This window comes from Rhinichthys klamathensis, unplaced genomic scaffold, assembly GCF_029890125.1.
Source record: "Rhinichthys klamathensis goyatoka isolate OS25496 unplaced genomic scaffold, OSU_Roscu_1.1 h1tg000005l_1, whole genome shotgun sequence".
Classification (NCBI taxonomy): Eukaryota; Metazoa; Chordata; class Actinopteri; order Cypriniformes; family Leuciscidae; genus Rhinichthys; species Rhinichthys klamathensis.
Window position 1 is genome coordinate 4,778,185 of NW_026606558.1, and position 288,358 is coordinate 5,066,542.

A 288,358-nucleotide genomic window follows, 5' to 3' on the forward strand; every position below is an offset into this window, starting at 1 on the left:
ATATTAGCATATTTCATCCAACCAATAAAAGAAGTGTTTTTAATACAAAAAAAAAAGTCAACCTTCAAATAATTATGTTCAATTATGCACTCAATAGTCAATACTTGGTCGGAAATCCTTTTGCAGAAATGACTGCTTCAATGCGGCGTGGCATGGAGGCAATCAGCCTGTGGCACTGCTGAGGTGTTATGGAGGCCCAGGATGCTTCGATAGCGGCCTTAAGCTCATCCAGAGTGTTGGGTCTTGCGTCTCTCAACTTTCTCTTCACAATATCCCACAGATTCTCTATGGGGTTCAGGTCAGGAGAGATGGCAGGCCAATTGAGCACAGTAATACCATGGTCAGTAAACCATTTACCAGTGGTTTTGGCACTGTGAGCCAGGTGCCAGGTCGTGCTGAAAAAAGGAAATCTTCATCTCCATAAAGCTTTTCAGCAGATGGAAGCATGAAGTGCTCCAAAATCTCCTGATAGCTAGCTGCATTGACCCTGCCCTTGATAAAACACAGTGCACCAACACCAGCAGTTGACATGGCACCCCAGACCATCACTGACTGTGGGTACTTGACACTGGACTTCAGGCATTTTGGCATTTCCTTCTCCCCTGTCTTCCTCCAGACTCTGGCACCTTGATTTCCGAATGACATGCAAAACTGAGCAACAGTCCAGTGCTGCTTCTCTGTAGCCCAGGTCAGGCGCTTCTGCCGCTGTTTCTGGTTCAAAAGTGGCTTGACCTGGGGAATGCGGCACCTGTAGCCCATTTCCTGCACACGCCTGTGCACGGTGGCTCTGGATGTTTCTACTCCAGACTCAGTCCACTGCTTCCGCAGGTCCCCCAAGGTCTGTAATCGGTCCTTCTCCACAATCTTCCTCAGGGTCCGGTCACCTCTTCTCGTTGTGCAGCGTTTCTTGCCACACTTTTTCCTTCCCACAGACTTCCCACTGAGGTGCCTTGATACAGCACTCTGGGAACAGCCTATTTGTTCAGAAATTTCTTTCTGTCTTACCCTCTTGCTTGAGGGTGTCAATGATGGCCTTTTGGACAGCAGTCAGGTCGGCAGTCTTACCCATGATTGCGGTTTTGAGTAATGAAACAGGCTGGGAGTTTTTAAAAGCCTCAGGAATCTTTTGCAGGTGTTTAGAGTTAATTAGTTGATTCAGATGATTAGGTTAATAGCTTGTTTAGAGACCCTTTTCATGATATGCTAATTTTTTGAGACAGGAATTTTGGGTTTTCATGAGCTGTATGCCAAAATCATCAGTATTAAAACAATAAAAGACCTGAAATATTTCAGTTGGTGTGCAATGAATCTAAAATATATGAAAGTTTAATTTTTATCATTACATTATGGAAAATAATTAACTTTATCACAATATGCTAATTTTTTGAGAAGGACCTGTATATATATACACTACCGTTCAAAAGTTTGGGGTCAGTGAGAATTTTATTTTTATTTTTTGGAGGAAAGAAATCAATACTTTTATTTATCAAGGAATAATTAATTTGATCGAAAGTGACAGTAAAGACATTTATAATGTTACAAAAGATTCTAACCCTAACCCTATTCATCAAAGAATCCTAAAAAAAAAAAAAAAAACTGTACAACTGACAGACCAACAACTGTTTCAACATTGATAATAATAAATGTTTCTTGAGCATCAAATCCTCATATTATACTGATTTGTGAAGGATCATTTGACACTGAAGACACTGACACTGGTGATGCTGAAAATTCAGCTTTGATCACAGGAATAAATTACACTTTACTATATATTCACACAGAAAACAGCTGATTTACACTGGAATAATATTTAATACTATAACTGATTTTTGTTGTATTTTTAATCAAATAAGCGCAGCCATGGTTAGCAGAAGAGAATTCTTTTAAAAGTATTTAAAATCGTACCGACCCCAAACTTTTGAACGGTAGTGTATAGTATACATATATACACAGTCAAACCAGAATTTATTCAGACACCTTGCTATACTAAATTAGATAAATGAACTATAGTGTCCTGCACCCACTAAAAAAATATCAAAAATTATATATGGTGTCTGAATAATTTTTGTTTGACTATATGTATATATATATATATATATATATATATATATATATATATATATTAATATTAATATTTAATTAAATATATATTATTTATTTTAAATGTCCAATCATAATAGTGCAGTATTTCTGTCTCTGTTGGAAGTTGAAACAGAAGTTGACATTTTTCATTTTAAAATCTTTAGAAAAATTGAATAGGCTTTAAACCTCAGATCTGAATGCTAACATTTATATAATAATACTCACAAAAACGGTAGGCTTTAATTTCTTGCTGTTTCTCTCCCTTCCTTGCTGGCAAAGGCGTTCTTTCTTATTCATAGCTTTCAAAATAAATCGGTTCAGACAAAATGAGATGTCAGCCAAGGGACATGACAGCCTTTCAAGCAAACATGTTCGGCATTGGATGCAATGGCGAGGACTCTGCATTGGCTGCATATAATGATCTGACTATAATTCACTCCGTTAGCTGAAAGAACTATAATGAAATAAGCAGAACTGAGTATTTTGTTCTCAGAGTGCTTTTGCTTATTGCTTAACTTGATAAATCGCAGCTAACTTCTGTCATGTGGCTTAATTCTCACACCAATGGATGCTCCATTTCTTCAACTATTGTGTTTAAAGTTTCAGATGTTTCACAATCAATTGTCCACCACAAAACCAAACATGGAGATTTAGTTTGAATGTTACAGAGTCTGTGTTAAAACACACCCAGTACTGTTTAGCCCTGTACACTGTGGCATGTGTGAAATTCAATTATAGTCATGCTGTCCAGCCTCTCTGAGCAACACTGCCTAACTGGAGGAAGCACCGGCCAGGTGGAGACCCTGCAGGAACCCAGCACTGAGCACACCGCCCTGGCCAAGGCCATACGATGGACCACTGCCATCTTCCTACACCACAGTCTCATGATCCAGACACACTGGGAGAAGGGAACGACCACCGCCGTTTCCACAGACGCCTGGGCTCTCAGGGTCGCTGCCACAGAGATGCACATTGCATAGCACTTTGCTCCATAATTCATACTAAGTTCTTAAAATAGTGCCCTTCCGACAGGACTCAGTGTTCCATAAACTCACTGAAATAGAATCAATGCATGCGCTTATCCTGAACACAGGCTGAATAGAAAGCACCATACGGAATTGGGCTTTGCTTGAGAGCAAAAGTACAAATATTAACCCCTGGTACAGTGAAGAGTCTGTGACTGTGTGAGTGTCACACAACATTTTTATTTTTATTTTTCTCACTCAAAATAATTGGCATGTGTACTTGTAAGATTCTCACTAGGGCTGTTGCAATCTTTCCAAATCTCTTAACGTAAATGTTATATTATGGCCGCCCGAAGGGTCCTCACTGCCCTGGCCGCCCGAGGGGTCTTCACCGCCACAGCCGCTCAAAGGGTCTTCACCGCCACGGCCGCTGGCACGTCCTGCTCCGCCCGGGTCGTCTGCAGTTCCTGCTCCGCCCTGGTCGCCTGCGCAGCCCACGTTCCATGGCCCAGGCCCGCCTCGCCTATGTCCTGGTCCCGGTTCCCAGTGTGGGCCTGGCCCTCCATCCCTCCCCCAAGTCCACCTCCGCTTCTTTGCCCTCCTGAACTTTTTGTTGTGGGGGGGGGGGGGGGTTTAGTGGTTCCCTGTCTGTCTATTAGTCTTCACAGGTGTTTCCCGTTAACCACGTCCTCCTTGTTATGCTATCTAGATTGTTTGCCCTGTATTTAAGCCCTGTGTTTCAGTCCAGTCTTTGTGAGTTCTTGTTTGATTGTTATGTTGATGTAGGTTGTTCTGTTCCCGTGTCTTTTTGCCTTGCCTGAGTCTTTGTGTAGTTTCAGTGTATTTAAATAAACGTGCTGCCATTGGATCCTGCTTCCTCCTTGCTTCAACCTCACCCTTACGTAACAGCTTGATGCCACCGAATCTGGTCATCTATTGGAAATGACTGGTGCACCAGTCAAACTGTCCTGCTGGTAATGGTGTTGACAGTGTGAGGGGAAATACAGAGGTTACTGCAGAGCCCCCTTTATTATCATCCATGCTCAATGATAACAGGCATGTGTCGGGGAAACATCAGGCCAGCCTCTCTGGGGTCCATGCAAACTCCCCCCTGCGAACCCCCTTGACTGGCAGGCCAACTAATGGGTCCTGACTGAGGAAAATCAGCCTCTGTTAAGAGGAAGCAGCTAGTCCATGCCATAGGCCAAGAAAGAGAGACCAAGCTGTATTCAAGGAAGAATCCAAGAGCATCCTCAACCTATTCAATATATTCCTTCTCTCTCAATACGAGGTCGAATTCTTCCTGCAGGCTGGTCACTCGCCACCCGTCACAAATAATCTATAAACGCCGACAGAAAAGGAAGAGCTTCATTAGTAATGGCATCGGTATGATAAAATGATTGTCTCGTTCAAGCTGCATTCCACTGGTCTTCAACACCTGATGAATAAGTAATGTGTATTTTCCTCCTCAGTATTACCATTTTTAACCGACTGAAGCTGATAGCAAAACCCACAAACCATTTTACCAAGCATTAATGACAGGACACTATTGAGATTAAATATCTCCTTTTCAGGTTAAACATTCATTAACCTGAAAAGCCTCCTCTTTCAGTCGACAAACCCACTCAAAGCTGGATTTCTGAAGCTAGCTGATGCAACAATGGCAAAAATGAGCATCTAATTTTACTGTCTGTGAGAGGAGTTGGAACATGAGTTGATCGTTTTGTCCAGGTCATTATTTATATTTTACTGAAAGTTCATTAAATACATTCACAGTGTAACACATTCACTCTTATACCTAATATGCTGAAAGCGACTATTCACATTCAGCTAGGAATTACATTAATCACGTAAATGATATAGCGAAATTTGACAAAGGCAAATAGTTTGCTTCACTTAATATTACTTTTGATTATTTAAAGGGCTCATGACATAAGAAATCAAATTTGCCTTTGTAATTGTAATTTGTAGGTCTTTGTGCCATTAAAACATCCTGCAAGTTGCATAGCTTAAAACGTCCTCATCATTATAAACGAAGCATTTATTTAAATGTGCTGTATGTATTTTTTTTTTTTTTTTACTGTATTATAGCATAAAAATACCATAATATGGTTGCAGATATTCAGGAAACCTGCTATGTTCTCACACTCGTTTCTCTGAAAAACAGTACGACAGCCAGTTATTCTACATGTCAGAATATCTGTTTTTGTTTTGGTCCAATTTACCCAATAGTATTTCGACACCCTGGGTTACCAGAACTGGGGCAGAGATCACAGATTCTACCCGACCTAAAAAGCCTCGGCATCCATCTAAAAATCTCTGAATATATTAATATGCGGATAAATCAACTCATCAACTTGTGCAAGTCTCCTCGTCTTCCATCGTCAGTTGCGCTCGCTTCTGTTGTGTGTGTTCAATCCGGCAACCTGCGCGAGCGTCCAGTCAGAGGAGGAGGGGGTGGGGAGAAACAAATATTTTGAATTTGGACTGCAGTACCCATTTCAACCACTAGCTGTGAAAAATACATACTGCACATTTAAAAGCGCAGCATTATTCAATGTGTTGACTGAGTTTCCACTAAAACGGGAAGACAGGGCGGGACATATCAAACAGCTCCTCCCTTTTTAAAAAATAGCCAATAGCGTTTAGTTTATATCACAGCTCGGCCAGAGCCTTTGAACTCTGTAAAGCCACAGTTTCCTCCTAATCTCTAACCGTTTCTCCTCCATATCGCTTTAAAATGTAGCATTCTGTGCAGATGTCAAAAGTCTGATACGATTTCGACTCTATGCTATCGTGTCTCTGGACCGGAGCAGACTGTGTGGCGCTGCGGCGGTGTGATACTAACGTGAAACCAGACTTAATTTGCCCCAATAGAAAGCACACTGTCTGAATCGTTCCCTATCCCCTATAATATAGTGCACTGTGCTATTCACCATGTAGAAAATAGTAATAAAAAAGTGACTGATTTTAGCCGCAGCTTAAGCGTCTATTTATAATGTAGGGGGCGAGACGCTTCAGATTCTAGAGAGCATTTGATTGGACAGAAAATCTGATGAAAAGCTGAAGTGCAAAGTGAATGACCATATTAGTGTGAGAGACTTACAGTTACAGCACCTAAAGTTGGCATGTTTTGAACGCTTATATCTTCTAAATGAGAATGTTGTTATTGTTTTGGAGCACATTAGCTTATAGATAAATTTAAGGCTAACATATTCAAACTAAAAGCCAAATAAACTTCCATTTTTATTTCATGGGGACTTTAATCAATCTCCAAAAATCAATCAATCTCCACTCGTTTGGATATTGTGGGATTTGTGACATCACACGGGCAAGAGTCTTTCAGCCAATGAAACCACTTTGAGAACTCAAAAACAACATAAAAGATGTTCTCCCCAATACAACATTAATTTAGGCTTGTTTTGTGATCTGAGTCACTGTCTGTTTCAATTAATCAAGTATAGTTCGGGACAGTTCGCCCCAAAAAATGAAAATTCTGTCTTCATTTACTCGTTGTTCCAAAGCTGTTTTATGTTTGTTTTGACTCAAAATATCTTCTTTTATGTTCTACAAAGAAAGAAAGTCACACAGGTTTGGAACTACATGAGGGTGAGTGTATGATGACAGAATTTTTATTTCACAATAAAAAATCTAATTAAACATAAACAAGAACCAAACTGTGACCCTTCGAATCAAGTCATGACACTGCAGGAGACCCCTCAACACGCAGCACACTGAGAACCGTTTTTATTTCTCTAGTACAAACTGATCAACAGCTAAGGTACAAGTGTGACGTATTTCTAGCGGCTTTGACGAAACAGCACATGCTCCTTCGCCTCTGATAGGTGGAGCCCATGGCAGCGTCTCCAGCTCCCGTGAGCATGCACAGCGAGCAGACAATGAGAAACAAGGGAAGGCTTGATAAGAGCGAGGGAGCTGCTGCTAAAAAAAGGAGGGAGTAATTAGTAAATGTCGTCTAAGAGGAACACGGTGAATTAGAGGCCTAGTGGATCATGCAATTAGGGGTAGACCAGTCTCCAGCACAGCGCAAAGGGTGGAGGGGACACAATATCTTCTGCCAGGTTCATTTTAACGATCATTAGGAATCTTTCAATAAACTAAGGTGAAAGTTTTATACATTTTAGACTTTAAAAACATAACCAGTTGCAAAAACTTGCAGTTTTTTCTTTGAATCCCAATGAAATTCAGTTTGAGAATTCAGAAAATTCCGGTATCATTGTAACCCTCATGTTGTTGCAAAGATCTGTGAATTTATTTCTTCTGCGAAGCACAAAAATGTTTTGTTGACCCCACTAACTTTCATTGTAAGGACAAAAACAGTTTAACATTCTTCAAAATACTTTTTTTTTTTTGTAGTCATACAGGTTTAGAATGACATGATGACGAGTAGATGATGACAGATTTTTCATTTTCATATTTATATATACATATACAGTCATTCCAAAATTTATTCAGACACCTTCAACATTTCTCACATTATCACAGTTTATTCGCTATATTTCACTGGTTTTGGCCATCCTTCTGTTAGACTGTCTCACAAATGAATCAGGTTGAATAGCTGTCAGCTGTTAAATGTAAGTACACAATTAGATAATACCAATTTAGGTCAACCAATAAAGCAATGCCTAATTTTGTTCAGTCTGTGGTGTATAAAAAGGTTGCGTTAGCAATTAAAGAAAAAACACTTTTACTTTTACTGGTAGTCACTGTATGAATAATTTTTGGGTACAATATGTCACAGTTTACTTTATTTTGCTATACTCACTTACATAAATGTATTATAGTGTCCTGCACCCACTAGTAAAAAATATATAAAAAATGATATCTGGTGTCTGATTAATTTTTGGTTTTGGTGTGTATATGTTAAATATTTTCTCTTACTCTAGCTGAGTCTGCAGAGACAATCATTGATTTTCCCTGATTTTTTTTTTAAAACAAAATTTTTTGACTGTTTGCTTTGAGATATCCGCCCGGATATCTGTTTGATTGGCCAATGGCAGTTGAAGGGAGTGTTCAGGATACCTGTCTGAAAACAGTCAATATGTCACTGTTATTTCTGTTGACACAGAAAAGACACACTTCTCCTTTAACATGAAGCATAAGATACTTGTCTCCCCCCTTTCAAAAGATCTAGTTAGTAATGTGAGATGTTTGAAAATGTTGCCATCTCTTTTATGAAGGATGTGCCATCTCTCATCCATGTAAACGGTGCTGTGGTGGGGATGTGTTGGGAAAAATAGGTGAGTGTAAGAGGACAAGGATACCTAGAGGAGTTTTAACATGATTTCTCTGTCTCTGAGCCACACGGTCAGCAGTTGCTGTTGCTTCCAGAGAATGCTGATTCAGATTGCCACAGACAAAACTGTTGCTTTTACTCGCTTCATCGATACCAAAAAAGAGAAGATCCTGATGAAACGCATAAATGCACGCATGAAAAGAGCAGAGCTTTCGAAACTCAAGCACTCTCCAATCCACACACAAGTACTGATGGACAGTACTCAGTGTTATCTCTTTCCTTGCATGATGTGCATCTATGCAAATGTATTCAAAAGATGACGTAAACAGGGGGCAATCATCAGCGACAGGACAACTATTTAAAACCATACACAGAGATATGAAAATGATACCAGCTTTTATTGTCAGCAGTTTTGTTAACGTAGCCAAGTGCTAATGTTAATTCCACGTGAAATATTTTATCGAAGGACGTGTCTTTTATAAAAAGGTGTCACAGTGGGCCGTGAGGATTTATGACTGTAGTACTGAGGGAGAGCAGATAACAAGGATGAAGTCATAAATGAATCTTGTCCGTGAAGTAACCATGCAGACTGACAATGCCAGATTAAAGCCTGTGCCTTTTAAACAAATTGGGTGCTTAAGGAGCATATTGCCTGTGTGCTAGAACATGTTTTATTGTTAAGCCACATTAACGCTGAGACAAAGAGGAGCATCACCCGACGGCACGTCACAGGTCCTGACGAGACTAGATAATTGGTTCCTCAATTGATTGCCATGAAAACGGTGAGGTCAGTGAGCCGGGGGACGGGGGTTGGTAAGGATGACCTGGAACACGGTCCGTCACTGTGTCTAGAGTTCTCTACTGAATTCGATCCAGTGTCCACTGACCTTTACCTTCTTTATCCAACACCAATTCTCAGCAGACAAACAGCAAAGACATTCCTATCTGTGACTGTCAATTACAATTTGAAACTGTATGATTGGAATTAAATAACCCCTATGGATGAATTTGGATGATAATCTAAAAGTCTATTATTTCAGAGCTTTATTTAGAATGGAGAATAATTCTACACAAGATAAACCATGCAGATGGCGAACCACAGTTTTGGACTTATTGTATTTCCAAATTTGTATGACTTTCTACTTGAACACAAAGGATGAATTTGAAGAATCTTTATGCATCTCTTTTCCATGCAGTAGTGACTGGTGAGAGTAGTGTACTGTAGTCTCTTTTTATGGCAAGAACTACATAAAGAAATCTTCCAGAATGTATTGTTTTGTGTGCAAGAGAGGAAAAAACTACAGAATTACAGAATTTTCACATTTGATTGAACTATTAAAGTCGCAATGTAACAGAAGAATATTTTCGTCCGTATAAAGTGCTGCGGGGATGACGTATATTTGTAGGCTGAAACATTAGCTAGCATTTTAGCACTTCTGGTGCATCGTCCTGAAGCCGATGATTTTTTGAATGGATTTTTGGTTTAATGTTGGAAATAATTTCAATGGCTTACACAAGCTTAATGCTGGAGACGTTGAAGTTCGTTTATTGCCTACATTTAGCTTTTTACTTTGTAACTATTGCATTTAGGCTTCAGAATTCATAAAAGTTGTATTTGTGAAGATTGTCTTGATGGACAAAACATTTAAGAATCATAAACTTTTGTGCAGTGCTTATTTTCAGAAATAATCCAAAAGCCAATTGAAATATCCTGTTGGGTTTTCAAAATTCCTAACTTCCGGGATGGCCTTCAAAAATACATCATCACTGCAGCTCTCTATTGTGACAAGTGAAACCGATGATCAGAAATCTGAATGCGAGGTTGCGTGCGATATTAAGAAAGGGACTGGGCTTGAAAATGAACTAAATGATTGGATAAGACCAATAAGATGCATTTAGAAAATAGTTCAGGTTCCATTTCATGCCAACTTTATGTGCTGTAAGTAAATGTTTTGTTAACTTGAGCCAGTTTACTAACTTCAACCACACACTGTGTCCAAAATACTAAACCAGAAAGTGAGATTGGCTAAAAGAAAACGTGATTCTCTCACCTATTATTCGTCGAAATCACTGACATCACCTGTAGGAAGTCAGGAGTCATATCTCTACAGAAAAGGGATGAATGGAGGCATTACGAACATGTCCATGGTAGAATTTTTTTTTCTGCTTTTAATGAATCACAGGAATGGTCTCAACAATTACAGGACATAAAGAAGAGGAAATGACCGAGATGTTCAAGGAGCTGCTGGGCTTGAGCACAAACAGCTGATTACAACTGTCATCAATGCAAGGTTTGAGGACATTACGCCCTTCCGTAAGCTGGTTAATACAGAAAGAAGTATTTTAAAAGAAGCTTCAAAGACAAATGTTTTGCTTGGAAGTCCTGGTAGGGACCTGGTAACAACCCTGAGAGATGCAAAACAACTTTCCTGCAGGGCGGCGGGGAGGAACGCTCATTGCTAATGCTCCTTTGATTAACTGAGCAAATGAAAAGCCCTGCTTGGTTTACTAGCAATCGACCACTAATTATCATTCACACAATTGATTATAGATAAATGCATTGGTCGGACAATCCATAAAATAATTGATAGCTACCTTAAGGAAGGTGTACCGAGCTTGATATTAGTGAGCTTAAATGATAATGCCATTGGAAATAATGCTCGGAAACTTTCAATTCATGTTCCTTGAGAAAAAGACTTTTGACTACACTCACCTAAAGGATTATTAGGAACACCTGTTCAATTTCTCATTAATGCAATTATCTAATCAACCAATCACATGGCAGTTGCTTCAATGCATTTAGGGGTGTGGTCCTGGTCAAGACAATCTCCGGAACTCCAAACTGAATGTCAGAATGGGAAAGAAAGGTGATTTAAGCAATTTTGAGCATGGCATGGTTGTTGGTGCCAGACGGGCCGGTCTGAGTATTTCACAATCTGCTCAGTTACTGGGATTTTCACGCACAACCATTTCTAGGGTTTACAAAGAATGGTGTGAAAAGGGAAAAACATCCAGTATGCGGCAGTCCTGTGGGCGAAAATGCCTTGTTGATGCTAGAGGTCAGAGGAGAATGGGCCGACTGATTCAAGCTGATAGAAGTGCAACTTTGACTGAAATAACCACTCGTTACAACCGAGGTATGCAGCAAAGCATTTGTGAAGCCACAACACGCACAACCTTGAGGTGGATGGGCTACAACAGCAGAAGACCCGACCGGGTACCACTCATCTCCACTACTAAAAAAAGGAAAAAGAGGCTACAATTTGCAAGAGCTCACAAAAATTGGACAGTTGAAGACTGGAAAAATGTTGCCTGGTCTGATGAGTCTCGATTTCTGTTGAGACATGCAGATGGTAGAGTCAGAATTTGGCGTAAACAGAATGAGAACATGGATCCATCATGCCTTGTTACCACTGTGCAGGCTGGTGGTGGTGGTGTAATGGTGTGAGGGATGTTTTCTTGGCACACTGTAAGCCCCTTAGTGCCAATTGGGCATCGTTTAAATGCCACGGCCTACCTGAGCATTGTTTCTGACAATGTCCATCCCTTTATGGCCACCATGTACCCATCCTCTGATGGCTACTTCCAGCAAGATAATGCACCATGTCACAAAGCTCGAATCATTTCAAATTGGTTTCTTGAACATGAGAATGACTTCACTGTACTAAAATGGCCCCCACAGTCACCAGATCTCAACCCAATAGAGCATCTTTGGGATGTGGTGGAACGGGAGCTTCGTGCCCTGGATGTGCAAGGCTTTGACGCTTGCTTACAGATTGACCACAGGTTCAGCTCCCTCCTACTTCCACTCACTACTACAAGTCTACATCCCTACCAGAAGCCTACGATCGGTCAATGAGCGACGGCTCGTGGTACCATCACAGCGGGGCACAAAATCACTCTCCAGAACATTCTCATTCACGGTTCCATGCTGGTGGAATGATCTCCCCACCCTCATCCGGAATGCAGAATCCCTGACAACATTCAAAAGACAACTGAAAACTCATCTCTTCCGGGAGCACTTAACTTAAAAAAAAAAAAAAAAAAAAAAAAAAAAAAAAAATCCTTTCCTCTAAATCCTCGCTTGCCTGCCTTATGCTACTCCGAGCTATGGCTGAACTTTGTATTTTGAGCACTTCTTGCGTTGCTTTTGCCTCTTCACGATGACTCGCTTGGTTTAGTCCTCAGTTGTAAGTCGCTTTGGATAAAAGCGTCTGCTAAATGACTAAATGTAAATGTAAATGTAAATGTAATCCCACAAATCTCCATCAACTGCAAGATGCTATCCTATCAATATGGGCCAACATTTCTAAAGAATGCTTTCAGCACCTTGTTGAATCAATGCCACGTAGAATTAAGGCAGTTCTGAAGGTGAAAGGGGGTCAAACACAGTATTAGTATGGTGTTCCTAATAATCCTTTAGGTGAGTGTATATAGGAGCAACAGGAATTTTTCCAAGTTAAATGGATATTTTAAGATATCCATCTCTGACACTCCTCAGCCCATAGCATTAAAGGCAGCTCTTTGCTTAAAGGGTTAATTCACCCAAATATGAAAATTCTGTCATTAATTACTCACCAAACCGGACTTTCCTTCATCTTCGGAACACAAATGAAGATATTTTTGATGAAATATAAGAGATTTCTGTCCCTCCATTGACAGCTACGCAACTACCCTTTTGACGCTTCAAAATGTTTATAAAGCGACCGTAAAACTAATGAATTGAGCAGTTTAGTCTAAATTTTCTGAAGAGACTCAATCGCTTTATATGATGAACAGATTTAATTTATAACAATATAAACATTGATCAACTCACACATCAGTTGTGGTAAACAGAAGCTCAAGTATGTTTGCTTGGCATGCGAGAACCAATGAGGTTCATTCTCGTGTTACGCAGCAAGTTTGAGCTTCAGCAAGAACCAATGAGATTTGTTCTTGAGTGTCAAGCAGGTTTGATCGATCTTCTGTTTAAAGACTAAATTAAATCTGTTCATATAAAGTGACCGTGTCTCTTTAGAAAATTTGGACTAAACCGCTCAATTCATATGGATTAGTTTTACGATCTCTTTATGAACTTTTTGAAGCGTCAAAGTGGTAGTTGCATAGCTGTCAATGGAAGGACAGAAAACTCTCAGATTTCATCAAAAAGATTTTCATTTGTGTTCCGAAGATGAACGAAAGTCTTACAGTTTTGGAACAACATGAGGGTGATAAATTAATTACAGAATTTAAATTTTTGTGTGAACTATCCCTTCAAACTAATTATTTATGATATGTAATTTCAATTTGTATTTATCATTTTATTTATTGAATTTGTTTGTATTTATAGTATCATATTTAAAACAATTATAAAATGGAGAGTTCCAGTGCATGCTTCTGTTATTTTTTACTTGCTAAATTTAGTAGCCTATTATAATTTGTACTTATAGGCAATACTGCACTCTAATGTGAATGTATTATGGTTAGGTTTCTCTGAGTCTGCAGTGCCCTTAGCAGTGACTATAATATTCACAATTTAGCACAGCCTAAATTAACTTGTTGCATTTTATAGCTTCATTTCTGTCATATACAATTTCTGACATAGTAATAACTATATGCCGCCTCTCTGTTACAATGAAATTCACCGTTTGTGGAAGCCTATAGATGTCACTTCAGTTCAGATGCAGATTATGTGTTACGTTTAGTGTAAACATGGCACGTAAGTCTAACTATATGCTAAAAACACTACTGGTTCGTCACATGAATCAAAATGCAGCCGTCATAATCAGTGCAGCAACAGATCTAAAATGAACTCAAGTGACTGTACAAGTGTGTGTCGCTCTGTCCGAGGTTCTGAAACCAGATCACGTGACGCCACTGCCTCATTCAGCAGTGAGCGCGCGCACTGGTTTATAGAGAATTTCACGTGAGAACGCGACAAACCATCACTGGCATACACTGAAGCCTACTTCTCTCTGCTCACCGAGTCACAGCAGAGCTCACGGAAGACATTGTGTATCTTTTCCCCATAGCTCGAACACAATCGACAACATTACGATGGTAGACTTTGGCATTCTTCGTTTTTCTCTGCGCTTCTTCCGTACTTCATGCCAAGGCGGTGATTGCAGTGGATGGGCAGAACGTGCCAGGCTTCGTTTCTAATCCAGAAAGTGCCCGTCTGCTCGGGGATCCCGTGCTAAGAAGATGTAAGGATCGAAACCAGCCGTCCCCCTCCCCAAAACCAGCATCTTCTTCACAAAAATGCAGAAGGGAATTCGACTTAATGATGGTCATGTCACCTACCTGGGTCTTTTGGCAAAGAAAGATGGCACGAGGCGAGGCTGTTTAAGCAAAAAGAGCTCAGACAACACAAAATGGCACACCAAGTGGTTTGCCCTGTTGCAAAATATGCTTTTTTATTTTGAAAGCGAGTCCAGCTCGCGACCTTCGGGATTATACCTGTTGGAGGGATGTGTGTGTGACAGGGCGCCCTCACCCAAACCTTCACTATCAGCCAAGGAGTGCTTAGAAAAACAGGTACGGAATGACAACTTTTGTGCATACTTCTGTAATGCTGATATAGACCGTTAGAATACAGTTACTTTTGGGGCAGGGCAACTAAAAATGGGCATTTTCTGTTTCCAGCTAGCAGCGACTTTGGGTTTGTTTTATGCGTAAAAATGATGAGCATGCGCTCGAGACAACCAACAATTTTACCACCAGGCAGCATCTACTGCTTTGCCCAGTGCTCGGAGATTATTATTATTTTTTTTTTCATCTGATATTTCGTTTACTTTTTCAAGTAGGGTTTCTCTGTCATGTCTACTTTTCTTTGGAAATGAGCATCCTTTGAGCGACATCACGTTACGTTACAGTTAAAGCCAATTACGTATACGTTACATAATATCCGTATGATTATTGATATACTCACTCTTGGGTCACATATGGACAAACCCAACCGTTGGTTTACATTTTTCAAACCCAACGGTTGGGTTTGTCCCCATGTGACCCAAACATGGGTTGAAACAACCCAGCATTTTTAGAGTGCTAGCTTAAATTATAGGCTAAATGAATTAGCCAACAAATATTTTATGATTTACTTCTTAGTCATTTAAAGGCCTGGTTCATCCTCAATGTTTCAAACATGACTTACTTTCGTTAGTGAAACTCAAAAACAAACGACAGCTTCAGTCACCACTTTCATTGTATGGAAAACGAGAAAATAAAACCGAATGGTGACTAATGCTCCGTAACATTATGCCTTGCATTTCTATTTGTCTTTCACTTAAGACATAGCCTAACATAAGGAGAGGACATGACAGAAGTATTTTAAGTACAGCGGTTTATGCAGTCGGCTAGCTAAACTTAATTGTCAGTAGCCTACGCTAACGGTAGTCAACAGTTTACCGACGTTCAGTGTCTTTCGTCGTTTAATATCCGTTTAGCTTTCCAGGAAAAAAATGGATCTTATTTTTCAGCGTTTCTCCTCAGAGACATTTAAGTTTTGCCTGTTCCGCTCTCTACTTCACACAACAGAGAAAATGACGCTAGAGAAGCACTTTAAAAACCTCAGAGTCGCCATCATGCGGAAAACTGGCGTAGAATCGCAGTCTGTTTGACGTATTGATTTAATTCCCGCGCTGATATTAATAGCACCCTACCTTGGCAACTGCGTCTTCACAACGTGTTTAATAACAGATCGCTTCCAAAACTGAACTTTATGTTCACAGGACACTGTTTGGGCGTCTGGAAAGGTGTTATGCAGCATTTTTATGTTCTTTGTTCGTGTTATTATGATCCAACCATTATAGAGACGCTGCTGATTAGGCTAAACCTAGTGATTCCTTCAAATATGTCAGATATGTTAAAGTAGGCCATTTAATGTAGCCTAGTTATCATTGAAACGGTAATGTGTTGTGCCATCCTTGTTTGATTTCAGAGTATCAACATTTATACATATCGATAACTTAAATGTGCATTCCAAATTTTTTTACTTGTTCAAATGTGATAGAGGTAAAGAAATTAATTACACTTTTGACAATTAGAATTAAAATGATATGTGTCATAACTAACATGAGAAAAGCGGCTTTATTCTAAGTGGAAACTATTCTACCTGGTTGGTTTTCAATGGAGCCCACCATGTTGAGATCACATGACCAGCAGTGTCATGAAATAAAGTTCAACAGTGCCCGATCACTTTTTTTAGATGCCTTGGTTCAGCAAGTATTTTCTCCTTTGGGGTTGAAAAATGTTTTTGTTAAAAGCCATGAGCCATACCAGTCAGCTACAAGGTGAATCACAATACAAACTTTCATTTGAAGCAAGATATGTTTGACAATTGGACAAAAAGACACCAGTAGGCCTACAAAACTGCGTAGTTAATGAAGGAAAGTACAGTGGCCGAGAGAGCTCAACATGCTGCAACTGAAGAAAACACATGCAAATAGAAAAAGCACCAGCTTGACAACACATGTACTACAAATACTCACAACGCAACCAAATACAGAAACGCGCTGCAAATAGCATTTAATTGGACTTGGTTTTAACCATTAATTAAGCAATAAAATGTATTTTCAATAACCTTAAATGTTATTTAGTTGTGAAACCACTTTACATAACGTTTCACAGTTAATTGTGTATTTCGTCAGATTACTTAGGCTAATAACTATATAAAAAGGCAAAGAAATCATATGATCAGGATGTTAAAATAAACAAAAACTCACCTTTCAGGTCATCAACAACACCACTGACAAGTAGACATTGAACAATAAGCTTGTCCTAGCCAGGTTTGTCACTTGTTGGGGTCCCCTTGAAACATTTTCATTGTGGTTCATACTGTTTGCAGCATGTTATATGAGTATTTGCTGCGTGTTTCCGTATTTGGTTGTGTTGTGAGTATTTGCAGCGTGTTTCTGTATTTGGTTGCGTCATGAGTATTTGCTGCATGTTTCTGTATTTGGTTGCGTTGTGAGTATTTGCAGTGTGTTTCTGTATTTGGTTGTGTTGTGAGTATTTGCAGAGTGTTTCTGTATTTGGTTGCGTCATGAGTATTTGCAGCGTGTTTCTGTATTTGGTTGTGTTGTGAGTATTTGCAGTGTGTTTCTGTATTTGGTTGCGTCATGAGTATTTGCAGTGTGTTTCTGTATTTGGTTGCGTTGTGAGTATTTGCAGCGTGTTTCTGTATTTGGTTGTGTTGTGAGTATTTGCAGCGTGTTTCTGTATTTCGTTGCGTTGTGAGTATTTGCAGCGTGTTTCTGTATTTGGTTGTGTTGTGAGTATTTGCAGCGTGTTTCTGTATTTGGTTGCGTCATGAGTATTTGCAGCGTGTTTCTGTATTTGGTTGTGTTGTGAGTATTTGCAGTGTGTTTCTGTATTTGGTTGTGGTATGAGTATTTGCAGTGTGTTTCTGTATTTGGTTGCGTTGTGAGTATTTGCAGTGTGTTTCTGGATTTGGTTGCGTCATGAGTATTTGCAGTGTGTTTCTGTATTTGGTTGCGTCATGAGTATTTGCAGTGTGTTTCTGTATTTGGTTGCGTTGTGAGTATTTGCAGCGTGTTTCTGTATTTGGTTGCGTTGTGAGTATTTGCAGCGTGTTTCTGTATTTGGTTGCGTTGTGAGTATTTGCAGTGTGTTTCTGTATTTGGTTGCGTCATGAGTATTTGCAGTGTGTTTCTGTATTTGGTTGCGTCATGAGTATTTGCAGTGTGTTTCTGTATTTGGTTGCGTCATGAGTATTTGCAGTGTGTTTCTGTATTTGGTTGCGTCATGAGTATTTGCAGTGTGTTTCTGTATTTGGTTGCGTTGTGAGTATTTGCAGCGTGTTTCTGTATTTGGTTGCGTTGTGAGTATTTGCAGTGTGTTTCTGTATCTGGTTGTGTTGTGAGTATTTGCAGTGTGTTTCTGTATTTGGTTGTGGTATGAGTATTTGCAATGTGTTTCTGTATTTGGTTGCGTTGTGAGTATTTGCAGTGTGTTTCTGTATTTGGTTGCGTTGTGAGTATTTGCAGCGTGTTTCTGTATTTGGTTGTGTTGTGAGTATTTGCAGTGTGTTTCTGTATTTGGTTGCGTTGTGAGTATTTGCAGTGTGTTTCTGTATTTGGTTGCGTTGTGAGTATTTGCAGTGTGTTTCTGTATTTGGTTGTGTTGTGAGTTTTTACAGCGCGTTTCTGGATTTGATTGCATTATGATGTTTTATTAACAAAGTTCGGAAGGAGCACTTTCAGATAATTAACCTAATTAACACAAGAGGAGCGCATTCAGTTAATTAACCCCATTAACAAGATAAGAGGTTTATATACAGCAGACTTACCTCTGTTCGTTGACAGTTTATCAGTATCCCTTCACCACCCTATCTCCTCACTTCTAGTTCTAACTATTCCTATCACAACCGGGGGGAGTACTCTGGGTCCGGGCCAAAATCTCGGACAGCACGCCAAATGCGCATAACCTTTACTCTCTTTAATTGTATGTAAGTGTGAACTCGTGAAGTGAGTATTTGCAGCACGTGTTGTCAAACTGATGAAGATGTTTTCTTATTTTGCTGGTGTTTTTTCTATTTGCACGTGTTTTCTACAGTTGCAGCGCATTGAGCTCTCGGCCACCGTAAGAAAGAACTACAGTACCATTAAGCATTTCGAATGACATAAATTAAAAAACAATGGATGAATATAAAACTTTTGATTTAAAGATTGAATTTTGTCTTTTGAGAGCATATAGGAGATTTACTCAATTACGTCATTCTTGTCACGATTCTCTGATTAGTTGAGATTTATTTGCAGAATAATGGGTAATGTAGTTTTTCCACCAAGAATTAACTGTTCAACGTGATTATTTACAAATGTTTAAATAATGGGCTAAATGCTTCAACAGAAGAAAATGCCTCAGAGCTCACATGTCTTTCTTTAAAGCTTTGTAAGTTATCATTAAAAATCAATTCTCCTGTGGGAAAATGAATGGGATTTTTACTTCCTGAACCCGACTGTCGAAATGTATCGGACCTGGTTACTAATAATAACAATTATAATATCAATAATAATTATTTCACTTTATCAACCCCTTTTTCAATGTTTACAAATGATAAACATAAAAGTACGGTATGGATCAGCATGTGTGTTTCACCAGACAGTCCAAAAAGAATCCGTATGAGTGGAAAAATAAAATGTCCTCTCAAGCGGTCCGTGCTGAAGTGATGACCTGCAGCTACACAAAGCGAGGACAAACGGCAGGACGTCAAGTGGTGGCCATGGCCGACACACCACCAAATGCCTCCGTCTAAAACACAGCCGCACTGCATTGAACAGAGAGAGAGATTACGACATACGGTGCACCAGCAAAAACACCCAAACAACAATGCATAAAATTTGGTGGGATGGAGTCCAAGAATGTGGACTTTATAGATGTGTGCAAAAAAATACTGACGTAAAAGATTGAAAGCAGTTTAAACCTATAGGTGTCGTGTCAGTATAAGAGCCAGTAAAAAAAAAAAAAACCTCAGTGCACCTTTAATATTCAGAAACCTGATGTTACAGCGACTTAATCAATGCAGCCATATGGCAATCTGAAGCATACACTATTTAGAATAGTTGTTCATGAAACAAAATCTAAAAAAAACTGCATCAGTTCCTCCTTGTTTTACAAGCACGTATTTTGACAACAAGCCAGTGGTGGAGACTCACATAGCTGAAGATGTTTTACCTTGGTTAAACCTGTCTAGCTGTGTCTTAAGACTGCAGTCACAGTGCTTATATGTGTGTGTGTGTGTGTGTGTGTGTGTGTGTGTGTGTGTGTGTGTGTGTGTGTGTGTGTGTGTGTGTGAGGACCGCAATTTAACGTGAGTCTTGGACCTTCCTGTGAACAGCTGTCCCTGTGCTGACAAAGCAGGATGCGGCATGGAGTTTGATGCTGTGCATGTCTGTCATCCTCTGAAGAACAGAGCGTAGTTAGAGCGACGTTACCTCACAATCAACGACTCGGTGTTAGACTTCACGCACGCTTCACCCTTTATATTAGGCATGCAAACTGTAACCTCATTCGGTGTAAGTCATTTGCATGAATGACCCTGGCAAGCTTTGTGTATTCACTCAAAATGCATAAATGTAAGTTACCTGCCATTTTTCTAATACTTGCCTTGAGCAGAGCAGTCAATATAGATACTTTCATTGGTCTTCCACTTGTATATACACTCACCTAAAGGATTATTAGGAACACCTGTTCAATTTCTCATTAATGCAATTATCTAATCAACCAATCACATGGCAGTTGCTTTAATGCATTTAGGGGTGTGGTCCTGGCCAAGACAATCTCCTGAACACCAAACTGAGTGTCAGAATGGGAAAGAAAGGTGATTTAAGCAATTTTGAGCGTGGCATGGTTGTTGGTGCCAGACGGGCCGGTCTGAGTATTTCTCAATCTGCTCAGTTACTGGGATTTTCACACACAACCATTTCTAGGGTTTACAAAGAATGGTGTGAAAAGGGAAAAACATCCAGTATGCGGCAGTCCTGTGGGCGAAAATGCCTTGTTGATGCTAGAGGTCAGAGGAGAATGGGCCGACTGATTCAAGCTGATAGAAGAGCAACTTTGACTGAAATAACCACTCGATACAACCGAGGTATGCAGCAAAGCATTTGTGAAGCCACAACACGCACAACCTTGAGGTGGATGGGCTACAACAGCAGAAGACCCCACCGGGTACCACTCATCTCCACTACAAATAGGAAAAAGAGGCTACAATTTGCAAGAGCTCACCAAAATTGGACAGTTGAAGACTGGAAAAATGTTGCCTGGTCTGATGAGTCTCGATTTCTGTTGAGACATTCAGATGTTAGAGTCAGAATTTGGCGTAAACAGAATGAGAACATGGATCCATCATGCCTTGTTACCACTGTGCAGGCTGGTGGTGGTGGTGTAATGGTGTGGGGGATGTTTTCTTGGCACACTTTAGGCCCCTTAGTGCCAATTGGGCATTGTTTAAATGCCACGGCCTACCTGAGCATTGTTTCTGACCATGTCCATCCCTTTATGGCCACCATGTACCCATCCTCTGATGGCTACTTCCATTAGGATAATGCACCATGTGACAAAGCTCGGTTTCTTGAACATGACAATGAGTTCGCTGTACTAAAATGGGCCCCACAGTTACCAGATCTCAACCCAATAGGGCATCTTTGGGATGTGGTGGAACGGGAGCTTCGTGCCCTGGATGTGCATCCCACAAATCTCCATCAACGGCAAGATGCTATCCTGTCAATATGGACCAACATTTCTAAAGAATGCTTTCAGCACCTTGTTGAATCAATGTCACGTAGAATTAAGGCAGTTCTGAAGGTGAAAGGGGGTCAAACACAGTATTAGAATGGTGTTCCTAATAATCCTTTAGGTGAGTGTATACACTTATTCACATATTTAAAGTGTAACTTCGCTGATTTTCAACCAGCTTTGTATTGTTAAAATGTCGGTAGTATATGTAAATGAACAATGTTTACTCGTTCTCTGTGTTACCTGGACTGAGAAATTGATGTTTATTTGTCAGCAAAAGTCACACTTTTGATGCAGCTTGTTCAGCCACAGAATAAAATAATATCTCACAATTCTGACTTTTTTTTCCACAATTGTCTAATATAAACTTGCCATTGCAGAACAGTTATTGTAAGGGTAGGTTTGACACAGGCACCGTGTTCGTAGTCATCCAGTTTGAAATGTTGACTACAAATAAGGACGTTTTTCAGATTTTCCGTTATTGCATTCTCTCCGTATTTTCGATTCTTTGCAACCTTTATCCACTGCCTAAACGCGCTGGATCCTTCACTGGAGACTGAAAGTAACTCACTACTGCTAAACTTTTACTCTTCGAATTCTTGCACCCGGGAACGATACAAGTCAACAGCATTGACTAAAAGTTTCCTAAGATGTATTTCCAACTAAAGCAAGGTGGTATTTGACTCTGTTAAGCGTATCTATAGTAGACTGGTGGGAGTGGTCTTGGACGGCAACATGCCCAGTGCATTGTATTTGCACGTATTTGGCAAAAGGAAAGACAACCGCCTTTTTTCTCTGTTTTCTCTATTCAGGTTGCAACGATTAAAAAAAAAATCCCCTTTCTACTGTATAGGCAGACAAGTTTTATTGAAAGCCCTTTTTGAAAGCAGTGAACCCCTTTAATGAACACATGGCAAATCATTTTAAATAATAAAAGCAATCATCAACAGTCATTATTTTGGTTTAAAATTCACCTTTTCTATTGTCTAAATGCATGTTATTGATCTTATTGTGAATTATTCAACCATATTTTTTATTTATTTATCTCTTTATTTTGGCTTCTCTTTGGTGACTTCTTCAATCATTCAGTCCCTTGTGTAGTAAAATCCCTACATCAGGATCGGATGTTATTTTAGTTCCTGATTATTACCTTCATTAGATCAGATCTAAAGCCTGTAGACCTGATGAGGTTATTGTAACCTCTTTTAATCTTAATGTAGTATTTAGATTTATACTTTCCCTCTATTTGTCCAGGTGTGCCAACTCACAGAAACAGGAGCAAAAAAGTGGGACGCTCTAAGAAATCTAGAGTTTGGCAATACACAGGTGTGCAGGGGTACATTGACTTACTTTTTTAGGTAAAGAATCGGCCCAATTCAGTCTGGGATGTACAGATTGTAATTTGTGTACAGACCGGTCTCCACATCTTTGCTTGGAAATTCATTTTAATTTCCAATTAAATTTGTTTTTGTTTTTTTTGCGTGTGTGTGTGTGTGTGTGTTTTTTTTGTTTTTTTTTTAGATTCCAGTGTTCATGGCTATTCTCTAATCTGAAAAAGCACTTACTCAGCACAAAGGGTTTCTGGGCAATCTACGTACTGGCGTATACTCATCACAAATTTGCGTTTTATTGAAAACCATCCTGCTACCTTTTCTTTCATTGTCATTGTATTTACATAGCAATCACTGCTCTACCATTCATTTATAGGCCTTTCTTTAATATATCTGCATTTGAGCCCATGGTTCCTATGGCAACTCCTATTTGCATGAGAAAAAGAGTGGTTGGAGGGATTGTGTGTGTGTGTGTTGCAGGAGCATGTAGCAGTGCGTTGCGCCTCCTTCATTAATGCTAACGCTGTTTGGGCTAAATTTGTTCTGTTCAGTACCTCTGAGGGGTCAGGGCCCATTTATAGCAAAACACTCATCTCTCTTTTGGGAACAGTTGCATTTCTGCAGCTCAACAGAATGAGCGAGTGCATGTAGACTTACTGATGCCTGCTATTTTGGTCTCCTTGCAGATTGCACTTGCATTAGTGCTCAAGACAGACATAATACAGTTTGTTCTTTACAGAGGAATGGGAACATGAAGAATGATGAAAAAATACACCTTGCTAAAGCTGCGTTATGAATTTGACTTGTAGAATCACAATGGTACACTTTTATTCTTTTAAAAGCCATTTTCTTTCCCACAACCATGGTTCACTTCATTTAGCGAAGGCTGACGTGACAGGTAAGTAACAGGTTGCAACAAAAAGAAAGATATGGTTGTCTGATGAAAGAATCTGAAACAACCTGTCTAAACTCATGCATTATACAGCAACTTTCATAATTATTTACAATTCCTTTGTTTCGTTTACGCAGACTTAAAGATACCAGTGATCATTTTTGAATGTCATATCCTTTATTTGAAGCACCCTATCCTCCATTGTCTGCGTAACGCCGCCTTCACACTGGCAGTTGAAATCAGCTCCGATACGGCTCCGAAACGACCGGAAGTCATTCATTTCCTATGGAGATTCGCAGACCGCATGCGAATGGGTCCGAAACGGGTCCGACCGAGTGCGGTGCGAAGAAAATCGTGTCCGTTGGTCATCCGGATGCGTTCAAAAAATTGAACTCTTGCGACGGTCACAGTTGCCACAACTCTCGCGAGACAAATAAGCAACTGTAGCTTCAAAAACAAGCCCAATATTATTAGATTATATAGTTTCAGCATTATAATTTATTTTTTATTACCAATAAATGAGCCTGCAACATATTAAACTGAAACCACTCCTTTATTAGAAAAGGAAACGGATTAGGAGAAAAAGGGTTTAAAAAAGGTTTGGAGAGATGGAAAAGGACAAAAAGACAATCAGGAAAAGACGGGGATATGTAACACACACACATTATATATAAACAAAATCTTAATAAAATAAATTTGACCCATATGTATCTTATGTTAGTATAGACTATTTTTTTTTTTTTTTATTAAAGCCTGTGATAATTAATATATTACAAAAACATTGTAAAAATTACAAATTTACCTTACAAAAGAAGGTCATCCCTCTTCTCCCCTGCACTGTCCATCATCTTCCCAACGTCTATCATTGGATTACAGCGTCGCGCGCGCGGCTGCCTGCACGTTGAACGGGATTTTTCCAAGGGGGTAATCCATCGACCGGAAGTTGAAGCCGGCCGGGTGCCGCCATGTTGTAGCAGAACTTCACTTGCGTTAGCATTTCCATTGACTCCCATTCATTTTGGCGTCACTTTGACAGCGAATAACTTTACATCTGAGGCGTTTAAAGACTCCATTTGTCCATTATTTATTTGTAAAGAAACACGACAATGTATAAAGGGCTCCATTACCTTCTATGTTACATTATGGCCCCGTAGAAACAGATTTAGTAAAAATAGGCTAACGATTGCGTCATAATCACTCGACTCTCTGTCGCGCTTTACCGAAAGTACCGTACAGACAGGAGGAGAAGCTCGCAGGCAATCGGGGGGACGTCCCGTCAAGGGAGAAGCCCATAGATAATGAGTCCATAAAAGCAACGGAAAACTTACTCCTGCTCACTCACGCCAAAGCACTCTTTGCTCAAGTTCCCCGTCACTGCAAGATTAACGTTGGCAATTTTCACGCACAGCTACTAGAAGATTAACGTTTGTCAGACAGGTTGCTCACGTCATCAAGCTTAGTTTGAGTCGGTTTGAGTCTGCGCGTCAGGAACGCAAGTGCTCAAAAATCGCTAAAAATGGGCTTCAACTGTCTCAACTGAGTTCCAATGAGATGGCTCTGTCCACTTCTTATACTGTCTATGGATTTTTCTCCAATAAGGGGGCGGATTCGGCGGAATGTTTTGACGAATTATGCCACAGCACTTATACAATTGCACTGATTGGCTATGGCTGTGAGCAGACAGTGTCAATCAATGTATTGGAGATTGAGAAAACGGCAACCGTGACCATAGATGTAAAGAGAACAAAGTTGCTTGTCAGATTTTTCTAACAAGCAACCATATTTTTTTAATAAGCCCAAAAAAACGCAACCTGCAACCCGTGCTTTTTTAACGCGACTTACAAAAAAAAAAAGCCCAAAGTCGCGTATTATAAGCGGACTTGGCAACTATGGCGACGGTTCCTATCCGACAATTCGAGCGGAAGTTAGCGTTGCTATTATACTGATAAATAAACCTGAATTCTTATCGTTATAAAATCATTATTTATTTTATTAAAAGTTAAGTTGTCATGTCATTTTTTTATTTTCATGATTTGCTAACGTTATTAGGGCAAGTTGCAGCACATTTGGTTCGATATAGACGGTTTATTCTGTCATTAATGGGTTTTGCAAGCATTTTTTTTAAACATTGTTCTTCATATGTCCCATATTGTGGTTTTAAAGCACTTGATTAATCTTCCAAAAAAAAGTGATCTTTATTGTGTGTGTGTGTGTGTGTGTGTGTGTGTGTGTGTGTGTGTGTGTGTGTGTGTGTGTGTGTGTGTGTGTGTGTGTGTGTGTGTGTGTGTGTGTGTGTGTGTGTGTGTGTGTGTGTGTGCACTCAAAAACAGTTAGGTAAGTTAATATACATGACTCAGCTATAAATTGAAAGGATTAAGGCAGCTTTGAGTCTTGACCTTGTCCATGGAAAGGAAATGGTAAAAGAAACAACGTACTTCAACCATGAGAATTATGCAACAGTACAGTATGTCATATATCTAACAATATGACATGTCTAAAAGAACAGACCCATTAATCACTGCTTTGTGCAGAAACCTTGTGTATCAATCTCTAATTCACCCAAGATCAACCACAACTGACTGTTTGCTAAACTCCACCCACCTTAGTTACTGTTGTTCGCTGAGTCAAGCTTTACACAACGTCACACAGGAATGAATTGATGAACAGTGAATTTTTTGTGATAGATTGCTCTCTCTCTCTCTCTCTCTCTCTCTCTCTCTCTCTCTCTCTCTCTCTCTCTCTCTCTCTCATTTTTAGAGTAAAACATCAGTGAACCGAGATGCCTCACACGTCTCTACAATACTTGTCACCTACATCAATTTACCTTGGAGTGCTTACTGATGTTATACATGTTCGTTTGCGAAATGAGAAGTGATACAAAGTCTAATCCAACGGATGCACTTCTCAACATTTATTTAAAAAAGGAATCTTTTTTTGCCCGTGCAAGTATATTTCTTGAATAATGCGTTTTTTTCAGCACTGTTTTCCAAATATATTATGGGATCTGTGCATTTGGAGCTTTCTGCTGAAATGTCTGCTTCCAGTGGGTCTCCCCTGCATGAGACAAAAGACTGTGATGTAATTTAGCAGCGCTGAGGCGTCTTGAAGGTCTGCCATGCAGCAGAAATGGAGGTTGTTGGGGATTCAGTGCTAAGGCCTGGCTTTCTGAAATGAAGAGAGACGGGTTGCACATACAAAGCCATAGCCACTAGCGCACAGAGTTGCTAGGTAACAGGTAGCATACAGTTATGTAATGCGCCATGCTCCCGGTTTACGTGTTTTATGGTATTCCTCTGGAGAGCTGGAGCTATCTCAGGCACAGGGAAGTTTCCCTCCGACCCAGCAGATCCTGTGTTCTCTGAACTCTTCATGCACTCGCACTCATCAGTCCGAAAGATCAGGGAGGTGTCTGGTGTTCTTGGTGAAATTATGCATGGTGTACTATGTCATATTTGCATATGCAAAGGAGTTTTTGTTTGTATTTTATGTTGTACCATCCTGAGATGCTGGGTACTGGAAGATTCACTGAAATGCCACATTCAAAGCTGTCAAAAAACGTGTTCGCAGCACAAAGACTTGTTGTTATGTGTATATGGTTTATATTAATTTGTGCCAATTGTCTTCAGCTCCTTGGCAAATGCACAATGCAGTTCAAACACTGGACTCTATTAAGAAATTATTGCAAAATAACCCGAAACAGGGTAAGGACCCTGACACAAAACGGGTGGTTTTGTATCACCCTGCATTATCCAGTTTTTTTTACATGGCTATTTATTAGATAAATAAACATAAATAGATATTATTTCCAATAAATGCTGTTATTTAGACATTTCTATTCATCAAAAAAAATTATAACCGCTTACACACAAAATATTAACTATTTTCAACATTGATAATAATAATAAATGTAGAGAAGTATAATAAGAAACGCAGCCTTGGTGAGCATACGAGTCTTCACAACTTAAACAGTGATTTTGCCAAGTAAGGCATGTTCCTCGATCGACATATTTTGTTGATCCTGGAACAACATTCCTATCCAAAAACATAGACCTATCCATATCCCTAACCTAACCCTACTCATAACTTATCCCTAAAATCAGGGGGAAATGATTAAGAGTGGTGTAGAAGCTCCTAACCCTCTTTGTAAGCCTAAACTTGGCATTAACTGTAAACCTATCCCTCAAACCTGATTGGTTGATTTCTGTTCTGTCTGTTTTACAGTATTATTTCACTGTCAGCTTCAACCATGAGAATCAGAAGGCTGTGGAGCTTCGTACAGAAGACGTTAAGGACTGCGATGAATGGGTGGCAGCAATATCACATGCCAGGTGAGCAAACTCTTCTCAGTTGTCTACTTCAGTGCAAAAAGGAAAAGAGATTAAGTCACTGTGTTTATTATGCACATGCTGTGAATATTTCAGAAATCCACTGAACGTGTATTTACAACTGATTTCTGTAAGATCACTTCTTATTGCTACAGTATGTTGGGATGTGCTTAGGGATAAGTTGAGTGAGACTAGAACTTGCCTACAGAGAGAAAAAGACAGTCTTCTCATAATGGCAGAGTTTTTTTGTTTATGCTTCCTATACTGTTCCATACACAGCTTAAATGTGATGGGGGAATGAATACAGAGGAGGGTTTTTTTGCAAAGTGGACAGATTCCATGTCTCATTATCTATAATTAGCCTGAAGCTTGTTTAAGCAGTCTTGGATGTTGCAGAGGTTCTGCTGGGAATATTGTTTATTTTTAGTAATGAACTTTGAGTTTGAATTCTCTGTTGGGAATTAGCAAACAAAGCACAACATGTTGTGTCATTAATAACAAAGAGCGTTATGCAGTCAAGGATTTATGTGCATTTTGATGTGGTTTCGGTTTGTTTAAGTTCATGTGAGAGTTAAGGCATAAGGGTTAACCTTGTTAAGAGAAATAATGCATATTTATATACAACACACAGTGTAACTGATTCATAAATCTATTTAATTGTTTTATATGGTGGAAGTTTTAATTAGAAAAATAATTAGATCAGAAAATGGTTTGGGCTTGTTGGTTTCTAGTTCATCTAGTTGCATGAACTGACTGTTCATGATGATGGTTGGAGGTATTTTGCTATATATTATGCAGTTCTTATAGAAATTTTCTGAAATTGAATAATGAATCACTATTTTTCACTAATCACATATAGCGACAACGATGATCCCCGTTCATACGGATCCGCAAAAACAACTAGAAACGCCATATTAGGCCAGTAGTTGGCGATGTTACTTTGTAAAGAACCACTACAGGCCTAAAGACTGCATGCACGTGAGATCATCATTTTCACAAATTTGCGTTTTTGTAGTTTACACGGAGATGTTAACGTTTTTCAAAAACTTGCACTTTGAATCTCATTTTCAGGTCGCCAAAACGCCGGTAACGTGTAAATGAGCAACCAAACCGCATAAAAAGCTTTCAGTTTTAGATGAAACCGGTGTCGTGTAAACGGCCCATTAAGACATTTCTGCCATTGTTGTAAAAGGCATGACTTGCATTGAATTTAAGGGGAAAATATAGCAACAGAATTAACATATGTACAAAATATAAGGGCACATGAATGCCAACAGCGGGAAACTACATTTCCCATCATTCCCTGTGTCAACTTCAATCACACACCTAATGCAGATTGTTTACTCTTAATTTTGATGAACCATCACTAAAAACACACCCTGCCTTTGTGAAAAACAGAAAAAGAAATATGAAATTGTCAAACACATCCATATTATTAGTGACTTTTGTCATTTATTTCACAAATGTATGTAAAGTTTATCAAAAGTTTGAGGTCAGTAAGACTTTTTTCAAAGAAAATACTTCAATACAGCATTACATTGATCAAAATTGACAGCAAAAACATTAACAATAATTTATGTTGAAATGCTGTTCTTTTGAACAAATTCATAAAATAATCCTGAAAAAAATGTATCATTGTTTACACAATTTTTTTTTTTTTTTAAACATTGATACTAATAAGAAATGTTTCTTGAGCACCAAATCAGCATACTAGATTGATTTCTGAAGGATCATGTGACACTGAAAATTCAGTTTGGACATCACAGGCATAAATTGCTATTTAAAATATATTAAAATACAACATTTTATTTCTCAAAATAGTTATTTCTCAATATTTCAATGTCTATATTTCTCAGTATTTTTGATCAAATAAATGCAGCCATTAGTGGACATATGATATGAGACTTCAAAAAAAATTACAAAGCCTAAACTTTTGAATGGCTTGTTTGGTTCATGCATTAGGTTATTTCGTCAATTAAGTATCAAAAAACTCATTTAAACCCCAACAGCTTCACACAAAAGTATATCAATACTTCTATAATATCAAACAAGATATCAAATGGATATCAACCAAGACACGCTCAGAAGACTCTCTTTCATAATCAGCAGGTCTAGTTGATTTTGAAGAGCGGGTCTTGTGTTTGCAGTGAGGGCGTTCTGGTCTCAGTCTGTACTGGAGGACTATTTCGGCTGTTTATCTCTGGATGCCCTGCAGCGGTTCTAAATCTGTGTGCATAAACATGAAGGCGTCTGGATTTGCTTGCTGTTTTGAGATAAGCGCTGCTCCAACAATTCTGTTTAATTGTTGAATTTGAGCATTCACAGTTTGCTCCGATAAAGTGTGTGCTTATGGGGTTACGTGTTAACACTGTGCCTCTGCTAATGAGCTTTATTTCTAGTATAACGTGATGTTCCTCATTGTGTGGAGTGTGTGCGCACTCATGTTTGTATTTGTGTCCTGAATGCCTTTATTGAATGGTTGTGTATGTGTGCGTTTGTATTTATATATGTGTGTGTGTGTGTTCTGTGTGCAGCTACAGAAACCTGGCCACCGAGCATGAAACGCTCATGCAGAAGTACCTCCATCTACTCCAAATCGTGGAGACCGAGAAAACAGTTGCTAAGCAACTTCGACAACAGATAGAAGATGGGGAGATTGAGATTGAACGTCTAAAATCAGAGGTAAAATTGTATATTCAAAGTGCTCTAGGGATTGTTTATCTATAGTGAACATGCCAAAATCCAGTCGAATATATGAGCAATTTTATTGCATACTGCATCAAGATGATTCTGCCTCTGAGGACTGAAAAAGTTGTGGGAAAAGTGTCAAATATGTGCAAAACTACATATTTTCTAAATCAGCTAGTCGATGCATTTCCTGAACAGCTAGTTAACTAGTTTGCCTAAGTAAGCCCTGTATAAATAGCCTGGTTTCAGTTTCACCTGACTCTGAACACGTTTCAAAGGGGGCGTTTACATAAGATGTGTTTGCACAACAGAATGCAGAGGTTATTGCCAGCGTAATCATCATTACTAAAAATTACAATGAAAAAAAAAATCAATATTTTCTTTAAGTGAAATTTAAAAAAATAATAATAGTATAACTGAAAAAAAAACCTGAAACTAAAATACATTTTTATCACTAAATTAAAGCAAACTAAAATAATAATAAAAAACAGCCAATAGTTTTTTATAGAGGATATATTGTAACATGCATTGTTACAAATATCCTGCAAAAACAGAGGCTGTGGTTGCCAGAAATGCACTATATGGCATATTGCCGCCTGTATATTTTACAACTTCTAACCGTAGATTTCATCTTTTAAAATTAATATAACAGTCTTGAACTACCAAAATCTGCCTTTTACCTTAAAATATATTGATAACCACCATAATAATACAGGTGGCACAATACAAATCACATGATGAATCAGAGTTCATTGTTAATGTACTGTACATAAGACACAAACATACAAAATACCATCAGGCTAACACACATGAGACTAAAATAATGTTATACAAAACATAACAACACACTAATATACTAATGTACAATAATGATAATAAGGGGGAAAAAACTATTTAAAAAATATAATCTGTTATGTCATGTCAGGCTTCTGGAAATTGTACTTCCAAAACCCATACATTTTTACATAATTTTTATGTAAAATTTCATATAATCCAGTGTTAACCCATTTCAATTTTCAGTTTGTATGTGTGCAACAGTGCAAATGTGTGCAAAGTTCAGACATCGGTCAGTTAGTATGCAGAACTAGAATTTACTGTAAATAATATTAAAATGAAAAAATATATAAATAATATAATATATGAAAAAACTAGTCTGTCACACTGATCAACTAGTAGTCAGTTGTGGCATGACTAGTCTATCCTCGTGACCTATATTACATGCTCAATGCTTTTCTGAAAAGGAAAATGGTAGAGAGAATGAAAAGTGGTGTGAGAAGCATTTGGTTTTCAAGAGCTTTCTCCAGACTACTTTGCACTTCACTTTGCATCTCAGCTCATAAAAAACGGCTCTCCAGGAGAACTATGATCCCTGCTGTATTCTTCATCAGCCAGATCAAATAGTCATTTTACTTTAAAGTGCAAATGGAGCTGGGTGTATGAAATGGTGTGCTGAATATGCATGACCCCAGATGTGTTGTGTGCGTCGCATCCTTGGTCCGCAGCATAATAAACTCTTTCAGCCCGCGTCCAATAAATGGAGCACTCCCCTTCAGACTGTGCTGGCCAGCTCCCACCTCTTTTGTGTCCCCAACGTATCCCTATTAAATTGCAGTGCCATGTAATAATTTGAAAGTTTGTGCACCCTAATCATCGGAAATCACCCGAGTGGCATCCGAGAGCTTTGATAGGGTGAGCATTTGTGCCACACTGTGCTGGCACTGATTTGGCCGGACTCAATCACGTTTGTCAGCATGCTGGGAAAGAAACAGCGAGGGAAGGAACTTTTTTGCAATGGAAGAGTTGACTGGCATTTGTATTGCTGTTTTGTTACAGATTGCAGGAATGCTCAAAGACAATGAGAAGATTCAGTCGAATCCCACCACTGCACCTAGTGATGATGATTCTGAGATCAAGAAAATCAAGAAAGTAAGACACAATCATTCTGTTTCCAAATCTTGTGAGAAACATCCTAACCATCACAGAACCTCAGAAGTGACTGGTTTAAAACTGAGTTTGTTCAAATGCATTAATTCAAGGATTTATACAATGGCAGCTCTTCTTGCCTACCTTATAAAACAAGCTTCACATTAAAAACATAAACTGTCTCTAGTTTGTGGAGCAAATGTCTTATGTTTCAAGGATGATTAGGTAACACTTTACAATAAGGTTTCACTAATACACTAATGTATTAACTAACAATGAGCAACACATTTGTATTGTATTAGTTATTTTTTGTTAATGTTAGTTCATAAAAATACAGCTGTTTATTGTTTGTTTGTGTTAGTTCGCAGTGCTGTAGAAGTATTGTTCATTCTTAGTTCAAGTTAACTAATGAACCTAATTGTAAAGTGTTATTGGTTAATGATTTCCCAAGATATTTTTGATGTGTTGTCCCCAGTTCAGATCTATTGATTCTATTGTCTGATTCTTATTTTGTCTCTTCATTGCTGCTGCTCCAGGTGCAAAGCTTCCTGAGGGGCTGGATGTGTCGGCGGAAGTGGAAGACCATCATTCAGGACTACATCCGTTCTCCACACGCGGAGAGCATGAGGAAGAGGAACCAGGTTGTCTTTAGCATGCTGGAGGCCGAGGCCGAGTACGTCCAACAGCTCCACATCCTTGTCAACAACTTCTTGAGACCGCTTCGCATGGCTGCCAGTTCCAAGAAACCACCCATAACCCATGATGATGTCAGCAGCATTTTCCTAAACAGGTAAACACCAGTTTCAGCTAAAAACAGTCCTCATGCTTAGCATGATTTGCATGCCCAGAGGAAATAAAAGCAGATCTCTTTAAAATCTGAACTGTTTCTCCTCAACAGAAATGAGATTAGCAAATGTGGATCTTTTCTTAAGTCTCCTACTTTTCAGATGTTTTTCCTGTAAAAAAAAGCCCCCAGTAATCTTATCTGTATATCCTATAGCGTTTTAGAAGAGATCTCAGCAATGTCTCACAGTGAGCTCATATTTAAAGAGATTTACTCAAGTTTGAAATCAAATTCTTCCTAGATCAAATGATCTGAGCTACGGAATCCACATTGATTTTTATAGATTTTATTGATTTTATAGACATCAGATAAACTACTATTCAAAAGTTTGGGGCCATTAAGAAAAAAAAATTTTTTTGAAAGAAATTAATAGTTTTATTCAGCAAGGATGCATTAAATTGATCACAAAGACATTTATGATGTTACAAAATATTTCTATTTCAAATAAATGCAGTTCTTTTGAACTTTATATTCTTTAAAGAATCCTGGGGGGAAAAAGAATCACAGTTTCCACAAAGATATTAAGCGGCTCACCTGTTTTTAACACTGATAATAATAAGAAATGTTCCTTAAGCCCCAATTAGCAATTTAGAATAATTTCTGAAGGATAATGTGACACTGAAGACTGGAGTAATGATGCTGAAAATTCAGCTTTGATCACAGGAATAAATTACCCTGATAAAATTTCCAGCTTAAACCTGCATGAAATTCATGTTGGTCAGGCTGGTTAATGCTGGTTAGAGCTGGTATAGTGCTGGTCAAACTGGTGTACCAGCATAGTCATGCTGTTCTCAAGCAAAATTGAGTCAAGCAATGCTGGATTTTCAGCAGGGCACATATTAAAATATATTCAAATAGAAAACTTGTAATATTATTTTACCGATATACTGATGTTACTGTGTTTTGATCAAATAAATGCAGTCTTGTTGGGCATAATGTATTTCTTTCAAAAACATAAAAAATCATACCAACCCCCAATTTTTGAATGGTAGTGTACAGCCGTGGCCAAAACATTGGCAGTGACATAAATTTTGTGTGCGAAAGCAACTTCTACCAATGAAACAGGAGCAATTTGGGGATGATCCGTGCATTTCCCAGCATGATAGAGCACCATGCCACAAGACAAGAGTGATAATAAAGTGGCTCTAAGATATTTACATTGAAATTTTGTATCCGTTGCCAGACAACTCCCCGGATCTTAATCCCATAGAGAACCTGTGGTCAGTCTTCATAAGGCAAGTGGACAAGCAGAAGCCCTCAGCTCTAAGCACTAATAAGAAAAGAATGGATTGCCATCAGTCAGGTTATGAAGAAGAAGGGTCAACACTGTAAATAATGACTATTAATGACTGTTCTGGCATTAAAAGCCTTTAAAACTTATGAAATGCTTATAGTTTTTTTTTTTTTTCAATTTACCATAGAAAATTATTTTCAGTTTATAAAAAATAAAACTTTGTGGAACAAAAGTTATGTCACTACCAATACTTTTGGGCACGGCTGTATCCTGTATGTCTGAAGTTGATATTTAAACCAAACATAAACAAAAGTCTTCTTAACTATGAAAAGGATTGAACAATGGAATGCTTACATGTCCTGTTTATTTCTGCAGTGAAACCATAATGTTTCTGCATCAGATATTCTACCAAGGGTTGAAAGCTCGAATAGCAAGCTGGCCAACATTAGTCTTGGGTGAGTGCACTGCCAGAGCGGTTGGCAACCAACAGCAAAGAACATTTTGTAGACTACACAAATTGCAAGCTAGCTTTTTGTAAAAGGTTCTGCAGACCTGAGGCCCCAGTCACACTGATTTTGATCTTCCTCCCTGTCCTTCAGCGGACCTATTTGACATCCTGTTGCCCATGCTCAACATCTACCAGGAGTTTGTGCGTAATCACCAGTACAGTTTGCAGATCTTGGCCCACTGCAAGCAGAACCGAGACTTCGATAAGCTGCTTAAACAGTATGAAGCCAAGCCTGACTGTGAAGAACGCACGCTAGAGACGTTCCTCACCTACCCAATGTTCCAGGTGACCATAATCTTCCATTCACGCTCTTATTTGTTCTGGTTATCATGCAATAAATCACAAGCTCTAATAGAGTTCTGCATAGAAGCACATGGCAGGTCCTCGTGTGCTTATTTTTATTCACTTAAAGTAGGGTTCTGTAGTGTATTTTGGTCCATAATGGCTGTTTTTCTTGTACTGTAAGCAGTTTTCATTTGGTCTAGTCTAGCAAGGTCAACTTTGGGCTTTGCAGCGTTGGTAATAAATGTGCTGATGAGTGATAGCGGTCCCCTCTAAGCCTCCTCTGCAAGAATACAGTGCACACAGTTATTAAAGTTTTGTTTGGATTTCCATGCTGGCACATGACTAAGTGTGGATATGAGTGTGTTTGCAGCAGAAGGCAGAAAAAAAAAAAAAGTAAAATTACCTTCCGGTCTGACATTATGACTTGTGCTTTTGTCTGGCAGATTCCTCGTTACATACTGACCCTCCACGAGCTGTTAGCGCATACGCCGCATGAGCATGTGGAGAGAAACAGCTTGGATTACGCCAAGTCAAAGCTGGAGGAGCTTTCCAGGTACAGTACATCAAATTGTGCCTCCAGCACACCCATGCATGACCATGTGTCAACATCTCTACATCATTCCTCACTACTCGCAGGTCGTAAAAATTAACTGCTATATCTTAAGGTGAAGAGTGTAATTTCTGCAACAGCATTAGCACCGACTGTAACTACAGTCGGATTGTTTGCGCGGCCCGGCTGGGCTGAACATAATACAAAGGCGCCAGTTTGAAACAGGACTACAGTATTTGTCTGTCGGAAAAGGTTTTCGCAATTATATTTGGTGCTGCAGAAATTGCATACTTCACTTTTAAGTACCACACACTTTTAAGTATCAAGTGATCTATTGACGACACGCAAATGAAAGAACTCAGACGCAGCCGGATAATTTCCATAATGACCAACACAATCCAACAAGAGCATCGCAAATTAGTGTCTGGTTTAAGACATGGTTTATTTGGCCGGTAAAAAATGGCGCAACCAGTAGATTGACGAGTGCAAACCTTAGTAAAACACCTTTAATGCATGCTTCATTTCGCCTTTTTTTAGCACTAGTTTTTCTCTGTGTGTCTTTAGTAAATCCTGACAGTAGTTTTTTAACGCCAAAAGAGGGTTTGCGCTGGTGCAAGCTGTTAGTAAATCTGGCCCTTAGTGTCTTAAATGGAAATAAATAAATGGAAATAGCAGCGTTTTATTAAATTTACCATTTAGTGTTTTTGCTAGTATTATCTAATAATAATTCATTACAATTATATAGTGCTTTTCTCAGCACTCAAAGCCCTTTACATAGAGGGGGGGAATCTCCTCCACCTAAAATTCTAACTGAAGTCTAAAATTTATTTGTGGCCATTTTTAATTTGATTTAGTCATTAAGTGTTAAAAATATATGAATATAATAAGTTTTCAAATTAATAATGTTATGAAAATAGTGAAAATGTATTAGTATAATATATGTAAAGGATAATCCATAGCTTGGTGTGAATTACACTATTTAATGCACGACGTGGAGACGAAGATCACGACACAAAACTGTTCTTTGCCTCCTCGTAACTCCAAAACTAACTACAATTCCCACAAATTAACTGTAGTTTCAGTTAAACTCAAATAAGTCACATTAGTTTGTTTTGTTTTCTTTCATTATCACACTTACTTTTTATTTACATTTTGTGATTTTTGTTTTCTGTTAAAAAAGTACAAATCTGCATGTGACAAAGATAAGTGGTCAAGTTTTATAGCCATGACTTCTAAAACGATGTACCTCCACAGAATCATGCACGATGAGGTGAGCGAGACGGAGAACATTAGGAAGAACCTCGCTATCGAGCGTATGATCGTGGAGGGCTGTGAGATTCTCTTAGACACCAGCCAGACCTTTGTCAGACAAGGTGAACACCCAACACACACACATAAATCGTGCTCTGCAGAAAGGGGCCACTGATCCCTGATAAGAAGACGGTTGGATTCTCCTTTGCTTCTGTTCTTTTCTGCAAACTGTCACTCTTGTCACCTCTTATTGTCAAGCCCCCCACCTCCCTCTTTTCCCCTTCCCACTCCAAGGCTTTTCTAGGCTGCCCTCTTTTGCCTGCCAGCACAAAGCGAAGCGTTAACTCAAAGGATCGGGTGCCCTAAACCTGCTAGTCTGCGTCGAGCACAGTGTGTTCAAAGACCAGACCAACTCTTTCATTTCCAAGTGTAATCACTCTTTTACCAGTGAAACCTGGCGTTGAGCCCAGGATCGGAAATGTCACTGATACGCTGCAGGATACGAAGACACGAGGAAACCGAGAAGAATCTGAGAAGAACACATGTCTTTCCCCTTGTCTGCTCTTCGTTTCCTTGCTTTACCTGCAGCGCTAACGCAAGCATGTTTTTCAGGATCTCTGATACAAGTGCCCATAAGTGAGAAGGGCAAGATCACCCGTGGCCGACTGGGCTCTCTGTCTCTAAAGAAGGAGGGAGAGAGGCAGTGTTTCCTCTTCTCCAAACATCTGATCATCTGCACTAGAGGCTCTGGAGGAAAACTACACCTCACCAAGGTGAAGCCTCATGCACTACGTACACATTCTCAAAAGGGCTTAATCAGACTTGAAATAGTGAACACAGGGTCATGGAATCCTGGGTTATCTTTCCTTACGTTTCACACGGTACATTCCTGTAATGTTCTCTGCGGTGTCAGTGTCATTGATTCGACGAACGCAGCACACAACCTGTTTACATAAAAGCTCTGGCATTGCGCATACTCATGTTATAATGCCAAACTGCACTGTCAAGTGTCCAGAATGGACTTTTCGAGCTATAATGGTAAGAATTAAATGGTCTCCTCTTCACTTGAATTGAGAGGTTTTCTTAAAGGAGCTGTATGTAAGAAATGTATTTCAATTAATCAAAAAATGTCCCTGATATGTCACTAGACATTAAGAAATCATGTACATTTCAAATACTTATATCACTGACAACAGTAGTCCGGCCAGGATATTGTCATTTAAAAAGTGAAGTTGCAGCCCTCAACTGATGTTGATGTTGTCATGTTGTGTTTTGGTCTGATGCTCCTCCCTCCACTTATCTACTAATCACGAAGTCAGTAGTGTTGCGGCATCCGGGTTGCCAGCTCTGCTCTAGTTACCACAGCTGCAGCTCGTCACGTTCCTGCTGGATCCTGCAGCCTATCTGGCAACCTCGAGTCAGGGAGGAGGGGGAGGGGATACACCGCTCTACAGTAATTTGAAAGTGATTGCAGTACCAGTTTTGGCCACAATCTTACATACAGCTCCTTTAAATCCCCATTTAACATTTTGCCCCTCAAATGCTAATATATTCTGTTTATACAACACACAGTGTTTCCGTGACTGTACAAAGCATGTGAATATGAGGCACGCGATAGTTTGTACAAGTTTGACAATGCAAAAGAAGTGCTAACCTTGTTTCATAAGCCCTATGGCCCTAACCCTGTCTGAAACATTTCTCTACTCTGGGTTAAAAGAATGATGATAACCTGGGGTTAAACGCAGTGTGAAAAGCCTTAAAGGGATATTTCACCCAAAAATGAAAATTCTTTCATCATTTACTCACCCCTCAAGTTGTCCCAAACCTGTATGAGTTTCTTTCTTCTGTTGAACACAAAAGAAGATGTTTTGAAGAATGTCGGTAACCAGACAGTTGACAGTAGCCATTGACCGTAGTATTTTTTTCCTACTATGGAAGTCAATGGGGTCCATCAACTGTCTGGTTACCGACATTCTTACAAATATCTTCTTTTGTGTTCAACAGAAGAAAGAAACTCATACAGGTTTGGAACAACATGAGGGTGAGTAACTGATGACAACATTTTCATTTTTGTGGTGAAAAGTACATATCAGGCTGAGATGGTATGAAGATATATATATGGTAGGACAGTTTTGACACAGATTTGTCATTATGTTTTTATTCTTTTTTTTAACTTTTGTTCAGTTCACTTGATTTTCAGTTCACTTGATTATGCAAAATATAGTATAATATAATAATAACAAATTATTGTTATTAAAATAATGTTTTTTTTTTATTAATAACTGTCACAATCCTTAGTCACCAGACCAGTCACCTCACACTACATTTCCCATAATCCTTCCTGGCTCACACCATCCTGCACACACTCATCTAATCATTAGTTTACTGGCATGTATTTAGTTCCTCTGTTTTCAGTCTTTGGTTGACAGTTGTTGTTTGTGTATGCTATGTTATGCACACTGTTAAGCCTGTCTGCGTTTTTGTTTTATTAAATCATCTTTATATTTCCTCTTTTTTACCAGCAAATTATCAACTTTTAAAATGTAACCTTTTTTTATATATATTTTCCTTCATTTGATCTATACACCATGTACTTCAGTACTTTATGGTATCACATTAAAACTGCTGTCACAACCTAGTAGATTTGCCCAGTGTAATATAAAATGTGAAGTCTACTTTCAACTATTTATAGTGAAAATTAATGCAGATAACGTTGTTTTTCAAAAAAAAAAAAAAAAAAAAAACTGAACAAATGTAGATATATTATTGACATAATTCCTTATTTTCTAAGAGGTTAATTTTTTAATGTATCGAGACGCTTGTTAAACCAGTAAAATGTTATGTTTTTCCCGGAAAATGGTGATTACCACCTTCAGCTGACTGTAATTTTACCACATTCAATAATCCAGGATTGTTCCTGGTCTTTGGGGAAATTCAAGAAGATCACATTACATTTTTACAGTAATCACTGTTTTAGTACAGCTGCTATTGATTATTGGATAGATTCTCAGAGCATGTCTGACTGTTGCTTGTCTCTGGATGGCAGAACGGAGTGATGTCGCTCATCGACTGTACACTGATAGAGGAACCAGAGGGCACCGATGAGGAGTGTACGTATCAAAACTCTCGATTTGATTATAACATCCCTTAAATATCTGCAATAATAAACTCAAATAACACAATAGATCTGTGTTTTTGCCACAGATAATATAGACATCTCTATTACCCACTTTTGAGAAGCATCAATCCCCACTGACACTGGCATGTTATTGAAGTAGATCCGACCGCAAATCTAATCACAGCAGACCTCCACTAGATTTAGTTCAGAGGATCGCTATGTTTTCTCTTTCTCTTCAGCCAAGTCAGACAAGAGCGGTCAGGACATGGAGCACCTGGATTTTAAGATTGTGGTGGAGCCCAAAGACAGCCAGTCCTTCACCATCATCCTGGTGGCCTCCTCGCGGCAAGAGAAGTCAGCCTGGACCAGTGACATCAGCCAGGCATGTCTGCTCACATCAGATAGCACTGAGTGATCCACACAGCCCTGGGCAAGACCTTCGCCTCTTACTCACCTCCTGTGCTTCAAATACTGTCCTTATGCTCTTTTTCTCTCTCTCTTTCTCACTCTGTACTACAGTGCATAGATAATATTCGTTGTAATGGGCTGATGATGAACGCCTTTGAGGAGAACTCTAAAGTCACTGTGCCACAGATGATCAAGTAAGCACTTACACTGGAAGTAACTATGCTATTCCAATGCAGAAATGTTTCTGCATAAAGTATATTGGCCTGGTTTTTATTCACAGTCATCAATCAACTTGTTATTTTATTTGCACTTGACACATTTTGTGAGGCTTAATATATGAGCATGTTCCAGGTTGCATACAACTTTACAAAATTACAAAAGATTTTTGCTAGTGGTTTATTTATATACTTTATAATACTTTAGAATTGCATTTTAAAAATCAGCATTATATCTGCCTTAGGCCAACCCTGCTCTGTACATATTTGTATGTGTATAAATACAGTGTGTATAATATACGTATGTGTGTAAAAATATGTAATTGCAATTATAGCAAATATTGCACATAAGACCTTTATTTATTTGCTTTAGATTTTACTTGCATTTATTTATTTGCATTACATTAAAATATATATTTAACTGTTTAACTTATTTCATTCTACTTTCTCAGTTAAATATATATATATCAGTATATCACTAAAGACCTGTCTTTTTAAAGCCATATATATATATATTTATTTAATGAGTTTTCAAGTGTTGCTGTGGGGTTTTTTTTTCTTTCAATAATGATTATAATAAACATAAAGTTATTATTTGTAAATGTGTAAATCTAATCTGATTTCCTGTGTCACATGTTTAGGTCTGATGCCAGTCTGTACTGTGATGATGTGGACATCCGCTTTAGTAAGATGATGAACTCGTGCAAAGTGTTGCAGATCCGCTACGCTAGTGTGGAACGCCTGCTCGAGAGGTTGACCGACCTGCGCTTCCTCTCCATCGACTTCCTCAACACCTTCCTGCACTCCTACCGCGTGTTCACCAGCGCAGAAGTAGTCCTCGACAAACTCATCACCATATACAAGAGGCCCATCAGCGCCATACCAGCCCGGTGAGCCACAGAACTTGTTTTTTTTTGGAATACAGAAGAAGAGATCTCAGAGGTTATTGTGGTAAATGGGGAGTGTGATTATTTTAGCCCACACAGAGATGTCAACTGGAACCTGCGCTCATGCACATAGCAGGACATGGCAATAGAAATACTCATTAAGTTGAGCTTAAAAACCTATTATTTATATGACCGGATTCATAGACAAGGCTTAAAGGGATACTCCACTTTTTTTGGAAATAGGCTCATTTTACAACTCCCCCAGAGTTAAACTGTTCAGTTTTACCGTTTTTGAATCCATTCAGCCGATCTCCGGTTCTGGCGGTACCACTTTTAGCATAGCTTAGCATACATCATTGGAGTGGACAAGACCATTGGCATTTCTAAAAAAAAAAAATGACCAAAGAGTTTCGATATTTTTCCTATTTAAAACTTGACTCTTCTGTAGTTACATCGTGCACTAAGACCGACGGAAAATGTAAAGTTGCGATTTTCTAGGCTGATATGGCTAGGAACTATACTCTCATTCCTGCGTAATAATCGCCGTACCATGAGAGCAGCAGGCGTAATGATATGACGCAGCGCCTGAAAATAGGCCACCTTCCGTCAACACAACGGAACTATTTTCAGGCGCTGCGTCATATCATTACGCCTGCTGCACTCATGGTACGGCAGTAAAGTTTCTTGATTATTACGCAGGAATGAGAGTATAGTTCCTAGCCATATCAGCCTAGAAAATCGCAACTTTACATTTTCCGTCGGTCTTAGTGCACGATGTAACTACAGAAGAGTCAAGTTTTAAATAGGAAAAATATCGAAACTCTTTGGTCATTTTTTTTTAGAAATGCTAATGGTCTTGTCCACTTCAATGATGTATGCTAAGCTATGCTAAAAGTGGTACCGCCAGAACCGGAGATCGGCTGAATGGATTCAAAAACGGTAAAACTCAACAGTTTAACTCTGGGGGAGTTGTAAAATGAGCCTATTTCCAAAAAAAGTGGAGTATCCCTTTAAGCCTAGTCCCAGACTAAAATGCATGTTTGAGCTGTTTTAACTGAAAGCAACTTGCATTGGCATATCTTAAAATATGTCTGTGCCGTTGTTTTGTTTCACGATGCACCAGTTATAATTTTTTTCGAAGGCACTTTTATAAGTTACTTAAATGTCCTAATTGAACTATCCTGGCTTAATCTAAAGCCGGGTGCACACACTGTGCGATTTATAATAGTCCTTTACGATTGCTGCTTGTCAGACTGTACGAACATGATCATCGCTGTAAGCCATGTCACACTGTAAGATCTCAGTTGTCAGTAATGTCAGACTGTACGGCAGTCAAGACGCGTTAAAAACGGACGCAGACAAGAAAACTTGTCCGGAGTTTTACATCATCAATCAATGACGCGTTCTGTGATGTGAGCTGCATTACACGCGGGATTGAAATGGTGGCTACAAAGAAATCTCTAACGTTAATTTTGGTCATGGCTTGTCTTGAAAGGACAAGGACTCGTAGGAGAAGTCACACTGCAGGACTGTGAGTCAAATCTTCTGACACTGCCAGAATTACGTCGGAGGTAAAATTTGATCGCAACGGTCATTAATCGGCTGTCAATGAACATGTCAAACTTATGATCAAAGACTTCAGATTTTAGCCTAGGATCAGAGGAATCTTTTAGGATTTGCAAAATTTATCTCAGACGGCCAAATCGCAGCCAAAATCGCACAGTGTGCGTGCACCCGGCTTGTCAATGAAACCCGGCCATAATGTTAAAGCCGACTGACTAAAGCAGCATGGCATTTGATAAAAGTTTAAGACAACTAGTCAACTAATCAGTCCCAAGGAAGCCCTTTATAATTAGGCTGGTTTTGGGTTATGTTCAAATCATGTTTACGGCATTCTTGCTTAATGAGTTTACTCATTAAAAAAGGCTGAAAAATGTTTAGATCATGTTCACTCAGTTTTTGTTGTAGTTGTTCTAGTTTACATGAATTATGTCGTCTAATGGGGACTACCATTTTTAGATCACATGATTGCATTATTTTTTTTATGACTGAAAACATTTGCAAAGTTTCCAAGATTGGCCAGCACAACATAAATACAAAATTGCTGACTGCACCATTAAAAACATTGTGATGCTCAAAAAGCAGTCCAATGCAATAGGCAAAGACATCTGTATGAATGTGTTTGGCTGTATTACTAGTGCTTTAAAAGGGTTGAATTTAAAGACACAGCTTTTGCAAAAGATGTTATACAGTATGCTAATTAAAGCATCGGCACTAAATATATCCAAACTAAAAAAAATACTTACATTTAAAAGTTTAAGTTTGGTATGATTTTTTACTGTTTCTTTAAAGAAGTCTCTTGTGCTTATAAAGGCTGTGTTTACAGTACTTGATAAAAAATACAGAAAAATCACAAATATTGTGAAATATTATTTCAATGTTTTCTATTCTAATATATTTTAACATGTAATTTATTCCTATGATGGCAAAGCTGAATTTTCAGCATCATTACTACGGCCTTCAGTGTCACATGATCCTTCAGAAATCATTCTAATATGCTGATTTCGTGCTCAAGAAACATTGCTTATTATCATCAATGCTGGAAACAGTAGTGCTACTTAATATTTTTGTGGAAGACAATAGACAGCAGAGCACATGGCACATAGAAGCAAATAAAATAAAGCCATGTCCACACAAAACATGACAACATGAAAGTATGCGGCTTATGAAAAACACGAGCCGTGTGCTACACCCAACAAGACAACACGAAAGCAGACGGAGATAAACATGTGTCGTGGCCCGTGTGCTACACAAAAACATTGGAGCATGAATGTCCGAACCCCGGCACTGGACTACAACAAAACTAGACACGAGTGGCGGGATCTGTACACCGCGATCCGCACATACAAAAGCATGCGGACGAGAGAGAACACGGCCCGAACGAACTCAAAGCCGCACGCTCACTCAAACACAAGACGATACATTAGTGACAGAAACCATGATGCTTTTTTCAAGATTATTTGATGAATAAAAATGTCTGCATTTATTTGAAATAGAAATCTGTGTTAACATTACAAATTGTGTTTACTGTCACTGATCAATTTAATGCATTCTTGCTGAATATTTTTTTTTTTTTTTTTTATAGTTTTACTGACCCCAAACTTTTCATCAGTAATGTGTATATAAGAAAAGTCTACAAAAAGTAATCACCCTGACTATTTTGGTTATTGGAGGATTCATCATGATCCAACTCTAATTCTCAGCTTTCTGTGTTTTCTAGATGCTTTTTGATTTTACTTATATGCACACATATATGTAACCCCTCCGGTTCTACTCGCACCGCTCCGAGCGGGATTTGAACTGGCGTTTCCAGCATTGAAGGCAAGCGCTAAGATCGTGCCCTTTTGAGGCCAGGGGAGTGAGGTTTACCTGTCCTGCACTGCTCTTTACTAGCTGGCCTTGTTACATATACAGTAAAAGAACATGCAAGAAGTCATAAGTTCAGCAGTGGGCCTTTACTTTGCTGGGTGTGTGTTCTCGTGTGAGAGAGAATGAACATAATTTTTTTTTTTTTTGGTGAGACCGGAGAGAGGTCACACCAGTGTTTGTCACCCTATAGTGAGAGTGAGCAAGCGTCTGCGTGCGTATAGGATAAAACTAGATAAAAGAGAGCGAGATGGAGAGAAAGGCAAAGGGGAAGGGAGTGAGATGTGCCGGAGTTGCTAAAGGCTTGCGAGAGGTCACACTAATGTGTGTCGCCCCGCTCAATGTATGTGTGTGTTCTGCTGGAAACGGCAGTAATTGGGCTCTGCTTCATCGCCCCGCAAGCCTGCCTGACTGAAGCGTCTCAGCGGGGCTCTTGTCGCCATCACCTTAGCAACCGGCCACTCTGCTGCAGGACCCCACCCTCCACCCGTGCCGCATCTGCGAGATCAAATATTTAGTGTGCACGTTTTGCAGCCTCTCTCTCTCTCTCTCTCGCGCGCGCACGCTTTATTTTGGTCTCTCTGTCTTGCTTTCTGCGTCTCCTCCTCCTGTTGGCTCCGGAGACGGAGATCCAGGCACATGGGTACTAGCCGGGGACCTCCCACACACCCACTCTCCCCTGGGCAGACTGCATGGCCTCCCCCGCTCAGCTGCCCTGCCTCAGCTTCAGTGCTCACCCAGACTGTCATAAGAGGGGTTATTTCTGTGCAGGCATGACGTGTAGGGGTGGCTCGATGTGTGGGAAAGCTTCTCTGCAACGCTCTCCATCCATATAGAGAGATGTGAAGAGTAGGCTGTTTATGCTCCGCAGAGACGCTTTTCTCTGTCAGCGCATACACCCTGAGCACACCACGCGGCATTGGGAAGCCATTATCCGCTAAATCATGAGCTGCAATGAGAGGCTAATACAAAATTGTTTTTTTTTTTTTGTATGCTTGTGATGGGCCGATGGTGGTTTTCTGAATCTGTGCTTGTTTAAAGGTGAAACGTGTAATTTCTGGGACTGTAGTGACATTAAAACTGAAAATAACCAATGTTTTCATACAGGTTCTCATTGGACAGTTATGCAGTTATCCCAGCCCCCAAACTAAAAGCATTGAATGAGCCTCAAACAAACAGCTCTGCGAGGTTCATTTATAATGAATAATAATTCGCTCAACCAATCATCTGAGCAAATTATTTATATTTATTTATTTTATTATAATTCTAAGTTTTTGTGATATTTTACTATTATTATTTAATGATTGTTTTATTTCAGGGAATTCCTTATAGTCGTCTCTCTGCACATTATACTGGGAAATGAGAAAGTATTTTAGCATTGAAAAAATTACTTGAGCTGTTCAAAAGTTTGGGGTCGGTAAGATCTCTTATGCTAACCAAGAGTGAATTTATTTGGCCAGAAAATACAGTCAAACATTCATATTGTGAAATATTATTAGAATTTAAAAAACTGTTTTCTATTTTAATATATTTTAAATGGCTGTGATGGCAAAGCTGAATTTTCAGCATCATTACACCAGTCTGCAGTGTCACATGATCCTTCAGAAATCATTCTAACATGTTGATTTGCTGCTCAATTATTAAAGTAAAAAAAATATTTTTATTAAAGTGTAACTTCACCGATTTTCAACCTGCTTTGTATTGTTACAATGCCGGTAGTATATGTAAATGAACAATGTTTACTTGTTCTCCGACCGAGAAATCCTGAATTCTGGCATCTGGGAACAATACAAGTCAACACCATTGTGACTAAAAGTTTGCTAAGTAGTATTTCCTACTAAAGCAAGGTGGTATTTGACGTAATCGTATCCATAACAGACTAGTGGGAGTGGCATTGGACGGCAACATGCCCAGTGCATTATGGGTATTGGTGTTTTCCTACCTACTGTATTTGGCAAAAAAAAGGACTTTCTACTGTATCGGCAGCCAAGTTATATTGAAAGCCCATTTTGCCGTACCCATTTAATGTTGAAAACAGTTGTGCTGCTTAATATTTTTGTGGAAACTGTGATACTGTTTTCAGGTTAAAAAAAAACAGCATTTATTTGAAATAGAATTATTTAGTAACATTACAAATGTCTTTACTGTAACTTTTGATCAGTTTAACTTGAATACAATTATTAATCTCTTTTTAATTATTTTTTAAAATTTGATTAGAATTCTTTATGAAATCACATGTCCGTGTGTAAAACCCTCAAGAGGTTTAAATCAAGACAACATGATCACTAAATCAACCCTCCCTCCTGCTTTTTTTGACACCTAGATCCCTGGAGCTGTTTTTCGCGAGCAGCCAGAACAACAAGCTCCTCTACGGAGAGCCTCCTAAGTCGCCCCGTGCCAGCCGCAAGTTCTCCTCCCCACCCCCGCTGGCCATCACCAAGACCTCGTCCCCCAACCGGCGCCGCAAACTGTCCCTCAACATCCCCATCATCACCGGTGGGAAGGCTCTGGACCTGGCGGCCCTTAGCTGTTCCCCCAATGGCTATGCAAGCATGTACTCATCCATGTCCCCTTTCAGCAAGACCACTCTGGACATCAACAAGCTCTACGTGTCCAGCCCCGTCTCCAGCAAGATACCCGACGAGAGCGAGGGCAAGACGGACAAGACTGATGAGGTTTCACCGTGCAAACAGGGTGAGGTTATACTGCAAAATACCGGTAAAAAATATAGGGTCCTTTAGTTTCGGGTCCAATTCTCTCTATTAACTAGTTTCTTATTAGCATGCATATTACTAGGATGTTGGCTGTTTATTAGTACTTATAAACCACATATTAATGCCTTATTCTGCATGAGCAGATTCTACATCCTTTAATCCAACCCCATACTTAAACTTAACAACCTTACTCACTATTAATACGCAGTAATTAGGAGTTTATTGAAGCAAAAGTCATAGTCAATAGTGAGAATTGTACCCTAATCTAAAGTGTGACCAAAATGTTAATTTCTCGACACTAATTTCAATAACACAACATAAACTAATAACACAGTGCTTTATTAAAAAAAATTATATCATATTATTATCATTATTATTATGATAATAATTATATTATTATATTATCTCTCACAAGCCAACTTTATAATAATATATAAAAAATAATAAAAAGATTTAAATATTTTTAAGTAAAAAAACAAACAAAAAAGGTACATGCCATTGTTGTAATTTGATATAAATATTAAACAAACTAAATTATAGCAATGGCATGTACCCTTGTGTAATTTTAGTATCATTGATATAAAAAATATATAATTGTTTTTGTTAATATTTTCAATAAGATATTTAGTATTTTCTGTTCCCTTTCGAGGGAACTCGCGATGCGTCACTTGACGCTTTGGGAACGCCCCCAGCGTGAATGCGTCTGAGCATCAATGTCAACTAGTCCAATGGAAAGAATGAGCGTCACGGGCGGGTGACGTCATGACCAGGAAGGCATAAGAGCACATCCGGTGAAACGCGGCATTAGCTTCTGTGTCTCAGCAAGCGATCTGTGTTACTCTGTCTCTGTCTATTTATTGTTGTCTGTTCGATATTATTGGGAAGAGTTATGGCGAAACAACTTTACAAACTCTGTGCTTCTCTCTGCCCGCGTTATTTAACGGGTGGGGACACACACGAGCTTTGTGTAGTTTGTTTGGGAGTGGAGCATGCGGTATCAGCCTCCGAGGGGGCTGATTGCAACATTGTGAGAAGCTTTCGCTTCGCATGCTCCACTCCCGCCTGTCACTTTTCGAGGAAAGTGGCCAGGCTCGCGATCCTCGGGGTGCAGGACACGCGTCTGCCGAGGCAGCGCGGAGAATGCATTCCTGTGGATCGCGAATAGGATCTCGTTACGGGGTTGGAGACGGGTCCGCGGATCTTATCTCCTCCCTTTCCACGAGGGATCCAGTGCTCTCTCTCCGGTCTCGGAAGCCCGCGCTGCGGTCTCTTCCGCCCGGGGAGAGAAATCAATGCTTCAGTGCTCTACCTCCGAGGAGGTAGATGTGCTGGGCATTGAAAGTGTACACAATCATGGGGGAAGTGGATTTGCCATCTCTTCCCCAGCGTATGAGAATTATATATAGCCTATATATATATATATATATATATATATATGATAGTTTATATATTATATATAAAATAAAGTGTATATATATAAAGAATGTATATAAAAAAATATATATGTAATAATAAGCTGGTGGAGGTGTTTACTAAGGCTGTAGATAAATTAAATATTTAATGGCCAGCAGAAATAAGGGGGCACTCGTCCTTAAAATAAATTGAACGAGTTTCCTTCCCTCTATTTTTCCACCTCCATCACGGGGCCTTCCATTTTTCCCGATCTGCACAGCGAGCTGTCTAGATCATGGAAAAAGCCTTACTCATTTTTTAGCCCCACATTCATGTATATTCAGATATTTGGGGGTTAAGAGAGTATGGCTATGGGGCAATACCCCGGGTAGAACAGACACTTGCGAGCTATGTCTCCCGGTTCAGTATCGTCCCTGAAGGCGTCGGCTTCTCTCACTAAACCATTAAAGAAAACTATTTTTTAATCTAGTGGGAAAAGCATATATGGCAGTGGGTCTAGCACGAGCCTGCTTGCACACTATAGCAGTGCTGCAAGCATATCAGGCTGACCTGCTGTGGTATTTGGACAGAAGTGAGGGAGTTTGGCCCGATGGGGTTTGAGAACTCCGTCGGGCCTCAGATTTATCTCTCAGGGATGGCAGCCAAAGAAATGTGGTCACTGAGAGACACCTCTGGCTCAATTTGATGGGAATCATGGAGAAAGATACAAGATAATCTCTCCCTCGCTATGTCCAACCCACTGGGGCTGCTGGGCGTGAGCAGCTCCAGCCGGCTAGTTTCTCATACACAACACAGCAGCCAAAGCCTTCAAAGCAGAAGCCGGATCCGAGGACCGTTCTTCATGCTGAGAAGGCTGCGGCTCAAAAGAAAAGGTCTGGCGCCACGGCGTCAGACCGGTGAGGGCAGCCCCAACCGGGGTGGAATGGTGTACACCTCATTATACGGTGCCCTTTCCATCTCTGTGCCCTCAGGGGACCGTTCTGCCAACCCCGCCACCCTTGGTGCTTCGGGGCGCAGCGTTCTCCAGCGAGCTTCTGGCGCAGCGTCAACTCGACATTGCGTCGGACTCGCGCCCTCTGAGGGGGGTTCGAAAACAGTCAGTTCGGGTGGTTCCTGCCAGTATGTTTCAGGTCCCCGAACTGGCTGTCTTTATTACACCAGAGGCCAGCCTCGAGGGGCTGGTTCCCTTGGTAGATTTTCTGGCAGCGCGGAAGCTACTGCCAAATATATCTCTATGGGTAATGGTAATCTCTCTGGTAATGGAGCAAGGGGTAAAGGCCCTGTTAGCAAAGAAAGCTATAGAGCAGGTGTACTCACCCGACATTGCGTCGGGTCTTTACAGTCGTTATCTCATTGTTCCAAAAAAGGATGGAGAGCAGCGTCACATACTAGATCTTCGTCTGTTGGAGTGTTTGGTGCTGGAACTCAAGTCCAAGATGCTGACACTCAAACAGATCGTGACTCAAATCAGATCCGAGGACTGGTTTGTCACGATAGATCTAAAAGACGTATACTTCCATATCTCCATCCTCCCTCAGCACAGGAGGTTCCTGAGGTTTTCTTTGGGGCAAAGAACACCAGTATCAGGCACTTCCTTTCGGTCTAGCTCTATCACCCCGCACATTCACGAAGTGTATAGACGCAGCTCTGGCCCCGCCAGGCTGCAGTGTATACGCATTCTGAATTGCATAGATGACTGGCTGATTCTAGCGGAATCAGAACAGTTAGCGGTTCGGCACCGAGGTGTCGTTCTCGCTCATATGCAGATGTTGGGGTTGAGGCTCAATGCCAAGAAGAGTGTGCTTTCTCCAGTACAGAGAACCACTTTCCTTGGTGTGGTATGGGATTCAGTGACGATGCGGGCCACTCTGTCGCCCGTTCGTGTTGCTGCTATCCTAACAGCCACAAAAGAGCTGAGGCTAGGCCAGTCACGCACTGTAAAACAGTTCGAGAGACTGTTGGGTCTTGTGGCAGTAGCGTCCAACGGGATACCTTTTGGCCTGCTGTACATGAGACCTTTGCAGTGGTGGCGCAGGACCAGAGGGTTCTCCCCGAGGGGAAACCCACTTCGTATGATCAAGATCACGCGGCCGTGCCTTCGTGCCTTGGTTATATGGAGGAAACACTGGTTCTTAACCCAGGGTTCGGTGTTGGGAGCTCTTTGCCATCGAGTTGCTATCTCGACAGATGCTTCCCTCACCGGCTGGGGAGCGGTATTGGAAGGCCGCTCAGCTCAGGGCTTGGAAGGAGTCATCATCTCGCTTGGCACATGAATTGCCTAGAGATGATGGTCGTCTTCAATGCGTTGAGACATCTCCTCCCAGACCTGAGGGGCCATCATGTGTTGTTCTGAAACAGTGACTGTTAGGCCTCAGGGCAGCAGCGTTCAATGTGATACCCTTTGACCTGCTGTACGTGAGACCTTTACAGTGGTGGCTCAGGACCAGAGGGTTCTCCCTGAGGGGAAACCCACTCCGTACGATCAAGATCACGCGGCAGTATCCCCGCGCCTTGGTTATATGGAGGAAACTCTGGTTCTTGACCCACAGACGGTTGGTGGCCTATTATTTTGGTCCCTCAGGAAATTACGCTGTCTGAGGGCAGTGTATATTCCAGGGGGGCCAGAATATTGGAGCAGACACCCTGTCGAGGCAGGGGCTGAGGCCAGGGGACTCCACCCCGAGGCGGTGGAGCAAATATGGGAGTTTTATGGCCAGGCAGAAGTGGATTTGTTCTCGTCTCAGCATACGACGCACTGTCCACTCTGGTTATCCCTCACTCAACCAGTCCCTCGGGGCTGGTTGCTATGGTGCAGACGTGGCTGAGGCTACGTCTGTATGCATTTCCCCCTGTTGCTCTGCTCCCAGGAGTTCTGGAGTGATTCCGCCAGGATGGAATAAGCCTATTTAGTAGCACCACCCTGGCCGAGCTGAATTTGGTTTGCGGACCTAATTTTTCTCCTCGACGGACCTCCCTTGGAGGTCCCGATCAGGAGAGACCTTCCGTCTCAGGCAGGGGATGCAATATTGCACCCCCGGCAGGGGATTTGGAAACTGTGGGTTTGGCCTCTGAGGGGGCCCAACTCATAGAGAGTGGTCTCTCAACCGAGGTTGTTGAGACCATTCTAAGCTCCAGAGCTCCCGCTACGAGGAAACTATATTCACTATTTCGAGAGTTTTTCACTTCTTGGTGTTACCAGCGTCAGTGGGATCCGGTTAACTGTTCAGTAAACACAGTATTCGAGTTTCTGCAAGAACGCTTTGTATCAGGTCTATGTCCTTCCACGCTTAAGGTATACGTGGCGGCCATTGCGGCTTTCCACGCCCTGGTGGGTAGTACATTTTTGGGTCGAGACCCCCTGATCACTCGTTTCCTTCGTGGCACTTTGAGGCTGAGGCCTGCAACTTGCACTAGGGTGCTGGCTTGGGACCTTGCAATAGTTCTAGAAGGCCTATCTGGGGCTCCCTTCGAGCCCTTAGATTTGGTCTCAGAGAAGTTCCTTTCTTTTAAGACTATTTTCTGCTAGCTATTTCGTCCCTATTAGAGTCAGACCTTCAGGCCCTTTCGGTCCCCACCTGCCTTGAGTGCACCGGGGATGGCCAAGGCATTCTTACCCGAAACATGGATATGTTCCAAAGGTGCCTACCATTATTCCGAGGCCTATTGTGCTGCAGGTTTCTGTCCTCCTTTTACATCTGCGGACCAGGAAAGGCTGAACCTCTTGTGTCCAGTGCGAGCACTGGATACTTATGTTTATCGGACATCTTCAATGAGGAAGTCCGACCAGTTATTTATTTGCTTTGGATCACCTAAGAAGGGTCTTCCTGCTTCTAAACAGACGGTTAGTAAGTGGATAGTCGAGGCTATTTCACTTGCATACGAGTACTCTGACCATCCGTGTCCCTTGGTGGTCAGAGCTCACTCAACGAGGGGTATGGCGGCCTCTAAAGCCTTGTTATTTGGGGTTTCTCTCCAAGACGTTTGTGATGCGGCAGGCTGGTCTTCACCGCTCACATTCGTCAGGTTTTACATTTTGGACCTGGATGCTGCTCCAGGTTCTCAGGTGCTTAGTGCTTAGTTCCAACAGACTGACACTCAGGTACTTGGAATTCTGGCGTTTTGGGTATTCTCGTTCCCAAAGCGTCAAGTGACGCATCGCGAGTTCCCTCGAAAGGGAACGTCTCAGGTTACTACTTTCTCCCTGAGAAAGGGAACGAGACGATGCGTCACCCTGCCATACTTCCTGCATCCCTGTGATCGGCTTGCATCGACTTTTTGAAGCTAATGCCGCGTTTCACCGGATGTGCTCTTATGCCTTCCTGGTCATGACGTCACCCGCCCGTGACGCTCATTCTTTCCATTGGACTAGTTGACATTGATGCTCAGACGCATTCACGCATTCACTCCCAAAGCGTCAAGTGACGCATCGTCTCGTTCCCTTTCTCAGGGAACTATGGTTACAGTAGTAACCTGAGACGTTTTCATGTTTCTCATTTTCATAGTAATTTTGTGTGTTTTTGTCATTTTTATTAGTTTTTCTTTTTTTAAATATGTCTATGTAGTATTTTTTTATTAGATTTTAGTTTTAGGTATTTTATTACTCAAACTTAAATTAAAGTTGCCTTGTCAACTAGCTGAATATTATTTGATATTTAATATAATTTATTTTATGTTAGTATCACCTTGGAACCAAAGAACCAGTACTTTTGACATCCAGACTGCAAACTGTCATAATTTGGTGGCGTTGTGTTCTTACATGTGTTATGCATATAGATAACTGTAATGCCTATGACTGATTTCTTTCTAGATGGTTCAGTGAGGGAGGAAAACGACAACGACCCGATCCAGAGTGACGAGGCAGAGGCTGAAGTATCGCCCACCAAATCACCCACCACTCCCAAAAACGTCAAATGCAAAAACTCCTCAGGTAGAAGACACTCTGTCCTAGACTTCCCTGCCATGTTGTTATCGCTCACCGACATGAACACCAGAGCACCTGCATCTCACGCTGACAAGCCACCTGCACCCTTCACACCAGCCAAATGTTGCATTTATCAATGGCTCAAAATGGCAGACTAGCTGAGTGTTTAATTCAATGCTTCACTAACATTTGATTTTTCTTTTAAAGGTTTGCGCTGCTTGATTTAGCAATGTGTAAAAACTTCAAGGTCCTTAGCATTTTTGTATTCTGTTCCTGTTTCTATTTTGTTCACACATGTCGTAGTCCATGTTTTAAAATATGTGTAACTGTAAAGATCTGAAGTGATTCTTAGGACAGAGATGGAAGACACGATTCATGCAAAATCTCATTAATTCTGTAGGTTTAAAAAAAAAAAGCTCAGGGAAACGCCAAAGGAGGCGTGAGTAGGTGTTTGGGAAACTTGTGCCATAGCAACCATTAGCGTGTTTTCTCTCTGCGAGCCCGGTGCGGGCGATGCACTGCAACAACGCCGACTCCTTCCTTTAAAACTAACTTAAATAGGGGTTCAAAGGTCAATAATGATCCCATTGTTTCATATGTGTGACGCAGTATTTCCGTCAAGCTTTGTGGCAGTAGAAGAAGAAAGCATGATTTGGTTCCCCTTAGGTATTCTTTTCTAAGCCTTTGCTGCAGCGTGCAACAACAACTAGTTTTCTTTAAAACGCTGCTTTTGTTATTCTCTGAGAGTGTATTTGAGACATTCATCTTAGTGAAATGATGAGGTATTTTTAGTCTCAACCATCTTGAGAACCAGAGCCCAGCCTATTGTCTTGATGAAGGCGCAGTCTGTGATTTAAGGTTTTGCGCCGCCACCTGCTGGATGCTTAGATGCACTACATCATTGCAGCATCATGCTCCAAAAAGACTTTTTTAAGATAACATGATGCATTAGCCTGTGGAAAGTGCTTGCAAGTACAAAACTAACAGTATGGAGATAAGTGCTTATTGTGGTCTTGCTGGCAGTCGCAGACAAACTGGATGGTGGGTTTTGTTTAACAGTCGTCGGGCACAGTAGATGTTTGTGACATTTTCATATGTCATCATCAAGGGCTTATCCATTGTGGAGATAATGTCACTGCCTCCATTATTTCTGCATGAGTCCATCTTGTCTTATTTTACACCTGCTGTATCCTTAAAGGGAAAGCACTCTGAAACACAGTAACTCCACGTCTACTTACGATTTGTTTGGACCTGTTAGTCTTTGGCTACGGACAGATGACGCTTTATGTCTAACAAGTCTTAAGTACACTGCATTGATATTCTTCAGAATCTTTTTGAGATAACAGATTCAGACTTTTAGTAGTGCTGTTTACTTTATTTTTTTATTTAAAATATTTTATAAAAAATACAAATATTTAATATTAAAATTTGAAAATGCTCCTTACAAAATGCATAATTCCGATTTAGAATTCTGATTGAATGAGCCACATTCAAATTTGTAAAATGACAGTTAATAAAATTCCCACATTACTTTGCAAAGATAAACAGCATAACACTAGTGTAATGATTTATATTACTAGTTGGAAGAATATCAATAATATTCAGTGGTGGACAAGTAAAATACTTTGTTACTATATCTAAGTATTTTTCAAGTAACTACTTTATTGGAGTATGTTTATTTTGGGAAACTTTTTCATAAAATTTCATTTCATAAAACATGCCATTCCTAGTTACTTTGAACTAAAGAAATCATTGCTTGAATGTTCAGAAAAATGGAACTGACCATTTTAATATTTGCATATTGAACTGTGATTAGTCCGCTTTCTAACGTCTTTTTGCTTATTAAATTGTGATTGGTGATTTACATTATTAACCCTTTAGCTATTCATAGCAAAGACGGTGTTGTATTATATTTTAATTCTCAAACACTGCTGACAGAAAACTAGATCCATGCTGAGCATCATGACAATAACATTAATTTACCCAGAACCTACAGTAAACTCACCTACAGATAAAACACTATTCTTGTGCTGCCTTACAAGCTGTATTTTACTGTATAATACTGTATTTTTTACATGCATATCTAGTTCCAGTCTTACCACTTGAAGAATGCAAACATTTATTTGTTTACAACTCTGAACTAGTATTGAGTTACTGACTAATTCTATTTTTATCTGAAATTAAAATTAAATAAACATGGAATTTAAGGAAGCTTGTTTCTACCATGGAATGGTTAATAGTATATATCTTGCAAGTCTGACTATAACTCACAACTGCGAATTTAAATCTAGAATTGCGAGATCTAAAATACAAAGTTCTGTCATGAAACTCTAGATAGCGCAGAATGACAGGTCCTTTACTCAACCTGCTTGCAATCACATCATTCTCTATATGGCACATCTGATTGGTTCCTGTTGTATCAGTAGCCTATGAGCTCACTGTTTAACCTTCAAATACTTGGTTAGCATTTGCTTTAGCAGTTGCACTTTCAGAAACCCTCCACCTTCCCCAGCTCCACCTGTATAGATCTGCTACGGGTAATTCATGTACGCTATATTGTACAGCAGCGTAGCAGATCTATTCCACCAAGACTCAACATATCAAGATTGTCATATCCATTACCATGCCGTAGCTCCAAGAGTAGTCACAATTACCTTTTTCATTTTTTATTCCCTAGCAGAAACAAGCTTCCATAGCAATTAACCTCCAATCCAAACATGCATTTAACAATCGTGTATGCTTCTTGTCTTTCTCTCTGGGCAGAATTCTCTCTGTTCTCGTACAATAATGGCATGGTGATGTCGTCCTGCCGGGAGCTGGATAACAACCGTAGCGCCTTGTCTGCCGCTTCTGCCTTCGCCATCGCCACTGCTGGTGCCAACGAGGGCACGCCAACCAAGGAGAAGTACCGTCGCATGTCTCTGGCAAGCACAGGTAGGACTCACCAATCTGTTTCAATCTCTCATAGGTTTTGGATATTTGTTGCCTGGCAGAAAAGAGATTAATGTGAATTTTGATTGGTTATCAGGGTTCCCCACGGATCAGAGGAACGGAGATAAGGAGTTTGTGATTCGTCGAGCAGCAACTAACAGAGTTCTCAATGTTCTCAGGCACTGGGTGTCCAAACACTCGCAGGTGAGATTGAGTACACATTATAATAACATACTAAAAGAAGCAGTGACCGAATAGTAACAAAATGTAGTCAAATTTGGCCCAAAAGGAATTTTTATGTAGTTTCCGCGGTTATTTTGATGTGCTGAATTATGTGGAATAGATTTAAACATGACAAAATTTTGTAATGTTTTGTAGTCTGATACATTTAGTGTGTAATGTATCTGTTTGTACTTGTATACGATCTGTAAAGTTACAGAGCTCATAGAAGGAGGATTTATTCTATCTAACAGAGAACACTGGTCCAAACCGAAGCCTAGATATTACTTAGGGTGTATTCACACCTGCCTTGTTTGGTTCGATTGAATCGAACTCTAGTTCGTTTCCCCCCTTGGTGCGGACCTTTTGGGCAGGTGTGAATACAGCAATCGAACTCGGGTGCGGACCAAACAACCGAACCGAGACCCAGCTGAAGAGGTTCCAAACGAACTCTGGTACGGTTCGTTTACGGTGTGAACATGAACCGACCCAATTGCAAGAAAGCACTGGGCCTTTGAGTTAACAGGCTTCCGTAGTCGGAGATTTTGGCATAATGGTTTGTGTTATTGTTGTTCAAGTGCGAAAGAGAATTCCATTGCGGCGCGCTGTCTGGCCACACGATACTGTTGCGCGTCTTTCTGCGCGTCGTGTGTGCATCATTGGAATGGAATGAATGAATGAGTGTGTGCATCAGGACATTCACATACAGCGCGTTCTCTTTAGTCTAATCGCGCATAGATGCAAAAAAAGCTTTTGCAATTCATATAATGTAACGATAGTTACAATACAAGGATGATGCTGCGTTAAACTGGACAAACTTAATCGCAAGCGTTAACATTGACAGCACTTGTTAGCAGTATATACAATAAGAATCTCATTATTTGAATGTGTGAACATAGCCCCTCTCTATGAATGAAAACTTTATACCTTATCCGTCTTCTGCGCAGTTTCTTCAGATTGCGTTTGTACAGAATAACACAAAATTAGTAAAATAACAAATATTGCAGTACGAAATATCTCCATGCTGAGCCTTTTTTGCACTTCCTGATTTCTCTACTTGAGAATCCTTGTCCAATGAATGGACGACCTTAGCACACGTGTGGTTTTGTTTACACATTTTGGTTCACTTGCAAAAAGAGCAGTGTGAAAGCGAACCGTACCAAAAAAAAACAAAAAAAAAATTTATTTGGTCCGGACCAGAGCAAGTGAACTATCGGACTTTCCTGGTGTGAATACACCCTTAGTTTGGCCTTCTGAAAACGGATGAAATTAGGAATCAGCGGTAAAGATTTATTTATAATGCTGTTCTTGAACAGTACAACCCAGAAGTTTGCTTGTTTACAGTGAACAGCTTTCTGAACCTGTAAGAGTACAACGCAGGCTATATCCAAAGTCTGCTTACCACTGTGAAACATTCTGCTCAAGTCATGCTTGCAAAGTTGGTTCTGATCGATCGGCTTGACCATCTGCATTTTCATGATTATGTTAAGGGCCGTTACATTTCCCACACACGGTTGAGGTGTTTGGCCAATCACAACGCACTGGGTCAGCTGGCCAATCAGAGCACTCTGAGTTTTTTAGAAGGAGGGGCTTTTTAGAAATCAGCGCGTTTCAGAGCCTGAGAATAGAGGACCGTGTTTTTGAACGTTAAATCACGTTAACCTATTCTATTCTATTGCCTATTGTAACGTATGGACAGAAGCGGTCGGATCCATGTGCAGAACTTTATTGAAAGGGAACACCAGAATCGAAGTCAAACAGGCAAAAGTCGTGGCAGGCAGCACAGGTTCATAAACAGAGTCCAGATAACAGGCTAAGGTCAAGAGTCCAGGGAAACACAAAGAACTAAGAGAATAATGCTCGGAATGGTACGCTTACGCTATACAATACTTCGCACTGAACACAGGGAAAACACGGGCTTGAGACAGGAAAACTAATCAAACACAGCTGAACATAATTAAACATAATGAGTCCATAATGAAACATAACATAAAGAGAGAGTGCCCTCCAGTGACTCTCGAGGGCACTACAGCTGCCGATCGTCACACCTATAAACAAAAGAATTAATTTTTAAAATAGCATCATATGACCCTTTAAAACATGGTCAAATATAAACCGCATTTAAAAAAATAACAATAGTATTGAAAGGACTTTCTACAAAGTTCTGTGTGCCTTGCATTTGTGTTTGCATACCTGTGTATTGTGTTTGCAGGACTTTGAATCCAACACTGAGCTGAAAATGAAGGTGATTAGTTTCCTGGAGGAGGTGATGCATGATCCTGAACTTCTGACCCAGGAAAGGAAAGCTGCAGCCAACATCATAAGGTGAGTCTGCCCAGTGCCTACACTCTGACAGATGCAATGCTCACATGTAGAGTTAGGGATAAATACAGATTTTCCTTTTTATGAGTGTGTGTTTTGTGTGCCACTTCTGTTATCTGATCAACTTTTGTGCATGCAAGTCAGTCAGTGGTTTTGCTTGTAAATCATAATTTTTCTTTTTCTGACAGGACATTGACACAGGAGGATCCTGGTGACAATCAGATCTGTCTGGAGGAGGTGCTGCAGATGGTGAGTTGGATGATTCTGAGTCATCCTTCAAATTATTTAACATTAACATATTTAACATTAATGCCTTTCACTGCTAAAACAATCAGAATCTTACTGTTTCAACATAACATATTTAAATTACTGTTCAAAGGTTTGGGGTTGGTAAGATCTTTTAACGTTTTTGAAAGTACTGTATCTTATGCTCACCAAGGCTGCATGAAATATTATAAAATTTGTTGCCTATTTTAATATATTTTAAAATATCATTTGTTTAAGTGATGGAAAAGCTGAATTTTCTGCATGATAAGTCCAGTCTTCAGTGTCACCTTCAGAAATCATTATAATATGCTGAGTTGCCGCTCATGTAACATTTTTCATTGTGCTGCTTAATAATTTTGTGGAAACTGTTATATTTTTTTCATGATTCTTTGACGAATATAAAGTTAAAAAAAACAGGATTTATTTGAAACAGAAATCTTTTGTAACATTATAAATATATTTACGGTCACTTTTGATCAATTTAATGCATCCTTGCTGAATTAAAGTATTATTATTTTTTAATCTTAATAAACTCCAGACTTTTGAATGGTAGTGTATATCCAGAACACCACTTGTTATTACTGTGGTTTTGGTTTTAGAATGTTTCACCATTTACAAAGTTGTAGAAACTGCTGAAATTCATTATTCAACTTTTACTTCATTGTTATTTATCTAATTGTTATGTCATGTAGGCGGAAGGAGGAAAGTCAGAGCCTTTCGAGAATCATTCAGCTCTGGAGATCGCAGAACAGCTCACCCTGCTGGACCACCTTGTTTTTAAAGTCATACCATATGAGTGAGTGTGATTATGTTTCAATTTATTTGTTATTTAGGTAACTACAGAGATAAAGTAGAGTTCACTCAAAAATGAATGTCATTAATGTTGCTCCAAACCGGTATGCTGTTATTTCATGGACATATACACTTCAAATAATCTTCACAGCTCTTACAATATGATTTGCACTCTATATATCTATCTTCTGAAGTCATACAATAGATTCTCAATTCAGCATTACAGCTTTGACATGAATGACACGAGGGCGAGTAAATAAATTTTAATTTTGAGTGAACTATGCATTTAACAAGAAAAGCTTAGTTACATTGTTTACATTTACATTTAGCAGACGCTTTTATCTAAAGCGACTTACAAATGAGAACAATAGAAGCAGTTAAACTAACAATAGGACAACAATATGCAAGTGCTATGACCCTTCCCAGTTTAATCTTACTGTTTACACCAGTTCTGCGATTTACCGGCATCATGTCGACAGATGAGGTCATTAAAGTTAAACTGTTATGATAGTTTGATTATAAAGTATATTTGAGACTATATGGTTCTGGCTATGTATGTGAGACTTGAATGAATCCCTTTTCTTTACATGACACTTTGACGTCACAGTACAGAATAGCTCTTTCGGCATTATCCTGAACATTGGATAAGCATTTATTTCATGTATCATTGAACAGAAGAGAGGGTCTCGGGAGCGCGCGTAACTGTCACATCCTTTGGATTTTCCTGGTGAAACCGGCCCGAGTCCTTCACAAAAAAATCAGTCTACAGGCTTTCATAGACAACCTAGGAAGTCGTTGAAGGTCTCGTTTTTTTAAGATTCGTTACAAGCTGTTCACTCATTGGCAATACCAAAAGCGATTAATACATGAAAATTCTTACATATAGCTCCTTTAAATATTTGTGAAGAAATGTGAATAATCCCGTAAGCTATCAAACATAGTGTTTTTCCTCACAAATGTGTTTATTATCATACAGGGAGTTTTTTGGTCAAGGATGGATGAAGAATGACAAAAATGAGAAAACACCTTACATCATGAAAACGACAAAACACTTCAATGATGTAAGTGTTCAATGTGAAAACATCTGGTTCTAGATAAGTGTAAATGTTCAGTTCTTGCAATGTATTTGTTGATGCACTGTCCCAAATGAAGCCTAATGTGCACAATGCTGATATATCTCTGTCTCCTTTAAAGATCAGTAACCTGATTGCCACAGAGATCCTGCGCTGTGAGGATGTGAATGTACGGGTAGCAGTGATGGAGAAGTGGGTGGCAGTAGCTGATATCTGCCGCTGTCTCCATAACTACAATGCTGTGCTGGAAATCACCTCATCCCTCAATCGCAGCTCCATCTTCCGTCTGAAGAAAACTTGGCTCAAAGTTTCTAAACAGGTGGGGAACTACTTGATAAATCCTCATAAAAATAAAAGTAATGATTATGGGGTTTGTTATTGAACAAAGAATGTGAGAACATGAATCATGTCAGCTGGCTTGAAGGGACAAGTAGGGCCTTTTTAAGACTGTTAAACTATTCAGACAATTAAAGGCGCAGTAAGCGATTTCTGAGAAACACAGTTGACACACCCTTCATTGCTCCGCCTCCAAAAATAAAGCAAAGATGACGAACGAGTAAATACAAGCAAGTCGAAGTCGAAGTCACCGATCAGTGAATGACATCAAAGTACCGCGTGAACGAATAGAGAGCAGACGGCTCCTTATGCTTTTGAATTGCTCTCGCGGTACTTTGATGTCATAAACCGATCTGTCTGTGCAGCGCTCAGGTTCAAGTCGAACAAGCCTGTAGTAGTGTAACGCGTTGTGTCAGGAAGAAAAATAGGGATAGCTCACAGCTAAAGTTATTGCAGAGGCCAGACAGACTCACGGAGGCGATTGGCATCTCACAACTCGCACCTTATTCCACAATCGAACTTGTGTAACTGTCTGTCACACGTTCTACCGTCCACAGCGTTCAATTTGTCCACATGTTCAATTTGCAATGCCAATTTGTCTCATGGTGGCAAGGACTCTAAACAATAGGCTACACAACATCGCCGCTGTTAAAATGCATAATGTTGCTTATTCTTTTTTTCTTTTTTACAGTTATATAAGTAAAAGTAGTGTTTATTATTTACAGTAATAAAATAAAATGAAAAATCCACTTTGTTTACTTCATTAATGTGTTTACTGTGTTAATGGACTGAGGATGAGAGTAGGATTCGGTATTCGGTTTTGGATTCGGCAGAATCTTAACCAGTGGATTCGGTATTCGGCCGAACCCCACAAATCTGGATTCGGTGCATCCCTAGTCTAAATATTACAAAATTTATATATATCGTCTAGACTCTAGAGTTTCAACCTGAATATCAAAAAGTGTTTATGAAAAAAATTGCCTACCCTACATTGGGTACTAAAGCTCTTGCCTGATCATAATCCTTCTTTTTCATGATATTCCTCTGAGCTTTTCTCTTTTGTAATGTCTCTCAGCCATATCTCTTTCTACAGTCTTTTTTCAAATCTCCCTCTTGCTCACTCTCTCTCCTCCCCCATCATGAGTGGACACGTCCCTCACTGCTGAATGGCTACAAGTGTGTTGTGATGCTCGGTCTGATCCACTTTCAACAGCGTTTCTCAGAAATCCCTTACTGCACCTTTAAGCAATATTCGCATGACATCCTGTTGTTGATTTGATATTACTGTAACTGACTAGACTGATAACATACAACACCCTGTTTTGTTTAAATCATTAGACCAAAACAGTCATTGACAAGCTGCAGAAGTTGGTCTCATCTGAAGGAAGGTTCAAGAACCTCAGAGAGGCCTTAAAAAAGTAAGTTTTTTGTTGCTGTACTTATCACTTGTTGCTGTAATTGAACTCAGATCTGTGTATTTGTGGAGTTCTATGAGAGATAGTGATTATTTTATTTATTTATTTATTCATTTTGCCACTGACTTTGGTTATGGTAATATCCTCCTGGGACCCAAGAATAGACTTTTGTCCACTGTAGTAGACATTATATTTTAGTGAATTTCTCTGACATCATACATGTCACATGACACAACCTGGGTGTCCTGTAAAGAGCGCATTCAGGACTTTTCAGTGATACAAATTGTTTGGAGGTTTCACCATGAAAACAACTTCTCCTTGGTCTTTAAAAATGTCTGACATTAGTGATCAAATGTAGCAATATGATAAATATGATAATATATTGTAATTATAATTTAAATTGGACTACTTTTTCAAATTGTATTTCATAAAACAACATCTCAGGAAAATGTTAAGGGGTTTCAAATAAAAAAATTACTTTCTGATTTCTGGCATTGATTTCAAACGTGTCCACTGTAGAGGACATCAGGACTTAAATCATGTTTATCAGGCATTCTGGGAGACACAACAAGTGAATATGGAAATAAATTGTACATCAATATTCCTATGAAATATTAGATATTTTTTATTAAAATGTTGCCAATTATTACTCCAATTATTACACTTCTTTTTTCATTAAATGTTGCTCCAAGAACACATTAATGTGCAAATTAGATACAGTGTATAGATACATTGCATTGAATGGGAATATTAATTTATGGCCATTTTACCCACATATTGCAAAAAGTAAAATGGTGTATCAATTTATTCCATTATTTCTTTCATAACATAGTTGAGAATGATAATCTTTATACAAATTTTGGTTGAAAAAATCCTGAAACCCCAAAATTTATTGGTGATTGAAAAAAAATCCCATTGTTTTTGCCTATACATATAATTTCATGTCATTTTATTTTTTAAACAACTTAGTCCTGGCATCCACTACAGAGGACATAGCATAACGTATGAATAAAATATTATTTTATATATATGTTTTTTTTACCATTCGTTTAATGTGCTCTAAACAGTGTGATGACATGGAAAAAAACTAAATTAAAAAAAACTTTATTTTTTCTGGGTCTCAGGAGGATATGATATGGCAATGAAACATGATGGCATGGCTAATATTTTTTTCTAATGTTTCTGCTAGTTGTGACCCTCCCTGTGTGCCATATTTGGGAATGTACCTCACTGACTTGGCCTTTATTGAGGAAGGGACCCCCAACTACACAGAGGACAACCTGGTCAATTTTTCCAAGATGAGAATGGTAGGTTTTTAGATGTGTTTCTTTAATGCATGTGGAAAAGAGTCATAGTCATTTTGTTATCATATTTTCTTCATTTTACAGATCTCCCATATCATCCGAGAAATCAGGCAGTTTCAGCAAACGGCATACAAGATTGATTACCAGCCAAAGGTATTGAACTAATTTTGGTTTGTACTGGTAAAATATTAGGTTTCATGATCAACATGCACTAGTACTAGTACAGTTAGTGGTTAGGTTTAAGTATGTATTGTTTGTTTTATACATCATTGTAGTGTCGCTGTTGGGAAGAAACCTCGTATCTCCAAAAATGTGAAAAACCCTGTTTTTTTTTTTATTATAATTAAACACTGCATTGTCAAAATTGTGGCTTTATATGTGGCTAGACACTTGCATGTTTCAATATATTATTAATATTTTACTAAAATTACTAAAAAAGAATTTTGGACATGTGTTTGTCTGTCATTAGAACAGCCACATCTGAGGCAGCAAGTGCATCGCATTATGTTAACTTACAAGTTGATTGTAGCTATGGGGGGTCTCAGTTTTTTCTGTCATTTGGCCATAATCTAATGTTATAAAAGATGAAGTGCTTCGCACAGGCTATTTAAGACAGTATTGACTATGACTTGACGACAAATGTTAGATCAAGACACTCTTCTCCACTCCCTAAACACATAAAACATTAGCCTTTATATATAGAGTTTCTTGAGTAATAAAAACGCTTTACTTATTCAAACCAACAGTTCTTTATTTACCCTTGCATTGCTAACAAGCAGAGATGATCCAAAATGCGTGCGGCACTTCATTCACGATAGAGGCGGGGTGGAGTTATGAGGTTTTACCGACAGCTTGAGGATCCAATGAAGTTACGAGGTTTAGTTACAAGCTCTTTTTAATACTTTTTAATGGTTAGATATTTGCAAAACAGACAGATACAATGCAGGAACACATCATGGTATCTCTACAAAGCCATTTAATCACAGAATCTATTTGTACTTCTAACCTTCACTAACATAACATACCCATTTACTAAAAAATAATGAAAAACCTGTATTTTAGCGTATTGCATTTATGAGAATATATTCTCTTTTCTCTAGGAAACTTGAATCGAGATTTAAGCTGTTTTTACAGTGTAGTTTGTATTGAAGCATCACATTCAATATGAAACTGATACTGCGTTTGTCTTCCAGGCAGTACTGTATTTACTGGACCAGAGCTTGGTAATGGATGAAGAAGGCCTGTATGAAGCCTCTCTCAGAATTGAGCCTAAAGTGCCCAACTGAGAAAGGCTTTGCTTAACGTCTACAAAATGTACAGACACCACGCTCTCTACAGTATACATCCATGTGTTCTGTTTTGTACTGTAACATGATTATTACTCCTGGATGTGTTCCTTGTTTTTAGTTGTAACCAAATGTTGCCTAATTGTTTCAGATCTTTCACCGAGGACTTACCTGTTGATTTCAGCCTTTGTTCTTTAGGGAATCATATTTTATCCCCATCCAAATTGTTTAACTGTACTTACAACAGGATTTAATTCAATTCTATTTCAAAGTGTGGTTTTCTCTTTAATTGATCAGGCTCATCCACATCACTGTAATGAAACATGAAAAGCCGGCAGGAGCATTTTGAGATTTTAATAGATGCATGTAACTATTTTACGGTATATGCATACCATGTAGCAATGTGGAAATCCGATATATTCCTGTATACAACCAAGCGTATAGAAACACTTATACTGTTATACCATTATAATCCAAGGCACACGTCACTGTACTTAGCTGAACCAACTCCAGCATTTTTACATTAATTGGTTGCGATAATTAACGTCCATCCCCCTGATTTCACAATGCCTAAACTGCCATGATATTTTTTGAACAGTTATGGCATGACTTAATAAATAAAGCAGACAGTGTATAGCTTGGTAATTATAATACAATAAAATACAGTATATGTCTCCTATCAGGCAAAAAGAATTTTGATCTGTTCTTGCATGAAGAATTTGTTCATTTTGCAGCAAATTATTTATTTATTATTATTTCCTCAGCCCAAAATTAGGCTATTTCTTCACAAAAAGAAGCAAGGACTATTAATTAAATCAGCATTATATTTTTGAAACTAGTCGTTTAGTGATTGTTTACCCATGTAATGTTTTCGTTGCTCACAGCCGCATTTTGGGAAAAAAGGTATTCTGGGTTCAACACTATCCTTCTACACCAGATTATCCAGCTATTGTACATTTACAGACAATCTATGTTCTTCTTGCTGTTCCAGTGATTGTGGAACGTGACTGAATATCACTTTGTAAAATGCATTGTCGTTTAAGAGTATGATCAAAAGTGAATGACCTTCCCGCTTGCAGCATACAAAGGGTATTTTTGTAGTCCTAGAATAAAGACGTAGGGTTCTGCATCCTTACCTAAAAAAGAAAGAAAAGAAAAAAACAGACCGTAGAAACATTTTTGTACAAACATTGTCAACTCGTCACACAGAAAAGTATTCTGTATATTTTGTACATGCAGCCCTATGTATTTCTTAACATGTACTAGTTTAAAGCACACCTCTTTAAAGCGTTGTATCCTATGCTTACACACTCAATGCTATATGATTTGTGATTTTGAAACCATGATCTAGAGGTAGAGGACTTTAAAGTGTTTTGCATATACTGTAATCCTGTCTATAATCATTCTCTTAGCAGGAATATAGTAATGTAGTGCTTATTCTGTGAATATTTGTATGTATTTTTACTATGTACAGTCTGGAAACACACTAATCGCTCACGTGGCATGCAACACTGTATCAGCCAGAAACTTTAAAAAGGATATATATATATATATATATATATATATATATATATGTATTTATATATATATATATATATATATATATATATATATATATATATATATATATATATATATATATATATATATACCGTATACACATCTATGTGCACATACTCTTATAAATGATATATAAACATACAAACAAACATTTTGCTGTTAGCAATACCCAGTGGTATGAGAATTATCTTTCAACCCTTAAGTTTATTTCCACGGCTCGGGAAATATTTCCAGTTTTGTACAAAAAAGAGAAATGAACAGAAAAGAAAAAGAAAGAAAAATAAACTGTATGTTTCCTGATTACCTCTTGCTAATAAATCTATTCTATCTCAGGGGGATATTGCTTCCTTGTATGTGGTTATTGTCATGCACACTTTATTTTGCTCTCTGAAAAATTGTGTTATAAGCAGTGTTGGCGAAAGTTACTTTTAAAAGTAATGCATTACAATATTCTGTTACTCCCTAAAAAAGTAACTAATTGTGTTACTTTTTAATGGAAGGTAATGCATTACTTTTTCTCATCTGGTCTGGGCTTACTTGCTTTGTTTTTTAATAACAAAAAAAAGTTATATTTTTGGCAAATGTAAAGGCTCTTTTACTCCAAAAGTGAAATGAATAAGTCTAAGACTGAAGGAAACCTAAACAAACCTTTCAGCTGTGTTGCCATTCTGGATTGCAGAAGAATAAGACAAAGTTCAACACTCTTACTTCAGTAATAAAACAAACAAAAAATAAAACTAATGTGAAGTATAAAGTCATTTTTGCCTCTTAGTGGGCCAATGGTTGAATTGGAGCATCGATGGGGATATTTCCTACAATATAATAGGGAAGTATATAATTTCGGATACAGCCCATGAGTGCACGTGAAGTGTGCCATTTGGGACAGAGCCAGTGAATATATGGGAAAACAAATAAATTTCATTATTTAAAAAAAATACTAACTTGGATATTGCATTATTTTACTAGTTACTTGAAAAAAAGTAATCTGATTACAGTACAGTAAATCGTGTTACCACCACCATGGTCATAGGTATATTCTTATGTATAATAATACTGGCCACATTTACTTAAAAATGGCAGTGTTTCCATATTATGCTCCAATACAAACACATCCATTAATGATGTATAATGTAGTGTAAGACATTCATAAATAGTTTAAATGTGGACCATTTATGTTTCAATTAGCCTATGTAGTAACAGGACAGATATATGTATGACAAAACCTGCCATAAATCATCTTTATGATCCTTTTCATGTAAACAAAGTCATTTGTAACACTTTAGTTAAGGGTCCAGTTCTCACTATTAAGTTGCTTATTAGCATGCATATTACTATTGGATGTTTATTAGTACTTATAAAGCACATATTAATGCCTTATTCTGCACGACCATATTCTACTTCCCTTAATCCTATAGCCTACCCAAATTAAACAACTACCTTATTAACTATTAATAAGCAGTAATTAGGTGTTTGTTGATGCAAAAGTCGTAGTAGTTAGTTAATAGTGAGAATTAGACCCTAATCTAAAGTGTGACCAAGTCGTTTTCAGGAAACTGGCTGAAAGTATTTATACTAGTAATATTACGTCTAGTAGTAAGTAACTCTCACTTGCGTGACACTGGTCATGTGATGTCAACGTTGCAGCTGAGGGGGCGAGCAGTAAAAGAAGGGGGCGATCCGCTCCATGTAGCCTAGCTAGAATAAAACAGCTTTGTGCACTTCATTAAACTGATATATTTAAAAAAAAAATGCGGTTCATTTCTTTGTGTAAAACGTTTAAAAACGTTTAACGTTTAAAAACGTTTAACTAAAGAATATTGAGTGCACCTTTAACCCGAAGCCCAGAGGACACTAAAGCCCTCCCTCGTGTAGGAGGAGTGCTGAAGCACTCATGTGATGAGAATGAGATAAGCTATTCTTATGCTGGTGTTATGAGTTGCTCGCTGAGGTGAAGATGAACAGGTTGATTTTGTTGGTGCTGTTTGTGGTTCTCTATCAGGTACACACAGTCCCTTTGCACACTGAGGAAGGTAAGATTGCAAACCAGTTTTTGACTTTGAGCTTTTTTTTCTTACGTGCGCCGCTGCGTCGTACTTTCGCTTTTGACTATTTGTCGTAAGTCTTCATTACAGATACACAACACGTTTATGACCACTAAGACTTTCAAAGTATAGAATAGACTACAGTTAAAGTGGTATAGGCATATAGCAATTGAGATAGGAGTGGATTAAAAAACAAATGGTGAAGCGAAAAAAGTATTGAACTGTTGTGTGCAGCACCAAAATAAAAATATAATTATTTGTTGCAGATGAGTTTCTTTTCAAATCATGGCTGTCTCAGGTAAGAATTGTTTTGTAATTGTTTGTTCATGTCCCCTCACAAGGAAATGTAAGGCGGCACTAAAGGAAGGAAGTGAAAATTAGAAAGAGGAAGAAAAGTAACCCCTTTTATTCTTTTTAATTTCGCAGTATAATAAAAAATATGAGATAAATGAATATTACCAGCGGCTACAGATATTCCTGGAAAACAAGAAGAAGATTGAGCTCCATAATGCTGGAAACCACAAGTTTTCAAGTATGACTGATATAATCTTACAGAATGTTATGAAAACTTTCATGTTTAGGTTACATTCAAATCACATATTATTTCTCTGCACTTTACAGTGGGACTGAACCAGTTTTCAGACATGACCTTTGCTGAATTTAAGAAGTCCTACCTCCTGACAGAGCCTCAGGTATTATTTTTGACCGCATCTCATGATCAATGAGGAAGTAGGAAAGTACCACAATTCATGAACATTTTTATAACCTGACAGAACTGCTCAGCCACTAGAGGGAATCATCTGAGCAGTAATGGTCCTTATCCTGATATGATTGACTGGAGAAACAAAGGACACTTTGTAACTGATGTCAAGAATCAGGTATATTGCTTATCCTGCCTTAATAATCCTCTAAAACTATAATATTGGTGGTTGTTAATCAGTGACACTGTTTCAGGGACCTTGCGGAAGCTGCTGGACTTTCTCCACCACAGGCTGTCTAGAGTCCGTCACTGCTATTGCCACAGGGAAACTCCTACAACTAGTATGTAAATGTTGATTTTAATTTATCATTAGATTAGAAGTAATGTCTTATTACTTTATTTAGTACCAACATGCAGTAATAACTGCTAAGTAAAATAATACCACTGTAATATACACTACCAGTCTAAAGTTTGAAATGTGTTTTTGAAAGAAGTCTCTTATGCTCACCAATGCTGCATTTATTTGATCAAAAATACAGTAAAAGCAGTAATATTGTGAAACATTATTGCAATTTAAAAGAATTGTTTTCCATTTTAACATATTTTAAAATGTATTTTATTCCTGTGGTGGCAATCATTACTCCAGTCTTCAGTGTCACATGATCCTTCAGAAATCATTCTAATATGCTGATTTGCTGCTCAATAAATATTTTTATTATTATTATCAATGTAAAAACAGTTTTTGCTGCTTAATATTTTCGTGGAAACTGTGAAACACTACCATTCAAAAGTTTGGGGAATGGTTTAAAAATTAAAACTTTTATTTAGCAAGGTTGCATTAAATTAATCAAAAAATGACAGCAAAGACATTTATAAAGTTACAAAAGATTTCTGTTTCAAATGCATGCTGTTCTTTTGAACTTTCTATTCATAAAAGAATCCTAAAAAATATTATTATTATGCAGCAAAAACTGTTTTCAAAATTGATAATCATAAGAACTATTATTAATTACTGATCATCAATAATAATTGATAATAACCGAGCAACAAATCAGCCTATTAGAAGGATTTCTGAAGGATCATGTGACACTGAAGACTAGAGTAATTCAGCTTAGCCATCACAGGAATAAATTCCATTTTAAATAGAAAACCGTTCTTTTAGATTAAAATCATATTTGACACTCAGTACTACTATTCTTACTGTATTTTTTAATCAAATAAATGCAGCTGTAAGCATAAAAGACTTCTGTCAAAAACATTTAAAAAATCTGAATTATTCCAAACATTGACTAATAGTGTAAAACTTCAGGTTATTAACTATTAACTGCGTTGTTTTAAAGGCAGAGCAGCAGCTGGTCGATTGTGCAGGTGCTTTCAACAATCATGGCTGCAACGGGTGAGTTAAATAAATGCATCTTATTTCAAATGCCATAGATTCAGATTGTGTTGTGTTTTATTTTATGGCTTTAGGAGTTAAATCTCGACTGTAAAATTGTGTAAACAACATTTTACTCCTGTCACATGCTTTTTAGTGGTCTCCCAAGTCAAGCCTTTGAGTACATCATGTACAACAAAGGTCTCATGACAGAAGAAGATTACCCCTATAAGGCTAAGGTGAGCACTTTACTCTTTTACCTATTGTTTTAACTTATAAAGACGTGATATTTCTTCTAACTTGCTTGTAGGGCGGTGAATGTAGATTCAAACCACAGCTGGCTGCTGCTTTTGTGAAGGATGTTGTAAACATCACAAAGGTGAGTGATGGTCCATATCCAAATATTAATGAAGTTGCAAAACTTCGCTCTAACTGTGAATTTCTGTTTTTAGTATGATGAAATGGGCATGGTGGATGCTGTGGCCAGGTTGAACCCTGTCAGCTTTGCATATGAGGTGACAAATGATTTCATGTACTACAAAGATGGAGTATATACCAGGTAGGGAGGAAATATATGCCTTTGCTCTCTTAAACATTTAGGCTAACATTATCAAAGAAAACACTACTTAAAAATACTTTTAATTATAATAAATTAGTGCTGTCAAATTGATTAATCGCGACTAATCGCATGCAACAGAAAAGTTTGCAATTATATATAATGTGTGTGTGTGTATACACACACATGTGTAAACACATTTTTATGTTAAATGCGATTAATCGGAATTTATCGATTTGACAGCACTATCTTAAATATAATTTTATCCTGTATTTATTTGTGACAGTTCATGGCAATTTCTGTAATATGCTATGACTATTTTATAGCAATGTGTGTCACAACACTACTGACACGGTGAACCATGCAGTGCTTGCTGTGGGTTATGCTGAGGAGAACGGAACTCCGTACTGGATAGTGAAGAACTCCTGGGGAACCCACTGGGGAATTAACGGGTCTGTTTGCAGGACTTTATCAAATAAAGGGGATTTCCTTAAATGTTATGCTACTGTAAGGTTGAAAAATAAAATTGAGATTATATATGAACACTTGAGTAAGTTGTCCTCCCATAAATTTGTTGTCATTTTTAAATATTTTAATTAACTAATATTTTCTTTTCCATACAGATATTTCTACATTGAGAGGGGAAAGAACATGTGTGGACTTGCTGCGTGCTCATCCTATCCTTTACCTTTGGTGTAAATAACTGAAAAAATTATACAAACTTTTACAAAGAAAAGGGAGATGAGTTATTACATTTTACTCTCACACAAAATCATGTTATCCACAATGGACAACATCTTCATTGATGAGACATAATAGTCTGTATCAGCTGTCTGTAAATCAGTTGAATACTTATTCAACTATAATTATGTTCACATTCATTTAAAACATTAACTGACACACCATTAGCTATTAATATGCTCATTGGTTTATTTACTTTGTTAAAATCAAGATTTTATAATGCTCATGTTTGCAATCAAAATTATTGTACTGAAATAAAGATTTTCTCAGGGATTTGTTTTGTGTGTGTGTGTGTATATTTTATAGATTACTTATCAGCATAATGGTGTTCATCCATTGACTAAAATGTAAAAACGGATTAAAACAAATGAAAGTTTAAAAATGCAAAATACACTGCCACTCCGAGTACTGCCACCCTCTTGTATTAAAATTTTAGTTTATTGAAATTACTTTTAAAAATGTTTTCTGATAACCCAAGGTTGTGAGACTACACAGCATTATATCACCGATGGAATATGCATATAATGTGCAATTACACAGCAAGCCAGTAAGTGGCGACCTAAATCTACATCTAATGTTTGAGCTACCACAACGTGCACCAGAGAGGAAGCAGTTGTTTATCTCTATGTTGTTTATACATTGAAACCTATTTTTTTTACAGTCTATAGTTGAGACAAGATTAAAACTCCACTGAACAAAAATAATAAAAGTGGTGTAAATCCAAAAAATACTGAAAAATTATATTTTTCTAGGTGAGAGCCGCTTAGAGGAAGTGATGTTACTGGCAGCTGTCCAATCAGAGCGCCAGAATCGAATACGCGGGAAGCGCGCGCTTTCCTTTCAGCGGTGTGTTATGGTGACGTTGTGTGGCACTCAAATGTTTTGTCTGTATCAAAATATCAAACTTTCATGTTTGGTGGTGGTAATTGTAAAGGAATTTTGTGTCGGTTTGTGATTTTAAGGTCCATACGATGACAGAAAGAGAGAAACAATTGCATTGTGAGTGGTTTTGTGCTAAAAAACCGAGGGTTTAATGTCGCATTAATTCTAACGGAGCACACCTGTGTTTGTTTACGGGTGTTTGTTTGTGGAGTTGGTTAAATGCCATATACATGAACTACTGAGGATTTAAAGTTCATATAAATACACACACGATGCCGAGTCTTCCTCAAAACAACCTAAAGGAGCAACTGGACCGACACAATAATGCTGCACAGAACAAGCTGTCACTGCTCAAAACAAAGCCTGGGTAAGAACATTACTATATATCCTTTGTTAAATAGATAGATAGATATTTGTGCACATAATGATGACTTTATGCACAGCAAACATTGACAGCCAGAAAGTCTTGACATGTAGATAGACAGATAGGTAACGTTAGACAATTTGATAGATGGATAAACAGACTTATAGATAGATGTGTAGATAGACAGAAATAAGTATGGCAAGGAGTTGATTAGTACATAAGCATCCTCAAAGTAATAGACTTTATGGTTAAAGTAAAGGTTTTCTCTTTATACTGTAGCTTTTGGACAATATGGTTTTAGAAATGATTTACACTTTATTTGAAGATGTCCGTGTTACAGTGCAATTATACATGCAAGTACTGAAGTTACTACATGTACATACTATAGGGTTAGTTGCATGTAATTAGGCATAAATTATAGTTTTCACTAAAGTACTTGCATTTAACATGTGTAACAACGACACTGTAAAATCAAGTTTTACCAAATGCTTTATAAAAATGAAAGTGAGCTGACCATAACAACATCCTAAATGTGTAGCTAATTACTAGTGTGTCTAACCTCTGAAAATTCCTCTGTTCAGGGGGTTTTGCTTCAAAAAGAAGTCTTCATCAGGCATCTCCAAAGTGGAAGTTCCTCAAAAGGTAACTGTCTTAGCAAACAGGAGTGTCAATGTTCTCCGCAGCTGTGAAGTAACCAAAACTCCTGTGACATTTTCACAAAAGCCTGAAAGAGTAGCGCCGAAAGTCAACTTCTTCACAGCACCCAGGCAGAAGACAATTACTCTTAATCCATTGGCCAACCCATTTGCTGTGAACAAAACACCTCTTGTACAATCTACCATTAAGGCTTTGCCAAAATCTGCAGCCTTGCCTAAGGATTCTACTGATGATCAAACTGTTGGTGAATTTAAGCGTGACCTCTCTCAACTTTCATTCAATGAATGGGATGATTTGGATGATTTTGAAACCCCAGTCAAGGGAAGAGTAGTGTCCCCAGTTGCAGGGACTTCTACACAAAAGCCAAGTGGATCAGACCAGAACACATCCCCAAATTCCTCTTGTGCCAAGAGTGACGAGACTACATTACACGGAGGTTCACAGGCTACAGAAACCATAACTGCCCCAAAGGACGTCCTGTCAGCGGCTAATGGAGTCAGCACAGAGCTTGCTGAGATCGAGACAGAGGAATCACCCATTAAAAAAGGCAAAAGACATAAATCAGTCCAGCAAAAGGCATTACTGAGTGACACTGAGGATGAAGAAATCATTGACTGTATTTCACCTGTCAAAAACCAGGAGGATTTCAAGTGTGTGACAAGTTAGTGCACCTCAATGTTATTAGTGATTTAGTGTTGTTTTTTAAGTCTTTATTTACCAAATTTTCCCCTGCTAAGGAATAGGTTGGTGTGTTTGGATATAAATATGAAGCTCACAAGGAAGTTTATTAGCAGTATTTGAATTGCAGCTTTTGAATTGCAGCTACTGAGGCAAACATCATAGATGTTGATGACAGTGACAACGTTTATGAAAATTATGAGGATTTCATCCCACCTTCTCCTGTTCCTGAGGAGATGAGTCCCTTGGTCTCAGATAAGGAGAAAAGGTAACATGCTTTCATTGATACATTTATTTAGCAATTTCTTTATTGTTAACTAGCCTGGCTAACGTCAGACCAACCACATGGTCTGGGAACCACATGTTCATTTTCTCATATTTGAGGCGTGGTTTACGAATGCCCAGAGCCGTTTATTGGGTGCTACGAATGTCTATCAAATGCGCCTGTAAGTAGCTCATAGCCAATCGTTTCAGTTATACCAGATGACGTATGTAGAGCGACAGAAATTAGACGAGGAAGACGACGATGGGTCAGAGATTTATTTGCGTTCTAAACTACTTGGAACAATATAATATCTAAGGCTTCATCGAAAGGTAACTTCGCGTCTGCTGCCATGTTTGATCCATAGGTATAAACAAACTGCTTGTGTGTGTCGCATAGACGCGTCATCGTCTTGCTGCTCCCTCCCCGTTCTGTGATTGGTCTCCTCGCTGAGGCGAAAATTTGGTCCATAGTATCCAGACTGCCTAGCAGCGTGAATAAAATTGCGCTGTGCAAAGGCAGCATGGGGAAACCCAGGCTAATTGTTAACTACATATCTGGCTGAAAAATAAGTACACTTTCCTTTTTTATTTGTACAATTTATTTTCCCAAAACTTTTTTGTTTTATAGGTCATCTGACTCTGTTACCCATGCTGACAAAAATGCACTACCTCGTGAATCTGCTTCAAGCCTGTCAGCACCCTTGGATAAACCTGCCAAAGACTTAAAAGGTATCACTCGTGCAGGATTGCTTTGTGATCTAAAAGTTTGATATAAATGGATGTACTGTGTCTAATGTACATGTGTTTGTGATTTAGGAACTGATGATGCTCTCTTTAGTGTTATGGAGTCTATTTGTTGTCTAGTGGACACTATTCCAGAGCATGAGCTCATAGGACTGACCAGCGGTACAGAGCTATTACTGCAGAGAGCACACAGGTAAAGCAGTAAAGGTGGCCTTTTGCGGAGTAATAATACTTAGTTGAATTTGTTGTACTACCTCAGAATAAAAATGAATTGAGTTTAATTAAAAAAATAAAATAAAAATTGCCAAAAATAATCATTGCAAAACTGTATTTTTTATGTTCAAATAAATGTTCCAATTATGCGAGTGTGCTGTTAATTGAATACTTTTCTATCACTATACAGTGATAAGTGATAGATGCCATTACTGCGTGTTACAGTATAACTTCTGGTAATAACTCCATTACACTGTCTCTACAACAGGAAAAGGATTCTTGCTAATGGTGCACCATACATTGCATCTCATTTAGCCCGATCAGCAACTCCATATTCTAGCCTGCTGAACAGACACAGTTTTGGAGTCACACCCTCTAGTCTGTCATCATCGATGACACCAATGACATCAGAAAAAGGAGGGGGTGTAAAAACAGACCTTCTGAGTCGTAAGTTCAATTCCTCCATCATGTTTCTGCGTAATGACTCCGTATTTGAGGACTCCGACTGCATCATCAGTGGTGTTGAAACCCCTGGTGGATCCTGGAATCCTAACTGGTCCTCAAAAACAGCAACTAGTGGGGACATCTTAAACCGGTCAAGTCCAGCTGTAAACAAATCTGAGTCAAAGACCGATAAGTGCTACTCTAGGTTGTCCTATAATGAAGCAAATAATCAGACTGTGGATGTAGACCAAAATGGCCTGTTTTATTCCCCCAAGAGAGTGGATTCAGGCAAGAGACATGCAGAGAGCAGTGTTGAAACCAACACGGCAGTACCCAACAGTTCTCGAGCAGACACAGAGCCAGTTGATGACTTTGACATTGATGACTTTGACATTGATGATTTTGATGAGACTGACATTCCAGATTATTATGAAGAACCTTCAAGCATCTTGGCATCAAGAGACAGCTTTGGTGCAAAAACACCATCAGTGCGGGAGGGAGGGCCTTCAAAAGCGTTGGAGAGAAAGACAGTCACACCTACAGCACCAAAACCTACCAAAACACCCAACCCTGGTAAGTTTAAGTAATGGAATATCCCTCACCATTTAGGTCATATTATTAGACACCCATGAAATGGCTTGATGAGCAGGTGTATGTCTTGATCTGCAGAGCCTGTGTATAGAAACCCAGCTCATGACTGCTTTAGAGGCTTCAGCTTTCCTCATAGCCCAGAGATGATGAAGACTTTCCATAAGAAGTTTGGGCTGCATCAGTTCCGCTTCAATCAGCTTGAGGCCATTAATGCTGCAATGTTAGGAGAAGACACGTTTGTACTGATGCCTACAGGTTCGTTAAAAAGAATTATAGCAACAAAGTCATTATGACTTAGATAGCTTGTTTATTTTGAGGTTAGACTAGAAATCCCAGCTCACTATGTCTTGACTACAACTATATTATATTTATTAGCTGTATAAATTGTATTAAATTTTATTAATGATTTTACACACACACATAAATGTATATATATATATATATATTTTTTTTTTTAATTCCATAAATATTGAAAGTGTTTTCTAATGATGAAGAGTTTCACAACTCCTTTTTAGGTGGTGGTAAAAGTCTCTGCTATCAGCTTCCTGCTTGTATCTCTGCTGGGGTGACTGTAGTCATATCTCCTCTACGGTCTCTCATTGTTGACCAGGTCCAAAAACTCACCACATTAGATGTAAGTTCTTCTTTTCCTTATGCACAATCATTTTCTCTACTTGAAACCGTTGCTTACTGTGCAGTTTTGTTATAGATTTGTGCAACTAGTTTATCAGGGGACAAAAAAGACAGTGAGGCTGCGCAGATCTATATGCAGTTGTCTAGGAAGGATCCCACCATCAAACTGCTTTATGCCACTCCTGAGAAGGTGAGTTTCAAGCCAGACAAGTGTGTTGCAATTTTGCATGCATCTCAACCAGCATTGAAATGTGGTGCTATTGTTCTCAGGTGTGTGCAAGTGGACGAATGATTAGTGCACTTCAGAATCTGTTTGAAAGAGGTTTGCTGGCTCGCTTAGTCATTGATGAGGCCCATTGCGTCAGTCAGGTAAACTTGTTTATAAATTGTACTGTGCAACAAGAACAGTGAAAAATGTGTGATTTTAATCATTTAGTTAAGAATGTCTTTGTTTACAAAATTTACTTTTTTGTACAAATGTTAATCAATAGGTGTGGCACCATCCATACAAACGTCGTAAAATAGATCTATTTCTCCCTTAGTGGGGTCATGATTTCAGGCCAGACTACAAGCGCTTGCATGAGCTCAGGCGGATGTTTCCCAAGGTTCCTATAATGGCACTGACAGCCACAGCTACTCCTAGAGTTCAGAAAGACATTCTTAACCAGCTAGCAATGACCCGTCCTCAGGTGTAAGTCTTCTTGCATGCAATTCCTCTATTGCTCATCATTTTCTGCCATTTCATGTATTTGTAAAAGCGTTTATTTAATGTATGACATCGTATTCTGATTAATGTTACTGACATTGATTGCAATATGGATACACTATTATTTTGAAATTCACATTCCTTCAAAAATACTGTACAAAGTAACATTTTCACATATCAATCAAAAGGTCAAGTGATCGTCCTCACAGAGGAGGGGGCCACTACAAAGTTTGGGCTCAGTACAAATTAACTTTTAGTAAGCAAGGACACATTAATTTGATCAAAAGAGACAGTAAAGACATTTAAAATGTACATTTCTATCTCAAATAAATGCTGTTCAGAGAATCCTGAAAAAATGTATCACAGTTTTCATAAAAATAAGCAGTTTTTCACAATTTCCTATATTAATAGAAATGATAAGAATCTCATAAACGTTTTAAAAAATCTGCAGACTTTTGAACTTTACAAACAATAGTGTATATGAGATATATGTATGCTTTGATACACATATATACATTGATAATGTTTTCACAGATTCACAATGAGCTTTAACAGGCACAATCTCAAATACTCCGTTTTGCCAAAAAAGCCCAAGAAGGTTGGTGAGGAATGCATTCAGTGGATTAAGAAATATTACCCACGTGAGTGCTGTCTTTAAATCAGTCTTTAGCTCATAATTTTTCACCCTAGCATGGAGACCCTGTAAACCATGTTGACTGTGTGTAGGTGACTCGGGGATTGTGTACTGTTTGTCTCGTAATGACTGCGACACTCTGGCTGACAGTCTTCAGAGGGCTGGGATTGCAGCACAGGCTTATCACGCTGGCCTGAGTGACAGTGACAGGGAATATGTCCAGAACAAATGGATCAACCAGGATGGCTGCCAGGTGAGGCACCCAGTTCTTACAATTTTGAACCAAAAGGACTTTTACTTTAAAACATGGACCAGCTCTTTTGATCAGAAATGTTGTGTTTTTGTATTTATTTTCCCACTAATACCACTATTTATTTCATCTTTCGGTTTTAGGTTATGTGTGCCACCATTGCATTTGGTATGGGTATCGATAAGCCTGATGTGCGTTATGTGATCCATGCCAGTCTGCCCAAGTCAATGGAGGGTTACTACCAGGAGTCAGGCAGAGCTGGTCGAGATGGAGAGATTTCCCATTGCGTCCTCTTCTATTCCTACACTGATGTTATCCGGATCAAGAGACTCATTGCTAGTATGTACTAGCTTTTGTGTACTCTTGCATTGAAGCTAGGATAAAAATATCGATGGCTTAACCGTAAACAATCATTTATAACACTAGTATCGATTATATCACTTATTAAGTATTAAAACTAAGCAAGACATAGAAACACAACAGAACTAAATTTATTGTGCAGTGAAATGACATGTTTTAGGATGCTTCACATAATGAAGATGTTCAAAACATGGATGTGGAATACTAAAATCCAGACACTATTATACAGTCATAGTTAACCTGTCTGTGTGAGCGTGGCCTACATAACTGTTAATATAATTGCAGTGGATAAAGATGGCAACCAGCAATCCAAAGCCACCCACATCAACAACCTTCACAGCATGGTGCATTTCTGTGAGAATCTGGCCGAGTGCAGGAGGATCCAGTTGCTGGCTTACTTTGGAGAGCACACGTTTAATACAAGCTTCTGTAAAGAGCATCCTAAGGTCATCTGTGACAATTGTGCCAGACCACATGTAAGACCATCAAATCAGTTAATTCTTTACAGCGTTCATTATACATACAAATGTAATGCTTAATAATAAACTGTATAATTGTACACATCCATTGTTAAATTGAATTTCGTTTGCTTACCAAGCAAGTTAATCGACTAATTATTTACTTCAGAGCATGAACATTTTAATTATACCATTATGAATTAATTACAGATACAAATGCAAATTCATGCATCTTAATGCTTACCTCCAGAAATATAAATCAAGAAATGTCACCGATGATGTGAAGAAGATTGCGAGGTTTGTGCAGGAGAACTGTGAGAAGGTTGGAAACCGATATGGCAAATCCGCCCAGCAGAACAGGCTTACCCTCAACATGCTGGTCGAGATATTTCTGGGTAAGAAGTCACAAATGCGAATATTACTATGAATATCTTTTGCCTCATACAGTGCTTGAGATTTAATGCCTGTCAGGACGGCTGATCCAGGTCTCAATAAGAATATCTCTGTGCGGCAGGCTCCAAAAGTGCTCGGATCCAGTCCGGAATGTTTGGGGTAGGAGCGGCATATTCCAAACACAATGCGGAGAGGCTCTTTAAGAAACTGGTGCTGGATAGTGTTCTGATGGAGGACCTGTACATCACTGTCAACGGGCAGGCAGTGGCCTATATCTCTGCAGGGCCTAAAGCTATGACTGTACTGAATGGCTGCATGCAGGTAAGACTATTAATATAACATATTATTTTCTCATGTGACTGCTTTTTATGCTCAATACTAATGTTGTATGCTCTATGCAAAATCTGTAATAATGACTATACCCCATTGCAGGTTGAATTTCTTGAGACTGAGAGTGCATCCAGCATCAGAAAGCACAAAGCCTCTGTGACTGAGAATGTGTCTAAGAGAGAAGAGATGGTTAAAAAGTGTCTGCAGGAACTCAATGATCTGTGCAAGAAGTTGGGCAAAGTCTTCGGCATTCATTACTACAACATTTTCTCCACAGCCACACTCAAAAAGATAGCTGGTAAGCAATTTTCATAATATATAATGAAATGTGTAAATAGTGTGTGTGTGTGTGTGTATATTAGGGGTGGAACGGTACATGTATTCGTATCGAACCGAAACGGTACGGGCGTCACGGTTCGGTGCACGAATTTACACGGAGAATACACGGTATAAAAATAAATAAAACTCGCGTGCAAATTAATTAATGTAATGCGGAACTACTGTTAGATACGCGGGTTCTTTAGGGACACATAATCTGTACCATCGGCTTAGCTCTGAACGCGCGTTCACTTCAAACGTTGGCTTTATACGCGCGTCCTATTCGCTTTGGACTTGCGTCGAACTAGACGCGAATTTGACGCTCTATTCGTGTTTGGTGTAACCGTGACTGCTTAATGAAGGCTGCGATGTCAAGATTGCAATGTTGGACTGTGTCTCTGTGTGTGTGTGCACGAGAGAGAGAGAGGCGAGATCGAACTGTGTGTGTGTGTGTGTGTGTGTGTGTGTGTGAGAGAGAGAGAGAGACTGTAAACTCTTGTCAAACTGTAACCTACAACTGTCACTCAACCAAAATCACACACAGTTTTAAAAGAAAAACATATTTATCCGACTCCATTTCAAAACAGTCTGTGGGTCCCGTCTTTTGGACATTCGTCATATTGCATTGGTTTTCATTTCTCGTCCTCGGAGCACTAATCTTAAACATTCTACATTGATTAAAAAAGAAAATCGAATGTGTTTTTAATGGTAGTATTATTTTAACAGAAATCAATTATTTATAATTCAGATGAGAATAATGTTACATTGTTAATTAATAATGTTAATTAAAATTAAGGAAAACAAATATATTGATCTGAAATATAGCAAATTCATTTTAAATTAATTCAGGTACAATTACCAAACATATCGCAAGGTCTTTTTGTCTTTTCATTAATTTAATTAATAAACTAATTATATAAAACTATTGTCAGTGCACTACAAATAAACTGGTTCTATGCCTTTATATAATAAAACTTATTTAAAAAATACAATGCCTTCTGCATTTTTGTTTTGCTTTTCCCTCCATTGTACCGAAATCGTACCGAACCGTGATGTCTGAACCGAGGTATGAACCGAACCGTGACTTCTGTGTACCGTTCCACCCCTAGTGTATATATATATATATATATATATATATATATATATATATATATATATATATATATATATACAACTTTCAGCACATTTACGACTGTCTTTTTTATTATTATTTACAAGCAGATTTACATAGTGTTACTGGGATGAAACACTTCATTAACCCAAAGCAATTAATCCCCTTCCATTTTCACAGCCCCATGTGCTCTGTGTTAAATGAATTGTGATGTGTTTCTGTGCAGAGACCCTCTCGGCTGATCCGGAGGTGCTGTTGCAGATTGACGGTGTGACCGAAGACAAACTGGAGAAGTATGGCGCTGAGGTTATTGAACTGCTGGAGAAGTACGCCGAGTGGCAGCTGCCTGGTGAGGGTCTGACAACACACACTCATCTACATATAGATTATATCCTCAAGATGAACGCTTTCCCTGACACACTACGTTACAATAATCCTTTCTAGCCTGAACATTGTTTAAGAGACTGGTAACCTAAATGGATGATCACAGACAAAAACGGAGGTAAATGCAAATATGCATCTTTCTTAAAGTGCGGTCACATTGCCCGTGAAAATTCACCAAACAAAGGTAGAAGTCCAATCATTTCAATTGGAATCCACACAATCAAGAATTTTGTCTCAGGGCCAAGTTGGTCACCTGATTTCAACAGAAAGCTGCTTGGTTTGAAAGTGACGACTTTGTGAGCTGTGCTTCATACAGTATAATGCTACACTATTTATTGACAATGGATTTTTTTGCTAATGTAGCTGCACCTTAAATCCCTCCATGGAGAGTTACGCAACTACTACTTTGTCACTTCAAAGAGATTGTAAAACGAATCCATATTAATCGATCGGTTGAGTAAACTTTTTCTGAAGAGACTCGATCGCTTTATTTGATGAACAGATTGAATGTAGGCTTTTATTCACATAAAATATTGATCAGCAACATAAACAGAAGCTCAACCGAACTTGATGTGCGAAAACAAAACTCATTGGTTTTTGCGGAGGCTCAAACGTGCTACGTAACACGAGAATGAACCTCATTGGTTCTTGCACGTAAAGCGAATATGCTTGAACTTCCATTTAAGGTCCCCTGACATGGGGTTATTTTTATTATTTTATAATGTTTCCTGGGTTGCCCTTATAATGTTAGTATGTTTTTTAGATCAAAAATAGTCATAATCTTGAATAAAAGGCAATTTTCCTAGCCTGCTTTTAGCCTCTGATTTTAACGCTCTGTTTGAAGGGACGTGTCTGCTGTGGGATTCAGTGTAGCCAGCCACTGCTGTGATTGGCTGACATGCTTGCATATGAAATAGCTATGTATTACATGCGAAACTTTCTCGAATACTCTTAAAGCTATTATACGTTTTTACTATTACAGCTATAGAGATTAACGAATCGTGAGAAGTTTTTAAAGTATTTAGATCAATTCCCATCACATAAAATGTTGCCGTGATGAGCATTGAGCAAGCAGATGACAGTCTGTTGATCGCGAGCATGGAGATCTTATCTTTGCAACGCAGTTTCTGCACTCTCTCTAATGCTTTCCCCAATGCAAACACGATGATGTACATACAGTAAGAGCTTCGTTGTGCAGTGTAACGTGCGTCATTGATTTCATAATGAGTTGTCCAGATAAACTCGCACTGTGTGGAAAGTTTGTTCTTTTATCGCTTTCTGTATAATTTGTTCAGAATTTAAATAAGATTATTTTCATCCTACTATAAGAAACGATGTGAAGTTGATATTTTAGTCACTGGCTTGACTTACTGATGCATAAACAGTATTGAACGATTTTGAGAGAAAGATTACCTTACCTCTCTGAACTTGAACAATTAGGCTACACATCAGAAATTGTTGCCTGGTAGCTCGATCGATTTATTTTCAGACGTTCATCGAGTTGAGGAAACAGTCGTCGATGAAATGTTTGGACCATACAAAACTTCGAGAAGTTGTGTCGGCGCATTTCCAGAGAAAATAAAATTAACCCATTGTTTCTTCAGAGGCTCGGATGAAGGAACTAAAAAATACTTTTGTGTTCATTTGTACATCCGAACACTGATCAACTGCCATGCTTCGCTTGTTTGCAAGCCATGATATCTCTCGAGGAAAAACTCAAATCGCGCCGGCGCGTTCGTACTTCCTGTTCCTAGCTCGTTTTCTCATGGGCGAGCCAAATTCTCTGGGTGGGCACAGCAGAGAAAGGGGAGGTAACCTTTCCTCGTTATGACGTCATAACGAGGAGATTCAAGATCAGCGTTTCTGAGCTGCAGAGAAGAGATAAATAGCCAAAATTCGGTTTACACCGATTGAAAATTCTAGACACGAGGGGACCAAATACAGGCTAGGGGAACTAATATTGTTAAAAAAACCTCAGAAAGTGAAAATTTCATGTCAGGGGACCTTTAAAGGTGCATTGTGTAATATTTAGGAGGATCTGTAGACAGAAATGCAATATAATATACATAACTATGTTTTCAGTGGTGTATAAATACCTTACATAATGAACCATTATGTTTTTATTACCTTTATGTAATTACTGAACATCTTCTACCGTTATGTTTTAATGAGCCATTTCTATCTACATACACCGCGGAACATGTTGGTGCATGTTGGAAACATGTTGGTGCGCATTTTGCACCAACATGTTTCTACAGTGGCCCTAAACGGACAAACGTGTTTCGTCACTATGTTGTTCTTCATGCAAAGAAGCTAGCTAAAGTCAGCGGATAAAACACTGTAATGAACAAGTAACAATAATATTCGCAATAACATATGTTTACTTTATTATTCAGTAAAACGATAAAAAAAAATAGTTTATCTTTGTAAAGAAACCTCATTGCTTAACTGGCTAACTCTCTGCTGTCTCAGACGACGACATCTGTCGGCCACCGTAAATTTTGATGGTTGCAATTCGTAACCTCACCACTAGAAGCCGCTAAAAATCACACACTGCACCTTTAACGTATCTAGAGCTGCCCCCTAATAGTTGACTAAACGTCAGTCGACAAGAAGAGGGTTAGTCGACCAAATATTTAGTCTGTTAGTCTCAGAAAAAAAAATTGACGGTCACGCAGTCCGTGACAGACAGATCGTTAACCGTCATTGACCTCAGATATGGCTTATCATTTGAAACATGCAAGTAGTAGCCTCTCTACATGGCCGCTTGCTCAAACGTTAACCTAAATAAATGTGTGCTATTATTAGGCGAATATCCAAGGGAGTGAGTCTGGAAGATAAATTAGTACCGTGCTTACGGCATGCTTAGCTTAACATGCATTTCTCACTAAAGGCGGATCCACTGTACTGTAGAGGTGATGAGTCGCCGTCTTCAACTTCATCTTTGCAGCCGACACTGATTCAGAAATCACTTGTTCATTAATAAATTGTTAAAATGTTCAGACAGTCTCCATCCTATTTTTCCGACACATTCATATTCATTACTTTTGCCGGTCCGCTGCAGCAAGATATATGTGTGCACGCTTAATTCATATTTTAATTGCTCACTATTATGGTTTAGTTTTTCTCTGTAATGTAGTACAATGTTACATTATAATATTCTTTCTCATCCCTGAAACGATTTTCCGATGCCACTCCCCAACCCCAAGTATATATGAAGTGATTAATACTATCATAAACTTCCAACTAGTCGGTTAATGGCTTAAATGAGTGGCTACTAGTCGACTAGAAAAATCTTTAGTCAGGAACAGCCCTAAACAGTTGATGAATGTTTATGTGTGAATAAAAGCCTAAATTCAATCTGTTCATCATATAAAGCGATCAAGTCTCTTCAGAAAATTTGGACTAAACCGGTCAATTCATATAGATTAGTTTTAAACTCTCTTTATGAACTTTTTGTAACATCAAAGTGTCAGTTGCGTTGCTGTCAATGGAAGGACAGAAGTTTCTCAGATTTCATCAAAAAGATCTTTGATGTGTTCCAAAGATGAACAAAAGTCTTACAGGTTTGGAACGACATGAGGTCGAGCAATTAATGACAGAATTTTCATTTTTGGGTGAACTATCCCTTTAAGGGGGTATAGAGTTTAAAATCCAAGACGTCCACTGATTTTACTGGCCGATATTATTAGCCTCCTAAATATTTATATTTCATCATAATGTAATTTACCTTAGTACAAGACCAGTACAAATTATTTGAATATTATATAATATTACAGATGACCAGAGATGAGGCACAGAGTTTTGATTTGGATAGTTCTGCCTATAAACTTCAACAGATCATATATCAGCTAGCTCAAAACAGCAACCTATAAAGTTGCTGGAGAGACATGATGTTCTCACACTCCCTCTGCAGCTGAGCCGCAGGCCGAGAGTTCAGGATGGATTGACACAGCAAGAGGCCAGCAGAATGAAGATGACGATGAAGGTGAAGGTGACATCACATCAACCTATTTCAGAAGCACCTCTGGACGTGGAGCAAAGAGAAAGCAAGGGTCTTACTCCAGAAAACCCAAAAGAAGGAAAGGTTCCAGCGGCCAGAACTCCTCCACTAAAGGGTCAGTATGTTTGTTACAGCAGAAGCATTGTTGGATTGTGTAGACTTCCATGTCAGCTATATGAAACCAAATGAACTACCCCTTTACACCCTTATTGTAGTGGATACAGCAATAACTGGTCTTCATCAAGAGGAGGAGGGGGAGGATGCAGGGGTGGGAGCCGGAGTGCAGGCAGGGGTTCCAGGCCCTCTCCGTCAGTCCCAGCAGCGAAGAGGCCCGGCTTCATGGCTTTGCCCACCCCCCAGACTGCTGCTCGTCCATTCCTCAAACCAGCTTTCTCTCACCTCTAGAAACAGAGTATTTCCACTGGGAATATCAAGTAAATTTACTGTTGATATTTGTATACATTTTATACACAGATTTTTAATAAATATTTTGTTTTGTGGTCTATATGCATTTTTGTTGCGAACATTTAACCAAACACATTTTTAAATATGAACTCCAGTGCTTCATAAAAAATAACAATAATAATAATAAATCATACTATTTTCCGCTTCTCTTATAGGTTGATATATGTGAGGTCAGTTTAATCTGCAATTTGTTTTCAAAAATATATTTGAGGGGGAAATGCCAGTGAAACAGTGATGCCGTTTTATTAATGGAAATGGTCCTATTTTAACATTGGTGTGGTAAAAAGTGGAAATACTTGAATATCTATAAGCTATCTGATTAATTATACATCCAGAACTATAAACCACAAGATATCTCAAACACTTTTGAATGTTTATTTCAAGTTTGAATATTTCCATGGCACCAGTTACAAGGGACTACCAGCGAAACAATTTCTTATACCATTTTCATGGAAGGTTTCCTACAGTACAAAGATGATTTTGGAATGAATCTGACTTAACAGGAACTGCATTTGGCACATAAATTTTGTATGTATTTCAATATTCATATATTAAGGAACTAAACAGCGAACTCTAGTCCCAAACAGAAAAGATGGAGATTACAGAAAAACACCCACAGACATATCTCTGCATAAACAAATGTGCATGTATATGCATAACTGTTGAAGTGACAGAAGCACAGTACAGTAAACGAAGCATGTTGCCACCTGTGATCTTTACTGGATCTCAGCGCCATAGTAGATCTTAAAGCTACGGTTCAGGTGAAGTCAGATTTTACCAAATAATTTGGGAATTTTTATGCAAGCATGTAAGGAGCATTCATTCTGATGATGGTGAAATTTAAAGTTCCTGGTAGAATGATTTCAGAACTAAACCTAGTCGAACTGAGAGATCACACAACTGCTGTCTAATGCCAGCGGTTCATTAAATTACCTCTAGCATCTCCTTAATGAAAATGGAGGACATTCTGACCTTACTTGGAATGAGCTCCTGATCTCTAAAACTCAGACTCTTAAAGAGCAGCTGCCAGGCAGTACGATTTCACAACTGTAAACCAGAATCTAACAGCTGTAGCCAACAATAACAGATCTTGAACATTAAAATCACCATCTTTAATAGGCTGATCGGGATCGCTTGAAGCCGTAACATTTTGTACATGCTGTCAAGGTATATTTTAAGCCAGTGAAGTGCTTTATTTGCGGTGTACAGTATTACTCCTGAAAGTCTGCTTTTCACTTTATAAGTGTCATGGCAAGTGTTCAACTCTATGCATACACTTGCATACTAAGAAGCATACAAATACGTTGATACAAAGTCCACAGAGGGACCTTGTGAAATAACCCAGTTAGTTTACAGAAATGATGAACCAATTTAGCTGACAATTGTCCTTTACCGGACCCTTGCATTCATCACAGTCAAACCTGGCCATTCCATTCAGTACAGGAAAACTGTCTAGAGACAAAAGTATAAAGTTCACAAGGACTCCTTGTGTAGCAATTGCCCTTGATCTACGAGACCAGGAAGGAGTTCGCGCTAGTTTGTGCGATAGGATTCTAAGGACAAAGAGAAGCGTAAAACTTCAGAACAACGGCACACTGTCGGTTCAGGATCCAAACAAGATGACGAGTGCTCACGATGAGTATAAAATGTAGCAAATTTGGGCAATAAACGTCATATAAAATGAGCTTTTTAGTTAAAATCGCAATTTTGCGTCTAACTCAAACGAAATGGATTCATTCCCAGCTCCTTAGAAAACATCAGGTAGTCTGACTTGCTACACAACAGCACAAAAACCACCAAAAAAAGATTCATTTAAATTATTCTATAATTCAGGTTATTGCTTATTGAATGGCTCTGCCATGCAGGACTGACCACTGAGGCTACATAATGCTGTCAATGAGTAAAATCCAATCAAAACTTCAATTATCTTCTTTTTCAAAACCATTACTGGCCTTCCAAGTATGTTTTTCTTCTTTCTCTAAACAAAATCAATTTATCGATATGGATTAATAAAACCGATCATCAATGGCATGCAGATACCAACCAGAGCAAGACCGTTGTATTATTGTACTGCGAAAAACAGCTGTTCAATCAGGTTCTACAAAAATATAAATGGACTTAAGCTGCCACCACAACGCTTGGCACATCAGAGATGTTCTAAATGCATGCATGAATGCTTCTCAAGGTTAGAGACATGCATAACTCCAGTGGCTCTCTCTCTCTTCCACGTGTTAGCAGTTTCAGCAAATTCTGCTACAGTTTTCCATGCACCTCATGTTTGCATGTTGTAGCTTAAACAGGTTTCAGCTCCTGTAGTCAGTGGAAGACAGCAGTTCTATGAAATGGTTATAAAGACATATTACAGTCAGCCACTTCCTAAAACACATCTCAGCCATCCTTTTTGTTCACTAGTAGCACCATAGTGATTCTGACCTCACAACAGCATTGTGATTACCAATGTAAGATCTAAAACATCCCCCTTACTATGGTAATTACCACTGGCTGTTACTTGTCTCTTTTTCGCTGTACACAAAAATAAGTCCGCTCTGTCTGTGTTTTCTATTCACTTCCTCTATCTTTTTCTTTCTTAAATTCAGTAGCAGTTTCAAAGGGGAAGAGATAGATAGTGTACGGTAAAATAAAACCCCTGCCATACTGGCATGCCACTGGAAGAATCGTTTGTCTTTAAATAAATACTATAGGCTAATCAGGACATAGTGTACTAATGACTAAACCTGGCCTTCTAGTACATATTGCCAAAAACATCAATTGTTCAAATATGAGCGCGCACACACACACACACACACACACACAAGAGTCTTTTTGGGTGAACTGTGTATAAAGCGATCAGTATTGTTCAAATGCTGGGCCTTTACCAATTTACAAAGCGCTGGGATGGTTTACTCATTACTGGTTAAGTTGGAAATGGATTGTGGATGTGGATAAAAATCGTTCTCGTGCCTCCCTTGACGGAAACGCCATAGATTCTAGACCTCATCTGAAACACAGAGCTAAAAAAGGTATAATTTAATTTTCAATAACAAAATAACATTTCAGTTTCTGTTAAAATATACATGGAAAAACTGTTGATATATTAGGAAACTAACTACTTTTTGTACAAAAAGTACAGCATTGTTATTGTAATTAAGAATAATCATAGCATGATATCCACAAAATACAAACTTAAGAGCAAGGCTGATATGGAATAAAAAAAACTTTATACAATGGGATTTCTTTCTATTCAGAAAGACTCAGGATGAAAAATTATAATAATAATTAAAGCTGCAAGCAGCATTTAGCGGTGTTCAAGCAGTTAAGGCCTTTAAGGCCGTTAAGCACAAAAGCATCAAAAGACATTAAGTTTTATGTAGCAAGCATTTAACCATTGACATCATAGATGGAATAGACCATGTTTTAGCATGATTTACCATGATATACCAAATTTAGTGTGATTTTTCATGATCTACCATGTTCCAGTATGATTTACCATGAATCTAGCATGATTTAACATAGTTTACCATGATTTACCATGTTATAGGATGATTTACCATGATATACCACATTCTAGAATGATTTACCAGGATTGTAGCATGATTTACCATGATTCATCACATTGCTAGCATGATTTGCCATGATACACCATGTAATAGTATTTTTTACTATGATTTACCATGTTTCTATCGTGATTTACCATGATTTACCACATTGCTGCATTGATGTGAAGTGCCAATAAAAATGAAGTGATAAACTCTGACAAAAAATGATTGTGTTATAATAGTTAACATGGAAAAACTGGTTTGCTTTAGTGCTTTGATTTACTGTTGAAAATCAAGTGTGTCAAAATGAGAGTGAGCCAATAAGTGGTCTTCTACTGCCCTCTGCTGGCCATTCTACTTATTAATAAAGTGTTTTCACAGGTGCTTTTGCACTCATATGTAGACATTTGCTCACACACACACACACACACAAAGTCATTATGAAAATATATTTTAATGGTCTATAAGCATTTAATGTCTTTGCAAGCTATTAATCAGATTATTCAGAATTTATTCAGAAACATGGGACTACACACACACACACATTCTATTGTAGATTAAACTGTCTCATTCAGGGTTCACATTTGTCAATGTGACAATAAATTTTGACTAAATGTGATTGTAAATGTTAAAATAGTGATTATGTTAATTCTAAAAATGAATTATAGAACAATGATAGTCAGCATTATGACAAAATTACTATTTTAAACAGCAGGGGGCAGTAAAACACCACTTATTGGCTTAATATGCCACTATATTCATATCATTTTCACCTTTTTAACTGTTATAGAGGCAAATTTTGTCCGATCTGTCTAAAATTTGTCAAGCTTGTTTAGAGTGATATGTCCTGACCTTTTTTTAAGAAGATCTGAGCATTCATTGAAGAGATATAGGTTTTTGGGGACATTTGGTCAAGGCTACATATTGAAGTGACCCTATTATAGCCATCCAAATTAAGAAGTTATACCTTTTCTGATCATTATTGATCTAGAGAGTCCAGAGAATTGTACTGCACTGGTTTTAAACATTATGATATGAAAAGTATACGATCATAGATGGAAAAGACAATTTACAGCCAATACAGGCAATTTACCATAGGAAATGTATGGTTTTAAAGCTTTTTAACAGTTATAGCGCCACCTATGGTCTGATCTCCATGAAACTCTGCATGCTTCTTCACCATGTTATGACACATGTGCTCATCAATTTTTGTGAAGTTCTGAGTTTTTATTTATGATTTATAGGCTTTTGAGTGTATTTTGACACGCCCCCTTTTCTAAATGACCCCGTTACAGTGAACCAAAGGGCAAAGTTCAACTTTTTTTTGATAATTATTGATCTAGAGAGTCCAGAGAATTGTCCTAGACTGGTCTGGTTCCGATCGGGCAAAAAACCAGGGACTAGTTCGCAAAAGTAGGTTTTTAACATATTCGTGAATATTTAATGAACGATTTGATTGACAGCAATGGTTCTAGAGGCAAAGTTGTTCACCATGAGGATATCTATAAAATGATATGCATTTTGGGGGGATGTGTGCAACACCACGTGATTACAGAGCCGTAAAACTCGTTAGCGCCAACTAGTGGCCGATTTCTTTCAAAACTCTTACAGACCTCTTAGGCCATGAGTCGAACATGCCCATCGAGTTTCGTTCCGATTGGCCTCCGTTAACCTCGTCTCATAGGGGCTCAAACTTCATTGGTCAATGGCGGCCATGTTTTTTGAGATACGCCAATGTCCTCATAGACATACATGGGGCCTTGGACCAAGACACTGCATACCAATTTTCAAGTCAATCGGACTAACGGTCAGTCCTTTATATGTTTTTTTCATGTTATAGCGCCACCTAGTGTTCGATCGTCGCGATTTTTTTACTGTGACCTCAGATTGAACTCATGCACAACTGTACCAAGTTTGGTGAACCTACCTAATTTACTTCTGGAGTTATAGTCGTTTTAGTAAAATAGGCTCCTCCCACAACGTTCTTTTTGCGCCCCCTAGCGACCGGAAATCGAAATTTCAACTTTTTTACGATTATAATTTATATTCAGACTCCACAGAACATTTGTGCACTGGTTTGGTTCCAATCGGGCAAAAAATCAGGGACTAGTTCGCAAAAGTCGTTTTTTGACAAAATTCAAAATGGCGGAAAATCTATCATGACGGAAATGAAATCGGAGATATACGTTTTTTAAGTCAGGAGTCCAGCTTTCCAATGATATAAGACACTTGAGTCTACGATTTACGGTCTAGGAGTTATGAGCAGTTTTGCGCAATTGGTTGCTATAGCGCCACCTATGGGCCAATCGGGCTCATAATTTGATAAGCTCTCCTCGATTTTTGTACTACCATCTGACAAAGTTTCAAGTCTCTAGCACTTACGGTTTGGTCTGCACGATGCGTTTTACGGCAGAAGAATAATAATAATAATAATAATAATAATAATAAAAATCCTTACAATTACAATAGGTTTTCAGCACTTCGTGCTTGAACACCTAATAATAATAAAGCAAATGCACATACTCATGAAAACAAAAATGATGTACTTATTTCTTAAAAATCAAACCCTTACAGTATTGCACATCTACTGTAGCTAGACTGGATCTATGGGTGCTAGTTGCTTTTAAATCAGTCGTGAGAACTTCTTCAACATATATCGACACTATCGGGTCACATAACAGAACACAATTTATACCAATTAATTTTTCTGTATCCATAAGAAAGAACCCTTTTAAAATGATTTCTACTTCACAGCTTGCTACCGCCTAAACACAGTTATATTCCTAAAACGTATTTGACACCCTAAATCTCAAGCCACCAAATACAGAACTCAAATGTACCCATCAATTTTATTCAAATAACATCATTTCCAGTCTTTCTTCAGGTCTCGCTTTCAAAATAACTTGCACATTCTTACCTTACATATAACCCTCTGCTGATCTGATCGTCGGTGTGGTCAATTATAGCAGCCTTCAGAAAATTACTAAGCGTTAAATAACGTATGGACATGAATTATGTATAAACTCAGAAAAGCATTGGTTTTCCACGTTCTCACGCTCTCCAAACCCACTATACTGAACCAACTTGCCGTCTCTCTAGACTTAACGCACCACATTCTTTAATAAGACTTTAATCATTTTTATTGTAAAATAAATATAAATAAAGGCAACATTTTCTTGTTGCAACAAAATATTTCATATTCCATATTTAAGGAATAATATAATAATCTAAAGTCTTTAAATTAAGGTTGTTGTTGTTGTTGTTTTTTTTGTTTTTTTTTATTTTTTGTAAAAATAAAATACCTGAAATGACCTGAAATCCAAAAAAAGAAACCAAAAACCCAAAAAATGTCTTTGTAAAAAAAGAAGAAAAAAATAAAGGTGTAAAAATGGGTGGGGGAGAAAACTAAAAGTGGAAGAGAAGAGGAGCTGTGGGCCTGGTGGTCCACCGTGTATCAGCAGGAGTGTCATGAAAGAAGCTGGGTTCATGGGACAGGTCGGTGCCCTCCACCTCTCTCTCTCTCTCTCTCTCTCCACGTGTTTAGCGTCTTCTCGACCCCAACAAGGGAGGCTTTACGAGCTTTAGTGCCTCATTTTCACTTGTTAATGAGCAGCCCGCCCACCCAGCGGAGCTTGCAGGCAAACCACCGTCTGAGGGGACAAAAGTATTCGTAATGGAACTGCTCAAACTCGGGGGTCTGGCGGATATCACGTAAAAATGCAATGTCAAGGTCGGACTCAGTAAGGATGATGAGGAGGAGGAGCAAGACAAAGAGGAGTCCAATGGTCACAAGGAGCAGACGGAGTACACTTAAAACAAACTTATTCACCTGTTCCGTCTCGCTGAGCGTGGCCTCCCCGCCTGCGCTCTTCAAGGGGCCTGTCGCCCTACTGTCCGCCCCTAACTCGGCCAAGTCTCCCACGCTGGGCGTCCCCGCCTCCGACTCTTTCTCCTCCTCGATGCTGCAGGGGGCGCCGTTGATCTGGCGTGAGACTGCCAGCTCCAGGCTGTGCTCGGCCACCGGTGTGGGCAGCACGCTGTCGGAGGGACTGTAGGTCTCGTCGGAGATGACCGCCGTCCCGTCGCCGGAGTCCATCACATGGCTGCGCGAACGTGACATAAAGGAGTCGCCGTGGGACACGGAGCGCACTGGAGTGGAGTGAGCGCTGTCCCGCAAGGATTCCAGACCTGGACAGTAGGAAGGGGAAAGATAAAAGAGAGACAAAAAGGCAACTTGATGATTTATAAATAACCCATTATAATCAGTGATTCTGTCTACACTGGATGCGACACGACAAATTCCCGACAGTAAACTGATGCCCCGTTCTATTTCTGACACACTTCAAGACTCACACTACTTCTGACATGAAGAACAAAAGGATTTGTCGCGTCAAGTGTAGACACAGTGTTACGTTGAGTCCGAAATCAAGTACTGAGTAGGTACTGCATTTGAATTTGAATTGCGACCGTTAAAAAAGTAAGTTATATATAGTATGAATATGGGTAGCATGAAAGGAATTCGGACATACTACATCCGCCATGTTGTTACTGTCACGTGACCTACCAGCGTCAGTTGCAACGTGCCAGAGTCCCAAACAAACAAGTCAGGTGGGAAAATGCCCTAAAATACATTTACAAAATAGATAGGGTGAAATTCTTCTCATGCCAACTTTAACATTGAATGTCCAGACTTACAATGCATAGGCTGCCAATGCTACATCATATATGTGTTTTACATTTATCTGACGCTTAAGCGACTTACAATTGCTATATATGTCAGAGGTCGCACGCCTCTGGAGCAACTAGGGGTTAAGTGTCTTGCTCAGGGACACATTGGTGTCTCACAGTGGATTCGAACCTGGGTCTCTCACACCAAAGGCATGTGTTTTATCCACTGCGCCATCACCACCTTTAATACTTTATGTGTTAAAGTTTGAAGTATGTCGAATATACAATAATCACGAAACATTACATAACAATATGAAAAATATGCACAAATTTCCTATTTTAGGGTTTTGTCACAATCTGACAAGCAACAATCGGAAAGGGAAGGGGGGGATGACACGGTGTGCATACGGCTTGATGGGGCTTGATGGGGAATATTAGAAGGGTATCATGCAGGTGACAGACCTAGATACTAAATCACAGACCAGAGCGCTAATGTGAAAAGACATTTCCCAGCTTGTTTGCACTGATAGACACTGTACTAAAAGGCACTGGGAATCACATGTACAGTATTGACAGGCAAACAGCCAACTTACCGAGGTGCTGTAATAATTAGCAACACATGGTAAATCAAAAGGACTACACCTCGCAATACAACATGCAGACGCATAGCGCACAGTCTTCAATTGCTACTAAGTTAGAAAGGCTTTAAACAGCAGATAGCAGCCCATTATAATTCAGTACAGAAGTTGCATGATATACAGAAGCTAACTGGGAGTGGAAGTATATTTCTGTTCTTAAACGTAACTTTAACACTTATGTTAAGAGGATTCGTCACAGTAAGCGACCTCAGAGACCACAAAGTGAGGATGCTACAAATCTCCCATAAATCCTCGTATGCCCTTTTCCTCAAGGAAGCCAAAGTAGAAAAACATGCTAGCTTTTGCTGAGCATTAGATTCTTGAGCATGTCACTGCAGATATGTTACATCTCTATTCTGATGTGAAAGGATTAGGATTTCGACATTTTACTGCTCAACCAGATTCCTCTCATTCACAATATTAAATGCCCTGTCAACGACATGACGCATGAAAGCACATCTACTGTAGTGCATTTTTTCGAGTTTTAAGATGCCTGAAATTGAACAACTTAGATTTTACTTGAATTATAAGCTGCAAGAAAAACGCTTGTGAAGCCTTTGTATTTACCTGTACTTCTGCATTAATAATTCATAAAAATGTGCAAGCCTCTTCAACCAAAGAAAAACACAATCTACTTTGTTTTTGCATGCCAATATGTTGTTTAAACAAAAATGTGAACCTTGCAATAACTAACTGACTGTTAAATCTTCTTTTGCAGTAAAATCTTCCATTAGCACTAGTTTAAAGAAATCCTATTTTTCTTTAAACCGGTTTGAACTTTTTGTACTCTTCAGTTGATATATCTAATGTATTATTTAAGTTAATCACTCTCTTCAGTATCAACAGAATTGATGTCTGGACTGAGAGCACAATTTCTTCTGTCAAAGCAGTTCAGTTGCTGAATTACTTCTTTATTGAGTCAATGTCTTCTTGTATCACCCAGCTTCAGGTGATAGAAGGCTACTCTGATACTATCATCCAATTCACAGCTGGAATGAGATTTCGGTTTTAGTGTGCAGTCCTCCAAACATTATGCTGTACACTTCTGCAACTCCTGCAGTTCTTTAGTTGCAGTAACAGACTAGACTGTGGATTAATGAACACCCAGGAACGCTTCTACAGCTTTCAAACTTCTAACATGCTCTGTAGAGTATTACGATCAGGACATATGAAGAGCCTTTTCTTGAGAAGAGAGCAGCTTCTGTTAAAGGGTTAGTTCACCCAAAAATGAAAATTCTGTCAGTAATTACTCACCCTCATGTTGTTCCAACCCCGTAAGACCTTCGTTCATCTTCGGAACATGAATTAAGACATTTTTGATGAAATCTGAGAGCTGGATCACTCCTCCATACTAGTCCATTGGCTTCTTCAGGGATTGAACTTGCCGGCCTCGAAAAGTTATGAAAGACATCGTTAAAATAGTCCAAGTGACTACAGTGGCTCAATCTTAAGTTTATCAAGCGACGAGAATACTTTTTGTGCGAAAAAATAAATAAATAACGACTTTATTTCAACTATTAATTTCCTTCTCTTTGGGCCTCGAGTCAGTTAACGTAGTGTGATTCCGTAGAGCTACGTCACACGTAGGCTCACTATTGGCCGACGCTGGTTATGTGCGTGATGCGTGTGACGTACAACAACAGAAGCTTACGCTATTACACTAGTGAACTGACTCGAGGCCCAAGGAGATGGACATGAATAGTTGAAATAAAGTCGTTTTTTTTTTTTTTTGCGCACAAAAAGTATTCTCGTCGCTTGATAAACTTAAGATTGAGGCACCATAGTCACTTGGACTATTTTAACGATGTCTTTAATAACTTTTCGAGGCCGGCAAGTTCAATCCCTGAAGAAGCCTATGGACTAGTATGGAGGAGTGATCCAGCTCTCAGATTTCATCAAAAATATCTTAATTCGTGTTCCGAAGATGAACGAAGGTCTTACGGGGTTGGAACAACATGAGGGTGAGTAATTACTGACAGAATTTTCATTTTTTGGGTGAACTAACCCTTTAATGAGTAAGGTAGAGTACCTTCAATCCACACATCTCATTGAATAGTTCAACAATTTATAGACAAGTAACTGTTTATTTCAAATGTACTCTTTTGTTCAAAAGTTTGGGGGCGGTATGATTTTTTAAAAGGTTTTAAAGTCACCAAGGTTGCATTTATTTGATCAAAAATGAAAACAGTAATATTGCAAAATTTATTAGTTTAAAATAACTTTAAATGCAATTTATTCCTGTGATGGCAAAGCTAAATTTTCAATGTCAGTCAGTGTCATTTCAGGTCTTCAGAGTCACTTGACCGTTCAGAAATAATTCTAATATGCTGATTTGGTGCTAAACAAAAAACATTTCTTATTCAAATTCTTCGATTTATTGCATCCTTGCTCAATAAAAGCAGTACCAACCCCAAACTTTTGAATGGTACTGTGTGTTCTACATAATTAAAGTGCTTTTTATGCTGAAAACTAAAAAAAACACTGCAGCAACACCAAAAGAAACTCCATTACCTGCCTTTTCTATTCTAACCCAATTTCATCATAACAAAGTAGAAATACAATATATCTTACTGAAAAGACCTTCAGAAAAATCTATTTAAACAACCAATCAAGCATCTGAAGCCCAAACTAAAACGCATTAGACTTTACCTATAGCTGTGACGGGCACTGCATAAGACGGTGAAGTCATGGGTAAAGGTGATGCCCGCAGCTGGTCCTGCTGCCCCGTGAGTGCCGGGTAAAGGGGCAGCACACCAAGGGCCTTTCCCAGCATTCGAGGCCCCAAACTCAGCACCCGAACCTTTACATCCCGATAGCAGTGGTTGATCATGCGCAGGTGGACGTTCACCCGCGTGGTGATGCGGATTAGGCACTTCACCATGTTTATCTCCCAAAAGCGAACGTAGAAACCCTGGTACCGGTGCCCTCTTTCCACCGTGGGCTGCTGGGTAAAGGCTTGGCTGTGCTGGTAAACGGTGGCGAATCGTACCCCACCCAGACCTCTCACCTCCTCCCTCCCTCAGCCAGTGACTTAAATGGCGAGGAAAGGCCCTGTCTATTTTCAGACGAGGGTATTAATACTCCTTGAAGACTCACAGTCAGCACATGTAGGACAGTTGACTTTATCCTCCAAGCTCTCTGAATCGTTCGCACTGCAGACAAGAGCTCTTCACAACATCTTCAGATGGTCTTTGCGCTGTTCCAGAGAGATACAGTGATCAGGGACTGAACCGCACTTCGTCTATGTGCTCATGTTAAGAGTGGGCAGTGCTGTGTTGTGATGCTGGTCTAACAGTCAGGCTCAATAGATGAGACCCAGAATAAAGGGGTGGGCAGAGGACACCGGTAAGCCTTTGATGGGTGGGACAAGATGGCACAGCTGGTGCCACAGGGAAGTGTTAGTACTGACTGTACACAGCTGGCACAGAAATAGAGTTCTGTGACTGACAGAAGCACCTGCACCTCCAGTCCTCTAAGTGAGACTGCTCCAGCCTCATATTACTGCATGCGGTCAACTTTTCAACTCTTGTGAATACGCATGTGCATATATATATATATATATATATATATATATATATATATATATATATATATATATATATATATATATATATGTAAAAAATACACACACACATATAAAAATGTATAATTAAACATTTTTATAAAAACAATTGTCAAATTATATAAATTATTTATAAAAAATAAAGATAAAAATGTACAAATATTTTGTATATTTGTAAATATTTATAAACTTGTAATAGTATATTTGTGAATTTTGCATAAAATTGTACACATTTTTAAAATGTATAAACACACACACAGATACATAAACATATCAGGTAAAAATGTATAATAAAAAAATATATAAAATAAAAATGTATAATTAAAAAAATATATAAAATGTAAATAAAACGATATTATATTAAATAATTTATTTAAATACAAATAAAAAAAATATTCTTTTAAAGGGTACCCCGACTAGTGTGGCATGTTGGCCTTATAAGATTAACGTGGGCGTCAGCTATAAAAAGGTGATACAAAAACACTCCAAATTTTTTTGATTTTATTAAAAAAAGACGAAAATCCGTTCACTCGTAGGCCGCCATAGTTATTTACATCTCAATGCATTCTGGGTAGTGACGTGTAAAGGTTGTAGCTAGCCCAGTTTTGACAGCAGCGAGATGAACACGTCTGCCGTTCAGCTTTTTTCAGTTTGAACCCAAGCGCACCTTAGGCTTAAATCAAGAGAATAACGCGGAAAACGATAGGCCTACTCAAGAGTTACATGAAAATGAAGATTATCAGAGAGTTGAAGAAGCGAGAGTGGGGCAAAATAGATGGTGTCTGGGGCAGTTTGCCAATGCCAAGCGAGAACGAGAGCGTTTGCTGTAAAGAGCTCCACTTTTTGTCAGCAGCTGATCAGACGATCGTACTATCGGTATAAATAATTTAATAAGTCATCTACCGCCGTCGTTTGCTTTATTTTCCCTAAGCAGTCACTATGTTGAACGCATAGAAATAACCTCTCGGACCTTGTTCAAAATCCTGCCGCGCCACAGAGCACCATTTACATAGTTTTATATTAAATGTACATTTATTTGTCTCAAATCGTTGTTAATGTATATACTGAGTTCACCCTGCGCAGCAATATACATTTAGTTTTACATTTATTTACAGAAATCAGCTGGTTGAATGAAAATTGCTGATGTTACCGGATTTTTAGGTGATATTCTCAATTCATTCAGTTAACGGACGCTCTGAGGTAAAGTGAATTCAGACTGCAGACTAATAAGCAACGATTGTATTTAATTGTACAGTACAATCATAACATAGTACAGACATGATCTTAGTTCCATAATGTCCTTCCTTAAACATAACAATATTGCTGGCCATAAACTGACAAAGTGCGCGTCCGGTGTGCGATACCTCGAGTTGTCATAGACGGGGCGCTGCGCTTCTCGTCCGGACCCGGTGTGCAACCCCGGGTTGAAGCGCTCGGGTTCAAACTGAAAAGGCTCAGTGAACGGCAGACGTGTTTATCTCACTACTGTCAAAACTTAGCTAGCTAGCCGGTACGTTGGAAAAACAATATATGAAGCGGCTACAGCGGCTAGGCTCAACCGACTACAACCTTTACACGTCACTACCCAGAATGCATTGAGACGTAAATAACTATGGCGGCCTACGAGTGAACGGATTTTCGTCTTTTTTTAATAAAATCAAAAACATTTGAAGTGTTTTTGTATCACCTTTTTATAGCTGACGCCCACGTTAAACTTATAAGGCCAACATGCCACACTAGTCGGGGTTCACTTTAATGAATATATTTTCATTACACACATACAGTACATTTATACATTGCACATTCACCTTCATAAGAAATCTTTTAGGGTGTATTCACACCAGGAAAGTCCGATACTTCACTTGCTTTGGTCCGGACCAAATAAAACGTTTTTTTTCTTTCTTTTTTTTTTTGGTACGGTTCGCTTTCACACTGCTCTTTTTGCAAGTGAACCAAAATTTGTAAACAAAACCACACGTGTGCTAAGGTCGTCCATTCATTGGACAAGGATTCTCAAGTAGAGAAATCAGGAAGTGCAAAAAAGGCTTAACGTAAATTAACGCAGCATCATCCTTGTATTGTAACCATCATTACATTATATGAACTGCAAATGTTTTTTTTTGCATCTATGCGCGATTAGACTAAAGAGAATGCTCTGTATGTGAAAGTCCTGATGCACACACTCATTCATTCATTCCATTCCAATGATGCACACACGACGCGCAGAAAGACGCACAACAGATGTAATGTAGTAGGCTACAACAGATCACTTTCCCATAACGCAACTCCGACTACGGAAGCCTGTTAACTCAAAGGCCCAGTGTTTTCTTGCAATTGGGTCGGTTCATGTTCACACCGTAAACGAACCGTACCAGAGTTCGTTTGGAACCGTACCGAGACCACCTCTTCAGCTGGGTCTCGGTTCGGTTGTTTGGTCCGCGCCCGAGTTCGATTGCTGTGTTCACACCTGCCCAAAAGGTCCGCACCAAGGGGGGAAACGAACTAGAGTTCGATTCAATCGAACCAAACAAGGCAGGTGTGAATACACCCTAAGTTTCCTTGACTGAGTACCTATACATTGTCTTCATGTCTTGAATTGCCCTTTATATATATATATTTCCTACAGCATTTGAATGTTATTACAAACCATTAAGTGATTTGACATTTAGCGCTCTGCATGTGTTTTCAGCGTAGCGTAGAGCTGAACTCAGGTTAATGGGCTGAACTGGACTCTCACCTTCCATGATGGATATGTGTACCGCTCTCCGGCGGGTGCGCGGGACACTGCTCAGCCGTGGCCCATGTGTGATGGATGGACAGCTTCTGCTGGGCACCAGGCCAGCCCTGTGACCACATACACATACAGTACTGCATCAACACCCTCATTTATCATATTACAGTATGTCCTACAACTACAGATATCAGTCAGTCTTACTGGGCATGCATGCACACATGTGACGCCATCAAAAGAACATGACCCAGTGTTAGCAATTATACGGTTAACACTGCCACACAGATGGGCACTCATGCATACCTATGTATTTCTGGAGGTTCCCGTTTAATTTTTGCACTCTGCTCCATTACCTCTTTGGCTACTCTTCCACTGAAATCAAACAAAAACGAATTACAAAAAAGTGTCCAGTTTTATCCCTGCTAGTGTCAAATATATTTGTTTAAAAAAAATGTAATCATCTTAAATACCCATATATATATTCACACTGTAACAAAAATGATATCACCGTCAATATCTAAAATATAGTTCTCTTTGTATTCACATTGTATTATATTATATTGCCGTAATCTTAAATAGCAAATATCTTCAATATAAGATGCACAAATATCCCCTGACTGGAAATATGTTACAGGACACTCACCACAGTAGCTGGCAGATGAGCAAAACTACCTGCCACTGTGCAAAAAGCACCTGCATATACAGTTGTTGCTGGGTGTTCATTTCACACACCCTGTTTTGAGACTGTTTCAGCTTCATCTATTCAAATCAACCAAAAGAAAACAGCTCAACCATTGCAACGGTTTCAAACAGCTGGCATTTTGGTGGGAATTGTGATCCCCGTGACTGAGGGATGATGGTGACCACTGCTACTAGAGTCCATGAAGCTCCGGAATTAGATTAACCTTATTGAGTCGCCTCTCTTAACTCGATCTCTGCCTCTCAGTCTGTGACTGAACTACTTCCCTTTAACAAAAAACTCCCAACGGAGTCATTGCCTTAAAATCCAGCCTGTCTCCTTACATAGGAGTGAGAAAATAACTGTTATCAATTTCCTAATTAGGCGTTTGAGCCTGAGAGCCCACTATAATAATGGACCGTGCTGTTTGTTCAATTGCCCCGATGGCTCCATTCATCTGTTACAATTGCTGGTAATAAGTAAACACTTGTGTCTAAGAGGTGGCCTGAGTGAACAGCACCATCCGCAGCAGGTTGTGGCGCATTGGCTCCGAAGCTGTCGCCTCTATGTGACCGTGACGAGGACGGCAGGCTGTTTTTGGAGCAGGGACCCCTGAGGCTGTGGTGGTCCACCGGCAGTGACCTATCCATCCACACTTACCTGAAGCGGAAACGACTCCCCTTGAAGAACAGGTTACTGCTGGACATCGTACGAACCTGGCTCGACTTCTCCAACCTGAGGACGGGCAGAGAGAAATCATTCAACTCGAAACGGTCTCTGAACACATTTACACATTTTTTAAGCTGCATATTCTGAATTAAGGAGATTTTCTCTTTTACACAAAAAATATGACACTGCTGTAATCAGATATGTACGGAAGCGTATTGCATTCACTTGAAGAAAAAAAAAACTACTCTGTTTTTCTGAATTAATGAGTTAATTATCTCAGAATTCCGAGATAATTTTTCATGGAAAAAAAGGTTTTGCTCTGTTTTTCTGAATTAACGAGTTAATTATCTCAGAATTACAAGATAATTTTTCATAGAAATTTCTTTTTTTTTTTGCTCTGTTTTTCCAAGATATTTTTTCATTCGAGTTTTTGAGATAATCAAGTCATTAATTCAGAAAAACAGAGCAAAAAAAAATTCCATGAAAAATGATCTTGCAATTCTGAGATAATTAACTCGTTAATTCAGAAAAACAGAGCAAAAACTTTTTTCCATGAAAAATTATCTTGTAATTCTGAGATAATTAACTCGTTCATTCAGAAAAACAGAGCAAAAACTTTTTTCCATGAAAAATGATCTCGTAATTCTGAGATAATTAACTCATTAATTCAGAAAAACAGAGTAGATTTTTTTTTCTTCAAGTGAATGCAATACGCTTCCGTAGATATGTTTCTAAGTTTCTTTTTACCTATTTACTGTGGTGGAGGAAGTACAAACAAGTGCTTGAGAACCCTAATAAAAGATTACTCCAGTAAAAGTAAGTACTTCTTTTCAATTTTACTTGAGTAAAAGGTTTTTTAATGTTCCCAAGTGTTAAAAGTTAAAAGTATAGGACCGATTTAACATATTAATTGAAAAGAAACGGCCTGATCACGAATCAGACATCACTTTGGAATGTTGTGAAGATAAAATTAAAATACTTTAAAACAAGTATAGATATTTGAAAATTTACTTAAAGGGATAGTACATCAAAAAAAAAAAAAAATCCTGTCATAATTTACTCGCCCTCATGTTGCTCCAAACCTGTATGAATTTTTTTCTTCTGCTGAACACAAAAGAAGATATTTTGAAGAATGTCAGTAACCAGACAGTTGATGGTAGCCATTGACTTCCAATGGATGTCAATGGGGCATCCATCAACTGTTTGGTTACCCATATTCTTCAAAACAGAAAGAAATTCATACAGGTTTGGAACAACTTGAGGGTGAGTAAATGACGACAGAATTTCATGTTTGGGTGAAATATCCATTTAAGTACAGTTACTAAGTAAAAACACTTTGTCTCTGTCCACCACTGGTTATATGATGACATAAACTGTAACCTGAAGCCGTAGACATCTGTGAAAACGTATTTTTCTAGACCTGCTATACTGTGTTAGATTATTATTTGCTATATTAGTTATAACTTGCCACATTCAATTAACATAAAATTGCATTGATCTGAGGACACAAGTATGTGTGCATTAACAATGACTTCAAATATGACATCCAATAAAAATCAGAATTTTCTTTCCAATATTCATTTTACAGTCTTTTGTTTTCATCTCAAAAGTTGCATAAAAACAGCTTTACATTTATAATGTGTTATGAACAATCTTACATCTTAGATTGCATTCATCAACTTCCAAAAAAAAATGGGATTCATTTTCAATTGTATTTCATTAGTTTAATTCAGCTGTATTTAAGAAAGTAACAGTGTTTTTTATTAAGTAAATACTAACGATTTGAATTATTTAATAAAAAAAGATCGATTTTTTCATACTACCTACCCCAATGACGTGCACATGCACATACAGTATCTTCTATGTAACCCTCAATGACTGAAACTGAAAGTATTCTGACTCAGTCAGTCTCTGGTGATCATTCGATTCAGGCTTTTCATCACCAGGTGTGGAATCTCCTTCCCCAAAGACAGCCTTTATGTGAATCATAAAACCCACTCTTCAATCATCATCTGCCACAAATTCCACTTCTCTAGGGGACTTGAGCTACAGCACATTTCTCTTTCCCCCCAGCGGAATGAATTCAGTCAGACTTGGAATACAATGCAGATTCAGTTTTGATAAGGCGCAATGCCAATGCAGTGATTACACCATTCCCCTCACCTAAATTGAGCTTTCCCACACTTCATGATGAGTGCTCAACAGACTCTTGTTCCAAAGATGTCACCTCACTTAGCCAAAATCGTTCATCATAAAACCAGCGGTGGCTCAGCAGTTCTGTGAGTCTGGGCTCATCCGTAACACTGCGGTCTTCCTTGAGCTGCAGGACGCTTTAAACACTTCCCATGGCCTGGGCAAGGACACGTACAGCCAACCGTGACTGAAATGTGCACGGACATCGCTCTGGAGGAGCTAGCAGGACCCATCTCTCATCGCTCAGGCAGTAAAGGTCATTCTCAGCACGCGGCTGTTCCATTAGTTGACCCGTGAGGTAAAAAAACAGTGATGGAATCTAAAAGCAGCCGTCGAGACCACCACACTTGTCTTGCATTATTAGTTTTTAGTCAGCTTATTTACCAGGCTTAAGTAAGCTCTGGAAAGAGGAAATGATACTTGTTTATTGTGCAGTCGCCCTTTCAGAAGCATGTCACCTGTCTAACCCAACTGATGCATGTGTCTCAATGAAAGGAGGAGTGCAAAAACTCACTTGTAGAAAGCTTGATTTTCAACACCGCATTTCCAAAGGTGTTTGCAGGCCTCTGGAGTCGGTGCGAAGTACGTCAAGATGATCTTTTTGTCCTGTGCATAACGATAAGTCATTAAAGGTGCACTGATCCAGCACTGGCGTTGAAAGGTATTATTAAAGTTTCACAGATTGTGTCATTATCATAAGAAAATTTGTCATATTGTAATTATCTTCGACTTTACCAATGTTGGCATAATTAATGTTCTCACCTCCTTCTGATTTGCATATATATGGAATGTCTTTCCCTCAAACTTCAGTTTGGTCACCTCGTGCCTGTACAGGTGGAAGAATACAAGAATAAAGGTATTACAATATATAATATGTTATGAAATGTAAAGTATATTGTTGTATTTGTATATTGTGTAACTATTAAATTTCATATATACAGTGTGTGTGTGTGTGAATATTATTGTCCATGTAGTCTGTCTATTTATTTATTTATTTATTTATCTATCTGTCTTTCTGTCTGACCGCCCGTCATCTGTCTGTCTTTTATCTGTCTATCTACACATACATAAACTACATACAAAATGACCTTATAGTAAAACATACATAAATATCAATGTATTAATGTATATAACTAATTATCGTAAATGTATATAATTAATTACATTTACATTGTATATATATATGTATTTATATATATATACATTCACAAATACATACACAGTATATAATATAATATATAAACTACATAGATAACAATGTTACAGTAAAAAAAAACAATTATCCTGTATTATTCATGAAGTCTCGATAAAAAAGCATGAAATTACACAAATTAAATTAAGTTGACAACGTTTCCAAATTGTATTATATGAGCTCATTTTAATTATTAAAATGAACAAGACACTATAAACTTAAATATTCTTTTCCTGTTGTATTTCTCACAAACAAACACACAGACAAATCAATTCTGCACTTTTTCTTTGCTCTTGCTTTACTTGTGGCATACATTATACACTCACCGGCCACTTTATTAGGTACACCTGTCCAACTGCTCGTTAACACTTAATTTCTAAGCAGCCAATCACATGGCGGCAACTCAGTGCATTTAGGCATGTAGACATGGTCAAGACAATCTCCTGCAGTTCAAACCGAGCATCAGTATGGGGAAGAAAGTTGATTTGAGTGACTTTGAACGTGGCATGATTGTTGGTGCCAGAAGGGCTGGTCTGAACTAGTCAGAGGGCTAGTCAGAAACTGCTAATCTACTGGGATTTTCACGCACAACCATCTCTAGGGTTTACAGAGAATGGTCCGAAAAAGAAAAAACATCCAGTGAGCGGCAGTTCTGTGGGCGGAAATGCCTTGTTGATGCCAGAGGTCACAGGAGAATGGCCAGACTGGTTCGAGCTGATAGAAGGGCAACAGTGACTGAAATAACCACTCGTTACAACCGAGGTATGCAGCAAAGCATTTGTGAAGCCACAACACGCACAACCTTGAGGCGGATGGGCTACAACAGCAGAAGACTCCACCGGGTACCACTCATCTCCACTACAAATAGGAAAAAGAGGCTACAATTTGCAAGAGCTCACCAAAATTGAACAGTTGAAGACTGGAAAAATGTTGCCTGGTCTGATGAGTCTCGATTTCTGTTGAGACATTCAGATGGTAGAGTCAGAATTTGGCGTAAACAGAATGAGAACATGGAACCATCATGCCTTGTTACCACTGTGCAGGCTGGTGGTGGTGGTGTAATGGTGTGGGGGATGTTTTCCTGGCACACTTTAGGCCCCTTAGTGCCAATTGGGCATCGTTTAAATGCCACGGCCTACCTGAGCATTGTTTCTGACCATGTCCATCCCTTTATGGCCACCATGTACCCATCCTCTGATGGCTACTTCCACCATGTCACAAAGCTCTAATCATTTCAAATTGGTTTCTTGAACATGACAATGAGTTCACTGTACTAAAATGGCCTCCACAGTCACCAGATCTCAACCCAATAGAGCATCTTTGGGATGTGGTGGAACGGGAGATTCGCATCATGGATGTGCAGCCGACAAATCTGCGGCAACTGTGTGATGCCATCATGTCAGTATGGACCAAACTCCCTGAGGAATGCTTCCAGCACCTTGTTGAATCTATGCCACGAAGAATTGAGGCAGTTCTGAAGGCAAAAGGGGGTCCAACCCGTTACTAGCATGGGGTACCTAATAAAGTGGCCGGTGAGTGTACATTCTCTACAGATTGAACCACATAAAACAAAACCCAGAGACACTGAGACTCAGCCAGACCTCACAGACCTGTTGTGGCGAGATGACTTTAAACATGCCCTCTGGATGGAGATCTGCTGAAGGATAATTGGACACCTGTCTGCTCTAACGGTTAAGAAAGAGGCAGATGCTCGGGCCCTTTTGGCTGGGAATGTATAATACAATATAATAAAACCAGCTGTGACTTGTATACCCAGAGCCTGTCGCTAGGCGAGAATGACTCATTATTTTCAGCTTCACGATGCATGTGTGTATGCATGTCTGTGTTTACTCAACCCCGAAGACGTCAATAGAAGTTCAGTAGGGAAAAGAGGCAAGTATTAGTGACTCACCATTTGAGGAAATGGACTCTCTTGTTCCCTTGAAGCACGACAAAACCGAACGGAGTGAAGGCTAGGAAAGCTGGGTTCCCAGACACATCCTGTGATGAACAGCGACAGAGGAGAACCACGTCATCTTCCTTTCTTAACAAGCAGACATTGAGTAGGAAGACTCAATACCGGACCGTACAGCAAGTGATCATAACAACAGAGCCTTCATACTTGTGTTGTCAGGCTAACTTTATGTAATGTTTAGCTGTAAAACGGGAAGTTTTGGGCTTTTACGGTTGAGATTAAACTGACAGTAGATGTTTCTCAACAGGAGTCAATAAATTCAGTTAAAACTTTGGGGGAAAAAAACCTCACTGAAAGAACCAAGCGTTATAGAGGACACGTTTTAGTAGACTATTTGAATGTCCTTGTTGATATATTTTTACATTCAATTTCTATACGGCTTTACAATATATATAAATATATATATATATATATGGTTTTATACACAAATAATAAAACTACTGACTATAATACATTGACTATATTAAGTCTCTGGCTATAAGTATTCTTGTATATATTTTATGCTCAAAAATATATATTCATATATATATATTACTGTTCAAATGTTTAGGATTTGTACGATTTTTTAAATGTTTTTGAAAGAAGTCTCTTATGCTCACCAACGCATTTATTTGATCAAAAAAAGAGTAAAAAAAAGTAATATTGTGAAATATTACTACAATTTAAATAACCCTTTTTATTTATAAATATATTATAAAATACAATTAATTCTTGTGATGCAAAGCTGAATTTTCTTGAATGAATTTCTTTCTTCTTTTTTTGAATGAATTTTTTCTTGAATGAATTTTAGAGAATTTTTGAAAAAGTTTTGAATTTTTGAAAATTTTCTGAATTTTTGAAAATGTCTGAATTTTTAAAAATGTCTGAATTTTTAAATATGTCTGAATTTCTGAAAATTTCTGAATTTTTGTAAATTTCTGAATTTTTGAAAATTTCTGAAATTTTTCTTTCTTTCATTACTCCAGTCTTCAGTGTCACATGATCCTTCAGAAATCCTTCCAATATGCTGATTTGCTGTTCAATAAACATTTCTTATTATTATCAGTGTTAAAAAAAAGTTGTGCTGCCTTATATTTTCGGGGAAACTGATAAAGAACAGCATTCATTTAAAACTGAAATCTTTTGTGACATTATAAATGTCTGTATTTTTTTTATCATTTTAATGCATCTTTGCTAAAAAAAAAAAGTATATGTACACACATATGTACAGTATATATACAAATCACACTGACTGACTTATGGCTTCTAGAGACTTGTGGAATCTGAATGGGAATCTTTCTGTGTTTCATGAACATTCCATCATTATGAAAGGGTCGTTGGTTTGAAAAAGTTTGAGAAACTGCAGTACACAAATAGCTTGTGGATGCGTCAGATAGAGCCATCTAACCTTGCACGGATGAGGATCCACGCCGTATGTTTCAAGCATTTGTGCTTTCTGCAGGAACTTCAGCTCCGCAGTCTCTGGAGTTTGACCTCTGCAAAACAACACATTAAAACACCATCTGTCATTCAGTGGTGCAACAGCACATCAGAGTCACAGATTACAACCAAAGAAGTGTATTCAAGTGTGCTATTAGTATACATCTTTTAAACTACAAATAAGACAGTATCCTTTCAGTCAACTTTGTATGTACTTCTCAGAAATATACTTAAGTATACTTGACTTATACTGACAGAAAAGTATATTTGGCCAAAACGTGTAAACTGTAAAAAATTTGGGTTGGGAGGTTAGAATTTTTTTACAGTGTACTCAATCTTTTGATGGAGATATTACAAGTATAATTAAGTATTCCAAGTATACTTGGCTTGTGGTTGTGTTTACTCTTTTGATCGAGTAGCCTATTAAATACTTTTTCACAAAGTTTTACATTACATTGTTTGAAAATATTGATTAATAAAGAAAACAGATTCCTAGCTCTTAGTTCCTAATTCTGAGTATGTGAATTTTTGCATAGTGCACTTGTAGTGTACATTGGAATTTACTTCAAATCTACTTAAAGTAGAGTTATTAACTTAAAGTTACTGTATATTTCAAGTATAAAAATTAATATATAATAGGAACATAGTATAATTGAGGTGTAAAAAAAATATAAATAGTAAACTACATGTATAATGTTAAGTTCACTTACAAGTATACTTGCAGTACTAAACTACTATTCACTGAAAGTATACTACAAAGTGTACTTTCATAAACTAAAAAAGTGCTACAAGTATTTGACTAGTAAACTATCAGCATACCTCTAAGTTCACTTGTAGTATAGTTGCAGTATAAATGAAATATGTAGTTCTAAACTATTTGTGTACTCAAAGTTTAAAAGTATACTTTTGTACACAGAGAAGTAGAATTGAAATAGTACACTTAAAAGTATACTACTAATACACTGATATTAGTATACTTACTACATAAAGTATACTTGAACTTTTCTGTTGAACTTGAAAGTATACTGGTGCCACAGGTATTGGATTGAATCCACATTATTATTGATTTTGTACAAAGTGGAAAATCATTGCAATGCAAAAAAAAACAAAAAACACCTGTCCAGAAACATAATGTTGATGTGAATATAAATAAACGCATCTATTGTGACACTTTACACTTGAACGACATCGATTAGCAGCCACTAAATAGAAAGCAAAACCAAACCGACCAGACAGTTCAAGTATCGTCTCTCCAGGAAACCTCGTACCGATTCATGTTTTATTCAGCACCAGCCATTCAACATTCAAGACCTTAATGCAACAAGACCGCCTGCCTTGTATTTCAATCCAAATCAGAGAAGAAAAGCGACCCTTAACGTCGCGAGAAAGCGATTGTTTACAGACATCCGGACTGACTTACGTCCTGGATCATTCTGAAGATCTGAACAGACATATTCACTCTACATTCCCAACATAATTTACGCACATAATAAGACTGATGAAGTGTGTCTCGTCATGGAACAGTACCACCACCAGAGGGCAGCAGTAATCATGCTCCTGTTTGGTGGATCATCTAGTTTGGTGGGACCATAACTTCCAAAATATAGCAGTCAAAACGCCGTCAACAGCTTCTAAACACTTCTAATCTGCATATTTTTAAGTACATTTCACATATGGAATTAAGTAAAATCTACTTAATCTACTTAAGATTTTCAACTTAGTTGAAGTTTACTTTTTTAGAATACTCTGTTTTAAGCAGTGGCGCAAAAAGTGGGTATGCGCTATATGCGGCGCATAGGGGCGCAGCACCATGGGGGGCGCCAAAGCGATGGTAAAAAAAAAAAAAATATATATATATATATATATATATATATATATATATATATATATATATATATATATATATATATATATATATGCCTATACTGTATTTTCTATATGTAGCTGCTGTTGTGCGTTTTTTAAATCATTTCTGCATTTCTTCAATGTTATATAAAATTTTAGAGGACTAACAGGCTAGAGTAGGCTCCCTCATGGAGAAGGGGGGCGGGGTGATATCGCGAGCGCGCGGGGGCGCCGTGAGCGCTGAGCGAGCAGGTACGAGTAGTGAGTTGTCGTCGAAAAAGATGGATACCGTAAAACAAAATGCTGTGGGGCTAAAAATAGAAAAAGAAAGAGGGAAAAGGAGGTGGCATGTCAACTGATGCGACAGCAGCTAAATAAGTGCATGCTGAAAGCCAACAGGTAGGATTTAAAGTGTGACATCCAGGCATGCAGGTTATCTATATCTCTGTGGCCATCGGGACTACCGGGAGATTCCCGGTGGGCCGACGTGCTTTTTCGGCCGATACATCTCATACTTTTTTTTTTTTGTCTTAACGGCCCATAAAACGACTCGGTTACTAACGTAACCTCGGTTCCCAGAGAGGAGGGAACGAGTATTGCGTAAGCTTACGCTATGGGAAAACTCCTTTTCTCGAGAAATATTGAAGTCTTTATGTAAAACGCATTGCAGCTGCACAGCATACAGCAATGAGCGAGGCAGCTCGGTCATTGGCTGTGCTGCGGCAACTTGCACGAACCAATGACGGGGCGACTCTGAACCCGCTTCCAATGAGCGTGCTTCGCGCCCACGCGCGTCAGAGCCCGCCGAGATGGGCGTGGCCAAGGGCTATATATTGGGCGCCCCGTCGTCTGAGTTCTTTAGGTTCAATTCGACTGAAGCAAACTGACCAAGCACAAGCACGGCAGATTACGCAATACTCGTTCCCTCCTCTCAGGGAACCGAGGTTACGTTAGTAACCGAGTCGTTCCCTTTCGAGAGGTTCCTCCTATTGCGTAAGCTTACGCTATGGGAACGCCATGTAAAACGCCGTGCGTGCTGACTTCGCTTCTATTAAGCCGGAGGCCGGAGCCTGAGCCTTTGAGCAAAGTGATTATCCAACAAGCCAGCCGAAGGCGGGTTTTATAAAGGACAACGTGGAACGGCCCGATGGGCGTCCAGAGACACACACAAGCACATTTTCATGTACTGTCATGTATGAAAAATCCTCCACATCAGTTTCAAGATGTGATTCTATGAGGGAGGAGACAATGCTCAGCATGTACACACCCCAGCCTATGATGGTTAGACCGACAGTATGTTAGAATGCAATGAGGGGACCTGTAGGTTATAAAACCTGATAAATGTGGACGGTGAGGCCCAGCCTGCAGCCGCACAAATATCTTGAATGGGTATCCCACTCGACCACGCCCACGAGGAGGCCATGCCTCTCGTAGAGTGAGCTCTGATGCCCAAGGGGCACTGAAGGCCCTTGGCTTCATAAGCCAGCGCTATAGCATCAACTATCCAGCGCGATATTCTTTGCTTTGACACAGCCAGACCTTTAGTGCGGCCGCCAAAGCATACGAACAACTGCTCTGTCTGTCTGAACAGGGCAGAGCGTTCCAAATATACTCTGAGTGCCCTGACCGGGCAGAGTAAATTAGCGTCACCTTCGTCTGCTGGGGACGATAGCGCGGCCAAAGATATCACCTGTGCTCTGAAAGGAGTAGAGAGCACCTTAGGAATATACCCGTGTTTTGGCCTGAGGACAACCCTGCTGTCGTTAGGTCCAAACTCCAGGCAGTTAGCGCTTGAAGACAGCGCGTGCAGATCGCCCACTCTCTTGACCGAGGCGAGAGCCAGCAAGAGAGCAGTTTTGAGCGAGAGCTGTTTAAGGTGCACAGTTCGGAGGGGTTCGAACGGGGCACGCTTAAGTGCGTCCAGGACCGTGGCCAGGTCCCAAATCGGCACCGAGGGGGGGCGTGGGGGATTCATCCTCCTGGCGCCCCTCAGGAAACGAACAACTAGGTAGTTTTTCCCTAGTGTGCGTCCTTCGACCGGTTCATGTGATGCCGCTATGGCAGCCACATATACTTTGAGCGTGGAGGGGGTGCGGCCTGCCTCCAACAGTTCTTGTAAGAAAACGAGCACACTCGGTACTTCGCATGTCTCAGGGTTCAGGTTCCTGGGTTTACACCAGTCACTGAACACCTTCCATTTCTGGGCATATAAGCGCCTCGTAGAGGGCGCTCGCGCCTCAGTGATGGTTCTCAACACTCCACTGGGGAGGTTCCCGGGAATCCGTTGAGGGGCCACGCATGGAGGGCCCACAGATCGGGGCGGGGATGGAGGATCATCCCGTTGGCCTGCCTGAGGAGATCTAGCCTCAGTGGAATCGGCCATGGGGCAGATTGCATCATCTGCATCAGTTCTGGAAACCACGTCTGGTTCTTCCAGAGTGGGGCTACCAGGAGCACTGCACATTTCTCCTCCCTGATCCGACTGATGACCTGAGGTAGCATCGCGACCGGAGGGAAGGCATACAGCGGGCGGCTCGGCCAGACTTGGGCGAGCGCGTCTGTGCTCTTTGAAAAGAAGAGAGGGCAGTGCGCATTTTCCTTGGAGGCAAAGAGGTCGACCTCTGCTCTGCCAAAGGTTTGCCATAACCACTGAATCGTCAGGGGGTGGAGAGACCATTCTCCTGGGAGAACTTTGTCTCTGGACAGCATGTCCGCTCCCTGGTTCAGAACGCCTGGCACATGCGCTGCTCTCAGTGAGCGCAGGTTGCGCTGGGACCATAGGAGGAGCTCCCTGGCCATCGAGTGCAGGGAGCTCGATCTGAGTCCACCCTGACGATTTATATGCGAGACTACCGTCATGTTGTCCGTTCGGACTAGAACGTGCTCGTCCTTCAGGTACGGGAGCAGGGCTCTGAGAGCCAAAGCGACCGCTTTCAATTCCAGACAGTTTATATGTAGGCGCTTCTTCGGGTTTGACCATAAGCCGGAGACAGGCCTGCCCTCGTAAAGGGCCCCCCAGCCTATTTTGGAGGCATCTGTCGTGATCATTTTTCTCCTTGTGTTCACGCCCAAACTCACACCGGACTGATACCAGTCGACAGCTTTCCAGGGCGTCAGGGCTTTTATGCAGCCGTGATTTGCTCTGATTAAAAAGTGGCCCGAGCGCCACGCGTGAGTGGGGACACGGCTTTTGAGCCAGCGTTGGAGAGGACGCATGTGCAACAATCCTAGCTGGAGTACAGCTGATGCTGAGGCCATGAGACCGAGCATCCTCTGAAATCGCTTGACGGGGGCGCGCGCACCCGCTCTGAACGATGTTGCAAGGCGCCGGATAGTGAGCGCGCGCTCTGATGAGAGGCGCGCCGTCATCTGCACTGAGTCTAGCACTATTCCCAGGAAAGAAATATTCTGGCTGGGGGATAGCATGCTCTTTGCAAAATTGATTTTTAGACCCAGGCACTCTAGATGACTGATAATCCAAGACCTGTGTGTCACTAACTGGCTCTCTGATTGTGCTAGGATTAGCCAATCGTCGAGATAATTCAGTATTCGCACTCCCCGCTGTCTCAGGGGGGAAAGTGCTGCATCCATACATTTCGTAAATGTACGGGGTGCCAGTGACAGGCCGAATGGTAGTACTGTGTACTGGTATGACTGTCCCTCGAAAGCGAATCTCAGAAATGGCCTGTGATGAGGCGCTATTGGAATGTGAAAGTAAGCGTCTTTCAGATCCACTGACAGAAACCAATCCCCCGGGCGAACTTGCGCGAGGATATGCTTGGTTGTTAACATTCTGAACGAGCGAATCATTAAAGCTTTGTTCAGATGTCTGAGATCTAGGATGGGGCGGAGACCGCCATCCTTTTTCGGGACGAGAAAATAGCGGCTGTAAAAACCTGCCTCGCTCATAGAGGGGGGCACTGTTTCTATAGCACCTTTCTCTATTAGTTTGAGCATCTCGGTGCGTAGAACATGTGAAACATCTTTTCTCACTTTCGTCTCTACCACTGCTGTGAAGCGGGGCGGTCTGCGAGCGAATTGGAGCGAGTAACCGTGTTTTATTATGTTCAAAACCCATTTCGGCATGTCGGGGATATTTTCCCAAGCTTTCGCTCGCACAGATATGGGCTGAATGCTGGCCGGGGGCGTGTCGCAGTGACGTATGGCTCCCGCCAGCGAATCGTTCTGTGTTAATACCGAGCTCACAGCTGTCAGCGGCGCGGGCGCGCGCTGAGCAGCTTTGTTGAATGCCGAGTGCAGGGGTGCGTGTGAGATTACAGGCACGCTCGCTGTAACGCTCACAGAGCGAGATGGGGAAATGTTTAACACTGTGTGTATAGTGCTTATGGGTGGGGGTGCATAGACTGTGGTAGGCACGCGCGCCACTTTCATAAAACTTCCCGCTCGTGGCGGGAGGTTTTTGGCCATATAAACAGTGTTTGTGAGATGGGGTGCGTGCATAACAGCGGGCACACGCGCTACTCTTATACAACTTCCCGCTTTTACTGGGGAAGTGTTTATAACTGTGGGAACAGTGCTTGTGTGTAGTGGTGCATACGTAACAGTTGGCACACAATCTACATTTATGGGGCGTCCAGCCTGAGCTGGGAAAACATTTGGCACTGAGTTTACAGTTTTGATATGTGGGAATGCGCACTTTGGTGTGGACACGTGACCCTTTAATGACACAGGCAGAAAATAGCTCTTTATGTGATTTCTGTGTGTCGCCGTAAAAACGGCGTTTGTTTGCAGGTGGGCGAGCTGTGTGGCTGGCACATTGGCTGCTGTATAGACATTTCCAACCGCCTGTAAGGGGACTGGGTAATGCTTTAAACGTTTTGGAGAGAACGGTCCGGCTCTTGCGAGACACGCGCTCTCCCTTTTCCTCCCTGTAGCTAGGAGGACTTACGAGGCTCTGGGTTCAGCACAATCCTGGGCCGAGGTCCCCGTCGCTCGGGCGGCTGTTTCCTGTTGGCGGAGCGCGAGCGGCGTCGAAAATCCGTTTCAGGTTTGGGCTGAGAGACGGGGGGCGCCGTCTTAGCTCGCTGCTGCTGAGGCGGCCGTTGGCGGCTCTGCGATGAGCTAGATCGCTTGGGCAGGAAGTGACGCATAGCCTGTGAGTCCTTACGGGCTTCGGTGAAGCGCTCGGCGAACTCCTTCACCGCTGGTCCAAACAGGCCGCTTTGGGAGATAGGCGCGTCGAGAAAAGACGCCTTATCTGCATCCTTCATTTCTGTTAGCGTCAGCCACAGATGGCGCTCAAGGACAGTCAGGTTAGCCATAGCACGGCCGATGGATTGGGCGGTGGCTTTTGTAGCTCGCAGCGCTATGTCAGTGGCGCTGCGTAGGTCCTTAAATGCCTCAGGATCGGGTCCAGACTCGTCCATACTGCGGAGAAGTTTGGCTTGAAAAACCTGGAGGACAGCCATAGAGTGAAGCGCTGATGCAGCTTGGCCGGCGGCGGCGTATGCGCGACCGGCGAGAGCTGAAGTAGATCGGCAAGGCTTCGAGGGATGAGAAGCTTTAGCTTTCCATCCAGCGTTGGAGGGTGGACACAGATGATTGGCCACAGCTTCCTCGAGGGGCGGAGTCCCCTCATAGCCTCTTTCTTTTGCGCCGTCCACAGAGGAGAGCGACAAAGAAAAAGAAGGCTTCAGGCGAGCGGAGTGCGGGGCTTTCCACGACTTCGTGAGTTCGTCGTGAACTTCCGGGAAGAAGGGGGAGGGTCTTTGTCGAGGGGCCTGTCGGCGCCCCTGCAGGAACCACTCGTCCAGTCGGCTGCGGGCGGGTTCTTCCGGGGAAGACCAATCGAGCCCGAGGTCTTCCACGGCCTTAGAGAGAATGCGGACGATCTCAGAGTCCATGCTGGAGCCCGCGCTCGTGCCCGCTAATGTCGATGGCGCGGGGTCGAAGGACGAGCCCGGCCAATCGTCGGATGCAGCATCACAGGAAAAACTGTCATCCTTATCATCGTCATCCCCTGACGCGCCAAACGAGACGAGCCCCATCGCTCCGCTGGAGGGGTGCTGGTCCGCCTGTGTGAACTGGACTGGCGGCGGGGAGTCTTCGGGTGTTGGTGAAGCACGCGGGGATTGGCCCGGCGTGACATCACTGCAAACCGCGTGCTCCGGCGGCCTCTGTGAGCGGCGTTTTTTCTTTCGCGGCTCGACTAGAGGAGATGGCAGCACGGAAGAGGTGGGCTCTTTCGCGGTGAAAACGGCGAAGCGAGCGCGCAGCTCGGTGAGGCCCAGGGCGTCACACTCGGGACATCCGCCTCGAGTAAGGGCAGCCTCTGCGTGGTCCGGTCCCAAGCAGCGGGCGCAGATGATGTGACGATCCCCGTCCTGAAGAGGGCCTCGACACGAGGCGCAGGAAGGCATTTGAAACAACGCCTTGAGAAATTTGACTCTTTTAGAAAAAGTGTCGCGGGGGCGAACACTGATAGCTTTTTGAAAAAGGATATAGATGGTGCGCGCCGGATGGCTTAGCAGAAGGGCGATCGAAGGCGGCTGAAGGCGCCGGCGTCCTCGAAGCAGTCCTGCTGTAGGCTTGTCGACGGCGGCGGCGAAAAGACTCCAATAAATCCGGAGGATCCAGCGAAGAGAAGGTTCTTTGCTGAAGGAGATTAAATCTAAAGAACTCAGACGACGGGGCGCCCAATATATAGCCCTTGGCCACGCCCATCTCGGCGGGCTCTGACGCGCGTGGGCGCGAAGCACGCTCATTGGAAGCGGGTTCAGAGTCGCCCCGTCATTGGTTCGTGCAAGTTGCCGCAGCACAGCCAATGACCGAGCTGCCTCGCTCATTGCTGTATGCTGTGCAGCTGCAATGCGTTTTACATAAAGACTTCAATATTTCTCGAGAAAAGGAGTTTTCCCATAGCGTAAGCTTACGCAATAGGAGGAACCTCTCGAAAGGGAACTCTTACATCGGCGGCCCATTGGTTTTGTTTTGTTTTTTGTTTTACTTAAAGGGGCATTATGCAGAAATCCCGTTTTTGTCAAACAGCGACCCCTAGAGTTACTGTGGAGTACTTGAATTTAATGTTACTGTCGTAAATACCACTCACTCAGAGCTTGACATGCCCTGTTACATAGTATACAATAGTACATTGAGTTTAATTTGTCGTTTAATGAGATATAATATATGTTGTTAGTGGTGAGAATTTTCACGTGATTAAATACATAGATCCGACAATTTTAATGGTCCAGAGGCAGAACTTTTGCCAAGTGTGTCAGAGGTTCTGGGTTCTAATCAGTAGTAGTATAGTTTATTTTCCTCATCAAAACCGATTGTTTATTAGTGGTTGTATTTCAAGCAGGGACATGTTTTTTGTGCATTAGATTTTGTGATTTCACCATTACAAAATATAGAGAGTCTCTCAGTCCCCGCAACGGATTCAGGCGCGCGTCACAACAGAACACTGTAACTTATCTGCACCACTGATCGCAGAGGCAACGAGCACTTTGGTCACTTGATTTCAAAACTAACACATTTCAGATCGCCTCTTATTTAACAAACGAATGAAATGAATGCTCTACTAGAGTTACCTGGAGATGTTTTATTTGTTTGTAATGGTAACGTTACATCCGTGCCGCGAGAAGTTTCAATGGGGACATAACACACCAGCAAATTATGCCTATGCTCGTGTCCGACTCCTCGCTCGGTCAGTCTGCCGTTTCCTCTTTCTCTGTTCCTCCGACAATGCTTTCCTAGCTTTCTGCATCTTATATGCCGGCTCAGCCATGACGATAGTGTGACAAACTCCATCCATCTATACCTTGTTCCTGTGTGTATGGGTGCAGTTGCCGTAAAGGAATATGTTACATCGCGAGAGCTGATATCACGCGATACTTCCTGACGCGGCCCGCCGCACCGAAGTTGCAAGTGAGATTTTTTCGCTCACAGGCACCAGGGGGGGTCGAGACGCCCACCATTCAACCCGATAGAAGTTATATAACCATTTCAATAACTCTGAAGCTGTTCAGTTAAGCTAAAAAAGCTGCATAGTGTCCCTTTAATTGGCGGCGCTGGGTTAGTGCCGGTGTAATGCATTGGTAAAAAAAAGTCAGCGTTAGTTTTTTTTCTGACACACCGGCCCATGAAACGTCATCATGTGCTTATATCTTTCAAGTATAGAAATTAGTACAAAACTAATTATGAAAGTTTACTTTATTTTTCAGTGCATTTGTTTTACAATATAGGCCTATGGCTATTACTATCATGGGATTAATATTATAACTATTATTATGTAGTAGGCTAGTGTAATGTAGACAGACACTAACTAAAAGAGGTTTGAATTTTTCTTTGTTTAATTTGCACCCTGAATATGGGTTCGAGCTTTTAATTTTGAACTCTCAAAGTGCACCAGACTGCTGAATTTAACATTAAAGAACACAAAATTTTCTTACGGGGGGGGCATGCCCCCGAACCCCCCTAGAGAAACAGAGGTCCACCTACCACAGTTTTACCTAAAATCCTGTGAGAAACACTGGTATTGCTGTTCCAATTGAGCTTATAGTTTTTTTAGGGGGGTTCATCACGGTGGAGTAGCTATAGTTTAATTGTATTAATAAATGACAATTTTGCACTTTTATCTGTTAGCTCTCACTCGTTCCTACTCACTTATTACATGGCACACTTTTTTTTTTTTATTTTTTTTGTTTGAGGGGGGGGCGCGAAAATTGTTGCTGCATACCCCTCTGACACTGGGTAGTTGCGCCCCTGGTTTTAAGTACATTTTACTCAAACAATATAACACTGAATTAAACCATGCTTTTAAAGGATATGCTTTACTTAGAACATCCATGTAAATAATACAGTAGATAGTGTCTAGACAACATATCTACATAATAGAAGTTATGTGATACCCACCCGATCAATACTTGGTACACAATACACAGTAATAGTAGCATCCGTTGGATCATTTTTGAGCATTTTGAGTAGAAAATGAACTCCAGACAGCAAGTTACTAAACCTAACAACAAATACAATGATAAAACAGTGTAAATACAGCTGGAAAATAGTGAAAAATGCAAACGTATTAATTATTCATGCCCCAGTGCACGATGGGAACACCAGTATCAGAAAGTTGAGTAGGTTTTACTTAATTTTATAACATTGATATTTACACTTTAATTACTACAAGCTTGAATTGAGTACTAATATAGAATTTACTTTGTTTTTTAAATTCTTGCCTGAATTTACTTTACAGGTAGAAACTATATTTGTTTGTCTTTACCACTGAATCATTTTCATCAGTCCAATGCTGCTCAAAAGATTAGGGTCAATAAGATGTGTGTGTTTTTTTTTGTGTGTGTTTTTTTTATAAATAATACTTTTATTCAGACATTAAATAGATCACAATTGGCAGTAAAGACATAACAAATACTCTAGTCACCCAATGCCAATGTTATCTGATTGACACTTATTGTGAAGTGTTATTGATTTTGCATTACTATGAAAATGTGTTAGCAGCCACTGACCCCCATCCCCCCCAGCGGTGAAGCTCAGAAACACACAAGAGAGAGACGGGGATTCTGAAAAGACTTTTCCATAATTCCTAAGCCATAGATAAAGAAAAAAGAGGGGAAAGGTTACACGTACATTAACTCTGTCTTGTGAATCTCTGCAATCCTTCTTTCCAGTTTCTCTGAGTGCTTGGGGAAGAACTGGAACTTGGAGCTGTAGCCCTCTGGATGCTTTCCCGGGTCGTAGTCTCCAATCTCAGCTGCAAAGTAGTCATAAATCAATCTTTCATCATGCAACCGTGCATTTTTAGTTCACATATGGCAATGCTAACGTGTTTTCTTAATGAACATGCTCTGTGAGAGCAAGTGTTGGGAGCCATATGTTCTTTGCAGGGGTTTTGTCGATTAGCATATAGTAAAGCATTTTTAATATGCTGTTTGCTTCTGCACTTGGTACCAGTAACAGTGTAAACCGGGTATGCTGAGTGCAACAGTTTATACGTTTTCGTATTAAGTGAATTTCCCTATGGAGAAAATACTAAGAAAAGAGTTTCAGTTATGACTTTTTTATTATTTGATTTAGCCTAGTTTTGTATCAAATACAATGTGATTTTCAGTGATTGACAGCACATTGCCAGCTAACCAATGAGAATGTGGAACAATAATGACGATGCATAACAACAGAGCGTAACTGGGAATCTGTTTACCCGAAACCCTCCATAACTGGTACAGATTTGAAGAAAATTACAGTAGTTTGGCAAATGAATAAATGACGGACAGTTACATACGTATTACCAACATTTGATCATGTAAGCTCGATGTTACACCTCAAATAACAAGGGATGATATAGTAGTGTTAATATTAATTAGAGTCCACAAACTCATTCTCTCAAATGGCTTTGGTGTGCAGAGCACTCTCAGCTTATATGGGCCGCACGGCCCTGAATGGTACCCATCAGCCTCTCTGAGTCCCGACCATTGGGAACAGTGATGGAAAGGTGCATCTTTAATTCAACAGAGTCGTCTAAAACATGGCCCTGATCAACCTGTCAAAGAACATTACTGTGCATCTCGACGTCAAAACCTCTAATGTGACTGAACCTCACACATCTCTGTAGACTACTGAACAAATACCCAAATTCAACTGAGAGATAATAACAGATTAAAATAATTGATTCTTGAAAATAATTTTGGAAATTAATTTTGTTTGAAAGATTCAGTATTTTATATTAGAAATTAGCGATGCACAGATACTACATTTTTCTGCCGATACCAATAGCCAGTTTTTCTGAATGATATCTGCCGATACTGAGAGTCTGACTTTCTTTTAAGGAAAGAAAATCTCTCCCAACTAATGCTGTAAACTAGAGAACTCTCTCATTTGGTACATTACTATAATATTAGAGGTTAAAAGTAACAAAAGAGCTCAAACTATTATATTCAACTGCAATCTATTTGCAGATATAATAATTACACTTCAAAAAAAACTGTATAATGTCACTATTTTTTTAACTGTGAATGAGTCATCGTCGCATTAACTTTGACAGCCCTAAATTCACCACAATAGTCAATTTCTTCACACACAGTATAAGTTTGACCAGTTTGAATGTCTGACCAGTTTTCCGCCCCCTTTTGACTGCATACAATTGCATTTATCAGCTGACACCGATCATTCATTGGCTGATATAGTAAAATCAACTTGGATGTTTAAGTCATTTCAACTTCAATTACTTAAAATTGCTTCATTCATCTTGATGAGTTAAAGCAATGTAAAAACATTTGTCATAACTTATTAATCATACCATTTTTTACAGTGTTGGTACATCCCTATTAGAAACAAATATATGTTTAATTGTGTAATAATTCAAAATAAATTAGGTTGAATTCAGGTTGATTGGGACACTTTTTCCCAATCATCTCAAAAAAGGCTAAAAAAGTATCCCAATGAACCTGAATGCATAAAAGTACATTATTTACATTACCGTTGTACAGTCTGGGGTTGGTATGAGTTTTTAAACATTTTTAAAGAAGTATCTTATGGTCTTTAAAGTTGCATTTATTTGATCACAAATAGAGTAACAACGGTTAAATTGTGAAAATTGCATTATTATATATTATTCCTGTGAAGGCAAAGCTGAATTTTCAACAATGTCAGTGTCATGTTCTAATATGCTGATTTGCTGCTCAAGAAACATTTACTAAGATCAATGTTTAAAACAGTTGAGCTGCTTTTTTTAAAGGACTCTGATGAATAGAAAGTTCAAAATAAAACTTTTTTGAAACGTAAAAATCTTTACTGTCACTTTTGATCAATTTAATCCATCTTTGCTGAATATTAGTAATATAAATAAATAAAATAATGAAAAAAATCTTACCGACCCCAAACTTTAGAATGGCATCACACAGCTTCTGTCTTTAGTATTAAGTTCTAGGGTCCCATTTCCTTCTACTTTACCTTGTAAGATGTAAGCTGCCAATAAGGCTGCGTCAGACGTTTTGCAGAGGAGACGACCGTGGTACAGATCTCTTTTGATCTGCAGGAAGACGAGATACCTGTAGAGAGCACATGAAGACAAACGGTGAGAGAAAACACCTCATTTATTCCATTACCCTGAACACATGTGTTTGATTACGTAAAGATTAATCAAAGGTTACATCTTACACCATGTATCTGTAATGAGAGCTGATAATGAAGGACACAGAACTGTAAAGTGAAACATTTCACATTAAGAGACAAAGAAAACAGTATGTGTATTTAACGGTCTCTCAAAACATGCTAAACATTTCTCTTTGAGTTGGTTTAAATCAGCTTTCTGTTTCCAGAGCAGAGAATGAATTGAGAACAGGATTGTTGGTTTGGGAAGAGATGTCCTAAAGCAAACCGCTGTGTCAAAAGCTGTTGAGTTGGGGGGAAAAGAGAGACTGCAACGCACACAGACGTCTGTCTCTCTGGCCCTAACATCTGTCTCACAGCGATATAATGCTACAAACACAGATGCTACTTTATATAATTATGCATTTGGAGCTCATAGACTGGATTTTATTGGAATGGAAAGAGTAAATGCAAACTATATGTGACCCTGGATCACAAAACAAGTCACAAGTAGCACGGGTATATTTGTGGCAATAGCCAACAATACATTGTAAGGGTCAAAATAATCGATTTTTCTTTTATGCCAAAAATCATTAGGATATTAAGTAAAGATCACGATCCATGAAGATATTTAGTAAATTTCCTACCGTAAATATATACAACATTTATTTTTCTGAGTGAATGCAGCGCAATCGCGAACATACATGTAGAACTTTAAAGGCGATCTACTGTATAAATCTTCATTTAAAAAAATTGACCCATGTGACTGGTTTTGTGGAAGAGCTTACAGTAACACTTTAGATTAGCGAACACATATTCATTCAGTATTAGTTGCTTATTAGCATGCATATTAATCCCTTATTCTGTATGACCATATTCTTCTACATACCTAAACGTAACCACTACAACAACTACCTTGTTTAATATCAATAAGCAATAATTAGGAGTTTATTAAGGGAGGGAAAACTCCTATTTAATAGTGAATATGTGTTTCCTAATCTAAAGTGTTACCGAGCTTCCTGTGAGGTTTAAAGCACCAATGTCACATTTTCTATTCATAAATCAATCCAGTCCCAATCTGGTACTTGGCTCCTCTCACCTTCAGTGCAACATGTGTCCCGTGAGTAAAGAGCGACATGCCTGTCTTTAACTTCTCAAAGTAGGCCAGCCCAGCTAGAGCTAATAGCTTTTCACATAAGAGGCCATAGGAGCTAAAAATGCAATTATGTTCCCTGAATTCTCTCTAGGTGACAGCAGCAAAATGGCATTTTCTGTAGCCACCAGTCAATTTCTGGCCTACATATCAGCTTCCTTCTTTATCCCTAACCTGCCATTTACGGAAACACACTCGATGTGCCGGTGTCATTTCGGTTCTAGAGAAGGACGGGCCAAATATAGGAGCAGCTAAATGGCAAAGTATTGGGCTGAGATGCTTGTTTTTCCTCTGTGGAATATGCACTTTACCCGAGATATTTTCCAATAATCTAATAAAGTGCTAATATAAACATAACAATATTTAATACTAGATTATCTCATTATAGGGAAATAAAAATGCTATTGTAACAAGTGTCATGTTTTATATGCTTGTAGATTTTTTAATGTGAAGGAAAAGGATGGTAAAAGATGACAATATTAAATATCAATAAATATAGATATCTTTTATATTATATTATACTATATTATCACTGTAATCAGGCAAAGTGACGGTAACCGGTTTCTAGGATGCAGCTTGGGTGTGAGTGACTTGGTTGTCATGAAAATCATGCTAATGACAAGTTTGTGCATATTGAGCAATAATCTTATTTTTTGTGACCTGAGCAATTATAAACGCGGAAAAACGAATCGGTTACCTAACGTAACCTCGGTTCTCTCTAGAAGAGGGAACGAGTATTGCGTAAGCTAGCTTACGCTGCGGGAAAGATTCATCTTTGCTGAGATATTGAAGCCAAAAAATTATTTCATAATTTTGTATCCATACACAACGCAGTTCCTCTGCGGCAGACCTAGAGCGGGCTAGCTAGCAGCTCATTGGTTCGCTCAGAGAGAACTGCTTAAGCCTATGGGAGAGCGGGGCTGAACCCGCTTCCAATGAGAGGCGCCCGCGCGCTCATTGCGTCATGACCCGCCAGAATGGGCGTGGCCATGGTGTATATAAGGAGCTCTCCCAGGCTTATATGTTGATTTATTTCAGCGTGAAGCGAAACGCTAGTAGCGCAAGCACGGCCGGGAACGCAATACTCGTTCCCTCTTCTAGAGAGAACCGAGGTTACGTTAGGTAACCGATTCGTTCTCTTACGAGAGGTTCTCTCGTATTGCGTAAGCTAGCTTACGCTGCGGGAACACCTGGCCAACGCCGTGCGCGCTACGAATCCACTCATGAAAAAAACCCAGGGATATACCGGGGGAATTTTTTAACGTGGAGTGAATGTACAAAGAGGCCGCAGAGCGGGCTCATGAAGTGTACACATAAGCATGTATGGGGCCAGCAGAGCGGGCACATGAAGTGTATAAGCATTACAGGAGAGCACAAGGGGCGAACCGGTTGTGAGGGACCTCCAGAAATGCAGCTTCTTAGAGAGCTGTTCGTCAGACAGCTAGTAATTTTGCCTGCAAGGCGGGAACTTCCAAGTTATAAAACCTGACAAAAGTGGACGGGGGGGCCCATCCCGCGGCCACACAAATGTCATGAACGGAAATTCCACAGGACCATGCCCACGATGAGGCCATGCCTCTAGTGGAGTGCGCCCTGATGCCCAGAGGGCAGGGCAGGCATTTAGATGCGTAAGCAGAGGCGATAGCGTCCACTATCCATCTAGACAGTGTCTGTTTTGAGGCGGCCAGACCCTTGGTGCGCCCCCCAAACGACACGAAAAGCTGCTCAGCGCGTCTGAACGCGGCAGCGCGCGTAGTGTACAATCTCAGAGCCCGCACCGGACAAAGGAGATTGGCATCGCGCTCACTATCGGATGAAGGCAGAGCCGATAGGGAGATAATCTGAGCCCTGAACGGGGTACCAATCGCCTTCGGGACATAGCCATGCCTAGGTTTGAGAATGACAATCGAATCATTCGGTCCAAACTCAAGACACGCGGCGCTGGATGAGAGCGCGTGAAGATCCCCAACGCGTTTAACTGAGGACAGAGCCGTCAGGAAAACGGTTTTGAGCGAGAGGTATTTCAGATCCACAGACTCGAGCGGTTCGAACGGGGGTGCTTTCATAGCTTCAAGGACTATAGAAAGATCCCAAACCGGAACCGACGGGGGCCGCGGAGGGTTCATCCTCTTAGCTCCCCTGAGGAAGCGGATGACTAACTCGTCTTTGCCCAATGACTGAGCGCGTCGGGGTTCCGCGAACGCCGCGACGGCTGCCACATAAACCTTGAGAGTGGAGGGGGACCTGCCCTTGTCCAGCATCTCTTGAAGGAAAACAAGCAAAGACGGCACCTCGCACGACCGTGGGTCCAGCTGTTTGTCGGTGCACCATTTTGAGAACACAGACCATTTAGACGCATAGAGCCTTCTCGTGGAAGGTGCTCTAGCCTGTATGATAGTGTTTCTTACTCCCTCTGGCAAATCAACGAATAGTCGTTGATCACCCATGCATGTAGCGCCCAGCGCTGTGGATGGGGGTGCCAGATCGTGCCGCGAGCTTGAGAGAGGAGATCTGCTCTGACTGGGATGGGCCACGGGGCTGTCTGTGACAGCTGCGTGAGCTCCGGAACCCAATTCTGACTCTCCCAACGCGGGGCTATGAGGAGCACCGAGTGGCGTGTGTCCCTGATCCTCTGAATTACCTGTGGTAACAGAGCGATCGGAGGGAATGCATAGAGCGGGCGGCGAGGCCATTCCTGGGCTAGCGCGTCCTCGCTCTTCGAGAAATATATTGGGCAGTGAGCGTTCTCTTCTGACGCGAAGAGGTCTACTTCTGCTCTGCCGAATAGTCGCCACAGTAACTGGACCGTCTGTGAGTTCAGGGACCATTCTCCTGTGGAGATGAGGTTCCTGGACAGTATGTCTGGACCGTCGTTCAGATGGCCCGGCACGTGCGTCGCTCTGAGCGAGAGCAGGCGGCTCTGAGACCAAACTAGAATGCGGTGCGTCAGTAGACAGAGATTTCTGGATCTGACACCGCCCTGACGGTTGAGATAGGAGACCACGGCCATATTGTCCGAACGGATCAGGACGTGGTGTCCCTGGAAGCGCGGGAGAAAGTGCGAGAGCGCGTTCTCGACCGCCAGCATTTCCAGACAGTTTATGTGTAATGGGCTTTCCTGAATCGACCAGTGGCCGAAGGCCGGTGAGCCCTCGCAGACTGCACCCCAACCCGTGTTGGATGCATCTGTCGAGATGACTTTTCGGCAGGAAAAGGTCCCCATCGTGACGCCTAGACGAAACCATTCTGCTACTGTCCATGGCTGCAGCGCCGTGAGACACGTTTGCGTAACCCTGATCAGCTGGCGGCCCGTGTTCCACGCGCGGTGGGGTACACGGCTGTTCAACCAGAACTGAAGCGGGCGCATGTGCAGAAGGCCCAACTGAAGTACAGCGGAGGCTGAGGCCATGTAACCCAGCATCCTCTGAAAAGTTTTCAGAGGCCTGCGGGTGCCCATCTGGAACGAGGCGGCTAGACGCTGAACACTGCGCGCGCGCTGTGTAGACAGGCGAGCCGTCATCGTGACCGAGTCCAAATCTATACCTAGGAAGGAAATCGATTGACTGGGATGAAGGGAGCTCTTTGTCCAGTTGACAGAGAGGCCCAGCGTTTCCAAATGGTCGAGGAGAACTGCGCGGTGCGACAGAAGCTCCGTCTGTGATTGGGCCAAAATCAGCCAGTCGTCCAGATAATTCAGAATGCGCAGCCCCTGGCTTCGCAGGGGGGCGAGCGCCGTATCCATGCACTTCGTGAATGTACGGGGCGCCAGAGATAAGCCGAACGGGAGAACGGCGTATTGATAAACAAGACCCTCGAAGGCGAAACGTAAGAATGGCCTGTGACGGGGATTTATCTGGATCTGAAAATAGGCGTCTTTCAGGTCTAGAGATATGAACCAGTCCCCCTGGCGCACCTGCGCGAGGAGTTTCCTGGTAGAGAGCATCTTGAACGGTCTCTTCATGAGCGCTTTGTTCAAAGACCTGAGATCTAAGATCGGTCTGAGGCCGCCGTCTTTCTTGGGAACCAGAAAATAACGGCCGTAAAACCCCGACTCGGTCATAGATGGCGGGACTCTCTCTATCGCGCCCTTTTGCAACAGCGTCGCAATTTCTGAGCGGAGCGTGCCGGCGGCCAGCGGGCTGAAAGAAGATTCGAGCTGCGCGCGCGCACGAGGCGGGCGGCGGCGAAACTGTAGCAGGTAGCCGTTCTTTATAATGCTTAACACCCACGGGGAAATGCCTGGAATGGCTTCCCACGCTTTGGAGCATGCGGCTAGTGGCCGAATGGCTGTATTGCCCTGATTGCTGCACATAGCGGGCTGGACACAGTGTGTGGGCGCGCTTTGAATGTGTGTGGCAACGGGATTTGCACTCAGAGAGGAGTCTATGGGCCGTGACACAGAGCGAGCAGAGAGGGGACACGTGCACGAGCTCGTGGGCGTGTTTATGTTCTCTGATATTAGAGCGGGCTGTGCCCGTTTCATGTGATGGGGCTCTGATAGAGACACGGGATATGTTATGCTTGTGTGTATGGGTGAACACATGATTGTGGGCACATTTTCTACACAACTGGCAAAATTTCTCTTTTTGAGATTTCTCTGGGTAGCCGTAAAAACGGCTTTTTGTCGCTCGCAAGCGGGCTGGGACACCGGCTTGTTTGTGGCGGTCAACACTACAGCAGTCGGCGAAATAACGGGGACTGGCAGAGGGCGAAGCTTTGACGGCGGTCCGGCCGCAGCGGGAGAGCACCGTCGTTTTCTTGACATTGTTAGGCAGACTTCTGATGATCAGGCTTCAGCGTGATCTTAGGTCGCGGGCCACGGGGGGGCGGCGGTCTGCGGCGGCTGTCAGAGCGAGAGCGAGGGCGAGGGCGGCCGCTCTGACTGCGCTGAGCTGTTTGAGTCTGCGGAGGGGGGCGCTGTGATGGGGCTCTGGCGGAGGGCTCGTGAGAGCGGCCCGCTGAAGAGCTAGCGCGGCGGGGTAGAAACAAGTTCATCGCCTGAGTAGCTTTCTGTACTTCAGAAAAGCGATCGACGATTCCCGTGACGGCAGATCCAAACAGGCCCGTCGGGGAGAGGGGCGCGTTGAGAAACGCGGCGCGCTCAGAATCTCCCATGTCGGCGAGCGTGAGCCATAAGTGTCTCTCAGCAACACAAAGGCTGGCCATGCATTTCCCCAGAGCTTGTGCGGCGGCTTTAGTGGCGCGAAGGGCGAGATCCGTAGCACTTCTCAAATCCGTGACGGCGGGGGGGGTTTTTCTACCGCCTTCGGCCCATTCACGGAGAATATCGCTCTGTAACACTTGGAGGACAGACATAGAGTGAAGCGCAGCGGCGGCCTGACCGGCGGCGGCGTAAGCGCGAGCATGAAAGCTCGAGGTCGCTCTGCAAGCTTTCGAAGGAAGCGTGGGTGAAGAACGCCATCTAGCGGAGGGCGGGCAGAGGTGCGTGGCGACCAAGTCCTCGACGGGCGGCATGGCTGCATAGCCTTTCTCGGCGGCTCCGTCCACCGAGCGCAGCGAGGCGGATATATCGGAGCGATTTCTAGCCGAGAGCGGTGCATTCCAGGATTTTGTCAGCTCTGCGTGAAGTTCAGGCAGGAATGGAGCGGCCCGGGTGCACGCGGGGGTCGAGCGCCGATGAAAAAAGCTACCGTCCATTCGGTTCGGGGCCTGCTCGGGTGGAGGAGACCACTCGAGACCGAGGCGTTCGACGGCCTGTGAGAGGAGGCGCATCAGCTCCTCTTCTATCCCGGCGCGGGTCCCCGTCGACTCTCTCGCGGATCCGAGAGATGACCAGTCTTCACTGTCAGAAGCGAGCAGTGAACAGGAGTCCTTCTCCTCCGCGGCGTCATCGGAAACAACAGAGCGGCCACTCGGCGGCAACTGAATGTCCGGCAGGGGCGGGGAGGGAGAGCGGGAAGCGGGAGGCGGCGGCGGCGGCCCGCATGTTTCCGCTGGGGGCTCCGGCGGCCTTTGAGAGCGGCGTTTCTTTTTACGCGGCGAGAGAATAGGCGGCGCGGGAGCGGTTTTCACTGCCAGAAGTCGTGCCCGCAGGGACGATAACGGCAGGCTTTCACAGAAGTCGCATCCTCCATCAGCGAGGGCGAGTTCTGCATGCTCGAGTCCCAAGCAGAGAGCGCAGATGACATGGCGGTCTCCGTCCTCGAGACGAGCGCGGCAAGAGCCGCAGGAAAAACGAGACATCTTTAAAAAGACGCTCGGCTCTTTTAGATATAGAGAAAAGGATACAATCGTCGGATGGCCTAGCTTGCAGGGCGGCTGAAGGTGGCGAAGACGGCCGGCTTCTTCAGGGTCCTTGAGCTCGCTAGAGGATGCCTTCTTCGACGGCGATGGCTTTTCTCAGGAACAGCAGAAGCGTGCAGCTTGCTGAAGATGAAATGAATCAACATATAAGCCTGGGAGAGCTCCTTATATACACCATGGCCACGCCCATTCTGGCGGGTCATGACGCAATGAGCGCGCGGGCGCCTCTCATTGGAAGCGGGTTCAGCCCCGCTCTCCCATAGGCTTAAGCAGTTCTCTCTGAGCGAACCAATGAGCTGCTAGCTAGCCCGCTCTAGGTCTGCCGCAGAGGAACTGCGTTGTGTATGGAAACAAAATTATGAAATAATTTTTTGGCTTCAATATCTCAGCAAAGATGAATCTTTCCCGCAGCGTAAGCTAGCTTACGCAATACGAGAGAACCTCTCGTAAGAGAACTCTCAGTATGGTTTTACTGTGGAATTATGAGCGGCAGAAGAAAGTGCAGAGAGAGAGACAGAATCACTTTATTTTTCTTTGCTCCAGGTGGATGCATTTCTTTTTTTCTCACGGGGAATATGCTAATTCTTCCATATACTCTAAACAATGTCATTTTCTTTCAGATAATTTCCCTCTATTCCTCACCCATACCTCTCATTAGTCTTTCTGTTCATTCTCTCCACCTGCCTCTCTCTCATCTAATTAATTTCCAGCCTTCAACCCTGTTCATCCTCTTGTTCCATGTCTCTTTCCCACTTCTCCTCTCATTTCAGTGTGAATTATTACTTTGTGTTCCCCACAAGCAATGTATTTCACAGTACAGTAAACACTAGCGGTCTCCCTCAACTTCACACATCAATCTCTACCTGAAAAACACATAAAAATCCATACCACGCTGTGCGTTTGTCTCTTATATGCGCACACTGTCAATAAAGCGGCCCTCATTAGGTTCTAAGAAGCACTCAGTCTCATAAGATCTTTTTTCAGGTCGAGTGTGTGAATTTCTGGGTGACCTCATTGCAGACTGATCGAGAGGGGATGAAAGCTGGAGGCTAATCATGTATCATTCAGAGGAATCTGTTCAGAGTCACTGACCATACATCTTCTCTCAGCAGTGAGGGAGAAACAGCTTTGAATCTTGAGAGTAACAGCAAGATGAGAGGGCTTTAGGCACTTGCATATGTTTAGGGTGCTTTAAGATCCTTTCTATTTCGATGAGCAATCTCGAGAAGTTACTTGGTGTTCACATACTATATATAGTGTCTACAAGCACTCAGTTTGTTTCATTTTAAGGAGGTTTTGGTTACTATAGAATTTTTAGACAGTCCATAGTATGCGAACAGTAACTTCTTTGAAGATGTAACGCTTTTAACCAGTGCATTCTGGGATTTTACAATAACAGATTGCTGCAGGTTTGACACATTTCTGTAGGCCAAAACCCACAACTGCCATTTTAGCACCTCCGGCTAAAGTCGTCCTTAAAGCAACACCAAGTAACTTTTCCTCTGCGGTCGCCCTACAGGTTGGAAGCGGAATTGTCCATTACCGCTGTCGTAAATACTTTAGCCTACCGCATCCTACTGTCGCACGCACGCTCGCTGTTTATCCAGCACCGGCTTTGGAATGAACGATGTCCACAGACAAGGTAGAGTATGTTGCATGATTTTATGAAAGTATGATGTGTTGTGACATCAGAAACGAAGAAAAACAAAATAATAACTATTGTAACGCTTGACGTAAAGCAAGTCAAATTTGTAGTTTTCTTATGTCTCATTAGAACTACAGAAACTCGACCCGATCTGGCAATCTTACATAGCGTGGTTATAGCAGATATAGGACCGCAAAGCGGAGGCATAAGTGCCTTTCACCCTGTTACGACTTAATGAACCACTGAAACGAGTTTAGAAACATTATTTTAAGGTAAATAATCTTACTTAGTGTTGCTTTAAGTCAATGTTTTTTTATGGGTTTTGTTTAAATGCTTGAAAAATGTCTGTGGTTAACACAAGCTCAAGAAATGCATTGCTCACATTTTATTCTATGGCATAAAATACATTATACCCACTTGTGATTTTTTAAAACCGTTTATTTGTTTTGACAAAGGCGGTTGTTAACAAATGGCTAAATGGAACTACAGAAGTTGTCAGGGACAATTAAGCGTCATCACAGTTAAACTCATCAGCTGTGTCCAAAACTCTCTTGAGTAGGTACTTATTTTGATTAAGTAATTACTTCACGACTGCTAAAAAAGTTTGTATATAATATGAGTGTGTGTAGTATGAATGTAATCCGGACGTACTAGATTCGCCATGTTGCCCTTGTCATGTGACCTATCAGCGTCAGTTACGTCGATTCACCTCCAGTCATCAATCCTCTCCTGTGGCCTCATGGGATAGTAAAGTGTCCATCGTTTGCACACTTCAGAATCTCTGCGGAAGTAGTGGGTCATCCGGATACTTTTTGCCTACTTTTTATGAGTTCTGTGAATTCAGACATACTGTTTTTCGTCTGCTATATAGTAGGGAAGTATGCGATTTCAGATGCAGCCTTCTACTCACTAAAGCCTCATTGTTTCACTAGCGCTCTTGCAAACTATTCTAGATCAAACTGTCAAGGGAAAATGTTTTTAAATAAAGACTGAAAGTGTTGTCGGAAGATTATTAATGGTGACATTGAAGTCATGCAACCATGTTGTAGTTCGTTTATAGCCTGAGCTTAGCGTTTTACTTTTGGCGATTGTATTTAGGCTTTGAACTTCATAAAAGTTGTGTGAACATTATCATGTGTGACTGAATGACTGCCTCCCCCTTATTATCAGCATCACCCTGTCACTGAAGCCCTTCGCCAGGTTCCCGACTGGAGTGTGTGTGAGAGAGAGAGTAGGCTAAGTAAGTAAAGTTTATTTCTATAGCACATTTAAAACAGCTTGCGCTGACCAAAGTGCTGTACATAGTTGTACTGGCCACAGGGTAATAAAACACATGTAATAGAAATACATTTACAAATACATTTAGTTTAGGCTAAAACAACATTACAGAGAGACAGCAGGTTAAAACACACTTAGCAGGAAAAACATTTAAGATGCCTAAAAGGCCAACATAAAAAGATGGGTTTTAAGTCTAGCTTTAAAAATATCAATATGGGGGGCATTTCTGATTTCGGGTGGCAGTCGGTTCCACAGCTGAGGGCCAGCAACAGAGAAGGCTCTGTCACCCTTCCGCTTTAGCCGGGACCGTGGGACATGCAGCAGGCCCTGACTGGAAGATCTGAGGGCTCTGGGAGTTGCTTGGAGCTGAATGGTATCTGCTAAGTAGCTTGGGGCCAGTGCGCGTAGAGATTTAAAAACCATTAGCAGTATTTTAAATTGTATCCTAGACTGGACAGGAAGCCAATGCAAAGAGGCTAGGACGGGTGTGATGTGTTCACGTTTTTTTGTGTTTGTGAGCAGTCTGGCCGCTGCTTTTTGAACCATCTGAAGCCGTGCCACTAGAGTCAGAGGGAGACCAAAGTATAGAGAATTACAGTAGTCTAAACGGGAGGTTATGAAGGCATGAATGACTTTTTCCAAATCTTTGAATAACAGAAAAGGCTTGAGTTTGGAAATTATTCTCAACTGATAGAAACTGGATTTTACTACAGCTGATACTTGTTTTTACTAAATTGAGTTCTGAGTCAAAAATAACGCCTAAATTACGTGCGTGAGTTTTAAAGTATGGTGCAAGGGGACCAAGGTCAGCGGTGGTGGCAGTTTTTGATCTTGAGGGGCCAAAGATGATAACTTCAGTTTTGTTCTCGTTCAACTGAAGAAAGTTGTTCATTTTTTTATTTTTTTATTTATTCATTAGCTAACGCTTTTATCCAAAGTGACTTACAATTGCTATGCATGTCAGAGGTCGCACGCCTCTGGAGCAATTAGGGGTTAAGTGTCTTGCTCAGGGACACATTGGTGTCTCACAGTGGATTCGAACCCGATGTGTCTGCGGGTGTTACTCATCCAAATTTTGATTTCTTTTAAGCAGTCTAAAAGAGGTTGCATTGAGTTGCATGATTTTAGTGGGATGTATAATTGGGAATCATCTGCATAAAAATGGAAAGTGACGTTAAATTTTCGAATACGTTTTCCTAGGGGGAGCATATAGAGGCAGAAGAGTACTGGGCCCAGAATGGATCCCTGGGGGACACCATGAAGCACAGGTGCAGGGGATGAAGAATACTGGCCTATGTTAACTGAATAAGTTCTTTGATGGAGATAAGAGTGAAACCAGAGAGAAGGGGTGCTGTAAGAACCCGTACAGGCGGCGCATGATGAGGCACACCTGAATGGAATAGAGCCTCGTCATCTCCACGCTTCTCCTCGGGAGAGCGGTCTCTTCTCGTAAGCCCAGGAGGGGAGCAGGGAAGGATTCCCGCACTGCTAAGCCATGCAGGGGTGCAAGCGTCGCCGCCGTCAGGCTGAGAATGGCCAGGACCCTTTACGCTTGTGAAGATGGGCCGCTGAGAAGCCGCAACCCCTCGCGCCTCAGACCCCCTTTACCTGGACCAACTCCTCGGAACACTGCCTTTCCTTCACGTGCACCAGCACCGCAAGGACACCAGATCCCCTGTTTATTTCGGACACTTTTATCCCCATGGACGCTTCCCCTCTTTGGACATTTAATGTTAATTTTCAGTTAAATAAAAGCCTCTTGGAGGCCGGATTCCAAACCCTCTGTCTCTGTCAGTATCATAGACTTTCTTTGGTCACAGGGCTCATTTTCTGCAATAATCCAAAATCCAATGGAAAAATCATTTTGGGTTTTTGTTGCGGGAACCAGAGTGATGCTAACATCCAAAAATACATTATCACTGCAGTGCTCTATTGCAAACTGGCAATATTAAGCTTAAAGAAGCACACTGTCTCAAAGCACCACCGGCACAGCAAAGTCGAATGGCTTTCTGGTCCTGCCAAACATCTGTTGCCATTTCGTTTGCAACACTTAATCAAAGTAGAGCTTTAGGCCTACGCTTAAGGAAATATTTTATGCCAGAAACTGAGCCAGCTCTGTAATCAGGTGCCATTTAATTATGTGACTTAAGGAGTGAATGCAAAAAGCAGAATTCATTCATTGTGATAGCTCATACCTGGTGATCTCCTCCTTTAGAGCAGCAGGATCTGGTGGGTAGAACTTCACCCGCAGACACATGGTGAACGGAGGTTGTGCTGTGTGGAGGGGAAAAAAAAACATAAGATTAACATCCACACTGAACAAAGTGTTACCTTTATCCAGTAGTTCTCAACAAGGGGCCCGGGGCCCACAAGGGGGCCTCAGCAAACTTGCAAGGCAGCCGCAGGATGACTTAAATATTTAAATGAGTAATGTTTATCAATATATTACAATAATCTTACTCTAAATTTAAATCCTAAAAAAAGAATTCATATAAAAAAAATTATATTCTATTGTTTTATTAAAAGGACACAGTTCTGGAATACAAAATCACAAAATGTTATTAATTAAATATATGAACAAAGTTCAGTACAGGAGATATCTCTGTGTATTTGTGTTGGACAATGGGGTTTGAGAACCACTGCCTTAATCAGTATTTTAGTCTTGTCAGAAAATAATATTTTAAACACCTTTAAAAACAAGTTTACTTAAAAGCAACACGGCATTAAATATTAAGTAATTTTGCAATATATATGAATATGCAGAGAATATATCAAGAATTACGTTTCTTACCCCACTGGCATTAAACATGAATCTAACACAATTTTAAGAGATTTATGATTAAAACATGAGGAAGCAATCTGCCAATGGGCTAAAAAAAAATCATAAAATATTTACTAAACATTATTACTGTAATACGAAATAACTTATGTAACAGTACTTCAAGTTAAATACTATAATTAACTATTATTTTGGAAAATGTGTACTTTACCCTAGTACTACTAAAAATTAATGATTGTACTGTTTTACTCTGTTATGCCTAATAATTTCAGTTTGACCCCATAGTACAAAAATTACGCAGGTCAAACAACATGTCAAACAACTATAAAATCTGCTGTTCCTGAATTTAACTTCAACATCTTATGAAGTAAGGAAGATTGTGATTAAACAGACTATTTTACAAAGTTTGAAATTAAAGTTACTTTAATGAGAAACTCTCCAGTGTCTCATAATCTCATCAATCTGTTCTAAGGCTAAGAAATGTTTCAACTTTTAAAAAAAACTTTTAAGTAGGAAGTAAAATTAAATGTGGAAAGATTTTTTTAAATTCGGCTTTTAAATTACTAAAAACTCAATATGTCAGAATAATTTCTCTGTACCTTCTACAAAACTGTCTATAAAATCAAGTTTTGCTTCTCAAGTAAATGTATCTTGCTTCAAGGATGACAAAAATACTGATTAAGAAATGCATTGTTTCTTCATTGTAGTTTGTGTGAGATCAGAATCATATAAGTGAGTGTTGAGTAAAGAACGTTCACACCAAGAACATAGTTTTAGTTCAATCACCCCAATGTACAAGAATATGCAAGTCCACACCACAACTATAACAATAAGTACACAGAGAAACAGATTTTACCGAGCTGACATACAATAAAACAGTGGCAGCCAATCAGAATTCACCTTGAGCATTTAAAGCGGCTGACATAACTGCAGCACGCGTTTATAATAAACAGAACCCTATTGTGCGTTGGCGTGGACGCTAATATAGTTATCGTTATAGTTATCACTCTTGATGTGAACGGGCCTTAAGCGCATTTCATGGCCAGTTAAACACAAGCAAAGTTCACCACATCATCAAATGACAGCTCCTATTTAAGAACACACCATTTGTAAATGTATAGTACCCATGAATCCCATTAGCATGCTTCATTACAGTCACTATAGTGATGATGTTCATAATTGCTCCTTTATGGAATCTAGCACGCTATAAATAAGATCTGACTGGTGATACTTACATTTCATCTGCTTAGAAATTGACTTGGTGAACTCCAGCCAGTGCTAAAACAACAGAAGAGAGAGTTTTAATTCACACACACACATTTTGACAGATCACATGCACACACACATATTACATCTATATTTCATCTAACACATAATTACACAGGAGCAGGTGGTCAGTGTGGGTAGATGTACAGAGATTTTATGAGTGTGAGATGGGGGGGAAGGGTAGATTTATTAATCATTTAATCTCATTTCTTTCTTCTCCGGAGCGAAACATTAGCACATCTTCGACGTCACGCTGAGATTCTATCACTGCTATTGTGTGCAGCCCTAGATAAGCCAAATCAGCCAAACAGAGCCATTGGATTTATTTAAGAAAGAAAGTATTGTGGGGTTTTAGTGCCAGTAGGCTAATGTCTAGAAATAGCATCAGGCTATTGGAATTTGATTTCAGATTATAGCGACCTGAAAGCTTTTTGGACAATATTTCCCATGCCACATTATAGTATTCTGGATTGTTGTCTAATCTGTGGCATATTTTGTCAACTAGAAATGTTCTGAAGGGAATTGTGAGCACTTAGCAGACGCTAACGTCGTTCCATTGTGTCGTCTACTGACGGGCATCAGTTAGATGTCCTCATTATTATTTATGTCACTCAATACGAGAGGCTCCCAAAGGGGGTCAGTGAAAAAGACAGATTATGAAAAAAGAAACTCTAGAGTATGTATGTAAAGCCTGTACACTCTCAGGTTTGCGTTTAGCAGACAAAGGTCAGTTCAGGACAGATCTCCAATTCAACAGGATTTCATTAGAGAGCTATACAGAATGTTTATTAATATTTAAAAATAAATAAAAAATAGATTACAATTTTGAAAATTTACATTTAATGTAAATACTATTATCTATTCAAAATATTTAAACAATTAGACAAGTCCATAATGACATTTCTTTAACTTACACTAGCATTAAATGAAAACTAATTCAAAATATTAATAATAGTACATTAATAATAAATAAAAATAACACTGATTTTAGGACAGGTGTTTTAGATATTCTTTTCACTCGAGTATAACCACTGACCACATTAATAAAGTATATTGTAAACCGTAACAGTAAAGAAACCACAAAAAACAATGACTACAATCCCATTACCTCTAAAAGCATTTTTAAATCAAGTTAGATTAATTCGATATTTACATTCTGGAAGCAAAAGTGACAATTCTGCAAGTTTAGCCATATTGACATTGACTATATGAAACATGGAGCACTAGGGTAACTGGCAGGAGTCTGTTCCTCACACTGTTTCTTGTGTCTTGTAAGGACTTGTGTATTACTTCCTGTCCCATGTGCCATTTTGTAGTCAGTTTGTAGTTTTTCCCGTTGATTTGTAAAATATATATATATATAAAAAATACATATACTGTATATATATATATATATATATATATACGTGTATATACTGTATGTATGTGTGTGTGTCTGTGTGTGTTAGTAAATGGACTTGAACTTCCATAAACCTGCAGAGTAGTGGTCTGGATTCAAACATTCTGACACGCGAAGTGAAGCATTCACGTGACTGGAAAAAAAGTAAGGCTTTGTTTTTTATTGATCACGTGTTTCTCTGAGAACAATACGCTTCATGAGAAATTACGCTGCGTACGCATTGTGTACGCGCGTACGCGCTTTGAAGCTACAGCGTCATATGTAACATCCCTAACTGTACGTTCACACCGCCGCCGACTTGAGCGTCAAAGAAGCTCTGGCCGCCCTGTCAAGGAGGCTTGTCAAAAAGTACGGGGAAGCTTGTTGACGCTTTGGACGCTTTGAACGCTCTGACGTTGCAGGGAGAATAGAAGTGTCACAACATAAAATGTAATAAACAGAAAAAAACTAGCAATACATTGAAGAAACATTTTATAATGACAGCATTTTTATAACCGTTTTGGTCACATTTGGTCGGGGAAAAAAGAATAGTTAGCTATTATTATTATTATTTGCGGTCAAACCGGTGTCGCCGTGAGCAAATTAATTGCATTCCCGCTTTAAAACGAGCGTTCGTAAATATTTCAAATAAAAGTTGCGCTCATGCGGTCCCTATAAGCAAACAACGTCATGTCATAAAGGATAGGAAACCCAGCAACGGCGATTATTAGCTTCTCTTTCCATTTACATTGCATGTTTCTCCGGAATCAGCCAGCGCGAAGGAGGTCTATATTCCGATTGGTTGCTGGCGTTTTGCCGCTGCTTGCCGCTGAACCAGGTCACAGCTCATTACCATAAAGTTGAGCTTCTTTCAACTTTCTGATTGACGCTCAAAATGCCCAAAACCCGACGCCGATGGATTTGACGCTGCTTGCAGCTGAGAAAAGCCAGCTTCCATTGAAAATGAATGACTTCCGGCCGCTTTGGAAGCTCAAGTCGGCGGCGGTGTGAACGTACAGTAACATAAGGGCCTGGCCTCACATGATTTACAATTTTCAAATCTGTCCTTCTAGAAGGTTCATTCCATCAATCACCAGCGCTGTCTCTTTACTCCAGTATAACCCTGAGAGTCAGTCTGACCAGTGCAGGATCAATACAAACACAGCCCTCCCAGAACACGCATGAATTCATCACTTATTAGGCATCACAACCAATACACTCTACGAAACGAAAGTCACTTTGAGTATCCTGACAGGTGAAGCTTTATCGTCATAAAAAAGCTGTGGACATGAATGCAGAAATGATGAATTGGTGCTGCGCATTACCGTTGACCTTGGACTGTTCGACACGAGCCACATGGCGGGACACTCACCCGTTGTTTATCCGGATCGACATATCTAATGCCAAAATAGTCCTTCTCCAGCAGGTTTAGATGGTGGCAAATGAGGTCGAACAAATACTGGCCTTTGGCATCCCTCTGAAAGACAAAGAGAATAACAAACGATCAATAGAGCAGAAGTTTATTATTTGTCTGGGTATGCATTTTATTTTTGGACCAAAGAAATAGGAGGAAGGACTGAAGAAGACCAGCCAAATAAAACTAAAGTTTAGTGAACAGAAGGCTGAGATGGAAAGCAGGGGATTATAATTACTGATGACATTTTTATTATTATTATTATTCTGACTCCTTTGGAGAGATTTCGTATACTGTATTCAATATGAATGCAGAGAGTCTTGGAATTTCCATTTCATTTCCATGACTTTTTCATTCATGATAGGATTTAAAAAAATAATGTCAGAGACGGGGAGACTGCTGTGCTGGGATTCATTTCTATTTGTATGCCAGGTACCAAGCGGAATTGCTTGATATAAGCATTTATTATTATTATTAATGAGCAAATGTCTCCAATAAAACCCACAACAAACAGACTGATGTTATGTCATGTGCAGCAAATCTACTCTAAAATATTTAATCGGTTAGATAATACTTTATGTAAGCCAGAGCAAAACTAGAAACATTTATGACTTTTAAATGTATCACTCGTTTCATTAACTTTTCAAAGCCTGGATATCACAAATGACTGTAGAAACCTAAGAGTCTGTCCGAATAAATGCTAAGTTAATAGTTTACCAACACTACATGGATAACCCACACACCATTTTATCGTTATTTTGTACACTTAATAGGTCATTTGTAATGGCACACAAATTCTACAATGTTCCCTATCAGTCAGTCACGTTCCACGTTACATCGAATGACTGACACATTAGGGTCTCACTTAAGAGCCCAATCACCTTTGAGTGGTAAGAAAACGGGCCACTGGACATTGGCGAGTGAGATTTGCATGGCTAACCATTCCACCAGACATACGGATATATAACCTTGCCGGCAACTCACTCATGCAGGTTTGTGCTGAGGAGTTGAGACGGGATCCCGGGATTCAGCAGGTGTTACAGGGTCCTTCAGGGAATGAGGGTTATGACAGTAACCAAGAGTCTCGGACTTTTAGACCTCACTATATCATTTCAGAACTATATAAGCTCATTATCTCAAACGGTTCCTCATCAGCTCAACAGTTCTTCATAACTAGAGAAAATGAGTTGGGAGAAGAAATGAAATTCCATAAACCTGAAGTCACTTTTCCTCTCTCCACCCACCTCTAATATCGCTCTCATTTGCATTCAGAATCTATTTTCCCCTCAAACAAACAACACCGTCTTTCGCTTTTCGCAATATTTTTTCTCTGTAATTGTATGAAATCAGAGATTGAAGTGCAAAGCAAGACAATTCACCCCCAGTAGCAAGTCTTCAGGCATGAGTGATTTGTTCTGGATTAAGACTTACTGTAAGAACTTGGCAAGCCATACGCAGCCTATAGACAAATCATTCTGTTATGCTGAGCTTGGGTCACAGTACGCGTACAGTAGGTGTATTATAATGTATAGCATTTCTTTGAGATCTCATCTCGTGTTGCTCTTTCAACTGAACAGTTCCCTCTATAAATCATTATATTTACATGCAATCTGAAGATACGAAAGATCTTAAAGAATCTGTTAAAAAGAATACATTTATTTAGATGCACGAGAATCTCTTCATAAACATTGTCAATAGCTATGTTTCCATCCAAAGTTGCAAATGTATCTTATGCGCAAAATATATTGCGTAAAGCATTTGCGAATAAAGCGGCGTTCCCATCCCATGTGTTCAAGAGAACAATCATCACTTCCTGGGAAATTGGCACAAAATATGTCTAATAAAAATGGACGTTGCTAGCCTGACTTCGTCAAACTCATATTCTAGTCAGAATGTGAGTCTGATACTGCTCCATAGGGCTTTGATTATGAGGCGTGTCTTAACCGAACCAGGAAAAAAAAAACTCTGCACTCAATTGGATAGACCTACAACCAATCAGAGCAACGCAGTAAGTGTTTTTTTATGAGCTACACAAAATTGTCAACAGAACTCAACTGCACGCACGCTGGAAGAAGTAGTAAAATAATGAGTGTTGCTTCTTTTACTTGGTCCTCCAAAAGTGCGACCAAAGGAGAAACCACAACGACAGCAGGGTTTTCATTGCGTCCCATTTTCTTAGCGACCATCGGAGCCAGCTGATAAATTTAACTTTTGCCGAATCCAGTAGGAAGGACGGCAAACACATCTTTCCGATCGACAAATGCCTTGATTGCAGTTCTCTGTTCGTCTTTTAAAATGAATGCGCTGTCGATTTCTTTTACAACAGACGCGATAGCGGGATCTCTACATCTCAGTTCTCCAGCGGCAGTCATCTCTGAGGGAAACCAGTTCAACCCAAGCGCTCTTTGATAACGTGATGATTACGTAACTGCAGATCATCTGTCCATCATCGTATAAAGCCCGCCCTGGCAATTTGATTGGCCCGACGATTTCTGAACCGATCATAATTACTCCTCAATGGAGCGAGTCCAGACCGAACTTCCCGACCAAAAAATATTGTGGGCGGGGTTCGGGCTGGCATCCAGGCTAGGACATTGCTGCAATTAGGGAAGAAAATGTGGCTCTTTTATCCTGAATGATAAATGAACGCGCAGGCGAAACGCAACAAATGCTGTTATGTTATCTTGTGTTCAGATGCTGGTGTTTGTGAACGCAATCATGTGAGACATTTTCAATGACATATTTAATGACTTTGGCTCAGGCATTTCAGAATAACTAAAACATTCGAGATGAAACTGATCCGCTGGTTAATCCAGTTATCTAATCACATCCTCTGTTGAGGCAAAAATATTTGGTTGAGCATCGAGGGATTTATTCAGCAAATGTGTGTTGCATCGTAGGTTATGTGCATGTCTTCGTTCTTATCCCATAAAAAATTATCCGACTTAATTGGAGCGCATACGTTTTTTTAGACTTGATGTGCATCCAGCGTTTTTTTTAATGTGATATCCAAAACTTGCATTAAAACAGCTGGATGTAAACTTGGCTAGTGACAGAAAGAACTGAGGTGAACGGTCACTCCGCAAGCAGAATGTGTTCTGTACCTCTCAATCACAAAACCTCTGGAAAGCCTTTAATGGTGCTCACATAATGAGATCAGCTAACAGACAAGCAACATATTCAGCCAAATTGAGCCTTTCAGGCCCTCGTGTCGAGTATGAAAAGGGAAAAATATAAAGGTCAAACACAAAATACAGCATTTTCATCAGCATTCAAAGCCATTTCTAGTTCGTAAATGTTGTTACAGAGGAGCAGTTTCTGACATAATAACACTATTTGAACTTACTAATGTTATTTCTGTGTAGCTCAAGGAAAGAAAGGCAAGGAGAAGGGCAAACGAGACTCATGCTGGTTTGTTTACTCTTGGAAATATCTTTTAGAGTTTTAGAAGGAGCAACAGACATGGGAAGAGTCATTCAGTAGCGATGCCTGAGTGGAGTGACCATCTGGCTGTGTGACCCCAGCACTTAAGAGTGTCTCACACACACACACACACACACACACACACACACACACACACACACATACGGTACAGTATATACAGAATATACACTCAATGAAGAGCCTGATTGCTGATACCATATTCTACATCTCAAATACACATTCCATTTCTCATTGCAAGTTCTCTGTGAAACAATTATAAAAATCTTTCAGTAGAAAACTTCTACTGGTTCTATTTTCGGATAAACGAGCAGATGGAGGGCAGTGGACCATGAGCGCATGCGTCTGCCTGATGCCAAATAGAACATTCTGTGGGTGTCTAGAGACGGCTGGATAGCTGTATAACATACAGCCTTCACGCAGGACTGCTGGAACCCAATGGGACTGCCAAAGGGGACAAAAAAAAGACAAAGCGGTGCACCTATTTGAGAACAGGTCAGACCAGCCCCGCATAGATGCAGAGAGAGCAGAGATGGACTAATCTCAGTGAGCGGATAAGGTGAATCAATGATCATTATTATTATTATGATAATAAAATAATATTATTAATAATATTTTTATTATAAATAAAATAAATTAATTAATTAATTAACATAAAATGAAAATAAATTAAAAATAAATTAATAATAATATTATTATAAATTAAATTAAAAAAACTAAAAATGAAAAATAAAATAAATAAATATTATTTATTATAAAATCATTTATTATAAAATAAATGATCCATGCTTCTTTAGAGATGTTACTTAAATCACCTGTATATACCAGGTCAGCAAATTAAAATCTTGTTATATTTATATCTTATCCCTAGTTTCTAAGAAGATGCGCAAATATATATATATTTCCAATTATTTCTACATTTGCCTTCAATCAGCCATTAGGTGATGAAGTGGTTAAGGCCTGACAGAAGAACCTGGGGTTGAGTCTTTGGCAAAATGTGGACAGTGATATACACATTGATATTCTCAGGGCGAGTTACTTGTCAGCACTCAGACAAAGGCCCAAAGGATTATGGGAGAGCGCGAACCCCTGTCACTTCTAAGCAGGTTCCCAACTGAAGGCCCATAATCCATTATGGCATGCCTGCTTACTAGACCAAGGCTAAAACAGGCAAACACTCACAAGCCTGTAACACACATACACACTTCTATCGAACTGAATGTGACTATGATTGAGCATTACTCATCAATTGTTATGGGAGATTTATGTTCTCCTTTTCACTTACACTGTCTCCAGAGTTAGCACTAAAGCCACATAAAGAGGCTTTGAATAATTCCACTTCCCCAGTACACAAGAAACAGAGCAAATGCACACTATTCAAGCCCATCTTTTTATATGGTGGAGAGAGCAGCACACGAAAATCCAGGAAGCCCATTCATCATCTAACTGAGATGGCTGGACAACACTCATTGTTCATCAGGGTGAATGTGTAAGCAGCCACTTAGCCAGAGAGAACACAAAGGCAAAACCATTTATCTTGCACAGCTCTTGGATAATGAGAAGACTGTATCGGACGTAGCAGTGCTTTTAGTCAATGAAACATCACACCTTCAACCTTTACAAAGAGCAGATGAGGGAGGCCGTTTCATATTCGGCATCATTGTGGACTGCATCACGATTAAAAGCATTACATTAAAGCATTTTGATTTTATTTAAAACATCCGCATTCATCTCAATGGCAGTTTCTCAGCTGATGCAGGACTCTCATTTTAAAACTGCTATATTGCTCATGGTCACTCAGTTTTAGGCATGGATATTTGAGACAATTACTTAGCCATAGGAAAATGACGTCATGACAACAGTGATTGGCTGATGAAAATGCACAAAATGACTATCTTAGCTGTGACCTCCAAGAGAGCACACAGGGAGAAATATAGTGAAATACTATTACATTTAAAGAGAACTGTTTAAAATGTCATTTATTCCTGTGATGCACAGTTGAATTTCCAGCATCATTACTCCAGTCTTCAGTGTCACATGATTCTTCAGAAATTATACTAATATGCTGATTTGCTGCTCAAGAAACAAGAATGAAAATGAGTCAAACGTGATATCAATGTTGAAAACAATTCCGCTGCTTAATATTTTAGTCCAAATCGGAAAAAAAATATTTATTTTCAAGATTCTTTGATGAAGAAAGTTCAAAAGAACAACATTTATTTGAAATGGAAACCTTTTGTAAAAGAAAAGAAATCTATTTAATGCATCCGTAAAGAATAATATTACAGTAAGTAATAATATAATACTATTATTATATAATAATGTTAATTATTAATTAAAATTCTTAAGAAATCTTACTGACCAAAAACTTTTAATCTGTGTTTGTGTGTGTGTGTGTGTGTGTGTGTGTGTGTGTGTGTGTGTGTGTTTATTCTACTATAATATTCTTCCTTCATCACTGTCTCTTCATAAACATCTTCTCTCTCCCCAGCTTCATCTCCCTGTTTCCTGCAAACAAGCAAAGAATCTGTAATTGCAGGATCTGTGTTACTGTGAGAGAGAGGAAATAAATCTAAATGAAGGGGGTTAGAGAGATTTGGCTGATTAAACCTGATGTTGTATTTCAGCTCTGTTTAGAATGATGGACTAAACATCCACATTTGCAGAGCGCTCAAAGGTCCCTGCTGTTCCCGTCAACACAACGATGGTTTGATTCCATTAACTCCATCACACGTGATAAATCCTAGGCTTTCAGTAATAATCTGAAGATGCACTCATCTTTAGAGATTCATTATTGAGCAAACGATACATCTGCATTTCCTTTTGAACCAGACAACTAATGCTAACTTTCTCTTTACTAACTGCAATGAAAATTGATTTTATTTCTCCACATACTGTACATGACATCTATAGCGTCATTACTTTCTGGAAATTACTTAGATGGCATCATCTATACGTAGTAACATCATGTGTTACATCCTTCACACAAAAAAAATAGATCAAATTTGAAATCAATGGCATTTATGTAGAGTATAACATCACTGTTTTCCCACAACTGGTTACCACCCCGGATGTAATCTTTTAGTCTTTTCAGAATAAAACATTGTTTTATGGTATGGTGGCATGCTATAAAAGATTGAATGTTTGTGTGTATGAATCACTGAGAAAAGCTTTTGTGGCTGCAGTCCAGGGGTTTTTGTGTGGACTTTCATTAGTAGATTGGCTGCTGGCGATGTGAATAGCCATATTTCCATCCACCTATTTTTATGGATATAACATAAAAAATAAAAACGCTGGATGGAAATGCCAAAACACGTAAATAGTAAAAATGTGCATGAAACTTGTGCGCTCAATTGAGGCAGATCATTTTTTATCCAATAAGAAGACATGCGCATAAACTGCAGTACGTTGAAACACATTTACTGAATAAATCCCTCGACACCAAACACAAAACTCACGTGACTTTGCCCCAACAGAGGATGTGATCAGATAACTGGACTGACCAGCAGATGGGAATGATGGCAGAGGGTAATGTAGCAACTGAAATTGAGCGAAAACGGTTACTGCTATTTATTGAGTAGATTCTATAGGTTTGCTTTTACAGTGAAGAAAGAAAAAAAATCTTAAATCTTGTCAGTTAATCACTGAACAAAAAGGTACACAGCATGAAAAAAACATTATTTGTTGATAAATACCGAGTTAGCAGTCAGCACATTTATCAGGCAGTTAGCTTAGCATGTATTGATCTCAAGGTCTCCGGGGCACTTAGCATGATAATGGCAAATAAAAGCTACAGATTAACTATTTCAATCTAAATACAATACCAGTCCTCGCTGTAATTCTGTTGACCAAGGCTGAAAGTAAAGCAGTCGGCCCTGACCCTTTAATTGGGTTAGGGTCTGAAACCTCAGTCAGTGGATAATTGATAATCATACACAGAAAAGAAGAAAGCATTTGTGTATACAGTGGCCAAAAAGGTGTTTGGACCTAGCCTGACTTCGTCAAACTCATATTCTAGTCAGAATGTGAGCCTGATACTGCTCCATAGGGCTTTGATTATGAGGCGTGTCTTAACCGAACCAGGAAAAAAAAAACTCTGCACTCAATTGGATAGACCTACAACCAATCAGAGCAACGCAGTAAGTGTTTTTTTTAATGAGCTACGCAAATTGTCAACAGAACTCAACTACACGCACACTGGAAGAAGTAGTAAAATAATGAGTGTTGCTTCTTTTACTTGGTCCTCCATGAGTGCGACCAAAGGAGAAACCACAACGACCGCAGGGTTTTCATTTCGTCCCATCTTCTTAGCCACCATCGGAGCCAGCTGATAAATTAAACTTTTGTCGAATCCAGTAGGAAGGACGGCAAACACATCTTTCCAATTGACAAATGCCTTGATTGCAGTTCTCTGTTCGTCTTTTAAAATGAATGCGCTGTCGATTTCTTTTACAACAGACTCGATAGCGGGATCTCTACATCTCAGTTCTCCAGCTGCAGTCATCTCTGAGGGAAACCAGTTCAACCCCAGCGCTCTTTGATAACGTGATGACTACGTAACTTCAGATCATCTGTCCATCATCGTATAAAGCCCGCCCTGGCAATTTGATTGGCCCGACGATTTCTGAACCGATCCTCAATGGATCGAGTCCAGACCGAACTTCCCGACCAAAAATGTTGTGGGCGGGGTTCGGGCTGGCGTCCAGGCTAGTTTGGACCCTTAAAAACGACTAAATTGAATATGTTTCAATGCATTAGAGCCAAGTGGCGTATTGTATACTGTATGTTAAAGAAAGATAGCACAAGCATACTTTTCAAGTAACAATTTCAACGTTCTGGCTCAGATTGATGACAGTGCCTTAATGACAGCACAGCTAAACTCACACAGGTTAAGCAGAAGATGAGTAATGTTGTTTCTAATAAACAGATGAGGTAATTGCTTTTAAAATACATAATAAAATGAATAGGGTGAACCACACTGGAGTGTTCTAATTTAGTAAAGGCAGGTACAAAAACTCTGCACGCACGCTGGAAGAAGTAGTAAAATAAAAATTGTTGTTTCTTTTACTTGGTCCTCCATGAGTGCGTCCAAAGGAGAAACCACAACGACCGCAGGGTTTTCATTGCGCCCCATCTTCTTAGCGACCATCGGAGCCAGCTGATAAAATAAACTTTTGCCGAATCCCGTAGAAGGGACGGCAAACACATCTTTCCAATCGACAAATGCCTTGATTGCAGTTTTCTGTTCGTCTTTTAAAATGAATGCGCTGTCGATTTCTTTTACAACAGACGCGATAGCGGGATCTCTACATCTCAGTTCTCCAGCTGCAGTCATCTCTGAGGGAAACCAGTTCAACCCAAGCGCTCTTTGATAACGTGATGATTACGTCCCTGCAGATCATCTGTCCATCATCGTATAAAGCCCGCCCTGGCAATTTGATTGGCCCGACTAATTCTGAACCGATCATAATTACTCCTCAATGGATCGAGTCCAGACCGAACTTCCCGACCAAAAAATTTTGTGGGCGGGGTTCGGGCTGGCGTCCAGGCTAATTTGGACCCTTTAAAACGACTACATTGAATACGTTTCAATGCATTAGACCAAAAAATATCAGGCCAAGTGGCGTATTGTATACTGTATGTTAAAGAAAGATAGCACAAGCATACTTTTCAAGTAACAATTTCAACTTTCTGGCTCACATTGATGACAGTGCCACAATTAATGACAGCACAGCTAAACTCACACAAGTTAAGCAGAAGATGAGTAATGTTGTTTCTAATAAACAGATAAGGTAATTGCTTTTAAAATACATAATAAAATGAATAGGGTGAACCACACTGGAGTGTTCTAATTTAGTAAAGGCAGATACAAAAACTTGAGAACTGAGACCAGAGAACGTCTCTTCAATCTCACAGTGTAGTGCCAATAACACAAATCATTGAAAACAATAAACACAAAGCCTCTATAGACTCGGGGCGGTTCCTGTAACACGCTAATGCAATATGGGCTTCTGAGGAGTGATGAGGCTTTCATTAGAGCTGAGAAAGAGCAGGGCAGCTGAGAGCCCGGTGAGATCTCCAGTTGCTGATCTGCAACACTCCAGCTCCTCAAGTGCACTGATTCTGTGAGAGACAGCCAGACAGACATCTGCAAACACCCGAGGGTCCACACGGCCCCAAGCACTGCATTATTCAGGGCTAAATCAGACCACAGACCACTTCCTCAGAGCTCCACATCAAATTAAACAAGCAATGTAGGGCAGTCTAATCAATCAGTACAATACATTTCAAACTAGGTCTGTTTTTAAATGTATATTTATTCTTGAAATGTTGCTGTATGCTGTGTCAGATGCTGATAACTATTACAGACTCACAACACTGCCTCTGTCAATGCAGTTTAGGGGAAAGTACATTTAAAAAGTAATGCATTATACAATATTGCGTTAGTCCCTAAAAAAGTAACTAATTGTATTACGTTTTATGTAATCTGTTACGTTACTTTTAATTTACTCACCAGGGCTGGGCTTGCTTGCTTTTTTTGGGGGGCAAATGTATAGGCCTTTTTCCCACAAAAAATTCAATGACGCAGGAGAAGAAAGTTCAACACTCTTCAGCAAAAAAAAAAGAACAAAAGAAGCACAAATGTGATGTATCATATTTCAGTCATTTTTGGTATGGTTGAATTGGATCATCGAAGGTCAGCAGCAAAGACATAAAAAGTGAGATTAAATACATAAAGTATATTTGTTTTATATAACAATTAACTATTGCAGGTTTGCGTTATATTCTGAGTTTGCATGTCACTGTTTTTATTCATTTTTAGCAATACTGAATCTATTTTTGTGCAAGTGAGATGAGTAAATGTCCTAACCCTAACCCTTATGTTGTGTAAACGTGCATGTTCACAGAGAACTACAATAACCATCATGTTCACACACAACGCCTCTGCACTGATTTCTCTCAACATGGGGACAGACGAGATGTTAGTCAATGAATGGGAAAACAAAATAACATGCGTTACTTATTTGAAAAAGTAACTCCGATATTTTGTAAAAGTAATGCGTTACTTGGAAAAAAGTAATCTGATTACGTAACTCGCATTACTTGTAATGCGCTGCTCCCAACACTGGACACAGGATTCTCTTTTCACAAAATGCTTTGCTCAGTGCTACAACTCCCAAAAGCAGCGGAGAGGATTCCCACTATGTCATGGTGTGAAAGACTAAGCATACGCAAACTGGGCCATCAAAACACAGTGGGGTGGGTGGGAGAGGAAAGAAGGGGAAATAGGACGAATTTGCCCTAGAAGAAAACACAGAAAGAGAGATTCTGAGATACACACATAACAACATAGCTGTACTTAACACATCAAAAAGATCCTATAAACACACACACACACACACACACACACACACACACACACACACACACACACACACACACACGTTATGTGACAAGCTTCAAAGCGTGTTTAACAATTCAACTATATCAGATGTTTGATAACCCTGTCACTTGATAACCCTGTCACTGTTTCTATGATTGATTACACTGTTAATAACCTATATTAGGTTAATAACCTATATTATGAATTATCAGTTATGACATTAGATGAAATTATGAAGCAGGTAATATCTCCAAAATCTACCAGATATCAAAGAACGTCTAATTTCTTAAGGATCATGCATCCCTGAAATTGTATTAATATATTTTAAAATTATTGTTATTATTGTTTTGATGGAATTTCTTTCTTTTTTTTGCAGTCATTACTCCAGTCTTCAGAGTTTACATTCAAATGTATGCTAAATGTTTATCATTAATCAGAAAGATTATCAGATATTAATCAATAATCAATCATTTCAGATTAAAATAAATACATAATTTTTAAAAGTAGAAAATTCAAAACAGTTGTTTTAAATTGTAATACCATTTCACAATATTACTGTATTTTGGATCAAATGAATGCCTCTCTCTTCGGTGAACACAAGAATCTTCTTTCAAAAGCTCATCCTCAAACTTTATCTTATTTTATGTGTATATAAATATAAATAGATGGCTTTGTAAAGCAATTAATATCACTAAAATCTCCTGGCTTCTACGACATTTCAGTTTGTTTTTTCCTCTGAATATATTCAGGCGAGAGAAGAGATTTCTTCGAAAGTACAGACACAAGATACTTTGTCTTTTTTCAGAGATAGAATTCGGTAGACGAGTCCAGTGAAATGGCATTAAGGTCTATGAAAGCTTGCTTTCCATGACTTTGTGAATCATTAATGGACTAGATCGTGGATCCCTGGGGCCTCCATTAAAGCTCTGACACGCAGCATGGTATTACTCCTCTTACGCCTGCCTGCGCAGGGAGCCAGTCTCAGGGGCCAAATAGCTCTCTGCATTTTTATGGCTGAATTCACTAGTGGTAAGTGATCTCCCCTAGGGCTGGGAAACACAATGGCAGGGCTATATTACAGCATCACTGAGGTATTTTACACCCCTTCATCCTGAATAGAGTTGAGGTATCACTTAGATTGTGTCAGTGTCAAGTTCTAGGTTGCTGCTGTCCTGAAGCGATGCTCTGGATATAGATTCCACTGCCTGTCGCTTACTAACCTTCTCTGGGTAAAGTTACATCCGATTTTACAACTTTGTTACCATGGTAACATTAAATTGACAAGAACAACTTCACAGCTTAAATAAAACAAGTTTTAACAGAGGAAAATTTAAAAAAATAAAAATAAAAAAAATTATTTAAGTTATTGAAAAAATGAGCTTTACTTCTGAATTTCTGCAGTGATATTGTTCCCATGTTCTTCCGTTGCAAGTCCCACATGCACTTTAACCTAAATTTTGGCCTTTTTAAAGAAAACTACAGAGCCTCGCACATGACGCATGGCCATGAATAAAGAATTAATTCCCACGACTTATTCATTTTGTTCCCTCGTCCAAGAATTTAAAGGTGTGGTCACGTTTGCCATTGCTTGGTGTATTTTTTTTGGAGGGTTACCATCACGGACACGAGTGGAGCATAAGAGAACAGATTTCTGTTAATTGTTCTTATGGTCATATTCATTCAGCAATTGCTGTGCTCTGCTAATGTAATCAAAGCATAGTATTACCAATTAACAAGTTAGCATTTGCTGATTCAGCTAGTTAAACCACAAGTTTCCACTGTAAAAATATTTAAGTAGAGATTACATGATAATTTTTAATTATATGTATGAATTAGTTCACTCAAATATTTCAAGTTAAGAGTAATTAAAATGTACGAGTACAAAATAAAAATCTGTTCTGCTTACTTAAACTTTGAATTTCTTAATTGAAAATTTTGATCTCACTGATTATTACCCTAAAATTGGGCATTTTCGTTTTGCAAACAGATTTCACAATGGGTTCAAGCGGGTCACACAAATTTGCTGCATTAACCATCAGAAAGCTGCTTGGGTTGAAAATATTCTGTATTAACTGTACTTTATACATCGCTACACTATTGACAATAGACAATGGACCTTTTTTCCCTGCAACATTTCGCCAAATTCCGCTAACGTGACCGCACTTTAAAGGTGACCTATAATTCAAAATTGAATTTACCTTGGTATAGTCAAATAACAAGAGTTCAGTGCATGGACATGACATAGAGTAAATCTCAAACTGGACTGTTTTCGCGTTCTCATTTAATTCACGTTTATGAAAAACACCCCTGAAAAACGGTCGGTTCTCCACACAATACCGACTGTGACGCAATAGTCGGGATCATTAATATGTACGCCTCCAAATATTTGCATAATGCCAGCCCTCAATGCCAGGCGGCACTGCGCAGCCGAAGCATGGCAGTTGCTCAGTGTGGATGTACACATGAACACAAAAGTATTTTTTAGTACCTTCATCTGAGCCTCTGAAGAAACAATGGGTTAATTTTATTTTTCTCTGGAAATTTCCAAACATTTCACCGACTGTTTCCTCAACTTGGGCCAATACAGAGCTGGCCTCGGATCGAGCTACCAAGCAACACTTTCTGATGTGTAATTGTTCAAGTTCAGACAGGTAATCTTTCTCTCAAAATCGTTCAATACTGTTTATGCATCAGTAAGTCAAGCCAGTGACTAAAATATCAGCTTCACATCGTTTCTTTTAGTAGGATGAAAATAATCGTATTTAAATTGTGAACAAATTATATACAGAAAGCGATCAAAGAACAATCTTTCCACACAGCGCGAGTTTATCTGGACACTTGCCAAACTCGTTATGAAATCAATGACGCACGTTACTGCACAACGAAGCTCTTACTGTATTTACATCATCGTGTTTGCATTGGTGAAAGCAGAGAGAGTGCAGAAACTGCTTTGCAATGATAAGATCTTCATTCTCGCGATCAACACACTGTCATCTGCTCAATGCTCATCACGGCAACATTTTATGTGATGGGAATAGATCTAAATACTTTAAAAACATCTCACGATTCGTTAATCTCGATAGCTGTTATAGTAAAAACGTATAATAGTAGTAGTAAAAGTATTCGGGAGAGAGTTTCACATGCAATGCGTTGCTATTTCATATGCAAGCATGTCAGCCAATCACAGCAGTGGCCGCGGTTACACTGAATCCCACAGCAGACACGCCCCTTCAAACAGAGTGTTCAAATCAGAGGCTAAAAGCAGGCTAGGAAAAATGCCATTTATTTATAAATTATGATTATTTTTTATCTAAAAAACATACTAACATTATAAGGGTAACCCAGGAAACATTATAAAATAATAAAAAAAAAACATTCTAGGGCACCTTTAAAATGAGGCAACAAATTAGTACAATGTGATGAGGAGAAGATGTAAACTTCTTATAGTGAAACTGAGAGATGGACACAGCACGTTTAAACTCCACCCAAAGGCCTTGAGGCCAGGCAGATTCCTACAAAATAAATAAAAAGGTTATCCTTCAGAGTTTAAGGCCACAGAATGAAAACCCAAAGCCACGTCAGCAACAACAGCCTTCAACAACAGGCAGTCAATATCAACCCATAACATCTTTCAAAGAGACAGCACACGACATGTCCAGGTGACACTAGCATCGCTCCCACAGCGACGTACTGAAGGTAATGGGCTATTCCTCTCGGTTCCCTCCCACTGACCCGACCACTCATTAACATAAAGAAATCACAAGAGCTGAGTGGGAGTGACTTCAGTGAGTGCTTCAGAGAAATCACACTCCTGCCCACTCACTTCAGAAACGCTGCTGCCGGCACCATAGATGGAAACGGAGCTCACTGCACTTTTCCATTGCTAGCATAACCAGCAACCCTACCGCACACTGGAGACTTTACACAAGGCCTTTGTTAGATATTTATACGGACACCTAAATCTATCATGGCCAGTTATACTTGTTTATTTTTGACTTCTTTTAGTTACTTCACTCACTACACCTCTTCGTTGTTTGGTTATTCTCAAATCAAACCTCAGCCCGTATACTGTATGTCAGCCAGGGTTTAAAAAAATATGTTTTTTATATATACAAATCAAGCAATACTAAATATGCAAGTATTAAAACATTTTTTAAAAGGATAGTCTCCCTTTTCCGTTGACAGCCCAAGTCAAAACAGAACTCTTCTAATCATCTATGCCGCTTTGCATTCATCGAGCTCTATACATTCTCATTTGGTCTCTCCATGGTAGGCTATAGTATTTGGCTCAAGAGTGCCAGGTAATTGAGGATGTTTCAGTGGGTGTTGTGAAGCTTTGGGAAGGTTATAATGCGTGGGAAGCAGAGCTCCTCATTGTGCATTTGTAAGGATAAGAAGGGTAGATGGATAGTAGATATACATCACATTTCCTGCATTTCCTTAAGGGATGAGTCAACTGTTGAAGTGAGTTAACTATGATAATGGTGTTCTGGGTTTTTTTCATGCCCAGGACCTCCAAAGACACTGTTAAGTGAAATAAAGCTGAAATGAAACATAAATATTAGTTCAAAATTTAAATGACAATATGGAAATGCAGTGAAGTTTGATCAAAGATGTCTGATATTCTCTACAATGGGGTTTCCCAAATAAGGGTTCATGGGGGAAGCTAATAATTATATAAGATCGAATGTAATCTAATAAAGCAATTTGTGTAAAATTTATAAAAACTAAAGTTTGTCTCAACAACATTTGAATCTCTTTAAAGACTGATATAAACAAATCCATAGCGGTCAGAATGCAGAAATCCCACTTTTAATATGAAAATAAAATAAGTTAAGTTTGAGGTACAAAAGTTAAAAGTGTGTCTGCTACGTCACTGGGTTTATTGCATATTATGGTTGTACTTCTTCGTGAGTGTAAATGATTGCAACATTGATGCTGCATTCATGCATTTCCTCGATCTACATTTGTGTCTTTCTTTGTTACATATTGCAAATGAATGAAAATGAAGGGTTTGTGGGATATTGAAATTCTGAACATCTTGGCTGCGGCTCAGGCATGGCAGGAACAAGGGTATTAAAATAGCCATGGCTGCTCAAATGCTCTTAATTATGCAGAAGGAAGAGTGGGCCTCCTGCTTGGGCCACAGCGGGCAACAGAGACTGGTGACACGACTTCTCATCCATCACATAGCGACAGCTCCCATTAGGACTGCCCACGCTCACTGCACTGATCTAACGCACACACTCAACACACAAAACCCAACAGTCAGACTTTTTCACCAAAACGAGCTTCTTCCGTCATCCTGGAAACTTGCGAATGGACTTTAAAGATTTTCACCACTCAAAAATAAAAGCGAGAAACAGCTGTGACCTTACAGAGGACGGCTAAATAATAACTGACAGAGAGATTTTTCTGCTTGCTTTCTTCTTTAGAAAACAATGTGCCTTTGTACACCGATTTTTCCACATTTGTAAATAGTCAGGACTTCATTTACTCAGTGGAGACTTACTCAAGACTATATGCAAAAAACTCAATGAAGGGCAATGGAATATCACCACGTGATGCACATATTGGTATTCCACAGCCCTCCATTGAGTTTTCCCTCAAAGAACATCTTAAAGGTATAGTTCACCCAAAAAATTTAATTCTGTCATTAATTAATTGCTCACCCTCATGTCGTTCCAAACCTGTAAGACTTTCGTTCATCTTCAGAACACAAATGAAAATCTTTTTGATGAAATCTGAGAGCTTTCTGTCCCTCCATTGACAGCTACGCAACTACCACTTTGACGCTTCTAAACTAATCCATATGAATTGAGTGGTTTCGTTCAAATTTTCTGAAGAGACTCGATCGCATTAAATGATGAACAGAATGAATTTAGGCTTTTATTCACATAAACATGAACATTCATCAACTCACACATCAGTTGTGATAAATGGAAGCTCGAGCATGTTCGCTTGGCATGCGAGAATCAATGAGGTTCATTCTTGTGTTACGCAGCACGTTTGAGCTTCAAGAAGAACCAATGAGGTTCATTCTCGTGTTACACAGCACGTTTGAGCTTCAGGAAGAACCAATGAGGTTCATTATTGTGTTACGCAGCACGTTTGAGCTTCAGGAAGAACCAATGAGGTTCATTATTGTGTTACGCAGCACGTTTGAGCTTCAGGAAGAACCAATGAGGTTCATTCTCGTGTTACGCAGCACGCTTGAGCTTCAGGAAGAACCAATGAGGTTCATTCTTGTGTTACGCAGCACGTTTGAGCTTCAGGAAGAACCAATGAGGTTCATTATTGTGTTACGCAGCACGTTTGAGCTTCAGGAAGAACCAATGAGGTTCATTCTCGTGTTACGCAGCACGTTTGAGCTTCAGGAAGAACCAATGAGGTTCATTCTCGTGTTACGCAGCACGTTTGAGCTTCAGGAAGAACCAATGAGGTTCATTCTCGTGTTACACAGCACGTTTGAGCTTCAGGAAGAACCAATGAGGTTCATTATTGTGTTACGCAGCACGTTTGAGCTTCAGGAAGAACCAATGAGGTTCATTCTTGTGTTACGCAGCACGTTTGAGCTTCAGGAAGAACCAATGAGGTTCATTCTCGTGTTACGCAGCACGTTTGAGCTTCAGGAAGAACCAATGAGGTTCATTATTGTGTTACGCAGCACGTTTGAGCTTCAGGAAGAACCAATGAGGTTCATTCTCGTGTTACGCAGCACGTTTGAGCTTCAGGAAGAACCAATGAGGTTCATTCTTGTGTTACGCAGCACGTTTGAGCTTCAGGAAGAACCAATGAGGTTCATTCTCGTGTTACACAGCACGTTTGAGCTTCAGGAAGAACCAATGAGGTTCATTATTGTGTTACGCAGCACGTTTGAGCTTCAGGAAGAACCAATGAGGTTCATTCTCGTGTTACGCAGCACGTTTGAGCTTCAGGAAGAACCAATGAGGTTCATTCTCGTGTTACACAGCACGTTTGAGCTTCAGGAAGAACCAATGAGGTTCATTCTCGTGTTACACAGCACGTTTGAGCTTCAGGAAGAACCAATGAGGTTCATTATTGTGTTACGCAGCACGTTTGAGCTTCAGGAAGAACCAATGAGGTTCATTCTTGTGTTACGCAGCACGTTTGAGCTTCAGGAAGAACCAATGAGGTTCATTCTCGTGTTACGCAGCACGTTTGAGCTTCAGGAAGAACCAATGAGGTTCATTATTGTGTTACGCAGCACGTTTGAGCTTCAGGAAGAACCAATGAGGTTCATTCTCGTGTTACGCAGCACGTTTGAGCTTCAGGAAGAACCAATGAGGTTCATTCTTGTGTTACGCAGCACGTTTGAGCTTCAGGAAGAACCAATGAGGTTCATTCTCGTGTTACACAGCACGTTTGAGCTTCAGGAAGAACCAATGAGGTTCATTATTGTGTTACGCAGCACGTTTGAGCTTCAGGAAGAACCAATGAGGTTCATTCTCGTGTTACGCAGCACGTTTGAGCTTCAGGAAGAACCAATGAGGTTCGTTCTCGTGTTACACAGCACGTTTGAGCTTCAGGAAGAACCAATGAGGTTCATTCTCGTGTTACAGAGCACGTTTGAGCTTCAGGAAGAACCAATGAGGTTCATTATTGTGTTACGCAGCACGTTTGAGCTTCAGGAAGAACCAATGAGGTTCATTCTTGTGTTACGCAGCACGTTTGAGCTTCAGGAAGAACCAATGAGGTTCATTCTCGTGTTACACAGCACGTTTGAGCTTCAGGAAGAACCAATGAGGTTCATTATTGTGTTACGCAGCACGTTTGAGCTTCAGGAAGAACCAATGAGGTTCATTCTCGTGTTACGCAGCACGTTTGAGCTTCAGGAAGAACCAATGAGGTTCATTCTTGTGTTACGCAGCACGTTTGAGCTTCAGGAAGAACCAATAAGGTTCATTCTCGTGTTACACAGCACGTTTGAGCTTCAGGAAGAACCAATGAGGTTCATTCTCGTGTTACACAGCACGTTTGAGCTTCAGGAAGAACCAATGAGGTTCATTCTCGTATTACGCAGCACGTTTGAGCTTCAGGAAGAACCAATGAGGTTCATTATTGTGTTACGCAGCACGTTTGAGCTTCAGGAAGAACCAATGAGGTTCATTCTCGTGTTACGCAGCACGTTTGAGCTTCAGGAAGAACCAATGAGGTTCATTCTTGTGTTACGCAGCGCGTTTGAGCTTCAGGAAGAACCAATGAGGCTCATTCTCGTGTTACACAGCGCGTTTGAGCTTCAGGAAGAACCAATGAGGTTCATTCTTGTGTTACGCAGCGCGTTTGAGCTTCAGGAAGAACCAATGAGGTTCATTCTCGTGTTACACAGCGCGTTTGAGCTTCAGGAAGAACCAATGAGGTTCACTCTCGTGTTACGCAGCACGTTCCACAAGAGGTTTGTTCTTGGACATCAAGCTGGTTCGGTTGAGCTTCTGTTTATGTTTGCTGATCAATGTTTATATGTGAATAAAAGACTAAATTCAATCTGTTCATCATATAAAGCAATCAAGTCTCTTCAGAAAATTTGGACTAAACCGCTCAATTCATATGGATTAGTTTTACGATCTCTTTGTGAACTTTTTGAAGCGTCAAAGTTGTAGTTGTGTAGCTGTCAATGGAGGGACAGAAATCAGATTTCATTCAAAAATATCTTCATTTGTGTTCCAAAGATAAACGAAAGTCTTACAGGTTTGGAACGACATGAGGGCAAGTAATTAATGACAGAACTTTCATTTTTAACAGTATCTACTATATACAAATGCAGAAAAATTGCATTCTCATCTTTAATGAAACTGACAGAATCAAATGTAAAATCAGCAATGAAATATTGGGGGGGGGAAAGTCTCAAACAATGTTGGTTTTAAAACTGTACAGACACAAATTGCAACTTTTGGTATCTTAAGTCCATCACGCTTGGGTGAAGCTGTTCGTCAAACGCCACCGTCGTAACTTCTGTCGCTTGCGCTGAGCCTCGTTCAGGGCAGTTTCATTTTGGAGGAGGTGGCCACATGTTAAGACTGCGTTAAGTAACTCTGGATGACAGGGGAGACTCAGGGTTCCCTGAGAACACAATTCAGGAAGAACCCAAGGGCATGTCTATCAGAGAAAACCAAACTCTAGCTGATGGCTTCATCGACCGACCAGCCTAACTTATCAGTGCAGCTATGCAGTCTTCCTCTCTTCCATATATGCACTATCTTGCATGCTTTCATATAGGCTATACATCATTTTGAAACAGCAGTGAAGTTTGATCAAAGATGTCTGATATTCTCTACAATGGAGTTTCCCAAATGAGGGTTCATGGGGGAAGCTAATAATGATATAAAATCGAATGTAATCTAATAATTTCCATAAAAATCAATTTGTGTAAAATTTATGAAAACTAAACTTTGTTTCAACAACATTTGGATCTCTTTAAAAACTGATATAAACAAATCCATAGTGATCAGCATGCAGAAATCCCATTTTAATCTTCATGAATCTGTTGTCAAGCAGGTAAGAAGGGAAAAATATGCTGACAAGCACTATAAATATTTAATGCCATGTTTCGGCCAAACCTCATCAGTGGTGTTGGCTATAGGAAAGCAGTATTGACTCTTTAAGCATCACCACAATTTTTCAAAACTTGATTTAAAATCCCAAGCATTAAAATTCAGTGCATAACTTAGAGTTCACCATTTGTGCTAAAGACATGACTGATACCATATTAAGTGAATATACCTGGGTGAACATCGTCACGGTCGGGTGGAAACCTCATTTCTCTAAAACCGCTACTTTTCAGGAAATGAAAAAAAAAACACTATTAGTATTTTGCATTGCTCTCATTGTCCTCAGAAGATATACAAATGTGGTTTTGGATGTTGTCTTGTTGTCTATGGTGATGATTACGCCAACTCAATCAATTGTGCATGTTGACTCTATTATCTTTTCCTCTGAATTTTTTCCACCATAATAAAACACACTAAAGTAAGTAATTAAAGTATTTAAGCAAATTCTGTGGAAATGCAATCTCATAACTACAATCAGTTTGAGAGCTGCTGTAGAATAGAAAAATACTGGCAAAGAAATAACCTGTTATGTAAGCATACAATTAGCTGGTAATTATTGCACAAAATAAACGGATAGGGTAATCTGGACAACGACACGAAGGAGAAGGGTCTTACATCACCCAAAACGAGTTTATTTTGGGATAATGCCAAGCTTACTGTACATTACCCCATTCATTTAAATGGCAAATAAGTAAATAAGTGGAATAAAATAAGATTAAATTATAATTGTATTATGTGAGAAGAAAGAACAACAAATACAATCAATCAAGTATTCCAGAGAGTACTTGTAATAATATGCAATGTTCCCATTCAATTAGATAGAAAAAAGTCAAAGACCTTAAGATAAAAAAAAAAAATGCACTTCTCTTCTGAGAGACTGACATTTGACATTCAATATGAGGTGATTTTGCTTGACAATTGAAAAGGAAACCATTAGCACACTAAGTACCTATTTTCTCTTTGTGGGAAGAGATAATTTAATCTCTCTTTCTTTGCTGTGTTTGAAATATATATTTCTATTTTTGGATACAATTGCTCAGGTTTTTTTTAAAGAGATGCTGCCTTTCACCATCTGTTACATTTGCAGAGTGTTTTTAAGTTCCACCATATTTGACAGTTTTAACAGAACGAATCAGGACTTGGTTACTGCGATGTGAAAGAAGCCAATAACCATCCACAGCATGCAGCAAAAGCGAGCACAAAGCACATGAAAGGACAGAGGGGGAAAGTGAAACAGAAAAGACTGGGTGTGACAGGACGAGCATGCACCCTTGACAAGGAGGTTATCACGTTATCCGCTCCTTATGAGTGGCAATTATGCAAATATGAGCTGGAATGGAACCAGGACAATTAGGCACAGTGGGTGTCTGTGCATATATTACAAATAAAAGGCCACAGTTAAAGGGCCAGAGAAGAGGCTCTCTCTCCAGTGAGTGGGCAGCAGCTGAACTGGGGTGTGCTGGGGTGGGGGGAGACATAAGCCCAGGTGGTTTCAGACCTCAGCTTGTGAAAAAATCAGTGCAACCTCACTTACATTAGCCTTGCATATATATATATATATATATATATATATAGTCAAACCAAAAATGATTCAGACACCTTTAACATTTCTCACATTATCACAGTTTATTCGCTATAGTTTAGAAAATGGTAATAAAATATGACAAGAACTCAAGAGTTATCAAATCAGTTGATATTTCACTGGTTTTGGTCATCCTTCTGTTTTAAATTTAAGTACACAATTAGATAATACAATTTTAGGTCAACCAATAAAGCAATGATTAATTTTGTTCAGTCTGTGGTGTAAAAAGGTCGCATTAGCAATTAAAGAACAAACACTTCAGCAAAACATGGTCAGAAAAAATATCAAAAGTTAAATCTGGTGTCTAAATAATATTTGGTTTGACTCTATATATATACAGTATATTTTTTTCAGGATTCTTTGATCAATATAATGCATTTAGAATGATGCATTTATCTAAAATATATTCTTTACATTCTTTCCAGTGGTCGTGCAAGAGATAGAATCCAGTCATATAATCATCTAATATTAAAACAAATGTTCGGCCCTGAGGGTCAGTGAGGGCGATTTAGTCATCAATGAGGAGTCTGGCAGTCAGTGTGAGCTCACACTGATCTGCAGTAAGAAGACACCCCACATTACACATTATCAATATGCAAAGCTTCAGTGTGCTCTATTGTGTGGCATGCATTCTGTTCTGAGGCATTTGCTACACTTTTCTTTGACCAAAACAGCACTTACAATGCCATTGCGTAGCAAAGACCCAAACAAATGCATCGCAGAGTGAGCGGGACAAAGACACACATTCCCCTCACAGACAACAGCTGCCTATGGAAACTGTCTGACTCTTTCTGTACACACAGGATCATGCTCTGCTCCAAGCACTGCAACAACGGCCAGCTGGACTGTGCTAATGAGTTTCATAGGAACTCATCATCATTATCAGTGTAATGCCGGGTACACACACTGCATAATTTTAGCCCCTATTTTCACTCAACAGCCAACAGTTTTGTGGAATTCGCCGGCAAATGTCCGAAATCAGAGGCAAATCGCTTAGTCGTGTAGTGTGTGTGTAGATTTTTCCATAAAGTCTTTTTGGTCTACCTATTTTGTCTTGGGCACACAGATAGCCTGTGTGAACCAAAATGACAATAACATACTTCAAGTGTCCTGAATCTATATTGAGGCTTATTTTACCATTTTTTAGTGATCCGATCTTTATCAATAGCACTTAAAAACCAGGTGAACTTGCACCAGAGACACGTGACCAGTTTATATGTAGCATACAACTACATAAATAACATGAAGTATAATTTTTTCCATTGTTATTTTCACAGGTTAATGTGATTATATCTCTATCCAATCACTATTCACACATGCTATAAAAGAGACCTCACAACATCAATGACATCCAATGCAACTTAACACGAATAACAAAACTCTATTTTCTACATTACACACAAAGAGCAGCACTAGTTATGCAGCATGACAAGACAGAACATTAGAGGAGTGTGCGTGAATGTTGACGGAAGGGCTTTTTTTAATAAACCCAGTTGCTTCATTAGCCACAACTAATTTAAGAAAGCATTTAGAATAGATTGGCCTTAGGCGAAGGACAATTCCCTAACGCACCACACGGTTGATAGGGTTATTTCTATTTTTTTATTTATTTAAGGTGTTCATGCATTTAATAAACAACTAAAAGTATTCTAAGATCAGCTACATGTGAGACAAGAACAGTATTACCAGTATATAAAGGAGTCATTGATACGTAACAGACAAATTACAGTGCACAACAAAGAATAGCCATTTTCCATGAATACATAAAACAAATATTTCACTCAAAACAGCCCACACACGAGACGCACAGCATGCGCACCGCTGCTCACTTGACTGCCAGTGTTAAGAGCGAGCCGGCTTGACAAGCACTGAAAGACAAACCTTCAAGGCTTTGAATCAAACTGACTGCGCTCAGCACTGCAAGCAAATGAGCACTGCATAAAAACAGCTTGCCAGGCTGTCACTGACTGAGTATGACAAGTGACATTATTTTCCCCAAAAATCTGATTGCATGCAGTAATGCTAGGTTGTGCATTTCATTGATTTGGTTGGATAACTGCTGAAATAAACGAACTGGCAAGCTGATAATTTAGGATATACACACAACATTTGCAGACAGCAGATGACCTGCACGCTGGGAAAGATTTTGTGGGCTGTAGGAATGACTCAGATCATGATGCAGGTATTTTTGCACAGAAATTGGTTTCTATTTGCCAGCAGCTCTCACAATGCCAGCTTTCATAATCTATTAACCATTGTCTGCTCCTTCCCACAATGCTTTGCCCAGAGATAGGGAGAGAAGTTATTACAGTACTAGTGGCAGAATAATCACAATTGTATTCCAAGACTCCTGTGTCATGTTCACGTAGAAAAAAAAACAAAAAAAACATATTGAACAAACCCTGGGAATTTTTTATTATTTTGCTGTCATCAAATGTTTAATCAGTTAGCCTTTAATAACATTAAAACTGTAATTTAATAAAAAATACTAAATGTAATCGTTGTCAGAGTGTGGTTGCAAACAATGGAAATAAAGTGCAGGATTTAGTCAAGGCAGTTAGTTTTACTTAAAAAACTGAAAAGAAACAAAATACACAGATACAAAATCTTTAGGAACAGAACAACCAACGTAACTTGACATGAACGGACAATGAACTGAACAAATACACAAGGCAAACTCCGTTAAATGAATAACAGGTGCACATGATCATCATATCAAAGAGAAATCTCAAAGGTTGCGTCTGAAATTGCATACTCACTCTCTTGAGTCGGTACTCATTCTGAATAAGTCAGTTACATCGCTTCACCTCCATTCACAAATCCTCTCCCGTGGCCTCATGGGATAGTAAAGTGTCCAACGTATGCAGACTTCAGAATCTCTGCGGAAGTAGTAGGTCATCCATGTACTTTTTGCCTACTCTTTTATGAGTACTGTGAATTTGGACATACTACTTTTGTCACAATACTGTTTTTTGCCTACTATATAGTAGGGACGTATGCGATTTTGGATGCAAACAAAGTCTCAGATCTTCCGTTAAGGGAACATAGTGAGCATCGATGCTCCCTGGTTTTCACAGTGCATTGTGGGACTTTTTAGGGAGCGAACGTTTCAGTGCACTGGTAGGATTTTGCAATTGAGACAGCCCTTAAAATGGCCGACCCCCTGATCAGTGCCGATTACTGAACTAGGGTGCTGTTTGAGACGCACCCCGTGGAAACAAACACAGGAAACTGAACTAAAATATGTGACAAACCCACCCAATCGTTGGTAAATCTCAGAATTACTGTATTATTTTTTACATACTGTATCATATATATATTACATTATATACACTCACCGGCCACTTTATTAGGTACCCCATGCTAGTAACGGATTGGACCCCCTTTTGCCTTCAGAACTGCCTCAATTCTTCGTGGCATAGATTCAACAAGGTGCTGGAAGCATTCCTCAGGGAGTTTGGTCCATATTGACATGATGGCATCACACAGTTGCCGCAGATTTGTCGGCTGCACATCCATGATGCGAATCTCCCGTTCCACCACATCCCAAAGATGCTCTATTGGGTTGAGATCTGGTGACTGTGGAGGCCATTTTAGTACAGTGAACTCATTGTCATGTTCAAGAAACCAATTTGAAATGATTAGAGCTTTGTGACATGGTGGAAGTAGCCATCAGAGGATGGGTACATGGTGGCCATAAAGGGATGGACATGGTCAGAAACAATGCTCAGGTAGGCCGTGGCATTTAAACGATGCCCAATTGGCACTAAGGGGCCTAAAGTGTGCCAGGAAAACATCCCCCACACCATTACACCACCACCACCAGCCTGCACAGTGGTAACAAGGCATGATGGTTCCATGTTCTCATTCTGTTTACGCCAAATTCTGACTCTAACATCTGAATGTCTCAACAGAAATCGAGACTCATCAGACCAGGCAACATTTTTCCAGTCTTCAACTGTTCAATTTTGGTGAGCTCTTGCAAATTGTAGCCTCTTTTTCCTATTTGTAGTGGAGATGAGTGGTACCCGGTGGAGTCTTCTGCTGTTGTAGCCCATCCGCCTCAAGGTTGTGCGTGTTGTGGCTTCACAAATGCTTTGCTGCATACCTCGGTTGTAACGAGTGGTTATTTCAGTCACTGTTGCCCTTCTATCAGCTCGAACCAGTCTGGCCATTCTCCTCTGACCTCTGGCATCAACAAGGCATTTCCGCCCACAGAACTGCCGCTCACTGGATGTTTTTTCTTTTTCGGACCATTCTCTGTAAACCCTAGAGATGGTTGTGCGTGAAAATCCCAGTAGATTAGCAGTTTCTGAAATACTCAGACCAGCCCTTCTGGCACCAACAATCATGCCACGTTCAAAGTCACTCAAATCAACTTTCTTCCCCATACTGATGCTCGGTTTGAACTGCAGGAGATTGTCTTGACCATGTCTACATGCCTAAATGCACTGAGTTGCCGCCATGTGATTGGCTGCTTAGAAATTAAGTGTTAACGAGCAGTTGGACAGGTGTACCTAATAAAGTGGCCGGTGAGTGTATATTGTTGTTTTGATGATGCCTTAACTCACTTTCTATAATCTTGTACAATTGATTTTGAAAATATGACCTTTTTCACATTATTAATGGTGTCATTTAATCAACGTGTCAAAATACTCCACATAATTTCAATACGTTTTATGCCCTTACCAAAACGTTTCCCTGTCATAACTGTGCCCTATTTGAAATGAACCAGGGAACCCAGACAGATTTAAACCTCATGGATTACTGAAATGAAAAGAGAGAGAGAGAGACAGAAAGAAACGGCAAGAGAGGAGAGACACAGCAGTTTGTGTGGTCCAGCTAGTGGAGCTTGGCTTACGGCCCAGCCAGAGCCGCGCGGGCATGCCATCCACCGCTGTTTATCCTGCGCTGTTCTCATGTCTAAACTCCTCCAGCGCAGAGCTTATCTAGAAAAAAGCCAACCATCCTGACAGAATGTCCTCTCATTAAAAGGATTTGCCCATCAGGCCTAAAGAGGATGTCATAGCAACGCTCATTTCACCTATCCTCCAGTCAAAGGCGAAGAATGAAGGAGAAGACAGAGGTGATCGTGGTGGCTGTGTAAGGTGTCAGGTTAAAGAGGCGTTATAATATCTTTAAGGGGCATAATGAAAGCAGGTGACTGGTCTGAAACACACACACACATACACACAAAGCTTTACCAGTGATTATAGCCGAAACATTTCTGGCGGCCCGCGATAACATCTGTAAAACTGTTAAAACTATTGCTTTGAAAAAATGAATATCTCCGTTTAGTGGTGTTTAGCAGCATCCATAGGCATAAGCGGTAATTACATGGTCCGACCGACCGATCGCACTTGACCTCACTCCCAAGGCCACCAGGAACAGTGGTTGTCTACACAGGAATAGGAATCGTGGCCAACCGAAACCAGCACCACAAATCCCATTGCAATTTAAAAGGGTATGTTGACCAAGTAATCAATATTCAATATGATTTAATAATAATCTTAACAATGTCAAGCTTATTAATAGCCGCGTTTCCATTAGCTACCTTTCAAAATGTTCGCGGGCTCGAACACTTGCATTTTCCTATCAACAGTGGAAACAACTTAAACTAGTCTATCATTTCTGGTCATACAGAAAATAATAATGCATTATTCGCAACTACTTTTATTTGTGTAAACTCATAATAAGAAAACGTGCTTTTGTAAAATAAAATAAAACAATCAGTAGCCTAGGCTACTACGCGCTTTCATGATCTCCGTGAACTGGAGCGCGAGAACTGAAACAAAATATAGCCTATGTAGGCTAAAGCTTAAAATGTGCACTTTTAAACAAACAAACTCGAATCGAAAGCAAATACCTGATTATGTAATCCGTATGAAAGGTGGATTTCTCTCTAAAAGCGCATCTGCTTAACAGCGGAGATGGAGATATGTTTTTAGCCGACACTTAGAAAACAATAGTTTATTAATAAACAATTAAAATGCCTCGCTGTTTTTTCAGACGCATTTATTATCATTAGCCTATAACTCACCTATAAATCAGGCTAGATCAGACACGTACAGGCTATATGGCTCTTCTCATTCATCACTGCGGGAAAAATATAAATTCCAGGTTCTAATTAATTCCAGGCCCTCACCTATCAAAACTTTGAGAACCCCTGCTGTAAACTAATCTTGCAGTTCGTCTGAAACCCTCCACCTCCCTCAGCTCCACCTGCCTAGATCTGCTACGGGATTTGATTTATGTATGTCTATTTATGCATCTTACATGCTCACAGCAGCGCGCGTGTGTGTGTGTGTGTGTGTATCTATTAGCATTAGCAAGTCCATACTTGCTCTGCAGCAGCAGCAGAAATAACCAACAGCAATATCAGCAGCAGCACATCTAGTCTGCCAAATCCAAAAACATTAACACTGCCATATACAATAACTGTTCTGAGAGTTGATTTATACTCTGATCAATGCACATACAAGGTCATCAAATATGGTAAATGGAAGCTTACTGTACTTGTTTGAAAGAACTTTCGAGCTTCCCCAAGACCCCAATAAGGTTTAAATCTCTGTTTACCATATTTGATAGCCTGTATATGATCTAAAATGATCATGTTTCTTCAGAAGACTTGGATTAAACAGCTTGATTCATACGGATTACTTTTTGATGTTGAAGGTTTTGACTAAGATAGGATGAAAGACCATGAAAAATATCCCCATTTGAGTTTTGAACATGAACAAAAGTCTTATGGACATGATAGTAAGTTTCCATTTCTATTACTTTTCCATTTTTTTTAAGATTTGTATTACTTTCAATTCGAAATCACAATTGAACATCCCCAGACTTTCTACAGGTGTGGGAATCCTGTGAAATAGTCCAGTATACAAAAGTGACTAAAAACCCATTGATGGATATACAGCTGATGTTGTAAACAATGATTTATTATTATGACTAAAAAAATGAAAGTGGAAAGTCCAAAAAGAAATGGCTAGATTGGGTGAATTGGGTGAGGGAAGGGAAGTCAATGCGAGGGCACAAACACAGTTTGTGTGTAGTTAATCTAGCCAAGCATTTGATTAGTGGGCTGGCTTCAACTCGCAGGGCCAGAGAGGCATCCGTGTAAAGGGCACTCTAGCTGAGTCTGTCAACACACAACCACACAACAAACCTCCCAATCTAATTAGATCTCACACTTTGAGGCAGCCATGGCGTCCCGTCAGAGGAGAAATAAACATAAGAGTGTGATTTTCAGGTCTTAATCTAAAACAGTGACATCAAAGTGCATGTGACATATTGGGCTGGCTATTGACAGATTTCACAATTCAATTAGATTTTGATTCAAAAGTTCTCGATTTTATTAAATATCAATTTATTCGGATATATATCAGGTACAGTACATACATTTTTCTCAAGGAAAATCCCCTCTCTCAACTAATTCTTTAGGGAACCCTGTCAGCTGGTACATTTCTATAATATTACAAAATTCAATTCTTTTTTTCTTTTTTTTTGCTATAATAATCTATAATTAAATACAATCTGAGTTGTATACAAACATTTCAATTGTGCATAAAGCTGTTTTTATATCAACTTTTTTATGAAGGCAGATTTTTTTTCTATATTAGGTTTACTCTTTATTTTTTCTTTATTGGATGGTATGAGTGCGACAAATAATATTTAAGTTTTGTTCACACATCAACGGAAAACAGAATAGACTATTAATTCAGCATGTGACACAGATTGGTTTCTCTCATGAGAACAGCACTCCATATGTGGTCCTAAATCCGATAAAGGTCTGAACAGTCATATCAGAATTCATGCTACTTTTACGTCACTCTAGAGCAATATTCATCACAATTCTGCACTCATGGGAGTCAGCTTTTACATACCCGAAGTTATCAAGACAATTGAGAAAGGTAGTCAGTTAAGGACAGTGATGTGTCAGAACTCATTAGTATTACAGTGACAGCTCTATAGTCTATATACAAGCAAAACAGGTCTTGTATCATAAATGTTTAAAAACTCTCTTTTCTCGCCGTGTGAACTTAGCCTAAAAGACTGATCTTGGGATTTAAGAATCAATAACGGTTCATCAAAATGAAATCGAGAAATCAATGCTGTCAACCCAGCCCTACTTACATACACTGTAAAGCTTGTTGGTCGTGCTGTCAAAGTGGCAGTAAACTCTATGGTTCAGGGTTCAACATTTAAAATCAAGGTGCCCTTTAAGCGTAAAATGACTCCCTTAAAGGGGTCATCGGATGCAAAATTTTCACGTTTGCATATAAATGTGTCTTTGTAGTGTGTGGACACAACCACCATACAATGGAAAAAATCCATTCACTCCTTTTTTTTTAATCCTCAAAAAGCCTAAACACTCTCAATAATCAAACCGTTTTAATTTTCTGAGCAATATGATGTAATATTGCTCATGCTCCGCCCACGACCGCTGACGGACTGTCCCGTATTAGCATATTTCCTGAGTCATTTGTAAACTGTCAGCTAAGTCAGCACTTTATGTGTCTTGCGTCGACACCCCCCACGGAAGAGAGAGGGAGGGATGAGCAGTTGCTCATTATCATTTAAAGAGACATGCACCGAAACGGGTCGCTGCGAACAGAGCTGTTTTTGAGGAGGTAAAAAGGGTGTTGTTTTACAAAACCATTGAGGACTTTTAACCAAAGTATGTTACAAACTTTACATGAAGAACCTAAAGATTCATACCAACGAGTGGAAAATGGGCATCCGATGACCCCTTTAAGAATTCACATTTGATTTTCATGGTTGTGGGTCTCTAATAAAGAAGGTCATTGAGAAATAATCGTATTTGTCACATACAAAGCGATTTGGCTCTGCGACACAAAAGGGTGTTTCTCCGGCTTCATTCCCCCACCCCTTTCTTCTAGTGTCCTCTATAACAGTGTCCTCTTAAATGATAACTACCAAGGGACGTTGTGTAGAGTCATTAAATCACAAGAGACAGGATGGCCCAGTGAAAACGCAACACGATTTGTCATCTGCTTCATAACATTAGGCCTTCCCGAATCACCAGTCTGGTCAGCTTAACATACAATGTGACTGCTGCAGATAACAGCCAAAGAGCAACCAAAAAGTATATTCACAGGCCTGCCAGAGTAACAGTTATAAAACAAACATGATAAAACTATATATAAATATAATTTCTCAAAACCACTGATTTTTAGAGAGATTGTAAAATAAATCCATTTGAATCGAGCAGTTTAATCAAAGTCTTTTGAAGAGACACGATTGCTTTATATGATGAACAGATTCAATTTATGCTTTTATTCACAGATAAACATTGTTCAGCAAACATACATAGAGCGCATACAAACGGAAGCTCAACCATATACTTCCTTGACATATGAGAACAAACCTCATTGGTTCTTGCTTAAGCTCAGATGTGCTGGTGTGACGCGGGAATGAAACTCATTGGTTCTTGCACGTCAAACAACCATGCTTGAGCATACGTTTATCAAATTGCATCAAAAAGATCTTCATTTGTGTTCCGAAAATGAATGAAAGTCTTATGGGTTTGGAATTACAGGGTCAGTAACTAATGACAGAATTTTAATTTTTGGGTCAACTAACCCTTTAAAGCTGAAGTGTCCACTTTTTAAGTTAAAATACTTTCTCTCTTAGTCTTATCCCAACATAGTGATTGGTTCCTTTGAGGAGTCTAAACACTGCAGCTCTGTAAAAACATTGGGTCTCATTCACTAATAATTGCATGGATTATTCATATTTATTTGCACAGGAGATATGCACTTCTCACAAAAATCTTCCGCCTGATTCACAACACACATGAACTTGTTCTTAACCTCATTCTAATGTTAATGAATTTGGAGTATTCTGCCCGAGGTTAGTCACTCATTTGCATAAAACACGCCTAAACCATTTCCATATAAAGGCTCTACGCTCAAACCTTCCTTTACAACCTTACGACACTCAGCAAACATATGGCGCTCTATAAAGATGCATTCTTGTCTGAGAGCATACGCATCCTACGATTTTGCATTTATTTAGAAGAATTTATTTTTTGTACTTAAGTTATCTATTAATCATGATTTGTTTGTGTATTCATATGCAGATTTCACATAAATTCATGTATATTTATGGTTAGTGAAGGAGACCCATTGTCCTAAATCAGCAACACTGGCTCAACCAGTAGTGTTAGTTTGGGAAACAAACTATCTGTTTGTCCAACCAGTGACAAACTGGGTGAATGTTCAGGAAATCTGTTTAAAAACCGCTTTGTGTCTGTAGGAATGCAGAAATTACACACGTCAGCTTAAACCACCCGCTATGAGAACCAGCATTTGTATAACATGACATATTCATGCAAAAAAGGTCAATTAATGCAATGTCACTAAGAGATTTTGCGCTGTGAACTGCATGAAAAAAAACTGCATAAATTATATAATCTCAGGCTTTTTTCCATATGTTATACATGCTTAGACAGCAGTTGTCCATGCAACTCAAATCTCACCAGTTTCTGAATGTTTTTTTTTTGTTATTAATCCAACATCCAACAAATTTGATCCATAATAAGCTAAATTCTTTAATCTCCCCTGATTAATGGGTCTTTTCATGAAATGTGGCTGTGGAAAAGCACATTAAGTAAAGAGACAGAGCTTCAAATGTTCTTCGCTGGCAAAGATTCTTTACACTGATCTAGTCTGTAATCAAATCACTGAGGTCGTTTGCCTGTGCGGTGAAATCGAGTGACAGGCTATTTGAGAGATTTGCTGTAGGATTTTTGAGCCTGCTTGACATACAGTAGCATTATTTACTGACCTTCCACTACAACATGTGACTACCGTCTCTCTCATGGAGAGCACAGTAAATACACCACAGAGATTCAAATGAAAACCTCAGCACACAAATTGCTGTTATTGTATATTTTCTCCTAACTATATAGTCTAGATCAGATTAGTCATCTAGGGGCCAGATTTACTAAACAGGGCAAATTAGCGTGAGACCACCAATTGGAGTGGAAATTTCTGCAGGTGATTTATTGATAATGTGGACAAGAAAGAACACAGATGCAACCAGATCATATCCATAATGACCAACACAATCAACTAAGAGTAGCGCAAATTCACATAGGGTCGCAAACAAGCAGAGCCGATGATAAATAAATCCTAATAGATAATACATTTTAAACAGTTTTTTAACGTCAGAAGAGGGTTTGCGCTGGCGTAAGCTGTTAGTAAATCTGGCCCATAGTTTCAGATAGACATTAGAACATTAATCAAGACTTTTCTGGAGCTCAAAAACAGCAAGACATTTAGTTAAAAGCCTATTTTAAGTGGCAGTGTTAGTTAACAATCTCAAAGGAATTATTCACTGCGTTTACATCTCACATGCTGTCTGCATTTGAAACAGTAGAGGTAATGGATGACTGCTTATGTTCTCAATTAAGCTTCCACTATGAATCACTTACACAACTTGGCATCCTTGGGAGGAACCTTCACCTGAAAACTACTTGCAAGGCTTTTTTAATATTTGTTGTCACTGTTCAACCAAATAAAACGTTTGAGCCAGAATGCCTCAAGTAATGAATGTGCCACTGCCAGCATGAATGCTTAACTTTATTTTTTTTAAATGTGAAACAAGAGAATGATACTCTTTTATTCAAAGAAATTAAAATCCACATGATTTGACTTTTAAAAAAGCCTTTTACAATTGGCTGTGGAACTTTCCTTCATTTGAAATTCAGAAATCAATGATATATTCAGGCTCTACCTTTAATTTATGGACGAGGTAAAAAAATAAAATAATGGTCAGGAGAGGAAAAGAGACCTCTTACACAAGCATTGGCACAAAATCCACATGTCTGCAAATCACATGCAAATTTAATGCTGCAAAACATTTGTGCATCGCATTTAAGAGGGTGCAAGGAAAGTATTGCTACTTTCTGCTAGGAAAATATAGTTAAAATTACTTATTGATTCAATTCAGTAATCGATTTTGATTATTAATTAACTACAATGGCCAGTATGAAACTACTTACAGTATAAGCACCTATAAAGCTTTCACAACATATGAGTTTGGTGAGGTTCATCTCTGATAATAATTCCATGATAATGAAGCTAGCCTTTGGGCTATTTTGCTTTATATAACTTAATATAAAATTAATTTTCACACTTTACCCATTGCTCCAACTGGCCAAGCGTAAACCCCGTGATGGAACAGGATCTGATAAAGATCTGTATTGACTGAAGAGTTGCAGGTGTTATTTTATTTTCCCCGCTCTTACCGACAGGAATGAACAGTTTCTGAAGACTCCTGCTTAATTGGCCTGTCTGTAATCCAAAACCGTATCTGATATAAAACCTAATAACTTATTAAACCTCTTAAAATAGAATCAAAAAGGTCAGTAAAAATAGGCCTTTGTTAAGGTCTTTTTTCTGAAAATGAATCTCTGAGCTTTTTAATTTATTTCTGGAACAATCTGACTTAGTCTCCTCAAGAGACCAGAGAAGATGAATCCGGTTCCCGTGAGGAAGAATTTCTCAGCATTGAGGAGGTTTGCTTCTGTGGCAAGGACACAAGCAATGAAAGACTGGATAATAATCTGCATGGATACAAATTGTTTAACCCTCTGGGGTCTAAGGTGTTTTTGGGGTCCTTGAGATGTTTTGGCATGCTCTGACATTTGTGCTTTTTTCAGTTGCTTATAAACATATTTATGGCACAGGTGAAATTACACTCTATATAGCACACACAGGGCTACCATAATATGTTATCAACATGTATGTACAATGTATTTTTGAGAGAATATTGTTTATGCGTGGTTATTGAAAAAACTAAAAAATAAAGTTTCTAATATAAGGCCACAAATAACATACTAAATATCTGTCCACAAGACTTTTGACTAGTGGATGTTGTCGCCTAGAGTTTTTGCTTCAAATTGATCTGAAAATCATTCTGCCTAATCATTCACATAAAACAATAGATTGTTTTAAATTGTGAAAAACATTTTTTTGTTTGCAAAGGCAATATGCGGATGGGCGGAACGGCCCAACCCCCTCATGAATAATTATTGTGTTCCCGCAGTTACGGTAGAATAAAGCCTGTTCACACAAAGGACCATAACTATAACGATAAAACAATAAAAATAGTTTTTAATGTATAGAACAATGAATAGCAGAATCCACAAAGTTATGGCAAGGAGAAACAATATCGCTGGAATCACTTTAAAGGGTTAGTTCACCCAAAAATGAAAATTCTGTCAGTAATTACTCACCCTCATGTTGTTCCAACCCCGTAAGACTTTTGTTCATCTTCGGAACACAAATTAAGATATTTTGGATATAATAGTATATGCGATATCCGTATCGCTGAGTGGTGCGATAAATTACTTTATTTAATTTCAGACATAACAAGTCTCCCGGAAGTTCCCGGAGTCTCCCGCAGATTGATAGCGGCTCCCTGATGCCCGCAAATTAGTTAAAATCTCCCGGAATCTAGAGCGAGCGAGCAAGAGTGCGCATGCGAGACAGCATCTCTTTCTCGGGCTTCCCCCACTAGCTCCGTGACCGAGCTAGAAGCCCAGTCCACGGCCTCTTCCGGCTTGGCTGAGCGCATGTTATTGGCATCTAGTTAAGGAACTAGATGTGGAAGGAGTTTAAGCGGATATTATTTGTAAGTCTGCCTCCTCCTCCTAACCCCACATGCTAGGACTTTTTGGAACTTATGACCCGCGCTACAGCCAAATTTAGTTTAAGCTGGCCTAGCATAAACCATAAAGTTGCTTGTGGCTGTCTAGAAGAGTGATTCCTGGTGGGTCATAAGCGCCCTCCTCCAGTGAGCCTTCTGTTCCTCCAAATCTCCACACTGAGGTGTCAGGGTTGAGGAGGAACTGGTATTCTGCTCGCACAGGAATCATTTGAATCTGGAGGGGCTGTGTGAGCAGGGAAATGGGAGGATGCCCCAGGTAGAAGAAACTCTTTCTAGCTATCTCTCCCTTGGGTTCGGCATCCTCACTGAAGGCTCCCCCGTCTTGCCTTCCAAGCCGTGTCAAACAACTCCTTTCTCCTTGATTCCTCTGTCTCGCCCTGTGGATTTTTAAAAACTGCCATTGAGACGGTGGTGAAATTCAGAGAGGCAAGGACGCAGTCTGCTGTCTTCAGGAGATTTATTGCTCTCTGGGTCCAGGCACCTCCTGGCCTTTCTGACACTTTGCTGGGGACGAGTTCCCGGAGGGAGGGTCAGAATGAGGGTGTCAAAGACTCTTCTCATCAGAGAAGAGATGTCGAAGCAAGAGGGAGGGGAAGTTATTTTGATGAAAGATTATGAGGGAATAGGAATAATAATAAAAAAAAGATGTATACGGATAAATACTGCAATATTCCATTAAAAAATAAGAATGATCAATTTTAAATTTCATTGTTCAGTCAAAGCAAATTTTTGCTTTAACTGAAGGAATCAATCCTGTATCCATCACTCAAGCTAAGCATAACCTACTTGAGCACTACAGAACATCTTATACCCTGCTTACATAATGCATTGATTTACTGCTCCAGCTTCTGAACCTTTATCCTTTATTTATAGTTCAAAAATATGTGAAACCAGCATTTCCACTCCATTTCTAATTCATTTCTTGTGGTGCATGCTTTTGAAATATCACATATCGGCAAGAAGATACAAATCAGTGAGTTACGCATTACATCAACATGTCAATGTTACAAACTACAGCTGTTCATTCAACATCTGAATACGCCTGAGAACATAAAACTATAATAGATATTGTAAAGAGATTTGAGCTGAATGAGATGTCTTCTTAGAAACTATTAGCAGTGATTTAAAAGTGGTTTGAAAGCATTGTGGAAGAGGCATATAATAATGAAGTTGTGTTGTTATTGATCGGCTCATATTTTAGGGGTAGGTCTAGGGAAGAACATTTGATTAGCCCAGTATAAAAACCATTACGCCTATGAAGAGTCCCTGTAAACCACATACAAGTATAGTGTGTGTGTGTGCTGCACATTTCCAAATTTATAATTTAATTCACTTCCTGAATTCAAACTGAAGAAGCAAACAGGATCCAGAATTGTAATTTTTAATTTAAGCAGAATGAAGGGGGGGGGGGGGGGGGGGGGGGGGGGGGCATACTGATGTGTAGAGTAATGTACATACTAATAATACACTTTTAATAATACTCATTTTTTTAAATAGAATTTCTCAATGAACATGTCATCATAAAAACATGTTGTTTTTCCAGAAACATTGTTATTAAAAAAAGTATATAGTATGATTTTTAAAAATTGCATTTAATTAAATACTTAATGTATTAGATTTAATATTAAAATACATCAAGTAGTAAATGATATAGTCAGTTTTAATATACTATTAATGAATATTATTATAATCATTATAATTAATAATTAATTAATAATTAATAATAATAATTAATAATTATAATTAATAATTAATTATAATTAATCATTCCTGTTCAAAAGTTTGGGCCATTAAGTTTTGTTTTTCTTAGATTGATCAAAAAAGACATTTATAATGTTAAAAAAAAAAAATCATGGTTTTCTCAAAAATATTAACCAGCACTACTGTTTTAAATATTGATAATGTTATTAAATGTTTAAGCACCACATATTTGAATGATTTCTGAAGGATCATGAGTCATGACACTGAAGACTGGAGTAATGATGCTGAAAATTCAGCTTTGACATCACAGAAATAAATTTTAAAAAAAATAATATATTCAAACTTTTGAATGGTAGTTTATATGTAATCGTACATCCTGTGGGGTGTGATCAATTCAATTCAAATTCTAACTCTGAATTGAAAGGAAGTCAATTCTTCAATTCTGAATTGACCCATCCCTGCAGCACACACAGATTGGGTCCCCATATATTGTGCTGCAGTGGCTCTGCATCATGGGTGTATTTGTGCTCGGTGATCACTGACATCAGATGCAGCTTTGTGGTTGCTTTGCCATTACTGCTGCGGTCCGGGAAATAATAGATCAATATGAGATGATGAGATATTAAAGGAGATTTTAACAGTGATGCTTCAGTGATGGAGGTTCACCTAAAACTTTAACATGATTATGACAAGTTTTGATTAATCTCTTTAAAACATATCAATACAATGCAATACAATGTTTTCACATGTCAACATAAAGGACTCATTTCCGTGTACTATATCGGATACAACCTTACAATAAAAAGCAATTACTTGCTGGTGAAAATGTTCTTTCAAGCACCTTATCTTTGCACACCACAGGCTGACTCTGGCTTCTCAGGATCTTTAAGACAGGGTGCATGAGACAGGGCCATTTTACCCACTGACTTCCACAGTCTGTTCTATTAATAGCAAACCCTGAGAAAGGTACAGAGTGAGTGATGCCTTTGAGTGCTGTGGAAACAAGACAATTTGAATGGGCTTGCTGACACTCAGTAAATCCCCAGACTGTTTTTTTGAGTCTTTCTCATTCCTTTCAAAGGAATGCTGCCTGCTAAACAAGTCAGAGCTTAGTCCAGTCAGTACAGCACTGGAGATTTACACATAGAGGTGTAAATGACAGGTCATCCAGTACCTAGATGTTGTGGTGAGGACACTAAAAGACAATATGAGAAGACAAAAGACAGGTACATGCGTTTGGATTGAGGCTTACACAACATCTTGCATAGTGAAAAAAAAAAAAAAAAGCTAAATTGTAAGATTCAGTTTATGTGTATTGTTGTTTATTAAAGTCCATTGTTCTTTCTATGTCAGGCATTTCTCTTGTGCTCACTGTCACACCAATTAGTTGTTTACAGTAAGACCAGGAATGTACAATAGGAATGTGAATCGAATCCAATTTTTTTTTGATAGAAACTGAAAAGTTGACTTTAAAGGTAGAAGGTATAATGTTAGTTTTTATCATTTAGATTTTTATTTTTCTATTTATTTATTTTCTGTTTTCATTTTAGTCAAATTTTAGTCATTTTATTTGTTTTATATATGTATATATATATATATTTATTTTTATTTCATTTTTATTTTTAATTATTTTAGTAAAACAAGCTAAACTAAATGAAAATAAGAAATGTTGGCCAAATAAGTTTTTATTTTATTTCAAGTTTTTATGGTTATAGAATTAGCTTTATTTAACTACAATAACCCTGTTTCTGACTACATTAGCAAATAGATCATGCTAACCAAAGCTAAATAGATACAGTAGTTTACAGTAGAGCATTGTTATACCACACTTTTTTTTCCATCTGGCTCCATTCTGATATGCTTCTCCTGATCTATATTTCTTCTCATTGAATATCCGGTTCAATTCAAACTCATGTTACAGGGTTGCAAATGCAATTCAAGATGACTGTAATTCACTTTGGGGTAAAATATCTCATACATTACAAAGAAACGTGACAAGCTCAATCTAGTTAGTAGAATCTGTGTTCGGAAGCCTGTAGACAAATCAGGCACAAATGTTGGCTTCGGTTTCCCAGTGGGCCTACAGTTAAATGAGGACATGCTTTAGAGACTCTTTTATTCTGCTTTTGTGAGATACACAATTTTTTCCCATAAATTCCTTCCGCTCAGTCTGACAGTAATAAATCAGGAGGGAATGTAGCATCTGTCACAATATAAACAAAAACAACTCTTCCTGTCAAATCAAACCTCTGAGGTGTGTTTCCTTCCTGACCATCTGAAAAACAGAAAGTACGAGCCAGAAAAGGACGAAGAGAGGATAAGGTGAGACATGAGCCTAACGTCAGCCTCATTCCTCTGTCAATTTCTAAATTTTTAATTTTCATACCTTTCATTGCCGCAAGCACCCTTGCGTGCTGACATGGCTGATGCTATTTTAGCTTCTGCAAAGCCAACAGATTTGGACTTATGCAAGCGGGGGGTGGGGAGAACCGGTCCGATCTCCCGGGGCTTCGGGACTCTGTCACTGTCTCTCAGACCAGCATCGGTGCCTGTGAGGTTTTATCTCTGTTGTTCATTGCCTCCCTCTTTTCATTTCCTTTAGTGTTCCCTGACGTCCTTCCACTGCTGGAGTAACGACATCATGACACATGCATGAATGGCAAATGACAGACGACATTAGCAAGGTCATTCGACCACCTCAAGGTGATGAGAATGTGACCGGCCTTGTCCTTTGCACCACCCTTATTCCCCAAGGCAAAGGTAGCAACAAGAAAGAAAAAAACCACAAGAAAGCCAACCAATGAGAGAGTAGGACTGCTGTCTTTCAGCCAATCAGAGGGAGCCTTTGGGCCTTTTACTTCAAATCCAACGCGTACTTACAGCTATTAAACTTGATTAAATACATCCAAATGAGTCTCAAGCTTCCATTTAACTTCTCCATTATAACATTAATTGACAAACACTTGTGCTCGGGTCTTAATATCTGCTCTGGGGTGGATGAGGATCAGCGTGGTTTTTATGAATCATACTTACAAGTGGGTTCCACAGAGTATTATCAACCTTTCTGTGATTATTTCTCTTGTTAGAAGGAGAAACTACAAAAGGAAAAAAGTAAACAATGGTATTTTAAAGGCACCATTGATTTTTTTAATACAACAAATAGTACCAGTTCTCAATCTGCTTGTCTGTGTTTGCGCGTTCCAGACAGACTCATTCTGTGCATTAGAGCTGAGGTTTATTAAAGGGGGGGGTGAAACACTCAGTTTCAGTCAATCTCATGTTAATCTTGAGTACCTATAGAGTAATATTGCATCCATCATATCTCCAAAAAGTCTTTAGTTTTATTATATTTATAAAAGAAAGATAGGCTGTACCGAGTCTTTCCGGAAAAAGCCGAGCGGGTGGAGGCGTGCCGTGTGGGCGGAGCTTACACACCGATAGACACACACAGATATTTTAAGCAGTTCTACTCACCGCCTGCGGTTCCAACGCAAGACCGTTAACCTTTAGTGTTGGGACTGCTCCATCCTTGAGAACTAAACGATTAGCAAATCCGGCTTCGAACTGGGCCTTGTTTATAAAAAAATCATCCTCGAAATGCATGGAACAAACAAGAACACTTGCACAACTGTGTTGATGTTCTGGAAAAACAAACTCCATCCACTGGTCCCTTAACGCTTGATTCTTTGGGAATCTGTGCAGTGTTGTCTTGCCTTGGCAACCGAAAACACACTTCTTTGGTGACATATTCGAGCACAGCCGATGCACAGCGCTTTGATGGGCATAGGTTACGGCTATCGCTCTACAGCTGCGCGCGCGCCCTTCCGAGAGAAGTGCCCTTAGGACCGTATGAGGAAATTCCGGCGCATCTGACGTCATACGCGCCCATACTCGAAAAAAAACTTTACGAAACTTGTGACAACCAGGAAGGAGTATTTTGAGAACAGAAATACTCAATCAAACGTACAACTTAATTTTTGAAACTTTGTCCATGTTTAGCATGGGAATCCAACTCTTTAACAGTGTAAAAAACTCACTATGCATGAAATAAACTTCAGTTCTATTTAGGGTGGATAGTATGCAAATTAGGACACTGAATAATTTATTCAATCAATGGATTAAAAATGGTGATTTCATTCAGAAAGAAATAAAGACAATGTCTTTATGAGCAATTCATTGAATTACTCAAAACAATTTTCAAAAACACTGGTTCATTATGGAATGAAAAATCTGCTCTAGAGTTTGGGATTCTGGCTATTTGGGAACAACTTCTGCTCGTGTGATATGATTTAAATCACAAGGACCATTGCAGAGAGAAATAAGGCTGAAATGAAATACTTGGGGAAGCTGAAGCTCACAAAATACATTTAAAAAGACTCTTTCACACAACATACCTAAGCTTTCGTGTTCACATTCCCATATATTAACACAAACACACATGCAAACCAACATACTATATAATACACAAGGACCTTGGCAGTCCAGTCCAGAAGGAGGAGGACCAAGAATAGTGAGACAGTGATTAAAAGGCTGATCGTTAAAGACCTAACCTTCCCTCAGGGTGTGAGTCAAACTAGGCTAAATGCATCTACACTTCTAGTCGTGCACTTTTCACATTGTAGCTGAAGAGTACACAGAAGTTTATAGAAAATGAAAAGAATATTCTGGAAGAATGGAAAGGCACAGCAATTTCAATTTGCCATTTCCATTAACGTCTGAGAAAAAAACCTCTAGGCCATATTTTACATGACATTTCACTTCATTTGTAAGAGGCAGGGAATAGAAGCCTGATCTACAGTAATTGCACATCTTTGTGATAGAGTTACTGGAACGTCATTGATCATCCAACAATGTTAACATTAGTGTCACTCTAAAAACTTTGTTGAAAGTACATATAGCAACTCACATTTGGTTTAATGCTATCAGAGCATACTGAGAGCTAACAGCAAAGTTAATACTGAAAGCATTATTCCTTTCAAAAACACTAATCCAGATGCAAACAAAGATCTCTCTCAGTCTAACGAAAACAACGTTCATATATATTTTTTAAATCTTTTTTAATTCCATACACGTCACAGTTGGTTGGAGAAAGGAACAGTTGAGACAGGATCTATACACAGCAGTCACCTTATTAAACAACAAAACAAACCAAAATCTATGCAGAAGAATGGGAGAATACTGGAATGCAGGAGAAACACAACCAACTAAAACTGAACGAGAACAAACCTAGAACAACTTAAATGGAGAGCTATATATACTTAGTAACTAAAGAGATAAACAGGGAGCAGGTGAATCAAATCAATCAAACAATGAGTTGCCATGACAACTAATTAGAACAGTCTAGTAAACCACAGAAACAAAAAGGAAACACAGGAAACACTGATCTACAAACTAAAAGTGCAGGAAAACTAAACAAAACCCAAAAATGACCATTACAATACTGTGGAGGATTTACAAAAACAGAAATTTGAGATGGGAGGAACTACACTTTTTCTTTTACATTTTCATTTAGCAGTCACTTTTATCCAAAACAAATAAGTCACAGTACACACTGTATATCAAATCAGCAAAATCAAACTAGTCTTACAATTGTCTCCATGATAAAAACCTTCTATAGAAACTACCAGTGACATCTGCCAATCAACTTTTAACCAGGCAGCAACCTAGGGATAAAATGGATATTAGTTCAAATTCAAAAGCATCAAAATTCATTACAAAAAAATTAAATGATCGCTTCTAACTGAAAAGAAATTAAACCACTTGGCTCTTCCAGCATCTAAAAAAAATCTCATATATCTTTATCTGGCTAATGGCCACTTATTGTAGATATCTTTAAGTTAGCCTGTTACCTATTATCTCTCCTCTCTGCAGTGGGACGTGACTCATCCATGCCACACACCTAACAACTGAAAGCAGCATTTTGCCATTTCTAGTTTTTGATACCTACTGTATAACAAAAGACTGTAAAAAAAACAACAACAAAAAACTCATCAATTGGTAAAATGGAGGAGCAAAGACTTGGCGCTGCATGTGGGAGCTGACAAAAATACAGATTTCTGGAATCTTTCACTTCACACCTGCCATATGGTAATATGATAAATGTCTCATTATGAAACACTCTTTAAAGGAATTCACAATTAGTAGAGCAGAAACACACAAATCTATGAACCATTTAGTCAATTTAACATTTTACAGAGAAAGTTGCACACTTGAAGTTTTTTTAAATAAGGCAGAGGTGTGCAACAACTTCAAGTGTGCAACTCCGATGAATGAACTGGAGGAAGACTGCACTGGACCATCACTGAGAGTCTGGGAATGCATGACACGGCACAGCTGGGAGATGATGATACGTGGCCAGTTGCCATGGAGACTGTGTACCCAGAATCACAGACATTCAAGGCCGGAAAAGTTTTATGAGATAGTTCCAAAATCAATCTCACACTAATATGCGTTTGTGTTTGTGAGGGTCTGTAAATGAAGATTATTAACCTTTTCAGAGAATCCTATTGGAGAAGATGTGTGAGAAAATTTAATACAAATGCACCCTCAAAAATATTTCAATTAGTTGTTGACCTATATGGGGTTTTCCAATGGTTGTGTTTCAAATTAGTATCATCAACACATTGAATAATGCTGCGTGTTTCAAGGCACTTCAGTGAGCATTTAAATCATCCCAAGAAAATATGTTAAATGGACTATTAGTCTAAAGGAATGACTGCGATAATTGGAGAACTAATGAGAGACGAGATTTACAATAAAAACTAATTTCTTCAATTGTCATCACACCTTAACAGCTGATATAACAGGGTTTCTTCATTAGGAAGAGACAAACAAAGCTGTATCATAGGTGACATTGTCGAATACAGATAGATTAACACCTTGAAGTAAAAACCGTGACCTAAAATAACAGACTAACTTCACAAATACAAGCATCTGCAGGTAACTGCAAATCTGAACAATTTCATGGCTATCAGCATTCTGGTAAAGCTCCTAACAGCTTCCTCAGCAGAGACAACAAGGCAAAAGTGAATCGTTGTACCTGATAAAGACGCACATGAACACCTGCAATGACCTTCAAGAATGAAAGGCCTAAACAAAGCGGTCTCACTTAGATACATCAACTTCTGGTCCTTCCTCTCCATTAGCTGAATGATTCCTGTCCTCACAGTAACAGTCTAAGTGTACAATTACAAGACAACAATGTACTTAAAATGATCCCTGTTTGTTCACACAGATTCATGAAAACGACTAAAACATTATTCATGCCAAGCCAGTAGTTGGCGATGTCCCTTTGTAAAGAAACAATACATATAGACTTAACTCGTAATGCATATGCGCAAGACGTCACTGTTTTCACAAATTCACATTTAGTTTACACATAGACGATATTGGTATAGTTTTCAAAAACTCACACTTTGAAACCCGTTTTCAAAAGTTAGCACTTTCAGGCCCTCAGAACGCTGTTGTCGTGTAAACGAACGGCCAGAACTCACACAAAGTGCTAGCCTAGAAATCTAGACGCACCCTAGCGGCAGCAAAAATTATTTTGCAGCAAAGTGTGGTCTAGCAACTTTCCATAGACTTTTGAGCTGGGAAAAACAAAAACTGGTCCGGCCAATCAGATCGTGTAGAGTTGGTGGGCGGGCTTAACATAATGACGGCAGAGTTATGACGGTTCCGCGTGATTTCCATAGGTGATTTCCCTCTGCTTGAAAACGTACTCGGTTACTAACGTAACCTCGGTTCTCTCTAGAGAGGGAACGAGTACTGCGTAATAGCTTTACGCTAGGGGAAAAACTCTTTTCCACGAGATATTGAAGCCAAAAATTATCCTTAATTTTTTATTAATGTAAAACGCTTTGCAGCAGCAAGCAGACATAGGCGAAACAGCTCGCGCGCCTATTGGTTGCTCTTGCGGCAAATGCAGCAGCCTATCGAGAGAGACTCTGCGTGACGTAATGACCAATGGGGGCAATTCGCGCCCATATCGTCACGTCCCGCCAGAAAGGGCGTGGTCTCACCCTATAAATATGCTCGTTAGGCTGGTACAAGCTGGTTTTTATCGCTGAAGCGAACCAGAGCGTATTCCAAGCACGGCAAGATACGCAGTACTCGTTCCCTCTCTAGAGAGAACCGAGGTTACGTTAGTAACCGAGTACGTTCTCTTACGAGAGTATCTCTCGTACTGCGTAATAGCTTTACGCTAGGGGAACACAATGCAACACGCCGTGTGTACAGGGATCCAACACCAAAGTCCCAAGGGCCGAAGCCCAGGGCTCATGTAGTGCATAATCACCATAAACTCACATAGAGTGGAGGAAGAGAGGCTGGAAGCGTCATTCCCTATAAAAAAGCACCCAGCGGGGCTATCATATGACAATAAAACGCGCAGCCAGGGTGAAAGCTTTCAGCCTGATCTGGGTGGGCATACGTGTGTCAACACTCATGGGGCTGCAGTAAACTCAGCATCTGGGCCGCACAGCGGGGCAGATAGCACTGAATTTTAGACCGCCAAAAGCTTAGCTTGTAAGGCGGGTACCTCCAGGTTATAGTATTTTATAAATGTAGACGGCGAGGCCCAGCCCGCGGCCGTACAGATATCTTGCGGGGAAACCCCGCTCGACCAAGCCCACGAAGAGGCCACGCCTCTCGTGGAGTGCGCTCTGACACCCAAGGGGCACTGTAGGCCCTTTGCAGAGTAAGCGAGCGCAATGGCATCCACTATCCATCTGGATAGGCTCTGTTTTGAGGCGGCGAGTCCCTTGGAACGCCCGCCAAACAAAACGAAAAGCTGCTCCGTCTGTCTGAAAACAGACGAGCGTGACACATAAGCTCTCAATGCCCTGACGGGGCAAAGGAGACTCGCGTCCTCCTCCTCACTGAGAACTGGAAGGGCGGACAGGGAAATTACCTGGGCCCTAAACGGTGTATTGAGGGATTTCGGGACATACCCGTGCTTAGGTTTGAGAATGACCTTCGAGTCATTAGGCCCAAACTCCATACACGAGGCGCTTACTGAAAGCGCCTGCAAGTCCCCTATGCGCTTCACTGAAGCGAGAGCCATGAGAAACACTGTTTTGAACGACAGGTGTTTCATGTCCACCAGCTGGATTGGCTCGAACGGGGCGCCTTTCATGGCCTCCAGGACCGTGGAAAGGTACCACGTCGGGACAGAAGGGGGCCTGGGAGGGTTCAGCCTCCGAGCTCCCCTAAGGAAACGCACGACTAAGTCGTTTTTCCCCAGCGACTGGCCAGACACCGGTTTTTGCAAACGTTGCTATGGCCGCCACATATACTTTGAGCGTGGATGGGGTCCTGCCCTTATCCAGTAGCTCTTGAAGGAAGGAAAGCACTTCCGAAACCCCGCATTCCACAGGTGAAAAGCTCTGGGCTTGACACCATGCAGAGAAAACAGACCATTTCGAGGAGTAGAGCCGCCTGGTAGACGGAGCTCTAGCCTGCGCGATCGTGTTTAACACTCCTTCTGGGAGGCTAGCGGGTACCCGTTGATGGCCCATGGGTGCAGGGACCACAACTCCGGGCGAGGGTGCCAAATCGAGCCCTCCGCCTGAGAGAGGAGGTCTCTCCTCAATGGTACAGGCCATGGGGCAGTGCTGGTCAGCTGCATCAGGGCAGGGAACCACGTCTGGTTTGTCCAGAGCGGAGCTACGAGCAGCACTGGGCATCCGTTCTCCCTGATTCGTTCCAACACCTGAGGCAGGAGCGAGACAGGAGGAAAAGCATATAGGGGGCAGCGGGGCCAAACATGAGCCAGCGCGTCCTTGCTTTTCGAGAAAAACTCCGGGCAATGAGCGTTTTCGTGGGACGCGAATAGGTCCACCTGTGCTCTGCCGAACGTTTTCCACAGCCGCTGGACCGTCTGCGGGTGCAGCGACCATTCCCCTGCTGGAACATTGTTCCTGGACAGTCTGTCTGGTCCCACATTCAGGTGACCAGGCACGTGCGCTGCTCTCAGTGAGAGCAGGCTGTGCTGAGCCTAGACCAGGAGGTGTTCCGTCAGCCTGTGAAGGTTTCGTGACCTGACGCCGCCCTGGCGATTTATGTATGCCACCACTGACATGTTGTCCGACCGGACCAAGACGTGGTGGCCTGTTACCTGGGGACAAAAACGCCGTAGCGCTTTGTCGACTGCTATCATCTCCAAGCAGTTTATGTGAAGGAGCTTTTCCCGTTCTGACCACAGGCCAGCTAGCGGTCTGCCCTCGAGCAGCGCTCCCCACCCCGAGGTGGAGGCGTCCGTAGACACCACCTTCACACTCGAAGCGGTCCCCAGACTCACACCTGACTGATACCAGTCGGTTATTTTCCAAGGTTCCAGAGCTGAAACACACTGTAGGTTGACCCTGAGGCGAAACAGACCCGCTGTCCATGCCCTGGGTGGAACCCGCGCTTTCAGCCACATCTGCAGTGGGCGCATGCGAAGCAAGCCCCACTGGAGTACAGAGGCCGCTGAGGCCATCAGCCCCAGCATTTTCTGAAACCTTTTGAGCGGAACTATCGAGCCGTGCCGGAAGGATTTCGCGACGCGCTGAATATTTAGTCCGCGCTCTGGTGACAGGCGTGCCGTCATGGATAGCGAGTCTAACACTGTTCCCAGAAAGGAAATTTTCTGACTGGGAGACAGTGAGCTCTTCGCCCAATTGACTGTGAGGCCCAGCTCCTCGAGGTGCTCGAGTAATGCGGCCCTGTGTTCTATGAGCTCCGATCGTGATCGAGCTAGAATCAGCCAATCGTCCCAGTAGTTCAGGACTCGCATGCCCTGAAGTCTCAGGGGTGCGAGCGCCGCGTCCATGCACTTCGTGAATGTACGAGGTGCTAGGGACAGGCCGAACGGCAGGACTGTGTATTGATATGCCTGGCCCTCGAAAGCGAATCTCAAGAATCGCCTGTGATGGGACGCTATTTGCATTTGGAAATAGGCGTCTTTCAGATCTATTGACATAAACCAGTCCCCGTGGCGCACTTGCGCGAGGATTTTCCTGGTCGTAAGCATTCTGAACTGGCGCTTCACAAGCGCTCTGTTCAGCTGTCGCAGATCTAAAATGGGTCTGAGACCTCCATCTTTTTCGGTACCAGAAAATATCTGCTGTGTAGGCCCCCTTTGCTCTGAGCTTGAGATAAAGGTTCTATAGCACCTTTGCTCAGTAGTTTCGCTATCTCGGCTCGAAGTAGATGAGATACTTCGTTTTCCACCGTCGTCTCGACGCGCGCCGTATAACGGCGGGGACGTCGAGCGAACTGTAGCGAATAGCCTCTTTTTATAGTGTTCAGCACCCATTCTGATACCCCAGGAAGCTGTGCCCACACTTTCGCGTGAATAGCTAGGGGTAGAATGAGATCTGGGCTCTGGCCGAGACATAGTGACGGCAAGAGAGCTCCGGCGTGCTGTAACGCAGACACTGTGTTTACAGTGTGTGAGGCGGGGGGCGCGCCGATCGCGGCGGGCAGCCTGGCCGCGCTCAAAACCTTTATAGCAGTTTGCTGAGGGAGAGAGAGCGGGGCGAGCCCCGTGGGGCTTAACATGTCTGTGAGTGAATGTGGGCGCAGGACAGCGGGCACATTTACTGCACTGAAAAACACCGTCGGCCTGAGCTGACTGAATGCGTGTTGGTTTCGTTTTCACAGAACCCGTGGGACATGTGGTGTGTAGTGTTTGTGGGCACTGAGACGTAGGCACATTCACTACATTTAGTGCACAATCGACATGAGGCGATTTTGTTTGTGCGAGCCCTGCATTTTTGCGGGCTGTGTTTGTGTGTAGAAATGAGCCCTGGGTTGTAGGCATTTTCAATACACTCATAACACCATCGGCTGTGGCCGGAATACCAGAAAATACACCATTTATGTGATTTATCTGGGTCGCCGTGGGAACAGCATTTGTGTGCAGGCAAGCGGGCATGGTACTGGCTTGCTTACTGCAAAATACACTGGAACAGTCACATTTTCTGGAACTGAACGAGCGAAAATTTCAGTGGAAGTCTGGCCACGGCGAGACTGAAACACCGTTGATTTCCTAGGAGGCTAGGAAGACTTGTGTTGGTTTCGTTTTACAGAAACCGTGGTAGTGTTTGTGGGCACTGGGTTGTGGGCACATTCACTACATTTAATGCACAATTGACATGCGTCGATTTCATTTGTGCGAGCCCTGTACCGTGGCGGGCTGTGTTTGTGTGTAGAAATGAACACTGGGCTGTGAGCATTTTATTACACTTATAACACCATCGGCTGTGGCCGGAAAACCAGAAATACAATGATTACATGATTTTTCTGGGTCGCCATGGAAACGGCCTTTATGTGCAGGCAAGCGGGCCGTGGTACCAGCTTGTTTACTGCAAAATACACTGGAACAGTCGCATTTTCTGGAACTGAACGAGCGAAAAGTTTCGGTGGAAGTCTGGCCACGGCGAGACTACATTTTTTATCTGCTGCGAGAGCCGGGATCGAACACGGGTCTCTCGCGTGAAAGCTTCGGGATCCGCCACTGGGCCACAGGGAGAACTACACTAGCGCAGGCAGATAAGAGAGCGTCATCACAGTTTTGTGTGTGTCGGCGTTTGTATGCAGGTGTGCGTGTTATACAACAGGCTCATTGCTGCAATAATGACATTTTCAGCCGCTCAAACTAGGAGCTGAGAAATGTTTGAGAAATGGAGATTAGTCCGGCCTCGGCGGGGACTAAAACACGCTCTTTTCTCATTTGCCGGTGACGCACGCCCATGGGGGGCGGGGTAGATTTCTTATAACGTAAAGAAAGCTAGCCGCGGTTTTTAGGCTCGCGGTCTTGATGCTGGCCCGTTTCCTTGACGACTCGCGGACAGAAGGCGGAGGTCCACAGAGCTCGCCTGTTGCGCGGGCGCCTCCCAATCGAGGCCGATGCTTCCCACGGCCTGAGAGAGCAGACGCATGAGCTCAGTCTCAATGCCGGTTCTCTTACCAGTGGTCTGGCGGGAAACGCTAGCGGAGGGGAGGTCCACGGAGCTCGCCCAATCCTCGCTATCGGATGCCAGAAGAGAACACGCCTCGGTGGGTTCGTCGAACTCGTGGACGGACGCGGCGGCAGGCGGCGGCCGTTGTCCGTCAGTGAGCGACTCGAGCGAAGCCGGCGAAGCTGGCGGGCGAACCGGCGAGCTTTGGCGGGCTGGAGAAAGCTCGGGAGCGCGCTGGGCGCGGCGCTTCTTGCGGCGCGGCAACACGGCGGGCTGAGGTGAAGGCTCGGAGAATGATGCCAGGCGAGTCCTCAGAGTCACCATAGGCAAAAACTCGCAATGAGGGCATCCGCCGTCAGCGAGCGCGAGAGCCGCGTGATCCTCACCCAGGCAGGAAACACAGATGACGTGCCGGTCTCCGTCGCTGAGCGGGGCGCGGCACGAGCCACAGGATGGCATCTTTAAAAAGACGCAGCTCTTTTGTGAAGAGAAGTGTGAGTCGCGTCAAGTAAGCGAGCAAACACTCTCAGCAGGGTAAAGATACACAGAGTATAAAAAGGATATAGAACGCCGGAAAGCGCAGCAGGTACGGCAGTTGAAGGCGGCGAGGCCAGCGACTCCAGAGCTCGTCCCGCTGAAAGGCTTGCTTCGACGGCGCGGCTTCTCACTCCGGATCCAGCGATGCGTGTGCGTCGCTGAAGAGATAAAAATCAGCTTGTACCAGCCTAACGAGCATATTTATAGGGTGAGACCACGCCCTATCTGGCGGGACGTGACGATATGGGCGCGAATTGCCCCCATTGGTCATTACGTCACGCAGAGTCTCTCTCGATAGGCTGCTGCATTTGCCGCAAGAGCAACCAATAGGCGCGCGAGCTGTTTCGCCTATGTCTGCTTGCTGCTGCAAAGCGTTTTACATTAATAAAAAATTAAGGATAATTTTTGGCTTCAATATCTCGTGGAAAAGAGTTTTTCCCCTAGCGTAAAGCTATTACGCAGTACGAGAGATACTCTCATAAGAGAACAAAGAAGATGCTGCTGGCGAACAGCGGTCTTTTGAATCGGCTTTGCCCGCGACTCTGGATGACTTGGAGTTAAGAGAACGTCACTTAAGTCATTCCTAAAAAAGGAAGATATGTTCGGAGTTTTGACGACCGGATATGGCAAAAGTTTAATATACCAACTAGCTGGTTCACATTTGGCTGGTTCACTGGTGGAAAAACGCATGGGACTCACTCGGACTCACTCAGCCACAGCCGTTCGTTGCTCTGGTTGGTTGTAGCGCTATCCTATTGCGTGCCGAGGGATGTTAAAAGACAACTGTTTATCCCGCCCCTCGGATTGAGGTATGCCAATTGTGAGTTCCCAGACCTAACATCTTAATGTAGGTCTGGCTAGCCAGGCTAACAAAGTGCAGTAAATGGTAAAACTATTTGTGTACACAGTAAGCTGAATTTGGCCTTTATTTCAAAGTAAACTAGTAGCGTTTTTTGTGTCTATTTTGCGTTTTCAGGCCCTCAAATGCTGTTGTCGTGTTAATGAACGGCCAAAATGCATAAAAAAAGTTTTCAGTTTTTATTTGAAAATGGTATTGTGTATACAGCCCCTAAAACAAGACGTCTCCTCAAAAAACATTACACCTGATTTGCTCTAAAATGTTTCTAAATGCCACAGGATTTTCTTACTGTAATGCATTATATTGCATAGGACTGTACCATTTAATTTTTAATTCTATTATATTGTCATTTAATTTATTAATATTATGTGCTTGTTTAAATTCAGTGAGTTAATTTGGGCTAAATTAATTGCAGATGTTTTAATAATATTATAATAATACAAATAATATGAATGAAACAATAAAAATCGTTGTCCTAGCTTAAAGGCCCTAGCACACTCAGTCCGAAATTTTCGTATGCGTTTATTCGTATTCGTGATTCGGTGGCTCTGAAATTGTCAAAACACCATTTAAACACCATTAAAATGTGAAAAACGCAGAAAATCGAACCCGATCCGATTTTTTTTATGACGGACGAAAGTTTCGGAGGCAGTTTGCAAGCGTGATTGACGTAACGCAACGTCGTATTTATTTTTGAACGTGCGAAAATTTCGGGCGCAAATTTCGGACTCAGTGTGCAAGGGTCTTAACACTTTTCTGAGATGGTTAACTTGTAGACTACTTCCAAACCCGTCTTACCATGTTTGTCTCAGGATGCATCACTTGGATACATCAGTGAAGCAAAAACCTGGTTATGTACTGTACTTGTGTGGAGATAAATATACCCATAATATATGGTCTGTTTAATATAAAATCAATGTAATGGTCATGGTCATCTCATCATGTGCTACTCCAACATACAGCGAGCACCAATTCTACAATGCTTTTTGTTTTCATTCTGTGACTTAGAAAAGACACGAGAAGAAGTCGCTATCTGATTGCCACGGGCCATAACAACAGCGCTCCATCACGAAGAGCTCAGGAAATCATATCACATTCATTCAGCATCAGTCAAACTCTTAGGTTAACAGACAGGTAATGCTGCTAGGCTGCTAAATGACTTCATGAAACGCTCCATTTCAACATTGCATGAGCAATTACAGCTTGTAGGGTTATTGCGGAGATAAATCAAGAAAATAAATCAGCTTACACAAGTGATATTGGTTGCACATGCAGTTGATACATAAGTCAACCCGTCTCCCACCTCCCAGCTATCACAGAAAAAATGATAAAGTGTATTGTTTGTAGAAATTCTTGTTCTTGAAATCCTTCATATCTTGACTTGAGCTGGTTCAAATATTCAATGAAATCAAGGATTTCTGGTTTTTGGTTACAGAGGCCAACTCTCTAGGCTATAAACAGCATGAAGATTCATAGATCACAGGAACTTTTCAGTAAGATGATTAAAGTTTTGAGGAGCAATATACATCACCGTGAGGAGATTTCATTCATGTCAGATTCCATAAACAATTCATGATGTTTTCATCTATATTTTACGGTATTCATGAGAAAGCGATCTGGCACTATACAGGAGAATACATATCATGTTGGAATTAATACAAAATATTACCAGGCCAATCAGACCTGTACATATGCTGTAACACCTGAAGAGAGCTGTTCATATTCACACAAACATATTCTTTCATTTTCTGCATGCATCTATATTATAAAACTCCATTATAATGGAGTATAACACCTCCAAGATCCTGATCTGGCCAACAAACTAGTTCATCCGGTCAATTGCATAATCACCAAGTCATTAAACCTGTTATGAGACCTCTGGTATAGGCTGAAGGTGGAACAGGACATATTCAATAACCTGTTGACAACAGTCCCATGGACTGTGCTGAGATCAGAGCAGAAGCGCCGCTGTATGACACACTCATTAATAATGGAGGGCAGTTAATGCCTGGAGTGAAGGAGCACTCAATGGGTGGAGCCCCTGGGAGCCAGAGAGGAAACTGGTGGTCAAGGAGAAAAGTGCAGAACAATCAAGCAGAACGCCACAACCCAGTAAGATCTTAAATTGCCCATGATTTATATATATATATATATAGGGTAAAGTGCTATGATATACTGCCACTAAGAAGAAGCTGACAGAGATGTTAACTGGATGTGGAATAGCCGGTGATCTGGATTATTCACTATTCAAATCAACATGTTGTTTGCTAAATGAAATGTGTTAGCCTGACTTCGTCATACTCGTATTCTAGTCAGAATGTGAGTCTGATACTGCTCCATAGGGCTTTGATTATGAGGCGTGTCTTAACCGAACCAGGAAAAAAAAAACTCTGCCCTCAATTTGATAGTCCTACTACAACCAATCAGAGCAACGCTGAGCTACGCATAGTTGTCAATAGAACTCAACTGCACGCACACTGGAAGAAGTAGTAAAATAATGAGTGTTGCTTCTTTTACTTGGTCCTCCATGAGTGCGACCAAAGGAGAAACCACAACGACCGCAGGGTTTTCATTGCGTCCCATCTTCTTAGCGACCATCGGAGCCAGCTGATAAATTAAACTTTTGCCGTATCCCGTAGGAAGGACGGCAAACACATCTTTCCAATCGACAAATGCCTTGATTGCAGTTTTCTGTTCGTCTTTTAAAATGAATGCGCTGTCGATTTCTTTTACAACAGACGCGATAGCGGGATCTCTACATCTCAGTTCTCCAGCTGCAGTCATCTCTGAGGGAAACCAGTTCAACCCAAGCGCTCTTTGATAACGTGATGACTACGTAACTTCAGATCATCTGTCCATCATCGTATAAAGCCCGCCCTGGCAATTTGATTGGCCCGACGATTTCTGAACCGATCATAATTATAATTCCTCAATGGATCGAGTCCAGACCGAACTTCCCGACCAAAAAATGTTGTGGGCGTGGTTCGGGCTGGCGTCCAGGCTAGAAATATGTATGTTGCTATGTCGAAATTACACACTTCACCTTTAAACTAAGAAAGCTTAGACAGAATTAGCCTCTACCTGAATATCATGTGAGAAAACGATGCAAAAACACTGAGGTAAATGTGTAAGAACAGATCAATCTGTGCTTGTATTCCATCAATAAAGAGAGTGAGTCAGTGACTAAGAGAGAAACAGGTGATTGTGAGTCATACTTTCACTGCCAATCTCTCTCTCTGTAGTTTTTCACACTTTCACTGCCAATCTCTCTCTGTAGTTTTAACAGCCATAACCCCGCATGATCCCCGCCATATCCTCTTGTGGAATTTGTCAGAAGACAACATCTATGCTACACCTCACCTGTCTGTCCTGTCCTCAGGTATCCAGACCAAAAACAGCAGCTTAGCCGCCACAAATAGACCAAAAGAAGAGCTGCTGAGAACAGTCCACTGCAGATAGATGAAGGTGAGTCTATGTGAGAGATAAAATAATGGCACAACACATTTCTGCTTGCCTTTTTATTTTTATTTTTACTGTATGTACTGTAAAATAGCACTGTTGAGAGAGAAAAAAACAGGTTGCATCATCAGTATATAAGTCACATTTTATTATCACGTACAGAAATAAATGTAAAATGCCAGTGTATATACAGTATAACTAGACTTTTACAAACACTATAAACATGTATTTTAGTTCCCTTCACTCCACAACAAATTCATAATACTTAGCCTTAGTATTTCTCTGTTATGTAGAACAATGTTAGCAATGTTACATAATATATTTTTCAGCCCTGAAACTCAAACCATTTATCCGATGCCACTCCCTCCAGTATATCTTTAAGTCATTAAATTGATATTATAAACGCGCGACTATCGACTAATAGCTTAAATGAACGTCTACTAGTCGACTAGAAAAATCTTTAGTTGAGGACAGCCCTAATTGCAATAAATCGCTTTGGAATATTAGACAGCATGTTTCAGATTGTAAAATGAGGTGAAAATATGGTAACAGGAATTAACTTAACTAAAGGTGAATAATGCACTGTAAAAAATTATCGTGATTTTAACGGTAAAACACTGTAAAAATGCTACAGTGAAAAACTGTTAATTGGTTAACAGAAAGTTTCCTTACTATATACGGTAAATAACTGTGATATATATAATGGTATATTTAATTTAATTTTACTGTAAAATACCGTTAAATTTACAGTTTTTGGAAATGAAAAAGAACAAGTCATTGTATAATTTACAGTGAAAAATTTTAAATTGACATTCCCACAATTCCCTGCGTGACACTTCACATTTGATGTATTTTGTTTTAAAATCACTGTTTCTTCATAATTTTCTTAGTTTTTTTCTAATCAGTTATGTACATTAGGGTTTTATGTTACATTTAATGTTGTTAAATTAATGCTTATTGCATTTTTTAAATTTCAACATGTTACCATGATGGTCTTTAATGTTTGTGTGAATGACACTGTGCAGCTTCTGTATATTAGTATTAACTCTCTTGTGGATGAGCTGCTTATGATGAGCTTTGGTTGACCATTTGGTTCTCATCACTGCTGTGATTGTTGGCTGTCAGTGTATTACAATGGAAAAAAACAGATATTAATACTTCAAAAGGTCAGTATATTAACATTATATCAGATAATGAAATACGGTTTATCGCTGTAAAATTATATACGGTTAAAAGTTGTAAAACCTAAAACGTTGCTACCGTATTTTTAACAGGAAAACTCTGGTAACCACAGCTGCCAGCTGGTTTCCTGTAAATTTAAGGTTTTTTTTTTACAGTGTGTTAATAATAACAGTGAAGGAAAGAGTGTGACGTAAAGGAACAAACTCCAATCAGCTCTTTCCATGAATGAGTGGAGGAGAACAGAGCTGAAATTGCTGACGCACATCCGCTCTGCACACCTGCATTGTGGGAAATGTATGCAGGAGGGCTGAAAATAGACTGGCATTAGGGCCTGACATCACATTAACAATAGGTATCGACCTGCCACCCTGAAAGGAATGATCTACTCTTATTGAATTTCAATTTAGCACCACCTTGTGGATCATTGTTTATCACTGTTCGTGAAGAAAAAGAGCTTGTCTGCCATGCTGTACCTTGTTTCTGCCTCCACGTTTGACATGATTTAAAACGGGAGGAAGATTGGTGAAAGTTAAAAACTGTACTGAGGCACTGAGATGCTGTCGTCTAACCAGGTGAAATTATGAAATGAAATATCCAGAGGCAATATTCTATGACTCACTCCCTGCAGACTACTTGAAAAAGCAAAATGAGGATGAAATTTTTTTCCGAATGAAACATGAGGTGCTGAAACAAGATGGCCACTGCTTCCAACTTTCTGAGCATTTCCATCTGATTCTTCCTGTTGAATAACCTCCTGTTTTATGAAGCTTGAACAGAAAGCCTGAGGTTGTTCTTCATTCTTTTCTGCCTTAAATGAAGGGGCAGTTCCGTCTGGCTGTGGAAAAAGCCTTTTATTCTTCTCAACGGTGCTCTACTACAGCCCTGGGGAGTATTTTTGAGAGTGCCATGCCAGGGCAATAGCATTTTAGCCACTGTTGAAACAATCCCTTTCAGACTAGCACTCTCCAGCCATATGGCACACCTCTGCTTCTGCTTAACACACAAATGCACATCTCAGGAAAGACATGTCAGTAGCTTCATTCACTGTATCCCAGGAAGCTTGGAGCGTTTTACCCCACTCATCAGGATGCCACACTATAGTGAAAACCAGCTGTGGATTACAGGATGGGTTCTGTGCACAAAAAGGACTTTCAGATAAAGTAAAGCAGAGACGTCCATCTTTTAGATCTACAGTAAAGATTAAGCACCAGATTTAATCTGCTGATTTTTTCACATTTTTTGTGCTGAGTTCGGGGAGAAATCTGTGGAAATTGTTGAGAATAAATTTGAACATGGACAAATCGCTTTGCTAGAAAACATACAAGGATGGGGATGAGTAGAATTTTACAAATGTCAGGTTTTCCTAATTATATGGGTCAACTGCAGATAAGAATGTCCACAGCAAAGAAAATCAAAAAAAATGATTCATGCTGGTTTCATGTGGTTTTGCAAAAAAAGTTTATACTATTTATTTTAAGAAAGTTTCAATTTAAAGACTATACACATATGCCATGTGGTGTAACTATCAAAAAAAATTGTTTTCGAAAGATGTCTTATGCTCACCAAGGCTGCAATTACTTCAAAAATACAGTAAAAATTGTAAAATATTATTACAATTTAAAATAACTGATTTTGTTAAATATTTAGTTTATATTTTTGTGAAAACCATGATCATATTTTCAGGATTCATTGATGCGTAGAAAGTTAAAAAGAACAGCATTCATTAGAAGTTTTAAAAATTGTGACAATTTAAAAATCCTTTTACTGTCACTTTTTATCAATTGAATAAGACCTTGCAGAATAAAAGTTTTTTTCATTATTGTTTTTAAAAAAGGCATTTAAATTTTTTTTTTGCAGATTTTCAATGTGGTCTCTGTTAGCCTGGTTAAAACCAGAGCATTCTCAGTTGTAACTGAGTTATGGTCTGGCAAAGCGTCATAGACAAAACATTTCCAGAGGGGCGTCACCAACGGACGTCGCGGATAGACCTAAACCCAATCAGAGCGATGAAGGAGATGACGTATGCAGAGCGGCGGAGAAACATCTCCGAGTGTTGTTCTTTGCTCGGTTTTTAACAAAAAGGAAACGTTCAAATCGCTTAAAACAGACGCGATAGCTGATTTGAACGAGTGATGTTCGACGGCGGCATCCATCTTTGTAATGTAGGCTACAAAATCTGCTTCAAAATCCCAGCGCTGTCGTCCTCGTGTAAAGCCCGCCCAAACGTTTCTGATTGGTGCCGCGATTTCGACTGATTGGAAATGGGCTTGAATGAGCTCTTTGCCAGACTAACTTTCAGAGCAAATCTAAATTTGCCGGACGTTGTCTGGGTTTTCCCAGGCTAGGTCTCTGTATGTGTGCAAACACATTTTGTTTCCTGTAGATGGAGGATGAAGCAGAGGCACTGTAGCAATGAAGGCTAAACATGAGAAAAACAATTATGAGCTTATTAATTTTTTATTAAAAAATTACTTGTTTTTCAGTATCAAAGGCCCTGGACTAAATGCACCTCTAGAGAGACACAGATACAAATTATGTGCATTACACAAATTAACATTTTCACAAGCACCATCTACCACCTCTAGGCCACAGCAGAATATTACCACACAGACACATGCACGGCACTTCTGAACCTTAAAGAGACACTAGCCGTACTTCATTCATTCCTCATGACTCCGTGTGCATATTTCTGATAAGTTTATTCTGTTAAAGCACTGCTTACCATTCAAATGTTCTAGCTCTCAGTTTGAACCGTTCATTCGGTCGGGGTCTTTTGTGCATGCGATGCCCACTGTGACAGCTCAGCGTGTTCTCAAGCACATTATCTCATCCTCATTAGGGAAGGCAGTGCAGCGAATGAAATTAACGAAGAAACGTAATCACTGCATTAGGTTTTTTTTTTTTTTTTGCAGAGCCCTTATATTCTCTTCTCTGTGCTGTTGAACCGTCATGCATTCCAGACAGAAAGACCGCTTGTGATTTCCTCAACAGCATGTCACCGTCAACAAAGAACAAATGAACTGGATGCGAAGGAAGACGCTTATTGATGAAAAAGAATTGGCATGTGCATTGGTGCAGGGGGGTTTTAGCGGTGCTGTAAGCGATTTATGCCATTTTGCTAACTCCCACAAGACTTAGACCACCATCGTCTATCTAATACCACAGATCACTAAAGACTGAACAATATTATGACTGATACTGATACAGATTATATTAATGTTTAAGAACTAATATCCCAAACAGATTTTTAATTAGCCTACTTTATGCTTTTTGAAATTATTATAATTGATACAAATTATACAGTAGTCCATTTGAAGTGGATCAAATCCTTTCATCAAAGTTATACATGAATTTTGAACAAAACCCGTTCTTGTCTTAGGACAACTTTGATTAACTTTTTTGATCCACTTCAAATGTTGACTACTGTTTTTATATCAGACATCACACCCTGCAAAAACTCATTTCAGTGAGATAGCATCAACATTAGCAGTAAATTACCGGTATGATGGTGTGTGTGAACAAAGGAAATGAAGATTACCTGTATGAGCATGTAAAAGGTCAGAACGTGCTGGCGTAAGAAGTCTGCTTTCATAAAGCTCTGTCGTCGCCATTTACGGTAAATTCAGCTGCTTTTAACTGTTTTTCTATTTAAACATGCACAAGACAGACGTCTGACCTTTTCCGTTCATCTCCACTGCGACTCTGCAATTATTGCGTACAGTATAACTAGTGAGACGCGATAAAAACAGATAGAACCCATTATAATCAGTAATGCTGTCTACACTGGATGCAATGCGACACGACACGGCAAATTCCCGACAGTAAACTGATGCCCCGTTCTATTTCTGACGTACTTCAAGACTCACACTTCTTCTGACAAGAAAGACCACATTGATTTGCAACAGTCGCTTTGTCCAATGTAGACACAGTGTAACACTGCGATCCAGGAGGATGAAGAAAACTGCTCAGCGTTTAAAGGTCAATTTCGATAATTTATTTCCAACAGAGTTTACTGGTATTTTGGTACTGATGTGTGAATGGAATATTAGCGGCTAAAAGACAGAGCGGCGTTGCTTGTGTGAACAGTAAATTTGTGTATTTACCGGAAAAGTCATTCTGGTAATTTTACGGTAATTTTACGGGATTGCTGTGTGCAAGGGGCTTATGTCTGCACATTAATGAAAAAATACAGTCTCCAATTGGCTAGTTTTTTACTCTTTTTCTGTTTACAGAGCTGAGGGCTGTCACAGAGACAGGTGTAATTTCTCAGGGCACCTATTTCAGTGGTATTAGTCAGAGAGTAGGGACAATTTATATGTGGTATTTTAAAGAAGTCGCTTACAGCACCTTTAATATTACCTTCTCCTACACACAAACACCCACAGAAACATGCATTCACAACAAACATGTTTTTTTTTTACAATGTCTTTTTCAAGAGATAATAGATAAAAGCATAACCTCTCATGAACTGCACACCAGTTGCTAGAGATAAATGCATCGTTGTCCTTAGCTTTAAATTACATACAGAAGAAGTGTGATCCATCATTTCCAAAGCCCCTGCAAGGCCGAGTGTGTATTATTACAGAATACATGTAACATATGTTATGAGGACACTACAAAAAATACTACATTATAATAATTAATTAAATATATATTTTTATTCAATTGTTTTATTATTATAATTAATTAAAATATAAATTAAATTAATAATATATTAATGTAAAATGTATTCTAAAATGAAATGTGTTTGACAGTTTTCCATGTAATAGGTCATGTACATGACATCCATTCAGTCGTTTCAGTTCTGAGCATTTATTTTCTCGGTTTAAATCGAGGTTGTTTGTTATCTGACTATTCTATTATCTATACCAGTGTTTCTCATCTGGTGGATTACGACCCAATAGTGGGTCGAAAGACTGTTTTGAGTGGGTCGCGGAGTGTGTAGTCAAAAAAACAACAACAACAAACCGCAAATTGAAATGTTTTCTGATGGAAGACTTTTATTTTGAAAGACGTGTGTGAACGCTGTTCCCAGCAGACAGCAACATAATGTTGTAGAAAATACAAAAAGTATTTTCATGTTATCACTGTGAAGCGCTTTGATACAATCTGTAGTGTATAAAGCGCTATATAAATAAAGGTGACTTGACTTGTTGGCCCAGATCCAGCCCACATCCGGTAAACGTGGATTCCACGCGGCCTAGATGTGGGCCGGATCTGGGCCGACACTATGTTGCTGTCCGGGTTGCCTATTCTGTCAGACGCTATTTAAATAAACAGAGAAAACCGTTTTGTCTTGATTCAGTATCTGCTGTAAGATGAGATGTTGTCAGGCTATATGTCAGCCTTGTTACAAAATCCTCAGAAAAACAGGATTTCCTGTCCTGACAGACATTACTGTGCCCGCACCCCGTAGTGCACACTCTTCAATTGTCACTTCACCGTACATAAAGAGCGAATGAAATTACGAGCATGCAACATCATACTTGCGTTGTCAATTAGTAAAAAAGTACAGATAGATTACGTAACTGGTACGTCGTGCATTAACTGGGAAGGATTTGCATGCAGGTATGATGTTTACTCTATTCAGCAGGATCAGTGCCCAAATGTTTTATTAACCATTTGATTCAAATAAGCTGAAGCCATCCTCTGTCATCTGCCCTCCCTCCTTTCTTTTTGTTTACAGTAGGATCATCTTTTAAGCTCTTCATCAAATAAAGCTGAGAAACATTGAGCCCTGACATTCATTTCAGTGGATGAAAGATAAAAGAGAAAAAGACAAACATGACACCCTGAACAGCACAGAAGAACTCTTACTCTATTTTCCCCCTCTCGCTAGTGCTCATTTTTTACTGCACCCCTCCTGTGAACACTGCACGAGATGTAGCTCACTCTTTTTTCTCTCACCGATAAACATCCATAGTAAAAGAAGCCTTCACTGCATTCATTTGCCAGGATATAAAAAGTCGCACAGAAAATGTACATATTTGCAGAAGAAAGAACAGAAAGAAGTGCAAAAGAAAGTCTGTAAAAGATGGAAGGAAGGAAGGAAAGAAAGAAAGAAAGAAAGAAAGAAAGAAAGAAAGAAAGAAAGAAAGAAAGAAAGAAAGAAAGAAAGAAAGAAAGAAAGAAAGAAAGAAAGAAAGAAAGAAAGAAAGAAAGAAAGAAAGAAAGAAAGAAAGAAAGAAACATCCGCTGACCCACACCATTACTGAGAACAGAATGGATTATGATATTTATGACTGTCTATTCACCTTCATGTGTCAGCATTTCCTCTCCTGAATATTATGTTTCACCTGAAACATAATATTTCATAAGAGCACAGAAGAATAACATCCTCTATAAGGACACCTCCAGACTAGTGTTAATGCCGATCATAAAAACAATAACAATAATACATTCTATTCATATAGCGCCTTTCATACAGAAAATACAGCTGCTTCACAGCTTAGAATATATATATATATATATATATATATATATACACTCACCGGCCACTTTATTAGGTACCCCATGCTAGTAACGGGTTGGACCCCCTTTTGCCTTCAGAACTGCCTCAATTCTTCGTGGCATAGATTCAACAAGGTGCTGGAAGCATTCCTCAGGGAGTTTGGTCCATATTGACATGATGGCATCACACAGTTGCCGCAGATTTGTCGGCTGCACATCCATGATGCGAATCTCCCGTTCCACCACATCCCAAAGATGCTCTATTGGGTTGAGATCTGGTGACTGTGGAGGCCATTTTAGTACAGTGAACTCATTGTCATGTTCAAGAAACCAATTTGAAATGATTAGAGCTTTGTGACATGGTGGAAGTAGCCATCAGAGGATGGGTACATGGTGGCCATAAAGGGATGGACATGGTCAGAAACAATGCTCAGGTAGGCCGTGGCATTTAAACGATGCCCAATTGGCACTAAGGGGCCTAAAGTGTGCCAGGAAAACATCCCCCACACCATTACACCACCACCACCAGCCTGCACAGTGGTAACAAGGCATGATGGTTCCATGTTCTCATTCTGTTTACGCCAAATTCTGACTCTAACATCTGAATGTCTCACAGAAATCGAGACTCATCAGACCAGGCAACATTTTTCCAGTCTTCAACTGTTCAATTTTGGTGAGCTCTTGCAAATTGTAGCCTCTTTTTCCTATTTGTAGTGGAGATGAGTGGTACCCGGTGGAGTCTTCTGCTGTTGTGGCCCATCCGCCTCAAGGTTGTGCGTGTTGTGGCTTCACAAATGCTTTGCTGCATACCTCGGTTGTAACGAGTGGTTATTTCAGTCACTGTTGCCCTTCTATCAGCTCGAACCAGTCTGGCCATTCTCCTCTGACCTCTGGCATCAACAAGGCATTTCCGCCCACAGAACTGCCGCTCACTGGATGTTTTTTCTTTTTCGGACCATTCTCTGTAAACCCTAGAGATGGTTGTGCGTGAAAATCCCAGTAGATTAGCAGTTTCTGAAATACTCAGACCAGCCCTTCTGGCACCAACAATCATGCCACGTTCAAAGTCACTCAAATCACCTTTCTTCCCCATACTGATGCTTGGTTTGAACTGCAGGAGATTGTCTTGACCATGTCTACATGCCTAAATGCACTGAGTTGCCGCCATGTGATTGGCTGCTTAGAAATTAAGTGTTAACGAGCAGTTGGACAGGTGTACCTAATAAAGTGGCCGGTGAGTGTATATATATATATATATATATATATATATATATATATATATATATAACTTTTTATATAATAAATAAATAAAGTGAAAAAGGAAAAGAAAACATTCAAACAGAAGAGGTAGTGCTTGCTCCCTAAAATAAGAAATAGATTTAGCCAACTGTGCAAATCAAGACTTCTTTGTCAGCATATTGTGTAAGCTGTATTGATTTTGAGTGATTTTATATCAGCAAAAAAATATATGTTTGCTTTGCCATGTGGATGCTGTTTTATATAAATATATACTTTAGGTAACTTTTTACAACACAGTCATTTAACATTAGTTAATACATTAGCTGTATTCAACGAGCCAACTAGTTTTTTAAAGCATTTATTAATCTTTGTTAATGTTAGTTAGTAAAAATATTTTAAATAGTTTTTTTTTTCAGTTCACAGTGCATTAACTAAAGTTAACTTGATTTAAATAATGTATTAGTAAATGTTAAAATTAAGATTAATCAATGCTGTAGGAATATTGTTCATTGTTAGTTCATTTTAAATAATGTTAACAAATGAAAACTCATTGTAAAGTGTTACCTTTCTCTACTGTATTATACATCATGTCAATATAAAATGCTAGGAAAAAGAAATTAATACAAAAAACTGACAATAGGTCTTTAACTACGATACACTAACATTTAAATTAATCATTTGATACCCTTATTGTGTACATAAATGTTTTTTCATTGTACTTATATTTAAAAAAAAAATACCTGTGTGGAATTACAGGTGTAATTAATTTTCTAATTACATCCATAATTTCACTGTTGACCCTTCTCTTACCCCTTAACCCACTCTTAAACCTAACCATCCCACCAAACCTGTCCCTGAACCTACCCGTATCACACCTCAATAGCAGCAATAGTGTTTCGCAATACAATATGAACACAATAAGTACATTGTACTTATTTTTTGATGTATAGTTAAAGACACCCAATTTAAAGTGTGACCAAAATACTGAAGAATAAAATGATTGTAAGGAGTAAAGAGAGAATGTGAAGACTGAGATAAATGAGAGAGCCAATGCAACAGAGGGCCAATCATTGACTGAAGAATCCTGCAGAGACAGGCACGAATCTCTAGAAGAAAATTGCAAGAGAGAAAATAAAAGAGAGAGGAAAAACGCACAGACAGAGAGAGAGAGAGAGAGAGAGAGAGAGAGAGAGAGAGAGAGAGAGAGAGAGAGAGAGAGAGAGAGAGAGAGAGAGAGAGAGAGAGAGAGAGAGAGAGAGAGAGAGAGAGAGAGAGAGAGAGAGAGAGAGACTGTAACGGGTCTCTGCAGCACGGTTCAGTGTGAGAACTGCTCCAATGCTCTGCTCTCAGGAGCAACTCGGGTCAAATGAGCGGTAACCTCATGCAGCAGTGTTGTTATTAACTAAACCTATTCAGAATAATCTCTCTTTTTTTGGTAACTGAAATAAAGCTGCTATCAAATAAAATAAATATTACATGAAAACTATTATGACCTTTTACGGAGTTTTGATTTTGTTTTTGGGGTGTACTAGAATATGTTTTCATGCTTGATTGTTAAAAAAAAAACATACTTTTCCACATATTTTACATTATTACAGCACAACAAGTTTCGTTGTTTTGCACAGCAGTATAATGACAATAAAGTCTTTAACTTAACGCCGATTTTGATGAAGCCACTCTTTCCGAAATACAAAATGTGCTGTGATTGGTTAGCTGGACTGTGTGCTGTGATTCGGGAAATGTCCCGTCCCTTCATAACGGCGAGTTCTTCTCTAGTGTAAATATTGAACATGGCGTCAATTTCAAACCAATTCGAGCAATTAAATGTTGGGGTTAAAATGTTCAGGAACAGCGAAAACACAAGGATGTTGATTTGGGTACATTTGAATGAGTGTTGTGCTGTTGTCTGATCAGGCTGAGGAGCAGAGATAAACTGCTAAAGTGATCTGAGGACAAATCAAGCTCTGATCTGATTAAATGAGAAGGAAGAGGAAGAGAGGAGTGAGGAGGACATAGATGACTTCATCAGCCTCAAACAGATCGCCCACCTCCAGTTCACTGACCGGCTGATGCTTAATTTGCACACAAAAATGGTAAAAGATAAATACAAGTCAGACATTACACTAATAACTCACTAGATAAGCCTGTCACATTTGGTTAATCATCTGATCATGATTATTTGATCTAAATCGCAATTATTTCAGATAACCGCAATAATTGTGCAGTTTAAATTTCAATCACATTTTGCCATTCAAATAAGGGGTTAAAGAAATACCAGAATTTCAGACAGAATCTCATACAGAATTTTAAGAAAAATAAACTGAGACAAAGTTGATATTTAATGTAAAAGCAATATAGATTATACCCAATGTGGAAGTATTTTATATTTAGACATCCTGAAGTTCTGAGACACAGGCCTCTGGCGGTGTGTGTGCTTCTTCAGCAAGGCAGCTGGAGATAATCATCTACCTTTGTTGACTTGAAAAGGCGAGTTCTGCACACCCTGCTTTTTACATGCCTAATCAGCTCCGACTAATTTCACCCCCCAAAGGAGCGGCTCACGTCCGCTTTGAGTCGGCCCCTCCAGGTCTACAAGCACCTAGAAAGATGTTAAAGATGCCACTCAAGCACATAAATATGGTCAACAAGCCATGTCAAATTGTTTACTTCAATAGAGTCTATTTCCCTCCGCCAGTTATGAGGAACATAGATCTATCTATCTATCTATCTATCTATCTATCTATCTATCTATCTATCTATCTATCTATCTATCTATCTATCTATCTATCTATCTATCTATCTATCTATCTATCTATCTATCTATCCAGCCTGATCTCAGTAGCCATGCTGTTTCCATCAACTTACTTTTATGCAAATTTTGGGATAACGGATAGAAACAAAATCTTGAATGGAAACGCATGCGCATCGATTCTAAAAAAGTCAGATACTTTTGTTTATCTGATATTAAGACATGCACATAAACTACGATGGAAACACATTTACTGAATAAATCCCTCAATGCACAAAAAAATTCTCATGCTACTTTGCCTTAGCAGTGTATGTGATTAGATAACTGGACTAACCAGCGGATCAGTGTCATCGCACAGCATCTAAAATGTTGGTTTGATCATTCTGAAATACCTGAGCAAGTCTGTCATCAATATGATTTGGTTTCATTCCCACCCATAAGCGTCTCACATGGTTGATTTCCTAAACACCAGCATCCGAACGCAAGATAACATGACAGCATGTCTTGCGTTTCGTCTGTGTGTTCTGAGGTGCAAGTTATTTATGATGTAGAGAAAAAAAGAGCCACAGTGGCTCCCCCGATTCCAGCAACTTCCATTTTTATTACCGATATTTTGCGCCGATTTTCCAGGAAGTGAAGATTTTGTTCTCTTGAACACATGGAAACAAAACGCTACTTTATTCCCAACTGTTTTATGCGATATTCCAATTTTGCACATAAGTTCAATTCACAACTTTGGATGGAAACATAGCTATATTGTTTATACGTAGGTTGTTGTCTGTAACATTTACAGGAAAAAAATATATATATATTTTAGTTACATTTGACTGATTTATAGATATATTTTAGATTCCTTTACCCTATCCCCAAACCTAAACACTTTTCAACAATATCAGACTAAACTGCTTGTTTGTGCATTTTAGGGGCGGAGCAATGAAGGAAGGGGTGTGTTTGTTTGGGTTGATTTCAAATATGAAAAGTGTTTCTCAGAAATTGCTTACTGCACCTTTAAAGTAAAAGCCTTTTCCCTTTTCTATGTACTACAAATATAGGCCATTCATACAGATTTTCTCACACAGCTACACTGCCTACACAGCACGATGCAAGCTCAGAATACAAACAGATACAACGCAACAACGCACAATCGCGCTTGAACACAAACAAGCCTGAAACACAACTCTCCCAATGGAGCCTGGTGATAAAAACAATCCGGTGATATTACAGCAGAGAGGTATAGCGGTAAACCTGTGCTTTTATTGCACAGCATTATTGCATTACTTATCCAAAACCTCTGTGGTTATAGAGCCTTAGTGGAAAAGGTCAATTTCCACATATTTTTGTGTCCCATTAAAGATACATGGAAATGCTCTCAGGACTATCTATTTTCTGACTCAAGGGAGCATTCAGGAAACCTTTTTAAAAAATAGTCATTATTTTTGCAATTGCACTTGGAAGTACTCTTTTCATTTCAGAATCATTTTAACTGATATTTTAAACTGGCCGAGATCCAATATCTAAGCTCCATCTCCTACTGAGACTTACATTTTGCAACATGGGGTGGATGTGCACTGCATGAATAAGTTTAAAATCAGTGCCAGTCTTTGAACAACCTGTCTTCTGCACTCGAGGGTCTGTCCGTGAGTGTGCGGCAGCTCATACCAGTCAAAAGAAGGAGGTTTTATGAGTACTGAACATCCTCCCTTTGCCGAGTTTGCCTGTACTGTGCTATAGTGCGCCCACCAAACGCCATGAAGTGCATTTACTATGCCTACACACTGTTATGATATCTGAAACATGAGCTTCATTTTATGCTTGGCACAGTCCATAGAATCAAATTTGTTGCAAAAATTGAGGCAGAAATGTCAGTCTGGATGTGTGGCTCTCTTCAGCTTAATTTAATGTTGTCCTGAATTGACAAACTTCAGTGTCATCTGCAGTGTATGCAGCAATATATTTTTGCTGGCTGCGCCTATTAAAATGTCTTGGCAGTAATAAGTCAGCCTGTACATTGTGACAATAATGTTTATCAGACTATAAATACTGATATCATATTTGCTGATGAATATATATGATCACTAAACTAAACTCACTTAGTATAGTTGCAATGGCACATAAAAGACATAATAAAATATGCAGCTCTGAGCTCTGATGTGTCAATAAACCTTAGTCAGGTTAGACGCCATATTGAATTTAACATGGATGCCGTGTTGTCGTCTTCACAATGACAAGCACTGTATAAAGGTCCAAGATCAAATCATTTTCACAACCTTCAAACTTTCAAAACTGCTCTATGGAGTTTTTGTCTACTGAAAGTTTGTGATTGTTTCGACAGCTGAACAGTCGGTTATGTTGAAACAACAGTAAAAATCATTGAACCCTCTGGACTTTTATCCCTCATTCTCATTCCTGTCAGAAATTAAATATGGTATTACCCTGATTAAAGGTGTCATGACATGAGAAAACAAATTTCCCTTTATCTTTTGACATATAAGAGGTCTTTGTACCATTAAAACATCCTGCAAGTTTCATAGCTTAAAACATCCTCCTCATTATAAACAAAGCATTTATTTAATAAAGCTCCATAAACAGCTCGTTTATATATTTTTGGTATCTGTGACGTCACATGGGAAAATACATTTGCACATGACTGTCTACAGAGCAAGACATTCACGAATAGTTTAACATCATCGCACCATAAGCCCCGCCCACAGGCATTCAGTCGCTTAACGGCTGACATTTGCTACACTGGATGTGAGGGCCGCGTTAAAAGCAAATAGAGCCTATTACAATTACTGACACTGTCTACACTGGATGTGAGCGCCGCGTTAAAAGCAAATAGAGCCTATTACAATTACTGACACTGTCTACACTGGATGTGAGCGCCGCGTTAAAAGCAAATAGAGCCTATTACAATTACTGACACTGTCTACACTGGATGTGAGCGCCGCGTTAAAACCAAATAGAACCCATTACAATTACTGACACTGTCTACACTGGATGTGAGCGCCGCGTTAAAAGCAAATAGAGCCCATTACAATTACTGACGCTGTCTACACTGGATGTGAGCGCCGCGTTAAAAGCAAATAGAGCCCATTACAATTACTGACGCTGTCTACACTGGATGTGAGCGCCGCGTTAAAAGCAAATAGAGCCCATTACAATTACTGACGCTGTCTACACTGGATGTGAGCGCCGCGTTAAAAGCAAATAGAGCCCATTACAATTACTGACACTGTCTACACTGGATGTGAGCGCCGCGTTAAAAGCAAATAGAGCCCATTACAATTACTGACGCTGTCTACACTGGATGTGAGCGCCGCGTTAAAAGCAAATAGAGCCCATTACAATTACTGACGCTGTCTACACTGGATGTGAGCGCCGCGTTAAAAGCAAATAGAACCCATTACAATTACTGACGCTGTCTACACTGGATGTGAGCGCCGTGTTAAAAGCAAATAGAGCCCATTACAATTACTGACGCTGTCTACACTGGATGTGAGCGCCGCGTTAAAAGCAAATAGAGCCCATTACAATTACTGACGCTGTCTACACTGGATGTGAGCGCCGCGTTAAAAGCAAATAGAGCCCATTACAATTACTGACGCTGTCTACACTGGATGTGAGCGCCGCGTTAAAAGCAAATAGAACCCATTACAATTACTGACGCTGTCTACACTGGATGTGAGCGCCGCGTTAAAAGCAAATAGAACCCATTACAATTACTGACGCTGTCTACACTGGATGTGAGCGCCGCGTTAAAAGCAAATAGAACCCATTACAATTAATAACGCTGTCTACACTGGATGTGAGCGCCGCGTTAAAAGCAAATAGAACCCATTACAATTACTGACGCTGTCTACACTGGATGTGAGCGCCGCGTTAAAAGCAAATAGAACCCATTACAATGACTGACGCTGTCTACACTGGATGTGAGTGCCGCGTTAAAAGCAAATAGAGCCCATTACAATCACTGACGCTGTCTACACTGGATGTGAGTGCCGCGTTAAAAGCAAATAGAGCCCATTACAATTACTGACGCTGTCTACACTGGATGTGAGCGCCGCGTTAAAAGCAAATAGAACCCATTACAATTACTGACGCTGTCTACACTGGATGTGAGCGCCGCGTTAAAAGCAAATAGAGCCCATTACAATTACTGACGCTGTCTACACTGGATGTGAGCGCCGCGTTAAAAGCAAATAGAGCCTATTGCAATTACTGACGCTGTCTACACTGGATGTGAGCGCCGCGTTAAAAGCAAATAGAGCCCATTACAATTACTGACGCTGTCTACACTGGATGTGAGCGCCGCGTTAAAAGCAAATAGAACCCATTACAATTACTGACGCTGTCTACACTGAATGTGAGCGCCGCGTTAAAAGCAAATAGAACCCATTACAATTACTAACGCTGTCTACACTGGATGTGAGCGCCGCGTTAAAAGCAAATAGAACCCATTACAATTACTGACGCTGTCTACACTGGATGTGAGCGCCGCGTTCAAAGCAAATAGAGCCCATTACAATTATTGAAGCTGTCTACACTGGATGGAGTATACAGATGTGTGTTCAGTTTCTGACATACCTTACTCACTTAAGTCTGACGACAACAGGATAAATAGAAGAGTGAAAGAACATTCGCTTTGACGTGTCCAGTTTAAACAGCTGTTTGAATCTCTGTACAGACTGTAAGGATCTGTAAAGATCCAAGCATCAGAAAACATGTTTCAAGAATCGTTTATTTATAATGGCATTTAGCATCGGAGGATTATATGTTTGTTCGGAGCATTTTGTTTTGTAAATGAGGTATGTGTAATGGAGAGTTCACAAATAAACTTTTGCAGAAGGATAAAGCAGCCAAATGTATTGGATCTGACAGACCAGCTGCATTACAAACCATAAGTAAAGGATTTCATAATGCTTTGTCTCTAAATTATGTTTTTTTCCACATTCATATTTGTTCTTTGTTTTGCAAAAAACTTTATTAACAATTTAAGCTTCAAGAAACATGTAAAAATATTTTTTAAATCCATGTCATGACTCCTTTAATGTCTATGCAGATTTAAGTGTCATTACAGATAAAACATTCAAGGAATCTTACTGACCCAAAACTTTTGAACGGTGTATATACAAATGTATAATGCCCTATTAGTCCACTACACTGTGATGTATTTTCAGCATCTCGCACCATGAGCACCAAGATTTTAAGAAACAGTCAAGTCAGGTCTCGAGACCCCTGAGATCTGTTCCAGTCTGTCGAGTTACATTCAGCTGCCATTATTAATTCATTTGGAATTGTATCATTTCATACAGTATTTAAAACATTTCACAACATTATTTCTGCCTTAGTATAGCATTTAACAGTGCGCACTTCTTTTTATGTAAATGAAAAATATGTCGCTTTAGTCTCTTTTGTCACTTCGTTTCCCAGTTAAAGTTGCATCAACTTACAGCTGTCAGACTCACATTGCTATTAATTTACAAAACAAGTGAGGCAGAAGCAGAGATAAATTTCTGGATATAAGAGTAAACATTAATATCTCTGTTCCACCCTACTGCACTCTCTCTCTCTCTCTCTCTCTCTCTCTTTGTCCCGCTGATGTAATCCTCTCGTTCAGTCCTGACGTCTTCTCTACTCCAGCCAATAGCATCTTCCCTGCACCATGACATGGGTAAACACCAGCCACACACTAGTGAGGTTTCTCTTCATGAAACATTCAGGCCTAGCACACATTTTAATCTTTAATATCCCGACCGTAGCAACAGTGTGGAATGATCTGTGAGCACACAGTGTGACAGACAGCAATCAGTCTCACATACATACACATCCACAAACAAACACATGCATGATGAGGAAGACACATCTCACATGCCTGAACTTCACGCTGTGCACCATTTACAGTGGCACTAGTAAATGAGCAGAGAAAGAGCAGTGGTGTGAGTTCGTCACAGACGGTGTGTCTTCAGTTGCACTGGTGCAGTGATGACAGAGCAATACTGTGCCAGGGAACAGACCGCACTGCTCCACTGCCGGGACACACTGTCTCTATCCAAGTCGTGTCTCTTAACTACAGTTTACTACCTGGTGGAACGAACTTCAGGGCTAAACAATAAACATTTTCTAGTTTGTAAGATAAACTGTTGGGGCGGCAGTGGCTCAGTGGTTCATGTGGGTTGTCTACAAACCGGAAGGTTGGTGGTTCAATCCTCGGTTCCACCTGGCCAAGTGTCGAGGTGTCCATGAGCAAGACACCTAACCCCAGCTGCTCCCGACGAGCTGGATGGCCCCTTGCATGGCTGCCGTCGCCCGTTGGTGTATGAATGGGTGAATGTGAGGCAAATTGTAAAGCGCTTTGGTGGCCATTGGGTCTGTGAAAGCGCTATATAAATGCAGTCCATTTACCATAAAAAATAGTATTGTTCATTTTATACTTTTTTAACATATTATATAGTGTTGGGGTAAGCGTATTAGTTAGTAAGATGAGTCACATAATCAGACTCCCTTTTTCAAGTACTAGTAAAGAAACACCTTACTTTTACATTAAAAACAAAATATCTGAAGTTACTTTTTCAGTCAAGTAACACAGGTTACTTTATTTTCTCATTTATTGACTGACAGCTCTCCTGTCCTCGTGTTGAGAGAAATCAGGAGTAAGTGCAGAGGCGTTGTGTGTGAATATGATGGTTATTGTAGATCTAGACTAAATGTGAACATGCATTTACTCATTTCACTTGCACAAAAACAGATTCAGTATTCCTTAGAATGGATAAAAACAGTGAAGTGCAAAGTCAGAATATTACAAAAACCTGCAATTAAAGTTAAATAACACACTGTGTATTTAATCTCACTTTATTAACCATGGTTAATCCAATTTAAGAGGCGTTGTGTGTGATATTGTCAAAGGTCAGCAGCAAAGACATTGCAATCTCTCTCTATATATATAATGTATATAATAATATCATAATCAGTGTTGCGGAAAGTATTGCGTAACTCCCTATATTTGTAATTTATAATAACGGCTAGAAATCAGCATTTAAAATTAGCAGAATTTGCAACAATATTCGGTGCATCAAAAAAGGTTACTTTGTAATTAAAACACATGTATATAATCAACAAAGCCCAATAGGGTACACAACTTTTTAATGTCAAATATTAAATGAAATGTTCAAACATATTTCTGCAGTTTAAATCACATCTATTTATGGTTCATGTGATGGCCCCACTTGCTACACAGATTCCAGCGAACAAACCTGAAATTCAATCCTTTCCTAACTGGCATTTATGAACAAGCTTCACAGCATTTTATTCAAGATTAGTATACGGTATCACTTAAGACTGTAGGGTTAGTTCGAATCCAGACACTGACTCCTTCCTTGTTGGTGGCAATAAGGGAAGTTTGGTTAGAAGCACTAAACTCCCATGCTGAAAGAGAGCTATTATAAAAGAGCTCATGATGAAACGAAGTAAAGGTTTTACAGAGAGAGAATCACAAAAGGAGCACATTAACCAATACAAAAAAGACAGTTTATGGTCTGCTCTGAGACCCAGCCAATGAAATAAGTCGAGCTTCCCCAAAAGAACAAGCCGACCAATGAAATCACCAGCATTAAATTACAAGAATTTCAGGGCAGAGTAACCTGGACAAATTCTTTTGGAACGCTTAAACAATAGAAATAAACTGAAAAGGACACCAAGATGTAGATACTCTACCTTAATATTGCACAAACAGTTATATAAAATCTCAGAGTTGTGTGACAGAAGCATCAGCATGGCGTGGGAAAGAGAGAATGAGGTCAGGTACAGGGGGAAAGACAGAGAGCTTGAGGTCTTTGTACAACGTCACTCACGTCCACATTACTGGCAGGTTTCCATTACAAGCCACTGGTGAGAAAGGTCAGTGTGAGAACAACAAGATTCCATCTATTTATTTGCAGTGTAAGAGCATTTGTCTATTGTTACAGTGTGTGCAAAGGGACATCTACACTATGAGCAAACACATTTGACCATGTTGTTTGGGAGTCACCTTAGCAACTGTGAAGAACCCTGAGACCATTCGAGCACTCGGCCTCTTACTGATGAATTCCTTTTCCTTCTGTTTGCAGATTTACATACTACTAAACAATATCTACTAAAACACAGGAATGCTCTACATATTAATTATATAACTTGCTTTTAACACAAGCCAAATTAATTACCAATAAAAATTCTAAGTGAGCTCAGTCATCACAACATTTTAAAATACAGTAAAATGGATATTCATTTTAAGATTTGATAAAAAAAAAAGATATATATATATATATATATATATATATAAAAAAGAACAAAGTATATATACTAACAGAGTACCGGTAGTTTCAATTTTGAGATTTTTTTTTTAATGCAGGTCTATGGTCTCCACCTCAAAGAGCATGCACAGATAAGTCCAAATTAAACATGATTTAATAACTCGTAAATGTAAGTACACATTGATGGCCTAAGACATGAAACGAGCGGTTTGTGTGAGAAAACGAACAGTATTTATATAGTTTTTAACTTTTTACCTCTTGTAACCACAGCCACGTCCAAGTGATCTGAGGGCGCGGGCGCTTCGGTCTGCGGAAGCGCCGGAAAGCGCCGGAAGTGATCTCTTCCAAAAAAACAAAAAAAAATCAACGTTGTCTGCTGATATATCGAAATCGTCTTCCATTGCGATTTCCTGTATATCTAAATATGTTTAGATCTTTACAGTGAAAGGTAACACTTCCGAAATCTCTGTGTAAACAATGAGTGACGTACACGCGCGAGAGATCACTTCCTGCGCTTTCCGGCGCTTGCGCAGACCGAAGCGCCTGCGCCCTCAGATCACTTGGACGTGGCTGTGGTTACAAGAGGTAAAAACTATATAAATACTGTTCGATTTCTCACACAAACCGCTCGTTTCGTGTCTTAGGCCATCAATGTGTACTTACATTTACGAGTCATTAAATCATGTTTAATTTGGACTTCTCTGTGGATGCTCTTTGAGGTGGTGACCATAGACCTGCATTATATGACTGACAGACAAGAACGGTTTGACCTAAAAATATCAAAATTGAAAATACTGTGGACACAAAGACACCTACATCTTGGATGCCTTTGAGGTAAGCTAAAACATACCAAAAATTTATTTCAAAGTGAACTATCCCTTCGAAGTCAAACCTTCCTTTTACTTCTGACCTTTAAAGGAGTTATTAATCAAAGTCCCAAATAGAACTGATTCTTAAATATTTCATCTTTTTCATCATTTTAAATCAAAATGTATATTTCCCAAATTCCCCGTAAAAAAAGTTTTAAAAAATAAATAAATAAATACAAATCTTTTGGACCCCAATGTATATTTTAAAAAAGCACCCTTAATCAGTGTTCATATGACAATGTTAATAAGGCCATATGGAAGACCAGTAATATTTTGACTTAGAATACAATATAGAGCGTCTAAAATACGCAAGAGAGCATTCTCAATAACTAGCTTTTCAAGCTCCACTTCATCCATGACATCAGTCTGGGGGTTCAAATCGGACATCTTCACTTTGAGGATTATCAACTTTAGCTTTTTTCTTTAAGTAGCAACATAATTATAAGGAGACGTCTTTCATTTACCCAACGCAAGGGTTTCGCTGCTGGGGCTGATAGGCAGAAAGTGAAGATGAGGAAGACACATCCCACTTTTAGCCTGAGCTGTTCAAAATAAAGCTCCTTAAAGGGCCAGGGATTATTATGAGTGAGATTTCTTAACTCGAGTCCTCTTCAACCTCCCACATGCACGGCTATATATGCTGCACGCACACACACACATATGATATAGCCGTGGCAGGCTTGAAACATTAAACCAGGCGACACACATACTCACTCACACAAGCTGTTTTTTTTTCAAACCAGCAAGAGATTACAGAGCCATTAATTTCATTCATCATCCTCTCATAAGATGATTTCCGACATGGAGGAGGAGGCCAAAGAGAGCAGAACCAGCGGCGGTAAATCAGGGCTCAAACCCATTTTAGAAACACGATCACAATCATCCGAAGCAGTTGCTGCTTGAAAGCACAAAAATATGGCACGGATTGCAGATAAAGTGGTAAAATTGGTGGATTTACAGCTTTGTGTAGCAGAATCTTTTTGGACCAAAGAGATTTCACTATGGACAGGGCTACCAAATGTAACACCGCAGCAAATTAATAAAAAAAAAAAATAATTGAAACAATTCTAGCAAAACTGCAAGTTAGGGCTGGGTGGTGTGACGATACGTTACCAAGGTATAAACTGTCTATCGTTTTGCTATATCATTTATATCGCGGTATGTAAAAATATAGCACTATTGACACTTCAGTGTGATGAAACAGCATAAGCGCAGAAAGCCGAGTCTCTCATCATGCGATCGCGAAATCATATCTCTTTCACGTCTTATTGCGCTTGAATGGTCAAAATTATGTCAAAATCCCCATCGTGTGGAGTATTCATGTAAACACAGCCGGTTAAGTCTCAAGTGAAAGTAAACAGTTGGCTGTAAACTGGATGTGTATCAGTATAATGGATCCGTGCGTTTGGTCTTAAAGTGACAGCAGCCCAATAAACCTGCAGCTCTGTGTCATTAATGTGAATCAAAGAAAAAATAACCTTTTGCTCTTGACTGAATAACTTTTTTAGCTTTAATAAGAAAAAAGGTAGCACTTTATTTTACAGTCCTGTTCCCCGTGTCCATACTATGTACGTATTATAGTTATTACAATAACTGAGTAATAACTAGGTACTAACCCTTGAAACTACCTCTAAACCAAACCATAACCCATGTAGTTACTGTACACTGTAAGTACACATACTGTAAAATAAAGTGGAACAAAAAGAATACATTTATATCTAATTCATAAAGTGAAGAGTATATGCAATATTTGACTTTTACATTTGATTATTAAATTTCTGTACTAATTCTAACTACATGTTAAATAAACCTATTGCACCTGTAATTTTTATTCCAATTTTTTTTGTATTGTATTTGTCCTATTGTTTGTAATTTGCTTTTTTCGTATTTTTCATAACAGAAATTAGATCAAATAACACAAAATTACTATATCATTATATATGTCGTTAATCGTAAAATTATATTTCTCATAATCGTGAAATAAGAATTTGGTCATATTGACTTATTTTTAACGTTATTATTATTTATTATTCTATTATAATACATATTCTATTATTATTATTATTTTATATTGCAGTTATATTGAATTGATTGAATTTAATTGAATATACTTTATTGTCTCTTTCTGGGAAATTTGACTTGGACTTCCATAGCACGGCCATAACATTCTCATGTAAAATGTGTGTCATCAGCAGCAGCATATATATATAAATATATAAAAGTATATATATTTATATAAAAATCTCTTGGGGGAAAAAACTACATTGGAATTGCATTTGGAGAGATGGTGCCGTGATTTTCTTCGCAGGCCCTGTAAAATCTTTCTAATGTGCTTGAGTGATCCGAGAGGAAAGTACTTGCTGTTTGCACGGTAAACACACTCATGTTTTACACTGTGGGATCATTCACCTAGAAATAACAGCATGTTCTTCCGCAAATGGCTGACACACAATTCTTTTCTCCTCTAAAACGCAAGACTGCACCTCGAAAGCATTTCCTCGACACATTTTATGGTTGGAAAGAGCAATATGGCGATGGGTTTCAGAGATGCATCTTCAGCATGGTTGAGTGCACTTCCAATTAGTGCTAATAGAGTTCCAGGGTACCAGAACACAAGAAGTGATAAGTAGAGATGCCCACATCATGTCCTCACAGGAATATGAAGCGGGAAAGTCAAGGAACCCATTGAATAACACCTAGAAAAGCACATAAACTTCATGGGGCAAACCTTAAAAGCACAAATACTCCATTATTTGTGTTTGTGTTTAGAGGACAAGTAAATGTGTGTGCTAATTTGTGTTTCTCTTTCTCTCTGATTCCCTCTCAAACCACTCGCACAAACACACTCTCATCATGTTCTCACTGTTAACTGCAGCCTAGCCGCGGTTGTGTGTGTGCTTTTTCACTGTGACCTGTAGATGTGAGAAGCTTGTAAATTGCCTGCAATCACTGAGAACAACAGCGAGGGAGAGGGACGCGAAGAGCTGCCGCCTCAGTGAAATTCAAATAGCTTCTGCAAGGGCATCTTATGATGAGCTCACTCTTCCCTCAGATATAGAGAGACAATACATAATTCATGCCAGCTGAACATCTAGGGTCCTGCTAGTCATGGCAAACTTTTTTAGGCAAAAGACTGATGCAGGTCTACCTTTATTTTTATTCCATTAAGAAGATCTGAAGATTTAGGAGTGATTTACAATATCAAAATAATCACAATGAATCCTAAGAGAAAGTCTATCGTTCATATTTGATTCATTTACGAATGAAAACAAAGCTGTGAGGTATGTACGCACACACAGTCCTTCATATTCGGCTAATTTGCACAATAAGTTCGCCACAAGTTTTTTGTGGATCTTTTTTTTTCTTTTGGATATTTTTGAATCCGATATTTTCAATTTTGGCACAGCTGAATGATTGACACCTACAGAATAAAAAAAAGTAAGCCAAAAACTGTGGAAATGAGGCCTATGAAAACTTTTTTCACTGTATGGTTAGTCAAAAAAGTTCGAGTTAGTTCTTATAAAGATTATACCAATTTTTTTGTTGATTTTTCAAGTTTTACCCAAATTAATTATATTTAAATTATTTATCTAAATTATTAAATTATTTATTTTATAAAAATTATTTTTATTTATTTTATTTATTTTCTATGCAGATGTTACCTAAGGATACGTTTACACGACAAGATGTACTGAAAACTGAAACGTTTTTCCTACGCATTTTCGGGTACAGATGATAACACTGAAAATGACGAAAAAATAATTGCTTTTTCGTGGAAAATGTATTATTCTGCCAAGCCAGTAGTTGGCGATGTCACTTTGTAAAGAAAGAAACACTACGTGCCTATAGACTGTAGTTTACAATCTGTAGTTTTTCCATTTTTGTAGTTTACACGAGATGATAAAGATATAGTTTTTTTAAAACTTGCACTTTGAAACTTGTTTTCAAATGTTTTACGTTTTTATTTAGAAAATGTATTTTTCTTCATATAGGAATAATGTAAAGAAACTAAACAAATAAACAAAGTCAGTTTTTTTTTTCCCCAATATTGTGCAGCCCTACATGGAATATAGTGCACCAGTCATATGGATTATTGTTATGGTACATTTATGATGCTTTATTGTTATATGATGTATTCATTTTTGAAGTCTGGCAGCCCCTGGTCATCGTATACTTTCACTGTATGGAACACTGTAAACCCTAACGCTCAAAATACTTAATTGGTTTGAGTAGGGAAAACTTAAATTAAACTAATTAGTGCAGTCAAATGAACTTTTATGAGTATTTAGCACTTTCTTTTTCTTTCAAGTTCACAGAATGGATATATTTTAAGTAAACTGAACTGTTTAATTGTTTTGAGTTTTATGAAATTATTTCTTTTAATTTAGACGAACTTAAGTTTAACTGAAACGGCTGGGATGTATATTTCCCAGCATGCTTTGCCGATGGCACTCGAAAGGGAGAGTAAATGCTAAAATTAAGTGTAATACAATGTTTTTTTGTGCAAGATTAATGTTAAGCGGGTGATTTAGTAATGATTAATGTTTCGTTATGCTAATTTAGAAGAATTTCTGTTAATGTTGGTTTTAGGATAGTTACCATCATGGTGACAAGTGGTGCATGAGCTTGATTTGAGAGCAAATAAAACCCTTATATTGCTGCAAGTGTTACTGTATAGCATACTATTGTTAAGATGTTAACAAAATAGTATGTTAGCAAACTAGCTTGTTAAAGCTAGCTAAGTTTATACTAATAAAAGTGTTAACATTGAGATTACATGAAATTTTAAGTTAAATGTATGAATTAGTGTACTCAAACATTTCAAGTTAAGAACAATTCAAATGTACAAATACAAAATAAAAATATGTCAGTTCTGCTTTCTTAAACTTTGAATTTCTTAACTTAAAAAATTTGAGGTAACTGATTGCCTTAAATTTTTTGAGTTGTGCCAACTTATTCGGGTTTACAGTGAAGCATCATCATCCTGCAGAGTTTAAGAGAAACGAGAAAATGAAATGTTTTTGTAATGACATGAGGAAGATTTTAATTCATTTTCAGGCGAACTCTCCCTTTAAATGTAGCCCGAGTTAAGCAGATGCGTAAACCCGGTAAATCAAGTCTGTGTATAGTCAGCATTTCTGAGCATCACATTAGCTGCAATATGCTACACTTAACACATTTAATTTCCCCACATCACACCTTCAGTTTCACGATCGTTCCAGCATGGAAACATGGGTAGCATATTTTGAAAAGCACATTAGCGGCATTAAGTGAACCAATCTTCCACCGAGCTGCTGCGAAATATGAAGAGTGTGTTTGCTGATTGTCAAAAGAAACACACAAGCTAGGCCAATTCACAAGCAGGTCTGAAGACACCAGGGAGCTTTAAAGGAAACGATGAAAGCACTTCCTGGAGGGACTGAATCTCGGCATAGTGGGAACAAGATATTTGGGGTAAAGAGGGAGGGAGGGAGGGAGGGAATAAAAGGCTGACCTAGATCCGCCTTTCACTTGCTCCTTCCCCCGGAGTAGGTGTCCTGAACCCCGAGGCCGAGCTGGCAGGCCTCCAGCGAGTACAGAGGGAGCAGTGGAGGGCAGAAAGGACGATAAACAATGACTGTGCACTCTCAACCTCTGCTGCTCAGGCTTCTGTGCTGTATTCCCCTGGACACATCCTTGCAGAGGAAGAAAAGCTGGCAGCTGGCATGCTCTGTCACAGTCCATTACGTCATCACAACACTGCTGCACACGGCACACACACACACACCTGCTGCTGGCTGCTCACCTCCCTGCCTGGCACTCACTACACACACACACACGGCCCACCGATACAATCAGCACTCACAGATTCAACAAACCAGATTCGAAACACCAGAGAAAAACTTCTCTGATTTACTTTAAAGGAGTGCTGATGCCGACACTGACGACATAATGATGATGACAACATATTCACAATATAATCCAATTTTGCCCAATGTTTACTTCAAATATTTGCGAACAGACAATGTGCACTTTTGGCAAGGAAGACAATTGTTCATTGTTATAGTTGTTAAATGGCTAATTGGGACAAAATGATTGGTAACAATATATTTATACAATATAAGGTTTCATTTAGATAACTACAATACTGCATTAGTTAACATGAACAATGAAAACGCTTCTAAAGCTTGTATTAATATTTTATTAACCTCATTATTAAAATCAAAAGTCGTCTCTGATATTATTATTATTAAACGGACCTGAGCTGACGAAAATCTGACCAGTTGGATGATGAACAGTTGGATTTTTATTAGCTAACGTTAATAAAGATTAATAAATGTAACAAATGTATTGCATATTGTTAATGAATGTTAGTTAATGCATTATTACCTAATTGTAAAGTGTTACTAAATTAAAAAATGACTAAAAATGTTTGTAAATTTTACAGAAAAAAAAAGTTAGGGCGACATTTTTAAAATGGTTTAACATTGCATTACATGTCATTTTACAGACTCAAATGTATGGTTTATGCAAGTAAAAACTATGAATTATCATATAATTAAACTGAAAAACAGTAAAACATTACCTGAAGTCCTTGGGTGACTTCACATCTGACGTCTAATTAGCATTAGGATGTTTTTTTTTTTTTTACCATGTCTGTAATGTAATGTTTATTGCATCATTATGTCTTTGTGTGCATGTTTGTGTCAATATGTGAAAACTGGCCATGTTTATGTACACTGTGTACATGAATTCTGATTCATCATGTGGCTTTCTGTTTTACACCTGTATGGTGGTTATCAGTACATTTTGAGTTAAAAAGCAGCTTTTGGAAGTTTAGTACATATTATTGGTACATTATATCACTTAATGAAATATATGTTATAATTGTCACTGTGAATTTCCAGCAATGACAGCTATAGTTTTTATCATACATGTAACAGTTTTTTATTAAATAATCTGTACCACTAAAGTATAACAATGGCTTTAAAGTAATGATATAATTCAGTGCTACTATTCTGTCAATGTTTTTGGACATTTTGAGCAAACCAACATCTGCCTTTTTGTACTTTTGTGCTGTATTTAAAAGACAAGAGGTAATCATCCATGTTTACAGTATTACATAGGATGTCGTCAGATATTTCAGCGAGCCAAGAAAATGTCTAAAGACACGCTTACGTGCCATCAAAACATGATTACTCAGAATTATTATCATCACAAGGATTGAGAAATCATTCCTGCATTTGAGATTTCTTTCCATTTTACTCACAACTTTTGTTCGCTTGTACTGCAAACCCATCCCAACAGGCCTTTAAATATCAACAGGTCAACACAATGTTGGATTGTGACAATAAAACAAACACTCGTTCCTCATGAAGGCAGTTTAAAGTCTTCACTCTTGAGAAATTCCTCCCTTTTTTCCTTCTTCTAATCCTCTCTAACACGCAATGATTGTCTTGATGTGTGTAAATCGTATGAAAGCCCTGAGGGAGTGTGTGTGTCATCTAGGAGCCACAGTCCTCTCAGACTTCTGAAGGCTGAGAAATAGGATGCTCTCAGATTGACTGTAATAGAAAGCGATCTCCCGGCTCCCGTTTCATTCCGAGCTACACATGAAACAAAGGCTTCCTCAAAGAAACACAAGCAGCTCCATGCAAGAAAAAATGTGTGTCTTGAGTCTCCTATTAAAAGAAATCACATCCGTCTCGGTTAATTATCTCTTATTAAACAACTTTTTATTATTATCATTATTGTTGTTGTTCCTCTGTTTGAGATCACAACAGTTCATTAAAAAAAAAGCCCAGAAAAACCTGGAAAGATTTAACCACATAGTCAGGACTGTGGAAACCAAATATAATAATTCAAGATTCGAAAAACTTCAATCGATCAATCACTAATATGAAAAGTGTGTAGGATTTTACATTAAAACTGTTGTTATATGTAACACTTCTCAAATGTCTCACATTTTATAAATAAAAAAAATAAAAAAAACACTGAAAACATGTACTAATGTCATAAAGTAAATATATATATATGTATATATATATACATATACATACACATATACATATATATAAGTATCTCTGAGTTCTTGTGGTTTGTCGAAAAAATATTTGGAGGGATCCACCAAAACAAATAAAAAGTCATCATCTCTGTTATTGCATTAACTTAATTATAGTTTTATGCATTCTGTTTCTTTATATGAAGTTAATAGCATAATTAGTAAGTACTATACAGTATCATGACATACAGTTTTTGAGCTAAATCTTTCATGTTTGATATTACACAACATCATTTTATGAAAAATTAAGAAATATTCATACCACAATAGGCAAAACACCAAATCAAAATGTCAATTGTGTGTCCCTGTAAAAACTCCAACAGTCTTCATCGAAAACAATTAAGGAATTTAAACTTTGGATAATTAGTATTTCCCTTCAGAACAGCAGGGTAATAAAACTCAAAATATTATATAAAAACAACCTTTACAAGCACAAGTAATGGTTCATAAAAGAAAAAATGAAATGGGAAAACTACTATTAGACTAGTGTTGCATGGATCACTGAGAAAAATCTACTAGCTACAATTGAAAAGAGTGAAATAGTTGGGTTTGGTTGTTTCCGTATCCCCAGTGTTTGTGCTGTAACCCTCCGTTCATCCCGGAGTAACAGACCTCCCATAATCTGCGGGATTTCACAGACTCCTGTCCAGCCAGTGCTTAGCAGCCAGCCATCCGCGCTGCTTTACTAAACTGCTTGATTTACAAGCGCCCAAGGGGCAGTTTTGGAGTCCAAAGCATTCATTATTAATGGATGTGTAGTGTTGACATCATGCCAGAATCCATACAACACTTTCATGCTTATGGAGCAATTCCAATATAATAAACTGTAAAGGGGACACATGCATTTCATAAATAGACCCTCTGAAGTCGGTCCTTTACTACAGACTTACTACAGTCTCAGATACTCAGTCCAGACATAGAGTGATGCTGATGTACATGCAGAATTTGCTCTCATTCATCTTTCTTCCTGAAGCTGTCATTCTGTAGAACATCTTTTGTGTTTCACAGAAAAAAAAAAGACTTTGTAAATAATAGACTTTGGTGCCACTTTATATGGAAGGGTTATTTGTTCACCAAAAAATTATAATTATCCCCTCAGGTCAGAGTTCACTCTTCGGCCAGAACTATAGTCTATAAAGTTATAAATATGGATATTTTTCTTACACAATGCATTACTTTGCTTCAAAAGGCCTTTATACCCCCTATGGATTACTTTTATGATGGATGGATGCACTTTTTTGGGGCTTCAAAAAAAATTCACTCCCATTTTAAAGCTTGGAAGCCAGATATGTTTTTAACATAACTCCGATTGATATGAAGAAAGTCATATCATTATCCACCTGTCTTTAACTACTAAATATTGACATTGTTTGATAAAATGCAGTTATTGTGTGTGTACATGTTTTTACAATATTTGAAAAATGCCTGAATGTAATTACAGCTGAAATTAATTTCTGTAATTACATCTATAATTTCACTGTTGACCGTTCTCTTACACTTTTATCTAAATCCTTAAACCTAACCATCCCACCAAACCTGTCCCTGAACTTACCCGTATCCCACCTCAATAGCAGCAAAAGTGTTTCGCAATACAACATGAACACAATAAGTACTGACTGAAAACAAAGTAAACGAAGAATATTTTTTCTTAGTGCATAGTAGTTAAAGACTAATATAAAAGTACACTACTCCTTTACACCAAAACATCCCTCAGGACGTTCCCAAACCATCCTGAACCTACCCATTATGGGTCCAAACATACTTAAGAGTGCCCTTACAGAGCTCATAGAAAAGAAACAAGTCGTTTAAAATACACAAAGCTATTTAAATGAACAGACCAGATTCCAGTATAGCAGCAGCACTTCAGTGTGTTTTGTTCTGATTTATTATGAGAATGCAACACATCATCAACAATAGTCATGATGAGAGCAAAACAAGCCCGAAAACAATCTGTTGTAAGACTTTTTCGATTCAAACGAGCATTGCAGCACTTAGAAGTAACCTGCCGGGTTTAGGGGGGATGCTGCTGGCACCTGCTATTAAACCCCACTGCGCACGCTTCTCCCAGCCTGCAACAAAAGGTCTGCTGATCGCTGTTTTTCGGCAGCACCTGTGCTGATGAGACTGACCTGAATGGTGCAGGTATACTCCGTATCATCCAGCAGTCTGACCGTACACATGTATTCTCGCTCCAGGTTTCTGACGCTGCCACTCATCAGCCGACTCAACATCATCTTCTCACCGCACGATCGCTGCTCTGCGTCCGGGACCAGAACAAAAAAAAGCTCAAGCAATGTCACATCGACCAAACTCTCCGGTCGCCCAGGTAAAACGTGCTAACCGAAGCCGACAGCATCTTTCTCCGATGACATGAACGCCGCGGGTGTTTTATTGTAGGTTATTGCGAACAGGTTCCTCCAGCACGCACACATCCAGGTCCAGATGAAGTCTGTGGTTACGAGCACGAGCAGACAGTAGCAGAAAGCCCGACCGTGTGTTGACCATTCACCGCTTGATATTTGAGCAAGGGGGCGGGACCAGAGAAGCTGATTGACACTCCTTCTAGCCAATGGTTACGCTCTCAAAATAAGGACTCGTTTGAAATGGACAATGAAAGATTGGGGTGGTGCTGCGTATTTGGAGGTCATTGTTGTCCAATAACATGCTGGATATTGGTAGTAGGAAGGTTATAAGGAAATACTCTTATTTTTCGGCTGCAATATTGGGTAACACTTTCTCTTAATGTGTCCTTGTTACATGTATTTACTATAGTAATAACTATAAATTAGGCATAATCACATATACAACTTACCCTAAACAAAACCCGGTAAAACTTTATTTTACAGTGTCCTTGTTATATACTTATATAACAGTAAATTATGCATATTTACATGCAATTAACCCTCAACCAAAACCTAATCCTACCCTAACCCTAGTAATGTTGTTAATTATTATCAGTCAGTTGGCTACTTAAATATATAAATCACACTGATGACAACTTATAATAAAGGGTAACCCAAAACCCTAGTCCTACCCTAACTCAATAGTAATTCAAATAAAGTGTAATCCAACCATTTCTTCTGTATTTTGCAGTATGACTCTAGTATGCATCAATAACAAAAGTATCTTACGAAATATCGCACAAGATTTTTCTGGCTACACTCTTATCGAAAAGATATAAATTGAATATTGTGAATTTTGTGAACTAGAAAAATAAGAGTATTTTAATCTTTAAATATTGTGTTCGTTCAAGATTCGTAATGATTTAGAAAACTAAATTGGGAGATATGTAGGGTTTTTGTTATTTTAAAAATGACAGTTTGTCATATGCAACATTTCAAAATGCTCAAATTTCACACATTTTATCAATCAAAACAAACAAAAACACTGAAAACATCTACTTCATAAAGCAACTGAAAACGATTTATTTTAATATATTTTTATTAATGTGAACAAGTACAAGTGTCTCTTGTATGTGGTACTGTGGTGTTGAATACTGTAGATCATCTTTGTTGCATAAACAATCTATAATTTCATGTATTCTGTTTCTTTTGTTTCATTCAACCTAAAATAAGACTAGTTTGCTGTAACTGAAAATAAAAATGAATTTATGACCTAAATACTTCCTCTATCCCATCACCATGTTTTTCATAAAATATCACAGAAATATGATTGCATTTTTACACAAATTCTACAAATGAATTAATATTGAATGATTTTAAAATCAATATCAATTCCTAGACTGCATTTGAATATGAAATTTGATCGCACAGGGAAACTCCAGAAGTAGCATTTTATCGGTTATTTAAGAATATTACACTTGATTTGATTTACAACAATTAGATATAAATATACATTAGCATGAGAACTTCTTCCTTCTATTGCTCTCTCTCTCTCTCTCTCTCTCAAACACACACACACACACACACACTTTTATCACAATTCATAATTAGTAAGCAAAAAGTAAACAATTAATGTAAGAAAATCCTTTGTTGGATCAAAACAAAGCCTTACTGTGTGTTTGTAAAAAGAAGGAACGTCACATAGTGAATTAATTCGAGTCATTTTCATCATTCTCCTCTGGTTCATTGCTGCTCATGGAGCTGGATTTGGCTGAGCTCTGTAATCGGTTCTCAGCCTTGCGTGTGTAGGGCCGAACAGCTCGAGGATGGTTCTGATGATGAGGCCATCTGATGTTGGACATGTGGTCCACAGAATGGACAAAAGCTTCTTGTCTCCGGTCCACTGGCTTCATCTGATTCAGCTTGCAGGAGGCGATGAGAGGTCTGCCTATGTCCAGCTCTTTGCTCTCAGTCAGACGTTCTTTAGTTTGTGTCTGGGTGTAGTGCAATTTCACCTTGATCATCAGAGATCCCTAAAAAGTTTTGAGAGAACTTTGAATAAATTGCATTTCTTAAATGGCTTTAAACATTATTTTTGACATCCATATATAACGTATTTTTCTACATCAGTGGTTTCAACAGCAACAATTATATCCCTACAATAAAACATTATTATGATGTGATGTCTCATATCATATATCATATCACATCATATATTATCATATCATATATTTAATATATATATATATATATATATATATATATATATATATATATATATATATATATATATATATATATATATATATATATTTAATATATATATATATATATATTAAAAAAATATTATATTGCATTATAACATTATATTATAACATAGTATATAATGTATTTATATAATATTATATATATATGTTAACACTTTACAATAAAGTTTAATTTGTTAACTACATTAGTTTAAAATAAATTAACTAACAATAAACAATAATTCTACAGCATTTTTTTATCTTAGTTAATGTAAATTTCTACACTTACTAACACATTTTTTAAATCAAATGTTAACAATGAACAATTATATTGTTATTAACTAACATTAAGGTCAAGTAATGCTGTAAAATTATTATTGCTCATAGTTAGTTCATTTTAACTAATGCATTAATGTTAACAAATCTGACCTTAAGTGTTGTGTAATGTAATGTAATGTAATATAATATAAATGTTTGGTTTCTCTATGTCCCATCACACAAAATGCATTGTGGTATTTTTATTTTAAAAGTTAATAAGCCTTTTTATGTTGCTTTCCTAACTATGCATAATTAAAGGTGCCATATGTATTTTTAGCGGCCTCTATCGGTGATGTTTCAGATTGCAACCAATTTTTACAAGAGCGCTCGTGCTCGAACACAAGAGCGAGCACTCATGGTACCGGCCACACTGAGACTTTCAACACACCGGAGAAAGCATCACACAACATGCTGGAAACTCATGTAAACTCCCACTGCAACGTTACAATAATAGGCTACTTTTATCAGCTTGACGTTGAACTAATGCTCCATGCTCGTACCTTGATAACGTTACATTGACTGCATTTAGCCGACATGTGATGTTATCTAGCATAAGGCATTTCACTAACTATTCGTGTCTTTCACAATCAGGCAGCAATGTCAACATAGATGAATGTATAATATGATAACGAAAACGGTTAGTGACTAGACTGAACAATGTCAGTGTAACAGTAAGATCGTAGGAAGTAACATTACTGTACTGAACGTGTCGGAAATGTGTATTATAAATAGAGCCCGACCGATATGGATTTTTGGGGGCCGATGCCGATACCGATATTAGGGAGTAAAAAAAAGCCCGATACCGATATATCGGCCGATATTATTTATGTGTATATTATAATACAGTAGCAATATTATAGTACAGTATACCAGTCAAAAGTTTGGACACTTTCCTATTGGTGTGTACAAACTTTTGATGGGTACTTTACACAGTATAAACAGAATAAATATATTTTATAAACACGTTTTGCAGTGATCACTCAAATGTGGTGATCAAACTCTTGTGTGACACAGATATGTAATGGAGGCAGGGAGAATGATAGAGTGAGAATTATACAGTTGAGCTGTAACCAAACTAGTTTGCATTGCATGTTATATTATATTATATTATATTCTAAATACTGTTGCATAATCTTCACTAACGACTTTGTCTTTTAATTTAGTCATAACTTCTATCAATAAATATATAAAAAGTGTCATTGACAAAACCTTATTATCTTCTATTTTTAGTCTTAATTCCTCTAATCTCTACCAGTGGAGGAAGAACTCCGATCTTTTTACTAAAGTAAAATGAATAATATCATAATGAAAACGTTTTTAATTACATATGTACAGTACTTTTATACTATTTTAAATAATTAGTAAGAAAAATGTACTAAACGTGAAACTAGGCTACTCTTAATGCAAAATGGCCCTATATAAAGTGTTATAATTATATAAATTATTGGAATATAGCTTGATGTTGTAACGTAGCGTTATAGGCAGAATGAGCTTTAACACAGTGTCTACACCGGACGCGGCCGTTAATGCTCGCGTCGCAACAGCTGTTTACCCTACAAAGCAGAATCAGTTTACTGTCGGAGATTTGTCGCTCGCGCCACGCATTTTAATCAATGTTTCATCAACCAATTGCCTGGATTTATTAATAAATAAGAAGTAAATATAGCAGACAATATAATCAGGACTTCTCAGCTGCGCGCTTGCAATAGTTACAAGCTCACACAATGTGTGACAGAGGCTGGTAGACAGAGAAATCAATTCTGTGAATTACACTGCGCAAATCACAAGTAGGCTACATAAAATATTCATTTTATTTTATTTTATTTTTCGTGTTCGCATTTATGAGGAAAAAACAATGTTACAGACGCGACAGTTCAGCACTACGGACGTGAGCGCTCTGAAAGCGGCACTAAAATATGCTTTGAAACTTTCACATAGACATCAAACAGAAAGCACAAAACCTTTTGTTTCAAACTGAATTTCGTTTTGTATTAATTGTATCTTAATTTTAATCAATGTTTCAACAACCAATTTTCTGGATTTAAGAAGTAAATATACCAGACGATAGATAATCTCGACACGGAGGTGCCTGCGGGTGAACTGGAGCTCGTCTCATGAACCGAAACTCAGCGTATAGACCTGAGAATTGAAATATATCTATATTGAAATGTCTACTTTTAAACAGAAAAATTCAAAACGAAAGACAGACAGACTTATCTAATCGTATGAAATGTGCATTTCTCTCTGGCGAGCGTTCACTGAAGATCGCGAGTCAGCATCGTCAACTTCATCATTGGCTGACACTGACTGAAAACACTTGTTTATTAATAAACAATTAAAATGTCTCCTTGCTATATTTTTTGTATTCATAATCATTACTTTTGCCAGTTCTTTGTGACAGATTTTAGGTGCTTTATTGGCAGCGCCACCCTTACATGAATCACCGCACCGCATTTTTTAAAATATTCATTTATCGGCCATTATAAATGCCGATACCGATAGTTAGGAAAATGCCTAATATCGGCCGATATATCGGTCGGGCTCTAATTATAAACAATATGATAGTAGTGGGATGAGTGACGTTAGACAGTAGATCTAGTACATAAAATAAAAGTTACATCCTAAAGCACCTACTTTTTGTTATCCTGGAACAGTCTTTTGTATTCATTTCATATCTCATGTATGTTGTAGTTTACCTTGCTATTTCATTACAGTTTACCATTATTTATTTCAGCATATCTGAAAACTTGTAATTTATCACAATAGAAATAGCGGAGGTCTCGCCATAATTCAAACGCTCTGCCGATGTTGATCCGTGTTTTAATTCTAAAGGTTTTTTAATTTGAGACAAATACAAACTTTAACTTGCAAACTGCAATGCAACAGTGAAAGTCCAAAGTTTCAATCCTACTCAACACTATTTCTTTATTCATGATTGATATTGTATTCCATATAATCTGTGCTGGTCAATTAGTCTAAAATTAAGAAACAGTAATAAAAAAAAAGTAATAAAAAAAACGGTGTGTAGCCTACATGTTATTTATTTTAAATTGGCTACTTAATTTATTATTCCAATATACAAATATGATATTAAATCCCACAGGGAAAAGGGCTTATATTTGTGACGTGCTGTTTTTGCATTTGGACATTAGGCTACAAACAGGACACGCATTAGCTGAATAAACTTTAGCCAATCCAAACATATTTATAGAAAACAGTTAACATTGAATAGACAGGAGTCCTGTCACATGACCAATAATATAAGTGTTCGAATAAGACGAATCCGACATGAGGGCTGTTAACAGTAAAGCGTCCGTCATTTAACGAATTTTAAAAACACGAATGGAAAAAGCTTTGACATTTTGACATAAAAAAACACAAGCAAGAACTTTGCAATTTTTATTGTATAAATATCTTCTCTCTCTGTGTGCGCGAGTCTGTGTTTGTGAGAGAGCTCGCGCAGCACTGATACATGATAGGCTATCATACAACGGTAATTTTTAATCCATAAATTCGCCAACTAACTCGCTAGATTTCATTCAAAATAAATATGTAACATAATTCGGTACTTTAGTTAACATAATACATAACGACACGTAACACATGCGATACGTTTCTCAACACTCATAATGAAAAAATAAATACCTGTTTCTTCGGATTCAGTCATCCACACATCACAGCACTTTCATAATCACTAAGACATAGCGATTTCAATTTTATTTAGATTTATTGTTCAACATTACTTGAGCATTTTAATAATTTGCATGGCTGAATGTCTTTCTCTTATCTGAGTTACCATGAATGAATTACGGAGTATTTTTTTTAAATAATCCATGCGATCACTCCCGTCCTGTGTGATAACCAATCCATTTTAAAATGAACTCAAATACAATATTTCAACTTCCCACATCCACCGCAGCCCGTTTACCTTCAGGAGTCAGAAGTACCGTGACTGTAGGCCGACTGTCCTCGCTTAAATCAGAGACGGCGGGCGCGTGCGAGTGGAGCGTGGATTCTTTATTGGTGTCGATTTTCAGTGTCTTTTTAATTATAGGACTTACGCATCTGTCAATCATCTCCGCTTGCAATGTGGGGAATGAACCCAGCGCTATGATTGGTCGAACTCTTCTTTTGCTGTTGCTTGATTTGAGGACTGCGCGTGCAAAGGGGCGTCACCAGGTTTTTGCGTAGTTTAGAGTGACAAATCGTACCAGCGTACTTTGAGGTCAAAATGCATGCCCGCTACGCAAAATGCGTACATGTTGGCAGGTATGCGAGCTTCAGCAGATACATTTTTGTTTTGTTTTTTATATTTATGTGGAGTATGTGTTGGACTGTGTGTTGTGCTGGAGGCAGGTCGTTTTTGGGTGTTATCAGAGTCCATGTCGTTCGCTGCAGTGCCGTCGCATAGACTGTATATAAAAAGGAGAGAGGCTCGGGAGCGCGCATGCACGTCACATCCGATGGATTTCGCAGAAAATCCGACCCGGAGACTTCACATAGAAATAGGAATACTATACTGGCCTTCAGAGGTAATAGCAAAACCCGACAAGTGGATCATTGTAATGTGTGATTACAACCCCTTCCCACACAGGCGATAAAAAAAGGATTCATTTTAGAAGAAAAGTTACATAGAGCACCTTTAAATGCTGGGTTGCATTTTACATTTGCATATTACATGCTCTCCAGAATATAATATTCAGCAATAAAGACACTATTGGATGAGAACTGAACTAAGCTAGACGATGACATTACTGTGTTTTACAGAGATGCTTTATACTGTAGCTGAATTGAACCCATTTCATAATGGACAAACTTTACACAGTTATTGAACGAAACTGAATTGAACCCAAACAATGACACTATTGTCTTTTTAGAGCTGTTCTACAGCAGAATTTAATTCTGGTGGCATCATAGAAATTTTTTTTTTTCCTGTTTATCACTGGGAAGCTGCTTTGAAATAATCTGTCCGGTATAAAGCGCTATATAAATATAAATGGCTTGACTTGACAGAATAAACATGTGACCCATTTTGGGTTTGTGATTGACCAGTTGGCAACCAAGTCTTTTTAAACTGAACATGTATTTCATTTCATTTCACAATGTTTTAAAATGCATTTCAGATCTATTTTACAGAGAAATACTCCTTAAATGTACCTGGAGTCTTTGAAGGCAACATAATCTGAGGGTGCAGTCAGGAGTTTCACCAATGCTCACCAGGAGAGAGTCCATTTCTCCCGATCTGCCAGATGCTGAGAAAATGTCTTGCATTTGCTAAAAAAAACAAAAAAATAAACATATCACCATTTAAACTGTAATCAAACAAAAAACAGGCACTATAGAGCCAGGTTAAGTGACCGTACCCAAGGAAGTATTAGACTTTTTCACCCCTAGAGGTCAGTAGACTCACAGTTTTGTTTTAAAGTCATCCTATTGTTCCTTCACAAAGGTCATCCACTACATTGTAATTTTAGTGGACTTAAAAGCTCATTTAGTGGAAGATTAATAATGCCTCGGTGTTCTACAGAGCGATTTAGAAGGTCTTTTACTCCGAATGCAGTTAGGTTGTTTAATGAAATTGTGTAATTTCTTGTATTGATTGTTGTTGTTTTCTGTCTTTGTTTGTTTGTGGTGTCTGTAATGTGCAAGGGTGGCGAATGAGTTTCCCCTTACAGGGATTAATAAAGTTTTCTTACTTACTTCTTTCTGTTGAACTGCTCTGTTGAAAAAATCTTTTGTGCTAATAAAACTGCACCAAAAATCATATCTATCTATTTCCTGTATGTATGTTTATATATATATATATATATATATATATATTAATAAATACTATAATAGTGTTCAGTGTCATTGCATGCATGAACATCCATATATTACAGTCATAAGTTTAGAGGAGTTTAAGAGGCAAATTCAAATAGAAAACACACGAAATCCGCTCTCTCCCATCCCGACTCTCAGATCCTCCTTCTCTATGCATGTGTATGTGTTTGTGTCAGCAAAAGAGGACATGAAAAGCTGCGACTTACTGGTCGACTCTCAAGAATCAGAGTGCAGTCCTGGGCCACGGTGTTTGTGTTCCTCACTATACCGAACACAACCAGGACGTTGGAAAAAAGGGCAGAGAAACTGAGCTCCACCTGAACACCACAGTGCTTAAAGTCCAGAGATCTTCGGCCAGGAAGAACTGCGGAAAACATCACCATACACATAAATACACATGAAGTCAATGAATATAGTTTACATTGCTGAGGAAAAAAAAACAGGAAACACACATGACAAAGACCATAAAGTAGATCAGTATATTATTAAGTACAGTATAACTATTATATGTGCCACTACAAAAGTAAGATGTAGTGCTGCTATATTATGACTATTTATAATAAAAGGCCTTGTACACTGCTATTCAAAAGTTTGAGGTTAGAAAGATTATTCTTTTTCTTTAAAGAAATTAAAAGTTTTATTCAGCAAGGATGCATTAAATTGAGCAAATGTGACAGTATTTACATGTTATAAATTTCAAATAAATGTTGTTCTTCGAAACGTTCTATTCATCAAAGAAACTTGAAAAACATGTATCACAGTTTCCACAAAAAATATTAAGCAGCACAACTGTTTTCAACATTGATAATAATAAGAAATGTTTCTTGAGCAGCAAATCAGCATATTAGAATGATTTCTGAAGGATCATGTGAGACTGAAGACTGGAGTAATTTGCCATCACATGAATAAATTACATTTGAACATATATATATATATATATATATATATATATATACACTCACCGGCCACTTTATTAGGTACCCCATGCTAGTAACGGGTTGGACCCCCTTTTGCCTTGGGAACTGCCTCAATTCTTCGTGGCATAGATTCAACAAGGTGCTGGAAGCATTCCTCAGGGAGTTTGGTCCATATTGACATGATGGCATCACACAGTTGCCGCAGATTTGTCGGCTGCACATCCATGATGCGAATCTCCCGTTCCACCACATCCCAAAGATGCTCTATTGGGTTGAGATCTGGTGACTGTGGAGGCCATTTTAGTACAGTGAACTCATTGTCATGTTCAAGAAACCAATTTGAAATGATTAGAGCTTTGTGACATGGTGGAAGTAGCCATCAGAGGATGGGTACATGGTGGCCATAAAGGGATGGACATGGTCAGAAACAATGCTCAGGTAGGCCGTGGCATTTAAACGATGCCCAATTGGCACAAAGGGGCCTAAAGTGTGCCAGGAAAACATCCCCCACACCATTACACCACCACCACCAGCCTGCACAGTGGTAACAAGGCATGATGGTTCCATGTTCTCATTCTGTTTACGCCAAATTCTGACTCTAACATCTGAATGTCTCAACAGAAATCGAGACTCATCAGACCAGGCAACATTTTTCCAGTCTTCAACTGTTCAATTTTGGTGAGCTCTTGCAAATTGTAGCCTCTTTTTCCTATTTGTAGTGGAGATGAGTGGTACCCGGTGGAGTCTTCTGCTGTTGTAGCCCATCCGCCTCAAGGTTGTGCGTGTTGTGGCCTCACAAATGCTTTGCTGCATACCTCGGTTGTAACGAGTGGTTATTTCAGTCACTGTTGCCCTTCTATCAGCTCGAACCAGTCTGGCCATTCTCCTCTGACCTCTGGCATCAACAAGGCATTTCCGCCCACAGAACTGCCGCTCACTGGATGTTTTTTCTTTTTCGGACCATTCTCTGTAAACCCTAGAGATGGTTGTGCGTGAAAATCCCAGTAGATTAGCAGTTTCTGAAATACTCAGACCAGCCCTTCTGGCACCAACAATCATGCCACGTTCAAAGTCACTCAAATCACCTTTCTTCCCCATACTGATGCTCGGTTTGAACTGCAGGAGATTGTCTTGACCATGTCTACATGCCTAAATGCACTGAGTTGCCGCCATGTGATTGGCTGCTTAGAAATTAAGTGTTAACGAGCAGTTGGACAGGTGTACCTAATAAAGTGGCCGGTGAGTGTATATATATATATATATATATATATAAAAAAAATTGATTTTTTTTTTATCAAATAAATGCAACCTTGGTGAGCATAAGAGACTTCTTTCAAAATATTTGAAAATCATATCGACCCCAAACTTTCAAACAGTAGCGTACATAAAAAGAAATACAAATATTTAAACATATTTAACTCTCCTGTGCGTCAATATACGTAGTAATACTGTATGTGCTGGTACATGCAAGCATGTGTAAAGGTGTCAGAAAGCATGTTTCATATTTAAATGACAGCTGTTTAAGTTTTTAACTTGACAAATAAAATCTGTCACAGTCTAAAGTGAAAAATGGAATCAGTTTAAGTCAGCTCACTCGTTGCAATTTGACACTTTTTGGGAGGACATCCATTTCCTTTTAATGCAGACACATGGTTATGAATGATCCCTCAGTCAGCGGTGCTCTAACCATGAGTCATACATCACGATCTAACCCACAAAAGCTACCGAAGAGGAAGTCACAAACTGTGATGTTACGGGTGATGGAGCACTTTTGAGTGTAGGCACTGACACAGACAACCACTTGTTTTCCATTGCATTCAAAATCTGCTTTCTCATCACTGATGTTGAATATAGCATTTAAAGGGTTCACATCAGGAATCAAAAATAGAAATGTCCTTGATCTTTTTAAATAAAAATGATCAATGTGTTATGTAAGAATAATGTAGCTTTCAAATAATCAAAAATGATTTATTTCACATGTTAAGAACATTCTTTTAAATTAAGATCTTAAAGGTACAGCAGTAAAACCAGCCCACTGAATTTAGTCAAAGAGAGGGTGGAAAATGGTTATGTACCATAAATCTAAAATATAATTTTTGGTACATCATGAGTCCTTTACTCACATTTTACACTACCGGTGAAAAGTTTGTTTTTTATATCTTTTTTTGAAAGACGTCTCTTTTGTTCACCAAGGCTACATTTATTTGATCAAAATACAGTAAAACTGGTAAAATGGCGAAATATTATTACATTTTAAAATATCTGTTTCCTATTTAAATATAATTTCTTCCTGTGATGGTAAAGCAGAATCCAGGCTTCAGTGTCACATGATCCAGCAGAAATCATTATCATTTCTGTATAAAACAGATTGTGCTGCTTAATATTTTTGTGGAAATCATGATACATTACCACTCAAAAGTTTTCGGTAAGATAAAAAAAAAAATAATCGAAATACCATTAGCCTGTTTCCAACAAGCATCCCGTCGCCGGAGCTCCATGGTGTGTCCGGACGCTTGCACAGGATCGGTCAAGGCCCGTGGCTCTGTCAGAGTGTGCCTGATCTCTACTACCTGCCTTCCACGTACCAGTGGATCCTTTCCCAGATCTGGAAGAGAACAAAAGCTTTCATTATAAACCACAGGATACTTTTTCCTATAAGTAATAAATATATGATCTACACAGTTGCTGTCCCTTGTGCCATGTGATCAGTGGCCATCAGACTCTGAAACATGACGCAATCATGACTCGGCAAGTTGTTCAGTCAAATGGGAAGTTAAAAAAAATAAGGAACTTGCTAAAAGTAGTATAGCAATTCACTCCTATTAAATTATCAGCATGTCCGGCTCTCAAATAAGAAGAATGGACTAGATGCTGTTTTTGAGTGCAGAAGCACTGTTAAAAAATTGACAGGATTTTACAATTGTAATGTCACAAAATAATGCATAATTTTACTGTAAAAGCTTGGTCATTTTCTATAGTACCACAACAGAACACTGTAAAACCAAAATTGCATTTCATTGTGTGTCAAAGTGATTAAAAAAAAAATCCACAACAAATTTTTAATAAATGAGTAAAAATGCACTGTATAATAATATTAGATCAAAATTAATTTTATTTATATTGTACTACTTCTACTGAAGAAAAACCCCCAACTATATCAGTACAGAAACCAGTAGGCAGGAATATACACTGTAAATCCACACTAAGATGCTTTACAGCGCAATGCCGTAAGAAGTTGTGCTTCACAGTAACCAGTGCCGAAGCACTGATTTATGATCGTTATTGAGGAAGGAAGTGGTCTCGTACTTGTGGGCATGACAAACACAGTGATAATGGCCGTGGGACAGGGTGCAGACAGAGCAACAAGCATACGAGACAGGAACAGGGGGGTAAGTGGGGCAAACCAGAAGCCGTCCCTAGGTTAAGCGCTCTCAAATTTCCCCCACCTGAGCACAGCAGCCAGAGAATGAGGTCACATGCCTTGGCAGCTACAATATAAAAAGCCAAGAGCTGTTACCAAAGAGACCAATCAAACAACCAAATAAGCCCTCTGCATGGAGAGAGGGGATTATCTCAACCCTTAAAACATAAATCCACGTTCACATCATGCCGTGGAGGGTACGGATCAAGGAAGGAAACCAATGTCTGGCATACAGTAGATGTCAACCAGTTGTTGCTCTCATAAGTGCTCCAAGTATAAATCCGCTAATGATCAAAAGTACTGAAAGACTTTATTCACTACATCTCACAACATGGGGGAAGTATGATAATATAATATCTTGTTATTATAGTGCTTGCAAAGAAGCGCTGGTTTGCGATTGATCAAACGTTCTGGTTAGTGTTTGATCTGAACTTCTAACCCCATGACTCATTTAGCTAAATCATCGCCTTTTGAAGTTTAATAATCACATTATCGTATCAAGATTCCCCTATGATGCTCTATGAAATCCATTTTATTTTTCCACAAATTCTGTTTAATTTTATCCATGTGATCGAGTGGATTTCTATTGAAACGACAATAGGTGCTAAGGCACCTTAGAAGGGTGCTGACTATGTAGGCAGTAGGCGGTAAGGCAGCTCACTAATGATAGGCTCAGACTACGAGAGTTTTTTATTCCTAAACAACTATGAAATCTGGTTGCATCTTGCACATATGGATAATCTTCACAGATTTTCTTTTCTCAACTCTCAAACATCTCTCAAAGCACACACTACAAGACTTGAAATTGTGGCGCATCACACACACTACAACAGAGGTGCCCAATCCTGCTCCTCCCGACCGACTGTCCTGACATTTGAAAAGTTATATCATTCAAATCATAATCAACCTGATTTAAAATACTCAAATATCAAACATGGGTAACACTTTATTTTACAGTGTCCTTGTTACATACGTTAAATGTACTTACCATAGTAATAACATTAAATAATGCATAATTACATGCAACGAACCCTCAACCAATTCCTAATCCTACCCTAACCCTATAGTAAGTAAGTACATGTTGTTAATTAATATTACTCAGTACTTAAATGTATAATTACACTGTAACAATGGCACCTTAAAATAAAGTGTAACCCAAACATGTTTGATATTATCAGGGCAGTCCAGATGTGTCTCCAGGCAGATCGGGAGATAACATTTGATTAGTAAACACATCACATTACAAGATCATTTGGAACCAACCAAGGTCCTGGAAAAGAATAAATTAAGGATTAATCATCCTAAAACTCCAGTAGTCTAACGCCGGTTTCACACTGCACGCGTTAGCAGAGCGTAAGCAGCGCATGAGCAGTGCGTACGGTGAGCGGAAGCAGGACACGCGCGTTTTGCTTTCATACTGGCAGCGTTTGACGCGCTCGGCGTGTTTACAGACAAAGTACTCTATAATGGGTAAGTTGGCATTGCTTTATTTCGTTTTCAAATACATTTAAGAGAAAAGACTTGTCAAGAAGCTTATTTCATTAATTAATAGGCTATATTATATAACTTTTGGTTCATATTTGTTTTTGTTGACTTTGTTTTCTGTTTAAATTGATGAAGGTCATTTGATTGACTGTTTAAAACACAATAGATATCACACCAATGCGCTTTTGGGTCAAACTGCTGTGTATTTTGGCCATGATCAATGCATTGTCACTTTAATTCAGCGTAAGCCGCGCGGCAAAAATAGACAGGATGCCGAAACTATCGCGGCACTGCTGCTCCTGCTACGCGGTGCCGCGCCGCCTCTGCGTGCGGTGTGAATGCTCTAATCTGTTAACATGGGCGCCGAAAAAAAATACGCTCTGCTAATGCGTGCAGTGTGAAACCGGCGTAAAGGCTGATTAGCGTTGGACCTACGCCGGAGCCTCTACGCTATAGACTACGCGTTGGTTTTCATTTAGGGCCGTTACATAGTCAACGCGAGCAAGCAACGCGAGCTACGCGCTACTTTTCATTGTACACAAGCGTCACCGGCGATGCGTGAAATGCAATACACCGCAGTAGGGGGTAGTAGAGTCTAGAGTCGGGTCACGTAATATTCAGATCAAAATGGCAACTGAAGAGGAGTGCATATTGCTGATTTTACATCGGCGGCAACAAAGGATGTATACGAACAAGCTCGCATAACTTTTCCTCTTCGCCTGCCATTGTATTCAAATCTTCTTCTTCTGTAAACATAATAATATACCTTTTTATGTACATTACTTGCAATGTCACCCCCACCGACAACGCATAGTATTGCGTGCATCGGCGCGGCGCGTATCAAAAACTAGGATGACACATTTTGCTACGCATCGACGCATAATGGCGGCCGAAGCGTAGCGATGTGTAGCCTTGCGCACGCGTATGCGTACCGATGCGTTGACTATGTAAGGGCCCTTATACTTCTGCATCGTTGTCCGCGTTGACGCACAATTACACATGCAGAGGGAGCATGTAAAAGCCGGGGAGCGGTTCTAGCAGACCAATCACAGCGCTTGCGGTACGCGTAGAATTGACGCGTTGTTACATTTTTGGAGAGGTGCACATCAGGGTACACCAAAGGGTACGCGCGCTACACACAGGCTACGACGTAGCTACGGCGTGAGTTCGACGCAGAAGTATAAATTGGGCTTATGGTGCGTTCAAGTCATATATGAACGCACTTGAACGCCACCACAATGAACGCCACCACAATGAACGCCACCACTCAGGGCGTGTCACTGAGAAACATGGCGGAATACCACAATACTTAAATATTAGGCAGTGATATTGTCAAGGTTTTCTATTTACAGCGCAGTTAAGCTAATTGCTTGCACAGAATATGATGGCATTATAATATAACAATGCAACATGTAACGATAAAGTTGGCAGTGGCTTCATAAATTAATTAAAATCATTAAAAAACAGAGTACATCTGATGCCAATTTATTTGTTCTTCATTTTCTAGAACAAGAGTTTAAGAACCTTACTGTATTTTTGTGTAATTAATAAAGAGAAAGTACTCCGCCATCTTACTCCGACGAAAGTGACTTGAACGCGCCTGCCATCGTAGACACGACTTCCCACCTCGTACGTACGAACTTCCCAGGAGGACATGAACGCACCATTAAGCCTTGCTTAAAGGTGCAGTAAGTGATTTGCACAACACACTTGTAGCCAATCAGCAGTAGGGGGCGTGTCCACTCATGATGTGGGAGGAGAAAGCGAGCAAGAGGGAGATTTGAAGAAAGACTGTAGAAAGAGAAAAGCTCAGAGGAATATCACTGGAAAAAGAAGGGTTGTGATCAGGCAAGAGCTTTAGGTCCCACGCTAATATTAGAAAAGCTTGTCAGCGCTTTGCTTTATTTTCACAAAGAATTAATTTGCTTTGAGGAATGAGACATCCTCTCTTGCATTGCATGTTCGTCCATTTTGGGAGCAATGAAGGGAGGGGCGTGTTTGTTTCTCAGATATCGCGTAATGCACCTTTAAGATTTGTAACATAAGAGTGCTGGTAGGAGCACTCACCCTCAGAGACCTGCTCCAAGACACGGGTCACCCTCTCTGGCTGTAAGACATGTTTGTTCAGGTACTTGGTGAAGATCCCTGTGCTTTTGCCACCATCCTGGACCTCGAAAGCCTCAGCATCTTCACTCCTGTAGGAGCAAACAGCATGAGTACACAAGAAGAACACAATCATTGTTTTTTTCGATGTTCTGATTAAGGCTTGGAAGAATTGTCACCTAGTTATGACAGTACTTACGTGGCGTACCCATACACAGTGTTTCCCAGAGGAGCCAAAGGCTTGATTTCAGAGGGAGGACCTTTTTGTTTGTACCTGGAGGATATGAAATAGCAAAAACGTTGAACAGTGTAGCAGTGTGCCAAATTATTATCTTTTAACATTTCCGAAACTATTCCAAGAATCTGGAATTCAAGCTTTCTGGCTAACAATAAGCTGCACAAGTTCATTTTGTTTCTACAGGCCTACCATTTCCTGCAGGTGTCGAGGAGAATGACGTTGAGCTGGGCTTTTCTCTCCTGCATACTGTGCATCACTCTCTGTACGCACACACAGTTTTCAGTGCGGTAGGGTCGCGGAGCGTCAATGGCCACCAGGTAATTTCTGCCGGAGTGCTCGTAGCCATGGCCAGCATAGTAAAAAACAGCTGGGGAAGGAGAAAGTGGAGTTTTAATGGCCTACAATATTGTGCAATATGTTTCTTTCCTTCTCTGATTGAGTTCCTTACTCATATGTACAACATAACCTTTTATTTTAAATATTAGGCTACTTAAAAATGGAAATTCTGTCATCATCTACACACCCTCATGGCATTCCCAAACTGTATGACTTTCTCTGTTTCAAAGGAACACAAAAGAAGAATTTTTGTAGAATATCCAAGTCACTCTTTTCGATTTAATCACAGTGAATATGGACTTAAGATGTCAAGCTACAAAATGATAAAAGTATGCAAAGTACGTGAGAGCGCAAATCCAAAAAAGCGCTGTTGGAGTGGAAAGTTCTGGCCGTGATCTTTTGACGAATCCCAAATTAAAGAACACAGACGCAGCCGTATCATTTCCCTAATGACCAACTTTTTTAATCCACTTCAAATGTTGACAATATATATATATATCTACCCAATCTACCAAGAGCAGCGCAAAATAGAGTTTTGGGCGTTAAATAATGGTGCAAATACCAGTACATTGAGAGCGCAAACCTTAGTAAATCACCTTGCATGATTCATTTGAATATCTCCTCTCATAAATTTTGCGTCTGAAAGGGAAACTTCTACAAATGCATATGTAAGAAGGTCAGCCGCAAAAATTACTGTCCACGCCTTTTCAGCGCTAATTCAGTCAATCCTGACAGTAGTTTTTTAACGCATAAGCTCTGCACTGGGCCAAGCTGTTGGTAAATCTGGCCCCAAGTCTTCTTAAGCCATGACTGCTTTATGCGAGGACCAAAAAATAAGCCAAAATATTTACTGAATTTACTCTTGATGCATTCATGAAACAATCGTTTCATTGAAAAGATACTTTCACGAACCTGACTTCTCAGTTTTTTTCATTAACTCTGCATTCATGTAACAATCTTTCATGACCCTGACTTCTCAGCTTTTTTCATTAACTCTTTTCATTAACTTTTCATTCACTTTTGAAGTTAATGAAAAAAGCTAAGAAGTCAGGTTCATGAAAGTATCTTTTCAATAAAACGATTGTTCCAGTTCACAAAACCAATAACTCATTGATCCGGAGTCTGGAGTCAAAGATTATAAGTGACTAACAACATAAACGTCAGCTTGCTCATGACAACATACTTTGGAAGATTTGGAATAGGCCTATATCACATGAGCCTTTTTACGATCCTATTACAAGCCGTTTTAATGTCCCTTTTGAAGCTTGACAGCTTGAAATGGCCAAAAATGAACATTTTGTGCTTTAAAGAAGAAATGAAAAGTCATTCAGGTTTGCCAAGACATGAGGGTGAGTAAATGGTGACAGAATCTTGGCGAAAACTTGACTACATGAAAACTACACAATCTTACTTGCAGTATTTCATATTTTGATGATGCTGTGAGTGACTAACCATTGCTATTAAAGTAGTTATCAGCATTTCATATTTAAATATTGCTATAATCAGAGAAAGAGAATTCAAGGGGGGAAAAATGACAGCAGTGAAATCTAACCCACATTCTGTGCACAGCAATAGAGAGGCACGAATACAGAGTTGACTAATAACAACTAAACACTTTCCATTTTACTATTTTCATTATGAGGCCGGTTACAATACGAGTCTAAAAATAAAATTCCAATGTGAGTTAGATGAATAACCTGAATAAATCTGTTGGCTAGAAACATTATACCACAACTCTAAGTTTCTGCAGACAAAAGCAGCAAGGCACACTCCGGCCCACACATTTCTTATCAGCCTTCAACATACTGATGTTATTCTGAAAAAAGTCCTTTGGCTGAAAGTGCTGTGGTTTTTTTTTTTTTTTTTTTTTACCCATGACATTCACTGATACTGTATCACCGGAAAACAAAGCCTTTTTTTCCACTCAGATGGAACTTCCTCTAACTCATCACTGAGATGTTTGTTGAGCAACACTAAAAAAAAAAAAATTCTGAAGAACTTCAAATAGATTGTGTGTTGTCCACCACCATCTCAACAATTTCCAGCAGAAAACAGGTCAAGGTACTGAGTTGCACTGCTAACCGCAGGTTCAAAGTGAGAAATGCAGAAGATTAAAATAAGCGTGGTATTGCACACTGCAAGAATTTTTGCATCCAGGAACCTGAAACTTTCACCACAAATCAAGAAATTGCCCTGAGTATAAAACCTACATCCTGTGAGAAAAATTATTTTACAGTTAAAGCAGTCATGAAACACACCAGACATTTCCTAGAGGCTCATCGAGCAAACCCACAGCATGTGACTCACCATACACTCCAGGGTCCAAGAGCTGCAAGAACTTGTCAATGGCAGCCTGCATTTCCTGAAGGGTGAGATCAAGCAGAGAGACCACTCTAAAGCCAAGCTGTTGCAGAAGATTGGCCAGCTCATGGACATCCATGGTAGGGGCCATCAGACCAGGATGGTGGTTGTAATTCAGGTTCCCAATCAGTAATGCCACTTTGTCAGTTGCTTAGAGAAAGAATATTACATTTAAAAAAATATTTATATTTTTTAATAATACTTTTTAAAATTGTTTTTATTTTTTTATAATTTGTATATTTTATTATAAAACTAATTTAGATAATACATATATCTATATCTATCTATATATATATATATATATATATATATATATATATATATATATATATATATATATATGTGTGTGTGTAAATTGTTTTATTTTATTAATTATACTGTTTAATAAGTATTTTATTGGGTATTGAAGTAATTTACACACGCATATACTGTATATATACACACACATATATATATATATATATATATTTATTTAGGGCTGGGCAACGATTAATCGCGATTAATTGCATCCAAAATAAAAGTTTGTGTTTACATAATATGTGTGTGTAGTGTGTATAATTATTTTGTATATATAAATACACACACATGCATGTATATATTTAAGAAATATTTGCATGTATATACTTTATATATATATTTATACATAATATTATATATAAATATTTGATATATTAACAACACATTTTTCTTAAATATATACATGCATGTGTGTGTATTTATATATACAAAATCATTATACACACTACACACACATATATTATGTAAACACAAACTTTTATTTTGGATGCGATTAATCGCGATTATATAAATAAATATATACACAAAAAAAAAATAATAATAATAATATATATATAGAATCCTACACAAAAGACAGAGTTTGTGTATATATATATATATATATATATACACTCACCGGCCACTTTATTAGGTACCCCATGCTAGTAACGGGTTGGACCCCCTTTTGCCTTCAGAACTGCCTCAATTCTTCGTGGCATAGATTCAACAAGGTGCTGGAACCATTCCTCAGGGAGTTTGGTCCATATTGACATGATGGCATCACACAGTTGCCGCAGATTTGTCGGCTGCACATCCATGATGCGAATCTCCCGTTCCACCACATCCCAAAGATGCTCTATTGGGTTGAGATCTGGTGACTGTGGAGGCCATTTTAGTACAGTGAACTCATTGTCATGTTCAAGAAACCAATTTGAAATGATTAGAGCTTTGTGACATGGTGGAAGTAGCCATCAGAGGATGGGTACATGGTGGCCATAAAGGGATGGACATGGTCAGAAACAATGCTCAGGTAGGCCGTGGCATTTAAACGATGCCCAATTGACACTAAGGGGCCTAAAGTGTGCCAGGAAAACATCCCCCACACCATTACACCACCACCACCAGCCTGCACAGTGGTAACAAGGCATGATGGTTCCATGTTCTCATTCTGTTTACGCCAAATTCTGACTCTAACATCTGAATGTCTCAACAGAAATCGAGACTCATCAGACCAGGCAACATTTTTCCAGTCTTCAACTGTTCAATTTTGGTGAGCTCTTGCAAATTGTAGCCTCTTTTTCCTATTTGTAGTGGAGATGAGTGGTACCCGGTGGAGTCTTCTGCTGTTGTAGCCCATCCGCCTCAAGGTTGTGCGTGTTGTGGCTTCACAAATGCTTTGCTGCATACCTCGGTTGTAACGAGTGGTTATTTCAGTCACTGTTGCCCTTCTATCAGCTCGAACCAGTCTGGCCATTCTCCTCTGACCTCTGGCATCAACAAGGCATTTCCGCCCACAGAACTGCCGCTCACTGGATGTTTTTTCTTTTTCGGACCATTCTCTGTAAACCCTAGAGATGGTTGTGCGTGAAAATCCCAGTAGATTAGCAGTTTCTGAAATACTCAGACCAGCCCTTCTGGCACCAACAATCATGCCACGTTCAAAGTCACTCAAATCAACTTTCTTCCCCATACTGATGCTCGGTTTGAACTGCAGGAGATTGTCTTGACCATGTCTACATGCCTAAATGCACTGAGTTGCCGCCATGTGATTGGCTGCTTAGAAATTAAGTGTTAACGAGCAGTTGGACAGGTGTACCTAATAAAGTGGCCGGTGAGTGTATATATATATAGTCAACATTTGAAGTGGATCAAAAAAGTTCATCAAAATTATACATTTTTCAGTTATACATTTTTCAAAGTTATACATTTTTATACAAAACAAACTCTGTCTTTCATGTAGGATTCTCACGGTATATATATATATATATATATATATATATATATATATATATATAAAATGTGTGTGTGTGTGTGTGTGTGTGTGTGTGCGGCTGTGATATATATATATATATATATATCACAGCCGCACACACACACACACACACACAAAATATTATTATATATATATATACCGTGAGAATCCTACATGAAAGATAGATTTTGTTTTGTGGGGGAAATATTAAAGGTGGGAGTATTCTGGAACACAGGTAAGCACCAAGTCTATTTTTAACTTGATATGAGCTGAAAAAATCTTTCATCTGTGACCTACCCATAAGAGTGGCCGTTGGTAGTAGATCTGGAGGCGCTGTGGGGGAAACCAGAGGAAAATGTTTTGGTGAAAGTTGAAAGAAAATAAGAACAATGTTACAATTCTACTGTATTTTATCATGAAGCCCATATGTTGTGCTTTTCCACTAGTTTCACAACGGGGAAAAACCTCTCAGATTATTTGTGTTCCGTAATGTGACGAGAAAAAGGGAAGCTCTTATTAAGCTGGTTTCAGTCTAACTTTAGTTGGACGCTCATATATCTAGGGACCTATTTAGACCCAAAATACAGTTCAGTTCCTGATTGTCTTGAACTCCTACCAATTGTGGAAAGTACCAGTCATTTTAAACTATAGTGGAACTACAATGAGCACAAAGAATTCATGGCTCAGAGATAAAGACTGGATGGTTTCCTTTATTTAGGTTTTCTAAATTGCTTTTCGGTCTGACAGTGTAAATGAACAAGTCAAACCGAATCATGATGGCAAACGAAGTGAAAAATGCAAATGTTGTTAATAGCCTGTTTCTAGGATTGTCAATTTTAATGCATTAAGTAAGTGCAGTTAAAAAAAATAATTACATCATGTCCAGTGAACCATAAATACATTTTGTAATAAGTAAAATAAAAATAAACCATATGCAAATACAAAAAAAAACTCTTTTAAATAAACATAGAAATTTTACAAATGTGGCAGCGACGCTGATAAACAAAAAAAAATAATACAAAAAACATGTTCTTTGTGAACGGCCCTTAAAGTCTTGGACAAACACCATTGCGTTGGACTGTAGGCCAATGACAGGCTTGAAACACTTGACATAAACAGCCATTGGCGGCTCTTACCAATCTCAATCTCAGCTGCTTCAGACCATCTCTCCTCCAAAATATTTGACACAGCGCAGAGGTATGAACCAGCAGTTTCTGCACTGGCATTTTCTATCTAAACAAAGAAGACCAAATGCAAAACATGATTATTTTAGGCAGCTTACAACTTCCACAAAGTGTGCCACTGAGTCAATCTTGCCTAAATTTAAAAGCAATGACCTGTGTAACCCGAAACCAACTTGCACATAAAAATGAATTAATAGGATAACAAAACAGCTAAAAACAAAGAGTGTCACAGTAGCCTCACCATGAGTGTTTCTGTAGTCTTTTTAGCAAGGATGCATCCGTTTCTGTACCACTGGTAGGCAGGCGCAGGCTTTCCAAAAGCTGTGCATTTGAGAGTGATAGTCTCCCCTGGTTTTACTGTTTGGCTTTTTGGTTGAATGACTATATGAGGTTCCCCTCTCCATGAGCGAGAAACACCTAAACACAATGCATCACGTTATCTAACAGATACTACAGGCTTAAAACGGACACATTGAGCAAAATCTTACAAAATAAATCACCGTTAAGCCAATGTCAGTCTCAATATAATGCATATCTGGATGAATAATAACAAGGGGTTCATGGACTTCAGGCCAGATGTTTAATACAGATCCTAATAAAAAAGCTTAATGACAAGACGAGATAATGGAAAGTACCTGGTTCGTCTAGGATTCGCACTTTTACCCATTCTGTGAACTGATAGTTCAAGAACAGGTCGCTCACTCTACAAATATATTTTCCAGATCTCTGGAGAGTGACGGTGAGCTCAGGCTCTGTCCCACCTTCCACCTGAAAAGATGAAGCATAATGTTATTTGATACATTTTGGTATATATTCTTCACAATATTGATAGAACTATTTATAAATTGAAAAAAAGTGTTGGGGAAAGTTACTTTTTTAAAGTAATGCATTACAATATTGCGTCACTCCCTAAAAAAGTAAATAATTGTTACGTTACTTTCCATAAAAAGTAACTTAAGTTACTTTTGCTTTACTTTTTCTCACTTTGGCTGGGCTTGCTTTGACTTATAAAAAAAAAAGTTCAGTTTTTGGCTAATGTAAGGCCCTGTCACACACTTTTACTTCAGCAACAAAAACAAAACAATTAAACACAAATGTGCTGTGTAACTAAAATCATTTTGGCTTATTAATATGGCTGAATTGGATCATCAAGTGTCAGCAGCACCGACATTGGTTAATAAAGTGAGATTAAATACATAAAGTATATTTGTATTATTTAACATAATTAATAATTCAGGTTTGAGCAATATTCTGAGTTTGCATTTCACTGTTTCTATTCATTTTGAGGAATACTGAATCTGTTTTTGTGCAAGTGAGATGAATAAATGCATGTTCACATTCAGTCTAGATCTACAATGACCATCATGTTCACACACAACACTTCTGCACTTACTCCTTATTGCTCGAAATTTAAAAGTACCGCGTTACTTTACTCATTACTTGAAAAAAGTAATCTGATTACGTAGCTCACATTACTTGTAATGTATTAAACCCAACACTGGATATAAAGTGTACAAACCTCTGACTGTTGTTTATCAAACCACTGATACTTCAATGAACCAGTGCCTATTGCTCGAACACTTAAGGTCACCTCATGGTTTGGTGGTACACACACAGACACTGGCTGCTGCAGAATAACAATTTCTGCCCAAAAAAATATATAATTGTGTATATATATATATATATATATATATATATATATTAGACAGTAGACATTCATAAAGGGGCAAACATTATATAATAGTTAGTTACACATAAAAATACTAATATACACACCAGTTAGCATGACTGTCTGCGCTACTCTTTAGTGTGGAAGGGCCTAGACCACAATAGTGCTGCTCTTTTAAGGTAGTCAGTCATTTCAGAATATTACCACCTGTGTAAAAAGAAAACAGATGTATGAATAGTGGCCATAACAACAAGAGTGGCATTCAAAATCCAAACAATGATTCATGGAGATTGGTTAAGCAATCCAGTGTTTAGAAGTTAACACCGTGTCCAAGGATTAAATGTTTTAAAAGAAAACTAAACCTATCTTGATTTCAACAGTGTTTGTCCAGTCAATCCATGCAGAAGTCTTAATAAAGAGAGTGTGTCAGCAACTTTGAAATTCCTAGGTTTATGATCTATTGTTTTGTCAGTGATTAGAATGCAGAAATTTAGGTTAGGTCTTAAAAGTTAAAAAGGTCTGAAAACTGCATTCTTCCAAAAAGAAACAACTGCTTCAATACAATAAAATACCTTCCTTAATGCATTAGGAATTATATCACCTTCAATTATATCACCTTATGAATTTTATGTATATATAATATTTAAGTAATTCTCTGACATGAGACTGGGGCAAGTTGTCACCCTTTTACTAGTAAATTTACTTTTGAAAGTAAATTTCTGAATCCTGTTGTCCCATACTATACATTGAAGCATAGCTACAAAAAAATATTGAATCATTTTTGCTCTCGAAAAAAAAAAACTATACAGTTCTATATTAGGCATGTTGACTTTTTGTAACAACGTACCACCCATTTTTGGCAACAGATATTTCAATTAATAAATTGTATAAACTTTAAACAACTTGCCTCAAATTATATTTTTTTGAAAAATACTCCTGTACTGAAAGCACCGTTCAACCTTTCAGTTAAAATCTATCTTCATTACATGGATGGCTCGTGTCTGAATGAATGTATGTCAGTGTGGTTTACTTGTTTACAGTGGCTAGAGGAGAAAAAGAATATCTAGACTATATGGACATTTACATTTTTTTGCGGAAATAATTCACAAAACGACTCGTTTAAGAGTGTTTTGAACTTTGAACGTTTGACTCAAAAGCTTAAAAGTTCCTGAGGCATAACCATTTGTAATAACTTCCCTAAAAGTGACAACCAAACAACCTCAGACGGTAACATCATCTAGTTTGTGGCGTCGTTCGGTGTTACACTCACCTGTCCTAGTGCTCATTGCCGACAGCGATCACTCTTCCTTCCTAAACCTCCTCATGCAAACAAGCACAGAGCGTCAGCTGTATCGACGTGTGGATATTCAACATGATACTAATAAAGTTTGGCTGAAAAATGAATGGTTTCCCGTAATAATGACAGACTGGCCCTCCCACTACCGCTGTGCTCAGTGTAGTTGCGCCCACAAACATCTGCACATTGAGCAGCAGGTACAGTAGCCTACCTTGAAAATATATATTTATCTATTCTTCTTCGAGTTAATAGCAGGTTGACGCCATATTGAAAGTAATTAAAAAGCTGGAAAGATGATTGATTATTGAGCCTGACATATATGATTGGTTTAAACTTAATTTGGTAGGTCATTTGAGTTTACTAGAAATTACATAACTTTTTGTATACAGTAGAATAATTTAAGATATAAAGTTTTTATTGAATATTTTTATTTCAGGGAAATGTTATATTCATACATGTATGTGCCTTAAAACAAAGCCGTTGTTTTCTGTTTTTCCAAAAAAATAAATCTTTAATACATTTCAACTTTGAGTTTAAAAATAAATAGAAAAAAGACCCTGATATCTAAGCTGTTGTTTTTGCTTATTAGACAGTCATTTTATTTTTGTGCTGTTCTTTGGATCACTTTTTGTATTTTATGACCTTGTTGTATTTGTGTTTTTAGCAATCTGATTAAAGGTAGCCTACACTAACTTTTTTGTTGTTCAAAATGAAATAAAAAAAATGAAATAATGAGTCCATACATCATCAATACTTATTCCAAAACTTGTTTGACCTGTTGGGATGGTTTTCGCGGGAAATAAATTACGCTGCATGTGCGTGTCTCGCCATATCCGTAAATATAGAAAAGTTGGATCCATGTGGGAGTGGCATAATAAGATAGTTAATTTGGCAGAAAAGTTTGACATTAAACATGGTAAATCTCGAACCTCCTGGGAATCACACAGGAGAGTATGTTGGCAAAAAGAGAACACACTGATCCATAGAAATTTATTTCATTATTTAATTGTAGATCATGGAAAGTGACAGAGCTCGTAATAAAATGAGAATAATGGCTTGGCTTTTCGGAGATTGCATAACTGAGGGATTTAAAATGTTGTAAAAGCGATGAGGGGATGGCGTTTTTATCACTAAACAGGTGAGTAAGGTATTTTATTGATCAGATAAATTTCCATGCAATAGGTGTGTTCGACTTAAAGTGGCTCAGCAATCGGTGGCAATCGGCTGTCATAGGCCTATGACAGCGCTGCTTCAAGTCGAACACACCAGATATCTATTGTGAAGGGTCATATTCATTCCCAAACCACAACCACAACAATGTTCTTCCGCAAAATACATGCAGTTTCGTTATATAGTGTACCTTAAATGATGATATTATTCGAAGAAAATGAAAAAGTGGTTTTTTTTTTTTTTTTTGCCCCTAAGTTTGTTTCACAAATCTCTAATTTGGTGTCCAATTCGAATCCCAAGTTAATTATTTGTGAATTGAGTGTGACTTAATTGTCCATGTGCAACACTCAACATCTCTATTATTTATATTTGTGAGGATGTGTGCCATCTGTTGTTTGAATGATATGTTTGTGAGAGTGGTTGCTTGACAGCATGTAATCGGAGCCCTTTTATGATTGGAAAATGATGCAATGACACATGACCGGTGGGAAAAGATTGTTGACTGTTATGGGGAGGGTGTACAGACAGAATGACATAGAGGGGGTTGTCCTAATTAAACCTGGGCCATGCTTTGAGCTTGTCTGAAGAGCTGTCATCAAGATCACTTGCATCAGATCACTGCACTTTCACCCGACATACCATACTGGTTGAATTTGGCTACATTTACACACATTAGCCAATTTCTATGTACATTCACACATCTCTAAACAGTGTGATCATTCAGTCAGAGTGAGAATTACATGATGTCATGAAGCTGACAGATAAGGAATGATTAAGGAAGGTGATATTTATGTTTTTTCTGTCTTTTTCTTGGACGCTTGCTTTCAAGTGGCTTCAGAGCAATGGCTAGTTGTGGAAAATGTGATGTGCTCTTGCGCCTATTTGTAGGCCTGCTATAAATAGGTTCTTGCTGGCAACACATGCTCTGCTGTTACTGGGACATCAGACTCCAAAGAACAGGCAAAGAAACATGCTAATGGTAAGTTCTTTAAGTGTTATACTGTAATATATTTTTGTCAAGCAATTCAAAGTTAGTTGGTAAACGTGTTGGTTGAAATCAAATACAAATGTTCATGTTTGACCAAATTAAAAGTAACAAACACCATTTCCTATTTATAACTACTCTGTACAAATGGTTTACTTGTTGAGACTAGTTGTCCTCAAAACAGAACGGTTCTGCCTAAACAATTTTTTTTAAATTCCAATTTTATATTATTAATGTTAGTACTTTTTCAAGTGTTTGTATTTCTCAATTTGAATTGATTTGTATTTTTTTCCCCCTTTTCAGTAGTTCTCCAGTTAGTTACAAAGTGGAACTCTGCATTTTGGTTCCAAAAGCCTGGAGACAAACCTCAATTTTATTCTACAGAAATATTGAAACCCCACTTAAAGAGGGTTTTTTTGGACTGTTGAAGTTATTTGTTTTGGACAATGACATCCAGGAGGCCCATGACCCGCTCTTACTCTGGAAATGGGAGATCGGGAAACCAAAATGGGGAGGATGTTTCATCGGCAAACGGAAGGTCAGAGAGCCGCAACTACCTCTCCAACGTTAGGCCTGAAAACAGGTAAAAAAAAAAAATATGAATGTTCAGTATGAGTGAGTGTGTTTGTTCTGCCTTATTTGATTATGAAAAATTTAAAAGTCTTAATTAAAGCCTTAAAAAGTCTTAAAACCTCCAGTTTAGATGTTAATTTTGCGGTTTATGAATATTAAATATTAAATGTGATAACATAATATCAAATGTGCATTAATTATATAATATTAATAGTATGTCATTTGTTTAAGAGTGGCTTTAATTGGAACATAATTATTGGTTTGCTACATTTGCCTTTTCTGACACTTATTTTATTAAATAAGATGTCATTTTAGCATACAGTAATTTGAATGCAATCACAAAATCTGTTTGTCATCAGTTGAATGGTTTTGATTTTGCTGAAATACTGACGTAACTGTGGTTACCACATTGGTTGTATTGTGTTTGCTCAACTCTGGCTATGCCAAAAGAGACCACAACATTCTCACCATTAGCAACAGCATTTACTGTATGACTGCATTACAGTTGCTCCTGGCTTAATCAGTGTCACACAGTGAAAGTCCTTAGTTTAGATATTCTTGTCTGATGAGTGTCCCTTTGATTTGCCTCTTTTCTAAATAGCTTTTCAACTCACAGTTATTCAAACTACAGGCCTTCGAGGTAATAAAAGCTTCTCAAAAGGTCAATCCTAATCTAACTACACTTCAGATAACTATTTCTGTTCCCCAACATGCCTTTTTTCCCTTTGGTTTGTTTTACAATCTCAGAAATACCCAATTTGCATTTGATTTGCACCGTGATTATGACAGTATTGTGCTTGATGTATAAATCTTTTAATCCTCCAAACCCACCCACCCAAATAACCACAGAATTATTGTACTTGGAAAAGTGCACTAAAAATGTTTCCACAAATGTCATCAGGCTAAAATAATATCCTCTCACCCTGTTAACACCCTGCAGCTTTTCCTCAGTCACGTCAATAATTCTAATTTTATATTATAATACTGATATTAATAATACAATATGTCAATGCTATCTCCTTGCTGAATTGCTAAATAATTTATTGATTCATATAGTAATGTTTGGAATAATTTGATATAATAAATACCTGCTTTTCACATATATGATGATTGTTGAGTTGACACACTGTATTTGCCATCTCTAGGAGTACATTATGTACCGTCATGGCTCATTTGACTGAAGAAACCCAGCCATGTTTTGAGACCACCATAAAATCAAAGGCAGTGTCAGAAACGTGCAATGTCAAATTCTCTTGTGTGGTCACGGGTAAGTTTTTTACTTATGATTATGAAAAAAAAAATGTTAAGTTTAAAACATGAAAAACCAATGTTAAAGACATTTCAATATAATCTTATTTGGTGTCTGAGTGTTTCTCAAAAAATTCTTTATACATTTATAATATATTTTCTGGGTTAAATGAATGCTATTTTAATGAATAAGACCAAACCTCCTTATTTTTGCACACATTTCCACCAGGTTACCCGGCTCCTGAGCTGACCTGGTACAAAGATGACATGGAGTTAGATCGATATTGTGGCCTTCCCAAATATGAAATATTTCGCAATGAAAAAATTCACACACTTCAAATCTACAAGTATGTTACTTGATTCAGACTATAGTCAGCTAATTTTCTACACAAATCACATTTCTAAAGCAATACAACTCCTTTTGTTTCAAAACATTGTTTGACATTACACCCAAATCAATGCTTTGATTGTTTTAGTAGTGACCACACAATGACTATAACTACATTTGCTTTCGTTTGGCAGCTGTACAGAAGAAGATGCAGCCATTTATCAGGCCTCAGCGAGGAACAGTAAGGGCATCGTCTCCTGTTCCGGGGTACTGGAGGTGGGGACCATGAGCGAGTACATGATCCACCAAAGGTTCTTCGCCAAACTGAAACAGAAGGCTGAGATCAAGCGGCGAGACCTGGAAGAGAGTCGACGTCGGGGTAAGGAGAACATCCAGAAGGAACAATTACATGTGATTAACCAGGAACGCTTACTAAGGAAGCGTAGGACTCCTGCTGGGAACGAACCCCTGAGCTCCTCTCCCACAACCAAGGATGGAGAGGAGAACGTGGCCTCCCAAGGGACAGAAGAACAGCAGTCTGCACTCCTAGACGATAAGTCTGATAACATCATGGCGCAGGCTTCTGTAGGAGCCACAGAGATGAAAGCGGAGAATGGTAATGAGAAACTCAACCGTATCTGTGATCCAATGGAGGTAGTCACCACAAAGCAGTCCACCAAAGAGAAACCGGACGAAAAGAAGCAGCGTATTACCAATGGATTTGATGAGGTGGGTATCATTAACCACACCCAGAGCAACAGAAAACAAGAGGATCCTTATGAAGGAATGAGCCTGGCAAAATACTTATCTGAGTCTGTGAAGTCACAGGCTGCTGAGCAACATCAGAGTCCTGAGATCATGGACGTCGATGTTAGTCCTGTCCAAGGAGAAAAAGAGCTGGAGAAGGAACGAGAAAGATTAAAAGAAGAGGAGAGGGACCGATCAAGAGAAATAGAGCGGGAAAAAGAGCGAGAGAGAGCCAAAGAAAGAAAACGAGAGAAAATGAGGCAAACAGAACAAGAACAAAGAGCTCCATCTGGGCCTTCAACCAAAGCCGCATCACACAAAGAGCCAGAACCTCAACACAAGTCAGCTCTAACCTCGGTTCTTCACTCCTTAAAGGACATGTTCTTCGGCAAAAGCAAGAAGTCCACAGAGACAGCAGAAACCACATGGAGAGCTAGTGAAGTGATCCTAGAAAATGAAATTCCTCATGAGATACACCTCCCTCCCTCACAAACACCTCCTCAAGAGGTGACCTTCGAACAGGATACACCAAAGCGGGTCCAGGAATCATCTCAAACGACGGACTTGGAAGTAAAAACAGAGTCTTTGCAACAAACACAAGATTCAACCGCCCCTAATAATATCATAAACTCTAATTCAGCTGAATTCCATGCAAACAAACCCGAGGATGTGTCTCCCACTCCTGAAAGACATCTTGAGAGCATTGGAGCAACACTTAGACTTTCTGTGGAGGAGCAGAAGGAGATGCCAAAAGAGGAGAGCAGTCCAGAGGACGTCCTGCAGATTTCTCATTCGCTGGTTTTCAAGGTGAGTTCATCGCACTTCTCACTTTACAACCTGCCGGTTTTGTCCATCTAGTGCAGGGCTTTCTGCACCACAGCACATGGGAGCTATTTATAGATAGTACATTTGTGCAGCAAGACTTGAGTTTAATTACACCAGTCCATGGCCAAGATGATGACACAAACTATACCCAAGAGAACACAGTAGGCAGCTTTGAGGTTGTTTGATCTTTGACTTTATCATGTAAGGATTCAGGGAGTCAGCAATGTTCCTATATAGACTATTTTCTGATCAAAACTGCAAACACAGTGTTCGGGATATAGGAAAGAAGGTGGGGACTAAAGTCTGAGAGCATGCACTATAGTGGTAATGCTTTTCTAATTAAATACAATATTTATTACAATGTTGTATTGTACAATCATATATTATCAGCATAACAGTTGAAGAGAAAAGTTCTCTCTTTTTTCCCCCCTTTTGTTTAGAATTTTATTTATATTTTGGACTCCACTGCATTCACTGCAGTTTTGGGTGGGTATGAAATATTATTTAAAATATTTTTGAAAGAAGTTTCTCATGCTCACCAATAAAAATAGCTACTGTAAAAAAAAGTAATAGTGTGAAATATGATTGGGTAACACTTTACAATAAGTATTAGTAAATGTTGAATTTATCCTTGACTAAGATTAATAAATGCTCTAGAAGTATTGTTTATTCTTAGTTCATGTTCACTAAATTAGTTAAACCTTATTGTAAAGTGTTACTTATTATTGCAAATAATAATAATATATAAAAAGTGTCATTTATTCCTGGCATGCCAATCTGAATTTTCAGCATCATTACTCCAGTCTTCAGTCTCACATGATCCTTCAGAAATCATTCTAATATGCTGATTTGGTGCTCCAAAAACGTTTTTTTATTATTATCAATGATGAAAACAGTTGTGCTGTTTAATATAACCGTGCAAACATGACATCATGACTTTGCGTAAACATACACGCCACTTTCAAGTCAAGTGGCGTGTTATCTATACGCATTTTGAGATGTCCACGCCGAAACGAACCGTCATCTTTTGCGTGTATGTCTACGTCGTTAAACGTCAAAATGATTCCGCGTGTATGTGTACGCTGTTAAACGTCCGAGTGATTCCGTGTGTATGTGTACGCCGTTAAATGTCCGAGCGGAAACGAAGCAAAATTCATATCTACATCTGTGGAGCAATATTTTTTTTCCTAGGATGGTAGGGGAAGACTCATAAATAGTATTAACCCCAGTGACGGGTAGGTTTAGGGACGGGGTTGGGGTAGGTCATATATTTATATACAGTAATGTAATGTTAAGTCAACGACGTTGATAAACACGCTGAAAAGCGATTATGCGTGTTGATAGCACGCCAAAAATGGAAATACGAATTGGCGTGTCATACGCCATTTCATGAGATCAGTCTGAACCGTGATACTTTTTCAGGATTCTTTGATGAATAGAAAGTTCTTAAAAACAGCATTAAAATTGAAATGTAACAATGTTTCTTTACCGTCACTTGATCAATTTGATGGATCCAATTGGGGAAAAAAATTCTGACCCCAAATTTCTGAGCAGAATTGTATAAACTCAAACACAACTCACATGGAAATATTTATCTGTGCTCTGCTTTTGTCTCATTTACGGTTCTCCTACTTTGAATAAGGCCTGCTGTCTCCTTAAAAGTGAGCATGAGTCAAACTGCCTGGATTTCAGCTTATCTAGAATAGTGTGAAAGTGGGTTTGCATGCGTCAGCAACACTTAAGAACAACACAAATCATATTCACTCATTAGGACCAACTAGTATTCTTAAAGTCAACATAAAATGGCATTTACAACAGTTTTAACTTCTTTAATGTGATACTTCCCAAAAACCAAATGTGGGGTGGAACTTGCATTACATTTCAGACATTAAATCGTGCATGCATTAAGAAAGTAAACAGGGTCAATGCCATTTTCATGTTGACTTTAAATGGACGTGTTTTAATGTTAGTACAGGTCAAGACATGAGGAATGACAGTTGCTGGACACTAAGACAAGAAGACAAAACCTCTTCACATTTTCTAGATTCTTTGGTTCCCTGTGTCTTAAAATAAACCTGTTTCTAATCTGTGCTCAGAGAAGCCATTACCATACAAAGAGTAATTGTCTGTTAAACTCGTATAGCTACATTATGTCAGAGAAACCAAAGTCAGCTGACAGTTCTGTTCTTTGGAATAAGGATTCTTCACCACTGCTCAAATTTTCCACTTGCATGTAAAACCTTTATCTCTGTGTGTAAATGATGCCCAAGGCGGCTATTTTTAATTTTGGATTTAGATTTTAGTTGTGTTGCATTACGGACATGTTTTCGTAGAATTATAAAAAGTAGTCATTCTTGGCAAGAATATGCACATGGCAGAGTCACATGATTTCTAAAATGCCATGTCTGAAGATTACAGAGAAATGAGGCTGTTAGAAAGGCATGTGGAACCACAGTGATTGCATCATCGCATAAAACCAGACACGGCTAAATGCTAATAACGTTTCACGTTTGTTAGTCAACAAGGTGAATGTCACCTTTAATTCATTGACGTGCTCTACAATCTCAGACAGGACAAGCATGTGATAATTTTGCACCTGGCATGCGACATATTCAGCTGTTTTATTTCCTTTGTAAAGTGGAAGTGCAATAACCCTAGCATCTCGTGGGAAGTTAATGTTAGTTGTTGTGGTGTGTCAGTTAGAGGAACCCTGCACATAAATTTGGATCCCTGTGTGTTGAATCACAACAGAGGAGCTTCTGTTAAAAGAAAGTTGTCGTAGGCACGGCTTATAAATGTGATAAGCTACTTCTGTCACTACTGAAATTTGAGTCTTTTTTTTGTTTTGTTTTTTACAGTTAAACGTATTAGTCATGTAGATTGTATTCTAAACTGATTACATTATATACAACAATTGTGTAATAAAGGTTATATAGTTTAAATTCAGCATGTAAAAGAAATGGAAATTCACCCTATAGGCCTATTATAAATCCATGTTATCGATCTTATTGTGAACAATTCATCGTTTTTTTATTTTTTTTATTTTGATGTCATAATTGGATCACATCTCAAAATCCAATCAAGAACCAACGGATAGAACCAAGTCCCCGCCCTACATTTTTTCTTTTCCGATAATCCACTTGGATATACGTAACAATGTGAAAGATCTGTTGCTACTTCCGTTTCATTGTGATTTTAGAGCTCTACCTTAGGCTTACAAAAACAACTTTTAATACTAACTTAGATGAGCACAGAAAAAAAACATTCAAGCAGTTGATACTAGTGGCAACTTTTGTCACCAAATGGAATCGCAATCTGTTTGTTTGCACTGGGTCGGACATAACAACATTGGTTCAACCAATGGTGTGAATTTGGAGGCGGGGCTACCTGTCTGTCTGATCAACTTTGGCTTTTCTGTTAGGTACTATAGTAGTGGCACAAAAATGACACAATTCACCTTTTAAGATCTGTTGTAGGCCCATATTGGAAACAAATCATTATTACGGTAGGCCTACATATTGATAAGTGTTTTTTAAGTCATTGCTAATGTGGTTTGATTGTGTAAGTCATATCAAATGTCACAGTTGTCAAGTTGACCTGACAGGTCATAAATAAATATTATGTTGTTTTTCCTAGTACATGGAAAGTTGCACAAGATTGGTAGTACAAATTAGTATATTGTTTCAAATATAACAGCTCAAAAAACAAGTGAACAAACAGACTGACAATAAATAGTTTAGGTGTGTCCTTATTGAATACATTTTTTGTTTAAATCAAAAACAATGTTGTTGTTATATATTGTTTATATTGATTGAAATCTAAGCTTTTACAAAAACATCTGCCTCAGCCATTGATTGCATGATTTTAGAAGCATACTGTAACAATACAAACATAAGAGTGATCAGTTACTCTTATTTTTTTCATTACTATGCCATAATTAATCATATGCCATAAACATACCCCCGGTTTCACAGAAAAGGCCTAAGCCTAGTCTCAGACTAAAATGCATGTTTGAGCTATTTTAACTGAAAGCAACATGCACTGAGATATCTTAAAATATGTCAGTGCCATTGTTTTGTCTTAAGATGCACACTAGTAATGTTTTTTTCAAAGCCACATTTATAAAAGCTACTTAAATGTCCTAATTGAACTAAGGTCTAATCCTGGCTTAATCTAAACCCTGTCTGTGAAACCAGGCAATAAAGTTATAATGCATGCCAAGAGGACAGATTAAAACAGTACAATCTATGAAGTGCATACAGTGTTACGAGGCCAACATGTTAAATATTTAACAAGCAACCGTTTATGTCTCAAGGCTACAGATGACCATACTAAACCCAGTGCCCCTGATGTTCCTGCCTCTGTGGACTTGCCCATTCCTCCATATCAGACTGAAAAGCTGGAATTTACCTATCTTGTGGATGAGGTCATGGGAGGTGCTGAGGAAATGCCTATTTTAGAGGAACAGGGGGGCTCCGCTGCCCCCCTGACAGAACTCATCATGGCAGACCTGGAAAGCACACAGTGTTGTGAGAGCCAGCCAGAGTCTCAGATTTCCCAGCTTGCCGACTCTGTCCCTACCCAAATGCACACTGAGTCCCAGTCAGCGGAGCTGGGGGTAGAAGAGAGCAAAGAGCCCTGTGAGTTAAATGAGAAAGTAATTCCTCATATGGAGGAAGAAAGTGTTAAAAAAACGCTAGAGGGAGGTTCCCTGACAGAGAAAAATAAAGAGGAGATGGATGGTGCAATAGAACGGAAATCTTTTTCTGCAGGGGAAAAAGAGTCGGAGAGTGACTTTGTCATAAAAGAGTCAGTCCTTCCTGTACTTGCAGTGAGTGAAAGAAAATATGAAATTAATGATCAAATCTCATTGTCCCCAGCATCGGGTCTAAGTCAAGAAGGGGATTCTGTCGCGGTCGTATCTAAGAGTGCAATGGAAATTGATTTTATTCCAAATGAAAAATCTATACCAGCACTAAACACGGATAATAAAGAAGTTGCAGCTGACTCTACTACAGTGAATGACTTTAAAATGAAGGAAGATAAGAATGATAAAAGCATTCCAAGTCAGAGCAAGAGTGCTGAAGACAAGGGAAAATATAGTGGTGAAGATAAGATAGAGAAGAAAGTGAGGGAGAATAAGGAAAAAGGCAATGTTAATGCTGAAAAACTGAAAGATGATTCCATTCAACCAAAGAAAGAGGATGTTAAGCAAAACAAGAATGTTGTTCCAAAGACAGAAACATCTATTGTGACTCCAGAGATAGAGATCCCCAAAAGTCCAAGACGAGGTGAGACTGAGGTTACGGAAACTCAATCGAGGCCATACAAAGTAGATAAACCAAAACTCCTAACAAAAACACAAGCCGAGAGACGATTATCAGAGAAGGACCAATCAGCAGTCCAACCAATTATAATACTCCCCGATACAAGAGAAACCGTTATCAAAAACGTGGCAAAGAAGAGATCCATGCCACTCATCCCAGAAATCAAGGTCACATTGCCAGACAGAGTCAAACGTGAAGAAACTGTTATTGCGCCTAGAAGTGAAATGCTGAAATTAGACCGTGAGCGAGTTATGCAACCTTTAACACAAGAGGTTGCACAGATATTTCGAGAAAAGGAAAGACAGATGGATGATGCAACAAGAGCATCAGGTGAATCAGCTTCCAACAGTGCCTTAGGTATTCCAGACCATTTGGGCGTGACAAGGAACACTCCATCATCACCTTTCGGGGAGAGAACACAGGAAGTCAAACCACAAAATCTAGATGCAAGAGTGAGAGGTGGAGAAGAACAAGGTAGTAACAACATTGGGTGGGGCAGGGAAGATGACAAGAATATCCCTATAATCAACATAGCATGTGCTGATGATAACGCAGCCCCTCTTAAACAAGAGCAAACTCACTCAAAGCCCTCACTTCCTGGCATAGTAATCTCACAAGATATGACTTTTACGCTGCTGAAGACTGAAAGCGACCAACATGATCCAGCTGCTACTTCTGAGAAGTCAAGAGAGCAGCTCATGTCCCAACTGAGTCCTGATATGTCTACAAAAACTCATCCTAGTATTACTAACCAAGACCCAAACAGAGTTCCTCAACCAAAAGACACAAGAGTAGAGCCTGAAGCTGACAGGCTTCAAAGGGACAAACCTTCCATAGAGAAACTTAGCCTAACAGCCCCTGTGGGACCTACGCTCCCTCCACTAAGTCCTGCCAGTTTGCGAAGGCTTATGGCAAAGAATAATCCAAACTTAGAGAATCAGGGGTCTGTCTCAGCTGCATCAGTGGATGGAAGTGAGAAGAGAGGAGAAGAGAGTGGAGGAAGCACACCCACATCCACTCTATCTTGTGAGAGTAGCCCCAAGATGAAGCGACGAGACAGTCTCACCCTAATACCCTCTGCCACCCCTGAGGAGCTGGCTTCTGGTGCTCGCCGCAAAATCTACCTTGCCAAAACCAAGTCTGAGGATGAGGGATCTGACACGCAGGGTAAGAGGGATAGTCCGTATATGTCGCCCAGTCAGGCTCGCAGGGCAGCTTTCCTGCAACTTCAAAGTGGCCAGCAAACACCTCCCACAGAAAGACGTTCACCGTTGCTGGCCCGCCGCAAGGCCACACTGGAGGTGCCAAAACCTAAGGAGGAGATTGCAGAGGTGGCAGACAGCACAAAGACAGAAAGCAAACCTGCAGAAAAGGAGAAGTTGGACCCCTTCAAAGGTAGCACATGTGTGTTCTTACAGTGGTTGACTGTTCACAGATATCAATGTTTAGTTCAGTTTATTCAGCAGGAACCTACTGAAATTGTTCATATTATCTATTGAAAAGGTTGTCAGATCTGTGCAAGGAAGAACTAACTCTTCTGTTAGCACTGTTAACATTTCATGTTATCTTTACTGACCAATACTGATAATCAGGGCTTGACATGAACTTTTTTGCTCACCAGCCACTGTGACTTGTGGTATTCCAAAGTAACCAGCATCTCAGCATTTTCACTGGCCATAATTTTGGCATTGACACCATGGGGGAAAACTGCCATATAGATATTTTTAATACTATCTCATGATTTGGCAGCAGTTATATTAGGCTGCTGTCACTATAAGACCTGACACATGGATTATACCGTTACACATGTTTTCTTTCTCAACTGTTTACGTTCACCAAGACCAGCATTTTGACATTATTTTGTGTGTATTTGACTGTTTATGCGCGATTAGCAGCGAAAAAGAAAGCAATTTAGTACTGAGAGGCGGCTTTATATGTGCACACTTTGGGTGTGAGCACAAAATCTGTGGGAATGTGTAAAATTATGCGGAATACCTCTAATCCCACGCCGAAATTAAAGCCCTGTAACATCAACAATATTCATTCGGAGTGAGTGAGGGGAGGCGGGTTTGTGTGTCAACTTGCAGTCAGAGAGATGGGAGACAGAGAAAGCGCAGATGGTATCGTCTATCTATTCTGCGGAAAATTTGTATTGGAAGAGTTTCAGATATTTCAGTATCGATGTATCGAAAAATCAATATTTTTGACAATACTACATTGTACTTAGTTTATCGTTTTAGATGCCTTTTTAAAAGACTACAATTGAAAAATGTGTACCGCCAAAGTGTCTAGTAGAAGTGTCACACGCCATTGCTGAAATCCACCCGCATTTGGCTGGTTGGCGGGTGTTAATGTCAAGCCCTGCTGATAATCTATATGCCAGAGGTGCCAGGTTCAAATGCCGGACAAGCCCCCAATTTATTTTACGACTCTAGTTTGGGACCAACATAAAAAGCGATTAAAATATTAGTACCTGAATGCATGACAAAATGTTTATTTTTAGATGTACAGTATTCTGGTTATTCTCCTGCTTTCTAAGCAAGTGTTCTAATTTTGCACTGTTCAGACGTTATCTTGTTTACACTAAGACATAGAGGGACGTTTGATATGGGGGAAGAGTCAAAACTAGAGAGTACATGTCTTTACCTTGTTACCCCTGATCCTCTTTCCATTCAGCTCCTCAGGTTATCCGCAAGATTAGGGGAGAACCCTTCTCAGATGCCTCCGGTCACTTGAAGCTGTGGTGCCAGTTTTTTAACATTCTTAGTGACTCCACCATCAAGTGGTACAGAGACGAAGAGGAGATTTTGGAGATTGAAAGACGGTAAATTCCTCTAGTCATTCAACACAGTCTAAAATTTTCAATTAATCCTAAAACAACAGGGAAAAGGACAAGGACAAGTAAAAAGTTACTGTGTTAATCATCAGATTAGATGGAAAAATGCCACTACAGTAAAAAAAAAGAAAAAGAAATCCCACACACTGTCATAGCTTGGAAATGTTTATTAAATGGCATATGTTTCAGGCATTTTTCGACATATTTGAGCAAAGTACCGAAATGTTGCAATAAAGATCTAACAAAGATTCACAAGTTATGACATTGTGCGTTATCTACTTTTTTTGTATGTCCTAATATAATATGAGGCATTTCATGCAGTAAACCTGCATGTATTTAGTAAAAGTTATTACCAATATTGTCATCTGCTTTGTAGTCATTCATTCAAAAAATAATAAGTCATTCACTTATTTGTATTTGTCCATGAACCCTACAGCTGTGATTGGTGAGGCCCAGTCAGACAGAGAGTGTGTAACCCAACACTGCTCAATTGCACCATCAGGGGATATTAAAAATCTAAATTTGTTTCTCACAGTGCTGTATCAGCACAATGATGCAGGAGCTACTCGCACGCAAACACCCTCAAATGCATCAACCGTGCTAGTGTTTGTAACACTGCCCTCATGTGGCTGTAAGTTTGAGGCATTTTTAATTAATAGGATATACTGTATGTAAATGCTGCTTTCAAGTCCTCCTGGGAAGTAGCCTACGTATTTACGAGTTGAGAAGTCGTGTTTACGACATCAGGTGCGTTCAAGCTCTTTCGACGGAGCAAGATGGCGGTGTAAGCTACCTTCTTTTAATTAACTACACAAGGTTTTTTAACTCTACTTTTAAGTCGCACTTATCTTTTAAATTCTTTCATTCCGTGGCGAAAACAAGCTTCCAAAATGAAGAACAAAGAATTTACATTAGGTGTGTTTTGCTTTTTAAGCCACTGTAAACTTTATTGTTACAACTAATATTATTATATTACAATGCTATTATATTTTGTGCAGGGAATTAGCTTATTTTGTTGTAAATAAAAAGTCCTGACATTGTCACTGCTAAATAAAATACCTACTGTATAAATATTGTGGCCCAACCATAGACTGTAAAAAAAAAAATAGGGCCCAACTCGTAAAGATTGGTGCTTTTTCTACCTTCACGTGCTATCGAAAATGATTATATATATTTAAAAAATCTAATAAAGAATACCAGTCACAGCAGTATGGAAGTTAATTGTGTATAAAAAAATATAAAAGGTAATTGTGACTTTTTATCTCACAATTCTGAATTTTTTTCTTGAAATAGTGTGTTTACATCTCACAGTTCTGACTTTTTTTCCTCAGAATTGTGACATAAACTCCCAATTGCGAGTTATAAAGTCAGAATTCTGTGATATAAAGTCGCAATTATGAGTTATAAAGTCAGAATTGAGAATTCGGAGAAAAGAAATCAGAATTGTGAGTTAAAAAGTCGCACTTATCTTTTAAATTCTTTCATTCCGTGGCGAAAACAAGCTTCCATACAGAAGCAATCGTTCTTCCCTCTGCCATGATTAAAGTTTATGGCCCACCCAACTCTGGAACTTGGGTATCAAAATTATCCCCGAACTTCCCAGTGGTAAATATGACTTGAGAGAGCATTCATGTCCAATTTTTAACTAGGAAACTCGTATATTCCGATATAAAAAATCGTGTAAATTCTTCTTTTTTTTTTTACCCTGAGCTTCTCACTCGTATTTACAACTTTGTGGTGGCATTCATGTGCGTCCAACTCATAAATATGATCTTTTCAACATGACTTGAACGCACCAGTATATATTAGGCCTATATTAGTTATTATGGGGAATTTTAATTGTTACTTACAACCCAAAATTGCATTTGAGGGGGGTGTGACATTTGATGTGTACTTTTCATGTGTACTTTTTTGATGTGTACACATCTACTTTCATTTTTATTTTAAAGTTAATATAACTCTCTCTCTCTCTCTCCTCTCAGTGCTGGGGATGAGGGTCCAGTGGCACTGGCCATAGTCCAGGCTTCCAGCAGAGACTGTGGAGTGTATGGTTGCTCAATCAAGAATGAATATGGGACTGACATCACTGATTACTTACTCAGCGCAGACAGTAATTTATAACTCTTTTGGTCCATTTATAAACAGAAATCTGCAAAACATCTGTTGAATAATTTTTTTCGTGTTATGTTTACCTTTACTCTGTTTCCTTTTGGGCAGTACTGGCAGAATTCTTCTTAAGGGATGATTTAGAAGGTATGACTTCTGAAGGAAATCAAGTGTGTTTATTTCTATGAATTATACTATTGCTATGAATTACACAAATTAAGCTTTGTGTTGTTTACCCATCTAAGTATCCAATGCTCTATTTCTGTATATTTCTGTAATCTCAGTTGGAGAAGAGATTGAGATGACACCAATGATGTTCACCAAAGGCCTGGCAGACTCTGGTTACTGGGGCGAGAAACTCTTTGGTCGGATCATGACGGAAGAGGTGCAGATTGGAGAGGGATGTGTGCACAAGACCTGCAGGGCAAAGGTCATCTATGGTTTGGACCCTGTCTTTGAGTCAGGCACCACGTGCATCACTAAAGTTAGAAATCCCATCGCATATGGGGCCAAGGAGGAGACCAACCTGATCGAGAGAAATCTAGAGATCACCAGACAGGTTAGAATCTTACTGGATCACACAATTGACATTTATAGTTAATATTGGAACCCAGCGAAAACTATAAAAAGACGCATCATCAATCATCATTTATTTACCTGTATTTCTTTGTATAGTGAAACACAGAAGGATATCTGAGAATGCCAGAGCTTCAGGGAAAGTGGTGATTTTTACTTCTAAGCTCCAAAAAGGTCCATAATATTATCATAAAAGTATTCACGATGTGCTCTATATTATACATCATTATAACTTTATGAAGTGACTGGTGAGGTTTTCAAATGTGAATAATATTTGAGAGCTGCATTAGAGGGAATTGTTATCAGTAAAAAAACTTATTTTTTTTAATCATTAGCACTCAATATTGCAATTAATATATAGCAAACAAGTCTTGCCCCATTGTTTTTTATGGTCTTTTTGGAGCTTGTATTATCATTGTATAAGAAAAATAGCCACTCAGATATTCTGTCAGAATGATGAAAAACATTTGTGAATAAACAATTACTCTAATTTGGGGGGGATGCACAGATTTTTACCACAATGACTTTCAGTCTGGGTTTTTTGTCCTTTTCTTATCCTCAGGATTGTAAAATCCAGAATACCGTTCGGGAGTACTGCAAAATATTTGCTGCCGAGGCCAGAGTGATCGAGAACTTTGGATTCTCATTAGAGTAGGTCACGGAATACAACATGATTTCAAACTATGAATATTGTCTCTATGAATATGTACACTAGGTCCCATTATAGATAACAGTATCTACGACTAACAACTTGACTTTAAGCATACTTGATAACTACTATTTTATCTCTGAAGTGCTACAAATCTGTCAAAACATTTTGAGATAATTTGTGATTTATTTTATGAACATTTCACTGTGTTCTATGAAGTAATACTGACTGAAATATGTTTCTGTGGAATGCATATGGCTATCAAATAAGAGACGACATCAAAATGATCTAATTTTATTCTTCGTTGCTCCTCTGAAAAAATTCAGAGTGATCCCCCTTCATCTGATGTATCGGCCCGCCAATACAGTTCCATATGCTTCAGTAGAGACTGATCTGAAGGGTGTGTTTTTGAAATACTGCCTGATGGACCGCACAGGGAGACTGATCGCCAGAACCACCTCTGAAGTGGAGCAGAAGTGTTGCGCTTTCCAGCATTGGATCCATCAGTGGACCAATGGAAACATCCTGGTTACCCGTTTAGAAGGTAAAGAGAATTTACTTCAACACTGCAATTGCCTAGTGCTATATATTAAAATATTCCCAATATTTAAGTATAAAATAATCTCTTGTGTGTTGCAGGTGTCGATACGAAGATCACAAGCATTGAAATTGCTACTAAGTCTAAAGGGTTGGTATATTTTACTATACAAGATTCAAATTTTTACCTATTTTTCCACTTCTTCTAAGACTAATATTTCCATGCATGCTTGCAGGTATCAGGGCCTCACCGATAAAGGATCTCCAAAGATAATCGAGCAGTTCATTACCCAACATCAGTGCAACTATTACTGTGGACTGTTGAGCCTGAGACCGTTAAAGCCAGTGGATTCTCTCCTGCAGCCTAAGATAAAGACCTCCAGGAGCCCTCTACTGGCCCGGAGAGGTGTAACCGGCTCATCCAGCCCTCAGCTTCAGAAGAAAGTAAATAGCCCTCAGTCCACCAGGAAAGGCACGTCAAGCCCCAAAGTGGTTAAAAAGACAAGTGAATCCGGGGAGAACAATTCCACTACCAAACACAAAGCTGTGGAGGTCCCGAAACCTGTCAGGATGAGGTAGAGAGAAGGACTAGAGCTCTTGAAAACATAATGCAAAGCTAAAGCAAACTAGGGCATACTTTTTGGATTTTCTTACCAAACTTTAGTTTGGAGCCTGTATAATTATCTATAGCTACTGTTGTACAGGACAAATGGCTTCCTACAAATGGATACTGTCCATTGTCTTTGCACATAGTGTCTAAAATGCAACAACTAAGGAAGAAATGACTATATAGAAAATATGTGAAAAGTATTTTCTAAAAGTAAATGGATGAATGACCAGAGGTGTTGTGGCCATTTTTAATATTACTGTGAACTGCTTTGCAGCTATAAGTCACCATTTATACCTCCTGAGAGCACCTTCACTTTAAGAGATGAATTGAGGCTATCTCCTTTCAAGACTATCACTGGAGATAGATATATAACCAGGACCGCCTGTAGACGGATAAACATTGTTTTCAGATAGACTCTGGAACTTTATGATTTATTCAAATGTTCCCATGTCAAGTTTATATGACTGAGGAACCATGAGAGAGGGAGTTTCTTTAGGATTCCTCAAACATCTGTGATGTATGTGTCTCAGCTGTGTAGAAATGCAGCTCTGTTTTTTTTTAGTCACTGAGAGGCTTTTTATAGTGGATTGTTCTGCTTTTATGAATATGGCAATAAATATGCAACACCAGTGCACCAGTTCTTGGTTTTATATGGGCAAACTATTGGCATCATTTTCAGTGCAAATTTGTTTTCATCTCAAATGTGTCTCCTAGAAGAGCGAAAATCATGAACTTTATTGTCACAGTAAAGCCATTTACTACTGACCATTCAGACTGTTCATGTGTCATATATCTCTAGATCCCTGCAACTTCACACAACTGGGCTAATATTTTTGTGAGCATAAGAGATTTCTTTCAAAAAGTCTCACAAATGTAAATGGTATATACACACACACACACACGCTCACAGATACACACACAACATACATATTGAAATGTATGTTCATTCAAAATAACATAAATCAATAAATGTAGCTGTCTAAACCTTTACCCCATTCACAAGAATTAGTAATCATTATTCTGTGGAAATTGCTCATGCTAAACAGCAAGACTGACTCATACATTAAAAACAGTGCTTGTTTAGATGTATATAAAGGGTTACCACAGATAGTGGTCAGAAATGATAAGATAATAGGGGTTTATATTATAGAAACAATGCGGATTGTAGTGTATTAGAGTATTAGAGAGCTTAGCAGAATATGTTTATAAGGATACGTATTTTAGGTGTTTGTGTTTTGTTATTTATTTTTGTAAAATAAACATGTAAATAGCAGTAGAAATTTCTTTGACTCATTTTACAGTCCAAAGACAGAGTCCAGTGCTTCATATCTTAAAAAACTGTTTCCCTGACCAAAGAGCCCTATGGCCATTATTGCCATAACACAGTATCACTGCAATTCCAGCATGATTGTCACAATAAAACACTGCATAGCACGCCTTAATATCTATCGTGGATCTATCTATCACGCCATTGGATGTAACTTCCAAAAATGATTATAACATTTATGTAAGACAGGACAACACAAATTGAATTAAATTTACAGCTTTTACATAAAAACAAACCATAAATATAAAATACACATACATTGTTCTCTAACACATTGTTATATCTATAAAGAAATTATGTTTGAATAGGTAAATGACCAAATATAATCAAATATACCATGTCCATAAAATGCTGGGTTGTTTCAACCCATGGTTGGGTCAAATATGGACAAACCCAATCGTTGGTTTAAATTTCTATATTCAAATTTTTAAACCCAATGCTTGGGTTTGTCCATATTTGACCCAAACATGGGTTAAAACAACCCATCATTTTTGTAGAGTGATAGTATGTCACCTGAACATACATTTTAAAATGTGGGAATTGAACAGAGGTGGGTAGAGTATCCAAAAACTGTACTCAAGTAAAAGTACAAGTACTTATAGAAATATTTACTCAAAGTAAAAGTAAAAGTAATAATCTTAAAAGTTACTTGAGTAAGAGTAAAAAAGTATCCAATGAAAAAACTACTCAAGTAGTTAGTTACTAGTTACTTTACACATAGGCCTATATATATATATATATACTGTATTATGTAACATAATATTATTTAGATTTTTTTTTTCATTTAAATGACTATTATTATCATAATTAGATAAGCTATCCTTGCAACAAAAACAGAAGAGACAAACATTATTTCTGTATATCTATAGCCTGAAAACCATTGGCTGTCCTTTGGTTTGTATAATAGTATAGTAACTTATACAACTACATTTGGATTATTAGACAATGTCGGAAAAAAGTGACTATGGAGTTTTGCATTCAAGGGATGGGAACCATTGACAGAAAGTGTAAAAACTCTGCGCATGTCATGTCATGTCATGTCATGTCATGTCATGTCATGCCCAACACAAACAACGATCAAATGCACGGATCTTCTTCTGTCTGTTCTCCAAAATGTATTTAAATGTAGGCTATATTTATGAAAGCATCTTTAAACTGGTTAACTGTGTCTAATAAGGCAGGCAAAGGCATTCGTTTTCAAGTCGAGTTCGCACGCCACTGCGCAATACACATTGTGTGTGTACACACATTCATAAACTGGACGATGATAGCTTATTTAATGTATAAAGTAATGTATATGTCCAAAAAAAAGGGTAATGCCATACTTTGTAGTAGTGCTATGGCGCAATAATCTGTTTGGTTGTAAAATGTATTACCTTGTCCTGAATAAAATCGAATGTAGCCTATCGTCGTGTGGAATAATTCATTCACAGACAGCTTACGAAGTAACATACGAAGATGTTCAAGTTCAACTAATAAAGATCTTCATCGCTGGCAAAAAATATGATGCATTTGCAGATTTAGTTTCTAGACTGTACTGTAGACTGCCACTTCATACAACGCTCTTGATGTTCTTAAATCTTCCTGTTACGACTCCGAGACGATTCGTGCGTGCAGGAAACTGAACAGATCATTCCAACTGATTCGCGAACCGATTTAGACAGATCTGCCCAACTTGTTTGATGAAGTCTTTGAACAGAATCGACTCAAAAGAGTGATTCATTTGTGAATTGAGCATCGCTCATGCCCAGAAAAAAGAGAGAGCGCGCGCTTAGAATAAACTACGCTTTTAACAACATATTGCATTAAAATAAAGTAACGAGAGGAACGTCGCCAAACGTAACGAAGTAAAAGTACAGTTTTTTCATTAGAAATCTACTCGAGTTAAAGTAAAAGTACCCACAATTAAATCTACTCTTAAAAGTACAAATTTTCCAAAAAAATACTCAAGTAAATGTAACGAAGTAAATGTACTTCGTTACTACCCACCTCTGGAATTGAATAAATAAAGTCATTATATTTAGTTGAGATGAGTTTTCTGCATTGTTGTATTGTTACCTCTTGGCCAAACTAAATGCACACAGTTGCCTCATAGAGACCACAGCAGTTAGCAAAATAAATTGTAGCATTTTTCGCTCCACTCCAGGACCCCTCGAAAGAGATTGTTCCATTGTTGATAGTGCTGCAAAAAAAAAAAAATATTATATCGAAGCCATCGAAGTAAATATTTAAACGTTTATATCCAGAGTTCTTTTAGATTACTACAATGCAACAATATTCTCTGTCCTTACCTTTCAAAAAGTTCCTTACAGCATTTGTCAATGTTGGGTATTGTGGTATTGAAGACTGTGTTTTGAAACAGATCCACGCAGTCAATCGGAGGGACGAAAAGGATACCTACATGTAGAACAATGATAATGATAACAATACCAGATTGTACTTGATCAAAACCACCAGCTGGGGGTGCTTTGGCTTAGTGGTTAAGATCTGTGCTGGTAACTTAAAAAGGTACTTTACTGCTGGAAAAATGGGCTGTTTAATCAAATTTGGCTGCCTATCCAGTAAAAAGGTGAAAATTAAATAAAATTGGTGCTACCTGACTACAGGAAACAGAGATTAAAGGCTTTTCGTCTTCCCTTTTGCCAAATAGGTAGGACAACTTAAACACCCATAATGCACTGGGCATAATGGAGGGACAGAAAGCTCTCAGATTTCATCAAAAAGATCTTCATTTGTGTTCTGGAGTCTTACGGGTTTGGAACGATATGAAGGTGATTTTTGGGTGAACTATCCCTTTAAGCTAGCCCGTTCTTTTACATCGTTGCGTAATGACGTCAGTAATATGTATTTTTAACATTTCTGTGTCATGTAAGCCTTCATTTTATGTATTCATATCATATCATGTAATCAAGTGAGATCAGGTGAACATGCTTCAATAAAGCATTCTTTCAAAAAAGAAAAGCAACAGTGAGGAATCGAAGGAATCAGACATTTTTTTTTTGGAATTGAACAGCCCTAGCAATTCATAACCCATCTCTGTTGTATTCTTGAGCAAGGCTTCAAGGAGTCTCTCATGTGTAACGTAAGTTGCTTTAAATAAAAATATCTGCTAAATGACAACTTCATGGAGTGTGGTGATACATAAAGCTGTGATGTTGGTTTGACTAAAGTTAGAACACTGATTTTGATGATTAGAGATTGCTTACCAGCAATACAGGCATTGATCAGGGAAACACATGTGCCTGTGAACAAGGCTCTGAGCACTAAAGCAGATATGTCACCCTTCTTTGATGGACAGATAGAAGCTGTGGAATAATAACATTTTTAAAATGATCAGTGAATTGTGTTATTAAAAATGTAACTGATCAATGGCAAAAAGATGTCACAAGGTACATCGTTTAAGCACACTTCATATAAGTGCTTTGAATAGATACTCACACAGGCCTCCAATCATAATACCAAGAGAGCTGAAATTAGCAAAGCCACACAAGGCATAGGTGCAGATGATTTCTGATCGAACCTGCAAATGGTTTGAACAGCATACTTGTAATGCTTCTGACAGACTTCAGATTATACATTGGACTAATTATAATGTTTTTTGAACAGCATATTTATACACAATTTGAAGAGACGTTACATAAATACTTACTGAGAGCACTTTGTTTTCTAAAATGCCATTAAGTCTGTTGTTTCTGAGCTCTGACAGCTTCTCATAGGCTATAAACTCATTGAGGAAGAGTTTAGTGCCAATAAGTTCAGCCACTGTAAAAGACTCGTCGTATGGGATTCCCATCATAAAAGCCACCGGCATAAACACATAGGAGCAGATCATCTGCAGGGTTGAAAATAATGGCTCTGTTAAAACACTTCACTTTTGAATATAAATATTTGTAGGGTGATGATAATGACCCTTAAATTTTGATATAACATGAATATACACTGTATAACCATTCAAAAGTTTTTTTTTTAAAGAAAGTATTACTTCTATTCAACAAGGATGCATTCATTTGATTAAAAGTGACAGTAAACAAAAGATTTATATTTCAACTAAATGCTGTTCTTTTGAGCCTTCTGTTCATCAAAGAATCCTTTAAAAATTGTATTACGGATTCCACAAAAATGTTAAGCAGCACAACGGTTTTCAACATTGATAATGAAAAGAAGTGTTTCTTGAGCAGCAAATCATCTTATTAGGATCATGTGACACTGGAGTAATGATGCCGAAAGTTCAGCCGTCACAGGAACAAATAGAATAGAATGCATTTCAAATAGAAAGCATTTATTTTGAATTAACATTTCATATTACTGTTTTACTGTATTTTTGATCAAATAAATGCAATATGCGCACTAGGTTATGTACCTCAAAACTGACATCTGGGTATCCCACCATGCCTCCCAACCATTTGAGAGTAGCATTTATGAAGCCCAAAATGGCGAGAAAAGCAATCAGGTTAGCAGCGATGTTGGCCACAAGCCCAATAGATGCAGATGCACCATTGCTGACAGCTTCCAGGACATTCTGCTCACCACTGAGAACAAACAACATGACATTCAATAAAAACATGTTAACACAAAACATACAGGATTTAGAAACCTAAACTGCATATTTGAGAGGTGAACCCACCCAGTGTCAACTTTAATTTGACTTTTAGATGTGAACTTGCTCTTTTCAGTTTCAGGGTAGGATAGTTTGGAGATGGCTAAAGCACACGGGGCAGCCATCACTGACGCAGAAATCAGAGACGAGGCATCAATCTGTGTGGAGGAGACTTTAATGATCCCATAGAGAATGTAACATGATTCAATTCAATTTAATTCACATTTATTTGTATAGCGCTTTTCACAATACATATCATTTTAAAGCAGCTTTACAGAAAATGATAAGTGGTAAGAACTAAACTCATTAATTTTTTCATTCCAACTTTTCATGGGAGAATTTTTCCAATAAAATTCAGTACATGTTGCCATACCCCAAATGAGATGAATGCCCCCATAACACTCCCAGCAATGGTGGCAAATCCTCCAGTCATGACAGCGTGAATCTCAGATTTGGTCATGTCCTTCAAATAAGGACGAATCAGGAGGGGCGCCTCTGTCTGAAACACATCAAAACATCACTTTATCATTGACCCAAACTTGTTTAATTGCCTGACTTTTTAAAGGATCTTCTCCCTTAAGAAAAAAATGTAGTGCATTTATAATGTTGCATCCTCATGTATTTTATTTTATTTATTTTATTTTAAAATGATGTACATTATAGAAAAAAGGTAGAAACGCTGTCACTGGGGCAGTACCCTTTCAGAAGGTACACCTTTGTACCTTATTTCACCTTTAAGGGTGCATATTAATAACTAAAATAACTAAGTAACTAAGTGACTAACTAAGTAACTAACTAAGTAACCAAGTAACTAAAGTAGCAGTGTTGGGGTAACGCATTAGTTAGGAACATGAGTTATGTAATCAGATTCAAATGTAATGTAATCAACATGATTTTCTCAATCATGTTGATAGAAATCAGGAGTAGGTGCAGAGGCGTTGTGTGTGAACATGATGGTTATTTTAGACCTAGACTAAATATGAACATGCATTTACTCATCTCACTTGCACAGGATTCAGTATTGCTCCAAATGAATAAAAATAGTGAAATGCAAACTCAGAATATTACACAAACCTGCAATAATTAAATATGTTAAATTACACAAATATAATTTATTTATTTAATCTAACTTTATTAACCAATGTCTTTGCTGCCGACCTTTGATGATCCGATTCAACCATACTACTAAGCAAAAAAGACTTTAGATCCACCACATTTGTGTTTCTTTCTTTTTTTATCGCTAGAGTAAGAGGCTGCATCTGAAATCACATACTTCCCTACTATATAGTAGGCGAAAAAACAGCATGTGACAAAAGAAGAATGTCCAAATTCACAGTACTCTTAACAGAGTAGGCAAAAAGTACCTGGACGACCTACTACTTCCGCAGAGATTCTGAAGTGTGCATACGATGGACACTTTACTATCCCATGAGGCCACGGGAGAGGATTTATGAATAGCAGTGAGGACACATTGAGCAAATGTAGTACATCCAGATTACATTCATAATACACACATTCATGCTATATACGTAGAGCATACTTTTTTAGAGGTCGCAAAGTAATTAGTTATTCAAAGTAAGTACCTACTCAAGAAAGTAGGTTTGCGATTTCGAATGCAGCCAGAGTGTTGAACTTTCTTCACCTGTGTCCTTTTCTTCTGCAATCCAGAATGGCAGGACAGCTAAAGGTTGGTTTTCTACTGTACATGCGTGAATTTGCATTTCCTTCAGCCATAGGCTTGTTCATTTCACTTTGGTGTGAAAGGGTCTTTACATTTGCCAAAAATAGTAATTAAATAATAATTTTTTGTTATTAAAAAAACAAAGCAAGCCAAGCCCAGGTGAGAAAAAGTAAAACACAAAAGTAACGTAATGCATTACTTTCCATATAAAGTACCTAACACAATTAGTTACTTTTTAGGGAGTAACGCAATATTGTAACATTACTTTTATAAGTAACTTTCCCTAACACTGCATATTAGTAGCTACTGTGGTACATATCATTACCTTTTGAAAGGGGACTGCCCCAGTGAAAGCTTTTCTACCTGTCTTTTCTGAGAGTGAATGATGACATGAAATGAAATATTACCTGACCAACAAAAATGTTCCCTGCCACACTGAGAGTCTCTGTAGAGGAGGTTCCCATCGTTAACTGCATTACCCAGGAAATCTTAACACAGAATGATACATTGTTAATACAGCCATATGAAGTACATATTCTAAAGGTCTCACAGGTTGAATCGATACAAGACTGGACTGAGTCACTTTTACCTTTGTGATGACCCACTGCATCACCCCCAAGTAGTACAGCACGGACATTACACTGCTGAAGAACACCACTATAGGCAGAGCCTGCGTGTATTGAGCAACATTCAGTAGTAGAAATAAACCCATCCATGCATTTCATGCCAAGAATGTGTCATTACTAACCTGGAAAGCAAATATGTTTTCAATGAGGTTTCCAAACACAAATCCTGAACCAGCTTTTGTGTAGTCCAGAAATATCTGAAAAAAGAAAGAAAAACGATTTAGACCAGGGAATGTTTTTTTGTTTTTCCTTCACTCTTGTAGTTTAAATCATCAATTATTGTTTTGTTTCAAGGAGTTACCACAGATTGTAAAATATTAACTTTCTTTAATGAGATATCTTTTTAAAGTAGGATGGAGATTATTTTAGAGGTGTCCAAATGTCCGAGGCCACTAGTGAAAATGCTCAGGTTTTTCTAATTTAATAAAATAATAATTATGTTTTATGTTATACCTGAACTTGCTTTCCAAGCCATTCGAAGGCAATGAAACCAGGCTCAGTCCTAATGATAAACAGGCCAATGGCAAACTGCAAACCAAGTCCCCAGAAGACAGTCCTCCAGCTCACCTACACAGCATTCAATACAAACAATGATTTTGTTAACAACCACTAAAAAAGAAAAAGGAACAAAAACACACAATTTTTTATTTTTTTTTAAGTGCAATGTATACAGTTGTGGATTATTAAAACCATTGTCTATACAACTGTTTTATTGTAAGGAAATGATAGCCTCGACAATCTGATAAGGTTAGCAGAAATTCCAAAGTCTAAAAAAAAAGCATTCCGAGATAAGCACGTTCAATAAAGCATATAACGCAGGTATGTGTGTTTTATCACTTACCGCAGTTCTGTGTGCAGAGAAGAGAAATATGGCAATAATGAATAGACAGACACCAGCAAAAGAGATGAGCTGCTCTGGGCGGTTTCGTGTGTCGATGACCAGCCATGCCACCAGCAGTCCCAGCACAATTACTATGAACACCCTTGCAACATACAGAGAGACATATCAACCATGACACATGAGTATAGTTATGATTTACATATTTTTGTTATTAAATACACACATTGCATATTTTTATTATATTTAGAGCAGTGGTTCTCAACCTTTTCAAAGGCCCTTACATGGTCCAACACAATTTTCTGATCTGATATATTTCCAGTATTTCTGCTGTAATTATGATTAAGCTGTTTTTTTGTTTGATACATTTTATGAACAGAAACCAGGAGTTTTGATAAATCAAACTAATCAACCACAATTTATTTTGTGACTTCAGAATGTTGCATGTTCTTCAATCAAAAACAACATTTATTGAAGAGGAGAACTATATGTTTATTATTTTAATAATTATTAATAATTATTTTGTATTATATTGTAGAAATAACTGGTAACACTTTACAATAAAATCGAATTTGCTAACATTAGTCAATGCATTAGCAAACACGATCTAACAATGAGCAAATTATTTTTAAAGCATTTATTAATCTGAGTTATTCATCTAATAGTATTGTTCTTTGTTTTGTTCATGTTAGTTCACAGTGCATTAACTAATGTCTTAACAAATACAACTTTTAATTGTAATAATGTCTTGGTAAATGTTGAGATTAAAGGGACACTATGCAACTTTTGGCCCTCTAGCAGTTAAAAAACAAAACTGCATGCTTTTGCTCTGCTTGACTGTGCGGATGAATATGGTTCTTTCTCATAACTAAAAAAAGAGAGAGAGATTATCCTCGTAAAACATCACTACTAGGCTTAAGAGATATAAGCAGTTTAGAATGGAAAGGATCTCATGTTGACTAGCTGTAGACGTTACTGTAGTTTTACCCATTAATAGTCGTGGTACTTCCTTGAAAATAAATCCCAGCACAGCGCTGCAACAACCATAATGAAATGACCGGTTACAATTTAATGTTTTATAATAATCATAGAGAGCTATGGCAATTTATTGGTTCAATAAAATATCTTACTCGTCTGTTGAGAAATAAAAATGCCATTTCCGCATTGTTTGCCATATGTCATGTCAACATTTCAAATCCCTCAGTTCTCACCATCTCCGAAAAGTCAAGCTAATGTTGATTCTTGTTTTATTACGGGCTCTGTCGTTCTCTTTTTGCCAGCAGTCTCTCCTCTGTTCGGTGTTTGTTTAAAACGGGTGATTCCTCATGTGGTTTGAGATTTAAATTAATAAATGCCGTAGAAATGTTGTTCATTAACTAATATGGTTAACTGATGTTGTTATAACGTGCACATTCTGTTATGTTCTGTTATGGTTTGGTTTTGTTCTCCTTAATTACATTCCCTGTGTATTTATTAAGCCTTGAGTTCTTTCGGTTCAGAAACCGGTATCATAAGTGTATTCTTTGTGGATTTATTAAAGAATTTTTCTTTAATTTAGTTTTCCTTTTTCGTTTCCTTCCATATTGCTTTCATTGTGCACTGCATTACAGCCACTGACCCTGACAGTAATCTAATGAAATGTAAAGTGTTACCAAATAATTATTAGAAATCATTTTAGTTTAAATCTTGAATTAACATGTTTTGGCATTTTAATTTATATTTCCTTTTTTATATATTAATATGTATAAATATATTTCCTTTTTTATAACCCTAATAGGTCTGTGATAAACATTCATTTTGTTGTTTTGTTCTACAGTCAAAACCTCATACATGAGTTTTCTGATCTTTAAAAACACAAGTGACTAACATGTTGTTACACAATACATATCTCACATTGTTGTACTAGTTGTATCCATTATAAAGCAACTTTTTCGCAACAAAGCTAACAAAAAAATGCCATAGGAAATTACAGAGGGAATGGTTCTCTTCTGAACAGCTCTTAAATCAGCCGCCTCCAAACCATTCCAAGCTAAATATACTTTTGAGCAAGGGTAAAATTGACAGTCAAAACTAACGGTAAAGACATTTATAATGTTACAAAAGATTTCTGTTGAAATGCTGCTTTAAAAAAAATACTATTCATCAGAGAATCCTGGAAAAATGTATTAAGCTGCACAGCTGTTTTCATTGATAATAAGAAGCAAATCAGCATATTAGAATGATTTCTGAAGGATCATGTGACACTGAAGACTGGAGTAATGATGCTGAAAATGCAGCTTTACATCACTGGAATAAATTAAATTTTAATATACAGTATATATATTCAAATAGAAAACAGTTAATAACAGACAGACACAAACCTTTTTAACGATAGTGTATCAACGTGTCCTACTCACCATTTTATCCATCTGATATTGGATTTGAAACACCTTTGAGCAGGCTTGAAGAACCTCTTTATACGGTCACCCATGTACTTATTCACTAGTTTGCACGCGATGATGAACACCCCAAGACAAGTGAGGACAACCAGAGCCACTGCCCTCTTGAAGTCCAAATAACATGCAGCAATGAAGTATGCTACATAACCTACAATTTAAAATACAAAAAACATCAGGTATTGTACACTGTTCACTTGGGGAAAAAAGAAAATCACCAATGGATAATGCATCCCTATGAAACAATAACACTCTTAAGAATAACTGTTCTTGACATCAATGGATCCATGAAGAACATTTTTGAACTTTCCAGCGCACAAACGTTTCTTTAAAGTGGAAAAAGTTTCTTTTGATTATTAAAATGACACTAAGAAAACAAAATGGTTCTTTGAAGAACTGTTCACTGAAACCTCCATTTTGAACCTTTATTTTATAGTGTATAGACATAAAACAGGGAAGATGAAAATATGTTACCTGCAGCAAAGATTCCCAAAGCGATGTACTTGATTATTTTGGAGTGTGCCTTGCAGAAGATCTCTGCGGCCGTGATGGGCATGCATGCTTTGCTGTGGTAAACAATAAATAATAGCTAAAGATCTTGAACATGTGAAGTGTTACAGCATAATTTAGGATAAGCTTATTAGGACGCATTATGCAATTTCAAAGGAATTTCATTACTAAATAATGTGACAATGAAATCTGAATGACCTCGTATTCACTGATTAAATTCACAACCACACCTTAGGCATGATTCCTTCTCTGACTCTTCTGTATCACTGTCACTCAGGTCATCTTCTAATTTATCCTCCTAAAGATTTAAAAAATTGAGATTTTTAACTTGTTAACTTTTCAGAGAACTTCCTCATACTTTCTCAAGCCTACCTTCGCAAATGCTGGATTGTCCACACCTTGCTCATTCCCATACGAGACGGTTGTCAGCTGTAAATCTTCTTTGTCCGCTGTTAGAAAAGTATCAGAAAACGTTTTACCAGCCCTAATGAACCTTGATCCAGTAATTCCTTAAGAGCTGCAAGTTTCTAAACATGTCCGTTTTCGCATTTCACCCAAACAATCATTAACGACTGCCTACATATACGAAACCAACACCTCCTTTATGCAAACCATGATAAAACTAGGCTGTTCAAATACCTGTTTGAGAAATAAATCTCTAAAGAATGGAGAAGTAAATACATGGCTTACTCATTCTGCGTTCTCTCTGACAACTGCTGGGTCTTGAACCTTGAGCTGGAATATATACTCTGCTCACTTGGAAATCTTATCATTAATTAACTACATACTAATGTGCTGTTTTTATTTAAGACACTTGCACGTTGCTATCAGATTACTAGTCAGTGTGGGCTACACTGAGTAGTCATGCAACAGCATCTTTTTATCATTTATTACACTGAAGCTCCACCTTATTTCAGAGGCCAACAAGATACAAAGGAAAACAAACTATCAGGAACAACAAAAATGTAACGTGACGGAGGGCCTGCCGTTCTATGGCCGTCCCAGAGGAAGAGGCACATGACGAGCAGGTGGCGATCCATATCCATAATTATCTATATATCAGTTCTATAAAACATTACCAATCAAAACAGGCCCAGAGCCAGGACACACGATTCAAATGTATTACATTATTAAACCTTTTAAAAAACTGAGAAGATACTCTTTTATAAAAATCACCTGTCAAGTTTATAATAATATAACATCAGCATATAAGAGTCAAATTAGACGACTGCATGGACTCATCTCAAGGTCACTCATTTAACAGGTCATTTATTGCCAAAATTAAGACAGATCAGTCAAGAAAAGAAAATGATTGAAAATATTAAATGCATAGTTTGTGCATAAAAAATATCTGTCAAAACCAACACATGTTGAACGATGTTCACTGACTCGGCAAACTTTCAATTGGATTGATGATTTTTTCACCCTTTTTTTTTTGCTATATATTTTTTTACATCTATTTAACATGCAGTGTGAAGTATGTCACTCAGTTCCCTGATCATTCCGATTCAATTTCAGCGAGTGAAGAGCAAATTTATACTCACATACGTGATGAGTTATGTATTATGTATGTTATCGTCTCTGACAGACAGCATGTTGAAGCCACTCAGGCCAAGTGCTCACTGCAGAGTGACATCCAATGGCATCCAGCTCCTCCTCTCTGGACGTCCATCTCTCTGTGGATCTAATGGGTGGAGGGATAGAGCTGGGATGTCCAAGGCGCCGGGCCTGAAGCAAGATGAACAAAAAAAACATGATAACCAATATCAAAACACAATATATACCTGAAGAATGAAGAATTTTCAGACTTCCTATACTCTCAAGTCTACTGTTTAATGTAAGCAGCATACAGTTTGGTTTGGATTCACAATGCACAACTTTTATAGGCGGTCCAATAATTATCTATAATCATAGGAGATGTTGGTCTCAGAATAGCAGAATTATAGATGTGCAGTTTTTTTTTAAAAAAGCATTAAAAAAAGAGACAGCACTGCAGTGAGGTGTACGAACCGGTACGAACCATACAAACACTACCAGCTTTAGACAGTTTGGACGCTAGAGGCCACTGTTGCACATTGTAGAATATAAATTACTTTTATGCCTGAATACAGAACATTTATACAGTAATAAAAACTCACAGGCAACAACATGAGCATAGCACACGTACATCACGGAGACGTCTATTTGATGTACGTGTTTACCTCTGGAAGACAGATATTTTAGAGTGTTTGCTCATCTGCAATACGTCTATAGGACGTTTCCTGAAGACTGAAAGTTTTAGTCTTTGATGTTGTCTTTGTACACTGATTATATATGCAGCTTTTAGATCAATTTGATTTCCATTTAACTTCAAATTCAGGTCAAATATAGTGCCATTCTGACCCTAAAGCGGTATATAATGCATTCAAGAGAGTAGACTGAAGCTCCCATTTGAAGCATAGAATGCTTATGAAGTTTACAGAATTAATCAATTAAATGCAACTATCAGACAATATGTGGAATCTATGACTGTTTTCTTGGAAACTCAAAATCAGTCATAAAATTAAATGGTGCCTAATTCCTTACAGTTAACACAAGATGACGCACACTTGCAGCTTAATAGACCGAATTGTGCATCACTGCATTTTATTGAAGGTCCAATGTGTACAAAACACATTAACAGACATTCATGAAGGCATTTTATGTGCTTTGCTGGAGCAAGCAGTCATGATATTTCTTTAATATCAGCCAAGTGCCTGCTAATTTTTGTACAATGACAAGCACATAAACATTGATATTGTTTATTATCATTCTTACAAGCAAGGGATCCCAGGTCTGAACTAATTTTTGTCAATATATGTATTTGCAAAATAAGTATTTATTGTGGGAGAAAAGACCAGCATAAGCTCTAAGAAAATGTTTCAAAAGAAATGGTATTTTTAAAAGTGAAGGTTAGGTTAGGTGCTTATAAATTTTCGTAGAGTCTACATATTTTAATAGTTGGAATGGTCATGGAGGAATTTGATGAGCTAAGGACTTGTGAACTAGATGAGTCCAGTTACATGACGTTGATGGGAATTAATAGACCTATATTTGTATCATTGATGGAACATTGAACTTGGAAACAATTTCTTAAATCAGTTCAATCAGTACCGAATATGACTGCTCAATCAATCCCACTTATCATCAAAATTACGTGTTGTTTTTGATAATTCCAGTGATTATGTATGTTATCAGCACAAGTTAA

General features: G+C 39.1%; 7 protein-coding genes across 9 annotated transcripts; 4 read left to right on the forward strand and 3 right to left on the reverse strand.

Moving 5' to 3' along the window:
* The first annotated feature begins 14,249 nt into the window (after nt 1-14,249).
* On the forward strand, nt 14,250-68,316 carry rasgrf1 (Ras protein specific guanine nucleotide releasing factor 1). The gene is made up of 27 exons (XM_056255808.1): nt 14,250-14,820; nt 27,985-28,091; nt 30,623-30,770; nt 32,610-32,702; nt 33,236-33,489; nt 35,153-35,232; nt 35,377-35,570; nt 36,014-36,123; nt 37,375-37,493; nt 37,984-38,144; nt 40,418-40,481; nt 40,729-40,871; nt 41,009-41,091; nt 41,754-42,002; nt 47,749-48,119; nt 54,360-54,479; nt 57,237-57,407; nt 57,502-57,608; nt 59,836-59,948; nt 60,134-60,194; nt 60,905-61,008; nt 61,981-62,065; nt 62,199-62,396; nt 63,752-63,831; nt 65,018-65,135; nt 65,217-65,285; nt 66,326-68,316. The coding sequence occupies exons 1-27, from the start codon at nt 14,545-14,547 to the stop codon at nt 66,416-66,418; spliced, it is 3,771 nt and encodes a 1,256-aa protein (XP_056111783.1). The 5' UTR covers nt 14,250-14,544; the 3' UTR covers nt 66,419-68,316.
* A 1,566-nt stretch (nt 68,317-69,882) lies between these two features.
* Nucleotides 69,883-73,665, forward strand: ctsh (cathepsin H). The gene is made up of 12 exons (XM_056256624.1): nt 69,883-70,008; nt 70,287-70,318; nt 70,447-70,552; nt 70,642-70,712; nt 70,794-70,898; nt 70,975-71,061; nt 72,061-72,116; nt 72,253-72,334; nt 72,406-72,474; nt 72,548-72,654; nt 72,978-73,103; nt 73,275-73,665. Exons 1-12 carry the CDS (start codon nt 69,933-69,935, stop codon nt 73,348-73,350), a joined length of 993 nt encoding a protein of 330 aa, XP_056112599.1. The 5' UTR covers nt 69,883-69,932; the 3' UTR covers nt 73,351-73,665.
* A 551-nt stretch (nt 73,666-74,216) lies between these two features.
* blm (BLM RecQ like helicase) lies at nt 74,217-103,507 on the forward strand. Its single transcript, XM_056255830.1, has 23 exons — nt 74,217-74,641; nt 75,220-75,280; nt 75,362-75,956; nt 76,118-76,241; nt 76,866-76,966; nt 77,054-77,174; nt 77,463-78,211; nt 78,308-78,484; nt 78,745-78,863; nt 78,939-79,052; nt 79,133-79,231; nt 79,405-79,553; nt 80,103-80,209; nt 80,295-80,455; nt 80,596-80,791; nt 81,098-81,288; nt 81,521-81,665; nt 81,785-81,984; nt 82,096-82,291; nt 83,649-83,771; nt 87,723-87,924; nt 88,025-88,243; nt 103,368-103,507. Exons 1-22 carry the CDS (start codon nt 74,547-74,549, stop codon nt 88,212-88,214), a joined length of 4,215 nt encoding a protein of 1,404 aa, XP_056111805.1. The 5' UTR covers nt 74,217-74,546; the 3' UTR covers nt 88,215-88,243; nt 103,368-103,507.
* Nucleotides 95,076-229,094, reverse strand: LOC130088870 (FERM domain-containing protein 5). Of its 2 annotated transcripts, none has more exons than XM_056255850.1 (14): nt 228,746-229,094; nt 142,580-142,684; nt 139,799-139,841; nt 137,980-138,058; nt 125,307-125,404; nt 122,988-123,111; nt 111,505-111,592; nt 110,055-110,182; nt 107,713-107,776; nt 107,465-107,556; nt 104,749-104,823; nt 103,713-103,781; nt 103,416-103,522; nt 95,076-95,998 (listed from the first exon to the last, which is right to left on the reverse strand). In XM_056255850.1, exons 1-14 carry the CDS (start codon nt 228,848-228,850, stop codon nt 95,406-95,408), a joined length of 1,770 nt encoding a protein of 589 aa, XP_056111825.1. In that variant the 5' UTR covers nt 228,851-229,094; the 3' UTR covers nt 95,076-95,405. The 2 variants fall into 2 exon arrangements, with proteins under 2 accessions (XP_056111825.1, XP_056111832.1); XM_056255857.1 differs by having other exon boundaries at nt 110,055-110,143; nt 228,746-229,093.
* A 1,109-nt stretch (nt 229,095-230,203) lies between these two features.
* On the reverse strand, nt 230,204-253,514 carry malt3 (MALT paracaspase 3). The gene is made up of 14 exons (XM_056255838.1): nt 253,412-253,514; nt 253,155-253,279; nt 252,271-252,403; nt 251,877-252,052; nt 251,588-251,684; nt 250,749-250,784; nt 248,150-248,353; nt 245,696-245,873; nt 245,468-245,542; nt 245,233-245,360; nt 240,715-240,864; nt 237,549-237,706; nt 236,680-236,796; nt 230,204-230,991 (listed from the first exon to the last, which is right to left on the reverse strand). The coding sequence occupies exons 1-14, from the start codon at nt 253,419-253,421 to the stop codon at nt 230,668-230,670; spliced, it is 1,911 nt and encodes a 636-aa protein (XP_056111813.1). The 5' UTR covers nt 253,422-253,514; the 3' UTR covers nt 230,204-230,667.
* A 3,186-nt stretch (nt 253,515-256,700) lies between these two features.
* On the forward strand, nt 256,701-273,890 carry alpk3a (alpha-kinase 3a). 2 transcript variants are annotated; one of them, XM_056255817.1, is made up of 15 exons: nt 256,701-256,750; nt 257,060-257,339; nt 257,931-257,969; nt 258,475-258,596; nt 258,807-258,924; nt 259,100-260,459; nt 264,793-267,199; nt 268,481-268,628; nt 270,623-270,750; nt 270,858-270,893; nt 271,031-271,305; nt 271,885-271,973; nt 272,298-272,515; nt 272,611-272,659; nt 272,745-273,890. In XM_056255817.1, the coding sequence occupies exons 2-15, from the start codon at nt 257,203-257,205 to the stop codon at nt 273,085-273,087; spliced, it is 5,469 nt and encodes a 1,822-aa protein (XP_056111792.1). In that variant the 5' UTR covers nt 256,701-256,750; nt 257,060-257,202; the 3' UTR covers nt 273,088-273,890. The 2 variants fall into 2 exon arrangements, with proteins under 2 accessions (XP_056111792.1, XP_056111795.1); XM_056255820.1 differs by lacking the exon at nt 257,931-257,969.
* A 2,554-nt stretch (nt 273,891-276,444) lies between these two features.
* Nucleotides 276,445-285,987, reverse strand: slc28a1 (solute carrier family 28 member 1). The gene is made up of 18 exons (XM_056255870.1): nt 285,823-285,987; nt 285,505-285,581; nt 285,363-285,430; nt 285,097-285,188; nt 284,584-284,773; nt 282,191-282,332; nt 281,803-281,916; nt 281,472-281,546; nt 281,313-281,393; nt 281,131-281,211; nt 279,416-279,541; nt 279,070-279,200; nt 278,806-278,974; nt 278,095-278,277; nt 277,884-277,965; nt 277,652-277,750; nt 276,737-276,842; nt 276,445-276,627 (listed from the first exon to the last, which is right to left on the reverse strand). Exons 1-18 carry the CDS (start codon nt 285,824-285,826, stop codon nt 276,516-276,518), a joined length of 1,932 nt encoding a protein of 643 aa, XP_056111845.1. The 5' UTR covers nt 285,827-285,987; the 3' UTR covers nt 276,445-276,515.
* Nucleotides 285,988-288,358: the final 2,371 nt, after the last annotated feature.

Excerpts from the sequence above, each read along its gene's own strand:
- rasgrf1 (XM_056255808.1), top strand. The coding sequence starts at position 14,545 with ATGCAGAAGGGAATTCGACTTAATGATGGTCATGTCACCTACCTGGGT. Across the intron at positions 48,120-54,359 it reads GGTTTCACCGTGCAAACAGG|ATGGTTCAGTGAGGGAGGAA; the intron begins GTGAGGTTATAC and ends ATTTCTTTCTAG. Across the intron at positions 63,832-65,017 it reads CTCAGAGAGGCCTTAAAAAA|TTGTGACCCTCCCTGTGTGC; the intron begins GTAAGTTTTTTG and ends TGTTTCTGCTAG.
- ctsh (XM_056256624.1), top strand. The coding sequence starts at position 69,933 with ATGAACAGGTTGATTTTGTTGGTGCTGTTTGTGGTTCTCTATCAGGTA. Across the intron at positions 70,319-70,446 it reads TCAAATCATGGCTGTCTCAG|TATAATAAAAAATATGAGAT; the intron begins GTAAGAATTGTT and ends TTAATTTCGCAG. Across the intron at positions 70,553-70,641 it reads TGGAAACCACAAGTTTTCAA|TGGGACTGAACCAGTTTTCA; the intron begins GTATGACTGATA and ends TGCACTTTACAG.
- blm (XM_056255830.1), top strand. The coding sequence starts at position 74,547 with ATGCCGAGTCTTCCTCAAAACAACCTAAAGGAGCAACTGGACCGACAC. Across the intron at positions 80,210-80,294 it reads GATTAAGAAATATTACCCAC|GTGACTCGGGGATTGTGTAC; the intron begins GTGAGTGCTGTC and ends GACTGTGTGTAG. Across the intron at positions 83,772-87,722 it reads CGCCGAGTGGCAGCTGCCTG|CTGAGCCGCAGGCCGAGAGT; the intron begins GTGAGGGTCTGA and ends CTCCCTCTGCAG.
- LOC130088870 (XM_056255850.1), bottom strand. The coding sequence starts at position 228,850 with ATGATGTTGAGTCGGCTGATGAGTGGCAGCGTCAGAAACCTGGAGCGA. Across the intron at positions 142,685-228,745 it reads AGTATACCTGCACCATTCAG|AGGGATGCCAAAGGCCAGTA; the intron begins GTCAGTCTCATC and ends TTTGTCTTTCAG. Across the intron at positions 95,999-103,415 it reads ACACATATCCATCATGGAAG|GTCTGGAATCCTTGCGGGAC; the intron begins GTGAGAGTCCAG and ends CCTACTGTCCAG.
- malt3 (XM_056255838.1), bottom strand. Across the intron at positions 236,797-237,548 it reads TGATTCTTGAGAGTCGACCA|CAAATGCAAGACATTTTCTC; the intron begins GTAAGTCGCAGC and ends TGTTTTTTTTAG. Across the intron at positions 230,992-236,679 it reads GTTGCCTTCAAAGACTCCAG|GGATCTCTGATGATCAAGGT; the intron begins GTACATTTAAGG and ends AAAACTTTTTAG.
- alpk3a (XM_056255817.1), top strand. The coding sequence starts at position 257,203 with ATGACATCCAGGAGGCCCATGACCCGCTCTTACTCTGGAAATGGGAGA. Across the intron at positions 258,597-258,806 it reads ATTCTCTTGTGTGGTCACGG|GTTACCCGGCTCCTGAGCTG; the intron begins GTAAGTTTTTTA and ends CATTTCCACCAG. Across the intron at positions 267,200-268,480 it reads GAAGTTGGACCCCTTCAAAG|CTCCTCAGGTTATCCGCAAG; the intron begins GTAGCACATGTG and ends CTTTCCATTCAG.
- slc28a1 (XM_056255870.1), bottom strand. Across the intron at positions 281,394-281,471 it reads AAAACATATTTGCTTTCCAG|GCTCTGCCTATAGTGGTGTT; the intron begins GTTAGTAATGAC and ends CAATACACGCAG. Across the intron at positions 276,628-276,736 it reads TGTAAGGAACTTTTTGAAAG|CACTATCAACAATGGAACAA; the intron begins GTAAGGACAGAG and ends TTTTTTTTGCAG.